This window comes from Paroedura picta, chromosome 15 (assembly GCF_049243985.1).
Source record: "Paroedura picta isolate Pp20150507F chromosome 15, Ppicta_v3.0, whole genome shotgun sequence".
In the NCBI taxonomy this organism is placed as follows: Eukaryota; Metazoa; Chordata; class Lepidosauria; order Squamata; family Gekkonidae; genus Paroedura; species Paroedura picta.
The window spans coordinates 11,876,364-12,086,877 of record NC_135383.1 but is presented as its reverse complement, the minus strand read 5'-3'; the positions used below and the strand labels follow the sequence as shown (position 1 = coordinate 12,086,877).

The window sequence follows — 210,514 nt, the reverse complement described above, 5'->3', positions numbered from 1 at the left end:
AGGCCCAGGGGGAAGGAGGACCAAGGGGGGGGGGAGGAGAGAGAAGAGGGGAGATGCTCTGGTGTGTCTTCATCACATTGTTTATGTTCCCAGCAACGACTGGCCCTAGAGAGCATTGTCACGGCAGGGATCTGAGCACAGGGCCCGTTCTCTCTTTCCTCCCAGAGTGTCGGGGATCCAGCATTGCGCTTGAACTGGGGAGACGGGAGTGTGCATGGACGTGTGAATCAGCCCTATCGGAATCAGACGTTTGATCCATCAAGGTCAGTTTTGTCAGCTCAAGCTGGCAGCTGCTGCCCAGGGTCTCAAGTGGAGGTCTTTCACATTACCTACTGCCGGATATGGCTGTTGAGACTCTCTCTCTCTCTTTCCCCCCCCCCAAGCAACCTTACAGGGTTGTTGTGAGGATATAATGAGGAGTGAAAGAAAGGTCTAGGCGGGAGTTTAATATTTATCCTGCCCATTGCCCAAGGAGCTCAGGATGGTGTACCTTGACCCCTTCCTCCCTTTAACCCTCACAACAACCCTGTGAGGTAGGCTAGGCCAAGAGAGAGTGGCTGCCTCAGAATCGCCCCGCAAGAAGAAGAGTTGGGTTTTATACCCCGCTTTTCACTGCCTGAAGGAATCTCAAAGTGGCTTAAACTTCCCTTCCCTTCCTCTTTCCACAACAGGCGGGTGCCTGCAAGGGAGGTGGGACTGAGAGAGCTCTAGGAGAACTGTCCTGTGAAAACAGCCTCTAACAGGATTGCGACTAACCTAAGGTCACCCAGCTGACTGCATGTGGCAGAGCGGGGAATCAAACCTGGCTTGCCAGATTAGAAGCTGCCGCTCTTAACCACTGCTCCAAGTGCCACAGCAGAGCGGAGATTTGAACCCCGCTCTCTAACATTCTAGGCCAACGCTTCCACCACTGCACCAAGAGATAAGAGGTGCATCCTCTCTCCAGGATTCTCAGTCCACACCTCTCCAACCGGAATGTCTTTCAGCTCCCAGGCCAGCACCCTTAATGGCTATATTGCACTGCTGGAGTTTGCAACCCTGTCGGTTTCTTGCCCAATTTTTTTGGGCTACAAAAAGCAACGCCCACAGCAGCGATATAAATTGCTCAGCAAAGAGCCGGGTGTCCTTTTTGGTGCTCCCTGTAATAAGGAAAGCGCTCTTTCTTTCTCTCTCTCCCCTTTGGCTGCATGTTGTGTCCTCAGGATTCTTACGGGCACAGGAGCGTTTTGGACTCCTCTTGAGTTCCACATGGCAAGTACCAATTGCCTTGTAGCAGGCTTGCTACAAGGTGGTACCTGGAGATCTCCTGGGGTTTTGACTGATCTCCGGGAGAAAGAGATCAGTTCCCCCTGGGGGAAATATAACTGCTTTAAGAAGGTGGGCTTCATGGCCCTCCCCTCCCCCAGCCATGCCTTCCCCACTCCCCAAATCTCCAGGGATTTCCCAACCTGGAGCTGGCAACCCAACAAGCATCCGATGGACTCTTGCAGCCCTGCCAAATTTCACTCAGGACGGGCTTGAATAAAAGTGCGTTCAAAGTTTCAGTTGCAGGAAAAGGAGGCGAGCGTTCTTCAAGACTTAAGGAGCAAGCGTTCTCCGTGCCTTAAATGTTACCTGGTGGTTTGTTTTCAAAAATTCTCACTTCTACAAATGCTACACAGGCAGCCAATGGGAATGACTGCAGCAAGAAACAGCTGCAGCCACGAACTTAGATGACCGGACAAAGTGTTTAGGATGTGCATGTCCAGGTTCCCTCTTTACCGTATGACTTGTGCAGCGTAGCCTGGAGGATAATCCGGCAGCTAGGCAAGGGATGTTCGGAGGTGTTTTTGCCATTGCCTGCCTCTGTGTCATGACCCCTGGTGTTCCCTGGAGGAACTACCACCCAATTGCTCAAAGGTCTCCCATCCAAATACTAGCCAGGGTTGGCCCTGCTTAGTTTCCAAGATCTGAAGAATTGCCATTACCTGTCTCCACATCACAACCACTGGTGTTCCCTGGAGGGATAACACCCTAATCCTTGGAGGTCTCCTGTCCAAATACCAGCCATGGTTGGCTCTGCTTAGCTTATGGATACTTTGGAGGGTGGACTCCGTGGCATTGTACCCCAAAGAGGTCCTGGTCTACTCCAGGCTTCACCTCCAAATCTCCAAAGCTTTCCCAATCTGGACCTGGGACCCTGCCTCCCCCTTTCCTGCTGGTGTCCAGAGGGGGGACCTAGTACGCCCTAGTGTAGACACATTCTGGAGGACAGGGCCATGCCATTGGCCAACGCCAAGGGATAAATGGAAGCTGTTCTACTGGGGTTCTTCAGCAACTGGCAATGGTTGTTATCATCATGGTGTAAGAATGCTCTGGCAATACGTCACCTCTCGACCTGGATGTTTGTGTTCTGGCTGTGCTGTGATGTTTTGAGAAAGCTGTAAGAAATCAGGCTCAGGAAATAGCACAGGGAAGCTGAGGGAAATCTAGAATGCGTGCAAGGGCACCACAGCGGTGTATGGAAACAGGATATACCCCGATTAAGGCTAGCTGGCCTCGTCCCCTCCCCTGACTGTGTTCTAACAACTGAGTGCTTATCTGTGGGACAGCGATACAAGGCCTCCCGCAGTAAAAAAGTAGGTTTCTGCATAATTGAGGACCATCACGAAGGAAAATAGCAGCATACCTTTCTTTAAAGAGCCAGGCAGGGACCTTAGAGGTACCAGAGCATGCTCAGCAATCTTCAAAAGGCAGCCAAATGTCAGCTGGGGAAAAAACAGGAGAGGGGGCCGAGAAATTGCTGAAATCTGCTGCAGAACCCCTGGGGAGCTCTTACATAACCCCAGGGTTCCCCGCAACCCTGGCTGGGAATCCCTGCTCCAAATACTAAATTCGTGGGGTTTTGAAATCCTTTCTGAATAAGAGCTCATCCCCCTCTCCAAGAGCCCTTCAGAATGCCGTGGGCGTGGTGCTTACAGACCTGAACTGGATTCATGGACCTATTTTCTTCTTAGAGAAATATGGTGTGGGGGTGAGAGGGGAAGTTTCCAGCACCCTCCCCTCAACCTGAATCCCCAGAATTCTTTGCAGAGACCCCGTAACTCAGTGGTAGTCAACCTGTGGTCCTCCAGATGTTCATGGACAACAATTCCCAGCGCAAATGCTGTCAGGGGCTTATGGGAATTGTAGTCCATTAACATCTGGAGGACCACAAGTTGATTACCCCTGCCGTAACTGGCCCAGAACGCAGCCTGGCCTGGCGATCTCTAAAAATCCAGGTAACCCTCGAGCAGGACTCTAGAAAGGCAGGATAAAAATTGCTGAAATAATCTGGGGGCTTCCTCTACACTGGACAATCCCAGGGTGCCACTTTAAATGCAGAGAAGACACGGGGAGCAGTATTTGGCCATTTGTGTACTGAAGTGTTTCTGTGTTCCTACAACTATCTGGGAAAATCCTATCTGGGGGCCTCAGCGTCTGTTTGGTCCAGTCAATTGGAGTAAGGAAGGGCAAAGTGATTTCTCCATAGAAGCTGCATTTGTGGATGGGGATGGCATCGTGATTTCCACCTCCTTGCCCTGCTGGGAACGATCTTCCCAAGGGTTGGAAGTTCTCAGGACTCCCTTGTCCTTTTCGGGGGTGAAGGTCACGAGTTTCTTGACAGGAGCGTCTGCAGGAACACAGAGTCCTGTGCGCAGAGTGGTCGGCCGTTGCCCAGAGTCACGAACCCTAAAAAAAGAAGTCCGATTCCTGCTCTCCCCCAGCCCTTCCCAATTCCACCCTGAACAAATGTGACATCAGAGATGGCCAGCTTGTGTAAATGACATTTATTGATGATACAAGGCAAAGCTTAACCCTTTCCGTCCCCCCTCCCTGGTCAAACGACAAAACGGAAGCAGGTGTGAGCACCCCCCCCTCCTCCCCCCTCCACACTTTCCCCACATCACTGGCATGCAGACAACAGATGGCACAGGCTTGGCAAAAAGACAACGGACAGGACGGAAGAGGTTTCTGTAGGCTGAAGGCTTGGTCCGCCATTTTGTTTCTCTCCATTCTTTCAACAGTGGCTTAAGCTACGCTGGGCACCGTTTCAACAAAAACAGTTACAAGACGATCCTCACCTGAAGATTCCACGTTGTAGGAGAAAGATTCTTCCCACGGTCAAATTGTAATGACCAATGTACTAAAAATGCCATGTGGGAATTCCCTCTGGATTTTTATAACTATTTACTACCTGAAAATCAGGGCATAAAGCCAACTGAAGAGGTGTCCCTTTGCCTCAAAAGTTGACGGGAACTGATATGGGGTATTTGATTTAAAATTCAACCTCTGTTCATTCCTTCAGGTGGTCTGAAGGGGGGCAAACACCTCAGCCCTGCGCTTACGGAAACTTGAACGGGATCGACCTTGCCTGCTTCCTCAGGGTCAACTTTGCATCCCTCATCTGTTCCCTTCATATTTTCCAATCTTGTGTGGTGAACTTTACTGTGGGTGGCCCTCTCAAGGTTAATGCAAGACGGTTGGCCAGCACCCTCCAGTCTGTTGTCACAAACTGGTTTCCCAGCGAGCAGCCATCTTGAATTTCTCTCAACGTGTGCACCGCCTGTGAACAGCTAAAATGGCTCAGGTGTGCACTCCGTGCTCCCTCATACGCATCGTTGCCACAAGAAGGCCACCGTAGCAGATCTGTTGAACCTTTGACTTACCCAAAATAAATGTGATCCCGTACAATGTGGAAGAAGAGGGTTCAGCATTCCTGCCGTTTCGTTTTCCTCTGGCTTTTTGACAGTGGTTCAGGCTGGAGGGTGGCTTCCCCGGGTGCTAAGCAACCCTCCACGTAGCTCATGCCTAGACTAAGTTTTCCACTCATGGAAGGGAAGGGCCAAGGCACCCAACGATTAAGACAAGGTCGTGGCATAAGCTGGCAGACTGAGTGACTGTTGGGCTTGGGCAAAGTTCTTGGGGGAACTCAATCCAAGCTTGCTAACCAACTAGAAGAAACTGAACTCTGCCTACTTTAAAGCTGCACTGGGGAGTCTGAGGAGGTTGAACCAGCGACATAAGGAAAGGAAGGAAGGATGGAAGGACAAAGAGGCAGCTAGCCAACATGGGAAGACGGGCACAGCTGTACGCATCCCAAGGAACTGATTATGTTTCAGCGCTTCTGGCTTGAACCAGTCCCCCAGTTATGCTTCAGTGCTTCGGCTCCAACCTTAGTCAAAGAGAAGCTATTCAGCATCAAAAACAGAACCCGAGGTCGGAACTAAACTCCTGATCTAGAACGTCGAGGAAGAATGGTTAGAGCCACGCTCTCCACTGAGACATTCGAGAGGCATCCTGCGCCAGTCTTGGGGATGTGCTGTCGGGCCTCCCCCCAAATGGGCATCGTCTGCCCCACTGTCTGGCAAAGACAGAGGCAGGTCCCCTGAGATCTTGGGAGGAACCTTTCCCCAAAGATCTGAGACCGCAGAAAGAGATCAAGATGTGTCACTGCAGAAAGAGCTCAGCTGCCTGTCCCACAATCAGGACAACACCTGTAATGTTGGGACTGGGCAAGTCAACGGGCAATGACCCGGATGATCATTCAGCCATGGCCACTTCCCTTTCCCCGTGAGCCGCTGCACCGTCCAATGCCGACCCAAGGTAGATACTGCCTGGGCCGCCGCACTCCGTTGGGATACAGCATGCGCCATCCATGCACATGCGCATACTGCGGCAAGGAAGCACCCGGCATCCCGAGGGAGACATGTTGAGGGAGTCGCAGTATGGAGAGGCAAGTCAGAATTGAGGATGGAGGGAGACTTCCCACAGCGGTCCGAACTCTGGGCTCACCCGGAGGGGGACTCTCTTCCCAGCTGCATTGATTAAACCAAACAAGGCCCCGGGTGCTGGAGAGGTTTGAAGAGGTTGGTGACTGGAGGAGGTTTGGTGCCTGGGTTGGAGGCGAGGTGCGTTGAGGGTGGGGTGGGACAGGACGGGAGAACCCCGAGGATCAAAGAATTACAACTCAGCATCCCAGCTATGGAACCCCTAAGACAGAGGTAGTCAACCCGTGGTCCTCCAGATGTCCCTGGACTACAATTCCCATGAGCCCCTGCCAGCAAACGCTGGCAGGGGCTCATGGGAATTGTAGTCCACAGACATCTGGAGGACCACAGGTTGACTACCCCTGCCCTAAGGGACGCTCAGTACCCAGAGCTCTCTCCCACGAGACTGTTAATGGCAGAAACACACCCATCAGAAGCGGAGTCAGGGACACGGAATTTTTCTCCGGTCGGTGCCTTTCGCTTGGAGGGAGACGTCGGACGCGTGTGCGAGTCGAAGCGAGGGTGCGGGTTACCAAAGGGCGACTGGAGGCCTACGAGCGGCTTAGAAAATACGCGGCGTTGGCACGGAATGGAGCAAGCCCACGGGAACGGACAGGCAGACGAGGACGTGGCACTGGGCGCGCGGCGGCAGGTACGGGGGGGCGACGCAAAGTGGTTACAAACTTCTCACGGATGCTAAAAGTATCAAACGGGTCATTCTCTACGGTTACCGGCACGTGGACACTACTCGCTACCTTGGGTTCGCCTTCAGCTCGCCGGGGCTGAGGGCGGAGACACGACACAGAGTGGCTTCCCCCCCCCCCCCACAAACACACACTGAAGGGAGTTCTTGGCTTGCCGGCGGGGGGCAGCAGCAAGGGCCGGCTCCCAGCCCCACCTTGAATCCCCGCCACGGGCGGGGCGGTGGAGGCGGGTCCCGCCGTGTTAGTTTTTCAAAATGCCGTCGTAGACCTGGTAGACGTACTGAGACACTTCTGGAGCCCGGCATTTCAGGGAGAGCTGTGGGGAGAAGGGAGGGTGCGTGAGGAAAGGTCGTGGGGACACACAAAGGCTGCTAGGCACCAGATCGGAGCCCTTGTCTGTTGAGGTCAGGGCGGCCGACTATAAGCGGCAGCAGGGCTACGGGATCTTGGGTGGAAAGCTCAAATATCTTGGATAAAGCTTTGTTGGTCTTAAAGGTGTTTTGTTGTGCTGCTGCAGACCAACATGGCTACCCAACTTGAATCTTTCCCGATCCCCGTGAAACGCAGGAGGCTGCCTTATATCGAGTCTGCCGAGGCCTGGGTGGTTTATTCTCCCTGGCTGTGCCTCTGCAGGGTTTTGGGCAGAGGTCTTCTACTCCCTGATCGCCGCGACTGAAGCTGGCAGGGATTGAACCCGGGGCCTTCTGCGTTCAAAGCGGACGCTCTGCCCCTCAGCCACAGCGCCTTCCCATGGCCCTCCTGCTGGAGCTGGGGAGGCCTTACCGTGTAGTTGGGGTTGCCGGGCTGAATGCGCAGCTCTGCCAGGATCCAGATGCCATTGGTGAGCTTCAGGGACTGGTAGAGCATGTCCTGGCCTTCCACGTTCCTCTTGGCGATGGTGTACACGTTGTTGTTTTGGAGTTTACTGGAAACAGTGTCTGGGAAGAAGGGAGGGAAATGCGTCAGATCCAACTGGCCAGCCAGCGAGGGAAGCCAAGCACGCAGCCCGAGGCCCAGCCAGGAGACCGTGGTAGAGGGGCTTGTGCCCCAGTGGTACAGAGGAAGGCCCCAGGTTCAATCAGGGGTAGTCAAACTGGGGCCCTCCAGATGTCCATGGACTACAATTCCCATGAGCCCCTGCCAGCCTTTGCAAAGGCTGGCAGGGGCTCATGGGAATAGTAGTCCATGAACATCTGGAGGGCAGCAGTTTGACTACCCCTGACCTAGGTGATGCAAAAGACCCTGGGCTAAGACCCTGGAGCAGGGGTAGTCAAACTGCGGCCCTCCAGATGTCCATAGACTACAATTCCCAGGAGCCCCCTGCCAGCATTCGCTGGCAGGGGGCTCCTGGGAATTGTAGTCCATGGGCATCTGGAGGGCCGCAGTTTGACTACCCCTGCCCTGGAGAACCACTGACAGCCTGAGTAGTGCTGACCTTGGTGGGCCGAGGGTCTGATTCAGAGAGCCAGCCTGGTGGCATGGTTAAGAGCAGCGGACTGTAATCTGGACAGCTGGGTTTGATTCCCCACTCCTCCACATGCCGCCAGCCGGGTGACCTTGGGCTACTCAGCATTCTCTTAGAGCTGTTCTGGCAGAGCAGCTCTCTCAGAGCTCTCTCAGCCCCGCCTACCTCAACAGGGTGTCTGCTGACGGGTGAGGAAGGGAAAGTTGTTTGTAAGCCACTTAGGATCTTCTTGGGGCAGTGAAAAGCGGGGGGGGGGGGGTAATAAGAAACAAGCTCTTCTTCTCCTCCTAGTTCAATATAAGGCAGCTTCAGGTGTTCAAGACAAGATGGGCAATCTGGGCCGTCGTGACATCTGGCCCATGGGGCACAATCTGCTCTTACGTCCTCTGTTGTTAAAGTTTCGAAAAGGCCTCCTGTTCACTTCTGGTGGGCTGGATGAAGCAAGCATGGGCAACTGGGATCTTCTATGGTCTCCCCTGCCCATCACTCCTATCCCAGCTCTTGACAGAGTAAGCAAAGGCTTTCCAGGTTGTGGGGCCCAGGGATGGAGAGAGGTGCTTTGGCCCCAACCCATGGCTAGTGGTTGCAGAGTTTCCCTGCGGACTTAGGAGTCCAAACAGCCCCTTGTTCAGTCCGGGACCCCAGCCTGCTCTCCACTGTCCACAGCAGGGATGCCAGCTTCCAGGTAAGACCTGGAGGATCCCCCAGAATCACAGCTCAACTCAGTCCCCCTGGAGAAAACGGATGCGTTGGGTGGGTGAGGGGGTCAACTCTCTGGCACTGTCCCCCCGCTGAGGTCCGTTCCTCCCCTGGCTCTCCTCCCCCAAAATCTCCAGTCGTTTCCCAACCTGGAGCTGGCAACCCTGGCCCTGACCTCTAAAACTACCCACTGAACTGAAAGGCCGTGAGCCCCCCCCCCCCCCGAAATCAGCTGTCAGTCAGACCGGCACCCCGGGAAGGGGAACGTGCGTCAGTCGGTCAGCCCCATGCCCTGTCCGGGGCCTTGCCCTGCTTCTAGCAGCCGAGCACATGCTGGGGGGGGGGGGCTCCCTTCGCTTCCGTTCGCAGGCTCTGCCCCCCCCCCCAAGCGCATGACAAGGCCGGTGTCAGCTCCTCGGTGGAACGGGCCAGGTTGCTAGGCAACGTTGCTAGGCAGTGCCTCACACACAAGGCCTGGCCACGTGATGGAGGGAGGGGGGCTCTCCTCAAAAACAGACCCCCCCCCCCTGCGCCAGAGTTGGGCTGCAGGCTCAGACCGGGGCGTTTTGATGGAGCGGGGAAGCCCAAGGTGCCCGAGACCTGGGCTCCGTTCGGCAGGACCCTCGAGGAGAGGGGGGACGGATCTGCTAACGCACAGTTGGCCCAGATCGGCACTATTGCTATCAGGAAGGCCGGAGATTCCTGGGTGGCCACCACTGCTCCGGCTTTGCATCTTCCGAGACTGGGCCGTCCTAGCATGGGACGGCGGGAGGGACGACCATGAGTGGCACAGGGCGTGCTTTCTGTGTGGAAGGCCCCAGGTTCCTGCCTGGCAGGTAAAGAGCAGCAGGGCTCTTGAAGCAGATAGAACTTGGGTCTCTGCAGCGGATTCCCAGGAGCCGAATCATAGAATCATAGAATTATAGAATCATAGAGTTGGAAGGGGCCACACAGGCCATCTAGTCCGACCCCCTCCTCAACGCAGGATCAGCCCAGAGCATCCTAAAGCATCCAAGAAAAGTGTGCATCCAACCTTTGCTTGAAGACTGCCAGTGAGGGGGAGCTCACCACCTCCTTAGGCAGTCCACTTTGTGCAAAGAAGGACCCAGGTTCAGTCCTTAGAATCTGTACATACAGCGGGCATATCCTATAGGTAGGGTGTCAGCCATAGTGGTACCTCGCCGACAGCTTCAGAGGAGATGAAAGATGCCAACAGAGATTGCAAGAATGTTTGGCTCTGGGCTTCTGAAAGAAAGCTTTGCTTTCAAAGGGGATTTCCTCTGCGTTGCTTAGCCGATAGTTCCATTTCTGGAGCTTCTTCCTAGCCCAGGTTCTGTTTTGAGGTTAGCAGCGCATGTTGGTTCAGGGGGTGGGTGGGAGGTGTGGGGTGGAGGTAACTCTGGCTATTGTCCCTGACTCAGAAGAATTCTGCTGGATCAGACTGGCGGTCCATCAAGTCCAGCATCCTATCTTATACAATAATCAACTCATTCCTCTGGACGCTCAATGGCAGAGCACAGAGGCTGATGTCGCCTCATGGTACTGGGATTCAGAGGTTGACTGCTTCTGTACATGGAGGTTCCTTTTTGTTACCTTGGCTGGTAGCCACTGCTCGATCTCTCCTCCATGATTCTTTCTGCCCCCCTTTTAAACCTGTCTGTGCTTTTGGCCATTGCTACAGACTGAAAGACCACAAGGAAGCAGAGGGTGGAGATTCCTGGCCTCAAAGATCTTGCAAGGAAACATTATCTGTCTCTTGCCAGGGACCCTGGAGAGATGCCAGAGTTCAGACAAGACCCTAGTGGACTAGCCAGCCCAAAGGTAGACCTTGGTGTAAAGCAGCTGGGGGTTGCCACGGAGCAAACCCGTCACTCTGCTAGAGGATCTTGAAGGACAAAGAGATTTCACTGGCAGCAATGATCAGAATTGTCAAAGGGATGTTTTTCCCTGTTGGCAACGTAGGGATGTGGAAGCTGGACCCTACGGGAGGGTGAGAGAAAGAAGACAAGTGCCTTTGAGTTATGGACCTGGAGAGGATCACTGAAAACACCAGGGGCTGCGAGAAGGGCAACCTTGATCTGTTCTGGACCCAATGAAACCCAACGGCTCTCTTGAGGCAATGACCTGTAAGCAAAAGCTCCCATACGTTGGTCACATAATGCGTGGAAATGATGGATCAAGGGGGAAAAAAAACAATCATGCTTGATAAGACTGAAGCAGGCAGAAGAAGATACAGACAAAGGACGAGAGGGATGGATAGATTCAAAGACGCAAGTGGGCTGACTTTACAAAGACTTAAAGGAATGACTGCGGGCAGAGGGGCATGACGAGGGCCTTTGCTCTGAAGCTCCTCATGAGTTGGGAACGGCTTGACGGAACCTAGCAACGGCCACAGAAACAATCCTGAAGGACACCTACTGGGAAGAACCTCTGAAGACTTGAAAAGCCACTGCCAGGCTGGGCCTCCCATTTATGGGAGGGCTTTCCACAGCCCTTACTGGCTCTCCTGCCCAGTATGGACTTATTCGTGGCCTAAAAGAAAAGACTCCCCCCCCCCCAAAAAAAAAAACAACTTTTCTAAAGATCCTCCCCATCCGTGTTGGCCTAGAAATGACTCCTGCTCACCGCAGGCAATGGGGCAAAAGGCCTTTCCCCTAGTTGTGATCCAAACCATCCGCGTTGAGAGAATTATATTGAATCAAACCCTGTGTTAGTGAAAGCACAAATGACAGGTTGGGGTGCCTTGCACCTGCCTGGATTATCTTGCAGAGCCAGAGAAAAGGTTTCTGTATGTGGCAGCTCTGTCCGGATCCAAGCAGGAAACGAGCGGACTACGAAAAGCCCTCGTTTGAGGGAGAGAAATGCTGCTCACACAGAGGATTTCGATCGGAGCCTGCCGTTATATAAGGCCACGGGGGACCCTCTGACTTTTCCGAGTCACCTGACCCCTGCTGAGCTGAAAGCTGCAGTACACCTTCTGACCTGCTCACGCGGGGGAGCTATAGAGACACAAAACCCAACAACTTCCTCTCCCTGCAAGCCGCTGTGGTGGTACGCCACGGAAGGCAACGGAGGCCCTCAGGATCAGAAGTCCTTGTCCTCTGGCTCCTGCCAGCTGGCCTGGGTCTCTGAAAAAGCCCTCCCCCCCTTTCCCTAAGATGCACCCAAGATGAATTTGCCTCGTTTGGCAAACAGCTGCTATCGAGCATTGCGTGGATATTTAAATAGCTTTCTCTGCTGCGATCTGGGTAGACCAGATGGGGAGCAGAGGTAATTTTAGCTTGCCGCTAAATGGGTGGCTCTTACAGAGCTGCAGTCAGAGAAGCTGCTGGTTGTGTCGGAGCCTGATGACTCCAGAGAGGGATTCATCACTGTGAGCGTCTGAGCCAGGGTAACCGTGCCAGGGCTGGTTCCACCGTTCCCTTGAAGGAACCGGGACTAAAAGACCTGGGCCAAGTCCTGGCCACCTTTTCTCTGCAAAAAATGTTCATTGGAAACAGCCGCGCACGGTGTCCTTCGACGGATCAAGGTGGGCTACAAAGGAAAACAACAAAATGTGGAACAAATCTGTAACGCCCAGGGCCTGGAAGTTCAAGGGCTGGACCAAAACAAGAAACCTTGTGACCCCAGAGTCCAAATATTAAAATGGCAATGGACAGCAGCCTCAACTATCTGCACGAACACTGAGAGGATGTTCGGTAGCCAAGGGGCTGTGACTGAAAAGGCCCTGCCCTTTAACAGCCCCCCCCCCCATCTCACTTTCCACGGCCCTGGAATATAAATAGTCATATTATGGTCAGACCACATTTGTGTGTGCGGGGATGGGGAGGTTGAATGCATGGAGCATGTTATGTTTGAGTGTAAATGGTATGAGCACACCTGGGAAACCCCCATGGAGCATTTATGCGCAGCAACCCCCAGGAAAGACAGACGTGTTCATCTCTGCAAATCTTTAGAACGGAGAGATTGCATTCAAGGTTGCTAAGTACGGTAGTCGGATGAAGAAGCGTCAAAAGGAATGGTTAAAGTTTAGATGGATGGAGCCTAGGTAGCTAAGAATATCTGCGTGTATGCATGAGGGTTTTAAAAAAATGTATCTGTGTGCTTTTATCCGATGCTCTGCATTATGTTTTAAGTTTGTTCTGATGGCCTTGGACCCCGGGCACTGGGTTACAGGGGTCTGGTCGGTTCTCCAGGAAGGTGGTGGTTCTGAAGGGCTGCAGGCCTCAAGGGGTCCTCCCTCTAATGGCAAATTCCACTCTTGCTATATGAACCTGTCCCTTGCTCCTGAGCCCTCCAACCGGTCTCACTTGCAGGGATTGCACTGATGGCAAAGCTTGGAGTCACATGGTCCCCCTGCTTCCTTGGGAGAGTATGCTAGGGACTAGTCCAATTCTGTTTTGCCCTCTCCCTCCGAGGACTGCCGCTGGGGACGACTGTCCTGATCTAGTTAGCGTGCAGCAGTGGTTAAAGAGTGGCAGCCTCTAACCTGGAAAACTGGGCTTGATTCCCCACTCCTCCATATGCAGCCAGCCGCGTGACCTTGGGCCAGTCACAGTCCTCTGAGAGCTGTTCTCTTAGAGCTCTACCAGCGATCTCACTGGGCGTCTGTTGCAGGGAAAGGAAGGGAAGCCACTCTGTCAGGTAGTGAAAAGTGGGGGGTATTTAAAAAAACAGGTCTCTTGTCTTGGCGATGCCATTTTCTCCATCTCCCGGCTGGCTTGAGCTCAGATCTGAAGTGTCGGAAGGCAGGAAGGAAAGGGAAGGGAGGGAAAGGCAGCCTGAGCAACCTCCGCAATCGCGGTGGCAGAACAGGGAAGCCAGCCGGAGCTGACAGGGAGTCACCCAAACCCTTGTTTATCAGATGTGACCCACTTTCCGGACTCCACGCCAGGAGAGGGAGAGTGACAGATAGCGATGCAGCCTCCCTGGGGAAAGAGAAGAAACTTCCCCTTCCTCCTCCCCAAAATACCTTGTGCCTGCGTGGGTGAGTGTGTGTGTGTGTGTGTGTGTGTGTGTGTGTGTGTGTGTGTGTGGGGAGAGTGAGGATTCCCCTTCTCGCTGAACTGGAAAGATAGCTGCGGATAACATCTGGAGAACTCAAACATGATGGTCCCCAGAGCATAGAAACAGGGTTAGCCGGGAATCTGTGACTGTGCGGCCCGAGGACAGAATCTGATTGGACGCCAAAAAAGGGGAAGAATCCAATGGTGCTGTAAAGTCTGACAAAACTTGTGGAGGGGGAGGAGCTGTTGGGCATCGCTGCTCCCTTCTTCGGATCATGAAAGCTCCTCTCCTGCTGCAATCTAGTTAGTCTTTACAGTGCGACTGGAGTCTTGCTCTTTTCTACAGCTGCAGTCCTGCTACAGACAGGTTAACACAGCCACGCATATTGATCTATCTCTCCGGGTGCAAAAAAGGGCATCTTTGGTTTATTGAAGGAAGATTCTAGTCCTCATGGCTGCAAAAACAGGCCACCCAATATGCTGGGAGTGACTAGTCAGATTAAATCGACCACGCCTCCAGGCTCCATGACGACGACGTGGCTCTCGTGGGGCCAGTGTGCAAAGAGTTTAGCGGCATGTACGAAAACTGGAGCCCAAGGCAGCTGCCCATGAGCTTATGCTGTAAGGTACGATCCAAAGGAGGCAATGATGAGCCAGTGGCGTTGCCCAGGGCAAGAGTGTCATCCCAGGAACCAAGAATCAGGCTTGGATCCCGTTTCTGCTTTGGAAACTCACTGGGTGACCTGAGCCCAACACAATCCTCAGCCTAACCTAACTCCCAAGGTGGTGGTGGTGAGAATCAAGGGGATGGGGAAGGGAGAATGATGGCGAAAAGCTACTTGGCGTCCAAATAGGGGGAAAAGTGGGATGTGAATTATATATTTTTGGGGAAGTAGTAGGCATTAAGAGCCCCTTGTGGCGCAGAGTGGTAAGGCAGCAGAGATGCTGTCTGAAGCTCTGCCCATGAGGCTGGGAGTTCAATCCCAGCAGCCGGCTCAAGGTTGATTCAGCCTTCCATCCTTCTGAGGTCAGTAAAATAAGCACCCAGCTTTTGGGGGGACAAACAGTAATGACTGGGGAAGGCACTGGCAAACCACCCTGTATTGAGTCTGCCATGAAAACGCTAGAGGGCGTCACCCCAAGGGTCAGACATGACTCTGTGCTTGCACAGGGGATACCTTTACCTTTACCTTTAGTAGGCATACTCAGGAAAAGAAACAACCTGCTTTTACGCCAGTTGCAGGTTCCTTAGGTATAGGAGGGGGAGCTGTTTTTTTTTTTTTGTACCCTGTTTTTTATAACCCAGAGTCCCAAAGCAGTTTACAATCGCCCCCCTCGTTCCTTTCCCTACAACAGACACCCTGTGAGGTTGGTGAGGCTGAGAGAGCTCTGAGCGAACTGTGGCCCAAGGCCGCCCGGCTGGCTGCATGGGGAGGAGGAGTGGCGAATCAAACCCAGTTCTCCAGATTCGAGGCTTCCGCTCTTAATCACGACACCACACTGGCTCTCTAGGGGCAGGCGTTGCAATGGTCGTACCGGGCTTGGTGAGAGGGCTTGAGGAAGCCTGAGGTTCCAGGCGCAAGTGGCAGCACGGGAAAAGGGTGCCGTGGAAAGGCAGAGAGACAGCGAAGGGTGGTGGAGTGATAGGAGCGAAGGCTGTGACAGATTGGGAGAGGAGGGCAGCGATAATGAATGGATAGTCACATGCACTCACGCAGCAAGGTGCTGAAGTCGCAAAGACTTGGGGGAAACCTCTCAAGTCTCAGGCAGGCCTTTGTTCAGTGCATTCGCCCCCGGGGACTAAGGCCCGTTGTTTTGAGGGTGGCAGACTGTGCCCCCCTGTGTCGCCCGAGCCTGCCTACGTGCAGCCTTCCCTCCAAGAACTGCCCAGGGGAGAGCACAGCCTTGCCTAGGGATGCAAGCAGAAGTGACTTAAAGTCACAAGGTTTCCCCCAAGGTTGCGACAGAGCGGGACGGCTCGTTCCTCTTTTGTCTCGGCACTGCCCTGCCCGGCTCCTGCCGGCAGCTCCGTGTCCGCCCACTTCCCTCCGCATTGTTCTCCGTTCCCAAAAGGCCACATTTAATGGCCCCCGCACAAAGAGGGCCTGTGGTTCCCAAGGCGGGAGGGCGGGGTAATAGCAGGCCTTGGGGGCGGCTGGAGGGGTGGGGGGGGGAAGAAAGTTTCCCGACCGACCGACCGACCGACGCACGTTCCTGGCATCGTTTCAGATGTGCTCGGTTCCAACCGCGGGCTCCTCGTCCGACAGCAAATAACGAGGAGGCCCGATCCCCCTCCCGCCGCCGCATCCCGCCCCCCTTCTCCCTTTCAGCAATTGCAAGGTCGCCCTCCGAGGAGGACTTGACGCGTGTCAGGGAGCCACGAAGCTAACAATTAGCCCACAATGCCGAGCCACTGCCTCTGTGTGTGTCGAGCAGCCGGGGCTGCTGCTTGCAGATGTCAAAAGAATTCCTTCGAGGAGTAAACAGGGCGGGAGAGGCGCTATTTAAAGACCAGGCGCTGCGAGGGCTCAGAACGGGAACAACAGGAATGCAGGTGAGGGTGGGATTTTGAAAGCGTTTGCTGGGAAGGGGGAGTGAAAGGGGAGAGAGGCCTTCGGGATGCCTGCCCGCTGGAGTTCAGGGAAGACCGGCAGCGGTCTAGCTGGGGCCGCTATGGAATCGGAGAGAAGCTCGGGACGGTGGTCAGCAGCAACGGCAGGAAGCATGCTGTCGACCGGTCAGCTTGCGGGCCCGGCCAATCCAGAAGCTTCGTACTGGTGGCCAATCACAGGGGGTGGCACTGGATAGCCTCATTTCCTTCTATTTACACGTACAAATGCACATGTGCGGCTGCCTCCTCCTGAGCTGGACTACTGGCTGGCGTTTTTCAACGTTTCAACGTTGCTTGGATATTTTTCAGGTTTTAAGATACTGGGAAGTGATGTCATCTGGCCACGCCTCCCTGCCACACATCCCGGAAGAGGGAGGAGCCTGAACTGCAAAAGGTTGAAATGCCCGGGGCCCCTCCCCTTCCCATCTCCTCCAGGCCTATCACTGGCCACTTGGAGAGGGGGTGGGTCAACCTACCCAAATAAGGGTAGGGATTTAAAAAAAACCCAAACCTTTCCCTGTCCTCTTTGCTCAGAGCAGGAAATGGTGGGCACAGGGTGGGTGGGCTCTCCCCAGTCACCATTCTGAAACCCCCCACAATGGGGGGCCATAAATTTTGGCCAGGGCTGCAGAATAGCCAAGGCCACCCCTGACCTTGTACAGTTAAGACAGGCTGAGAAAGTAACTGAGCCAATCTCAGGGGGGTGGTGGTGCTGCTGAATACCCTTCAATTTATCTAAGCATGTGTGTGAACACATGAAGTTACCCTGGTGCCGAGTTGGACCACAGCTCAGCCACAGTCAGTGATGGCCACTGGAGACCAGAAGCAGCTCTCCAGGGACTCACACATCCGAGCGGAGACATGAACCCGCTCCCTGTCCAGTGCTCTTCCCGTGATGGCACCCTGTGCATCATCTCCAACCCTCAAAAGTTTCCCTAAGAAAGACAGCAAAAGAGACGTGGAACTCCCTCCTCAATTAGATATGTGCAAGTCCCATAAGAATGACACTGGTGCTCCGGGTGCTCATCTAACAGTTAGGAGCGTGGGGGTGGTGGGGGTGGTTAGTTAATCGATGCTAGAAATATTCCAGCTAACACCAGCAAGACTTAAGATGGGAGAAACAGGAGAAGAGCGGGGAAGCCCCCTCCTTAAGCAACACAGTAAGAGGAGAGCCCCAGATAAACCAGCAGCTTATTTCATGCTACGAGATGGACTGGCCAATCAGACCTTGGGCCACGGGTTAATCATAGTGATAAGGACGGCAGACGACCCTGGGGAGGGAGCCCCTTTTTAAAGGGCACCCCTTGACTCACCGGCGTTCAGGTGACAGTCTTTAATTTGGAACTGGAGCTCGTTTTCGTTCGGGATGTCTTTCCACGTGGCGAGGAAGACCTGGCGCTCTACCAGAGAAGGAGGACGAAAACGCAGGCGTGAGCAACAGCAATTTGAGACGGAAGGGCCTGGCAAGGGAGGCACCCCTGTGGCTGCTCCTACTCCCCACCTCCACAGGTCCCGTCCGTGCCAGACTTTTCTGGATCCCGTGGCAGCCACGTGACATGCCACACCCTTTGGACCGTGACCCGTCTCCCCGGAGAGCTTACTCCCAAAGGACCACTGACCCATTTTGCCGTCCTCGACGAAAAGCACGTTGAGCGGGATAAGGCAGCTGAAGTAGAAGACGTCGATGTTGTTCTTCACGGCCACCTGGACGAGGGCGGGGAGGGAGGGAGACAACAGAAAACGTTTTATTTACCCGATTCTGACTTGGCTTTTCTGTCTCTCGAGGATCTCGAAACAGCTTAGAAGTGGGGAAACGGGTGGACATAAGATCACTCCAAGGAGGGCTTAGCGGACGGGGAGAGCACTCGACAAAATCCCTTCCCGTTCCTCGTCCGTTGCTCCATTTGTGGGGAAAGCAGGAGAGGGCCAGCCACCTCTCCAGCGAGGCCTTGCTGAAATGATACTCTGATAACCTGGACTAGCTTTGCGAGCAAAGGTTTGGTGGAAGAGCGGGATTAAAACGTGGCGTGTTTGTGAAGTTGGCTATCGGGGGAAATAAAGCCGGGGAAGGGGGGGGGGGGGAGGTGGCTTTGCTCGAGGCTGGAAATGCTGCCCTGAACAGAGGAATGGCTGGGTTAGAGGAACAAAGGCCTGATCCTGATCAGGGGAGAATATCTAGATCAGGGGTAGCCAAACTGCGGCCCTCCAGATGTCCATGGACTACAGTTCCCATGAGTCCCTGCTAGCATTTGCTGGCAGGGGCTCCTGGGAATTGTAGTCCATGGACATCTGGAGGGCCGCAGTTTGACTACCCCTGATCTAGACGGACCCAGTGGGCAACTCTGTGTGTCTGGATATAAAATCTCCCTCCCACACACAATTCTTGATGGAGCTCTGGGCTGACCCACCAGGGCTCTTCTGATGTTCTTATGAAAGCCTCGGCCTCTCTGCCCTGTGCTTGGCTCTCCAGAGGAAGTGGTTGGCCACTGTGTGAAACAGGACGTTGGAAGAGATGGACCACTAGTGTGATCCAGCAGGACTCTTAATGTTCTTATTCCCCACATTCAGACCTGCTAAGCTTTTGGTTGGGGCCACTGATCCGATAGCATCTAATGGGGCCCCCCCACCCAACAAATGCTCCCACAGAAACTCAAATGCTCCCACCGAAACACTCTAATTTGTCAGGCTTGTTGACAGAGACTAGGACCTGCAACAACATGATACTGCTATGAGCTATAGATGCTTTTAAAAACATTTTATTGTTTTAAGCAAATTTTGCTATTGATTTTATGATGTATACCGCCCTGAACTGGTTTGGGGAGGGCGGTATATAAATTGGATGAATGAATGAATGAATGAATGAATGAATGAATGAATGAATGAATGAATGAATGAATGAATGAATGAATGAATGATGGAATTAGCATAACTTCAAGTGAGACTCAGCATGCCATGGCTCCGCAGGTGGCGATGAATGCACGCATGACGCCTAGAGAGCCAGTGCCACTGGCGGTTCTGGACAGACTTCCCCCAAAAGCCAGCCCTGGCTTGGCAAGAAACGAACGCCGCCAAGTGGAACCGAGAGCCTCCACGTCCCTTTCCCAGCCTGAAGTGCTGCAGTTCTCAAAATGTCTAAATTGGCAATCAGTGTCTTCCTGTTCCCTGGCACCCCCTGCTTATTGATTGCAAGAGCTCGCAGCACAAGTGTGGAAAGCCGTGTTCCCATGCGCCGGGAGTAAAAGCAAAAAGAAACACAACGGCAGACGGCTGCCCTCCAATTCCTCCCTGAACGATGCCAGGGCTAATCTGTAATCGATTGGAATCGATAACTTTCCTCACGGCTGTGGGGATCCTTTGCCCTTGTCCCCAAAAAGCGTGTCGTGTGGGTTTGGCCGCTTTCTGAGATTCTCGGCCAAAACACGGGGTGAAGTTCTGGTGCCTGGCAGATCCAGCTCTGACCCCGTCCTCGTTCTGCTTTTCAATACCTGAAGGAGTCTCAAAGCGGCTTACAAATACCTTTCCCTTCCTCTCCCCACAACAGATGCCCTGTGGGGGAGCTGGGGCTGAGAGAACACTAAGAGAACTGCTCTATGAGAACAGGACCGGAGCAAGGTCACCCAACTGGCAGCACGTGGAAGAGGAGTGGGGAGTCATACCCAGTTCTCCAGACTACAGTCTACTGCTCTTAACCACCACACCATGATGGGCCTCAAAGAAGAACCACAAATACTGCCTTAAACTTCTTTCAGGAAAGAGGACACAAAATGCAATACATAGAAAGGTAGAGGGATCACGCCAAAGGACACTAATTTGCTCCGTGACCACAACAGAGCACAGGAATAGAGGCCGAGGAAAAAATAAAAAGGTTACCCTTTATGCTCATCAGTCCTCTGACGTTCCAAAACCCGAGGGGAATTTATAGGGACCCTACTTAGATAGAAAGGTGGCTTATGCATGTTTAAATGACCGTGACTACCCAGCTTTAAAAAACAAAACAACGGAAGCCCTGAAACTCATTTTTAAAATGTCGACGCTTCTCCCTTTTGGAAATAATATTTTTGTACGCGTCGATTCCCCTGACTCAGCCATGTGGACAAGCTGCTCCTGCATCAGAGTTGGGATGTGCGTGGAAAAAAACAGGAAGGGGGAGGGGGGGGAGGCAGAGATGCCCTGGCACCAGCCGAATGCCTCACCAGCACTGGCAAGAAACGCAAGGTCTGAAACGTCCCTCTTTGATGGCACATCAAAACAACACGTGCGCTTCCAGGGGCTGCGGGCCCCCCAAAGCACAGCTCCCCATAGCACAGCCGCAGAGAGCTGTTAACAACAGCCTGCCTTGGAGCTCCAAGCTTGTTCTGACTTGGTTCTCCCCCAGGGGGTCTCTGATGCCCCTCCCCCAGTAGTTCTGCCAGCTGTGGAAAAACAGGGAGGAGGAGGCCAGGCAGCCACCCAACCGGCGAGGAAGTGCCGCTCCGGCACTAGCGGCCTGGCTGGGCTGCCGTGCTCCGGGGCCTGCGTCCCACCAGGGAGGGGAAGGGAGGGCTGGTCACCCTACAAAGCAGCTTATTCCTGCAGGGGGACTGATGCCTGGAGATCAGTGGTAACTCCTGAAGATCCCCATGCCCCCACGTGAAGGCTGGCAACCCAGCTCTCTGCCCCTGGAGGAGGAATGGGGAATCAAAGCAGGGGTTTCGAGATTAGAGACCACCACTCTTCAACCACCATACCACGCTGGATCTCAAGATGGAGCAGGGGGAGGAGGACAGCGCCCATGATGGCCACAGTGTGCCCGGGCGCACTAGTGTCCGTTGCCTTCCTGGGTGCAACCGGCTTTGCTTCTCGTCGTTCCCATATTTCCGTCCCTACTTTTGCATCCAGAAACAAGCCTTTGGAAAGCTGGCCTTACCCCATGGCAGGTCAATCTGATCTTCGAGTATTTAAAAGGCTGCCATGTAGAGGATGGAGCAGAATTGTTCTCTCTTGCCCCGGAAGGACGGACCAGAACCAAGGGGATGAAATTAATGCAAAAGATATTCCATCTAAACATCTGGAAGAAGTTACTGACAGTCAGAGCGATTTCTCAGTGGAACAGGCTTCCTCGGGAGGTGGTGGGTTCTCCATCTTTGGGAATTCATAAACAGGGGCTGGAGAGCCATCTGATGGAGACGCTGATTCTGTGAAGGCTCAAGGGGGTGGCAGGTGACAGTGGAGGAGCTATAGGGTTGTGAGTGTCCTGCATAGTGCAGGGGGTTGGACTAGATGACCCAGGAGGCCCTTTCCAACTCTATGATTCTATGATCTCTGCAGAGCTCTTGGCTTACTGGCTAAAGGGTTGCAATCTTTGGGTCTGCCAGAATTGCAGCAGCTCCCTACCCTCTTCTCCCCACCCCCTCCCCGGAGCAGTCACAGATGCTTCTCTGCCACCTTAGCGCCGAGTCGCAGCCTCCGGTGTTGTGGCAGCACAGCTATTTCAAGCCATTTGCTTGAAGGTTCATTAATAAACCATCCGGACGCCGAACAGAACAGCCGAGAGAGAAAGCGGGGTTAGCAAAGAAGCCTTCGTGGTCACAAGATGCATGTGGAGGAGGTCACCCGGCTGGCTGCATGTGGCGGAGCAGGACTCAAACCCGGCTCTCCAGATTAGAAGTCCGCACTCCTAACCACTACACCAAACTGGCTCTCACACCGATGCTGAAGTTGCTCACAGAGAAGACTCTCTAGATCAGAGACGGCCAAATTGTGGCTGTCCAGTTGCTCGTGGACTACAAGGCCCATGAGCCCCTGCTAGCACATGCCGGTAGGTGCTCATGGGAAATGTAGTCCACAGACATCTGGAGAGCTTAATTTAGGAAATGCTAACCCTGCACTTCATGAGAAGGCTGGTATTTGTGTGTGTGTGTGTGTTTATCCCAGCACCTTCATCAAATTTTCAGCAGCCAGCTGTCCCCTGCCAGTTTTCATCTCACTCTGCCAGCGCTTGGGATTTTTCTATCCCACTGTTTTGCACAGGAGCACAGATTGGCTGCGTAACATTTTGAATGCAAAGCGGGGCCTTTTCGACAATGGCCCCGAAACACCCTCCTTTGGGAAGGTCGTTGGAGTCTGCTCTCAATGGAAACATTCAGCTGGAAAAACTGGCCCTTTGGCATGCCGTTTAAGGGCAAATGTTTTTTTTTTTTTCCTGCTAAGCTTCAGGCATTAAACGTTTGATTTTATAAAATTATTTAACTGGCTGGTTCGTTTCAATTATTTCAATTATTTTCTAATGCCCTTGATAATTTCTTTTTCCCTTTACTGAAAAGATAGCTTTGAAATCTTTTCAATATCTAAATAGACAGCTTGGTATGGTGGTTAAGAGTGTCTGCTGACACTTTGAGACTCCTTCGGGCAGTAAAAAGCGGGATATAAAACCAACTCTTCTCTTTCTTCAACACAGCTATCCCACGAGATGAAGAAAGCTGGTAGAGAAGGAAACACACACACACCCCTCCCCAAGGTTCAGAGACTTAGTAACAGTTCTTTCTGAATGCCAAATGAACCACTGGCAAAGCCAGGAATTTGGCCTTCCGACCCAGTTCCCCCAAATCTAAGTCTCTTCCCTCCTACCCTTCAGTCACCCAGTTCGTACCTGGAGGTTGTTCAGGGGCTCCATCTTCATGACTGGTCCCAATGTGTTGAGGGGGAGGGAGACGTCGATGCTCTGGTTTGGCATCAGAGGAGTGTGGAAGGCCAGGGGAGTGCTGGGAATGACTCCAAAACTGGGTAAGGAAAGAAAAAGAGATCTGGTGGGTGATCCGGTGGTTTGATTATTGCCAGCCTTTCTCAACCAGGGTTTCCCGAAACCACGGAGTTTCTTGACGGCCCTGGAAGGGTTTCTCCAATTGGGTGGGAGTTAATTTTAAAAATATTTTTTAAATTTCCTAAACATTTATCGGGTGATATGACCATCTGGATGGTTTAAGGACACTGTTTGTTTGAAAATCTATTTATTGACAGGTTACCCCTTTGAGATAGGTCACTTTTTTCTTCTTTGTTGGTTTAAGCCGGCTGCAAGGGATGCGGGGTTTTCAGCCTGCAAGTCGAAAGCCTTCAAGGTGCCATTATTATTATTATTATTATTATTATTATTATTATTATTATTATTATTATTATCATCATCATCATCATCATCATTATTATTATCATTAATTGAATTTACATATCACCCTCCCAAACGGGTCAGGGCGGTGTGCAACACAGTTAAGTAGACAATGCAAAAATATAATTCATACTAGGAATTAACGCTACCAAAACGTTGACATTCTACTAGTCCTTAAAACGTTTAACCGAAATTCGCAGTTGTCCGGTCCTTAACGCTGGCTCGTCCCAGATGCTGCCATCGGGCATTTCTGCTGAAGGTGGCGATTCCCTCCGTACTCCCAGGTACATCGCCCTGTGCTCAGAGATTCCCTGCTAACCAACCCGGGAACACAATTCTGGGTGGTTCCGTAAGACAGGAGAGTCGCTGGACTGCCTAGGGCAGGGGTAGTCAAACTGCGGCCCTCCAGATGTCCATGGACTACAATTCCCAGGAGCCCCTGCCAGCATTCGCTGGCAGGGGCTCCTGGGAATTGTAGTCCATGGACATCTGGAGGGCCGCAGTTTGACTACCCCTGGCCTAGGGGGAGCCACGAATGTGCCTGATTCTTGCCCTCCCTTCTCCCCAGAATGCTGTCTTAACCAACAGCCACATCACTTTGGGGCAGGGATTCCCATAGCCGATTTTGCAGTCCGTATCTCCAACTTATTCCCTTTCGCTGCTCCTGAACTGATGCTGAATGGCTCCCTGGTGACCAAAATCTATGGGATCGGGCAACTGGACAGGGGCTATTATGCCTGCATGATTACAGAAAATTGGGCATTCGTATCCAGGAGGCGGAAATGACAAACAACTGAGGCATTCCTTCGCAGCTCCCTGCCAGACGCACCAACCCGGCAGCCAGAACTGAGGCCTGGCCACCTATGAAAATACCCATCTGTGCCACAAAACCGAGCAGGTTTTATTAGCCTCAGTGAGGGAGTTCCGAAAGCTGCCGTGCGGCAGAGGCTCTGCAGAGAGCTGGCTTAACTGGAGAGCCGAGAGCCGTGTGCTCCTCCAACCGAGGGCTTCATCCGTACGCAGTCTAGCATGCCGGCCTAAACGCTCTGCACGCTCTTCTTGCTTAATTGTTAATGCCAACGGCCCTGCCTGAAAGAGTCTCCAGGCAGAGGCAGCCTTGCGGTACGTCCAAGAGCAAGCCGCGACGCTCCCCTCTGAAAAGGCTGCCAGTCATTTCAGCAGCCGTCTCTTCCCGCCACCCCCACGTTAATTTTCACTTTTCAATTCAGCCAGGCTGATCCGAGTGAGCCTCTGAATCCGAGAGGCAGGAGGGCAATGTCAGGGGAATGTCTCGGCCTCAGCGCCCTGTTTGATGGCCCTCTGGGGAGTTGGTTAGCCGCTGTGAGAGACAGGATGCTGGACAAGATGAACCACTGGCCTGATCCAACTGGGCTCTTCTGATGCTCTTCTCAGGGGAAAGTCTTGGCTTCTATACCCTGTTGGTTGACCCTCTGGGGAACTGGTTGACCGCTATGTGAGACAGGTTGCTGGACAAGATGGACCACTGGCCTGACCCAGCAGGGCTCGTCTTATATTCATACAATCCTCCTGACTTCAGCATGCCTCAGCAGCCTCCCTCCTTCCCTGGAGGTTTACTTGATTGTCTACTGAGAAAAACAAGGAAACCATCCCTTCCCCAAGCTCCCCAAGCCTCTGAAAACTTGCCTCTATCCCCCTGGAGGTTTGCCAAAATCTGAGTAAATTCTAGATGTTAAGAAACCAAGGTTCAGTTCAAATGTCAGGGATCAGGTGAAAACATTAATGCACGGTCGCCTGCCCTGAGTCCCTGGGCACATGAAATGGCCCACTTAATCAGGACTAAAGAGCTTTTTTAGGGAAGTGGGCCTTAGGATTTCCACGCGAGTGGAAAGGACCACACTGCCACGCTTTATCGGCTAACGGTTTGATCTGTCGCCCGCATCTTGCCGATCGCCTGTTTTCCGGCCCCCTCTCCTCTGTCCGGAGGGAAATAGCCGGATCGGTACAGCAGACTTTCTGGAGGGCTGTTCTGCATCCCAACCTCGGCGTCTTCTCCCAGGTGGCTCCCGACAGCTGTCGTTCCCCAGCACAGAGAGAGAACCAGACATGCGCACGTGCGCACACAGAGAGTTCTCGCTCTACCTTCCAGATCACACTCAGATCTGGCTCAGTGCTTCCCTGCCCTGAAGTTAAGCGCTGATGACTTGCAAGGTTGCAGATTCCTTGTGCTTTTCCAATAAACAAACCCAAAATTCTGCAGAACGGACTGGGGAGGGCTCAGGAGCCAGCATTCATTTGCACTCAGAGAAACAGGGAAAACCCCGGAAAAACGTGGAGGAAGGGAAAGCCCCATTTTCTGCGAAGGAAGGGTATCTAATTTTATCTATTTTTACCCCCTTTATCTCCCCTGGGGGGGGGAACATCCTCCACTTGCCCGCTTTATCCAGTGTGAGGGCCAGTGTGGCGTAAAGAGTGATCAACTGGGATTGTGAAGACCCAGGTTCGAATCCCCACTCATGCCGTGGAAGCTCGGGCCAGTCACACTCTCTCAGCCTAACCCACCTCACAGGGTTGTTGTGAGGATAAAATGGAGGAGAGTGGAACAACATCACCTGCCCTGGGTCTCCGCTGGGGAGGAAGATGAGAATCAAGTCAAGAAATAAATAATCTGCAGGACCTTATGAGGGGTAAGGCGGAATGTGTGTTTCAGGTCAGCCAGCCAGCTTCCACGGTGGAGTGGGGATTCGAACCTGGATCTCCCCAATCCTAGCTTGACCCTCCCCACCGTACCTTGCTGTCTCTAATAAGCTCTGCTTATGTCCATGCAACACGCTCTTGTTGCTATTTCTTAGACCTTGCTCTGTGGCTCCATTTGAATATAGAAATAGAAATTCCAGTTCTTGTTTTCAAATGCTTTCATATCTTTTATCAAGAACGTCTAGCTCCTGCACTAATATGTTTTTAGCCTGCATTGGCTGATATTATTTTATAGTACCTGGCAGTGTGCGGCATTAAACAAAACCAGCGAATCGTTACCTGGCTCTGTAGATTCCAGCACATCTCTTAAAAATGCACCTTCTGCCCGCTTCAACGAGGACCTTCCCGAGCGTATATGATGACACCAAACAAGGGAGGGCTTCCCCCGTTATTAGGTGTTGATCCAGGCCTTCTGCTAGAGGAGACTGTGGCCAGGCATGCACAGTGCCTTTCTCGTTCGGCCCTCCCGACGGGTCCGTGAAGTATCGGGCCGGGAGGACTGACCAGACCAAGATCCCCCGTGAGAATCACAGCCGAGATCCCCCCAGGCTGACCCTCTCGACACCATTCCACTAGTCCCTGACTCGCCGGCCAAGGAATTTCCATGGGGCTGCCAAGAAATCTGGAGCGTGTACTGGGAAGTGGCACCAGAGCGCTCAAGCGGCACAGATAACGAGAAAGTGCAAGGATTAGACACACTCCCCTGGGGGAGGAAGATTCATGTCCGTGGTGCGTAGGCCATCGTCCCACTCTGAACATCCCTAGCCTGGCCGCCAGGCAATACGGGCCTGTGTGTGATCTAGCCAGGAGTGGCAATCAGGCAAGAGATGACCCCTGGTGTCTCTTGGAGGAACTCCACCCACCTACCTCATGGGGTGCCTGTTGTGGGCAGTGGAAGGGGAGGCAATTGTAAGCCGCTTTGAGACTCACAAGGCCTGCTGGGTGACCTTGGGCCAGTCACAGCTCTCTCAGAGCTCTCTCAGCCTCACCTACCTCACAGGGTGCATGTAGTGGGGAGAGGAAGTGTAGGTGATTGTGAGCTGCTTTAAGACTCCTACGGGTAGTAAAAAAAATGGGGCATAAAGAATCCGACTCTTCCTCAAACGCTGGCTTTGTGTGTGTGTGTTTTTAAAGGTTTATGAGGTGTGATCAGGGACACAGCACCAGTTCTTTCCCATCGCTTAATAAAACTAAAGTGTAAAAAGCAAAAACGAAATTATTTTTGCCAAGGTGCTTCTGACCAGACCACTGGTCCTTCACAATCAGGGCTTTCTACTCAGACAGGCCGTGCCTCTCTCCAGCATCTCAGGTAAGGGACTTTCATTTCACCTGTTGCTTGGCCCCTTGACCGGGGATCGAACCGGGGACCTTCTGCCTGCCAAGCAGATGCTCTGCAGCCGAGCCACGGCCGCTCCCCCTGCCCTTACCTGTTCTTATTGAACTGAATGGCGAAGTCCGTCATGTGCTGCAGAGCCTTGTTGCTGAAGCTCATGTCCATGTAGATGTGTCCTTGCCGGTGGCTGAACGTCCCCGAGATCTCCAGCCCTTTGGCCTTCACGGCGGGCAGCCAGACCTGGCGAGGCATCGGGGAAAACAGGGGTCAGGCAGGAGCAGAGCTCGGCTTGGGAAACTGCTGTCCACCCTGCGGAGATCTATTCTGACTGGGACAGAAAAGATGCGGGCGGCCCGGGGTAAACTTCTGCCCTGCGGAAAAGCCATCGCAAAGTCGCGGGTGTCTGATTTAGAGGAAGCAGACAGGGAGAGTGAGCAGAAGAGAAGCTGTGATGGAACACAGAGGCAGGGAGAACCAGCTCGGGGACTGCTTTGGACTTGCGTACCGATTTGGGGGACACGTATCCGCCGGGCGCCATGCCGATGCCGGAGGAGAGCTCGAAGAGGTCGTTGAGACCGCTGCTGACCACCGCCGGGGTCGGCGACGGGGCGAAGGTCGCAGGCACAGACGAGGGGATGAAGGTTTGTCCCACCTGGAAGCGGCGAGGGAGGAAAAGACAGGCGCTTAACATTTTGCACGCGGCAGATGCCTGATTAAATAAAGCATGAACCCGCGCAGTAGCCTGCATATTTTAAAGCTCCGTACGGGCGGCTCGCTGAATTATCAGGCACTCTAAATAATGCATGTGCGTTCCAATGCACTCCGGGACTCAATCCCTGCAATCTTCCGCCGTCACCTTTGCCCCGTGATTATCCTTGAAACCGCCATTCACGGCTCCTCCCGTCTTCTGGGGCAAGGGAGATCTCTGGAGGGGAACATGGCGGGAGGGGAGGGGGTCTGGCCCCAAGATGAACCCATCAGCTTCTCCACAAAGAGCTCCTCTCCGCTTGCGAGCTCTGGAGCACGGGCCAAAAGACAGCTGTACGTTAAAGGGAAACGGCAGGTCCCTGGGAACAACAGGCAACGGAGAGGCCAGAGGCCAGGAGCCAAGGGAGTGAAAGGACCTGGAGAGGGGACCGCCGAGGAGGTTGGGGGCCTGCCTTCTCTTCTGGCCTCCTGTCCCCTCTCATTCCCCAAGCCCAGGCTTTGTCTCCTCTCCAGTTCTGTCAAGCGCTCTCAGCCCAACCTCGCAGGATTTGCCAAGGCAATGCTGGGAACCCTAACCTAGGGATACCCCAAAACAACGGTGATTTTACGAACCATAGGATTCTAGCCATCTACTTCACTTTGCTAAACTCGGTTTCAGGTCCTGGGGGAGGGAGGGAAGCAGGAGAGCGAAAGGGAGTGTAAAGCACTTCTTTTTATTGTACACGAACTGAAAAAATGAATGGCGGCCACTTACTGCAGGGCTTCCTCCAATTCCCCCGCCAAGGTCACTGCCAAGCTGCAAGAGAGAAAAAGGAGAGAGAGAGAGAGAAAGAGGGAAGAGAAAGGGAGGGGGGAGAGGGAGAGAAAGAGGGGGAGAAAAGTTCATTCCAGGCCTCGGAAAATAAAGGGTGTGCGGTTCACAAGAGACGCTGCAAACACAGGCACACGAAGAGAACCTCTTCATTCACCAGGAGTGGAGCAGGTGCACAGCGCATGGAGGGAACGCAAAACACCGCAGAGGAGAGAACCAGCAGTAAACCTGAAACCCCAAAAGCCTACAGGGAAGAAAGCTGGATTTGGCGGGTTTGACTAAAGCAGACCCGTCACCGCTGCAGGACCGGGCCGGTTGGCAGGACGTCCGCCTGGAAGAACCCTATTGGATCGGGAATCCTGGCTTTGCTAAGAGCACCATTTTAAACACCCCAGTCGATCTGAGATGACATTCCAAATGCAATTTCGCAACCGGCTGTGGACATTTGGTTCAGCAGCAGGGTGTTCAGTCCCCCCAGGGCTGGATGCTCAAACCGACCCTTGCAGGCTCGGATAGAGCAGCCCTCTTGGTTTCGGCTTCAGCAGTGTGCTTAGACGCAAACCCAAAGCTATCTGGCCTGACCTGGAGAGGGAATCGTCCCGGAAGGCTTCGGCCAGACACTGACCATTCAACCGGTTTCCGTGAAAGTAACCTTTTCCTGTTATTGATTAACGTAAAAACAGAAATTGGACCCATTGCAGTTTCCAGATCAGGGACAAGGGCAGGCCCGCGTAGAGCATGGTGCAGTAATCTAACCAGGAGGTGACCGTTGCATGGATCACTGTGGCCAGGTGTTCCGAGGACAAGTAGGGAATTTGCGGCTTTGCTTGGCATAGGTGGTTAAAACATCAGCTGTGCTACTTTAGTGACCTCCACAGATAAAGGGACATCGAAGATCACACCCAGGGCTTGGGACTTTCCAGGCAGGAGATGAAAAGAGGTGGTTTTCTGCCGCTGCCAAGTTTCTCGTCTTCCTCTATGGTCTCTTCTTAAAGTGAACAAGCCTAGTTAGAGGGTTAACTGCAGAGGAGGCCTACCCTGTAGAATAGCCATCGACTGACTTGAACGATCAACGTTAAAATAACCCAAACCTTCATGTTCCTTCCAATTTGGGGACAAACAGTTGTGCCTGCCCTGATCTAGGGGATGGACAGCTGCGATCCTCTGTTTTTGTGATCTTTTCCTCACCTAATTTTTGCTGAATGCTGCACTAAAGTGTGTGTGTGTGTGTGTGTGTAAGGGGGGAAGATCCCATGCTTATTGTGACTTTTTCTTGCAGAAGTAGCTGCTAGTCATGATTGCTTCTCTTCAATCGATAGCCGCAAATTGTCGAAGAGAGCAAGTCCCGGTTGCCTTGAACAAAAGGAGGCCCCTGGGGGGGGGGGGAGGAAAGGGAGACTGGGTGCAAAACCCAAGCAGGCTAGATTTCAGCCCTGAGAGAGACAAGGAGTCTCACCCACCTACCCAGGAGGGGCGCTCTCTCTCTCTCTCTGGATTATTCCCAGGGAAAATCAGAAGGAGAGGGAAGCATTCCCCCCCCCCACCCCCCATTAGGAAACAAGCTTACATAAAGCAAGGCGGAAATGGTTTGTGAATAATTCTACATAATGAAGCCAGATGTTTTTATCGGCTTTTGCTGGCTCTTTTGTCAAGCTTATCGCAAAAAAAAAGCCACAGGCTGGGAAGCGAAACGGGAAACAAACTATCGAAATATCTCCTCTCTGACACTAGAATTATCTTTCTCCCTCTCTGCGTTGTACTCAACGCAGTCCAAAAACTGCCCCAGAGTTTAAGGTCCTTGGTAAGACAGAGGGGGGTGGGGGGGAAAAAGGAAAGACACCCAAAGATTCTGATTCCTGGACCCCGAGAATCTCATGAGCTGTGGCTGCAGGAGCAAGCTCAAAACCATCAGAAGTGTTCTGGGTTTTTTAAAATCATGTTCTCTTGCCAGTTTATGCAGCCCCGTGCTGGTACGTGGTGCTTTGTAGAGCAACGGGAGTGATAAAGGTGGGCTTCTGCCCCAAGGAGCTTACAATCTAAATGCTCAGAGAGGGAAAAAACAAAGGCTTGGCTCGGACACCCTGCTAAACCCAAACATGCCTCGAGATTTGAAGCCAACAGGCCAGTGGTGCTTGAAGGATGCTTTTGTTCGACAAATAAATAAATGGAACGTTCAAAGAACCCCCCCTCCCCCATTAAGATCCTTTCGCTTTCACGAAATAAACCTGGTAAGACTGGTGTTAAGTTGTCTATCAAAAGAGCAGAGCATAATGCCTCATTGGCAGTCTTCAAGCAAAGGTTGGATACACACTTTTCTTGGATGCTTTAGGATGCTTTGGGCTGATCCTGCATTGAGCAGAGGGTTAGACTAGATGGCCTCTATGGACCCTTCCAACTCTATGATTCTATGAATTGAGCGCCTTTGACTCAATGCTGCAAAAGTCCACGAAACCTCTTCAAAGAATTACTGTAGTGCATGTGGGATCCAGTCGGCTTTCCCTGTGAGTGGAAAAGGGAGCAGGCCTTTGACCATCATGGAACCCACCCCCCCTCCCCAAGCTTTGCACCCAAAGAACACTGCAGCGTATCACAAATTGCGCTGCTAGAATACATGTGCACATGCCTGCATCTTATTCCACCATGTAACTCTCTTGAGTTGGCCCCTCTGCTAGTCAAGGAGAGGAAGGAGCTATCCAAAGTGCTGAAACTCTGCCCTGTTATAACAGGATAGGAAATGCCCACACCCTGCAACTACTTGAAAGAGCAGCAAACGTAGCACAGCATCATCTCCTCTGCTTCACCAGAAAGGGAACGCGCAGAAAAGTGGGACTGGGTCTCTTCTGCTGACGGAAAAAGAGATACAGGGATGCTACTTTCTGTGGCAGGGAGGTGTTTCCCATACTGGCTAATTCTGCCCTTAAGGAATTTCCACTGTACCCCACGCTTCCGGTTATCCAAAACTACATCGGGAGGGTTGACCTCTGATCTACAAGTCAGGCAAGGAGGCTCCTCTGAGTGCCATCCACCAGACTGCCTTTCTGCTAAGGGAGCAGAGATATGTGCTTTAGGGAGGCTACCCCCCCTCCCACCCGAGGAGCCCCCTCAATTGACAGAGATGGCGCGAAAAAGTCATCTCCTCGCCCAGGAGCACAAGCGTTGCTCACCAGACTATCGAGCCCTCCTCCGAGAAGGTCCACGGCCCCCATCTGCATGGACGACACTTGGGGCACGTTCACCGGTGGGCCGAGGTCGAGGTTCAGCAGGTCGCCCAGGAGATCCCCCTGGGATGGAATCACCTGGGGCTGCTCCAGGTTCGTGGTGGTCGTGGTTCCCACCGGACTGTCTCCTGCATCGGTGCTGCAGTGGGAGAGGTGGAGGGAAAGGTCAGCTGGTGCCGTTGTCAAAAGAGAAAAGACACATCTGAAAGGGGAGGGAGGTCCCTCTCTGGCTGCTGCAATGCCCTGGTGTTCGGGAAAGCGAGCTTAACTAGTTGCAAGGCCCGTGAGCTGAAGCGCAGAAGACCCGAGTTCAAGTCCTTCCTTCAGCTGGGAACTCACAAGAAGAAGAGCTGGGTTTTTGTTATACCCCGCTTTTCACTCCCCAAAGGAGTCCCAAAGCGGCATACAATTGCCTTCTCTTCTTCTCCCCACGACAGACACCTTGAGAGGCGAGTGAGGCCGAGAGAGCTCTGCGAGGAATGCTCTGCGGGAACAGCTCAAAGAAGACTGAAACTGGCCCAAGGTCATCCAGCTGGCTCCATGCTGAGGACTGAGGAATCAAACCCAGCGGCTGCTCTTAACTATGACACCAGCCTGGCTCTCCGGACTCCTGCAATGATCTCCTAGCTACCTACTAACCAAGGAGTGGGGCATCAAACCTGGCTCTCCAGGTTTAGCAGCCGCTGCTCTTAAGCACTATACCACACTGGCTGCATTACAAAAAAAATTGTGGACATCACTAACAGGTCCTCATCGTGAAAAAGGTGAGAATCGCTGAGATATTGCCTTCTGTTTTTTAGGTTTGGCAGCCAGAGAAGCATCTGCGGCTGAAGAAAAGGGAGAGGTCTCAACACACATGAAGCTGCCCTCAAATTAAGCAGACCTGTGCTCCATCAAAGTCAGTTCTGTCCGCCCAGATTCACAGTGGCTCTCCACAGTTTCAGCCTGAGGTCTTTCCCATCATCTACTGCCTGGCCCTTTTAACTGGAGATGGGGCCGTCTTTTGAGTGCTCAACGGAGGCCTTACTATTCAGCCACAGCCCCTCCCTCTCTATGTTATCGGAGAATCCAGAGACCTACAAGCGTTGCCCAACATCCCTCTGGTTTTATTCAGTGGCACATCTAAAGGAGGGCTCTGCAGACCAGGAGGTCCGCGAGTTGAGTCTCGCTTCTGCCACGAAGCCCCAGGGTGCACCGTATGATTACGGAGAAGCTAATGACACGTTGCATGAAAACGTAATGAAACGGATGGCTTTTCTTTTTTCTTTTAACATAAAGGAGCCCCAGGAAAGAACGGGGGAGAAAGAAGGATGTCTGACCTTCTATTACCAGTTTATTTTTCTGCCCTGCCAGATGGCTTTTCTTCCTCCATGGTGGCAGACACGCGTTTGCGAGGGCAAAGATGCATTTTGGAAACGAGGGGTTGCATAGCGGGGGGCGGCTTGGAGCGGGAAAACAACGCAGTCATCTGGCCAGCCATAACCAGATACAGGAGGAGAGACAGAATCTGTCCAGTGGCTTAATCAAGTATAAGAGGATAAAAAGTCTCTTATCTCATTACTTTAGACTTTGACTCTGCCAAAACGGTCTCTAGATTCATTTGTTTTTCGTTTTCAGTCTGGCTTTCGTCAGTGGCAATGAGTCCGTCCTTGTTAATGTTTGAATATAATGAGGCAAATGCTCCTGTATAATGGAGAGTCAAGGCTGTGAGCTCTAACCAGATACAGAGCATTTAACCAGGCAACAAGCAGAGACAGGGTCTTTTCCAGGGTGGCACCGCTCCGATAGCTCTTCCCCTGGAGGGTCACCCTGCTCCTAGCCTTGCTCTCCTTTAGGCCCCGGACAAAAAAAATTATTTTTTTATCCAGGATTTTAATTTAGCAGCTGGCCTTTTAAAATTGTTTTCACCCTCTGCTTCAAGTCCCTCTGATGAGAAAAACCTCTGCTTTTAAGCTCCGGCTGCGTGTGTGATAGCTGGTGAATTTTTGAAACAAGTTTATTCTCAAATCACATCACATAGGTCATAAAGCATGACGGCTAGCTGGAGGGATGCAGGCTGGGGCCAGAGCAAATATTCAGTCGCATGCCATGTGCAGATAAAACACAAAAATCAAAAGGTTCACATAATAAAAGGACAGAATGAGTACATTTTATAAAGGTTAGCTGAAGTATCAGCCTGCCTGCTGTAAGCGTTAAACCAAAGTCCTCAGGGACTCAATCAGTCAAAATAGTCTCAAAATTTGCAAGGTATTTTAGTGCCTGTGAGATAAATTTGGACGCTACTCTTAAGCTACATTTTATTTTAGTGTTTTAAAAGAAAACAAAGAAGAGTTGGTTTTTATATCACGTTTTTCACTTCCCCTAGGAGTCTCAAAGTGGCTTACAAATACTTATTCCCTCCTCTCCCCGTAACAGACACCTGGTGAGGTAGGTGGGGCTGAGAGAGCTCTGAGAGAACTACTCTGCGAGAACAGCTGTGACTAGCCCAAGGTCTCCCAGCTGGCTACTTGTAGAGAAATAGGGAAACAAATCTGGCTATCTGTATTAGAGGCTGCCATTCTTAACCCCTACACCACATTGCCTCTTTTATTAGGTAAGACACCTCAAGCACGTTCTCCGGAGAGCGGGATTCAAAAGTTTCTAAGCAAACAAACCTAGATGGATCTCGGTCAGATGTGGCGAGGCGATCCCTGCCCCCTTACCTCCCGTGGTGGATGGGCAAATGCTTGCGGTGGATCCCGTGACTGCCCTCCACAAAGGCGTTGGGGGGTTTGTGGTACACGGACGCCAAGGAGCCGATGTGGCAGATCAGCTCGTCCAGCAGGGTAGGCTCTATCAGGTCGGTTTCCTCAGAGATCAAGGGCTTCTCCGACAAGACCACTTCCTTGGCGGTCACGGGGTCCGTGGACAGGAGGCGCCAGTAGATGTAGCCACGATCCCGCAGGTCTGGATTGTCAGAATCCTAAAACAGCAAAACACAGAAATGTCCAGGTGGTTTGCGACGTTACGATTTATTCCGCATCCCCCGATGTACCTAGTTTTACAAGGAAGGAAGGGAAGGGTCTCTACCCTACTGAGCCCGCAAACAGCCCTAAGAGAACTGGGACTAGCCCCAGGACCCCCAGCTGGCTGCCTGTGGAAGAAGAGTAGGGAACAAAATCCGTTTCTCCAGATTAGAATCCGCTGTTCTTCAACCAGTATTGCATACTGGCTCTTGAGGCTGCCCTGATCCTGCTGCAGCAGAGATCGGACAACGGGAGAGCAAGAAAAACAAGGCAGGGGGTCATGGGAAGGAATAGGGATGGTGCAAGGGCTATCATGTCCCCTCTCAACCTCCTTTTCTCCAGGAATGTTCAGCCTGGAGAAAAGGAGGTTGAGAGGGGACATGATAGCCCTCTTTAAGTATATGAAAGGTTGTCACTTGGAGGAGGGCAAGATGCTGTTTCTGTTGGCTGCAGAGGAGAGGACACGCAGTAATGGGTTTAAACTTCAAGTACAATGATATAGGCTAGATATCAGGGGAAAAAATTTCACAGTCAGAGTAGTTCAGCAGTGGAATCGGCTGCCTAAGGAGGTGGTGAGCTCCCCCTCACTGGCAGTCTTCAAGCAAAGGGTGGATACACACTTTTCTTGGATGCTTTAGGATGCTCTGGGCTGATCCTGCGTTGAGCAGGGGGTTGGACTAGATGGCCTGTGTGGCCCCTTCCAACTCTATGATTCTATGATTTACCCCAGTCTCCTTCCGTTCCCGTGAATTTTCGCCGGCCTGCAGTTCCCTGCTTCCTCAGTACTCCAGAGCACAACAGTCCTTGGATCAGCCTGTCTCAACTTTTGTACCGTTGAGAAACCCCCTGAAACATTCTTCAGGCATCTAGAAACCCCGGAAGTGGCGTGATCATGCAGAACGAGGTTGGGACGCATAGCTGTGCCCCCGCCAACTCAGGAAATTTCCCCTCCCCACCCCCTTCAGGTCCATTATCAGCCATTTTGGGAGGGGGCCATATTGCCCGATAAATATTTAACGCATTTTAAAGATATAGTAAAAACTAATTAACTCCCACCTGTTCAGGAAACCCTTCCAGGGTTTAAGGAAACCCAGCCTTAGAGGCTTGCCAGGCCTCACCACCCATCCTGCACTGGGCCAAGGTCACACGATTCCTGGAGAGCCGTCCGCTCAGTGACTCTTTGTTTTGTCGGCGCTCTTTCAGCACCGGTGAATCAGAACCCGGGAACCACATTGCGTTCGGAAGAGGCTTGTTTTGATCCGACCGTCTTCCCCCCCCCTCTCCCCTTCTTCCCCTTGTTCCATGGCACGCTCGAGAATGAATCAAGGCCCAAGACACATAAATAAGCCGGTGATGATCCCAGGATGCTATTAAATATTTTGTGACTCAGTTGAGTGGGCTTGTCCTTGCCACGCACGGCTGATTGGAACGCTCTTTTGCAAGGAGGTTTGAAGCTTGCTCAAGGGGTTGGCGTCTTGAAGGCACAGCGTACGTGAAGCCAAAACGGATGACGGGGCAACGATTAAACCAACCAGCCCGGAGATGAGAGGTCCTTGTTTTAATGTGGTTTATTAAGAACTCGTTTTTCTTGGATCGCTAATGGATCGGAGCGGTGGCTGCAGTATGGATATTAAGCGTCAAATGGCTCTGGGCCGCTCAGCCATGATAAGCTTGAACTGAGCATTGAAAGGCAAGACAGAAGCCTGGCTACCTAATGTAGATTAGTTCGATGTATCATATTTCCAACAGCCAATGATGGCTGTGAAAGCTGGACGATGAAGAAATCGGACAGGAGGATTGCGGGAAGAGGAAGGGAAGGAGAATGTGAGCCGCTTTGAGACACATGAGGCCTGCAGGATGACTTGGGGCCAGTCACAGTCCTGTTAGAGCTGTTCTAACAACAGTTCTCTCAGAGCTCTCTCAGCCCCACTTACCTCACAGGGTGTCTGTTGTGGGGAGAGGAAGGGGAGGAAATGTAAGCTGCTTTGAGACTCTTTTGGGTAGTGAAAAGCAGGGTATAAAAAAACAAAACCAGCTCTTCTTCATGGGGCTGCTGAGAGGAGAACACAGAAGACGGGAGAACCACGTGGCTTTCCTTTGCTGTTGTCTGTTCCTTTGCCCTGCCGATGACGTGATGCTCACCTGTGTGGCGAGACTCAGCACCTGTTGGACCAGCTCCTGTGTTTCCGACGGCTTCTTCAAGAAGAGCTTCACTATGGCAGTCAGTAAGGTCAGCTGAACCTGAAAGCAGGAAAGGAAGAGGCTGGTCAGAAAGGTTCTTGATGGCGTTCCACCGGCTGGGGGCTGACCATGTCCCTGCGAGAATTGCAGCTCATCATTTGTGAGACTTGCCCACTGTTAAGGAAACCTGTTCGTTATGAGCAATAACTGACCAATAAATCCACCTAACAGCCGTTCTGAAGCAAAAATCGACCTTTAGATCAGGGGTAGTCACCCTGTGGTTCTCCAGATGTTCATGAACTACAATTCCTATGAGCCTCTGCCAGCAAATGCTGGATCCTGAACTCAGTAGCAAAATGGGCTTTCAAAAGGCCACTGTTCTGCTATCAAAAGGGCCCTCTGGACCAGCCTGCAAAATTAACGGGCCTGTTACTGGCATGGGATGGTCGGTGGAGTGTGGGGCATGAATCTTGGAGCAGGGACCGAGTGGGACACCCAACCCCTCTTGGGAGAACCGCGATCACCAATGGTTTATTTTGGCTCCCCCTGTCTGTGCAAACCAGTGGGCTGTCATCCATTCCCCAGCACTGCCCAGGCCTCGAGAGGGCCGGATGCGCCACAAGTACCTGGGTGCTCTCGTCGTGGAAACCCTCCAGAAAGCTTTCCAAGAGCTCGTCCGCGTTGTCGATCCTCTCCGCGTATTCGCCCACGATCCAGATCATGGCAGCTCGGGCATCGGGCTCATCCAGAGAATCCAGGTTCTCACACAGGGTGGCAATGATGCTCTCGTATCTGGTAGACACCAAGGCAGAGGTCAGCAGATTGGATAGGGTTCTCTCTGAGACCCGCTTGCGTTCTGAAGAAGCCATGCCAATCTGTGGTCTCAAAATATCTTGCCTTTTAAACTGAGAGCTCTGTTCTTCTCTCTCCCCCCTGTCAGATTCTCTTTCCACTCCCCAGCCTGTGCTCTGTAAGATCCCTTTGGCCCTCACTGTTCCCACTTTGCATATGGGTGAAACAGGCTTTGGGGCAGCCCGGGCAATGTTCCCAATCTCCTAATCGTAGGTAGGGATGAAATTTTACTGGCTTTCCCATCCCACAAGCACCACTCTCCCTTCCTTTATTGCAGGGATGGCCAGACTGTGGCTCTCCCGACATCTGTGCACTACAATTCCCGTGAGCCCCTGCCAGTGCTGTAGTCCACCGATGTCTGGATGTTGGGAGAGCCACAGTCTGGCCACCCCTGCTTTATCGGAAAGGATCATTGGAATTGTATCTACCATGGTTAATTATAACTGGCTTCAAATGCCACTCAACTCCATTTTCAAACCGAGTGTTCACAACCATGCAGAGGTAATGCAGTATCACGGCGAGTGGCAAAATTAAACCATAGAATCATAGAGTTGGAAGGGGCCAGACAGGCCATCTAGTCCAACCCCTTGCTCAACGCAGGATCAGCCCAAAGCATCCTAAAGCATCCAAGAAAAGTGTGTATCCAACCTTTGCTTGAAGACTGCCAGTGAGGGGGAGCTCACCACCTCCTTAGGCAGCCTATTCCACTGCTGAACTACTCTGACTGTGAACATTTTTTCCTGATATCTAGCCTAGATCGTTGTACTTGAAGTTTAAACCCATTACTGAATGCAAAGGGGGACTCTGGGACACTGGCCACCCTCCTAGTGGCAGTTGTGAGGTCCAGAAGTCATGCCTCTGCCTGGCTTTTGAAGCCGAAAGCTCCGTTGCAGCTGCTTACTTGTTGGGGTATTTGCGGAAGATGTCTCGGATGACCACGATGGCTTCCTGGACAACGTAATTGACCTTCGTCTGGATGAGATCCAGCAGGGTGCTCACGCAGCGCTCGGCCGATTGCTGCGGAGAAGAGAGGGAGAACGGGTTAAATCCGCCCACCGGCGCTGCAGATGCACACATGCGTTGGCATTAATGACACTGGCAGGCAGCCTTGCCTGGGACTGCGTGTCGAATCCTCCTTTCTCTTGTCTCAAGAATTCCTTCAGGGCCGATGTTTGTCCGGCCAGGTGGGACCCGTCCCTTTTCCTTCAGACGGAAGTCAAGGACTCACCTCCACTTTGATGGCACACCGCCCGATGGCGCGCACGGCCTTGCGGACAAAGTCCACATCCACCTCCGTGGCGTATTCTTTCAGTTCCGCCAGGACCTGCCGGGAGAGCACGGGACACACAAACGCACGCGAACAAATTAAGGTATTCATTACGGTTCAAAGATGTTGGTGCTTGAGCTCGTTCCTTGCGCTCCCAGATTTCTACTCGAGCTTTTGTCGTGAGAGTCTTTCTTAAATGAGTTAAGCCTTCTTAATCATAGAATGGGAAAAAGCAACTCCCGCCCCAAATATGTGTCAAAGGAGTGTCCAAGGAGTGGCGTGGATTTTGAGGATCATTATACCAACTGTGGCTCTATATTTTCTCTGACTAGTTTATCTAGAAGAAGAGGACTTGGTTTTTATACCCCGCCTTTCACTGACTGAAGGAGTCTCAAAGTGGCTTCTGATCGCCTTCCCTTCCTCTCAGGTGGGGCTCAGAGAGCCCTGCTAGGACTGCTCTGTGAAAACAGCTCTATCAGAACTGTGACTTAGCCCAAAGTCACCCAGCTGGCTGCATGTGTACAAGTGGAGACTCAAACCCAGCTTGCCAGATTAGAAAGCGCCACTTTTAACCACTACACCAAGCTATCAATATCTTTTTTAGCCCATCCTCCTTCTGGAGGAGCTTCGTGTCCCCGCCACGGTGACTGACCTGTGCAATGTTGGCCTGGGAGGCCAAACGGATCATGATGTCCAGCTTCTCGAGTTTGACATAGATGGGGTCGTTGTACTTCACAAAGAAAACCTTGATCTCCTGCTTCAGGATTTCCGGCCTGGAGAGGGGGAACGAACAGGCAGACCCAAATCACTCCAAGCAACTTCAAACCATTACTCTGGCATATTTGCGTGTCCGTGCTCCTGATATTTAAAGACATTAACTATCTTACAGATATCATCACAACAAGGGGGAGGGGGAGCTGATATGAGTCATTTTATTAGCGATTCTGGACAGTGGTTTTAAATTCTGCTTTCATGTTTTTAATTTTCTTTTATCTACATTGGTGAGCTGCCCTAAGGAAGAACGGCAGCTAATAAAAGTTTTAAATAAATAACTAACTTTAAAACATGAAAAAGGGGATAAAACAGTTGTCACCATTGCCCTGCTAGATGGGTGTCTGGAGCATCTCAGGAAGGAGGGCCGGATAATTGATGGTGTTTCTAGACCTTGGCTAGATGCCTGGCAAGACAGCTCGGCCTTATAGGCCCTGCGGATCTGTCCAAGGTCCTGAAGTCCCCTGATCTGGTTGGCAGACCATTCCACCAGTCTGGGGCCAGAGCCAAAAAGGCCCTGGCTGAGACCTGTTGAGGCCCTATACAAATTTTGCTCACTAGATCTTCAGGGGATGTAGTGGAGGAGGCAGTCTTGGAGGCAGACAGAAAGGTCCCAGACCATTTAAGCTTTTAAAGGTAAGAATCAACACTTTGAATCTGATTTGGTCTCCAATCGGAGGCCAGTGCAGCTGGGAGAGCACTGCTCAAACGTGTGCTCTCCGCTGGGTCTCCATAAGGGCCCTTGTGGCCGCATTCCGGACCAGCTGAAGCTTCTGGGGTAGCCTCAAGGGTGGCCCTACATAGAGTGAGTTGCAGAAGTCTAGTCTAGAGTTGCCTGTTGCGTGGATCACAGTGGCTAGGTCGGATATCGACAGGGTTAAGGTGCCCACATGTCACGTCATCCTGCCTTACGAGCACCGATCCAAAGAGAAGGTTCTGGAAGGGCCTCTCCAGGAAGGCGGTCCCTCTCACCTTTTCTGCACAATCAAGTTGATGTTCCGCAGGGCGACGTACTGGACTTCGGGCTCTCCGGACAGGAGGGTGACCAGCGGGGGGGCCAGCTTCTTCAGCAGCATGTTGTAGTAGTCTGAGTCCTTGGGGAGGAGCTCCAAGAACTTCATGAGGACCTTGACGGCCGACAGCACCACGGCGGAGTTGGCGTGAGAGAGGCGGGGAGTCACCCGCTCGCAGATGCTGTGGAGAGACACGGGAGGGGCCCCCGAGGCCGGTGACTGTCCCGTCTCCACAACGGCCTATGGGGTCTTACAAAAATGGCATTTGGATGGACGGACGGTGCTTCTTCTGCCCCATCCCTGATAACTCTGGCTAAGGTAGAGGGGAAAGGCCGTGGACCCCCTCCGGAGCTCCCAGAAACCCCCAGCTGTCCAAAGACCCCTGGTTGGGAATCCCTGCTCTAGGGAGCTGTATTCAGTACAATTAGCTAAACATGCAAAAAAGTTCTGTACTGGGAATCTTCCAGCACTGCAGCCCTCAGAGGGATGCTAGAGAAGGATCTCAATACACAGGTATCCCGTGCTGATTTCCCTGCAGCGTCACAAACACAGAACCACGCTGCCTCCTGCCGCCTATCCAGACCACACACTACAACCTGTGCTTTGCTGCCATACTGAAGCCATGGTTGCCAATGACGGCTATGGCATCCTGCAGCAAGGAGTTCCACAGGAGTCAAAGGGATGTTAAGAACTAGAGGCCCTTCATGTATCTCCCACGAGGGTAGAGCGGCTGAATTCTGTGAAATGCCGAGGAGAAGCTGAGCAAAGCCGCCGAGAGCCTTAACACCAGGCAGCCTCCGGGCCACCCACCTCTGGGCTTCGCGATCGTCCTTCGGGTTGTAATTGGAGAGGCAATCCAGGATGAAGATCTGGCCCCATTCAGTGCACTCGTTCAAGGCGGTCAGCAGCTTGTTGATGTTCTGCGGGTTGAGGTCCAGCAGGTTGCTGTTGGGGTGGGACTCGCTGATCTCCGATAAGGCCGCCACGGCATTCGCTACCACCTGGCGGGAGGGGAAAGAACGCTTCAGAATTCGGGGGCAGAGCACGGGGGTCCCTCCGCGGTCACTAATGGCTGCTTCTCGGTGTGTCAGGTTCGGCTGCAATTTGGCTACAATTCAGCAAAGCGGCGTTTTAAAGTTACACTGGGGATGTTTGACCGTTTGAAAGGTTTCCCCAGCAATACTAGCCTCCCATTCATTCTGTCCTGTTTGGGCCTGCTCAGGGGGAGAGAAGGGAGAGCTGAGATTTGAACTCAGATCTCGCACGGAGAACTTTGGGCTGTTAGCCCATTGGACGATTGACCTGCAGCAGCGTTGATCGGAGATGGGCTCAAATGGATGAAGCTCTGTGACATATCCCAAAGAAAGGTGTTAAAGAACTTATGAGAGAATCCTTGAGCAGAGGCAGCGCTGCTCCGGCCTGAGTTTTTGAACGGGCAAGCCCAGGGGGCTCCCCCTAATCCCTTCTTCCCCCTTGGAAACGGATGGACGATAGCCATGGGGATGAACATTCCTCTCTCTCATGCCACCGTGAAAACAAAGCTGATTTCCCAAACAGCTGGGAGCAGAGAGCAGAGGCCACCATGCGGAGAAAGAGTGCCTGCTTGGCACGCAGCGGGTCCCGGGTTCGATCCCCGCTGTTGCCAGGCAAAAGGCTCAGGCGGAAGGCAATGCAAAGAGACCCTGGAGACGGAGACGGAGCTGGGCTGTGCGAACCAGGGACACCCTGCCATGCAGCAGCCTCGCCGCGTCCTAAGGCAGATCGACGGACTGAACTGCCTGGCAGATGGGCGCCCTGGGTCCGTAAAACCCTTCAGGCAGCATGGAGGAATTCAGGGATGAATTCTCAGGTCACCCGCCAAGCCTTAGAGGTGTAGCGACAGCGAGCCATCCGGACTGGGGGCACCGTGTTAACGGGAGGGAGCAAAACATGGGTGCAGGAGAGAGCTCCGAGTTGCAGCCAAGATACTGCCTTGTCTCTCTCCATCAATGCACAGAAAGGGAGCGAGAGAGGGAAGGGAAGGGGCTCCTGCTGCCAAGGAAGAAGAGCTATTAGATCACACTCTTATCATCTAAGGCTAATTGGGAATTAAACCGAGTGGGGAACGCGGATAACGAAGAAGAACGCGCTGCCGTTTAACGCCCTGGCTCAGCTACTGGCATCCCATTAAAGCAGCAATCCTCAATGGGGGGGGGGGCATTTGGCCTCCTGGGGGGTCATGGCACGTTTAAAGGGGGGACTACCGACTGGAAAATGTGAAAAGGGGAGCCCAAAGGGTTTAGGAGGGGCCCCTGGAAACTGAACCGGTAAAATACACCTTCTGAATCGCTGCTAGTGTTCCGACAGTTACACAGCAAGGTGGACTACAATGACCATGAGCCTGTGCTGGCAGGGGCTCATGGTCATTGCAGACCCTGAACATCTGGAGAGCCACCATTGGGCCACCCCTGCCATGTAGCAGCACAAGCTACTTCTTAGGGAAGAGCGGATGGAAAAGTTCACAACTGCTAAGATGTAGCAGAAAGGACAATCCTGCCAGAGAAGCCGCCCAGCTGTAAGGGATGTGAACCACTGAAGTTCTACTTCCACACTTCAAATCCTCCTCCTTCGGAGAGCGGAAAGTGGGGTAGAAAAGCCTGGCTGTCTCTTCTTCGCCCGAGGCTTTTCCAGATAACTTTCCCATTTTTTTTTCCAGCAGAAATATATAAGCTTCATGGCCACAGCCTTTGAAGAGAAGACAGGAAATCACAGGAAATGGGAACCCATTTTTCATCCTACAATAGACGTCTGCAGGGATTATTTGGATTTTAATCAGTGCTTTCTTTTTTTTGGGGGGGGGGGGGAATTGACTATTAGAAGACTGGGGTGTTGTATCCTGGAAGCGTTAAGGGTAGGTTAGGTTAGGGGTAAGACCCCTGGCCAAGCAGAGTAAAATCAGGACGCTTGCTTGGGGTAGCATTTAATTCTCTTTTTGCTGGAAATGTATCAAGAGGCAACCTGGAAGGACAAAACCAAACCCCCAAAAGCTTTTCATTCCCCCCCTTTCCCTTTCTGCATCGGCTTTCACTTCTCTTTCACAGCAAAGGGGGAAAGGGGGCTTTCGTTTTATATATAACGGCCGACAAAAGGACCCCAGCGTTGCCGGCGGTTCCGGGAAAGAAAACCGCAGCTGGTCATCGTGGCAGTTGGAAGAACGGAAGGCCCCGAACAATGAAGCTTTTCAAAGGGCCCCCTTCTCTTGACATTAAAAATAAAGTGACAGGCGGCAGCCTGGTGGGAGAGGCAAAAGATGAAGGGGGCGGGCGCGACGGGGAAGGGCCGTTGTGCTCGCTGGCAGATCGGCCGCTGGGCATGACTCAGGGTCCTCCGGAATGACCTCAGGTCTGCTTCTACACAGCCCGCATGGCTATTGTCACCGTGCAGCGAGGAGGTCCGCGGCTGCTGGTCTTGCAGCGAGGACTTGGCTGCCCCCCCTTGGCAATTTGTGGTAGAGACGTGGCCAGAAACGTGGTGCAAGGCAGCCCAAGCGCTCGCTTGGAGCACCCCTTGGTCCAATGACTCAGGCACCGTCGGTTCCGTCCGAAGAAAGCCCTGAGGGGTTTCATGGGCACCAAGATCTCTCTTGGGCCCATTATGCCTACGTTGGACAAAGCACTTTTAGTGCTCTTTTGCGGCTGGATTTTCCTGTGCGGAACAGCAAAATCTACATCTGAAGGGCATTGAAAATGGATTATCCAATGTGTACATAATGGGCCCCGGGAGGGGTTTTGTGAGCCTGAAACCCCTTAGGGCTTTTGTCAGAGAGCCAACAGCACCTGGCCTGCAACTCAAGACTGCCTGGGACTGACTCTGGGACCTTCTGTGTGAGAAACAAGGGGTGCAAGTAGAGCTAACCAAAACGGCAGGTTCTCATTTCATGTGGCCTGGTCCATCATGGAGGTTCTGGACAGCCATCACCCTGGGGTGCACCACCCAAGGAACTGGCTCAGTCCAAGGCAGCTTCAAGGATCCATCCAAAGGACACCAAAGTTGCTCCAACGAGCTGTGGTCTTCTTGAACAGCAGCTGTCCCAGACAGCATGGCTGTTGAGCCATTAACTTTGCTGGGTTCTCAGACCAGAGGAAGTTCTTCACCAATACCTGTGACAGATGGCCAGGTGGGACATACATAGACTGACCCCCTGCCTCCCCCCCCCCCCCGATCAGCTCATTGCAGTGGAAGGGTGCCTGTATTTCAACCAACGCCATGTCTTCATGAGACACAGAGACCTGCCTCAACAATGATAGAGTGAGTGTTGGGGACACCCCACAAGGGTCTTTTGCTCCAAGAAAGAACAGTCAACGGCTCTACTGGGCGTTCCTAAACCATGCCAAGAGTGACACCCATGTGCTCGTCCATTGCCCTCTCCCTGTAAATGACATTTCACTCCTATTTGAACAAACCAGTCCATGCAAAACCAGCCCTCCAACCAACCAAGGCAATCTTCCAACTGCCAGAGAGGTTTGGGCAGGGGGCCTTCCTTCCCTAGGGCCATTTGCTTATGACGCTAACTAGGGAGACATCCGAGTGCAGCCAAAAAACCTCGAAGAGCAAGCTGTTCAAGAGAGGGTGTTCTGCCCAAACTCCCTGTTTGCCTTGTTCACACATACACACAAAACACAGCCCACCACCCTGGCCCTTAGGGATTCCAAACTATGGCTCTCCAGGTGTCCATGGACTATAATTCCCATGCACCCCTGCCCAGCAGCATGCTGGTAGAGGCTCTTGGGAACTTGAGCCCATGAACATCCGGAGAGCCACAGTTTGGACACCCCTGCTTCATAGCATTTATAGTGATGGCATAAGAAGCCAGGTTACAAAGGGATTTTGTTGCTCGGCCTAGTATTTCAAGCTCGGCCTGCCACTTCTCCTGCCCAAACTCCTCCCCTAGGGGTGGTATGCATTAGCTGCGTCCTGCGGGAATGCGACGGGGGGGGGAGGTGCAGGGGGAAAGTCCGGTGCCCGCCTTCGCATTTGCTGCCTCCCCCTGCAAGTTGCCAGCTCTCGAAATTCCACCTGCAGTTGCTCTGCGGCAAGCTGGTAAAGCTCAGCCTCACGAGTGGCCAGGTGCTGCCCCCTCGTGGTTTGTTGCTGGCAGGAACAAGAGATGCGGCCTTGGCACTCTGTGCTTTCCTGACTCCATCCAGGGCTCCTGTGACATCACGGCAATTCAGCCACTGACTAAACAGGGCTCACGGACACGGGGGCCAATCAGTGCTTATTTCACAAAGTCCGCCAACTGGAGGCAGGGGGTGTTGCTGTTACTTTGGGCATGGCTCTTCTCCAGCTAAATCTGTACCATCCCAGCATTCCTGCAAACCTGCTTTCCCTGTGCCTTAAATTAGCACGCATGCAGAACCTTGTTTTCCCCCCCTTCTTTTTACGTGCAACCTTTGTGATATACAAATCATTTTATTATGATGATTATATTATTTTAGAAAAACACAGAAGGGCGTTTTCCCTTCTGCTCCCAGAGTGCAAGAGACGGTCGCTTTGGCGAGGACGTGGTGTCCCTGAGACGGCATCAATATTCAGGCGAGCAAGTCTGCGTGGAACCGTCTTGGAAGGATGCCTATCGACAGCCAGACCGGGTGCCTAATTTGCTAGTGGCAGGCGGATGGGGAGGAGCTGCCAGCAAAACCGAGGCCGGTAGCACCAGACACCTTAAGCCCCGCTGTCTCGGGAAAGCCTTGGGGAGATCTATCAGAACTGCCAATTCCGCTGCTCCTGGGTTGGGAAGGGCCACGTGAGCAGCTGCTATGGAGCCGCCGGGAAAGAGGCGGGTGGCGTTCTGCTCCGTCGGCTCGGCTTCAGCTCCCAAAGAAACAAGGTGACTGAAGGTACCACAGACGGTGGTCTCCACTGCCACCTCATGCCCTCTTGAAAACAAGAGATAGGTTAGGGTGTTAAGATGAGGGTCTCGGAGACCCGGGTTCAAATCTCACTCACAGGGTGACGCTCTCCCTGTGTCCAATTGACCTCCAAAGCATACAAAGGGGAAGAAGGATTTTTGCAGATGATGCCAAGCTTTGTGGAAGAAAGGTACAGAGTGGGGGGGAAACCCACAACAGATTGAAAAGTTGCAATTGTGCTCAAGTGGTTAGCCGGGGGTGGGGGCGGCTTTGTTTTTTCAGTTCTGTCCTTGTGGTTTAAACGATGTCAAGGTATCATGTGGTTGTTTTAAATAGCCCTTCTCCCTTGAGAGCTTTTGCTCAAAAGTGGGATTTAATGCATTTACTATAATAATAAACAAAGGATGGGCAGATGGACAATTGAAACAGAAAGAGGCGATATAGTGAAAGCTAGAAAAGGCAGAAGACAGGGAGAGAAGAGTCTAGAGCAGGGGTAGTCAAACTGTGGCCCTCCAAATGTCCATGGACAACAATTCCCAGGAGCCCCTGCCAGCGAATGCTGGCAGGAGCTCCTGGGAATTGTAGTCCATGGACATCTGGAGGGCCGCAGTTTGACTACCCCTGGTCTAGAGCCTTCAGTCTGTGTCCCACAGACCCGGGGGAGCATCAAGAAAGACGCACACACGCACTAACGAAGCCCCGGGGCTCCCAGGCTCAATGAAACCCAAATTGCCGGCACTGAGCTTCCCGTGGCACGTTCTTTAACAGATGGATTTACTGTGCAGTCATCTCCTGGGAGACGGCGGAGAGATCGATGATTCCTTTCGATTCTCCCTTGGCTTTGACAATTCATTTAACCTCACTGAAACAAGAGCGTGGTGGGTTGGGGGGCTCAGGCAGGCGCAAAACAGCTCGAGCAATTGATCTGCGCGGCTCGAGAGGAATAGAAAAATTACCCGAGGTAACATCTAGTTGACACACACACAAATGTCAGGAGAAGGCTGCTTATATGCAGGCATGGAACAAGCATCAAGAATCCCGACGATCCACTTTTGCACCCCTTCTGAAACCGCCGGAGCAAGGCTGGACCAGGCGGTCAGTCTGCGGCGAAGAAAAATCCCAACAGACCCCATTCCCCCCAAACAAACATCTTTGCCACGGTAGTCCCAAAACCTGCAGCCGGAAGCCTAACGAATCAATCATGTGCCGAGGAACCAAGAATTCTCCTAGATGTGGGACCTGCATCAGTTAAGCCGCCGGCCACTCGTTCTGCACAGATTCTTCTGCTGTCACCCCTGCCGCGGCTTTAAACGCGAGAGTCCTGCGACTTTCAGCGGGGCAACAAAACGGAGCCACCCAGAGAGAAACGTCCTGGCTATCGGCGCATCTGAAGGACTCCCCCGAAAAAGAAGAGGAGGGAGACATTTTAATTTACACAGAAAAAAACACACAAGGTGAAAACTGAGCGTGCTCGCTGCCCTCCAGCAGGCACAGAATTTTCAGGGCTGTACAGCAGCAGCTAAAGCAGTGATGGCCCCTCAATGGCTCAGAAGCCCAGCTCTCCAATGCGAGAACTGCCCCGTGTTTCAGGGAAGTGGGCAAGGCCCTGGCTGGACCGGGCATGCAGTTCCCAACTTGAAATGACCACCACCGAAGAGACAGGTAGACGGCGAGCCTCCCCAGAGATTGGGGTACCCAACCTCCAGGTGACACTTGGCAACTTCCTGTGATTACAACTGATCTGCAGACAACCAAGGCCAATTCCCCAAGGTGGGCTTTTTGCAACCTTTTGATCATAGAGGTACTGCTGAGACATTTTTCAGGCTTTGAGGTCCCAGGAAATTATGTCAGCTGGCCACGCCCCCTGTCACGGTCCCCAGAAGGGAGAGGTGCTTCGGCCAGCAAAGGTTTAAACGGCCATGGCCCCGCCCCTCCCTACCCCTTCCGAGCCATCACTGGCCTGAATAATGGTAAAAAAAAATTAAAACAAAAATTAAAACCTTTTTCTTTCCTCTTCGCTCAGAAACGACAGGCACAGGGTATCAGGGCTCTCCCCAGCTGCCATTTTGAAAAAAAACAACAACAACAACATGCTGCTGTACCATTGAGGGAGATTTGCGGTACCATCTGGTATCTCGCTTCTTTGAAACCCAGCCCTGGACAAAAGGGCTGCTTTGGAGGGTGGACTCTATGGCACTAGACCCAACTGAGGTTCCTCCCCTCCCCAAACGTCATCCTCCCCAGGTTCCCCCCTCCCCATCCCCAGGGATTTCCCAGTCCAGAGCTGCCAACACTACCAGAGGTGTGGGTGTTATGCAATTAAATGTGGCTCTTTGGGTTGACAGTCACTGGCAAAGTGCCACTCGATGGACTCTGGGCTGAGGATCCCCCCGGTGAACGCATACAAGAGAGGTACAAGATTCATACTGTTCAAGCTCCCAAGAGTTTAGCATTTCTGGGAGGAGCACAGTGCCAGGGAGAAATGACCTACCCCAAGGCTACTATTGAGGTTACTAAAATTATTAAAGAATAAAATAAAGTACAGGGAGCAGTTGGTATTACTAGCACCCCCATATTGAAGAGCCAAAGGCCGATATATATGCTTTATTATTCAATAGAGGTTGAATTTCCCTACTTGGATTTTCATGATATTTACATTTAAAGGACAACCGCTGAAGAAAATCTCCATTTGAAATCGGGACGTATCTAGAAACCGTTCTGGTTGGATCCTACACGATATTAAACAAACAAGAGCGAAGAACCCTGTACTTAATTTTATTCTTTAATAATTTTAGTCACATCAGTAGTAGCCTTGAGACAGGTTTATTCTTTCTCTTATTATTGTATTCACGACAAACCGCCCCACTTGTCTATATTTGCCACGGAGAAATGACCAGCATGCCAAGAAGAGGCCCCTTTTAAACCGGAACGACCCACGGCAATTTTGGACATCCTGCACGTGAAAAAGCATGAGCCGGACCGCCGGTCCGGGGCCCCTCTCCCAAATCCCAAAATACTGCCAGTTGTCCCAACAATACCGCAAGGCGCAGAACTGGGTGCCTTACCATGGGGTTGGAGTCTGCGATGAGGTCGCGCAGAGAGTCCAGGAACCCTTGATCTTCCACCATCTGGGCGTTGATGTCGTGCAGCTTGGCCACGCAGACGGCCGCCGTCTTGCGCACGTACGGGTCCTCGTCCTTCAGGCACTTGCGCAGTGGCTCGCACAGGTACTCGGTGATCTTGTCCACGCGGATGCACCCCATGGTGCGAACCGCCAGGGCGCGGATGAGAGGGTTGGGATCCTCACAGTCCTGCGGGCAAGAGGTGGCGAGATGTAATTAGGGGGAAGGGTTACAACCTCCATACCGGGTACTGTCACCGAACAGAGTGGGGCTCAAATCTGTCCGCTGGGAGAACTCGAATCTCAGGCCCCCACAAAACATGGAGGGGACCCTCCCAAACAGTCACCTAACTACTCAAGGTGACAGTGAACGAGAATACTGCCAAAAGCTTTGATTGCTATAGTACCTCCCTCCCCCGAATCCTATTGGCTGAATCGCTGTGATGTCACAGAATGTTCAGAGGAGTCACTGCAGAAAGCAAGGGGGCAGGCATGGGCTGCTCGCCATCCACGTGGCAGCTGCGAGGGCAATGAAAAAGCACCAGGGCTGGAGGAGACAGAGATTCTCCAAAAGAGTTTCGGCACAGGAGGGGCAGGAGCAAACAGCTGGAGTTTACATAAGGCTCAAAAACATGCTATAAGCCTTTAGTAAGACTATTGCATACTGCCTTTATAATGGGGAGAAAGGAACTGGTCTTTGAACACACACACACCATTTCTATTTCCCAGTCCATTGTGAACCCTCAAAAAGTGTCCTAGGTTCAAAGGCATCAGAAAGCAGGATGATTTTCACCTGTGTCATTTTTGCTGTCATTGATGTGACTCGAGCAGCTAGAGGTTGCCAGGAGATGAGTGGCTTGGCAACAAAAGAGTAACGCTGGCCTCCAGCGTCTTCCCAAGAGGAGGAAATCAGCTGGCGAGATGAGGTCAGCCCAGGAAGCAAAGGGGATGGAGGAAGGTGGATCTCGCCAAGCCCAAGCCCACGGAGACCACATTAATGGGCCCCAGCAAAGCCAGGATGCCACTAAAGGGCACCTCTGAATGGGATTCAGATCTCTTTGAGATATGGGGATATGTTCTTCTAATAAAGAGCCAGCAAGTGATATCTCAGCACAGGGGCTTGGTTATTTATTCTCCAGACCTGTATCTTGCTTTCTGGTCAAAAACAGGGTCTGGAAACTGTATGCCCCAATTTAAATCAGGAAGATGCCCATCGAGATTGTTTCTGTCTTCTGGTAAGGAGCTCAGGGGAACACAAATAAGGCTCCCAGCTTCCAATTTATCCTCACCACGGTCCTGCGAGGTTGACTGAGCCGAAACAGAAGGAGAAAGGGGAAGGAGAGAAAGACCCCAGCCAAAGGTCACCCGCTGAGTTTCACGGCTGATCGTGCATTTGAACTCAAGCCACTGCCCAGTTTATTACACCAGCTCTCAGGCAATAATCACACCAGAAAGGTGTCTGAAGAAGAAGAGCTGTTTTTCCCACCCCGCTTTACACTACCGGAAGGAGTCTCAAAGCAGCTTCAATCGCCTCCCCTTCCTCTCCCCACCACAGACACCCTGTGAGATAGGAGGGGCTGAGAGAGCTCCGAGAGAACTGTGATTAGCCCAAGGTCACCCAGCTGGCAGCATGTGGAGGAGGAGTGGGGAATCAAACCTGGTGCTCCAGATTAGAGGCCGCTGCTCTTAACCACGACACCACGCCAGTTCTAGGGGACGGAGGTTCACAGTGAGATCACAGGAGTGATGCCTCTTCCTCCCCCCTCCTCCTTTACTAATTGTGGGTGTTTTTTGCTGAGCCACAGCCACGTTCTGGAGATCCGGTAGGTTATTCAAGGCAAGAGACAAACAAAGGTGCTTTACCCTTGCCTGCTTCTACAACAGGACCTTGGTGGTCTGCCATGCCAAAGCAGGCCAGGGTCGACTCTGTTCAGCCTCTGAGATCTGATAAGGTCAGATTAGCCTGGACCATCCAGGTGAGTTATTTACTCAGTCGGGAGGCGGGGAAATGCTTGGTGGCAGACCCAAAGACGCAGCGGCCATCTCACCTTGACAAAGCTGTTGACGGCCATGATGGCCATGTCCGGCTGGCTTTTGGCGTAGTTCATCAGATAGAGGTACACCAGCTTTTTCAGCTCCAGGTTGTCGGTCTGCATGCAGTTCACCACATCTGGGAAAAGGGAGCTGGAGGGAGCGGAAGAGATGGGTGGGGTTAGAGCCGCCATTTTGCAGGGGGCCAAAGCACTACCACACCTGATTGAGAAACGCCCTTCCAATGTCTTAATCACATTCCCCTGCTCTGCTGTCCAAGCTTCTTCTAACCAGCATGGAGGCTGGATCTGAATGTCCTGCATGCAAAACATGCTCGACAAATAAGCATAGGCCAAGGGTGGCCAAAATGTGGCCTATGCCACAGATGTCTGTGGACTACAGTTCCCATGAGCCACTGCCAGCATGTGGGAATTGTGGTCCATGGACATCTGGAGAGCCACAGTTTGGCTACCCCTGGCGTAGGCTGTCCTCAGACTTTTGAAACTTCTCGTAGTTCAAACTGCTCCCTGGAAAGGGTTTTAGGAAGGAACCTGAGGATTCTACAGCCCCAAACGCTTCACCTTCTCTTGGTATGAAAGGCGCTCAAGCCCCTTGGACCCTCCCAGCTGCCGTAGTCTGCACCCCAAGAGGCCTTACCTGACGTCCTTCCCCACCGTCATGGCAGCAATGACCTTCTTCACCGCCTCTTTCCGCTTCTCCTTCTTTTCGTTGTTCAGTTCGGCTTTCAGCTCGAAGATCTCCCCTGCCGGAGAAACAGGAGGGGCTCATGAGGAGGAGAAGGAGGATCAGCCAGGGAACTCTTAAACTTGCATACCTGGTACTTTGTTTAGCACACCTATTTTCAAATTGCGGGGAGGGGGTCTCAGGGAAAACATAAAAGGCATGTTTGTAAACTTGCCCTTTAGCCCTAGCAAGGAAGCAGCATGCGCTCTGTTCGCCACTTCCTTCAATAAAGAGATTTCCTTCAACGGCCAGCCTGCTTATGGAGAGTTCGGCAGAGGGGGGACAGGGACAAGGAATTCCTCCTCTGCCTGCTGCAAACCCAGCTCTGCTGATGGGGGGGGGGGTGTCCTCTCCTTGCCCCTCTGTGCTCCCCCCACCTCCCCAACTAAGTTATTCTTCCCTGCAGGTCTTGTGACCACTGGAATGACTGACCCTTGCAGAGGTCAGAAGGGCCCAGGGAGGAATGTGGAAGAATTCCGTGTGCCTTCTCCCCATACATGTTTGGAAATCAGTCAACAAAGGAACAAACAATAAGGATTCTGGGGCATAAAGGGAAACTCTCTGTGTCTTCTCACCTGATGAAGTAAAAGAATACAGATCTTCCTGCTAACAATTGCTTGGATTTAATAACAGGCTGTTTGTACACAGGAGAAACTTCAGGATCCTCCAAGAGGACTACAAATCTACCATACATCTCTCCTGCCCTCCTTGAAAGGAGCTGAAGTTGGTGGACAGGATAAAAGCCGTTTGGCAATCTCGAGATGCACAAGACTTAAGAACCCAGCTTTGGATCAGACAGAGGTGAAGGGAGCTGTCAAATGAGCCACTGAAAGGCTGGGGAAGCCGTATCAAACCAGCCTGCCATCTGATAAACCAAGCAGCTGAGGATCGATACCCTCGAGACACTCTCATGCCAAATGACAATTTTCAGGAAGACCTGACTAGCTGGGAGGCTGGGACCCCTCATCGTCCTTAATGGGGCCCTGGCAGCTCAGCAATTCACAACGCCTGGCAGGTGGGTGCTGGGAATCTTAATTACCCAAGATCAGGAAGTCTAAAAGCAGAAGTGTTTTTTTTTTTTTTTTAAAAAGACAAAGACAAGAAAAGACAAGCAGGGATTCTTTGCTCCCCACCGCCTGATGTTGCAAGGAGCTCTTTCAGAAGAAAGACCGTCAGAAATCTGGGTGTGTTAGAACCACAATATGAAAGCAGCAGCATGAAACAGGGAGTCTTCTGCCATGCCAGAAATCCTGGCAGCCCTAATTGCCATTAATATTATTCTGCATGCTTCCAGTTATTCAAATGGGCCCTCTTAAACGGGCTCTCTGTTGTCACCTTGCTGTGAATTTGAATGCAGTTTGGTACTTCGATTATAAAAGGCTGCAAGCCCCTGGGTTAGAGTGTCAGCCAGGTGACACCCAGATTTACACACATTCCTGGGTGTGATAAGACACTGCTGCACTGGCTAGACATCCTTCCAACCAGCCTGGGGCAGGGAGGGAACTGCTGACCCATATACATGGGGGGGGGGGTGATAGTGGAGCTGAGTTGCTTTTCCCACCAGTTTCTAGACCTCATAATCAGGAAAAATGCTCCCCCGCCCACCCCAATTTTCCCATCTGGATGAGAGGGCAGCGAAGTGGCGACCCAAGAGAACAGAGTCCGTGTCCTGGAGAAAATCCTTTCCGAACCCTCCCCTCTCCTCTGTCTGTGAGAACTTCCAACACCAGGTGAAAGCTGACCTTTTTTATTGGTGGTGAAATATTTGGAGTCCGTCATGGTTTTAATTTCTTCTCACACCTGCAAAAAAAAAAATAAAAGAAAAATTTTAAAAACTTCAACTAAGGTATAGCAAGAAAAATGGGCTGTTTCACGCATCACCAAACAGAGATCTTTGGCTGTTCATCACAGTTATGGGGCATCCAGAGAGTGCTATGCTTGAAAGTTATTGGCTGCCTTGATTACAAAATGGTACGTTTGCAGTGGAGAAATGGAGGCCAACAGGGAAAACAGGGAGGAACTAGGCAAGAGCTAGCTACTTGCTGCGACCACACAGAACCTGACTGGCCCCTTGGGTCACATGGTAGTGGTGCGGTGGTTAAGAGCAGCTGCCTCTATGCTGGGGAACTGGGTTTGATTCCCCACTCCTCCACATGCAGCAAGCCACTTTGGAACTCCTTTGAGTAGTGAAAAGCGGGGTGTAGAAAAAAAAAACAGCTCGCCTTCTTCGGTGAACGACCAAAGCATCACAGAGTCTTGTTTGCTGCCATTTCCTTAAATTTGCTAAAGAAAGCCTAACGGATTCCCGTGATAATCCAGCCAGGAATTTATGTATTTAAACAGCTGTACTCTCAATTAAAAATTGCCCAGCCAGTTTCCTACTGCTAACAATGCACAACGTCAATTAATGTTCAGCTTCAAAAGAATCTTGGAAAAAAAAATACAGTGAACTCACAACACCAGGATATGCAAGTGAAAACATATTTACAGTACCTTGGAGGGACTGTTAGATACTCTTTCTGCTCATAGTGCAAGTAGTATAAACAGGGCCCCCAGTCACAAAAACAAACAGAGTAAAGAGAAACTGTTTACGAAACAGAATTGTAAACTAACAGAAAAGGAAGCCAGGTTTTTAACGGGGCACTGAAGCATCCACCAGTTAATTACCCACTGGACAGGTATGTTGAGGGTATTTACTGACCGAAGCACCACCACAGAGAAGGCACTACAACAGGGCATGGAGGTTTGAGGTCTTCTTCTGATATCAACATCAGAAGAGCCCTGCTGGATCAGACCATTGGTCAGTCTAGCATCCTGTCTCACATGATGGCCAACCATGTTCTATTTGGTCTTCTGATGTTCATATCAGGGGAACACCTCAGCCTCTATGCCCTGCTGTGGGCCCTCAAGAAAAACTGGCTGGCCACCGTCTGAGACGGGATGCTGGACTAGATGGACCACTGGTCTGATCCAGCAGGGCTCTTCTGATGTTGATATCAGGGGAAGACCTCAGCCTCCATGCCCTGTTGTGGGCCCTCCAGAGGAACTGGTTGTCCACTGTTTCAGATAGGATACTGGACTTGAGGGACCACTGGTCTGATCCAGCAGGGCTTTTCTCAGGTTCTTATTTCTCTCCCCCTCAAGACCCTTCAACCTACTTCCCACCCTTCTTTGCTCATCACCCCCTACTCAGCTAAATACGAATATCTGATACTTTGAACATGTTTCCCTGCCACTGTGCCATCACATTTGTGCTTTCCGCTCCAAGATGCATGGCTGCCCTCAGATGCCGAAACGTGCAGGCTTGGCTTGATGTCATCTCTCTGCTCTGTACCGTCAACAGCCCCATTGTCCTTAAGTACACTAGTAATGATTAACAAGAGCCCACAAAAATGTGATTAAGAGTCAGGCACAAGGCAGGCAGGTTATAGTCTCTGAACCAGGGGTAGTCAAACTGCGGCCCTCCAGATGTCCATGGACTACAATTCCCATGGGAATTGTAGTCCATGGACATCTGGATGACCACAGGTTGATCCTAGATCCTAGCCCGATAGTGTTCCCTGTGCACCATGCTAGCTGCCCAAACCGACATGGGAATGTAAAAGTTTGGGAATACCTGTTGAGGAACCAGAGACTGACTTGTCAGGAATTACCTCCAGGGTGTGCTGTACTGGTTAAGAGTTAAGACTCTAATTAAGACTCTAATTTGGAGAACAGGATGTGATTCCCCACTCCTTCTCCCCTTATGCAGCCAGCTGGACTCAGGGCCAAAGCTGTTTTGCTTTGCTTCCTGAAACTTGATGCATTTGAGTCTCCTTGAAGTACATTTGGGGATACCAATGCAGGTCAAGGTGGGAAAGACCCTCAGTTAAGAAGGAGCCAAAAAGACTGGTTTTGAGGAGATACAGAAGGAACTGCCAGTTCCAGCGTTCCATGAAGTGACAAGACGGTCCTCTGAGCAAGCACAAAGTGTGCTGCTTTTACAATTAGGATCAGTGGGCTAGAGTTCACAGGGAAATTGTCTTTTCCTGCTCCCTGCAAATCACCAAAGGAAGCCACCTTGCATTCATCACCAAACTAGCAGGGTCATTTCCACCCCCTCCTCCTCCAACACCAACGCTCTCTCAGACCCCCGAGCCTGGAGACTCATCTAGAACATCACAAGATCTGCCAAGCTCCCCTTCCCCATCCTCCCTCCTTGCATAACCCCACCCCCGGGGTGCCAGTCTTCCTTGCCTTCACCCAGAAGGCTGCTGACTTCAAACCAAAGCCTTGAGCATGGTGACCCAGTGGGCAACACTCCCCCGGGGTACGGTAGATTTCAGAGCAACCCAAGATCAGCAATTCATAAGGAGGAAGCACATACAGCAGGCAGGGGCGGCCAAACGGTGGCTCTCCGGATGCCCATGGACTACAATGACCATGAGCCCCTGCTGGCAGGGGCTCATGGTCATTGTAGTCCATGGAAATCCGGAGAGCCACCGTTTGGCAATGAGAACACCCCCTAAACCCCTCCATTCCAGGAGGCGGACCCCACCCCAAGGCCTCCATCAGGCCTGCCCCCCACTGAGGATGCTCCCCGCCCCTCCCCCTTCCTAGGGGGCGGGGCTCCATCGCAGGCCCCTCCCCCGCAGACCCACCTGCTCGCGGGAGGTGAAGCTCTGCAGGGTCCTTCGGGCGGCGGCAGCAGCAACGGGCGCGGAGACAGCGAAGGGAGCCGCCTGGCTGGGGAGGCCACCGGAACTCGGGCGGGCCGGGAGGACCGACCACAGAGCGCCGCCACGCCTCTCCGCCTAGAGCGGCCGGGAGCCGTCGAGGAGGCGGAGGCCAGAGCGGGAGACGGAGAAGGAGCCACCCCTGTAGTCACTTCCGGTTTGGGACGGAAACGGCTCTCCCCCTCCGGATTCAAGAGGGAGGCGTTTTTTTTTTTTTTTTCCACCATACTCGGCCGCCCCTCCTTCCCTGCCCGTCTCTTTCTCTCACCCCGTGTGGCATTTGGGCCGCCTTCAAAGCCTCTTTCTTGTGGGCGTGCCGGGTGCCGTTAGTAGGAACCGGAACCATAGAGATAAGAGCAGGGGTGTTCCTAGAACGACCGGTTGCCTTGACTTCCGGTACCGCATTGGCCGAAGCAAGGCGCCTCTAGGGAGGAAGGAGGCTGAGAGGGAGTGAGTGAGTGGGCGTGGAGGGGGGGGGGGAGGGAGGGTCGAACTCTCTGCCGCAGGACGTAGGCTTAGCCTTGAAAGAGACCATGGGAGGGTATGGCGAGTGGGCTCCTGAGTTTTCTCTGGCAGGGACGGTGTCAGGACTCAGTATTGGTTAGTGTAGCCCCCCCCCCCCCAAGAAAGAATAAAGTTCTGCTGTTATGTTTGGTTGCAGAATGGAACATCCAAGTGCAGAGGCAGTCTACCTGTGACCAGTGCTTATTGGGGTTGAGGAACAGTGGAGAAGAGATTTGGCCTCCTTGTGGGTTTCATGTACACAGCAATGGGCCTGTGGTCTGATCCAGGGGGGTTGTTCTTAGAGGCTGAGTTAACCCTTGATATCATGCTAATAGGACTCCTAACAAAACAGCCTATTGCTGTTTTGAAAATTTCTCTCGGTTCTCTACTGTTAAGGACATGGCAGTAGAATTTCCCCCATTGTTTGTGTGTGTGTATATGCGGGGGGGGGGGGGCAGGGTTGCCCTACCGTTGGCTGGAAAGGAAATATCTCTTCTTGCTTGCAAAGAATAAAACATTAATGCCATAGAAAAGAATGTACTTCAAAACATAAACCATGCTTCACCTCAGGTTAAAGGTGGACGTATCAATATGTAGAATAAATAAATAAATATGCTGGCTGAGAGATCACGTTTGTGGGCCAGGAAGACACTCTGGTTCATTAAAGTGCTGTAATTCAGTGTCACAAAAAACTGCTGTTAAGAGCAGCAATAAACCAGAAGTTCTTCTTTTGGAGTTATGTGTATGAAAGATGGAGGGAGGAAAACCACAAGACCATCAAGTCAAAATTGCACCTTGTATACATGTGGCCATCATGTCTGACAGCCTTTTTGGGGTCAGGTCCAAGTGGCTGCTTTGCTCTGGATATGGGATGCAGCTGGGTTAAAGGAAGTGAATAGTTCCTGATTCTTTAAAGATCAAATGCCAAATCCTTTGTGAAAGAGGAGCTGGCTTTTTGTACAGGAAACAACGCAAGTTCCCCGAATCAAAGGTAAAGGTATCCCCTGTGCAAGCACCGAGTCAAGTCTGACCCATGGGGTGACGCCCTCTAGTGTTTTCATGGCAGACTCAATATGGGGTGGTTTGCCAGTGCCTTCCCCAGTCATTACCGTTTACCCCCCAGCAGCAAGCTGGGTACTCATTTTACCAACCTCGGAAGGATGGAAGGCTGAGTCAACCTTGAGCCGGCTGCTGGGATTGAACTCCCATTTCCATCTTTAAACAGCGTTATCAGCTTTGTTTACAATAACAAACTGGAGCATTTCCCCTCGATGAAAGCCGCTTCCCCAAATGTTATGCCTGCCCACGGTCACCTTTACACACTGAAGACTAGAAACATTGTTTAAAGTAACTGAAGTCTGATGCATTCAGGCGCTTCGCGCTAGGGACAGCTTTGAGAGATTCTGACAGCAAATTCTATTTCATTTGCAAAAAGACATCACAGAGGGGGTCCTAGATTCCTCATCTCGGGGGAAGCCATGGCAGAGCACGGGGCTCATCTCACCACTGCTTCAGCCCTTGAAGACAGGCCATCCATCTTTGAGGTGGTGGCCCAAGACAGCTTGATGTCTGCTGTGAGACCTGCACTTCAACATGCAGCTAAGGTAAAAGAGCAACAACAAAAGTTTCCCACAGGTGGGCTATTGCAGCAGGAGATTCGTGTTTGTCTTTAGAATGATTAACAGCCAAAGGCTTTTTAAAGTACCATTTTATTGACTCCTCCAAAATAATAGCAGAAAGTTTAAACCGAACTGTAGCTCTCCAGATGTCAATGGACTTCAATTATCATGAGTTAATTCGCCCTGCTGACAGGGGCTCATGGTAATTGTAGTCCATCAACATCTGGAGAGCCAGTTTGGCCACCAGTGGTCTAAACGCTGAACTGGATTTTCTCTGGATTATTTCCTCTGAAAGAGCCACACTTAAAGAAGTACGAAGTACGTGGATGGTGTTGTCTTTCTCAGAAAGAGTTTGCTGAGCTTAATTACATTTTGCCATTGTATCTTGGTTGGATAGGGGATAATAATTAAGGTGGGGTTGCACTTAAAGTGTGGTGCAGAAGTTAGAATATTAAAGTTCCTGTGCTGGGTCTCGGACTGTAACCAAAGAAATAATATCAAAACTCCAAGAGACCTGGGTTTGAATTCTGACTCTGCCATGGAAGATGGCTGCATGACCCCGGGCCCGTTTCACCCTCCAAGTCTAACCTGATTCACAGGATTATTGTGAGAATAAAATAAAAGATAGCTAGTTTTCAGTAACACTTTTCCACAAGTAAACTAGTTGAGTAGGAAACAGAAAACTAATTTAATAGGAATCAGAAACAGAAAATTAATCCGGTGCCTGGCACAAAGTGGGGTGGGTCTGAGGCTCCAATACAGTTACCCTGCTGTTCTTGCTATTAACACCAGCCTTGCTTGTCTCCCTTGCTAGGTGCTGGCAGAATCCAACCCTGACCGTTACGGTTTCCTTTGGCACTGGTTCGACGAACTGTACACCCTCCTGGACCTGTTGCTGCAGCAGCACTACCTGTCCAGCTGCAGCGCCTCCTTTTCTGAAAACTTCTACGGCTTAAAGAGAGTCCCCCTGCGTAGCAAGAGGGGGCTGCGCCATGAACTGGCCACCGTTGGGCTGCCACAGAAGCAGCACTGGCAGTCCCTTGCCCTGCTGGTCCTCCTCCCTTACCTGGAAACCAAGCTGGAGAAGCTGGTCTCCCGGCTGCGCGAAGAGGACGATTACTCCATCCACCCGCCATCCTCGTCCTGGAAGCGCTTCTACCAGGCCTTCCTGGCAGCCTACCCTTTCGTTAACCTGGCGTGGGAGGGCTGGTTCCTAGCTCAGCAGCTATGCTACATCCTGGGGAAGGCCCGGCACCACTCGCCCCTGCTGAGGCTTGCTGGGGTGCGCTTGGTCAGGCTCACAGTGGAAGACCTGCAGGCCCTGGAGAAGAAAACGCCAACCGCGTGGACAACTCAGCCCCCAGCCTGCAGGTGAGTATGGATGGAATGCGGGGAGTCCTGGAGTGCCAAGACCACAGCCAACCCCGTTCAATCAGGCCATTAAAGTTCGGTCAATGCAGCAGGTAGAATACTGACCAAGTATTTTTAAAGCTCTGATTTAATTAGAACAGAGAAAGATACTTTAAGAATTGAGAAGGTAGATGCTTCTGCTAGTTCTCATACTAGTTACTGCGAAAAGATTAAATTGCCTCTTAAGATTTGGTTTTTATACCCTGCCTTTCACTCCCAAAGGAGTCTCAAAGTGGCTTACAATCGCCTTCCCTTTCTCTCCCCACAACAGGCACCTTGCAACGCAGGTAGGGCCGAGAGAGCTCTGAGAGAACTGCTCTGTGAGAACAGCTCTAACAGGAATGTGACTGGCCCAAGGTCATCCAGCTGGCTGCATGTGGAGCAGTGGGGAATCAAACCCAGCTCACCAGATTATAAACCGCTGCTTTTAACAACCGCACCACACTTGGTGTAGTGGTCAAGAGCGGCAGCCTCTAATCTGGAGTACTGGGTTTGATTCCCCACACCTCCACATGCAGCCAGCTGGGTGACCTTGGGCCATTTACAGTTCTTTTATGGCTGTTCTCAGAGCAGTTCTCTCAGAGCTCTCTCAGCTCCACCTACCTTACAGGGTGTCCGTTGTGAAGAAAGGAAGGCTAAACAATTATTAGCCGCTTTGAGACTTATTTGGGTAGTAAAACCAGTTCTTCTTCTATGTGATCAAGCACCTGCTGGCATTAAGAATGCCCCAGGTTTAATCCTGGCATCAGCAGTCAAAAGGACTAGGTAGTAGGTGATGTGAAGGATCTCTGGCTGAGGCCAATGGTCTGATTCAGTATATGGCCGTTTCCTCTGTGTGTTCATTAGGCAAGGGTTCTATAAATGCAAATAGAAGAGCTCGAGGCCCAGCCTGAATGCTTGGAAGGGCAAGCTAAAAATGTATTACTGTTGTTGTGGTGGTCAGCATTCAGCAAGGGACATCTGATTGCCATTCAGCTTGACAGAGCAGGAACTTGATCCCTGCCACTTGCTTAGTCCATTGGCTCATGCCTTTGGCTAATGCTTCTGCACCTCCATCTCCCTCCCTTCAGCATGAAAGACCAGGTGAAGTCAGCTGTGAAGAAAGCCCTGGGGGGCCTGGCCTTCTCCCTCTCCACCGGCCTCTCCGTCGGAGTCTTCTTCCTCCAGTTCCTGGAATGGTGGTACTCGTCCGAAAACCAGGAGACCGTCAAGTCGCTGACCGCCCTGCCCATCCCGCCGCCACCCCTGCATCTGGACCACGACACGGCTGCCCCCCTCTTACCGACGCTCAAAACAGTCTGCCCGCTCTGCCGCAGGATCCGAGCCAACGACACGGCCCTCTCCACGTCCGGCTTTGTCTTCTGTTACCGTTGTGCTTACAGCTACGTGAAGAGCCACCAGCGGTGCCCCATCACGGGCTACGCCACGGAACTTCAACACCTGGTCAAATTATACATGCCTGAAAACTGACCGGTTGGTGGTGTCCTTTATCTCCGGCACAGAGTGGGGGTTTCTGTATTTTGGAAAAAAAACCTGATATGGCAGCAAAGAGACATTCCAGAATGTGTGGTCTTTGTATTCCACAAGAGCCAGCGTGGGGTAGTGGATAAGAGCAGCAGACTCTAATCTGGAGAACTGGGTTTGATTCCCCACTCCTCCACATGCAGCCAGTGGGTGATCTTGGGCTAGCTACAATTCTCTCACAGCTGTTCTCACAGAGCAGTTCTCTTAAGCTCTCTCAGCCCCCACCTGCCTTGCAGGGTATTTGTTGTGCGGAGAGGAGGAGTAAGCTGTTTGTAAGTCACTTTGGGACTCCTTCAGGTATTGGAAAGCAGGGTATAAAAGAACAGCTATTCTTATTCTTCGTAATTGCGAGGACCTGCTAGACTCACCCCCTGGAAAACAGCTGCACTTTGTGGAGGGTTGACCTCTGAGTCACTCACATTGCTTCTCCCTCCAGCTGTATTAAGTCTCTGAACTGCAAGAGCTTTGATTTTAAGGAGTATCCATTTGAACACTAACATAATGGATATAAACTAATTTTGTATTTTCACTCACCACTGCCCGGGCCCACCTTCCTTTGCTGTTAGACACACATACCTATGCCATAATACCCTCCCCCCAAAATTTCACTACTGAACCCATCTCATCTCCATATCATAAAACTACAAATAACATATTTGCACAAAGTAATACAGAAAATGAGCAGCCATATAGGAGAGGGTTTGTCATGGGCACCTGTAAATGGTATATAAGGACCAGGAAGAGGACTTTTCTGATGCAATCATGAATAAAGTCAAGTCTTTATTATTACGGTACTAGACCAGTAGTCAAATTGCAAGGTACATAAAAACATCTGGCATTAACAAGATAAAAGAATCATTGATAACTTAAATATTAAAAACATTCCAGCTATAAGAATCATTCTGGTTTTAAAACTCACAAGCATTATCTCAAGCAATTGAGACTATCTCTACCTAAGTTGCTCCAAATCCAACCAGCTCATGAATAGAAGACTTGATGGGCCAACGTTCTGGCTATGGCTAAGGCAGCTAATTGTTTTTTCATCCAGATATAATAGCACAAAATTCAGCATCCAGATGGCATTCAAAGGAGTCTTATGGGATTTTCAGCTATGCTCTCTTTTTCATTAGGACCATTTAATCGAGGGGGAAAACCTGAAGTACAATTATAAGTATTTTATTCAGGCTAAGGGATTATATCCCTAGTATTTTGTACAGTTTCAGTTTGTGTTGTGTGTTTCAACAGTACTTTAAAGTCCCCAACTGGCACCCCTTATCCTCAAGTGATTCCCCCTCCCCAAAAGCAGTGTCGGAGTCTTCAGGCAAATGTTCTTTTTATTGCCCTCTACACAGGATTTGGATCATTTTCCTTCACTGGGACGTTTCACACTATTAGCCGATTGTGCTTTTCAAAAGGAAGGGAGTAAATTTCACCTTTTTATACCTTGCAACCCACAGGGTGGAAACAACCAAGCAATTCATAAATATTCTACTGCCAAGGATTAATTAAGGTTGATTAATAAAGATGGATGAATTGGCATCCCAAAACACAAGCAGATTCTTGGAGATTTCTAAATAGGGACCAAATTTCTCTGTTGGAGGATCTGTCTTGCATCCACTGCAAAACCACCTCACATCTGGAACCAGTAGATCTAAGTCCTGGGTATCAAACTAACAAAATGTCCAAAGTTCCAAGTTTTTCTGTGAATAAGCTGCTGAGTGAGACGCTTTCCAGCCCTGAAAGAGAACAACACATCAGGTCAGAATTCTACTAAGCTATTATTCATAAGTCTAAGAATGCTTTTAAAGGCAGCAAGATGGAATGAAACGATCGTGCCAATGAACATTAGATGTTATTCACACAAAGATCTTTTGCGCAAAAAAAATTGTGGCTTGTAGTAACAACTCCCATATGAGTTTAAAATCAAAATTAAAAAATGCATCTATCATAGAGTCAGGTCTAGAAATGTGGCAGTCTGGAAGAAGAGAATTGGAAATTCTGAAGACAATCTTTTGCCTTTTTTTCCTCTATGACTTCTTTTTTTAAAAGATGAGGGAGTACTGGGGGAGAAGCTACAAAATGTTTTCTCTTTTAGGAGTAAAATGCTTCTTAAGGCAGTTTTTTTTAAATACTCACAACTTATAGTCTGAAACCATCTGAGGACTGTCTATTCAGTTTTTTCAATGAAACACTTGAAAAATGTCAGGAAACACTTTTTAAAAATCTGTCATGCTATAACATTTCAAAAGATTTTCTTTTTGTTTAAATGTAAATAATGTAGACAATCATGAATATGCTGTAAGTGTTTAATAATAATACCTTATTAAAGAGTTCTGTATTTTACAATGTCATAAACTCTACTTTAGTGCAGATATTGCACTAAGTCCTAACTAAATAGTCCTATTTATTTATTTATTATATTGGTATTCCGCCCTCCCCAAAGGATCAGGGCGGTTCACGTGAAACAGAACAGAAACAATACAGATAATGTATGAATGATGAATGAAATGAAACAACAAGCAACATGGAACTATAGAAAAATTAAACATTAAAGTAACATACTGATAGCCCAGTGGGTTGGGCGGAACTGCAGTGGGTGCCATAGGTGAGAGCTCAGGAGGAGGGCCCTTGGGAAGTGATGGTACAGGTCGACCTCAACCAAATGCCTGGTGGAGGAGCTCCCTTTTGCAGGCTCTGCGGAACTGCTCAAGTTCAATCAGGGCCCTGATCTCTGGGAGCTCATTCCGCCAGGGTGGAAAAAGCTCTCGCCCTGGTTGAGGCCAAGCAAGCTTCCCTGTCACTGTTATAGTTTCAAATCACACCAATATGCCAAATAATCCAATTTTATATGTGCAGGTATAAATAATACATTTTATCTTGTTCAACCATCCTCGAAATAAGTTTTAAGTTTGGTAGGAAAACAAATATTGCATATACTTTCCTCTGCCCCCCAAATTTTCTCTCTTACTCCCTCCTCATTTTACAGGAGTCTTCAGTTGTTGGCTTTGTTGTTTATTGAGGTCCCGGCCCCCAAAATAGAAAGAGCTACTTGTCCAGTAGCTAGAAAACTGTTGCAAGCATCCCAATGCAAGAGCAACAATTTATGTCTGTGCCCCCTGAGTGTAGACCAACACCCAACGCAAAGAGGGCTTGAATAGGCAGTGGCTGCAGCATCAGCAAAAGTGCCAGCCTGACCATTCCTAGCCAAGCAGAGCAACTCGGCTGCAGGACAGCCAGGGCCAGCTCAGAGAGAAGATCATGTGATCACCTCCTGGTCAGAGCCAAAGCAGAGGCCTCGGCAATACCAGGTCAGACTATACTTCACTCATCATCGCCTCTGGCATACCTTGAAAGTAACACCCCCTGCCCCACCCCAGCTACAGTTAGTAACCCTGTTTGACCTGATCCTTCCAGAAATGGCATTGTTCCTCAGCTTTGAACAGGGCATAAATAAATACCAGGGGACAGGGATGATCATGGGAGTTGATGCAGCACAAGGGTAACCAAGTTGCCATCAATTCACCCCCTTTCAGCCACATACACACCAAGTGGCCTTAGGCAAGCAACTCATAGCACTTCATCCTGCACGGCCATATTGTATCGTAATCCTGGCCTACCTTTCAGGGGGGTTGTACTGTGGCAGTATATGCAATATATACTCCTGGTAGAATACAGAATCGCACAATGCAGAGCTGGAAAATCATGACAAAACTGGATAGGAAGCAGACCCAATTAGACAGGGATACGCTCCTTTTAGGCATTGAGAAATACAAAACACGTTCTCATATTGCATGTTATGCCTTCACAGGAAAAACGGTTTATCACAAAACCTTGCAAGCATTCACAGCAGATTACGGTATTTTATTATAAACGGCAATAAAACGCAAGTAAATCCAGGAAACCGCTCATTTAGAAGCAACCTAAGGGCATTCTCTGCATACTTTTCAATTTTTGTCGCTTCTTTGCAGCTTTGCAGCTACTTGGTCATTTTAATCAATTTGTTGTTATTCTGACCCATTCTAATTCTAATGGTGATAGAATTTTATATACTAATAAAGGATTTGGATGAAAGTACTGCAGGTAAGCAGAAGAGTAGATATTAAGAGAAAAGGACGCTCCCTTCCTTCTCCCCCCTTCCATTTCCATTCCCTTCCCCGCGCTCCTGCAGCCTTACCTCCCGTCCGCGCCATCTTGACTCGCGCAGAACTGTCTTGCCCGCCTCGCCCAATCACAACCCTCCGTACCGGATCAGGTGACTCGCCCCGCCGCCCATTGGTTCCCCATTCGCCCAATCACGTCCTCGCTTTCGAACCGCGAAAGGGAAAAGAAAACTGCCAGGGCGCCAAGTTGCGTAGAGACACGGTAACGCAAACGTGAGTCGTAATAGACACTTCCGGCTCTGATTCGGCGCTTAGTGTTTGCGTGGCTGCCTTGCGTCCTTACCCCTCGGCAGAGCCCTCTGGACCAATCAGCTTCTGGCGAGAAATCCCCGGGAGTTCGAAGTTCCTCATTCGAGCGGGAGAATTCAGAGTCCTGGCTCCGTGGTGCAAGCGGCAGAGCAACGACATTCTCCGGCGGAGGAAGCGGCTTCGGTGCGCAGAAAGGGGGAAGGCACGTTGGGTTGAGCTTGATTGCCGGGGAAAGGACGCGACCACGGGCTGTTTCTTTGTACTCCGCTTTGTACTACTACAAGGAGTCTCCAAAGCGGCTTATAAACTCCGCGGTAGGAGATTTGGGGATGGAGCCTGGGAAGGGTGGAGTTTAGAGAGAGAGGGGGTTGCAATGCCATAGGTCCCCCGTCAAAATGCGGGGGTGGCCGGACTGGGGCAGCCCACATATTCATGGACTACAATTCCCATGGGTCTCTGCCAGCATGGTCAGTTGGCAGGGGCTTATGGAAATGTAGTTTATGAACATCTGGACAACCGTTGTTTGGCCACACCTGGTCTAAAACTACTATTTACACCAAGGGAATTGCTTTCTGGGGTCTGTGAATCAGTTATGACCCTGGGAAGAATCCAGCCCTTACCTGGAAGTTAACGATCCTATTTTATGGTGATTTTATCAAGCCTTTAATGGGTCATTTTTATGGATGGATTTTTTCTGTGTTTTATGCTTTTGTTGTTGATGGTTGAATTTCTTTTATCTTGTTTGGTTCCTTTCAGAGGTCTCTGGAGAGAAGAACTGCCTTTTAATATCCAAAGGTGTCTCAAAGTGACTTACAAGCCTCTTTCCTTCCTATCCCTGCAGCAGACACCCTGTGAGGTAGGTGAGGCTGAGAGAGCTCTGAGAGAACTGTGACAGGCCCAGTCACCCAGCCAAGTGCATGTGGAAGAGTGGGGAATCAAACCCAGTTCTCCAGAGTAGAAGCTGCTGCTCTTAACTACTACGTCAAGTCTCGGTAATCAACAGCACGTACAGGTATAGGTGTATCTGGGGCACGTGGACTATCCTCTGTTTTTCTCTGAAGTCTTCTACTCAGACATAATTCACATATTATTCAGTGGGGTTTACTCACTGAATAGTGTTTTTCGGATCATAGCCCATGTGTGAGATTTGGACTGTGCAGGCTAGCTCTGACCTATGCAGTATTCAGGATGTTTCCTTTGAAATCGTCGGTCCTAATGAGGCAAAGGTTTGGACTGACCAGAGGGTATGGATTATGGGAGCTTGAGAGCCAGTTTGGTGTAGTGGTTAGGAGTGCGGACGTCTAATCTTGCATGCCGGGATCGATTCTGCACTCCCCCACATGCAACCAGCTGGGTGACCTTGGGCTCGCACCAGCGCTGATAAAACTGTTCTGACCAAGCAGTGATATCAGAGCTCTCTCAGCCTCATCCACCTCACAGGGTGTCTGTTGTGGGGAGAGGAATGGGAAGGCGACTGTAAGCCGCTTTGAGCCTCCTTCGAGTAGGGAAAAGCGGCATATAAGAACCAACTCTTCTTCTTCATAAGTTCAGACAGTATGAGCTATCTCATTAATGGGTAGTAGAAAGTATTGATAAATTTCAGCCTACTTATGACTAGCAACCCTGTTGGGGGTCCAAAGTTATATTCTGTTTGCCTGGCTCTGTGTGGCAACCCTGAAGATGAAGAGTTGGTTTTTATACCCCTCTTTTCACAACCCAAATCAGTCTCAAAGTGGCTGACAATCGCCTTTCCCTTCCTTTCCACAACAGACACCCTGTGAAGTAGATGAGGCTGAGAGAGCTCTCACAGAACTGCCCTGTGAGAACAGCTCTAACAGGACTGCAACTGGCCTAAGGTCACTGGCTGCACGTGGAGGGGTGGGGAATCAAACCAGGCTCATCAGATTAGAAGCCGCTGCTCTTTACCATGACACCAAGCAGTCTCTCTGGACTTCCGTGGTGGTTTCCCACCCATGTACTAATCAAGGCTGGTCCTGCTTAGCTTCTGAGATCTGACCAGCCTGGCCCATCCAGGTCTGGGCTCTGTCATGAATGAGCTTATGATCAGGCCTTGTCTCCTCATTTGGGAAAAATGAGCTATTCTGGCAGTGGTCTCTTTTTCTCATATCAACGCTAGAACATGCCCTCTAGCATTTTCTTGCAAGATCGTCTTGCAGTCCTGTATCTGTTGCTGTTTGCTTGGATATCTTTGGAGAGGTGATCCATAAAAACATCCTCTGAGGCTTGTTCTGTTAGCTTGACAATACCAATTGCCTAACTCAGCTAATGAATTTTAGGCTAGATTAGCCCTCATGTTGGGGCTGGGCCCCTGAGCTGACAACAGATTTTAAAGGTATGCAAGTATCTGTAAATTTCTTCAAACTAAAATCTCTAGAAATGCTACAGTTTCTCCATTGCTGTGCTTGTTCCTACCTTTCCTTTGCCTATGCAGGTAGGAAATGAATGCTGCAGAGGATCAGCTGCTGGTCAGTTTAACAACTGAAGTCGTCGTAAATGTAGGGCCAGTAAGATTTGGTGAGGCCCAAAGAGACACCAAGACGGAAACACTTAAAGCGAAAGTTCGAGAGCAGAGCATGAAGGAGAAGTCCAAAAAATCCAACAAGGATATTGAAAAAGAAGCGAGTTCATCAAAAAAAGAGCTAGAGGAGGAACTGGGAAGTCAAAGAACAAAGCTAGCCCAAGCAGCCTGTGCTCTGCTCAACTCAGGGGGAGGAGTGATACGAGCCGAAATTGAGAACGAGGGCTATTCCTACAAGCAACACAAAATTGGACTGGACATAGAGAATTCCTTTCGGGACTGCATCCAATCTGATCTCTTCTCACAATACTTCGATATAGTCCAGGAAGGTTCTTGCTTGCAGATCTGGGTCAAAACATGGAGCAGCGAGAACGTCTCACAACACGCTGTCGTATCGAAGGCTCGCCTTTGCTGCTTGAAAACTGGACTGTTTCAGCGATCTGCAACCTCCATCGTGAAAACAAAACCCTTGGAGGCTCTGCTTTTTCTGAAAGCGAAGCGAGCTTCTGCAAAGAAAGATCCCGCAGAGATGGCAGGGCTGAGCCGGAAGAGGGCTCGTCTCTGGGACAACGCCCAGCAGTCCAGAGGAGCTGACGTGCAAGTGGAAGAAGATATTCTCCAGGCAGCTGCTCGGTTCTTCAAACGGGACAAGCTGGGATATAGAGAGTTCCTGGATTTTGCCGAGTCCACCGAAGTAGAGTTCAAAGGACTCCAAAAGGCTGAGGACATCTTGGGATTTGTCGGCACCACGCTGCCCAGATATGCCTGTGCTTTTGCAAACGCCCGAGGGGGATACTTAATTTTCGGCGTGGGGAATGACCGGCAGGTTACTGGGTATGAAGGGAGCTTACAAGCGGAACAACTGGAAATCAAAGTGCAGGAAACCATGGACGTGTTGCCCTACTTCCATTTTTGCACTTCTTTAGAGAAATTCAGAGGCCAATGTAAAACCATGCCCATTTATGACGCAGACGGAACAAGGCACGGTTGTGTCCTCGCCGTGCGGATTGAGCCGTTTTGCTGTGTCGTTTTTGAGGCCGCTCCTGATTCGTGGATTCTGAAGGACCACCGCGAGATGCGGAAACTGCGGGTGGATGAGTGGATCGAACTCATGATCGCAGAAGACCCAGGTTCTCTAATGACCGTGATGTACCTTGCAGGATTTAATGGGCAATTTATCTGTATGCCAGAATAGGGATCTATCTCCCTGCCCCGATGTTTATGAATTCTATCTGGAGAGGCATAGGAGGGGAAAAGAGCCTCTTAACATTTCTGCATGTTACCCCGTATCTTCAGGAAGTATTCTCAGTCTGGTCCCAATTCATGCTTGGAGACCAAAAGTAAAAGGATTTTTTTTTAAACCATCTAGTTCCTGTTCTAGAGCCTCTTGTGGCACAGAGTGGTAAGGCAGCCGTCTGAAAGCTTTGCCCATGAGGCTGGGAGTTCGATCCCAGCAGCCGGCTCAAGGTTGACTCAGCCTTCCATCCTTCCGAGGTCGGTAAAATGAGTACCCAGCTTGCTGGGGGGTGAAATGGTAATGACTGGGGAAGGCACTGGCAAACCACCCTGTATTGAGTCTGCCATGAAAACGCTAGAGGGCGTCACCCCAAGGGTCAGACATGACCCGGTGCTTGCACAGGGGATACCTTTACCTTTAGTTCCTGTTCTAGTAGAGATGCAGGTGGGTGGTTTTGACATACCCCTGATGGGGAGGGAGGAGAGTTTGAAACCCCCTCCCCCACTGCTACTTTTAACCATTTAAAGTGGCCTTTTCCGACCTTTTAACCATGGGAGTACCGCTGAAATATTTTGAAGTACTAGGAACTGATGTCAGCTGGCCATGCCCCCTCCCAAGAGTGGGGGAAGACTCAAATGGCAAAATTTAAAATGGCCCAATGGTCTGATTCAGTCAGCTTCATGTGTGAGCCAAAATAGTTTAAACAGTGGTCTTAAAAGTTCCCATGATCAGGGCTGCAGGGCAGTCGGGCTGAGTGTCTCCAATCCTGTCCCTTGCCACAACCCTCATTTTTGTATTGCAAAAGCCCCGTTTCAAAGGCCACATACAAAACCGCCCTGAGCCTCCGGGGAGGGCGATAGATAGATGGATGATAGATAGATAGAAATGGCTAAGGCCTGCAAAACCAATGCTTAGATGGCACCATTTGCCCTCAACTGTCAATGAGATTTCAGAATAAGTCAAAAGCTTGGGTGTACGATTGAGCGAACGTGAGACGTTTTTATTTCCCCTTCATTCCCTAGATCTTTCCCACTTCGCTCCTGGCTTCCAGATTGAATTGAGTCGGTCCTGTAAGCCCCCACTTGCTAAAACTGTATATTCTGCTAAAGACCTTACCTGCTTGAAGGACCTTCGAAGCTCTCTATGTCCCGGTGGGTTTGTGCGTGGATTCTGTAATATCAAACGTGGGTTGTGTCAATTAGACCGTTTATGCACTGGAGGTTTCATGCAGGGCTGCGGGGTGGGGTTTTAGTTGTGGCAGGCTGCCCCACCTCTTCCTGCACCCACATGGGGGAGCATTTGGCCTGGTGCACGTCGTCCGCTCCTGATTTGTGTTCTGACACAGGAGCTGGGGCAGTGAAGTTCCCAGTGCATAAATGGTTTGTGTGAGAATATTGAAGGTTACCTCACACGCTGCTCTTATTTTGTACACAGTTGGAGGGGGGGAAAAACATTAGCTAAAACCAGTATTTTAAAATGGCATTTGACACTTACGGAGGTCAGCTGGGCTGATCTGAGGCAGGATCCTATTTAGATGGGAAAGGTATTGGGGTGCTGTACACGCTGGTGCATAAACTGACCTGTTCCTGAAAGGTGAGCCACTTTAACCTATGCATGGTCAAACTATCTCTATATTTCTACATTCAACCAGAGTGTCTGAATGATAGTAAGGCATATAGGTAAATATTATCTGATTATTCGATTATGATGTCGATTCTACATGTTTATAAGGGTTAATGGACTGAACAAGGCGATTTCCCACTTCTGTGGCTAAAATACTCAATTTCACTTTCCATATTTTATATATATATATGTGTGTGTGTGTGTGTGTGTGTGTATAGGAGCCTCTTGTGGCGCAGAGTGGTAAGGTAGCCGTCTGAAAGCTCTGCCCATGAGGCTGGGAGTTCAATCCCAGCAGCCGGCTCAAGGTTGACTCAGCCTTCCATCCTTCCAAGGTTGGTAAAACGAGTACCCAGCTTGCTGGGGGGTAAACAGTAAAGAACAGCCCTTCTTTTTGGCTCTTGGATTCATAACTGCCTAAGCTCATAACAGCAGAAATTTTTTGCCCCTTGCATCTCTCTCTCTCTCTCCCCACTTTATCTGCAGCGTCTCTCTTCGCTTTACATGTTATTTGATACTGAATCCTCCTTGCTACAAGCACTAATGTGTAAAGGTTTTTTTCGCAGTTTGCTAAATTTTGTCTCCCTTGTGCCATGGATCCTATGCTGCTTTTCTCCCCAGCCCACTAAACGTGCAGTAACTTCAGCCGTGTCTCGGTGGTTTCTCTCATTTTAAAATAAACTGTTCTCAAACCTTTAGGAGATTCAAGCGGGATCACTCATAAACCAGAAGAACTTTGCGCAGAACTCTTCTACGAGTATCCGGGATTGGAGAACATTCTGAACAAGAAGATGGAGGAACTACAAATCTCAAAGGGAGTCCTGATCTTTTCAAGAAGCTGGGCTGTTGACGTTGGGCTTCCACAGCACCTGTGTGTTGCCTGTGATGTCCTCTTAGTTGCCACAGATACAGTTCCAAGGCTGTACACAATGACTGTGGATAAGAATTATCTTGTTTCCCCAGCAAGCCTTTTGCTGGACTATTCAAGCAGCGTTGCCCGTACATTAAAGCAGAAACTGGTGAATGAAGGCGGATACACTCAGAAAGTGTGTGTGATCCCGCATGTCATTGAAATTGGATCCAACGGAAAAATAAAGACAGATCTGAGACTGCCGGTCTCGTACCCTCCCGCCTACGAGGTCTCCAGGGGTGATTTAGAAGAACTGATGCAAGCCCTGACCATTGTCTTGCTCAGGTTTAGATCTTTCTTAAGCGACCAGCTTGGCTGTGAATTTTTCAACCTCCTCACCATCAAACAGCACGAGATCCTAACAAAGAACCTCCACAAGAGCAAGAAGCTGTTCGTCTACGGCCTCCCGGGATCAGGGAAGACCATTGTGGCCTTGCAGATCATAGAGAAGATAAAGAACGTCTTTCACTGCAGCGCCGATGAGATCCTTTACATCTGCGAAAACAGGCCTCTCTGTGAGTTTGTGCGGTAAGTGTTTTGCCAGGCAGCATTTCTGTCCATTTCTTTCTTGCCTCCCACTCTCAAAGCAGTTTGAAATGCCCCCACCACCACCACCACCACACTTTGGTTCTTGGGGTCTCCTGCCCTCCTGAAACTGGATCTCAGGGGCCATTTGGGGCTGCCACAGGAGGGAGAACATAAGAAAGCCACATTCTGTGAGTTGAAATCTTCGTATCCCCAGAAATATCAGTGTGGAAATACTAGGCCAGGAAATAAACACGTAAGTAAAGAGCTCAGGGCTGCTAGCTGGACAGGGGTGGGGGGGAACAGACAGGGGGGTTAACTCCAACTAATAGTCATCTTTACTGTGATTTATGTAAAGGGGGATTTTAAGGCTTCTAGGTTTCTATCATTTTATTGTAAACCGCTGCGAGTCTCTGGGAGTGGCGGTTTGTAAATCAAAGAATAAATAAATAAGTTTTTCTTTTCTAGAGCGAAAGATGCTTGCCAGGCTGTGACGCGGTTCAGTTTTCTGAGAGGGAAATACACTCAGTCGGTGAAGCACATCATAATCGACGAGGCCCAGAATTTCCGGTCGGAAGAGGACGATTGGTATGAGAAAGCGGTGAAAATCACACAAGCAGCTGCCCACAAGCCTGGCGTTCTATGGATCTTTTTGGATTATTTACAGAAAACCCATCCTATGGATTGTGGCCTTCCTCCCCCGAACCTCCAGCAACCTCAGGAATGGCTCACCGTCGGGGTGCGGAATGCCACCAAAATCTACGATGCCATGAAAGAGCAGATGCAGCGCATACTAGGCACCCCCAACGAACCGGACATTCCTTACGAACAGTTATACAATTTGGTGAGCGAGGCTCGGTGTGGTCACAGCCTAGGAGGTGTTTTAGTCCAGGCCGAAGCGCGCGATGAAAACGCGATCGCAGATTATATAGTCGGCAAATGCCTGCAGTACTTCCGAGATGGTTATTCCGGAGCAAACATCGCCGTCCTCTGCGATACAGTGCCCGAAAGTAAAAAATACCAACCCTTGCTGAAGTCTAGGATGTCGGGACCGATGAGAAAACTAAAGCTGTCGATAGATTTTACGGAAGCAGGTAACGAAAAGAGGGGCAGCATCGTTCTCGACAGTGTCCGCCGTTTCTCAGGCCTCGAAAGGGGCATCGTGTTCGGCATTTCCCTGCATCCTGGCCCAACGGTCGTTACTGAAAACCTGCTACTCTGCATGATGTCCAGGGCCAACTTGCACTATCATTTGCTGTTTGAGGATCAAAGAGGGGAGCGCTCGTAAATTTGTCGGCTTCAGCCAAGGTTTGATAGGTTTATACCAGTGGTTCTTAACCTTGAGAACGACCCTTTCGTGGCAGGGCAAGCAGCTTGGCCGGGGGGGGGGGGGCGCCATCCACACAACAGCCTTGTGGGGTAGATCGAGATAGAGCGTTTGTTTGTCTGGAGCAGCAGAAAAGAGCAAGATCGGCATGGTGGGGCAAGAGGCAGAACTGAACTGAGAAGTCCTGGGGGAAAAAACAATGTATATACAACCGTGAACCATGGATCTTCTCGCCATTGGTCAGTGTCAGTTTAATTTCTGTGAAAGAACCCTTGCATAATTTTATGGTTGGGGGTCACCACAACAGGAGGAACTGTATTAAAGGGTCGGGGCATTAGGAAGGTTGAGAACCACTAGTTTATACAAACTCTGACCAAACTTTTCAATGTGACCGTTCTAAGCCGGGGGGGGGGGGTGTGTGTGTAGCATCTGCACGCACCACAGTGCCTGCTGACTGTTGTTAGAAAGGGGCTTTTCGTGCTTTGGCTGTTTGTCGTATAATGCAGCCAGTGCAAAGTATTTATGCAGCCAGGCTTTTTATGCAAAGTATCCTCCCTGTGCAAATAATGGAGTCATTTACTAAAAACACAATGAGATTTGATTTTGCCAAAACACGCTTGGGATGCACAGCTGCCATTCTTCCTGCACAACTGGAAATTCTCTTAAAAGCATCAGATCTGTCCTGTTTTAACGTGATTAACATCTATTTGAATTATATAAATACTATATCACTATGCCAAATGTTGTTCACTTTTCAAAAATCATGTTCCTATCAAAATCTGGCCAGGAGGAAGAGCTGTGGCTCTGTGGCAGAGCATCTGCTTAGTATGCAGAAGGTCCCAGGTTCAATCCCCAGCATCTCCAGCTAAAAAAAACAAGTAGTAAGGGACAGGAAAGACCTCTGCTTGAGAACCCTGGAGAGCGGCTGGCCAACCTGAGCAGACAATGCCACCTGTGATTTTGTCTCTCCTTCCTCCTCCCTTTTGTAGTAGGGTGGGGGAGGTTCTGCCATAGCTGTTGCTGATATCCTTATTACGCTGTTGATTGCCCAGTTTAATGGGTTTTTAGTTGGATTCCTGTAACCCGCCATGAGCCTCTTGGGAGTGGTGGGCGTCAGAATCACATGATTGCTGCCATGTTTCAATCTGTTCTTTAGCCTCTGTGTAGCCATTTTGGAGTCTTGTCTGTTCCCTAACCTTGAACTGTCTGCTCATAAATTAATTTATGTAATAAGTAGTGTTATTATTGCAAGTAGTAGCCACTGGATGCTCCAAGATCAATGCTGTGTGTGTTATCGTAGTTGGCTGCTTTCCCAGACTGCACCTGGACATGGGGGGCTAATTGTGTCTGTGCTTATGTGAACATCTTTGGCGGAAAAGGTTGGTGGATAAGAACTGCGTTTTGAACTTGGAAGCCAGATTCGGCTTTGAACGCCCTGGATAGAACTGCTGTGAATAAACGCTTGCTTTTGAAAGAAGTCGTTGTTTCGAGTCTGTCATCCTGATTAATTAACCAACATTAATCAACATTAATTAACAAATTAATGATAATAATAAAATAATAATAATACTGACGGCTGAACGAGGGTCTGAATCAGTAAGGTAGCTTCGAATTGTATGTTTTTTTTTAATGTGTTGATTATAAACCATTCCTTAGGGATCCCAGGCTATGTTAGGCCAGCAACATAGGATCTGGCTGCGCACTTCCTACCGAGACAAATGTGACAGATGGTCTTTGGAACAGAGAGAGAAATTTCTTTCGGGGCATCTTCAGCTCTGCACAACCAAACCCGAACGCTCCATAGTTGGGGTCAGGCAGACTTGCTTCACATTGGATCCAGCTCTGCAGGCCCGGCTCCCAGTAATGGATCGCACAGGAGCAGCTGTCATTGTAGTTGCCCCCAAAGACGTAAATCCTGTTGTGCCAGCGAGCGACCCCCGGGAACGAGATGGAAATGGGCAGCTTTGGGATACAGACGTCTTGATTCAGTGTGCCGTCCTCCAGCAGGCAGACGCAGCGTCCGGTGAACCGGCGGTGCCCGTCAGTGACGTCCACGGACAGCCCGCCCACGACAAAAATGCAATTGTCCGACGCGACGGCACTCGCCTCGTAGAATTCAAAGGCCGCGAAGACCTGGTTCCAGGCTTCCGATGCCGGGTCGTAAACGAGAAATCCGTGGAACGGGTTTGGCACGTCAGCGTCGTCCGTGGTGGTCTCTCCGCCGATAAGGTACAGCTTGCGCCTGAACGCTGTCGAGGCAAAGTAGGCCAGGGAGAACGGAAGGTCGGAGACGGGGACCCATTCTTCTCGCTCCAAGTCGAAGCGTTCGGCAGACACGAGGGGCCCCATGTTATCCCACCCTGCCGCAGCATAGAGCTGATTGCGGCAGAGATGGAACGCGTGCCACGTTCGAGCCGTGGACATGGAGGGCAGCTGAGACCAGCAGTCCCACAAGGCGTCGTACACAAAGAGATTGTCCGAACAGGTGTTGTCTAAGTACCGTCCGCCGGCGACGTAGAGCTTGTGGCCCCAGGAGGCACAACCGGGGTAAGTCAGGGATTCCAGGTCGGGCAGCTGTTCCCACTGTTCTGTGGAAAGGTCGAAAAAATGCACGTGAGAATCCAGTTCTTCGTTCCCCAAGCTCATCTCGCTCCACTTGGGCAGGCCGATGCACGCCACGCCTTGGTGGTACATGCCCTGCCGGAGCCCTCCGCTGGCCTTCAGTCGTTCTTCTTCGCTGAGGTCCTCGTGCCGCCAAAGCACCGGCAGACCGAATTCTGACAGATCAACCTGGATCTCGGCAAGCTCTTCCGGCGTTATGAGAGGAAGGCGGACGTGAGACATCAGCTCTGCTAGTTTCAGGAGGCGTTCTCCGGGAAGATGCTGGACCCAGCGGGCCACGGCCCTGTAGACGACCAGTTCCGACTCTACTGCCAGGTGGTCTGAGGAGATGAGGCTGACCAGGGTGCTGAAGTCGAGGAGGAGGAAAGCGGGACTCTCCGAAAGGCCTTCAAAATGACAGGCGACGTAGGCCAAGGTCGGGCGGAGGAGAGGCCGGTGGTTATGGGAGTATGCCAGGGTGTAGAACTCCAGGCAGTTCTCCATGGAAAGGCTCTCCTTGAGGAATCTGCCGGGAGTAACAAAGGAGTCACATTTGGTTTGTTTATTCGTTGAAAACATTCCTATCCTGCCCTGCCCTGGTTAGCCCAGGCAAGCCTGATGCCAGATCTCAGAAGCTAAGTAAGGCTGAACCTGGGTAGTCTTTGGGTGAGAGCCCTCCAGGGATTTGGGGGATTGTTCCTCCAAGGAACACGAGGAGTCATGATGAAGAGCCAGCCAATGGCCAACCGCCTGTGAATGTCCCTAACCTGGCTTCCAGACGACCCTCAGATCTCGCAGACGCCATGCGATAAATAAGAATAAAATCTGATCCTTCCCTGTGTCCTTAGAGCAGCCTCTCTCAACTTTTTTGGCCATTGAGAAACCACTGAAACAGTCTCCAGGATTTGAGAAACCCCAGAAGTGGTGCAATTGTGCAGAATATGGTTGGGAAGCAGAGCTGTGGACATGCCTACCAGGGCCATTCATTGGTCATTTTGGGAAGGGGGGTGCGAGTCGACTTGGCCATAGCATCCCATAATTTTAAAAATATATTACAAAATAATTAACTCCCACCCTTCTGGGAAACCTTTCCAGGGCCGTTGAGAAAGCCTGCCTTAGATGCAAGGTGACAAAAACCATAGCAACCAATTGCCTAGACAACCGTTAAATGTAAACCATATGACACAACACAAGCCATTTGAAAGCATTTGCAGGTCACACCCATTCAATAATTTAAATATGCAGATTTGGCCAACGCAGAGGTGGCTCTGCCGGAAAAATTCACCCTCCTCCAAAAGCTTTTCGGAAGAGGACTGTCTTGCATGCTTTCCTGAACGGGGCAAGGCAAGGCACCCTCCCCACCTGCTCCAGCACTTGAGGTCTGTGGTGTGACCTTGGCCAGTCACAGTTCTCCCAGAGCTCTCTCGGTCCCACCCACCTCCCAGGCCGCCTGTTGTGGGGAGAGGAAGGGAAGGCGATTGTCAAGCCGCTTTGAGACTCCTTCGGGGAGTGAAAAGCGGGGTATAGCAATCCGACTCTTCTCCTCCTCGTGTGCCCAACCCTGGTTTCTCTTTCACCTGCTGATAATCTGCAGGGCGGGCAGGACCTGAAGCCTGCTGGCAGCTGTGAAGAGCTCTTCAGCCTGTCCGGCTGTGACAACCAGTTCTCCGGTGTAGATGTAATCCAGAAGGGTCTGGAGGGAAGAGTGGGAGAGTTCCTTGAGCTCGATTTCTGGTTCTTGGGATTCTTTGAAGGAGCTCGCGAACATGCGCCGGAAGTAGAAGCTGACGGAAGCCAAGATTGACCTGGAAGGGAAGGCAGGAGCAGAATGACCCACAGTCCATTATCATGCATTCCTCAGGCTGTGCACTCAGGTGCAAAAACCATGCCTGGGTCTGTTGCAAGAATGCACAACTTGCATTCTTGATGTATGCTGTTTTTGTCAGGCACAAAGAGTGGGAATCAGAGGTAGGTTGAATGGCATTGCCCTGTATCTTGCTGTGCATCTCATCTGTGTCTCTGATTTCAGAAGGAATTTCCAGTGCATTGATATTGACACCTCTCTATGCACAGCTAACGGCTAGTAATATATAACAACTTCAATATATATAACACCCCAGGCTTCTATATACCCTGTTAGGTTCTCATGTTCTATGTATGGCCTTGCTGTTTCTGCTGGAGCTCTTCCCATGGAGTGGAGCATCTTACCTGTGACAAGGGAACAGTCTTCCTTCGGCCACTAGAGTGACGTCACACAGCTGTTGAGTCTGGTACAGTTGTTTAATCCCTGCAGTGGGTGGGGAAAGGCACAGCTCAGGCGAAACCAAGGGACAAAGCACCAACCAGTCTGCATTCTGCTTCCAGCAGGGGCCAATTAGATTCTTCCAGGGAGCTCACAAACGGGGAAGCTTCCTTCCGTGGTTTGGGACCAGCATTTGATGCTCTGAGCTAGACTGGAGCAGCATATGGAGGTTCTGTTCCTCAGTCTCATGGCGAATAAGAGTGCAAGAGCCCTGTGGCATTGCACCCAAGGCCCATCCAGTCCGGTGTCAAAAACCAGCCACATTCCTCTGGGAAATCCAACAGCAGGACAAAAAGGCCAAAATCTCCCTTTGCCATTAGTTTATATTTTATTTATTTTGAGAGTTTTTTATACCCTACCTCTTGGGCTTTGCCATCTTGGGGCAGTGCACAACCATTTCCTAAAACAATAAAGTGAAACTACAGCTCATCCCCAAATTACGGAGACCAGTTCCGCTGGAGAAAACGGGAGCTAAGAGACATCACCGGAACCTCCCCTCAGGATGCTACAAACCTGACCCTGTTTAATGTGGTGCTTCAGGGACAACTTGTCTGTCTGGATATCATCGGCCATGCCTCTGGCTTTTGGAGAGCTGAGATTCTTGATTCTTAGGGACATCTGAAAACTAGAACGACAAACATTTCAGCCTTTTGGTTTGGGATTCACTCTGTACCTATGTACACTCTACTGACACAGTCCCACTGGCAAAACCTCCTCCATTACATGCGTCCATCCTTCCTGTCTTGGGGTGGTTTCCCGCTGGGACCATTGTCCATAAGTGCTCTGCGTTCAAGCACAAGCAACAGGCGTAGTAACCAGAGAGAATCTACCCATTGAGGATATTGCTGTTTTGGAAGCATTTGCCTCCTCCCCAGATTTCTCACCCTCAAAGGATCTGTGTTCAATTTTGATTATGAACTTCTTTAGAATCATAGAGTTGGAATAGAATCACAGAATCCTAGTGCTGGAATAGAATCATAGAATTGGAATAGAATCAGAATCATGGAATAGAATAATTTTTGTTGTTGTTAGTTGCGAAGTCAGGTTCGACCCATCGCGACCCCATGGACAATGATCCTCCAGGACCTCCTGTCCTCTACCATTCCCCGGAGTCCATTTAAGCTCGCACCGACTAATTCAGTGACTCCATCCAGCCACCTCATTCTCTGTCATCCCCTTCTTCTTTTGCCCTCAATCGCTCCCAGCATTAGGCTCTTCTCCAGGGAGTCCTTCCTTCTCATGAGGTGGCCAAAGTATTTGAGTTTCATCTTCAGGACCTGACCTTCTAAAGAGCAGTCAGGGCTGATCTCCTCTAGGACTGACCGTTGTGTTCGCCTTGCAGTGTTGGAATAGAATGAGAATCATGGAATAGAATCACAGAATCACAGTGCTGGAATAGAATCATAGAGTTGGAATAGAATCAGATTCATGGAATATAATCATTGAGTTGGAATAGAATCATAGAACTTCTTCCACTTTTCACTGATACTGGCAGAAATATACCATGTTGTCCCCCCCCTTTTTGAGAAAATTAGCACTCTTGGATAAGTATGAAAATACTTTAATTGCAGAAATCAAGGGAAGCCTGGGGAACCAAAAAGAACCCTGCCTGGAGCCACCCCTATCAGGGGCACAGCTGAGTATATTCCATGGGGGAGAAACGTTGGCCTTGCTCTGCCCGTGGAGGCAAAAGGAGAAAGAGCAGGATCGATACAGCCCTGGCCCATGGGCAGCACAGACCGCTGGCTTCCTTGCCGTGGTGACAACAAATGACATGAAGGACCACAAAAGCCCAACTTGGAAAACAGACGAGAACCATGAAGGTTAGGGATAAAACCACATCTAGAAAACTATAAGCAGTTTATTAGCAGAGCTCAAAGTGTTTACAAACCATCAAAGGCTATCTTCTTACCTTGTTGGGCACCCACAAAGCATCTCAGCAGGGCCACCACTAAGGCCAACAAGTTCAGCCCTAACCCGTTTTGATCATACTGATCTTCATCAGAAGCTGATATACAGGTAAACACAGTAATGCAGAGAAAAAGTGGTCAACTGGTTTCCCTTGGGACCTTTCCACAAAACAGGGTTTCCAATCCCCAGGAGAGGAACAGAAATATATGCTGGCTGGGAATTCTGCTTGGCTCATAACAACCAATATGCATACATTGCAGGACTAGAACCAGCTAGAAGAGATAAAAGAAGTATATATATATCCCCCTGTTGAAAACTGACATTTTTTTTCTGGCGGGAAGCTGCAGGTTTGGTTGGCACAATGGGTGCTACCGCAGCTCCCCCGCCCAGCAAAGGCTGCCTAGCTAGACCTGCCAGCTTGTCTCATTTTCTCTCCCCCCCCTCCCTCTCTACCTTTTGCCATTCCACCTTCTGGGTGCCTGGGACTGCCATCTCCTCCTCTGGGCAGAGCCATGTGAATTCCATGTATTAGAAACAGAAATATTCTCTCTCCAGGCATTTTGGATTCTGTTCTGCGTCGAGAACAGGAATGGCCCAGGAAACAGGCTCATCTCTTCCCATGCCAGCCAAGCCTACCTTACCTTTAGAAAAGAAATGTCTCTTTGAAAGGGGCGCCAAGCAACGTTAGCCAGCCCAAACCCCTAGAGTAACAATGCCTGACACCTTTGCTTGAGTCATAGAGGACCCTGTGCACAAAACCCGGCATTATTAGGTAGCCACAGTCCCTCCAACAAATCTATGAGCCAGCTTGGTGTTGTGGTTAACAGTGGTGGCTTTGATTCCCTACTCCTCCTCCATATCCAGCCAGCTGGGTGACCTTAGGCCAGTCACAGCCCTGATAGTGCTGTTCTCACAGAGCAGTAATATCAGGGCTCTCCTAGCCCCATTTGCCTCACAGGGTGCCTGTTGTCGGGAGAGGACGGAAAGGTGATTGTAAGCCGCTTTGAACTGAGATGCCTTCTGGTAGAGAAAAGCGGGGCATAAAACCCCAATTTGTCTTCTTGTTCCTCTCCCAGATATTCTGCCATGCTGCTTCAAGCTCTTCACAAAATGATTCCTCGCAAGCTGCAGAGCGGTTGCCTGACGTTTATAGACAGTGCTGTTCTGAAATAAAGCCCAGAGCTCAAACTGGATAATCTCCACATAATGTTGTGAGTTTCCTGCATTCTGCAGGGGATTGGACTAGAGGACCCTGGAGCTCGCTTCCAACTCTATGGTTCTGTGATTCCTTCTGATGGCCTCATAGTTTCTCTGAAGGCCTGGTGGCTCTTGGCCATAGCTCTCAACCCACAAAGTCCTGCAGACTGACGTTCCCTGGGGATAGGCCAATGCTAAACTGAACATTCCAAAGGAGAGGGTCTACTTCTCTGCCTCCCGTTTCGTTCCCTCTTCACCTTGCCGCCATGTTTTTGGGGGGTTTTTTGTTTGCGCTAGGACACGCGACCATTGTTAGGAATTAATGCTACCATTAGGGAAAGACAAACCCTTATCTATATTTAGCAGCGAAACTCAAAAAAAAAAAAAAAGAGTGACCATCTGATCTGTGTTCAGAGCTCAGGGGGACCCCTCCAACCTCCCCAAGGAATTTCACCCCAAGTGTTTATTTATTTTGCTAGTGGGTTTCTCAATGTGTGTTTTTTTTTTTTTTGCATTAAGACGCATGATTGCATTTATGATCTCATGCAAGGGAACTGGCCTGCTATCCCCAGAACTAATAGTTAAGCCATGACAACGGGTTGTGCCCCAGTCGTCACCATTATGTTCTCCCCACTGTCCCCCTTACGATGGGCAAGAAACCAATACGGAGGAGACCTGGAGAATACAGACAGCTGTGGAAATGACTGCAGTTCCCTAACCGTAGAGAACAAATAGAGATAAGAGAGAGTTTTGTTGGGCCACAGATCCAGAGTTCAAACATCTGCAATTGATTTTTGGGGTGTGTGCAGCAAAGATATACTTCCATCAACCCTTTGCCCGGTTCCCTAACTGAAGAGAACTGTTATCCTAGTCCTCGTCCTGTTCCAGATTGGTCATGCTTAATCTATTGTTTACCAACCTCGGTGGGTGTCTTCAGTTTTCATTTCTGCTTTTTCTCTCCCTCCACCCCCCCACCCCCCGAAAAATCTCTAGCTAATGGTCTCAATGATGGTCTTGAGATTGCAATCTTTGTTATGGTTTCTGTTGTCCTGCCTCGGCTGTCTCCCCTTTGAACGGGCATTTTTTAAAAAAGCGATGGTAAGGAATGAGATGAGACCACCGACTGCAGAAAGAGACATGACTTCTGGCTGGGCAGGGAAAGGAAAGTTTGACACTTCAGTATGTTAGTAAAGGTAAAGGTATCCCCTGTGCAAGCACCGGGTCATGTCCGACCCTTGGGGTGATGCCCTCCAGTGTTTTCATGGCAGACTCAATACGGGGTGGTTTGCCAGTGCCTTCCCCAGTCATTACCGTTTACCCCCCAGCAAGCTGGGTCCTCATTTTACCGACCTCGGGAGGATGGAAGGCTGAGTCAACCTTGAGCCGGCTGCTGGGATCGAACTCCCAGCCTCATGGGCAGAGCTTTCAGACTGCATGACTGCTGTGTTACCACTCTGCGCCACAAGAGGCTCTATCAGTATGTTAGAAGGTGTTTGATAAAGTGGAAGAGCCCAAATGTCAAAGACAGCTGAGTGGAAGACACCATGAAGATGGCATTCCCTGGAGTTTAAGGTTAGGCTTTTGGAACGTTCCTGCCTGCTACAGACTATACATGTGGAAAGGGAATGATCTGGATCCAACCTGATTCTCCACTGCTGGAAAAGGGAGGAGGAAGGGCCCCTTTGACTGCCCCTATGCTGGCACCGACTGCCATGTCAAACCACCTCTGAGAGCACCATGGGTGTCACTGGAATTCAACTGTGTATAAGCAAGTCAGACGAGTGCAGCCTTCGGCCAAGGTCTCCTTTTTATTAAGAAACTACCGTCCGAGAATGACAACAACCCCATCAAACCACTTAGTTATCATTCTGCAGGGGGTTGGACTAGATGACCCTGGAGGTCCTTTCCAACACTATGATTCTATACGAAAAGTCAGAGTCCCCCCTGACAAACTAACAGCAAGGATCTAATACTTACAAAAACTACCCTCACTTCTACAAGACCAAAGGGCCAATTTTGTGCTCCATATAAAGGCACTGCATACAGAATACAAACTTCCCTACGTGGTCTAATCTCATCAGATCTCAGAGGCTAAGCAGGTCGGCCCCGGTTAGCGATCGAATAGGAGTCCACCAAGGAAGGCCAGGGTTGTTGTGCAGAGGGAGGCAACGGCAAACCACATGTCAGTCTCATATCCTGAAAACCCTGTGAGGTTGTCATAAGTCGTCGGCAGCTTACGTAGCTTTGGAAACACACTGATTTTTTAAAATGGTGGTTTGGGCCCATATTCAGCCTTCCTGCTCCCCTAGTCCTCATCGTTCCAGATTTCCACTTGCGGCACTCTTATGGCTGAGACACGGGTTTGATCAGGCCGTAGTCCATGAATTGAACGAGGCAATCACGGGCGGCCTTGATGACGTGCTGGACTCCGGGCTTGTCTTCTTGCTTGCCGATCACGGTCAGAATCTCCAGCATCTCGCTCTCCACCAGCTTCTTGGCCAGCTCTTGGTCGGCGTGGATGAGGTTATAAACAATCACCAGACCGCGGTGCTGGATGTCCAGTATGTCGTGGAGGCAAAGTCTCTGGAGAATCTCCAGCCACTGGGTGGTCTGCAAGAGGAAGGAAAGGCATGAGGGTTTTGCTCGCCCTCTGATGCAATCCATGGACCCTTCAGGAAAACCAGTTAGAGCAGGCGTAGTCAACCTGTGGTCCTCCAGATATTCATGGACTACAATTCCCACGAGCCCCTGCCAGCGTTTGCTGGGAATTGTAGTCCATGAACATCTGGAGGACCACAGGTTGACTACCCCTGAGTCAGAGAACACGCACATGTCTGTCTAGGAGAAGCCTTTCAGCATCCCAGATTGTTTGTCATCTTTTCAGACTTTTATTTTATTTTTTAGACCATCCTCTGGGCCAAGCTGGCTCAAGGCAGTGTACCACAGACGTAACGATGCAATCACAGAATCATACGGTTGGAAGGGACCTCCTGGGTCATCTAATCCAACCCCCTGCACTGTGCAGGACACTCCCCACCTTATCGCTCATCCACTGTCACCTGCCTCAATCTTCAGTACAACTTGAATCAATTGTACAATTGTACAATCAATTGAACTGAATCGATCAGTACAATTAATACATAGATTAAAATGAATTTAGAACATTAATTGATGACAGGGCAGCTAAGTTGGCGGATACCATCCGTCTTAGGTGTTTCTTATGTACTCCTTTGAGCCGGGATATAATTTGGGGATTCTTAGACTGATGGTTGATACACTTTGGTAAATAACAGATGGGAAGTGGTGAAGGGATTGGGGCCTCCTTTCAATCTGCTTTAGAGCAGGGGTAGTCAACCTGTGGTCCTCCAGATGTCCATGGACTACAATTCTCATGAGCCCCTGCCAGCGTTTGCTGGCAGGGGCTCATGGGAATTGTAGTCCATGGACATCTGGAGGACCACAGGTTGACTACCCCTGCTCTAAATCACTTTGCGACTGGATCGTACAGTGTGAAACGTCAAAATCTACTTGCAATGGACCGAAAGTGGAGGAAAAGTACATGACTCCAGTCTCCATGACGACATTAACCAAAGAGAGAGAGAGAAATTCTGAAAATGATCCTCCCTGCCAAGGTAATGGGCCATTAGCTCTTGTACAGAATGGCCCTCTTCTGTAGCTAAGAGTGGATCAATTATTTTCGTAACTGCCGACTAATCACACATCTAGAAGGTCTGCCACCCCCTACATTGCAATGCTACAACTGAGCATTTCCATTGGAAGATGCTTGGTTCCGAATATCGTACTATGCACTTCACGAAAGAGATGCTCTTTTGGACAGTGAGGCTCTTCTTACCACTTGGGTCAACTTGTGGCACAGCTTCTTGTGGGCCGCGGTCAGCATGGCCAGGGCTCCCGCTGCTGCGTTCTGGACTTTGTCGTCGTCCTCCCCGCACAACAACACAACCAGCTTGAGCCGGTCGTTTCCGTCAGCGAGAAATCTCTCTTGAACCTGCAGAAGGAAAGAACGACACACAGGCGGCTTACAATACAGCCAAGGGGGATTCCTCCAGGGGTCCCAGGATTTGGGGGCCTCCTTCTCTTGAAAAAGAGCCTCTTGTGGCGCAGAGTGGTAAGGCAGCCGTCTGAAAGCTCTGCCCACGAGGCTGGGAGTTCGATCCCAGCAGCCGGCTCAAGGTTGACTCAGCCTTCCATCCTTCCGAGGTCGGTAAAATGAGTACCCAGCTTGCTGGGGGGTAAACGGTAACGACTGGGGAAGGCACTGGCAAACCACCCCGTATTGAGTCTGCCATGAAAACGCTGGAGGGCGTCACCCCAAGGGTCAGACATGACTTGGTGCTTGCACAGGGGATACCTTTTCTCTTGAAAACAGAAAAGCGGGACACTTCGTACCTCTTTGTTGACCACCAGGTTGCACATACATTCCGTCGCCGCCTGCCGGAGTTGATCGTGGTTTTCAAACATGTAGTTTTCTATCTCGGGCATGGCTTTCTCCTTGATGATCTTTTGCCTGGGGCGGGAGAGAAACATTCGTTCTCAGCTGAAAGCTGGTTGGGCACCGCAGAAACAGAGATGCTGCTCCAAGCTTGGAGCTTTGGGAAAGTGAAGCCTTCTGTGGCTTTGTGCTTGTGTTGTACTGTCGCTTGGTAGCCAACTTAGGTTGACCGCAGAAAGGAGCTTTCTTCAAGGCCGGTGAGAAGCAGAGGAAGGTTGGCCATGGCCTTCCTCTGCAGAGCCTTCCTTGGTGGTCTTCCTTCCAAACACCGACACTGCTTCGCTTCCAAGATCGGGCTATGCCATGCTGCCTTCCCTCTCTAGAAACCTTCTGTTGTAAGTGACGGCAGCAGAACATATCAAGAGAAGGCCATCAGAACCGGCCTATCTAGCCTTATCAGCTCTAATAAGGTCATAGCACAGTCCTTCATTTCCAACAAACCCAATGAGCTAATTGTGCCAGATTAGAAGCTAATTGTGCTACCAAGCTGGCCATGTTTCCTGGCCTCCATCACATGTTTTTTTAGGAATAGAATGGAGCCAAGTGGGGCATCTGACCATTTGAGATCTGATTGGCTATGCAGATGTTCTAAAATGTGGCTTCACCAGCAGCCACGACCACAGCATCAGGATCTGCAGTGTGTTCCTGCAGTCAAGCCGTGACAATCATTTCTGTGGCTGCCTCCGCCTCCTGCGGCAGCCATTTTGTGTCAGCCATTTTGTCGCCACGGCTACCAGGCCATATCAGAATTCCAAACGTGCCTGCAGGCTCGAAAAGGACGGGGAATCCCCGCTGCAGAGCTTACCTGAGTTTGTCGCTTCTCCCAGAGAAGTTAGTGAGGCCACGCAGAGCCTCAAAATTCTGCAAGCCGTCCCTCTCAGTGTTCAGAAGGCTGACCAGCGGCCGCACGACCTCGTAGACCTAGGAGAGAGGCAGACATCTTGGCATCCCTGTCCAGTTGTTGGATCCCGGCCCTTCCCACTGTTGCTGCGACCCCAAATCTACAGAAAACAAGGGCTTTACTCACTCTTTCTCCAGGGAATGCTATGTCTGGATTGGAGACGGCGGCAATCTTTGCAAGGGCATGTGACGCTCTGATTTTGCCCGTTTCTGTGCCTTCTAAAGCTAATGGGATCAAGGCCTGTGGATGAACGTGGAAGAAAGAGTTGGTTCTTATATGCCGCTTTTCTCTCCCCGAAGGAGTCTCAAAGCGGCTTACAATCACCTTCCCTTTCCTCTCCCCACAACAGACACCCTGTGAGGGAGGGGAGGCTGAGAGAGCCCTGATATTACCGAAGAAGAAGAGTTGGTTGTTATCTGCTGCTTTTCTCTACCTGAAGGAGTCTCAAAGTGGCTTATAATCACCTTCCCTTTCCTCTCCCCACAACAGACACCCTGTGAGGTGGGTGAGGCGGAGAGAGCCCTGATATTACTGCTTGGGCAGAACAGCTTTCTCAGTGCCGTGACAAGCCCAAGGTCACCCAGCTGGCTGCATGTGGGGGAGCAGGGAATCGAACCCAGCTCTCCAGATTAGAAAACCATGCTCCTAACTACAACACCAAGCTGGCTTGGAGTAGAATTGCACTTACCTTTCCACCTCCTTGAGCCACAACGGCGCCACGGTCCTTGGGATCTTCACACAAGGCAAGGAAAACGCTGCCCAAAACATACGTACAATTGTTATTTTATAGGCTGCCCTAAATGGGCCGATGAACTTTACAGGATCCTCTATTGAGCAGCTTGCATGAATTTGCCTCACACCGAATCAGACCCCTGGCCCATCAGTGTCAGTATTGTCTACTCAACCGGCAGCGGCTCTGCAGGGTTTCAGGCAGAGGTTTTTCACACCAGAGAGGTCCAGAGACTGAGGACCGAACCGGGGAACTTCTGCATGCCAGCAGATGCTCTGCCATTGAGCTCCAGTCCCTCCCTGGCTTACAGTCTATGGATGCAGGCATACATTTATTTTGCAGAGCAGGGCCATGGCTGTCACGACCCAAGGCTACCCTCTTCACCACTACACCAAGCTAGCCCTCTACCCTCCCACCCGATTTTTGTACACGCACAAATGTAGGCAAGTTTACCGCGCTAAGAGTTCTTTGGTCTGATCCGTCAAAATGGCGCTGTCCGCCTTCACCATGCAAACCAGAGCGGAGGTGACTCCTGCCTTGATCAAACGCTTCACTCGCTTCTCGACAAAGTCCTTCTTGTCCTGGGTGGGACAGAAAAGGGGGCCCTTTGAGACCCTGTAGGTGGGCTGGCTGTCACTCAGAGGCCTTGTAGTCCACTCCAATTCCACGGCTAGCATGTCCATGCCCTCTGCCTCTTGTCTTTTCCTTCACCCTGCTAGCAACCCAAGGCCAGGGGTAGTCAAACTGCGGCCCTCCAGATGTCCATGGGCTACAATTCCCATGAGCCCCTGCCAGCAGTGCTGGCAGGGGCTCATGGGAATTGTAGCCCATGGACATCTGGAGGGCCGCAGTTTGACTGCCCCTGGCCTAGGCTATTGACCTTCCGAAGCTTTCATAGCCGTCCTCTGTGGTTCCAGCCTGCCTACCTTTGGGTGCTGCTCAGGGACGTGCTGCTTGGAAAATTTGGCCAGCTGCACAAGTTCCGGGAGGATTTCCTTGACGTCGTAGCTGTTGGTGCAGTTGACCAAGACGGAAGCCACGGAGTATAAGATGGTCTTGTCGCTTGTCTGCAGAGGGAAAATTGAGAGGTTGTGAGACGTGGAGAGCCGTGAATGGCGTCTTCTACAAGGGTGGGCTGTGTTCGGTGGGCATGTGAGAGTCTGCAAATGTATTGCACGTGTGCAAGTGAATGCAGAGGCATTACCTTGGCCAGTTCAAACATGGCTTGCATGGCTGGCTCGTCCTCCACAAAATCGTCCTTGACGTCAGCATCCAGGGTCAGGTAGGCTAGCCCTTCGATGGCCCATTTCCGGGTGCGGGTGTCTATGGCGGGGTTGCATAGCCATCTGCAGGAACAGAAGCCGGGTGTTCACCTTGCCCACCGCAGAGACTGCTGCAGCATGCCCTAGGTCTGCATTCATTGGGGGGGGGGTCTTGTCGGCTTCCAGCCTTCTTGTTCCCCCAATATTCTCCAGACCTCTAGAAAGTCGGCTTTCCATCTGGAACCTACTCTGTGTTGGCAGAGTTTCAATTTGCAAAGGGGATCGCAGAACAAAGAATGGAATAGATTTATTGTGAAGGGAAACAATGTTGTACTGAAAGAGAGAGAGAGGAGAGACCTAACTAACTGTTCTGCTGTTCATGTAGCCAGCTCTGTTTTGGAGGCAAGCAGGGAGGAAGTGGGCTCAAGGGAGCAGGAAGTTTCCTGCTGAGCCAATCAGGACACTGGAGGCGATTCTTTGAAAATCATCAGCAAGTTCCTATTCTAACTATACTAAATACACATTTCCTCCGATGCCCCCTGCAGGACACTCTTCATGTTCTGTTTAATCATGCATACTAAAGATTTTCCCTATTCTAACACTCCTGTGGGAAAGGGAGTGGGTACTCTCAACCTGGGAATCCCAGTCAAGGGAATGCTTTAACCTGCAAGCCCATTCCTAGGATAAAGGACATTTAGAAATATTTTTCTGTCTCCTCTAACTCATGAGATTCTATGTGTGTGTGATGGAATGGGGAGGGGGGGTCATATTTCAGATTGATTCAAGGCCTCCCAGATGGCTCACTGGATCCTGCCTCTACCTTTTTGTGTCATTGGTATTTCCTTATATCTCTGCTGCTTCTTGTTAACCTACATGACAGATGTGTTGATGGAGATGGTCAAAGCTACCTCATCTTAGTCAGTATCTGAAGCTAAGCAGGGTCGGCCCTGGTTATTACTTGGATGGGAGACCACCTCTGTTGGTTTCTTGCCATAATTCGGTAGTGACCCGATGGCACTTTCCAGACCTGGGCAGCAGACAGAGGGCAAACATGTCTGCCGCTTCACTTTGCAGTGACGAAGATTGTCCTGCTAAGAATCCTGACGGAAGGCTAAGACTGGCCTGCTAAATAATCTCTCCCACCCGTAACACTATAGGGCCCTCCAGACCAATCACTCACTTCCGACACTGTTTGGCTAGCTTCTCAGTAGATCCCTCGGCAAACTGGCGAAGGCCGTAGTCAGTCCCCCCAGCAGAGCCCAACTTGCAAAGGCCCTAAAGTGAGAATTAAAAAAAAAAGTATCACTATCACTGCCCATGTGACAAATGGGTAGACAATTTCTGATTTGAACGCATTTCTGAGCAGTATGTAATAAAAAGAAAGAGCTAACCAAATGTATGAAAAGCTAACCAAATGCAATCCGTTCAAAATGATGGGAAAGACTATGAGAGAAACACACAAAAATAGTTTTCAAAGCCAAGATGGTTGGGTCTTTTCCACATTCTTGCTTTTTTCACTGTTTTGTTCCTGTTTCTCCTCCCTCCCCATTCTGTATGTATTTTGCTCCACCTAGTGGTGGATTTGATATCACACCAGTTTATGTTCCATATATAGAAACCTGAGGTTTAAATCTGCGGGGAAGTATGCTGGAAATAAACATGTGAGATATTGAATCCACCACTAGAGGGAGCAAAACATGCGTGAAACGGCACCTCCCCCCGCCCAAAGAAACAGGAACTCACCAACAAGTAAAATAAGAATATGGAGAAGTCCATAACCAGGATGGGGACACATGGTTCTCCTGTTTGGCATGCCCAATTATTATTTTGTACCCATGGCAGCTCCCTTTCCTTGGCATGCATTTTACACAGCAAATGAAATTGTCATCTGATGGATTGCTCTGGCTCATGGGCTATGCACCCCTAATGATCAGTGGAACAATCTTGCCACTGCTTAACTCCAGGACTGCTTAATTCCAGGACATTCTCTCCACCAAGCGTGATAGGCTTGGGAGAACCTACCACCAGAGCTCGGATCTTGATCTTCTCGTTCTTGGTCTTCTTGTAAATTTCTTTCAGCAAGCTGATTCCATTGGTGATGATGAAGGTCGCCCGGCTGAGCTTGGTCGAGGCGTGGATGAGGGCTTCCACGGCCACCAGCTGGTCAATCTCTCTGTCGGAGCCACATAGGGCCACCATCATCTCCATGACGCCCTTCATTCCCAGCAGCATGTTGCCCAGATCGAAAGGCCCTTGCAAGACTCCAGACACTACCTGGATGGCATGCAGAGTCTTGTCCATGTCTTTGGGGTCAATTTTGCTCCTACAGGCAGGTGGGGGCACAGAAAATATCGAGAGCGTTGGGTGAAGCCAAATGAAACATGAGTTAGTACAGTGCAGAGACCCCATATGAGACCCAAAAGCCGGACTCACTGAATGTACTCTTCACAGATCTGCCGGAAGGTGTCTCTCTCAGCATCGCATCGTAAGTCATCGTACAATTTGTTCAGGAGGACGGAAGCTGTCAGCTGAGTGTTCTCTGTCAGCGGCAGGCAATTGGGCATGTCTGGGATCTGGCCGGCAAGTTTCAGAATTTTTTTCAGACCTGGGAAGGGCCAAGGGCAAAGGACACAAGAATGACCTCAAGTTAGAATGAGGGGTCCTAACCTAAGAAGTTGCCTTACACTAAGCCAGACAACTGGTTCCTCTAGCTCGGTATCACTTGCTCTGACTGGCAGCAACTCTCCAGGCAAGGACCTGTCACATCACATCTCTTGCAGGCTGAAAATCCTTGGTCAGGAGATGTCAAGAACTGAACCTGGAGCCTTAGCATATGGAGCTATGGCTGATGGTCTGAAAATACTGGGCAGCCAGAAAGTGTTCTCAGCAATTTGGACCAACATATTTGTGAACGGCACTGTTACCATGCTTCTACACCTCTCACTGTTATATAAATAAGAGCTTGGGGTGTAAATATTTCAGCTGCATGCTGATTTTGTGTGTTCTCGGGTTGCAAAGCCTCGACTGGAAGAGAGAACTTTTGTTGGAATTTTCAAGATCTGTAGTGTGCATGATCAAAACTGTATGAAGAATATCCTGTAGGGGGCAATGGAGGAGATGTATATTTAGCATAGTTAGAAAAGGAACTTTCTGATATTTTCAAAGAATCTCCCCGTGTACTGATTGGCACAATTGGAGACTTCCTGCTCCTTCGAGCTCACTTCCTTCCTGCTTGCTTCCAGGACAGAAACAACAAATGCAGATCAACAGTTAGACAGGACTCTCTTTCCTCTCTTCCTCACAAAGTTGTTTCTCTTCTCAATAACACTTTTTATTCTTTTTAAGCAGCTTTTGCAGGTCGCCGTGTTGCACATTAAACTCTGCCGGCTCTTTGAAAGGGCACTTACCATTGTCCACTACAAAGAGGGTCCGGCTGTTGTCATGGTTCCTTTGGTCCTTCCTTGGCACGTTTTTGTTGAGCAGGTTGAGCGCCCGATCCCGGCCTTGCCCCGACACCTGCTTATTCGGAAGCATGTCCAGAAGGTGCAGGGTGACCTTCCTCAGATCCTTCTTGGGGTCTGCATGGAAGACAACAGCGGTTCAATGCAAAATTATTTCAGTGAGATGGATGTTGGGTTAAATATCCCAGCTTTTTATCTGCCAGGGGGGTCCGGTCTTTGCAGTACAGCATGGACCGGGGTGCAGAAGGTTCCATGTTCAGTCCCCAGCATCTCCAATTAAAGGAGCACAGGAAGGAAATGTTGACAATTTTCTCTGCCTGAAATCCTTTGCCAATCGGGGTAGGCAATACTGGCATTAAGCAACCTCGTTTTTAGCAAAACATAATTACATGAATGGGGCCATTTGCCCATTAATGGCAATTTGCCTGCTCGCCTAGGGGGGAGCTCCAAATGGCCTCCAGGCAACAAGACCCCAAGGTGATACACAAGTTGGTTCTTTATTTCTTTCAGGATAAAAATGATCATAAACTTATACAAGCACAGATTAGACAGGCAGGCAGGCAGGCAGGCAGGCCGGTTGGTTGGTTGGTTGGTTGGAAGGAAGGAAGGAAGGAAGGAAGGAAGGAAGGAAGGAAGGAAGGAAGGAAGGAAGGAAGGAAGGAAGGAAGGAAGGAAGGAAGGAGAGATTAGATAGATGGACAGATGGATGGACAGGCAGGCAGGCAGATGGGCTGGTAAAAATATTTTATTATCAGGCAACATCTGTACTGATGTGCATTGGTTGTCTTAAACCCACACATCTGGGAGCAGATAAGGCAAGCATCTTGGACTTGTGGTGGGCCTTCTGCAAGGCCCCAAATCTCAGTGGGTTAGTTCTTGATCATCTGCTCCAGAATTAAACCTTTCCAAGCCATTTCAGGGTTAATAGTCAATCGCTCAGGCTGTTGCCAAGGATAATTACCCAAAACCAGAGCATCTTCTTTCCCGTGTTCTTCTTGCTTGCCCTCCCCAGTTAGAGAGTCAATGATGCTTTGAAGAAGGTGGCAGACGGCCAGCGAGATCTCTTCATGGTCTATGGACATCCACTTGCAAATGCTTTCGATTCCCAGCATGTGAAGGATGGCGGTCGCCTGTTCAAAAGAAGAATGCAAAAGAAGAATTTGGGTCTGAGCTTGGTTGCCAACCCTGGGCTGGGAAATTCCTGGAGGTTTGGGAGGTGGAACCTGGAAAGGATGAGGTGTGGGGAAGGATAACACAAAATACCGGCAGAGAACTTCTACGGCATGGTCCTCTTACCCGCGCCTTGTGTCCCGTGCACATCCCTGAAAGGGTTCTCACAGCCGCGAGGATCAGCTCTGGGTTCTTGGTTTCTATCAGCCTCAACAGCAGGGGCAGACCATTGTTCTGGAATATCCTCTCTGCTCCTGCCTCTTCCCGTCCAAGAACAATGAGGTTATTTGCTGCCTGATTGGGGGGAGAGGGGAGAAAATAAAAGTTTGCGTGCTTCTTGGACTTGGAAGCAGCAGAGCGACACAGTCCAAACAAAGTTCATGAGAACATGAGAATATAAGAGAAGCCGTGTTGGCCCACCCAGGCCAATATACTGTGTCACACAGTGGCCCAAACCCAAGTGCCACCAGGAGGTCCACCAGAGGGACCAGAACTCCAGAAGTCCTCCCTCTGTTGCTCCACAAGCACCAAGAACACAGAGCATTGCTGCCCCAAATCAAGGATTTCACGGTGCTCCATGAAATGAAAAGCCACAAAGAAGCTTCATCAGTACAGTTCAGCCAAGAACCTTGGGGCTTGTTTCCACCAAGCACCAGCTCAGGAGAGACCCCAGAACAAAGCTGCTTAGTGGGCATTCCGTCCTGGACGCTGTCCGTGGTCCTGCTTCCTGGGTCTGTTGCAGGGAAGCTAGAACTTCACCAAAAATGCACCAACCTCTCCGATTTGTTGTTTTGCTTTCTTTTGCTACGAGCATTTCAAGGAAGGGAGTCTTTGGAGTAATCAGAAGGTTATGTGCTTATATGTACACCTTTCTTCCCTCACAGGCTAGAACAAGACTCCATCCTCGGGCAAGTTTCCCCCCTTCCTTTCAGTGTTTTGGCCCTGTCCTGTTCCAGCAGGAAAGAAGCCCCTACTGTTATCTTGAACACAGAGAGGTTTAGAATTGTATTTATATCTGAACGGTTGTTTCTGCATAAAAAGCTCTGCGAATTCCCTGGGCATTACATTGTCCTGGGACCCCACAGAGGAGCTCCAGCCTGGATCAGATAGGGTGGGGTATACATGGACACCTCTGCACACAAGGGTGATGAAACCTATCATAAGTTCTATGACCCCTGGGCTTATGCATTTTTGAGCAGGAAGTGTGCTTCGTGAGACTTTCAAAAATATTTTGAAAGATCATTTTGATGATCTGGGGCCAAGGGACCAGGCCCTATGAAGATAGGTTGAGGGATTTGGGAATGTTCAGCCTGGAGAAAAGGAGGTTGAGAGGGGACATGATAGCCCTCTTTAAGTATTCGAAAAGTTGTCACTTGGAGGAGGGCAGGATGCTGTTTCCGTTGGCTGCAGAGGAGAGGACACGCAGTAGTGGGTTTAAACTTCAAGTACAACGATCTAGGCTAGATATCAGGAAAAAAAATTTCACAGCCAGAGTAGTTCACCAGTGGAATAGGCTGCCTAAGGAGGTGGTGAGCTCCCCCTCACTGGCAGTCTTCAAGCAAGGGTTGGATACACACTTTTCTTGGATGCTTTAGGATGCTTAGGGCGGATCCTGCGTTGAGCAGGGGGTTGGACTAGATGGCCTGTATGGCCCCTTCCAACTCTATGATTCTATGATTTCAGGGGGAACCACCCAAAGCAACCAGACTCCCCCTGCCAGGCTCTCCCTCGGAAGGGCTCACCTTCTCCCGTTTCTCTTTCTCGCTGTTCTCGTCCAGCAGGATTTCAAACATCTTCTGCACTCGGGCATCGGTCGAGAACTGGATCCGCAACTGCAGCAGGGGTGAGGAAGCGCATAGGCCGTGCATTAGACTCAAGAGGCGGAAACAATAGAGGCTTGTTGCCAAAGAAGAGGAGGTTTTTATAGCCTGCGGTTCTCTATCCTAGGGAGTCTCAACGCAGCTTACAGTCGCCTTCCCTTCCTCTCCCCACAACAGACACCCTGTGAGGGAGGTGAGGCTGAGAGAGCTCTGATATTACTGAAGAAGAAGAGTTGGTTCTTATATGCTGCTTTTCTCTACCTAAAGGAGGCTCAAAGCGGCTTACAGTCATCTTCCCTTCCTCTCCCCACAACAGACACCCTGTGAGGGAGGTGAGGCTGAGAGAGCTCTGATATTACTGAAGAAGAAGAGTTGGTTCTTATATGCTGCTTTTCTCTACCTAAAGGAGGCTCAAAGCGGCTTACAGTCATCTTCCCTTCCTCTCCCCACAACAGACACCCTGTGAGGGAGGTGAGGCTGAGAGAGCTCTGATATCACTGAAGAAGAAGAAGAGTTGGTTCTTATATGCTGCTTTTCTCTACCTAAAGGAGGCTCAAAGCGGCTTACAGTCATCTTCCCTTCCTCTCCCCACAACAGAGGGAGGTAAGAGCTGAGAGAACTGCGACTGACCTTCTCCTGGATGTTGGCTCCCAAACGGTGAAGGATCTCCTGGAAGTTTTGGTTCCGGGGCTCGATGGTGGCACACCTTTGGATGTCTTTGAAGGCCTGGTCCAGCTTGCCCAGTTTCTCGAGCGCCTGGCTGCGCCGATACAAGGCCTTAATGTCGGCAGGATTGATATCGATAGCTGGTGGGAAAGAGCAGGGGGTGGGGGGCGTCATGTGGTCAGTTTGTAATGCAGACACTGGGTCGTGATCCAGACATCCCAGAAGCAGGCCTTCTGCCTTTCCATCAATAAAAGGGGGGGAGAATGTCCTCTTTTGCCAAGGACAGTCCTCTGGAATTGTCTGAGTACGGCTTCAGCTTCCTGGAGAATTGGCTGAAGGGGGTCTGGTTTGAGGGCTGCCGGCTCCAAGTTGGGAAATACCAGGAGAATTGGTGGGTGGAGGCTGGAGATCTCAGTGGGTTCCCATTCCACAGAGTTCCCCCTCCCAAGCAGCCATTTTTTCCAGGGCAGCTGATCTCTGTAGTCTGGAGATGAGCTGTCATGCCAGGGGATCTGGAGGCTGGCACCCCCGTCACATACACGCTTTATGCCAACACTATACCTTTTGCTTTTTTCAATTTTGGGGTGGGCTCTTGTGCCACGTAGTTGGTCACCTTATCAGTAAGCCAACAGCAAGCCGCTAGCAAAAACGCCTCTAGGTCAGATCTCCCCAATCCCAGAGTGTTTTCAGACCTACCTCTAGATGCGTCTGACGCCACCTGGGCGTAGCTCTCCTGTGATTTGGGGAAGAAGAGAGATCATAATCAGCGATTCTGAAGCGCCACGCCATCATCACAGAGCTGTGGGACTCAAAATCTCATATCCCAACAGCCTTTCTCACCTTTTTCCCATTGAGAACCCCCTGAAATGTTCTTCAAACTTCCAGAAACCTCAGAAGTGGTGCAATCATGCAGAATACAGCTAGGAAGTATAGCTGTGGACATGACCACTCAGGGCCCTCCCCCTTATAAACTAAGCTTCTTATTTCTCCTTGAATCCGTAAAAACATTCCATTATGCTGTGTGCCAACAGATTGCTTTTCGCGGGTCTTACCAAATGCGGAATCCCGATCTTAGCTGTCTTTATCGCTTCGGCACTTATGCATTTTTGATGCTCATCCCTTCTCACATTGTTATTTGTATACTAATTCATTGCCATTCACAGATTTGACTGCCTCCATTGATCTCAGCTAGCACTGCCCAGTTTCTTATGCATCTTGACTCTAACCAGCCCTCCCTGGAAACTCACTCCCTCTTCCTATATGTGACGGTCGAGGAAATTCTCTTTCACTGTATCTGAAGAAGAGTCCATGAGCACTAAGACTTATACTTCTACTAAAAGTTCATTGGTCTTAAAGGTGTCCCTGGACTCAAACTTTATTTTGCATACATCTTTGTGTTATATTTCCTTGCTTGGCAAAGGTCACCTTAGATTGTCACTGTAATTGTCTCAACAAAATAAGAGAGAACCTATCCCAGGCTATCAAAGTCAGTTAAAAATATATTTATACAATCTCTATTTTAATGATAAATGAAACAACCAGAACGGACTCTAGATTTTGTTCCGTTTTCAAAGTAGACCTTTCATCGGTGGTTGTTTCCCCCTGTGATTCTGAAACTTTTCCTAGAAGTTTTCAATATTTCAACCTACTCCAAGTTGTATTCAAAATTCTAGGCATATAATACCAGTCTTCAGCTCACAGATATGGGAGAGCTTTGTCCAGATACCACTGTAATTGTCTCTGTAATCCTCATTTTATTTCACTGGCTTCTGAGTTGGAAGCATACCCATCAATAAATGATGGGTAATAGATCTAATAAGATCACCAGGAGAGACTCTGCAGGGGAAGGCCATGGCCTGCCATCTCTGCTTCTCCCTGGCCTTGAAAGCCCCGTGCTGGGGTCGCTGTATGCCAGCTGTGACTTGATGGCACCTTGCAGACATTGGTTTCTGCACCTGTTTGTGAGCCTTCCTCCCCCCCCCCTCTTGTAGCCTCACCTTTTTCAGGAAACACGCTGCTCGGTTTCGGTACAAGACAGCCTGGAGCGCCTTGTCATTGGTGAGCTTCAGTGCTTTGGAGTAGCTTTGAATGGCGTCCTCGTAATTGTTGCCTTGGAAATATTTGTTCCCTTCGTCCTTCAGCTGCACAGGGTCTTCCATCTAGAGAAAGGTGGCGACATATCAATCTTGGAATGGGAGTAACTTCAGAGAAGATTTAGGGGCAGCTGAGCATGAATGCTTTCCAGGTGGGGGACGCTTCCTCTATTTGTGGTTTTGCTCAGTTGTCTTTTCTGCTGGCCCCTTCCCTCTCCAGTTGAGGCCCCTTCCCTCTCCCTCTCCTCTGCCTGAGACCCTGGACAGTAGCTGCCAGTCAGAGGAAATCTGGAATGGACCAGTGAGATTGATGGACTGATCCTGCCCTGGACTCCACTGATCCTGTTAATGCTCATTGGAGCAGAAGGAGCACACGGGGGTTGTGCTAATCTCGTGATGTCAATTCTGGCACGAGCCTGCAAGCAATGTCATTGTGTTGATGCAGCCCTCCAGGATGTATGGGGTGAAACCTAGAACAATGTGTCGGGGAGGTGATGTCATTTCTGAGTTCGGGTTGAAAAGAGGGCTGTCAGAAACTCAGCTGTCATTCAAAAGGACGTTGACAATTATTTACTACACCAAAGACTGAACAAGGAAGGTACAAGGGAGAACAGAGAATTCTAATAATGAATCCTTTGGGGTAGATTCAAATGAGTAGCCGTGTTGGTCTGAAGTAGCACAATAAAACCAGAGTCCAGTAGCACCTTTAAGACCAACAAAGATTTATTCAAGGCGTGAGCTTTCGAGTGCAAGCACCCTTCGTCAGATGAAGGGTGCTTGCACTTGAAAGCTCACGCCTTGAATAAATCTTTGTTGGTCTTAAAGGTCCTACTGGACTCTGATTTTATTGAATACTTTTGGGGTATAACAATATTGGACTCATCCCATTGGGGAAACCCCTGGAGATTTGCAGATGGAGCCTGGGGAGGACTGAGAATCCACCCTCCAAAGCATCCGTTTTCTCCAGAAAAGGCTGATTCCTGTAATATGGTGAAGAGCTATAACCTTGGGAGATCCCCAGGCCCCAACTGGAGGCTGGCATCCCGACCATGTCCTCAGGATTTGAGTGGCACTTCATTCTCCATTCCCACTGTTTTTGGATATGCACTACAGCAGGGGTAGTCAACCTGTGGTCCTCCAGATGTCCATGGACTACAATACCCATGGGCCCCTGCCGGCAGGGACTCATGGGAATTGTAGTTCATGGGCATCTGGAGGACCACAGGTTGACTACCCCTGCACTACAGTGCTTAGCGCGCCGGGGCTAGCATCAGTGAGACCCAGGTTCAAATGCTCGCTCTGCCTTGGGTTACCTTGGACTAGCCTCCCACCTCTGCCTAATCCACCTCACAGAGGAAAGGAGAACAATGTGAGCCATTTCGGGTCCCCCCCCCCCCCCGAGGATAAAGGCAGGGCACTTCTGAAGTAAATAAAAGAAATCAGAGAAACCTGAGTACTGTGGCTGCCAGCCCAATTGGCATGTCTCATTGTTTTGTTTTATGGGCCTTTTTCTTCACCCGTTTCTAATTTGGAGGGATCAGCCAGCCTGAAGGTTTTGCATTGAGAGGCAGGGCAGAGCTGTTCCTAAACATTAAGGAAAGTGGTCGCCCCCCTGCCAGTCGCAGATGTGGCTAAACAAGGCCACCCTCAGAACTGGGGGTGGTCTCTACCCCCCCCCCCCAGGGGACTCCTCAGCTAAGAAAAAAAGACGTCATATTGAACAAAAAGAAGAGGCTATTCCCAAGCCTCTAAAGGGCCTGAAGAAGTCTGGAAAACATTTCAGGATCAGAGAGAGAAGCAGGAGTGTCCTCAGTCTGCTCTTGAGAGGTTAGTGAACCCAGGAGGGAGCCTTTGAGAGATTGGGGTGGGGGGGGTTAGGCCTGTTCTGGCCTGGGAAACCGCTTACAATAAGCAGGAATTGTGAGACAGGATAAGGAGTCATTCATTCATTTATTTGTTACAATCCTTGATGAGAATATCAAATAGCATATACAGTATTAATAATGTGTAAGAGAATCATTGAATCATAGAATTGGAAGGGACCTCCTGGGTCATCTAGTCCAACCCCCTGCACTATGCAGAACACTCACATCCCTGTCGCTCATCCACTGTAACCTGCCACCCCATTGAGCATTCACAGAATCAGCCTCTCTGTCAGATGGCTACCCAGGCTCTGTTTAAAAATCTCCAAAGATGGAGTACACACCACCTCCCGAGGAAGCCTTTTCCACTGAGAAACTGCTCTGTCAGGAACTTCTTCCTGATGTTTAGACGGAATTTCTTTGGAATTAATTTCATCCCATTGGTTCTGGTCTGTCCCTCCGGGGCAAGAGAGAACACCGCTGCTCCATCCTCTATATAGCAGCCTTTTAAATACTTGAAGATGGTTATCAGATCCCCTCTCAGTCGTCTCCTCTCCAGGCTAAACAGACCAAGCTCCCCTAACCTTTCCTCATAGGTCTTGGTCTCCAAACCCCTCACCATCTTTGTTGCCCTCCTCTGGACACGCTCCACTTTGTCTACATCCCTTTTCAACTGGGGTGCCCAAAACTGAACCCAGTCCTCCAGGATATAATAAAATGGAAACAAAGCCAGTCTTCCCATAAAACTGTAGCAATTACAATACAATCACAAAACAATACATTAGAATAATACAATAAACATAATTATATGATTTGCTTTTGGGGAATCTTCTAACAGCCAGCCAGGGATACTCGGCAAGAATGAGCTCACAGTTTCTGTCTGAGAGTATTTGCAGAAGTTTTGTGGTTCTCCGGGTAGCAGGGAAGGTTGACGGTACAGGGGCTATAAGCTCTTGCTAAATGTCACTGTAAATTTAAGTCACATATCACATGTTCTGCGCAGTCATTGTAACATCCCTACAACGTGCAGCGAGCTTGATTTATTTCCACCTCGACGGCTGGAGGGATAAACGTGACAATGAAGAATGGCTCGCTGAATGAGCTTTTGAGACAGCCAAAATTCGAACCAGGCACTTCCCAGTGCCTGCTCTTAGTCACTGTGCTATGCAAGCTCTCATGCACCCCCACCCCCGGGAAAATTCTTCAGTCCCTTCCCATATTTGGCCAGCTTCAACGGGCCTCTGGGATTTATCATAGCCACCTGCCATGGGCAATATGTGTGTGTGTGTGTGTGGGGGGGGGGGAATGCTAAGCACATGCCTGGTAATATTACTTAATGCACAAGCAAATAATACAATGGGTTTTTATGCCATGCTTTTCTTATAAGATCCCAGTTTATGCGCCCCTCGTCCCCACACCTCCCTCACCTTGGCAGCAGTGTTCGCTCGCTGGATGGGTTTTCCTCCGCTGAGCGCACGGCCCGCACTGTCTCCTCCCTGAAAGTGTACTGATAAAGCTTGCGCTCCTGGATTTGTAGGGTTATATATAGCTCAATGAAGTGGTCCTGAGCCAAGGGCTGAGGCACAGCGGGGGAGACCATAGGGGTGAGGGTCTAACTCCGGGAGGAGCCTTGCCTTTGAATCAGTCATAAACCCCACATCTCAAGAATTCCCTGAAAAGGAGCGGGTCAACAGCTGTGCCGTGGCCCGGCAAAGAGACAGGACTCATTTCTTAATGGCCCAAGGGGGAAGGTTCCAAGGGCAGCCCACCCTGCCGAAATGTGCAGACCCTCTCTCCGTTCTATTTAAGGAGGTGTCGGATATTTGAGACCACGGAACAAATGGCTTGGCTCCAGGGGGTGATGAGCTCCAGCAGCCGGAAGGGCTCCAGTAACTTCGAGAACTTGCTCCAGGCCCATTGCGACATTGTGGCTTTGCTTGGGAAGAAGGACAACTTTTTTCTTTGGCTGTCATGTCACAGCCGACTTATGGTGACCCTGTGGCAGGGGGTGCCAGCCTCCAGGTGGCACCTGAGGATCCCCCAGAATTATAGCTCATCTCCAGACTACAGAGGTCAGGTCCCCTGGAGGAAGCTTTGGAGGGTGGCCTTCTATCCCTCCCCAAATCGCCAGGAGGTTTCCAACCTGGACCTAGCAACCCCACCCCATATTTCCCCTGTCAAGGGCCAGGAAAGAGTTGTCAACATGATTACTTAGGGTTTTCAAAGCGAGAGATGTTCAGAGGGGGTTTGCCATGGTTTGCCTCTGAGTGGCAATCCTGGATCTTTCCTTGTGGTCTCCCCTCCAAGTTCTAACCCAGGTTGACCCTGCTTAGCTTCTGAGATCTGGCAAGATCTGGCTCTCCTGGGCTATGCAAGTCAGGACTATATCAATACGTATAATCCACCTTAAGGACAGTTTAACAAGGCATTTCCCCAACCCCACCCTCACAAAAACAGGAACAAAAGGGAAAGAGGAGTTTCTCAGGGACAGGAGCTGATGCCGGTGGAAAACTTGAGCATAAGTAGGGTTGCCAACTCCTGGCTGGGGAATTCCTGGAGATCAAAGGGGCAGACCTCGAGAAGGGCAGGATTTGGGGAAGGGAGGGGCCACAGAATCCAGCCACGGGAACTGGTCTCATTAATCTGGAGATCAGTGGAAATCAGCGGTAATTTTGGGAGGCCCTCTCTGGAGTTTGCCAACCCAGTTTGCAGTAATGTACAGAATTACCAACCTCCAGGAAGATCTCCTGGGATTACATGAGATCTCCTGATGACAGAGATCTGTTAACCTGGATGGACACTTTGGAAGTTGGACTCTAGGGCATTATAAGATGCTGAAGTCCCTCCCCTCCCCAAACCAACCCCTTCTCATAGGAATGACAGTTCCCAGGTGGGACCTGGAATTATAGCCCCTCATCTCCCGGGGACAGAGATCAGTTCCTCTGGAGAAAAGGGCTGCTTTCAAGGGTGGACTCCATAGCAATATACTCCACTGAGGTCCTTCCCTGCCCCAAATCTCACCCACTCCTGGCTCCATCCCCAAAGTCTCCAGGTCTCTCCCAACCTGGATCTGGCAACCTAATAATGTAGGAGAACCCTATCTCCATCTGAAAGGAAGGCCATTCTTCTCGATTCTTTTAAACGGTAGACAGACAGGGGCAGAGATCAAACCATTCCCCCTGTAGCCTCCGGCTGTCACTGCCGGCAACCGGCATTCCGAGATATACTGCCCTTGAACACGGAGGTTCTACGTTCTGGTGCAATCGGGTTGCGATCTCATTATCATTCATTTGTTTGCATGCATGGATATGCATGTGTGTCCAGAAGCCCCTAGTGGGGGATAAAACCGAGCGCTGTCCCTTCTCTGCTCAAAATAAAAGAGAAGTCCAGCGCCAGCTTGCGTGGGTCGGATCTCAAGGCTCCAGTTGGGAGGAATGCTGCCGCCACGTCCAGCAGGTGGCGCAAATGAGCCAAAGCATAAGTGGGTGGATGGGGGCGACCTGGCCGGTCTAGGAACAAGACAGGCTATAGAGCGTTGCAAGTTTTAGAAACGGTTCAGGGATGCGTGGAGATTTTAGCGCTGCGGAAGGAAAGCAGGAAAGCGGATCTTGTGGATGCATTTGTGCTTTCGCCAACACGCCAGGTAGTTGCATGCTTTTCTTTCCCCACTCTTGCAAAAACCAGCCTCTGTTCAGAAAGTAGAACACAGTTGGAGCCCAGGGACGCCCTTAAGCCCCAACAGAGTTTTATTCAAGGTGTGAGCTTTAGTGTGCATGCACACTTCCCCGAGAAGGCTTATGTTCATTGTCTGAGGAAGTGTGCATGCACACGAATAACACTGTTGGGCTTAAAGCTGCCCTTGGACTCATATTTTGCCTTGCTGCTTTAGACAAACACCTGAATCTTCTCCTGATTTGCTCCTGACATCTAGACACAGTGATTCAGGGTATAATGAATAGAATTGAACAGCAACGTGTTTCGTTTTTTGTCTTGGTGTCACAGTGTGCATTTCACCTGGTCTCACTTCTTGTGTGTCCAAAAGCCGTTCAGCCCCCTGTGTCTTCCTGCCTAGGTTGAAACATCGGCAGAGTCATGCTCCTCCGTGTGGGGCTCTGCCTTGGCCTCACGGCTGAGATGGTGCAGCAGCTGAAAGACAACGGTGTCAAAACAGGTAAAGGCTGGACTTTTTTGGGAGGGGAGCAAAAATAGGAAGGATCCTTGTGCTCTATTTGGGGAAAGAGTCTTTAAAGCAACCCTGCACATGCCATGCAACCCTCTTTAAATCACCATGAGATGCAGCAAGGGGTAGTGGTTGAGAGCAATGGATTCTAATCTGGAGAACTGGGTTTGATTCTCCAGCCTTCCATATGCAGCCAGCTGAGTGACCTTGTGTCATTTACAGTTCTCTGAGAGCTCTCTCAGCTTTATTATATTTTAAAGCACAGTTTTAATCTTAATGTATTCTGGTTTGCAGAGAGGTCAGACCTACCTTGAGGAGGTAGGGGAGTATGCTATCGTCAGAATGATTTTAGACACGCTGTAAGGCAGTTTTATTTTTGAGAGCCTTTAATGGGCTTTAAGCTGCTGTGATCTAGGGTGAGAAGTAGGTTGTTTTTTTTTTTATGTCTTTTGTATGCTTCTAATCTTGGTTATATACATGGCTTTGAGCCACAACGAAAAAGTGGGTAGAAATATTTTAATCAATTAAAAATGCACACATAAATACCTAGCAAAGGCGGTCAGCAGGGGAAATAGCTAACACTTACAGTCATTACCATCTGTTTCTTTTCCCCCTCCAAAATGCCCTTTGTAGTGATGGACCTTGTCTCGTCAGATCTGGAGATGATTGCTCGGAAATGTTCTTTATCGTACAAGGTAAGAGTTGGCCTTACAACACTTGTGTCTTTCAGCACACGGAGGGGTTACAGTTCTCATTTCATTGACTCATTTCCAGAGCAGTAAGAACTCTTCTAAGGCCCTGCAGTCTGCTCAACATTGGGGATCTGGCTGATTCCATTAGGATGTAGGAGTTAGTTTATTATTAATTTATTATTAGTTGTGGCGAAGACGCGCACAGTCTTTTCGATAATAGAGCAACGCAACTACAGGTTCTAGGGGCAAAGTAGACCGGGTAAGATCATAAATAATATTCAGAATTTGTTCCTGAGAAGGCTGGCTTATGGAACAGGCCCAAGATCCATATTTAGGTGGAGATGCCAGAGCTAAACTTTAGTAATGCCAAGCAAGAGGTTTATTAGTGAGCTGTGGGGCCCTCCTCATTAAGAAATGGTCTCTTGGGCAATATATTGACTAAGATATTTATTACTCATCATATGGCTTGTGTGTAATGTAGCCAGGATATTTTCTGACAGCCAATTGCCTTTGCTTGCCTCCACATCATGACCTTAGTGTTCCTTGAAGGTCTCCCATCCAAATATTTGTCCGGGTTGATCCTGCTTAGCTTCCAAGCTCTGACGAGATCTGGCTTGCCTGGGCTATCCAGGTCAGGTGACTAAGATAATCTTTGTTCTTTGCATTCCGAGTAGCATGTTGCTCCCCGTAACTTTGGGCTTTGGCTGGGGACCTTCCAGGCTAAGCCCGGGGCTCAGCTTGGATCCGTCTCCTTTCTTTGAAGGCCTTGGTTGCTGTTCGGCGTGTGTTGCTGGCTCAGTTTTCTTCCTTCCCTGTCAACGGTGCCGATCTCTACGAAGAGCTCAAGAGCTCCACCGCCATCTTATCTACGGGGAGCAAAAGGCAAGAAGGTTCAGTCCTGTCCAGGTCCTTGTTGACAATTATGAACTAAAATTGGACCGTGTAGGGCAGGGGTAGTCAAACTGCGGCCCTCCAGATGTCCATGGACTACAATTCCAAATGGGAATTGTAGTCCATGGACATCTGGAGGGCCGCAGTTTGACTACCCCTGGTGTAGGGCTATGGTTGCAGAGATGCCAAAGGGTGGAGAGTTCCCACAATGTGTTCCCACTGGCTTCTTCTTTTACTGGAAATTCATAGCAATGAATAGAGGCCATGCAAGTGTGCCATACACCCTGAAGCTTATACCTAGAATAAAACTTTGTGGGGCTTAAAGGTGCCCCTGGACTCAAACTTTGTTCTGCAGCTTCAAACCAAGACAACAACTCACCTGTATCGATGATCCCCTTTGATTCCTCACCTGTCCCTCCTTTAGTTTAGACAAACTTCTGGATGGGGGCTTGTACACCGGGGAGGTGATGGAGCTTACGGGATCACCCGGGAGTGGCAAAACGCAGGTAGGTGGACTTTGGAGCAAAACATCGGACAAGAGGCAGCCTTTCTCTTTATCCATCTTAAAGGAAATGTTTTGACCTTGCTTTTTGGGCATCCTGTTTTGCTCTCACCATCTGTGTCTAGGTGTGCCTCCACATTGCAGCGTCCGTCTCCGAAAACCTCAAGCGGGGGGTCCTGTACGTCGATTCCACCGGGGGCTTCACAGCCACTCGCTTGCTGCAGTTGCTGGAGGGCAGGACAGAGGCCGAGGAAGGACAGGTCAGTGGTTGCTTGGAAGGGCCAGAACGTGTCCCCACATGCCCAGGCCCAGAGGATGGGTTTTTAAGTCTGTGACGTGCTCAAAGCAGATTGGCTCAGGGAGGCCTTTGCATCTCACCTGTCTGATCCTCTCCTCCGTCCAGGTGGAGGCGCTCCAGAGGATCCAAGTGGCTCGTGTGTTCGATGCCTACAAGCTGCTGGATGTCTTGCATGAATTCCATCGCACAATGGCTCAGGAGGTGGGAGCCCCTCGGATCAGAGCCCCTGATAACCTCGGGGTTGAATTGTGCAAACAAAGAAAGAAGGAGAGTCAGGCTGTCCTCCATCAATGTTCGGGCTGGGCTTGTTCTGAAGCCAGAGGTCGACTGAGGAAGCCTGGTCCATCTGCTCCCAGGGAACTCTGGGACATTTTCTCATTTGGGACTTGGGGTGTGGCGTAGTCCTGGGTGGGTTCTTGTTTCCGGCCATAGCTGCTCTCTGCCCATTTCCTTTCCTTCTCTTCATTGGCCCTTTGGTTCCCTGTGTCTTTCCGCAGGTTATAAGTGTGTCTGCGCCGGTGAATATTCTAGTGGTGGATTCTGCCTCTGCTGTGATTTACCCTCTCTTGGGAATCCGGCAGCCTGATGGTGAGCATTAGAAGTGCCCGTCTGTGTCTTTCTTCCCATGAACACTGATGTTGTTAGCACCGTTAATGGGCAGCGTGCTTTAAACTGAGTAACTGGTGGGAAAAAAAACACGGGCTCTTGCTTTTCCTGTTCTAAAAGGCACAATCTCCCCTTCCCCCAAATCCTTTCCTGCCTTTGCATTGTTCCTCAACAAGCTGACCTCGACCCCTCACCTCTGGCCCTGAGAATGTTTGTGAAAGTTCTGTGTCACCCCAGTGACTCAGCTACAAGCTAGAGAAAATACACAGAGGTGGGGGACGTGGTGTGTGTCTGAAGTATGCATTACGTTACAGGAGTCGTACCCCTCCAGAGTATCACAAGGCACTGTATCCAGATTATTGTAAGCTCTGTCTGCACGCTGTGTGTAGGAAGATGTGAAAAGCATTGTGGTGAAAGGCATTGCTCTTTGGGCCAAAGGATTTGGGATGTCATGGGTATTTATTTCTGTAGGCATGGCCCTCATGATGCACGTGGCTCGGGAGCTGAAGACGCTGGCCAAGGAGCTTGGGCTGGCCGTTGTGGTGAGTGCTTCTCCCCCTGCGCCCCAAACAGCTCATTATGCATGTACAGAGCTGTGTAGAGTCCCTCTTGCTCAGTATTGCCCGTCTGACTGGCAGCAGCTTTCCAGAGCTTCAGAGGTCCTTCTGAACGCCTGAGATTATCAGCAGCAGCTGGTCCAACCAATCGTAACGTGCCAGTTCTTCTGGAACTTCCCTCCCCCAAAGAGCAAAGATAAGAGGATTTTGTATATGTATTAAGAAAGGGATTGGTGAATTGGTCCCATATTCCTGTGAAACACGTCCTTTCAAGGCATAAATCTTATGACTCACTGCCTTTATGTTGACATGAGAATTGTCATTCCAAGTGCTAAGCTTTTTCTGTTTGTTCGGTGGTGTTTTCTGTTTGTTTGTTTTTTGGCAAAAGCCTCCTCTCCTTCACCCCAAATTATTTCAGTTTTCTTCTGAAGCGTCATTTGTTGGTGCAGAGGGTGGCAGGAGCAATTGCTTTGTCCATCGCCTTGATGTGGCAGAGCAGTCGCAAAGATGGAGCCAGCCATTTTCTTTCAGGTGACCAATCACGTGACTCGAGACGCTAGCAGTGGGCAAATCAAACCGGCGCTGGGTCATTCCTGGAGCTTCGTGCCTAGTACTCGAGTGCTGTTAGAGAACGACAAGGAGTCTTGTGGGAAACCCAGCGGCCGTCGAGTTGTGTCCTTGACAAAATCCCCTCGGCAGGTGAGAACAACTGAAGGACAATTGAAGATGGCCTCTTGGGGCCACAGTCTTCCTATGTGTGCTGGAGCCCCAACAGGAAAATGGGTAACCACTTGTGTTTCTCGAGTGCAGGGCATCACTTAAAGTGGAAGGGGGTACTAGAATCCAATCGCACCTTTTTCCCACATGGGGGTGTCAGGAAGGGAAGCCTGACTGCAGGTAGGCAGACCAAGGGTCCAGGCTATGCAGATAGTACCAGGCTGAGGTATGCAGTATTCCTACTGAAATCTCCAAGACAAAAATAAATGAATGCCAATTGATGGATGCTCTCTCTTCGGGTGATGGGGTGTAAAAATGCCTTGTTTGTGCACCACCAGTCACAATATTGGGCATTTGGATAATTATATGATAGCACTATTGACAGTACTTTTGAGTGTCTACAGAGGGCGTGTTTCCCCTGGCATCTCTCCCTCCGAATTCTACTTCTTTCCTGGGTAGCCAGCAAAAGTTCTCAGGCAGGCCAGGACCTCTTCTACTGTTCAGCCTTTAGAAATGAACTGTTGTCTTTTCTCAGCACTTTTCTTACCTTTACAGCCAGTTGGGATTCAGGTGGATCTGGACCTTGAGAACTGGGAACCGGTGGAAGGCGCTTGTTAACACCTGGAGAAGGACTGCCATGGAAGATGCTCACAGGTGTGGTTTGTAAGCCAGCTGGTGGCTTGCTTGGAGGCTGGTTGTCTTGCATCTCAGGAAGTGCAAGTGGCAGATATCGGAGGGGAGAGGTATAGTCCGGGTGTTCATAAAAAGGGGAAAGGAAGAGAGTTTCTCTCTTGTGTTGCTGCACATTGGCTCCCCCATGGGAAATGGCTGTAGTTAAACCAGCCGAAGCTGCCGTTGTTGGGTTCAAGTAGGTGGAGGCCGGTATCCAGATGGGACGTTGGGTCTCTCACTTTGAGGAAGCAAAAAAGTCTCTAAACAAGAGAAGAAAAAGAAAACAGTGAGCCTAATGGAAGTCATCCATACTGGAAAATTGCCTGGAGCTGTCAGCCAAATGAGCTGGGTGCAGGATGCTTTTCAGATCACGCGTAGGCAAGTTTTTTTCTCGAACAACAGTTGGATTGGTCAATGGGCAACTAATGTGGGGAGAGATCTCTCCACTGAATGTTTTTCTATTAAAAATCAGTGCAGAATAGCTTTTAATCAAAGGAGTGCTAGATTAAAGACCACTAGAGTAGGAGGGGAATGGATTTGGACAGAGCAGATTGCCCCATTCATTTTTTTAACTTTAAAAACTTTAACTGTGTTTTTTCCCAGTTGGGGCCCAAAGTAGCATTCAGAGTTCCCTGTGTCCACCTTGTCCTCACCACAATCAGATAGGTGTGCCTGTGACTGGCCCAGAGTCATCCAACAATCATCCATGGACAGGGAGGGAGATTTGCATCCATAGTATAGCCACCACTCCACACTGGCTCTCAATGGCTGCCTGCAATGTGAAGTGGTTCAGTCCAGGCATAGAATCACAGCTTGTCTGGCAGTATTGATAGTGTAGTGTGGATAAGGTATCAGACCCACCTCCCTTGGCTTTTTACAAAGTTTGTGCAGAATAGGGAAATCACCAGCAAGAATTTCCTAGGAGGCTTGGGGTTACTGGAGTTTATGGGAGGCCCCCAAGCCAAGACAGGGTTGCTACTATTTCTGGAATATTAATAGTATGATTTATGATATAAAAATGTTCTCAATTAGCAAATGTTTCTTCTGCAAATACTCATGCTTGGAAGAACGAGCAGTTCTGTCAATACATTAGGCGATCTTAATCTTAGTGGACCATAGCCAGGTTTAAAAGGTTGCTGAAATGTGGCAGTTATTCTTTTCGGGTGGTACAGCTCTGATCTGCGGGTATTGGCACAAAACCAAATAAAAATAGAAGTGCTTTTGTGTTCTGCTATATCGTGCACTGCCCGAACAGCATATGAGCTTTATGGAACTCTCTTCTTTAGGCTGAATATTGCTTGATATCCAAGGGAATTAATACTATGAAAGACATTTGTGAGCATGGACATGACTAGACCTTATCCGTTGCTCAAAATGGCTGCTGTGAGAAGGTGGTGGTCTAGATTTAGAAAAGTCCACCCATCCCTTTGGCATCCCTACAGCTTGTCTGCATTAACTGGGAGAGAATGAATATTATGGAGGAAGGACAGAAGTATCCCCCTCGGTCCTTTTGGGTTGTAGGGGATGGATGTACTGTTTTTCCCTATGAATTTTCTTTCTGCCCTAATGGTAGCACTTCCTTGTCCTTGCAGTGTGCTGTATCTTTGTTTGTACTGGAGATATCTTCGCTTCTTAATATCTGTAAATCTTACATTACTGGAATTTAAGGTGGTTTTTTTTTTTTTGCATTTCTTGTATTTTTCTGTTTAGGAACATTCTAGGGCCAGGTGTCTGAGCTGGCTTTCAATAAACACATAATGTTGATTGCAATAATGGCTCCATGCTGTTTGTTGTCAGTTGCCTCAAAATAGGAGAAAGTGAAAGCAAAATAGAAGAAAGTGAAAGAATTGGACAGCACTTATAGTGGGCCTTTTTTAGTCCGGCAATATTTTAAACCCAGGAAACTGGCCGGGCTGATGAGGCTAGAAGGCTTAATTTCTACTTTTGTCTTCAGAAATATTTGTGCAGAAATAAGATGTGCTTGGAAACAGGATTTGGCTGCTTCAGCAAGTGGGCTCTGACCCTGAATTTCTCCGCACCTACCATTCTGAAAACAAAGGCAACTTCTTGCCTTCCAATTAAATCCTTAAAGTTGACCTCCCTTCCATTAAAAGTATTTTTTTAATATTTTATTTTTCATATACCCCCTCCCCAGTTCGGTCAACGCCATCGGATTCGAACCCGCGAACTTTATACTCCGCCGCCGCTGACAGGAATTGTCACGACCGGCTTTTCTAGGTTTAACCTCTATGGCTCCGGCCGCTCTGGCTCGGCTCTTGTCTCTTCCCCCAACCCTACCCCGCCTTTGCACCCGCGTGACCGACGCTCGGCCCCGCCTCTCCCCGTTGCCATAGCAGTGGTCTTGCCGCTGAGCATTGTATGGCTGGCGGGCCGGGCGAGGGGCGGAGCATGGAGGCCGGGCTCCGCCTCTGTCCGGTCCGGGCCTCGCCCACTCCTCTCCCTCCGGCTCAGTCAGTCTGAGCTCGGCCTGCCGGGGAGGAGGACGCCAAGCGGAGGCGAGGAGGGGCGGAGGACGGACCCTTGCCGGCTGTACCATGTAAGGAGAAAAAGGGGGGAGCCAGTGAGGTTCAACGAGCGGCCAGTGGGAGTGGCCAGAGGACGGAGTTTAAGGCTGGGGGTCTCAGCCAGGGGGAGGGGCTTAGCGGGGCGAGGCAAGAAGTGGGGGGCTCCAAGGGGAAATGAGACTGGGGGCACAAGGGGGGCTAACAATTGCCTTGGGAGGGGGGGTAGCAAAATGGATGTGGGGCTAGTGGGAGGGGCTGCATGGGGAGAAGGGGCAAAAGTTGGGTGCTTTCTGAAGAGCATGGGGGGGGAGAAGAATATATGGAGTTTTGGGTGTGTGAATAGGATGGGCTTCAGTAGGTTATAGGAGGAGGAGACAAAAAGTTGGGGAGGCACGTGATGCTTTCAGGGGTGGGCAAACTGGCTCTCCAGATATCCATGGACTACAATTCCCATGAGCCCCTGCAAGTAGGGGCTCATGGGAATTGTAGTCCATGGATATCTGGAGATATGCATGGACAACACACCACCCTTGCATGCCTTTAGGACAACATGTAGAAGTAGGATCTCACTTGCGAAAAAGCAGGGGACGCACTCACATAAAAATATTTCTGAATGTGGGGGAGTCTTCTTTGGGTGATGGGGAACTTCTCTGCAAATGTGGGGGCCAGAGTGGGTGGGGCAGGTAGTTATTTGCTTTGTGGTAGACAGGTTGGGGGGCTTTCTCCCAGAGGATTCTTTGAAAGGGTTGCAGGGTGGGGGAGAGGAAAGGGAGCTGTGGGGGGGCTGGGAGTGTGTCTTTTGGGGGGGGAGGATAGACTTTTTAAAAGATCACATTTTTAAAATTGCTTCTGCCGAACTAGTAGGGAGGGAAGTTAAGATAAGAGGCCAGAGACTCTTATAAGGGGGTAGAATTCACGTGACCTCACTGAGTGCTGGTGGCAAGAAAAACACTTGGGAGGACTGTAGGGCCAGGTCTGGCGTGGAGAGACCTGGGTTCAGATCCTCAGGCTCATGTTCCTTAGCCAGCCTGGGCAGGATAAATAGATACCTGGAGTCAAATGTTAGGGAAAGGAGAAGCTGAGGGGTGGAGGGGCTTGCGGTGATGGCCTGCTGCCCTAGATCTTGGCAGACATCTGAGAATAGAACTTGTGGGGCTGACCAAGGGAGGGAAATGGGGGTTCTGAGACTGAAGGAGCTGGGTGCAATGGGGCGAAGCTAGGGTGGGAGGGAGACACGGGGGACTCAGCATTATTGCTTTGAGTGGTCAACAAAGAGGGGCATTCCGGGCAAAGAACAGAGGGGGGCCTAGGTTTGCTTGGAGTGGGCGATCCAGGGCAGGAGGTAGTGACAGATTTGGCACCTTGGACTAGGTGAAACGGGTAGTCTGGAATGCCTTAGCTGAGCGGGACGGAGAAGAGTAGCTAGACCCAGATGTATACATTGTGGGAAGAATGCCCGTTCTTTCCCTGTGTTGGGAGCAGTCAGATGTTTTGCTGCGGTGTTGGCTTGCTGAATCTTTCCTGTTTACTCCTTGCATAAAAGTGGGCCTTGGAAGAACAGGGACCGATTCCTCTTTAACTCCTAGGGGGCAGTTTCCATCTGCTGGCCCGTCAGCCCCAAATGATTTCACCTCCACGTGGTCTTCCCGGCCAGCCCTGTTTCCTCCTCCCCTGTGTACAGACAGGATAGTGAAGTGTGCGAGAACAGTGTCCTAATGCAACTTGTACTGCAGGACCGCCCTGTGTTGTTTGGCAAGTATGGTAATTTTGGGATATCAGATGTCTACAGGATCGCCCTGCATTCATGCGATTCTTCAGTGAGAAATGTCTCGGGGGCAACTTGGTGACATGTGGGACCCAATCCGTTGAACCTTCCTTTCTTCCAAGCTGCCGGCCAACATGTTAGGGGCAGTGGTCACGCACTTTAAAAGAAACTCCTTCCTTTCCGGAGAACAGAAATTAGCATTTTTAAAAGCCAGTCACGGAAGCATGCAAGGGAGACAGGAAACTGGAGGCCTGGAGGATGCGTGGGCTCTGAGTCAAAGGTGGCTTTCTCCTGTGGACGCTCAGATATTGGAAAAGTAGATTTTTCACAAGGCACGTGAAAGGCACAAGGATTTTTCACAGCCACAAAGACACGTGTTCGAGGGCACAAAGGCTCTTGTATCTCAGTCCCCGAAGCTGTCGAATCGCAAAATAAATTGTTTCTGCCGTACTAGCTGTTGTATATTTTACTGAAATGGTATGTATGAGACTCTGTGGGATTGTGCTACAGTGGCTTTTGACAAGCATAGCCTTTGCTTGAAGATCTGTCCAAAGGACACAAGCGGCGGCTTTGCCCCGAAGGGTGTTTTGTTTGCCATCAAGTCACAGCTTGTGGGGTTTTGAAGGCAAGAGGTGAACGGAGGTGGGCTTCCCCGCTGTCTGCACATTGCCATGCTGGACTTCCTTGGGAGTCTCCCATCCAAGCCGACCCTGCTAAGTTTCTGAGGTCTGATGAGACCGGGGTAGGCCGGAGTATCGCCAAGTGAGCAGAGATTTCCCTTCCTGCTTTGAAATGGAACCAGGTGACACACTAAAGCAGTAATTCCCCATTTTCCTAATGCTGCAACCCTTTAGTACAGTTCCTCATGTTGTCGTGACCTCCAACCATAACATTAGGCAAGGGTTCCTTTTACAGAAATGAAACCAAAACTGACCAATGGCGTGAAGATCCATGGTTCATGATTGTCTATAAATTGTTTCCCCCCCCCCCCCCAGGGTTTCTCAGTTCAGTTCTGCCTCTTGTCCCACCATGCCGATCTCGCTCTTTTTCCGCTGCTCCAAACAGACGAACGCTCCCTCTCGATCTACCCCGCAAGGCTGTTGTGTAGATGGCGCGCCCACCCTGACAAGCTGCTTCCCCTGCAGCGACCACTGCGCTAAAGCATGTGGTGTGAGGGCTTGTGGGATTTTTGTTGTTGTTGTGACGTGGCTTTCTGCCTTCGGAATAGTTGTGCAACGTCTTCCACCTTTCCTTGTGTCTCAAGGCGCCAAGAAGGAATAGTTTTGGGTTTCAGCGCTCTTGTCTTCTTGGGCTGTGGAAACTGCGGTGTGGGTTTACCTCGGGCTTATCTGCAGCCGTTGAGAAGATGGGCAGAGCATTAATGGAGCCCTGAGGATCAGCATGAAAGCTCGAGGTCATCTGGTGTTATCAGTTTGACTGTTGGAGGGCATAGTGGGTAAGAAGCAATCCCCACGATCCGGGTGCCAACTGAATCTTAATTCCAGAGAACAGCTGCTGGTTGGGAAGGCAGATGCTCTTAGCCCGTGTATCGGAGAGCCAGTGTGGCTGAGAGCAGCAGTCTCCGATCTGGAGAACTGGGTTGGATTCCCCACTCCTCCACATGCAGCCACCTCGAGGTGGTCAGTTCTCGGAGTGTTGGACCTGGGAGACCTCGATTCAGACCCCGCTCATGCCATTCAAGGTCACTGGGCGACCTTGGGCAACTCACTGTCTTACAGCCCAACCTACTTTACAAGGTTGTTGCGAGGATGGAGAGCGGAGGAGACCTGTATTCTGCTCTCTGCTTCTTGTTTGGAAGCTGTTGTAGGGTAGAGAGCAAAATTGACAGCACATGAGATGTAGTTCCTTCCCAGGGGGGTTGTACTGTTGTGGATCCATGCTTACCTCTTGAACCTGGATCTTGTTTCTAAAGGGTTTTCTTCTTCTGGCCTCCTTCCCCAGCTACGGTGCAGAAACGGTTGCTGGAGATTAGATGGAGGAGCTGGTAAAGCTGGCAATGTTCTCAGATGCCAGCCTCCTTTTCAAAACAACCAAGCGTCGCCACTTAAGACTCTGGGCATGCCGTGATATTTCATTTGAAGCCTTATTGCCTTGCCTGCGGGCGTGATGCACCCGAAGCCACTTCCTTACAAAACAGAGCAATAAAATGCAAAGCCAGCTAATATCCGTTCCATAGAAAAAAGAACGACCACTTAATAAAAAAAAAAGGAAGGAAGAAAGAAGAGGCCTCCTTTTGAATAGTATCTATTAGCAGCAGCTCAGACCAGGAAATGGGGAAATCCACGGCAGAGGAGGAAGAGGGCAAACAAATAAAAAGATCTCTGCCTGGAACTCCACAAGGCTCTTTTCTGACAATCCATTCCCTCTCCTTCCTTTCCTCCATTTCACCCCACTGGATTCTGAAGTTAGGATCTCGGGTGTGCAGGAAAAGAAGGAGAGAGGGAGAGGCAGCGACCACAAGTGTGATGACAGAGGAATCAGAGCAGAGGAAGTACACCTAGGGGTGGGTTTTGTAAGAATTGGCAGAAGGGGAAGGGGCAGCCCTTGAAGGAAGATATGCAGCTCAGGACTCAGTGTATGTTTACTCAGAAGTGAAGTCTCCATTGATTTAGCTGGGCTTCTTTCCGAGGAGCAACCTTCCCCCCGCCCTCCTGCCATGGGCTGAGTTATAAGTAAACAGGCACAGGCGGGCACTGTTTCTCCTCTCCCAAGCATCTGTCGTACCTGACCTGGATAGGGCCAAGCTTGCCCTGTCTTGGCAGATCTTGGAAGCAAAGCGGGCTCGTGTTTGGATGGGAGACCTTCAAGGAATACCATGGTCACGGTGAGAGTGCCTCTTTCCTTGGAAATTTCCTGGCATCGCTACTAGTCAGTTGCAATGTGACAGCAAAAATGTGTTTGTGTGTGTGTGTGTGTGGGGGGGGGAGCATCTAACACAGGAGTGGTCAAACTGTGGCCCTCCAGATGTCCATGGACTACAATTCCCTGCTGGCGGGGGCTCATGGGAATTGTAGTCCCTGGGCATCTGGAGAGCTACAGTTTGGCCATCGTCTCTTATAACTTCTGTGGTTGTGTGTGTGTAATCCAGGACCTCAGTGGAAGTAGTTCTTGGCTGGGGGGGGGGGGACGCTTCTTGTGTTCCTAAAGGAACACTGTGTCTACTTGGAAAGACAGGACCAGAAAGTGAAACCAGCAGATCAAAGAGGAGGGGGCGGGGGGAGAGAGCTGGGCAAAGTCACAGAGTTTCGAATCTGTTTGCTTATGATGACTTTGTTTGCTTTTAATAGCTGTAATCGCTTTCCACCCTGCCTGTGGCAATGCACGGTTGGGCGTGACTCACCTGTGCCCTGGGCAGAGGGTAGCCCATAAAGACCTTAGCAGATGCCAGGATGATTTGGGGTGTGCGCGCGTCTTGTGCTCTTTATGAGCTTCGGCACGGCCAGGAGATGGTTTGATTGAGGCCGTCTTGCCAGGGTCAGCCGCCAGATCTGAAGCACCTCGACTTGAAAACAAGCCAGTGGGACATAAGCACTGCTAAGAAGAGTGGAATTTCCCTTTGATTGACAGAAGGGTTTTTTGCCACACTAAAGATGTTCACCGCAAATCCCTCTTTTGGGAATTCCAAACCCGCTGAGCCAGAGAGCCTGAGGCAATGGCAAAGGAGGATTGTGGACGGCCATGATGTGATGTTTGCCCTTGGAGGCGATCCCCAAACATTGTGGGTTAGCATAAGATAGCCCTCTTTAAGTATTTGAAAGGTTGTCATTTGGAGGAGGGCAGAATGCTGTTCCTGTTGGCTGCAGAGGAGAGGACACGCGGTAATGGGTTTAAACTACAACGATATAGGCTAGATATCAGGAAAAAATTTTCACAGTCAGATTAGTTCAGCAGTGGAATCGGCTGCCCAAGGAGGTGGTGAGCTCCCCCTCACTGGCAGTCTTCAAGCAAACGTTGGATACACACTTTTCTTGGATGCTTTAGGATGCTTTGGGCTGATCCTGCGTAGAGCAGGGGGTTGGACTAGATGGCCTGTGTGGACCCTTCCAACTCTATGGTTCTATGATTCATAAGAACATAGGGAGAGCTCTCCTGGATCAGACCAGGGGTCCGTTCAGCCCAGCATCCTGTCTAATACAGCAGCCAGCCAGTTTCTCTGGAGATTTTCACAACTGGCCCCAGAGGCCTTGACCTTCCCCTCAGGTTGCTTTCTGGCATTGGGATGCAGAAGCTGACTCCCTCTGAAGGTGGAGGTTCCCTCTCGCCCCCAAGGCTAGTAGCCGCTGATAGACCTCTCCATGAATCTACTTCTCGCTATGAATCTATTTTAATACCCTTGTAAAGTTGCCTGCGCCGCAGTAGATCCTCTGGCAGTGAATTCCGCATTTGAATCACTCGCTTTGCGAAGAATTTTCATTTGGCCCTCCTGAATCTGCTGCCTGGTTGGATGCCCTCGAGTTGTAGCCTTCTGGGAAAGGAAGGAAAAGTTCCCTTTGCCAACACTCTCTGTCCCGTGCAGAATTCTGGCTTCAAGCCCAGCGTTCGACAATGATGAAGAGGCTACAGACGTGCCGGAGGTGTCTCCTGAGGCCTTTTGCCGCTCCTCCAACTCAAATTATTATTATTTTATTTATTAAATTTCTATGCCGCCCTCCCAGTATGGCTCAGGGCAGTGTGAATTGGAAGAAGGCCTAGATGAACTGAAAGCAGGCCCAGATTGGGCCTTTAGGGAAGAGATGCTTTGACAAAGGAGTGTGTGGCCACCAGGGAACAAGTTGGCAGGTACAAGCTGCAGATCAGTGCTCCATTTTTGGGGAGATGGCAAGACGAACAAACTGGTCAGTCCTAGAGGAGATCAGCCCTGACTGCTCCTTAGAAGGCCAGATCCTGAAGATAAATACTTTGGCCACCTCATGAGAAGGAAGGACTCCCTGGAGAAGAGCCTAATGCTGGGAGCGATTGAGGGCAAAAGAAGAAGGGGACGACAGAGAATGAGGTGGATGGATGGAGTCACTGAAGCAGTTGGTGCAAACTCAAATGTACTCCGGGGAATGGTAGAGGACAGGAAGGCCTGGAGGATCATTGTCCATGGGGTCGCGATGGGTCAGACATGACTTCGTACTTAACAACAGCAACAACTTTGTTTACTGAGGTCTTTGGGACAAAATTTTGTGGTTTCCCCCTTTTTCTGAACATTGCTTTTAGCTTTATGCATACTTGAATTTCGCTATAGAATCACGTCCTGTTTGTACATATTCATTAGACTCAATGATCTTCTGAAGACTATGGTTGATCTTTATACACAGTGGCTCTGGCCTCATTTTTTCTGTTCCACATACTGCGCATCCCCTACTTTGGATTCTCGGTTGCTAGGATGTCAGAGCTCAGTAGATTAAAAGAATTCTCATTGAGGAAGGTCCATGACAATGGTGGGGGGGGGGTATGATCGAATGTGCTCTGTACTCCTTTGCTATGTTGGCTCGTTGTTACTCACAAATTACGAGCCTCAAGCTGTTGACTGTAAGAACCACGGGTAGAACCATTCGCTGTGGATGCTCTCGCAACTTTGCCGCCCCCACTCAGCACCGAACCTTGGCCAACGTCCTCTCATTTGGGTCCGGGAGGAGAGGCAGTGCGCTGCTGGGAGCCGGCCCCTTTTAATCCTGTGCATGCCAGCGCACAGAAAGAAGCTGTGTCATGCTGTCTTTGCTAAGAGAGTTCTCCCTGCCGCCTTGATCTGATCAGCGTGAGCTATTTCCGAGAAGGAGGAACTTTTAAAATGGGTGCTTATCGGTGGTCCTTAGTCTACCTTTCCCTTTTGGACCCGAGGCGGACGACAGAGAGCGGCCCGACTCCGTCCACAAGATGGGACGTTCAGTAAATGACGAAATAGGGTTTGGGCTGCAGGACCAACCAGAAGCAAAACACAGGCATTGACACGACATCTGAAATGGTGCAAAATTACTCAACGGGGTCCAGCTCACAGCAAACTGGGCCCATAGTAGAGACCACGGTTCCAGATGCTTTTATACAAGTCCCTTTGCAAAGCATTTCATGCAGCGCCGTTCTATTGCCGACGTGGGAACGGCCTCTTGGCGAATTAAGAAGAGGAGGAAGAAGAATTGGTTAAGTTTTGTAACATGGGGCCCAGCAGACAGAGCAGGCTGCACCGAGCTAGCTGGGCTGGCAATGGGGCTCTCTACCAGGCGGCTCCAGGTTTGTACATCCCCCGTGAAACCAGCCTCTCGCGTACGTATCCCAGTGCCGTATCTTCTAACTGGTTCTTCCAGCCCATGGGCATAAAAAATGGTCTTTCCTTGACCAGCGCTAACAGGGACCAAACCCATGACGTTCTCTGTGCCAAGTCACAGCCTCTTCTATCGAACCTCTGCCCACATTCACAGCGCATTTGCTCCTCAACGGTCCTCTCTGCAGCGCCGCCTCCTCTTAAAGCTCAGTGTCATGGGACGCGGCTTGCGACGCTCTCCCTCGCTCGTGATGACACCCTCCGCCGTCTTGCATCAGGTGCTGCTTGTGCTCTGCTGCCCTCTCCCTTGAGCCCTTAGGATCCTCAAATAGCTGTGGCTTAGGCAACCTGCTTGGGGATTCCGGGGTTGGGAGGGGAGGCCATGCTAGGGGTCACCTGGAACGTGGAGTGCACCTGTGCAGAGACTGCATCACCGCCGTAACCCTCTGCTCTAGAGTTCTTAGCTCATCCCATAGTTCTTAACGGCTCTGTTTTTTTTTAGAAGAAGAAGAAGAAGAGTTGGTTCTTATATGCCGCTTTTCCCTACCCGAAGGAAGCTCAAAGCGGCTTACAGTTGCCTTCCCTTTCCTCTCCCCACAACAGACACCCTGTGAGGTGGGTGAGGCTGAGAGAGCCCTGATATCACTGAAGAAGAAGAGTTGGTTCTTATATGTCACTTTTCTCTCCCCAGAGGAGGCTCAAAGTGGCTTACAATCGCCTTCCCTTTCCTCTCCCCACAACAGACACCCTGTGAGGTGGGTGAGGCTGAGAGAGCCCTGATATCACTGAAGAAGAAGAGTTGGTTCTTATATGTCGCTTTTCTCTCCCCAGAGGAGGCTCAAAGCGGCTTACAGTTGCCTTCCCTTTCCTCTCCCCACAACAGACACCCTGTGAGGGAGGAGAGGCTGAGAGAGCCCTGATATTACTGAAGAAGAAGAGTTGGTTCTTATATGTCGCTTTTCTCTCCCCAGAGGAGGCTCAAAGCGGCTTACAATCGCCTTCCCTTTCCTCTCCCCACAACAGACACCCTGTGGGGTGGGTGAGGCTGAGAGAGCCCTGATATCACTGCCCGGTCAGAACAGTTTTATCAGTGCCATGGCGAGCCCAAGGTCACCCAGCTGGCTGCATGTGGGGGAGCGCAGAATCGGACCTGGCATGCCAGATTAGAAGTCCGCACTCCTAACCACTACACCAAACTGGCTCTTTAATTAATTAAGGAACCTTGGAAATAGCACCGGCTGCACCAGAATGCCGTTTTGTAACCGCAGCAAGCAGTTCTGCAGGGAGGACCTTTCGACGTCCGATTTGAACGGAAAGATCTTGCCACAGCACCGTCTTCCAGCCCCAGCTTGTTTTGGCAGCAGCAGAAGAATGGGCCGAGCGGGTGCATGCTAAGCAAAGCGGCCGTGCCTGCGTGGAGGCCGTGCGCTGAAATAAATGTTCCAATTGTTCCCCGGCCGGGGCCCGCTCTGAAAGGGAGCTTGTGTGGCCAGCTGGCACCCCTGCCCCTGTGACATCGCGGTCCCGTGCTGAGCGCTATCTCTGAGCTAGACTCCCTCAAAGGCTCGTGTCGGAGCCCGGCGTTGACTCCAGAGTAGGGTTGCTCTCTAACTTTTATAAAAAAATATATTGACAGGACAACCAATCGGTTAAGACTGTTTTGGATAAAAGTCCACGATAAATTGCAAACTGTGTTCAAAGGTAGATTTGGATCGGAACCCGAAAATACGCTGCTGAGGATTTTTGCCTGCATGTCTTCCTAGGCAAGGAAGGGCAGAATTCCTTTTTCATGCCGCAAGACTTGTGATTGCTTCTGTCTGGAAGCGACAATAGGAGCCGCACATGGGTGACAAACTCAGAGAACTAGTAAAAGTAAAGGTATCCCCTGTGCAAGCACCGAGTCATGTCTGACCCTTGGGGTGACGCCCTCCAGCGTTTTCATGGCAGACTCAATACGGGGTGGTTTGCCAGTGCCTTCCCCAGTCATTACCGTTTACCCCCCCAAAAAAGCTGGGTACTCATTTTACCGACCTCGGAGGATGGAAGGCTGAGTCAACATTGAGCTGGCTGCTGGGATCAAACTCCCAGCCTCCTGGGCAGAAAGCTTCAGACAGCATTTCTGCTGCCTTACCTCTCTGCGCCACGAGAGGCTCTTCAGAGAACTAGTAGCGATGGCCAAATTGACAGACTCAATTAATCGCAGGCCAATAGGAGGATTTCAGAAACATTGGGGCGAGTATTTGAAACGTCTGCGAAATTTGTATCCTAAAACTTTCTGTAAGATCTGTTAACACTGTTAAAATATAATTTACAGAATACTCGAGTTAGTTCTGGATTGATCGCAGGCAGATGTTTAATGAACAGGATAAACACTGCCGAGGCATGTGCCCTTTTGCTCAAGAGCCCTGCGGGACCAGAGGAAAGTTCCTTCCACTCCAGCATTCACTTTCCTTCCATAGTCAGGCAGAAGCTGCCTCCAAGCAGCTCCCCTCTCCCCATTCCCCCCCCCACCCCCTATAGCCCTCGTTGCAGGGGGGAACCAAGATGAGCCTCTGCACTTACAAGGTATCTCCCCGCAGTTGTCACCATTAACTCTAGGGGCCAAGGCTACACCCACAGGCGGGGAATTCCATCACTGAATCACCAACTGAGTGAAGAGTTCCTCCCTCTGGCTTGCCCTTGAATCTCTGGCCTGTCATCGTCTCAGGACCACACATGAGCTCCCTTTTATGGCTGGCGCATCCCCTCCTCCGTGGGGCTGTTTCATATCTCTTTGTGCAAGCGGGGCCCTTATTAGCGCCAGCCTGTTTGACTGGCAGGGAGTTCTCATTAGCCGTCCCAGGGGGGAGCATCTGACAAACAGATGCATGCCTTTCGTGCTGTCTTGCTTTAATTTGCCGAGGTGCCACCAGCGGCCCGCTGAGCACACAATGGCCTTGTCTCCTGTCCGAGCGTCCACCTGAGCCAGGCCCAGACCGTCCAGCAGTGGCTTGCCAAAGCCGGGGGCTTTAGTCAGCCCTGCTGCCCAAGATGGAGTCGCCCCATCTCTCCGCATGGCCCTCCTCCTACTCCTCTGGTGTCTTGAAATTTTGTCGTCTTTGCACCAGCTGGAAGTACGCTTGATTCTGGGCTGACTCAAGAGACAACAAACGGACGGATCAACTGTTAGCTGCTCCCGCCAAGGGCAGAAAGCGAGGGGAGAGGCCTGGGCCTCCTAAGACTCGACAACTGCTCCGGTTATCTTCGCCACTCAACATTTGGTAGACAGATGCTCGCAGGGCGCTCTCTGCATCTGCGCGAGAGGCCCGCAGAACCTTGGATCGTGGCCCAAGAGCTCAGCTGTTTGTTGGTCTCCGACCCTACTCAGCGTAACGGTTTCTGTTATAACTCCTCCGATGAGGGATGCATTCCTGAAACGCATCTGGAGAGCGAGGTTGTTGTGCTGCAATCGCATCTTGCCAATTTTTTTCACTTCGCCCGAGAAACCCATTCGGAGGGGAAGGCCGTTCCGAGGAAAACCAGGGCGACCTTTGTTGAGTCCCGGAAGTCTGTGACCACCTGTTTTGGGCCGGGGCACGGCTGGCCTGTTGCCTGATGTCTTTTTTTGATTAAACACTTAGGGGTTTTATCACTCCCCCCCCTGACAGTTCTGACAGCACTCTAAACTTGGTGTTCCTCTTACATTGAGAGGCGCTTTGTGTCCACTTCTAATTTCCGAATGCATTTGTCTCGCTAGGTAGCTGGATTCCCAGTGCCAGCAAGACTCTGCGTTCTTTTGCAGTTTCTAGGAATGCCCTTGGGCCTTTTCTAGCTATGTGCCAGCCACGTAGCAGGAAGTTTTTCTTGGGATTTTGCCCTCCCGCTGTGAGAGATTCCATGAGCCTCCTTGGAAGGCAAGGCTGAGTCTCATAGCAGCTGGGTGAGTGATGAACCCTTATGGCAGAGGGGGCCAAACTGTGGCTCTCCAAATTTCCATGGACTACAATTCCCATGAGCCCCCGCCATCATGTTGGCAGGGGCTCATGGGGACTGTAGTCTGCGGACATCTGGGGAGCCACATTTGGCCTTCCACCTTATGGCGATGTGGTTGGATTCAGATGGGCCAGCTTGGTGGCTGTGGGGACCTTTTACTGTCTCTCGGTTTGCATGCTGCTGGTCTTGAAGGCAGCCTCAGCCAAGATGGCAGCACCGTGGAAAATCTTGGGGAGCAAGGCCAGCGGGGAGGGTATATCGTTAAAATTAACACTTAGATACTTATATACTCTGCTTTTCCTTTCAAAATGGCTCTTAACGTCCTTCATTTTCTATATAATTTAAAAACGGGTTGAACATTTATTGGGTGATATGACCACATGTCAATCAGCTCCAATGGCCAATGATGGGCTTGGGGTGGGTGGCCCAGTGGGCGTGTCCACAGCTCTGCTTCCCAACCATATTCTGGACAATCGCCCCACATCTGGGGTTTCTTGAAGCCTGAAGAATGTTTTAAGGGTTTCTCAATGATTTTTTAAAAAGCTGAGAAAGGCTGGCCTAGGTGAAGATTAGGATCCAGCGTCCTGTTTTGGAGACACCTGGCCTCTCTGCAGCCTCATCTGCAGTGTTTTCAAGAACCGGAACCAGCCCAGGTCCGGACCAATCCCTTTCCTTCAATTTGAAGGTTCCAGTGAAGGGAACTTATTGACACAGGGAGGGGGTGGAAAGCCAACCAACGGTTGGTTTCGCCCTCTCCTGAGCTAGCCGGAGTGGATTCAAGTGGCTGGACCTGTGCCCAATGATTAAAGAACAGGTTTTCCCAGTAAATTCCTAGCTGGTTTGGTACCTGCCGTTCTGAAGGCCCTCTGATAAGACTGGGACGATTGCTGTGGTCAGATCCCAGCCAGAGGCAGACGAAAGGGAAACAAGTCTTGGGGTTTGCTAGTAGATAAAACCGGCAGCTGTTTAAATAACCATTTAGCGTTCTTCTGATAACTACTTTATGATGCCAGATGCCACATGGCAGTGATGTGGGTTCTGGGGACTGTCTCCGCGACCTTGGCCCGATATTGCTTACAATAAGGCTGATACCCCCAAAAAAGTTCTACATCCAAGAACTTTTGTCCGAATTTAACCATCGGGATGCTTGGAAGTAACCCAAAGCTTTGTCCGTGGGCTCGCGATGGGTCGGACACGACTTCGGTAGGGCTTGTCCACAGCTCTGCTTCCCAACCACATTCTGGGCAAAATCATTCCTAGAGCTGCCGCCTTTCTCAGTCATGGCTAAGATTTCTAGGGTCGTGGTTTTGCCACTGCATTTTGTCTCTTAAGAGCCTCTTGTGGTGCAGAGTGGTAAGGCAGCGGACAAGCAGTCTGAAGCTATGCCCATGAGGCTGGGAGTTCAGTCCCAGCAGCCGGCTCAAGGTTGACTCAGCCTTCCATCCTCCCGAGGTCGGTAAAATGAGTACCCAGCTTGCTGGGGGGTAAACGGTAATGGCTGGGGAAGGAAATGGCAAACCACCCCGTATTGAGTCTGCCATGAAAACGCTAGAGGGCGTCACCCCGAGGGTCAGACATGACTCGGTGCCTGCACAGGGGATACCTTTACCTTTACCTTTTGTCTCTTAAGTTGTGTACATTTTACACAGTCCGAACCCCTTGTGGGTCAGACAGTTAAAGGCGTGAAAGTTACAGGGATCGGTTGGACAAGGAGGGATTTTCTTTCCTTTTTTGTTTGTCCAGCTTCTTGCCAAAGAGGGATTATTATTTGCCTCGGGCAAGCGGCCGGCTGCTAATTGGGGTTGCTCTGCAAACAACAGAGCCCTGATCCTCCAGAAACGGGTTTTTCCGAGCTCCTTCAGCCTCTGCTCAGGGCTCCGGATCGCATCGGGTTGCCATTGGGGGCTCGGAAGCCGACTCCGTTCTCTGGCATCGGGTGTGTCCTTTGAGCTTTGCCCTTTTGCTTTTCGTTACATTCAGATCGAAATGCGCTTCCAAAGTGGCAGCATGAAACTTCCTGCGTCCGGGGAGCGTTTGCCCCGTGGATGTTCGAAGATGCATGTTTTTTTTTAATCCTGGGCGGCTTCTTTCAAAGGTCAGCTGGGCGGCTTCCGGGAATCCGTGAGCTCCGCTGGAAGTTCGATAAAGGGAGGTGCCGCAGGCAGGCACAAACTGGCAGGACGTCATGGACCTCCCGTGACAGCTGGTTCCTTTCAGCTGTTCTTTTCCTGTGGCTCGGGTTCAAGATTTCCGTTGCGTTTCTGTTTGCTCTGGGAGGGGGGTAATTCGAGATTTAGGGACCGGCCCACTAACTTTGCACATTAGCCATTATATATATATTTAAAAAAAGAGCAGAAGGGCGTCTGAGGATCTTTGTGCATTTTGCTACTGGAGCTTTTTTGTGAGTTGGAGGTGCCGGGGGTAGCACCTGGGATCTTCTGCCTGCAAGCAAATGCTTTTATCCCTCCACTGTACTCCCCACGTGCTTTAATGTGGTTAGCACGCTGGCATGCTTCTCGACATCTTTTTGGACTCACAGCACAAATCCCAAGGCTTTTTGCACAAATCACAAGCCCCACCAGCAATCGTGAGAAAGGTCAGTTTTGCTGATCCTTTCAACTGGAGATGCCAGGGATCGAACTTGGGACCTTCTGTGGGCCAATCAGATGCTGGACCACCAAGCCACAGCCGCCTGCCTCTCCGGGCCAACCCGGTGGCCACTCTGTGATACAAGATGCTGGATTTAGACGGGCCACTTGTCTGACCCAGCAGTGTTCTTCTTATTAATAACTGTTGGGAGCACACAAGATCTGCAGTATAAGAATATCCTGTAGGGGGCATCAGAGGAGATATGTATTTGGCATAGATTAGGGATGAGCCCGAGGTCACCCAGCTGGCTGCATGGGGAGGAGTGGGGAATCCAGCCCGGCTTGCCAGCTTAGAGGCGACCGCTCTTAACCACTACACCTGGGGTAGTCAACCTGTGGTCCTCCAGAAGTCCAAGGACTACATGAGCCCCTGCCAGTGTTTGCTGGCAGGGGCTCATGGGAATTGTAGTCCATGAGCATCTGGAGGACCGCAAGTTGACTACCCCTGCACTACACCACACTGGCTGTCAGGGCTAGGGGGCTGGCAAGGAGAGGGCATTCTGTAACCGAGATTCCACAGTGGGAGAAGCCCGTTTCCTTAGGGGTCATGATCCGAAGCAGGGCCTCTGCAGTGGGTGTTGGCTGATGGGCAGGTTGCTCTAGGCAAAGACTTCCTGCCCGTAGGGCTTTCTCGATCAAGCCCATAGTCCACCTGCAGCCTGAAAGGGCTTCGTCCCTCTGCCCGTTTTCCTGTCTTGTGCCTGACCTTTAAGCTACATTTCAGGAAATCTATTCCAGAAATCTGAAGGCGCGTGCGTCTGGACATGCCTAGTTTCCTAGTTCCTGCTGATGAGTTGCATGTTGTTGGTATCGGACTCCCACTGCTTCTCGCGTCTGTTTGTCAACTCTTGTTATTGGTATGCTTATTGACAGCCATTCGCGGATCCTGATTACTGCCTCCATCCGATCTCAGCTGTTATCTTTATGCATCTTCATCCTAGCCCTTCCTGGCAATTAAGCACCGCCCCCACCCTCTCTCTTCCTGTATGTGAGGGCTGAGGATGTTCTGTTTCACTGTATCTGCAAACACTGGCAGGGGCTCATGGGAACTGTAGTCCACGGACATCTGGAGGACCACAGGTTGACTACCCGTACTCCAGAGGAACTGGTTGACTGTTTTGTGAGACAGGATGCTGGACTAGATGAACCTCAACTCTGATCCAGCAGAGCTCTTCTGATGAAGGTCTTGGCCTCAGTGCCCTGTTGTTGGCCCTCCAGAAGAGCTGGTTGGCTGCTGTGTGAGTCAGGATGCTGGGCGAGATGGACCACTGGTTTGATCCAGCAGGGCTCTTATTACATTAGAGTGCTGACTCTCCAAACTCTGTCTTCCATATGAGGGAAGGTTTCCCCTTTCCTCATGCCGCTGATCTTCCCCATCCAGTTCTCCCTCCTCCTGCAACTGGGCTGTCCGTCCAAGCCGACGTTCAATCTCTCTCTCCCTTCCCTCCTCAGCCGACTATGTGGGCAGCTTGCTGCAGCTGGTCATGCCTCAATGGACTCCCAGAAGAGATGCAGGCCCACCCGCAGCAGGGGACTCGCACGCAGGCCTACTCCAACGCCGGCTACAGTTCCTTCCCTTCCCCCACGGGTTCCGAGCAGAGCTGTAAGGCTTGCGGGGCACACTTCAGCAGCTCCTCCCTGAAGGTGAGCCGGAGGCCTTTGCGGCCAGGGGTTCCTCACTGGGAGAGACTGAGGGTGGAGCCGTGTGGCGGGAAAACCAGGGGATTATGGGCTGGAGTGCTTCGAGTGACGGGCGTGACGTTCTGTGTGCTTTGGTGCTTTTTAAAATGGCCTTCCGTGTAGGAAGCTAGCTCAGCAAGAACGGTCCGCTCAAAATTTGCTCCTAATGTCCTCGTTGACTGTATGTGGCAGGCCTTTTATTTTTAAGGTATGAAGAAGAAGAGTTGGCTCTTATATGCCGCTTTTCTCTAGCCGAAGGAGGCTCAAAGCGGCTTACACTTGCCTTCCCTTTCCTCTCCCTACAACAGACACCCTGTGAGGGAGGTGAGGCTGAGAGAGCCCTGATATTCCTGCTCAGTCAGAACAGGTTTATCAGTGCTGTGGCGAGCCCAAGGTCACCCAAGCTGGTTGCGTTTAGGGGAACACGGAATCCACCCCAGCTTGCCAGATTATAAGTCCGTGTTCCTAACCACTACACCAAGCTGGCTCTCTGGGTTTATTAAAAATCCCTTTTTTACTATCATGTGGCAGCTGACTCATGGTTTTCAAGGCGAGTGCCATTCTGAGCTGGTTTGCATTGCCTGCCTCTGCATTGAAACTCTGGAATCCTTTGGTGGTCTCCTAATATTATCTAGCGCTGACCCTAGATGGTCTCTGGGACGTGGTGAGATTGGCCTAGCCTGGGCTTATCCAGGTTGTTCAGAAATGTTGCCGACATTTCTGACGTAAAACCACCCCTAGCAGAAGATAATGTGTGTCTGGAACAGGCGCACACAACGTAATTACGTGGATGCTTGTCATTTCAGTGCTTGTGACTAATTTAGTCAGTCAGAGAGCCAGCTTGGTGTAGTGGTTAGGAGTGCGGACTTCTAATCTGGCATGCCGGGTTCGATTCTCCGCTCCCCCACATGCAGCCAGCTGGGTGACCTTGGGCTCCCCACGGCACTGACAAAGCTGTTCTGATGGAGCAGGAATATCAGGGCTCTCTCAGCCTCACCCACCTCACAGGGTGTCTGTTGTGGGGAGAGGAAAGGGAAGGCGACTGTAAGCCACTTTGAGACTCCTTCGTATAGAGAAATGCAGCATATAAGAACCAACTCTTCTTCTTCTTGTCCGCAATTACCACTACTGAATAATTGGCTGCCCTTCAGTATTGGGGAGTTTCAGCTTCCTATCCAAATGTCTAATGTTGGAGACATTGAAAATCCGGCTGGTGGAAAGCGAAGGAATTTATACTTCCACGTTCCGTAACCCTGTTCTTCAGCGAATGCCTCCCAAGGAGGTTCCCTTCTACACTGGGCTTTATTGATTGGTGTACTGGGCCTCGAAAACCCATGGGAGAGGATAGTTATGAGTGGTGGAAAGTTCTGTCTAGTCACAGCCAACTTACGGTGTTACTTTGGGGTTTTCAAGGCAAGGGGGGAACAGAGGGGGGGGTTTGCCTTTTAATGCCTCTTCGCAGCAGCCCTCCCATCCAAGTACTATGCAGTATTAAGTTCTAAGACTCTGCTTAGCTTCTGAAATTGGAGTCGCCTGGCCTACCCAGGTCAGGGAAGGGCGTTCATTGAATGCGCCTAATATAACGCTGTCAAAGTGCGGGGTGTTTTCATAGAAAAGCTGCGCTGCAGAGTCGGCACAAAGCTTTGCACGCTCCTGGAACGGGTTTTTCTCGTTCCTCCCGATCTGTGCGCTGCATCCGTGCACGCCTGAGCTCGTCCAAAACCATCAGTGTCACAGGCTGGCAAGACACGTTGGCATCCTTCACCCGGAGCAGCCTGTCAGAATGGGAAGGATTCCCCGAGAGGTGGCTGCCGTCCAAATTTAGGTCCTCAGCACAGCCCTGAGCTGGTGGTGCTCCCAAACAAAAGAGGGCAAAAAACAGGGAGGGTGGGGGGGAGAGAAACAACTTGTTGTCAAGGCAATGTTTGCATTGCCATCTTAATCCCCGCATCCGAACGTATAAAATAACTTTGAAATTGACGATTGGGGTGGGCGAATTGTGGGTCTCCAGATACCCATGGACTACAATTCCCATGAGCCTCTTCCAGCAGCAGGGGTACAGGGGCTGTGGTTGCCGCCTGGCTCTGGGATTCAGGGATTAACAGCCACACTGGAGAGCTAGCGTGGTATACTGGTTTGAGCGTGGCAGGCTCTTATCAGGAGAACTGGGCTTGATTCCCCACTCCTGCACCTGAAGCCTGCTGCGTGACCTTGGGACAGTCACAGTTCTCTCAGAGTTCTCTCAGCCGTACCTACCTCTCTAGGCATTTGTTATGGGGAAAGGAAGGGAAGGCAATCGTGAGCCACTTGGAAGCTCCTAGAGAAAAATGGGATATAAAACCCGACTCTTCTCTGAACATGAAAGATCTCTCTTTCCCTCCCCTCCCGAAACAGCACATCTGCCTGGATTGCAAGAAGAATTTCTGCCCGGCCTGCTCGAATCAGCCCGACAGCGGCCCCTGCCTCTGCCTCCTCTGCCAACGCTTCCGCGCCACGAACTTCCAGAGGGAGGAGCTGATCAAGATGAAGGTGAAAGACCTGCGGGACTACCTGGAGCTCCGGGAGATCTCCACGGAGATGTGTCGCGAGAAGGACGAGCTGGTCTTCCTGATCATCGGGCAGCAGCCCCCCGACCCCCAAGGAGAGGGGACCCTTTGGGCCGTGCCATTCACGACGGACTCCGCCGCGCCGCAGCCGGACTTTGAGGTTGTGGTGCAAACCGAATTGCCGCCCCCTACCTCAGTGGTCATCTCTCCGGTGAGGGACTCCCCAGAATTGGCGACGCAGACGGAGGACGCCCCGCAGGTACTGCCTGCCTCCATCGGTCCTCTCTCCAACCCCGCAGACTCTCCCTCGCCTGCTCTCTTGGCCCCGTATCGTATTTATTCTACTTCATTTATCTCCCACTTTACACTCCAGTGGAGAGCCGACGCCGCCCGCATCCTTCTCCTCTCCTCTGTTTTGTCCTCACAGCCACCCACCAAGCTTTCTCCAAGGGATAAACTTCCTTGTGCAGGTAGCTCTACTGAGCAGGCAGCTCAGTATGTGAAGAAGCGTGCATGCCCACCTTGAATGAAACTTTAACACCGACATAGGTGTCACCGGACCCAAACTACAATCTGCGGGGGCTTTGTTTTGGAAGGAGTGTGCCTTGAATTTCACTATGGGGGCTCTTGTCTTTCCTTCCCTGCCCAGTCATTATCCAGACCTTCCCCCTGACACCCACCTTGAGTGACCTCTCGGCGGATTTCCCTCTCTTGTGCGTCTTGTCATTGCCACGCTTGGTCTCTTCTGGGCTAGGGATGAGATTCTCTTCTGGGAGAGCGACACGGCGGGAGGACAGGCATCAAGAATCTCTCCCCCGAGGGGTCTGGCAGGAAGCCCCCGGCCTCCCCTGCCTTGCTGAGTTGCAGGGTGCTCTTGGGCCGGCAGAGGTGTGTCACACGTGGCTGGGCTGCCTGCATTCCCTGTGATGTCATGGCACGTCACAATGGAAACTGGGTAGAGCAGAGCCAGGCCTTTACAGCATGGTCCCCCCGGGGGGGTTCGTGCAGCCCAATCGCGATTGCTTCGTGCCTGCTTTCCGCGGAGGCAGCACCCTGGGACGGCCCCGCGAAAACCCTGGCGCTTTTAACACCAACATGGTGAGCGTCTCCAGGCAGGCTTCTGACATGGGCCCAAACTGATTTGTACGTCCAAAGGGTGCATGGGGCGTCCCTTGGCTTCTCTTCACGGCTCCTGGTGTCTTCTGAATTATTTCCCCATAGAAGAGCTCAAGCAGACCTCAAGAAGAGCTCAAGTCAGACCCTCTCCCTCTGGATTTTCAGAGGGGGTTTGGTCTTTTTAACAGCACTTTTCCCTCTCTTAGGCGAATGGGCACGTGCCACCGAGCCAAGACGATCTGGCGGAAGTCGAGAACGCAGACGAAGCACTGACAGAGGAGGAGACGCAGGTAGGGGCAGGTGTAGGATGCCGTCCAGTCACTGGATTCTGGAATGCTGCATGCTAGCTCCCCAGTTTCTGTTAGAGTGATAGTTATCTGCATGTTGCTGATGTGGAGGGGGGGGGGTAGGGGCTGCAATTGCTCTGGAATTTTTAAGCATGCTGCACCCCGAAAAATGCTCTGGGGAACAGCGCTAATCTTTCTGACAACAACGAAAAGTTGGGAGAATACAATTTGGGGATGCGAGCCATCCTTTTTGCCTCTGGAGGACGCCATCTCTTAATCTTGCTTCTGTGGGGGTTGAACAGCAGGCGCTGCACATGATGCGTCAACAAGGGTTGGGCAACCCCTGCCCTCCCGTCATCCGCCTGCAGAATGGACGCAGCACGGAACCTGGTTCCACATTGCTGGGGATTTTTTTGCTTTTTGTAAAATGTGCAAATATCGCCCCTGGAATCACTTTGATTGAAAATCTACAACTGTTGGGATTCTCAGAAGGCTTAAGCTGTGTGATGCTAGAGAACCGTGGTTAGGGGGCCACTTGGGCTTTGATTTATTTTTACAAACGCTAATTAGGCTGCTTTGAGGACTGGGGGAAGCGATGATTGACGCTTTCCTCTTGAGCCTCATCCGTTTGAGAAACGCCCTCCGCCAGGGCTTCCGTGTGCTCCGCTGGGGAAGGTAAATCACAAGAGGCATGAGAGGAAAGGCTTAAACCAGGGGTAGTCAAACTGCGGCCCTCCAGATGTCCATGGACTACAATTCCCAGGAGCCCCTGCCAGCATTCGCTGGCAGGGGCTTCTGGGAATTGTAGTCCATGGACATCTGGAGGGCCGCAGTTTGACTACCCCTGGCTTAAACCCTTCCTCTCTCCCCAACATAGCACCTCAAATTCGATGACTAGAAACGGCTGGAGATCACTGGTCTCTTGAGTCACATCTGGACGGGATTTTTAAATCCAGGGAGTTAAACCAGCCGCTTGTTGCACCAGAATGCACTTACTCCAAAGTAGTCCTGGCATGCTTAATTTTAAAGGGGTTGCTTTCTCCTATATGGACTTCAACACACCCCATTACAAACGCAAATCCGAGACCTTGCTCCACGTAACCCTCTCCAGACATGAGGCTAGTAAGCCCTCAGGGACAAAGTGGCCGTGTTCGTATCACAAAACTCCCTCTCCGGCTGCCTTCCTTTCGACACCTCCCTAAACCTTTTCCGGCAAGCCCCAGGGCAGGGGTAGTCAAACTGCGGCCCTCCAAATGTCCATGAACTACAATTCCCATGAGCCCCTGGGAGTTGTAGTCCATGGACATCTGGAGGGCCGCGGTTTTATTACCCCTACCCTAGAGGCTCATCGATGGACGCTTGGATTTTGAATCACCGTTTGCATTCCACGTGTAAATTTGCAGGGTGGGGAATGGATTGCTAGCTGCCGATCCCAGCCCAACGATTGGGCTGTTCGGTTTGTTGAAAACAAGCAAGCATCCCTGTCAGTGAGAGTGTTTTAATAAGCCCGCGTGGGGCCGATCGAGACCTGCCTCCTCCGCTTTTAGCCACTCAGGCTACAGTGGTCCAGCTTTGCCATCTTCATTGTGATCTCTTTCAGTCCACCGACTCGGAGGATACCTTGGTCTTGGGGCGCAGGGCCTCGCTGTCGGACCTGACGAGCGTTCAGGACATCGACAGTCTCTCGGTGCGGCAGCTGAAGGAGATCCTCGCTCGCAACTTCGTGAATTATAAGGGCTGTTGTGAGAAGTGGGAACTGATGGAGAGGGTGACCCGCCTGTACAAAGAGAAGGTCCTTCAGCAGCTGGGTAAGACTGAGATAGTCTCAATTGCTTGAGATAATGCTTGTTTTACAACCAGAATGATTCTTATAGCTGGAATGTTTTTATCTTTTATAATGTTTTAGTTATCGATGATTCTTTTATCTTGTTTAATGCCAGATGTTTTTATGTACCTGGTAATTAGACTACTGGTCTAGTACCGTAATAATAAAGACTTGACTTGACTTGAACAAGTCAAATGTATACAGATTTGTGGGTTTACTACGAAGTATCTTCTCACTGCGTCTCCTGAGCTGAATGAGAAATCCGGTATTTGTTGCACCAAAAAGTCTTGTCCAATGTCTGCAAGTGTCCAGGGTGCCCATGGTGAGTTTATGAAGGTGTAATGGGCCCCGTACACACTCCCCCACTCCGAGATAAAGCTTGGTAGTAAAAATCAGTTGTTGCACAGTTTGCAGTTCTTAGTTATGGCCTGTAACCCCTTTCTGCACCAGGAATTCAGCCTGGCCCAGTACTCATCCGGTCATTGGGCTAATTCACACTTTCAGATGACATTGGTGCTGACCTGGAGTGGTCCCTGGCCTAGCATGACTTAGGCCCTCAGTTGGCCCATGGCAAGGTAACTGCGGGCTGACCGAGGGCCTGAGTCACGCCAGCCCTAGGACCACTCCAGGCCGATAATGACGTCATCTAGAAGTGGGAATTTGCACCATAACTGGATGAGTACTGGGCCGGGCTGAATTCCTGATACGGAAAAGGTTTTAAGAGTGGTATGTAAGCTTTTCCTTTGACTTCTTAGCTTTCTTTACACTGAGAGGTTTTTATTCCTGTGTTTACCCAAACAGTTCTGACTTTTCTTTTGTATAAGAGTTCCGTTGACCCCTCCTGGTTTTCTTTGAAAGCTGATAACCCTCTTAAGTACCCCAAACTCTTTTCCATAGTTTCCCTGTAACTCTTGAGGAGTGTAAAGAAAATTCCTGTCAACAGCAACCTAGGGTAATCCTCACACCTAATTCCCCCCTTCCAACTAGAAATGGATTCTTCTCTCCCTAGAAGATTTCTCCCCTTTCCTTTGGCTTGAATTAGGGGTCTCACAACCACTACCCAAATCCCTTTGCCAAATAAGTCTAGTCTCTGTCCTCCCATCTGTGTAGAACTGCTTTCAGCCTATGAGGAATCCAGACTATTAAGAATGTTTTGTATTGGCTGTTCAGTTTTCCCCAGCTTCTCTATTCCTCACATCCTTTCCCAAATCTTTGGAGGGGGTATGCCCTTAAATAGACTTAATGCAATTTAATTAAGAATTTTTTTTTTTAATCTCATCCCAGTATTTCAAATGGTTAAAATCCCCAACACAAAACCTCTCGGATGGAGACCTGTTGGGTGGGGAGATATGTACGCCAGGACTTCCTGCTTCACAATCTTTCCCTTTCTGGCCTTAGCTTCGTCCAATAACGGCACGCTCCCCAGCTCGGAAGACAACCTCTGCAAGATCTGCATGGACTCGATCATCGACTGCGTCTTCCTGGACTGCGGCCACATGGTCACCTGCACGAAATGCGGGAAGCGGATGAACGAGTGTCCCATCTGCCGGCAGCTAGTGATCAGAGTTGTCCACGTCTTCAGGTCGTAAGGGGTGCCCGGCAGTGGGACTGGCGATAGTCTCGGAACGCTTCTTCCTTGTGACGGAGGGAACATCGGCCTGCGAGCAACCCTGCCCGATAAAGAAAGTTGGCGCACGAGAGCGGAGACAGGGTTTGCTGCTACCAATTCCTCCTCCTTCCTCTCTCTCTAGAATATCCTGCTTCAGGTCACGCCTTTTCTTTGTCAGGCTTAAAAAAAAAAAATGTATTTCAGGGGCTCATTCTTTTCCCGATGATTTTTTCTTTGAAACAAACCAGAACATGGAAACCCTTTTTTGTTCCGTAGCTTGCCTTACAGGTCAGGTTGCCCCTTTTGCGGCTCTGGGGTTCCTCCCTCGATCAGGCTGAACGGCATCAGGAAGATGCCCACAAAGAGAACGTCAGGCGTGGCTCCCTGCAGTGGGGGATCGGCAACTGTGAAGGACTTGGGAGAAAACGTTTCGTGTCCGTGTGCTGGGCACGGGCGCCTTGGGTCTACCTCCCGGTTCGTTTTTTAATTTTTTAAAAAAATTTTTTGGTTGACTGTTAATCTTGCGAGCGAGTGCCGTGGGTTTTTGGGAGACTCGATTAAACGTGCAACGTTCCACGTGCAAGGAGAACCCTGTGGTCTGAGCCGGATTCCACGCGTCTAGTTTGTGTTGGCGCAGGTGGCGGGGAACGGACTCACTCTCCGCTTCTCCACGAGCCATTGTCGCGAACGTGAAAAGCCGCGTCGTGACCCCAGCCCTCTGCCGCCGTGGCCCTTGGCCGTTCGTTCGCTCGTGGCTTTGGTCCGTGGCGGTTCGGCGCCGTTCGTTTCTCAGCCCGGGATGAAGAGACTCCTCGACTCCGCTGCGAGCCAAAGACTGTTCAAGCTTCCTCGAACGCCGAAGCTTCGTTTTTTTGCCTTAATAAAATGCCACGTCCGGCTTCTGAAGATGCCTTTTGTGAAAGGAAGCCTGTCGAGCCAGTTTATGGAGTTCTGGCAGGAGTTGCATGCAGGTGGTTAGAAATGACTTTGCCAAAGGCTGTGGGAGTGCGGGGGGAGAATATGACTTCTGGAAGGGAGAATGTCCGACCGGCTCCTGCTGCCTTTTCTAATTTTGTGTGCCTTTTTGCAGTCGCTGGGGTTTCCTCGCCCCCCCGCTCTTTCAGGAATTGAGAAAGCGCTGCTTAAAGACGGTGGCGTTCCTCTCTGTGCCCAGAGAACAAAAGACTGTTTCCTTGCCAGCTGCTGTGGACCCGCTGTGCGGAAACCCGTCAGAGATCAAGGGTCGCTTGGAGGTAGCTCGGGTGGGTAACTTGGCTCTGTTTTTGCCATCTTGCTTTTACACCTGCCTGTTTGTTTTCAAAGACCACTGGCCTTTACTCCCCTCTCCTGCACCCCAAAGCCTTACCAAAAAAAAATGACTTGTTTTTTTTTGACAGCAGCCCACTAGAGACAAAATGTACACATTCTAATGTTATTTCCAAAGAACTAGAGCTGTAGCACTCCCCTGGGGTGTATGTCTGCCTTAGCCTACACAGCAAGGGGTATGTGTGAACTATAGAACTCTTCCTTCATTCACGGTAGCCTTGACATGTCAACCGTTACTAGACTTGAGTGTTTCGAGTAACCTTTGCAAGCGTTTTTTTGTTTTAAACGACACGAGATGTGTCTGGTGCAGGAGGGTTCCAAACCAAAGATGCTCATGGAATTGGACGTGTCCCCGAATTGCTTAAGCAGAGGAAAGTTTGGTGGTGTGTTTTTTTTAAACGAGAGAGATGCTCGTTGCCTCTTTTTAAAAAGGTCGTGTCACGAAGAGAAGATGCAGCAAAACAAGACACACCCGCTACAAGAAATACCACTGTGATTCATTTCAGAATTCCAGTTTCCCCGCTAGACTCGGAAGCCTTGTGGGAACCACTGTTGCCTTGATTCTCAACTCTCCCCCTGCCCTGGAGAACAGCTTTTTGCCAAGTGGCGCAATCCTACCCCCTTCTGGAAAACTAGGCACCTAACAGTAAACTGCACGGGAAAGGGGTGACGGCAAGAGGGGTGTTTGTATGGTACACAGCACAAGACCTTTGGTGCCTCTAGAGCACATCCCCACTTGGCCAGGTTAATCTCTCAAGGTGCAGGGGGCCAGTGGCTTTCCACCACAACTGGAGAAAACCTTGTTGGTGCAAATGAATGGGGGGGAATAAGTCGTTAGAATTCAGGTCGAATATTATGTGGGTTTAATTAATGGCCAAGTGGGGCTTGTTAGATTCCTCAAGTGACGATGCTCTGGAAAGGAATGCTGGGAAAAGATTCTCCCAACAGCAGCTGGTTTCTCATAATCAGTTTATGTTTTGCAGGTTACAAAAAATCCCCCCCCCCCCCCCCCCCCCCGTCCAGTACTCTGGCAAAAGGAGATGTTTAGATCCAAAGAATTTTGTGGGAAGCTGCTGGAGGATACATTCCTGGGAAATGTTTTGTATTGACACCACCTGTGGCCTGCTTAAATGGGAGTGTCTCCTGGGATAAATGGTGCGGGTCGAAAAGGGTGACTCTGATAGAGCGCTATTGCTTTATAATTTTGTAATAAAATGGAAATGCAAAACAGCCTTTCTGGTCCTTCCTGCCTCCTTGAGCTGGACAACACAGCATCGGGCAGTGCCTCATCCTTGCCTGTATGTTTTTGGGGTGCCGTTCAGTGGAAGGGTATGTCATGCTGCTCTTGTATGTTGTCAGTATTGGTACAAAAACATCCACGTGCATTAGCTTTTTTAAGCTAGTGAACAGAAGGAAAGTAACTGGTCGCTTGCACTTTCAGGGACTGCTGCTTCCTGGTCTGGCCATCTGCTTCTAATGGAGCTAGTTTGGTGTAGTGGTTAGGGGTGCGGACTTCTAATCTGGCGAGCCGGGTTCGATTCCCCACTCCCCCACATGCAGGCAGCTGGGTGACCTTGGGTTCGCCACGGGTTCGCCACGGCACCGATAAAGCTGTTCTGAGCAGTGATATCAGGGCTCTGATATCAGCCTCACCTACCTCACAGGGTGTCTGTTGTAAGGAAAGGGAAGGCGATAGGAAGCCACTTTGAGACTCCTTTGGGGAGAGAAAAGTGGTGTATAAGAACCAACACTTCTTCTCTTCTTCTAAGATGAAAGAGGAGTGTTGATATTCTGTATGTTCCCCTAGCTCAGCCTTTCTCAACTTTCTAACTGTTGAGAACCCCCAGAAATGTTCTTCGGGCTTCAAGAAACCCGAGAAGTTGCACAATTGTGCAGAATATGGTTGGGTGGCATAACTGTGTTCACACCCACTGGGAGCCGCCTTCTTCCCATCCCCTCCAGGCCCATCATTGGCCATAGGGGGCGTCATCACGACCATATTACCTCGTTTGGGAAACCCTTCCAGGCCTGAAGGAACCCAGGGTTTCATGAAACCTTGGTTGAGAAAGCCTGCCCCGGCTTGAGCTCTGACTCGCAGTAATGGGCTAAAGTTACAGGTTGAAAGGCACAGGCCGTTGCCACAATATACAGTGCAGATGCTCTTTTTGGTCATACAGTATGCAGTAATGCTTGCATGTCACTCCAAACTAATCCACAGAACCAGATCTTGCCTGAGTGCTGAGCAAGGAGTGAATTGCCGTAATGGTGCAATTGCGACATCTACTGCTAGAACACAGTATTACACTTATTACAACTGAGATTGTCAAGTCTCTTTGAAGCCTGTTCTCCAAAGATGGCACAGCCAGAAGAAAAGGGTAGATGCAGTCCAACCCAACTGGCATTTTGTGGAACCGGGGGAAGGGTAAGACACAGGACTAGGAACACTTAGGCCCATTCCTCAAGGCCATCAGTTTAAACCTCCTGCTCAAGATGTCTGACTCACCCTTAAGAACACACAAATGCTTGCTGGATGCAGGAGTAGTATCTTTAAAGGATTATACATACTTGATGATAAAGAATGTCAGCCTTCAAGGTTAAGTCAACAACTGCACCACAGTTCATTCATGCAGATGTATGTAATCACTGATCTGACCTTAAATAATGATGGGAGAGCTTTTTAGAATAGAAAAGGTGGTAGGCAAACTAAAGCTCCCCCTGTAAGCTTTTCAGTCAGTCTTTGTGACATTTTCCTAAGCAATCCGAGTCAAGTAACACTGACAGCAGGACAGAACCATTTGTGATTCTCCAACAAAATATTGGAAGCAGGAAAGGCTGGCCTCTAACTCTGAGCCCTCCGACACAGATGGGAGTCCGCTGCGGTCCTTGGACTGGAGAATTTTACCCCCTTCCCCGCTTTAAAAATAGGCAGAGTTTCAGTTCATTCCCATGTTTCCCCCAGAAGCACCAAATTCCATTCCAGTAGGCTTTGATTTAAAAATCACAGTCAAGAAGCCTTGGAGTCCAAAAGCTATGCCTTGTCCATTGTCAGAGAAGAGCAGGCAAGAGCCTCCTTTTCCCACCCCTGTTCTCCAGGGCTCCCAGCAGCGTCTTCAGCACGGGGCTACGAGCCTCCTTTTCCGAATGCATGCCCAGATCCAGTCCGGGGAGACGTGCTTGGCCTCCAGGTTCTCGTCCACGTCCCCCATCACGTGCGTGGCCGAGGCCGTGTCGAACTCCTGGACCAGGTCCCCATCGTAGGCTATGAAGTAGCGCCTGATTTTCCCGAAGTCCTCCACGGAAGGAGGGAGGTACAGCTTCACTCCAGTGAATATGTCCAGCAGCGTCTGCTGTGTTACGGGCAGGAGACAAAGAGGTGGGCGAGAGACGTTTTTTAATGCATCTTGGGAAGGTCAGGGAAGTGATCAACCCCGCTGGTCCCCGGTTCTGAGGTTCTGCTGCCTCATAAAAGCAAGCCACTATTTTCCTAGCTTGGGAAAGGGGTGCGATTTCGTTTATTAGGTCGTAGAGATTAAAACAGAACTCTGCTTAAGGATGGATAAGTGAAAACTAGTTTGGGCAGCTGCATTTGTCACTGAGGATTAGGAATCTGCCTCCCAACTATAGCATTTTTTTCTCTGCCGAGCTGCAGCTGACTTACAAGGACCCTGTGGGGTTTCTATGCAAGAGGTCTACAATGGTCTGCCATAGCCTGCCTCTCCATCACAAACTTGGTCTTCCTTGGTGCTCTCCCTACCAAAGACTGACCAGGGCCAGCCCTCCTTTCCTTCTGAGATCTGTGAAATCAGGCTAGCCAGGTCAGGGCTGCTATAAAATACAGCATCCATAAAAAGAGCCGACAGTTCCCCCAAAAGAGAATGGGCTATTTTTAGTTTTTTTTTAAAAGACAAGTCTCCCACATTCCCAACTCTTCAGTTTTGTAGAGAGAACCTAAACCAGAGGTAGTCAACCTGTGGTCCTCCAGATGTTCATGGACTATAATTCTCATGAGCCCCTGCCAGCAAACGCTGGCAGGGGCTCATGGGAATTATAGTCCATGAACATCTGGAGGACCACAGGTTGACTACCCCTGACCTAAACCATTCTGGGCAGCTTTTGAGAGCTGAACTAATTCTTCTGGCACCTTGGGTTAGAAGGGAAAGCTTGGAATCTGTTGGGGAAGGGGACCCTCTCCTGTCTCCAAACATAGCTTCAGCCTCCATCTGCTAAAGGGGAGAGGGGAATGAAAAGAGAGTGGCCACATCTCTGGTTAACACGCGCAGCATCTTTGTTCCTGGCATGGTGACTTCTCACGGCCGGGACTGTGCTGAGCTTCGCAATGTATTAAGACCGTGGCAACCAGCTTCCCTTCCATCTTTTAACAATTAGCCAACTGTGCTGCCTGCCCCTGCCAAAGGTCTCTTGCTCCGAAGCAAGAGCTGGTGCTCTGAGCGTCTTCCTCTCCGTCACTTCAGTGACCCTGCAGCCTGCTCTCCAATTTGCTGCCTCTGTAAGGAAACAGCAGCTGGGTTGAGAAACTGGATGGCCACAGTCCCTGCACCCTTGGGAGCAGCTGTGCTTGGAGGGAGCTTATCGGACGATGGCCATAAGGTTTGGCTTTTCAGGACACTGCCCTGCTGGATCAGGAGATCAGCTGGCCCAGCAGTCTGTTTCCAGCAAAGGTCATCCAGATGCCTTTGGAAGCACACAGGCAAGTCATTTCTTGCCTGCTCTCCCTTGGTGTTTTGCCCCCAGGATCTGGGCATCTGGTGGATGTCTTCTGGCTGAAGGCTCTGTCGACAGCCCAGCTCCACGAACACCTGCTTTTAAAGCCTAGGCTTCTGGTAAAGAACTGCATACACTGTCTCATGAACTTCGAGAGAGCTCTCCCACCCCATGAACCAACGTGATTGCAATTTCAAAATGTATGCAATTTTACACACACCAGATCTCCCAAAAGCAAGATTCTCCCCCTTAGGGCAAAAACAAGCTCAGAAAATGGAAATAAAGATTTTTTGTTTTTTGTTTTGTTTTTGCCTAAATGGCAAAGAGGCAGATGGTGGAAGCTTAAAAGACTTCATTTGCATCCTTTCCCCCCCCCCCCCCTCTATTCCAGGATTTCTGCTCCGTTCATTAAGAACCAGGCACTAACTCTTAAATCTCAGAAATATGACAAACAAGGACATTAGGGCTGGGCACGGGCCATTAATTCAAACACAAATCAGAACGGGTGGCTTCTGCTTTCAGAATCGGCCGCTTTATTCACGGAACAGGTTCATCAATTTACGGATCTGTGCAGCCCTTACCTTCCCTTTGTCTTCACTTGGCTCAGGAGCTTTCCTCTTCTCTCCTCGTTTTTCCTCCGCTTTCTTTAGAGGGGACTTGCCAGGTGGTTTGCTAGCTGCGAAGAGAAACCCTTCCCGTCATTTACCTGTGGTCTGAGCTGCTCCAATACATACAACCCGTCCCTCCCAGGGCAACTGGAAACTGGGATAGCATCTTACTGAAATAGCAAGATGGACCTCTAAGTATTGTGCACAACTCAGGGCAGAGTACTCTTCAGCTTTAGGCCCCAACCTAGGTCGACCCTCCTGAAAGTAGATTCTAGAGCTCCTCCTACCCACATGGCCCCTCCCTCCCAGACCTTCAGGCTTCTTGGGTTTCGCTGGAGACTTGCTGGAGGGCTGCTTGGCTGCCTTTTGAGGAGTGGAAGATTTGCCCAGCCCTTCATTCTCTCCGCTGCTGCCGGGGGTGGAGTTGTCTTCCTCTGTGGCGACCACGGTGAAGTCGGACTTCTCTTTGGACAGCTGATATAACTCCTGGCATCAAAGAACAGGGACACCCATTACAAAAGGTCCACTAGAGAGGGGAACTGCAGAGCTCAGCTTTTGGCAACCTCACCTCTACTTTTCAATGATGCCCCCGCCTCCCATAGCTAGTCAAATTTATTACAGTCATAGACCAGCATAACCTTCCATAGCTGTTCCTCACCGGCCCTTCCATGTGCAAGAGCTGCTTGTGGCTGGACTATTCTATCTGTCCTAAAAGGGTTGCTGCCCAAGCAAGAAGGGAGATGCCCTGTCTCTCCTGTAGGCCTGGAAATAGAAAAATCCACCACCACCCCCTTAGGAGGTCCACCAGAGTCAGAGTCCCAATAGCATTCCTGGAAGTTCTTCTAAAGTTTTCCAGCTTGGGTTGCCTGCAGAGAGGACTCCTGGAACTTTAGGTACCTTAGTTGGAGAAAGACTGGTGGGCAACAGGGGGATCATGAGTTAAAAGGTGTGGTCCCTTAACTGCCCCCACACGCAGAGGAAACAACGCCTCAAAACTGATTTTGTCTGACACCCATAGAGATCTTACAACCAAGACTGCCAAATTTGCCAAGCTAACTAGCTGGATACGAAAGAACTGGGCTAATGCTACATGGCACCCTTTGTCTACTTTTTCTGCTTATCTTTAGAGGATTTTGTAATTGGGAAACTCTAATTTGCTCTTTGGAAAGCTTTCCAAATTTTAATGTAGCGGATTGACCTGGTTTAGATTTATATAGACCTGAAATCTGTTCCACTATATATTTCTGGTAAGGTCTTGGAGTAGGAGCGTGTTTCATGGCTTAAGTGCCACTCAGCGCTTAACACCCACTCAGGGTGGCTGTCCCACCCGAGTGCCTCCTCCTCCAACTGGCTTGCCTGTCGGTCCAGTGGCCAGCCAATTGCATTCCAACCTGCACTCCTGACCACTCCCTCCTCCTTCCACTTCCCTCTGAGGCGCGGAGGCTGCAGATCACTGAGAGCTTCCCCTGCCGGTGAGTTCCTAACAGCTGCCTGCAGCCATTCCAGGTCCTGGGGGGAGGCCGTCCACTGAGTTCTTCCACCCCCCCTCCCCTAATCTAGCACCCGTTGTATCCCTGAATGCAACGGGCTTGGCCCCTAGTATAATAAATACATTAAAATCTTTTTGCATAATGTTTTTTTTTGCTTTTTGAATCTATTGGTGAATAAATGACTGTGAATAAATGATAATACAGGAGTTAAAAGGTGAAAGGTAATACCAAGTGCTGATTTAGTTTCCAAAGGGGGCTCAGTTGGCAACTGCCTCCTCCAGTTGGGGTTTATTAGCCCGCATGTCTAAAGGGAACCTTCGTGTTTAGAGGCAAAGTGTCAGATTTTTGGGAGGGAAGACAGTGGGCTAGGGCGGCTGCCTTCATGTCCCGCTTCCAGGATTCACCTGTTGCCTAAAGTTCAAACCTGGAGCCTATTTGGAAAGCAAGCAGACCCAGTCAGCCAGAATTAAGAGCGGCCTTCAGGAATTCTTTTTAAAGGAGACTTGCCTTGAGTTGCGGGAGGTTGGTGGCCGTTGCCCAATCTTTGTCGTCACGGATACGCGTGCAGCGGGGGAAGCGGATGGAGATCCCGTCAGCGGTGTGAGCCTCAGCTTTGGAGAACTCGGCCCCGGTAATCTCCCACACGGCTGCTTTCTAAGGTATGAAGGCCAAGCATCAGTGCTGCTCGCTCTTGGTTTAGCCTACCTCATAGGCCAATGTTGTGAGGATCAAACAGGGGAAGGGGAGAAGCGTGCGCACTGCATTTAAGCTCCCCGGAGAATGGGGAGGAGAAGGAAACTACGACGGGTGATTTACCTTTGGATCGGGAACAATGAAGTCTGGATAATAATTCTTATTAATCTTCAGCCAACTTGGGATTTTGCTGGGATCCTAGGAAGCAGAACGCACACCGAGGTTGGGAATCATCATAGAATCATCATAGAGTTGGAGAGGGCCAGACTGGCTATCTAGTCCAACTCCCCGCTCAAAGCAAGATCAGTCTAAAAGATGCATAGAATCGTAAGGGTTGGAAGGGACCAGTCCAATTTAGCTAGTGCAGCCACACCCCCCCCCCCTTGCTTAATACATGATCAGCCTAAAGCTTTCATGGTTAAGTCTGTCTAGCCGCTGCTTGACGATCACCAGTGAGGGACAGTTCACCACCTCTTAAGGCTGCCTAGACCACTGTTGAACTACTCTGACTGTGAACATTTTTCTCTGATATCTAGTCGGTACCATTCTGCACGTAGAAAAGAAGAATTGGTTTTTATCTGCCGCTTTTCTCTACCCAGAGGAGTCTCAAAGCGGCTTACAATCGCCGTCCCTTCCTCTCCCCTCAACAAACACCCTGTGAGGGAGGTGAGGCTGAAAGAGCCCTGATAATACTGAAGAAGAAGAAGAGTTGGTTCTTATATGCTGCTTTTCTCTACCCAAAAGAGTCACAAAGCGGCTTACAATTGCCGTCCCTTCCTCAACAAGACACCCTGTGAGGGAGGTGAGGCTGAGAGAGCCCTGGTATTACTGTTCCATCAGAGCAGTTATCTCAGTGCTGTGGCGAGCCCAAAGTCACCCAGCTGGCTGCATGTGGAGGAGCACAGATTCAAACCCGGCTCGCCAGATTACAAGTCCGCACTCCTAACCACACCAAGCTGGTGTAAACCCATCACTGCAGGTCCTGTCCAATGCTGCCAACAAGAACTGCTCCCTGCCCTCCTCTAAGTGACAACCTTTCAAATACTTAAAGAGCCATCCTGTCCCCTCTCAACCTCCTCTTCTCCAGGCTGAACATTCCAGGTCCCTCAGCCTTTCCTCCTAGGGCTTGATCCCCAGGCCCTGGATCAATCTCCTTGCTGTCCTCTGCACCCTCTCAATTCTGTCCACATCCAGATCTGACCATTACCTTGGCCAAGTGCACCTTCCCCCTGCAAGGGAGTGCCAGAATCGTGTGATCCCTCTCGAGGTGGAATGTGTCCACTCACCTTGCTGATCTTCACCATGTCTAGCTCCTTCTGCAGCCGGGCGAGAGTGGCATCATCGTGCCCGCCGGAACATTTTGTCACAGTGCACCACTTCTGGCTGTCAGGATCGTAACAGCCCATGAGGAAAACGGACATCATGCCGCCTAGAAGGGGAAAGGAGGAAATGGTACATGCCATTCCAAGCAACCCCTGAACGCACCTCTCACATGCTGAGGACAGGAAATCCTTGTGGAATTCTCACAGTTCCAGACAGAATATTTTGGTGATGTGGTACAGCCTTTGCAGTGCCTGTTTTCCACCAGCCAAAAGAGGTGGCCCCGGAACAGAACACCGGAGGAAAAGGTTCTTCTGCGATGCCCTCCCAGCAGATGCCATAATACTCACCTTTGCTGCCTTGCCCATAGAAGGCCCCCAGGACCACCAAATCTGCTGTGTCAGCCATTGCTCCCTCGTTCAGGTAATCCTTCTTCACTTTTAGCCAGTGGCGTTTCCCAGGCTCATAGGTACTCTACACCGAACATGCAAAAGGTGGGTGGAAAGGAAGAGAAATTGGGAAGGGAGAAACGTTCTGAAATCTCATCTGTCTTATTCAGAGTCACTCAGTGGTATTCAACAAGAACAGTAAGAAAAAGCAGGAGCGGTTTTTTTTCTTCCTCGTTGCAAAAGAATATACTTGCAAGTGCATTTGGTAATGCCTGCCAATGTCTCTGAATCCAGAGGGCTAAAGAGGGCAAGCTATTTTCCTTGTAATTAGCCAAGATAAAAGTGTTTTTTTTTAAAGCACTCCTCAGCCAAATGACTTTTGAGGCAGCTCAGAAAAATAAAAATCCACCAAAGTGATAAATTATTATTATTATTATTATTATTATTTCGATTTGTTTCCCGCCATTAAAACCCATTAAAACTCCCATTAAAAGACTTTAAAGTGTCACAACATGGCAGCACAATAATAAGATCCCCTTCCTACCCCCCATTCCTAAAAAAAGGGGGGGTGGAGGAGAAGGAGGTCAACGATAATATAAAAGTCAGTCTTTAAGTATTTGAAAGGTTGTCACTTGGAGGAGGGCAGGATGCTGTTTCTGTTGGCTGCAGAGGAGAGGACACACAGTAATGGGTTTAAACTTCAAGTACAACGATATAGGCTAGATATCAGGAAAAAAAATTTCACAGTTCAGCAGTGGAATCGGCTGCCTAAGGAGGTGGTGAGCTCCCCCTCACTGGCAGTCTTCAAGCAAAGGTTGGAGACACACTTTTCTTGGATGCTTCAGGATGCTTTGGGCTGATCCTGCGTTGAGCAGGGGGTTGGACTAGATGGCCTGTATGGTCCCTTCCAACTCTATGATTCTGGGATTAATAACTGAACAGCTGGCAGCAGAAAAATAAAATGCAACTGGATTCACAAGGAGCCAGCTAACAACACCCAGTTCCACCCACACAACACACCTTAGAGACAACAAAAACAGAATCAGTGAAGCTTTTTGCCTGGTACTGATAATGCACAGGCTGCAGAGGGAGGGGGGAGTTCTGCAGTGGAAGGGGAGGAGCCACGCGGCCTCACACTGAGCAGACACAACAGCGACAGGATGTGTGCAGGCTTTTCATGTGGCTGGCCCCAAAAGAGGAAATCCGCTCACTTGCCTTCACATCCTTCAGCACCAATCCCTCCAGCCCCTCGCGGATGACGCGGTTGATCATATCAGCCAGGTCTGAAGCTTTCTGAAAGAAACCGAAATTGACTTTTTTGTTTTGTCAAGAGACACGAGGTTGGAGGGAAGGCGCTCTTTGACCAGAAAGAGAGAGCGAGAGGAAATGGGGCAAAGACAAAGCAGATCTGCCCGTTGGTTCACCGCCACTCCCTGTCAAAAAAGGTCACTGGAGTCAGCTTCCCACCTCCCCCTACTTTGGCAAAGGAGAATGGCAAAACACAAGGGAATGTTCTCTTCCCACCGACTCGCAGTGAGACTTTTGAGAATCCCTTGCCTGCCTGTTGTCCAATCTAAGGTATCTCCAACTTTAATACTGAAATGGGAAGGGGGCGGTGGGGAGCGTGTGTCACTGGCATACTCTCCAGCTTCTCTGTGCTTCCGTCTCCAAGCTGCCATCTGAAGGGTGACCTTACCGTGACGTGCTTCATCTCTGAGAAGAGGATCCGGTTGGGGATTTCCACCATATTGTCATGGAGGAACTTGCGGCGCTCCCGGAGGGGCCTGTGGAAGGCCAGAAAGCGTGGGCAGGTTACACCAATGGGACACGGCTGCAGCATTTTTAGAAACGCCCCTCTCCCAGACTTCCTCAACCAGGGTATTGTGAAACCCTGGGGTTTTTTGATGGCCCAGGAAGGATTTGCTGAGTGGGTGGGAGTTATTTATTTATATATATTTCGATTTATTGACCGCCACTCCCGGACTCTCCCCAATTTCCCAACCAGTCCCCCGGACTCTCCCCAATTTCCCAACCAGTCCCAGTGTGCACTGCCCGCCACCTTCAGGAGGTTGCCCAAGATGGATGGGCATTTAGGGCCATAAGGCTATTAGGAGCCATTGGAGGCGGGACTAGATCTTCCATAGCCTGGCCCCACTCAAATGCCTGATGGAAGAGCTCTGTTTTGCAGGCCCTGCAGAACCGTGATAGCGCCGTCAGGGCCCTCAGCTCTTCTGAGAGCTCATTCCACCAAATGTTTTAAAAATTGTTAAACATTTATCGGGTGACATAACCAGACATGTCCAACGTGTCATAGGCCCTCCCGTGGCCAAGGATGGGTTGGGGTGTGTGTGTGTCCACAGCTCTGCTTCCCAACCATATTGCCTGATTATGGCACTTGTGGGATTTCTTAAAGCCTGAAGCCAGGAGTTTCTTGATGGAAACACAGTGGAGAAAGGCTGCCCTAAAGCATCACCCACCCACCTGTCCATCAGGCTGACGTCGTTGAAGTAGATGCAGTCAAAGACGAACAGACAGACGTTGGCATCCTGGAAAGCGGCTTTCTGCATAAAGGAGACAGGACGGGATTCAGATGGTGCAGGTGCTGGGCTGAAGCCACAGAGCTTGCTGGCATCGGGCTGGAACCCATCAATCTTTGGAAAGCAATAGGCTTCCTATGGCAGCATAGGTGGCCCCGGGCCTCACTTTGCCCCTTCACAACACAACTGGTTCCAGTCTTCCTCTCTCCCTGGGGGAGGCCTTGCCTACATCATAGAGAGATGTTCTTCTCTGCTCCCTGATCCTGCAGGACTTTCTGGAGTTCCTCAGACCCACATCTGCCCTCAAGAACACAGATCTCGGCTTGCATCTCCAACAAAGAGTTTGCTTTGCCCTTCGGCTAGAGGTCATTAGCTCTCTCGCTTGCTGGGAATAGCCCCAGCTCTGCAGCATTCCAGATATTCACTCTTCTGACTCCCCTGAATGATGGTTTGGTTTCATTTTTGTTATAATGCACGCATGGGAAGGAAGGCTTTTGCTTCTTACACTTGAAGGGGCTTCTGCACATTTTGTGACACTTACTGCAGGTCCCACCCAGTTTTATAAAAGGAGTTCTAGGTTGCTAAAGCTGTAAAGGTCAGGTCTGATAAGAATTCATAGATCGTTTTAGAAAGCCGAATCCTCCCTCGCTTGTGCCTTCCAGCCATTTGGAGGATGGCCATGCCGAGCAAGGCAGCTAACGAACATGGTTTGAAGAGGGTAATATGTTTGAGGACAGACAGAATCAGAACTACATTAGCAGGGCTTCCTTCCTGCCTTTCCCCTGCTCCCCCCTTCGTGACTCTTCTAGCCTGCTTCCGTGTTATTCAAGTGAGTAATTCAGACCAGACAGGCTGCAGGTGAAAATTCTAACTTTTAAAATGAATTATGAATTGGCTTTATGGTGTTTTATGTGGATGGACTTTATTTATTGTTCAAGTGTTATAAATTGCAGCAGCCCCGGCAGAGAAAACAGCAGAGAAAAACCCTTGGGTCCAGTTACCCCCCCCCCCTTCGGGAAGATGGGGAACCCAAAACAGGGCCCTGACACTTTAAGGCATGCTTTTACGGAAGCAGGTGCAGCTCTGGTTTCATGGTCTTTTTAAGAAGCACAGACTAGCACTCTATATTATACGTAAAAAAACAAAACTGAAACTCAGGAAAGACAAAAAACAAACGGAAATACAGCAGCGGTGAGAAGTGATCAGATCCAACAGGCCCCGATTAAAACTCGGACGGGGGTATTTCGTTAAGACTCACTCTGCTACGTATATTGACCAACCAAATCAACTGAGTGGGCGGGAGAAATTCCCCTGATGCACCTATACCTTGTGCACCCCGAGGGTGCCAAAAGGGAGAGGCTTCCCGATTTTGTTGTCGATCAGAAGGACCTCCGCATCCAGGATCATGCTGTGTCCCCCTGGGAATGCCTTGGGAATGAAGTCCTTGAAGTGGGCCACCTGGTTGAAGGAAAAAAAGTGTTCAGCTGATGAATCCGTGCTCGTGTGAGTTGCCACTGTGCTTATATGGCAGAATATTTGAAGTGCCTCGTACAGATTTTCTGTAATTCATACAAGAAAACACAGTTCAGTATTGTATTGCTGAGAGGAAGGAAAGGAATTTTGCGCCTGGGGGACAGAGGCAAATATCTCACCTTAAATCCACCGAGCGACTTTATAGGCGGGGTATTCTGACTTGGATAACTCAAGCTAGCGAAATTTCATCAGATCACAGAAGCTAAGCAGAGTCCGCTCTGGCCAGTACTTGGGTGGGAGACCACCAAGAAAGCCCAGGGTCACTACATAGAGGCAGGCAGGAGCAAGCCACCTCTGTATGCCTTGAAAACCCTACGGGATTGCCATAACACGGCTTCAACACGGCGGGGAGGAAGTAGCTGCTAGCCCTGACTCCGATCAATACCTTGTGAGGGAGGACTGGTTTCAGGCTGCGGCTGAAATAGCTGAAGTGCTCTCCCTTCTTGTGCACCTGGACACGCTCCCCGTCATACTTGATCTCCGAGTACATCCCGTTGGGACACTTCTTCATGGCGTACTCAATGGATTTGCAAGCTTCAGCCTTACAGAGGAATGGGGGAGAGAAAAAAACAGGCCCCATTTTATGACGCAGTACGTTACAAATTAGATCTAAGAAGAGTTATGCGGAGATGGACCAACCAGCCATCCAAGAGGAGATGTGCCTTGGTAGCGACCATCAAGGGGGGGGGGGGGGCTTGAAAGGCAAACTGCTAAAATTGAGCTGGAAATGACTATCAGCTTCAATGGGGTGTATTCAGCTCAGCCATTCGATCAGCTCAAATCTGCCCAGGGAGGACAGTGTCGGGAGGCCCAGGAGCTCCTTACCAACATGGGCTGGACGGGGGTCATCAGCGTGGCCTGCACACTGAGGGTTTTCTTCAAGCCTGGCACCTTCTGGGCCTCCTGCTGGTTCCTCAGCACCCTCTCCACCACGTCTTGGAGGTTGCGCGATGCTTTGAACGCCTCGTAGGCATTTGGGTCCAAGGCATCTAGACTTCATACAGAGAGGAAAGAAATGAGAATGCTTTGTCCCTCTGCTGGTGGCAAAGAGCAGCATGATCTACTTGGCAGTGGCTCCCCATTAGAGGAGAAGACCTGTTTTTTAATATCCTGCTTTTCATTGCCTGCAGGAATCCCAAAGCAGCTTACAAATGCTTTCCCCCACAACAGAAACGATATGGGGTAGGTAGGGCTGAGAGACCTCTGAGAAAATTGCTCAGTGAGAAGAGCTCCAAGAACTGTGACTAGCCGAAGGTCACCCAGCTGGCTGCACATGGAGGAGTGGGGAATCAAACTCCTCCGGATTAGAGTTTGCTGCTCACCATCATGGTGCAGTGGTTAAGAGCAGCGGCTTGAAATCTTGGGAGCCAGGTTTGATTCCCTGCTCCTCCAGAAGCTGGGTGACCTTGGGCCAGTCACAGTCCTCTCAGAGCTCTCCCAGCCTCACCTACCACACAGGGAGTCTATAGCAGGGAATGGAAGGCGATTGTAAGCCGCTTTGAGACTTCTTCGGGCAGTGAAACGCGGGGTATAAAAACTACACCATGCTGATTCTCAATTACAATTCTCTACCCAAGGAAGGCAACAACAGTAAATACTAACTTCTGTCTGCTATTTGAAAAAGCATGCAAGAGAGCCCTTTTCAAGGTTTTAAAATGTATTTACATCCTCTCAATACTTTCACTGCGCTATGGAATCCCCCTCCCCCCATCTTTGCAGCCAGTTAAGGGACAGGTTTTCTTCCCTAAGCATCAAGCCTTTTAACCCACTTTCTATTCCCTGCCCACCACCCCAGCATTCATTTTTGGGAAGGCTGCACTCACACATGCTTTGCACCAGCATTCATTTTCAAGTCATGTTTGATTAACCTGATGATGCACTTCAGGTCATTGGCTGTACACCTGAAAGACAAGGAGAGTTGCTTGGTCAGCGGATCTTTGAATGGTCCCTTCCCATGCAGAAGGGAAAGAAATCCAGCAATTAATCAAGATGGTTGCAACCAACAAGACGTAGGCTGGTTTATTAGAGGGCTTGTGGCATATAAGCTAATGCATCTAGATAAATGTTCAGAGTAGCTCCGTTGAAATTCATCTACAGTGAAGCTACGACACCGCACTCCCCCAGTAACACAGCAGTTAATCACTAGCAGATTGATAAAAGAAAATGCATTTATCATCTCCTAGCTTCATCTTTTAGGCAAAAATTCTAAGATGCCGTTTCTGATTGACACATAACCTTCCGACAAACCAACGACCAGTAATTCCCATTCAAGATCTTACAGGACATTTAGCTAATCGCTTTCAAAAAGATAGCAAGGACATTTATTAGATTGCTGAGAAATGCAGGCAGCTGAGAGAAAGGTTTCTGTTGGGGCTGGCGCTATTTGATTAATTCCGAAGTGATCTGGAGCTGGGGGTGAGCCGTGGTGTGGCCAAGCTTGCGGATGACGCAAAACTATTCAGGATGGGGGAAACCACAAGCTCTGAAGCTGCAACCATGCAAGAGGGCCTCTCCTTACTTGCTTGCAATCTCTTGCAGTAAGCTCTGCTGCTCGTCCTCCTTGGAAAGCTTGGACAGCTGGGTTAAAAACTCGTCCACCTCTTGGATCGTCAGGAGGCTTTTGGAAGCAGGAGGGCAGGATTTGCTCAGCTCGAAAAAGATCCGCACGGTTTCAGAAACATCGCCCTGTTTAGGGAGGGGAGATTAAGAACGGCAGAGAGACACCAGGAAGAGACGTCTGTTCCTCTGGCTTTGAAGCAAACGGGGAAAGACAAGGGTGTTAAACGTTTGTCCTCGGCTATGCAGGCCTATCCAGACACAAAGGAGATGTTACCTTAAAAATGTTCTAGGAAATATTTTTTTAAAACAGAAACTGGGTAAAATTATAAACGAGAAATGAGTGCCTTCAATTCCATTAGTTCTACTAATTGTGCATGGGAAGGCTCATTGGAAAAATAAAACTCTGGTAAATTTCAGAGCTCTATCCTGATGCATATTATTATTATTATTATTATTATTATTATTATTATTATTATTATTATTATTATTTATATTCGATTTGTTTCCTGCTGCTCCCAGCAAGCAGTCTCACGGAAAGCTAGAGAATAACCCCCCCCTATAAAAATACACATAAAATCCCGCATCAGAACATTCCCTGGTGGCAAAATCTCCATCCCCCCCCCCCCCAGCCACTAGGCTGACTCCTGGTGCGCCATAGGGGACTCCAGGATCCGACAGTTCACCAGTGGCGATGATCAGCCTGGGGGTGATCTCTTCTAGGGGAGGCCCATCTGATTTTCTGTGACCCTGCCCCAACCAGAGAGCCAGTGTGGTGTAGTGGTTAGGAATGCGGACTTCATTACACCAGGTTGGGGCAAGGACCGAAAAAGCCCTGGCCCTGGTTGAGGCCAGGTGAACTTCCCTATTGTGGCAGCTAGGATGGTCGCCACAACAAATTGGAAAACTGTGGAAAGTGTTTCTGTGAACAATTGGTGGAGTAAGTTAAAGCAGTTTATGATTCTGGAAAAAAAGACTGACTAATAATGTTCAAGTAATTAAGGGGGAAAAGAAAACGGAAGAGGACAATATAGTTTGGCTTGATTTCATGAATAACTTTCACGAAGAGTTTCTCAGATGGTAATTTCTGTAGACTGTTGATCTACTAGAGGCCTGGGACTAAAGATAATGAACTCGAGCTATTATAGTAATGTAATGTAATGGTAATAAGAGCTGAAATATTTAACTGAGGTTTCAGAGTGGCTGTGTTGTGTTTTATTATTTAGGGTTTTTTAATGGCTCTTTGTCGTCCTATTTCTGTCTGGAACTTTTTCGTTCTCGTCTTTTACCCGTGTGATGTTATCCCTTCTAAATAAATAATTAAAAAATAAATAAAATGGAGCTTGCGGCAGGCATGAGAATGTCTTAAACCAGGGGTAGTCAAACTGCGGCCCTCCAGATGTCCATGGACTACAATTCCCATAAGCCCCTGCCAGCATTTGCAATTTGACTACCCGTCTTAAACGAACCATACCTTTAAAGCAAATGGGGCAGGTGGCCACAGAAAAGAACTACATCACACACAGTACGAGTAACTTGAAAGTTATCAGCCCAAAATCTAATTTCCCCTTTAATAACCTGTTCCAGGTCACGGGTCATGACTTCCTGGTTGCAGCTGAAGATCCTGCTGAAGAGTTTCACAATCTGCTTGTCGTTCAAGTTGTACACACTCTTTATGACCCCGGGCAACAGCAGCTTCACTGTCAGATAGAGATCCCCATGGAAGCCATCTGGAAGAGATGCAGATGTGTGGTACCAGGTGAACAGCTGGAGGCCAGTCTTACCTCTGTAGGCAGACTCAAATCAACGTGGGACACTTCCTGTCCCACCTGAAACCACCACTTGCGGACAGGTCTGCTCTTAGAATAAAAATGCAGGAAAGCCTTTTATAAAATGTCAAATTGCTGTCTAGATCTTGGGGACTCTGTACTACCTGGCATATGCATCAGGATAGAGCGCTGAATTTCAGAATCCAGAATAGCCCAGCCCAGCCTGATCGCATCATATCTTGGAAGCTAAGCAGGCTGGTATTTAGAAGGGAGACCTCCAAAGATTTGGATGGAAACCATTTCTGAATGTCCCTTGCCTGGCTGCCAAATAATCTTCAGATATCCTGGCTATACTGTACACACCATGATACATAAATATAAATATCCCTTAAGCTACTGGTGTGTATGCCAATTGTGGGGGACAATATAAAACACTAGTTTTGAAGGCTACTTTCTGCTGCATTTATTCTATCCATTGTGCTCTTATGCAACACGGTTAAAAAAAAAAAACAGAAACTCTTTCAAAACCAGCTCTCCAAACTATAAATCCAGTTTTTCAGAACATACAGGTCTTGTTTGGAAGGTGCTTCTCTGTTTTTATGGCCCACAAGGGTGTTGTTCTCTTATTCCATTTATGTGGAAAGGCAATGTAGAACACTTTTCTTTTGTGGGAGCAGTTGTAATTTTAAAAAAATCAATGTATACCTCTCACTGCCTGTAGTTGGATCATACCCATTTCCCAGTCCTCTCTGGGTACTTATTTTAAAGCACAATGACTCATGGCTGTCGCTTACACAACTCCCATTGTTCGTATCACAATCGCACAGAAGGAAGTCTGTGCCAATGCAATTAACAACACGAAGCGCTCCAAAGGACGAAGACACAAGTTAAAGCAGAAGGAAGAGGCGTTCCTCCCGCCGCCTAAAGTAAGAGACGTTAAAACTTGCAGGGTCACCTCATATAATAAGATTAATAAAGGCATTTTTAAAAGTTAGTTACAGTCGCACCTCCGCCGGTTCCCTTTTGCAGGAAATCCTGGATGATCTGAGTTTTCACATTGTAGCTTGGCTTCTCAGCAACCATCGCACAAAGCTTCCTGAACTCTCGCAGCAAACAGTCCTTGTGCTTTGGGTCACACTTCTCTGCAGACAAGCTGAACTTGTGGGATGCGCTGGGTGCAGCTTCCTCAGAACCGCCTGGCTTAGCTGTGCAGAGACCAGAGAATCAGCTGAAGTTATCTGGTACAGTAGCGATCCCCAACCTGTGGGCTGCGGACCACCTGTGGTCCGTCGACTAATTGGAGGTAGGCCCCGAAGGAAGCCTTCTCTCCCCCCCCCCCCGCCCTTTACAACACACTTCGGGTGTCACTGTCTCCCATCACTCCCAGATGGGACTATCTCGTTGCAGAGAAACAAGCTCAGGGTTCCCATTGATTTGTCATTGTCATGAGTTAAAATTTCCATGAAAATAAAATGTTCCTTATGTTCATTGTTGTGGCGTGTCTGTATCTTATTTTGACGGGATGTTTAAACATTACCATAGCGATCAGAGAGCGTTAGGGCAGTGGTTGAGAGTAGAGGAGTAAACTACCCCCCCCCCCCACCGGGCCTCAGTAAAAGGCGTTGAGTGGTCCCCGGCGTTGAGTGGTCCCCGGTGATAAAAAGGTTGGGGACCACTGTGGTACAGCATGTGCATCACTACCTCCCCCCTCCAAGGTCTATGTTTCTCTACAACAAATATAAGCGTCTAATAGCCAAGGTATCCTTTTTCCGTATTAAAAATGGACTATCTCACACACAAATTGAGGCAGTAAGGATTAGCCACCCTCCATGGAAACCCCTCCCTACAAACGTCTCTCTCCTGACTGGAATGAGGGTAGCCCAGAACAGTAACTCATGCAGAGACATAGCAGGTAGACTCCTTTAGACAGGCAACCTGCACTCTCAAGAGTTTGATTAAATAGGTGCATAGGACGTGTTTCTCACGCCACATCAGTATGTCCTGCCATATTGTTAACAGTTACTAGACATATAGGACTGACTGGCAGTTGCTTTTCCAGCTCGTCTGTGAAGGGATAATGGCAGGAACCAAATCTAGAGATTTCTGTGTGCAAAGAACATGATCCACTATCAGCCACAGCACCTGCTTGTTAGCTACATGGCTCCTCATTAATGAGGGCAGGTATATGGATGCAGGAGTTGAAGGAAGTTTTAGAAGTCTTCCACTTTGTTTTTTTAAAGTGCCCATTGAGGAAGAAAGGGAAAGAAATCAGCTACCAGAGTTACAGCAAGAGGCCTAAGAGGATCATTCGCCATCTATTTGATTTGCACCATTCAAATCACTACCTTACCCACAGCTTGCTGAAGCTGCTGCAGTCACATGCATACTGGCACAGATACAGCCACTACTTTGAGCCACAAATCTCATTGCAGGAAGAGCAAATGAAGAACACCCCATCATAATCCTCACCTGTAAAGCCCGAGAACTTCTTTGGTGAGGGATCAGAGGAAACACCTGCCACTTTCTTGGGGGAAGTGATTTGTCCAGAGGGGGAAAGCTTTGCCTGGACTGTTGCCTTTTTCTTCGGGGTATTCGCAGCTTTGGAAGTAAGCTCTGCAAAGGGACAGGCATTAAATGACTCAAAGGCATCCACAGGGCTGCTGTGCAAAGTTCAAAATCTGGTAAGCAGTTTGGTGTTTAGAGCTGAGGTTTTCCCTGCATGGACCTAGGTTTTGGAGCCGCTGGAAAAAAAATCTGAAAACATCTCAGATGCCATCCCTCTCCTTTTCTCTTTCTGTCTCCCCCACTAATTCAAGGTAATTATTGACAAAGCTCAGGATTTGCAGATATATGCAAAGATACCCAATTTGAATAATATCCGCCATTTATACAAACTCCTGGTAACTGAATGCAGGAAATGAACATTCCCATCCAAGCCCCGGTATAGGGTAACAGCTACAAGTTCAGTGGCCCATTTTTCATCGAAAATACGAGAATGATAATATAGAGAGTCTGCTGGCCAGGGTTTGAGATCCTGTTTCAAGCCCCTGCTCAGTCATGAAGCCCAATGGGTGCCCTTGGGTTGACTGCTATATTCCCAAGCAAACCTCTCTCTTCTGGTTGATGCGAGGATAAATTTGAGAACAGGGTCCTTCAGCTCCCTGGAGGAAGTGCCAGATTCAAATTAGAGATTTATAGTCTAATTTAGAGAGCTGATGTAAGCTCCCAAAGGACTTGGAATGCTGTAGTCATCACGGGTTAGCTGAGACAGGGCAGAATGGGTCTAAATAAATATCTCGCAAGAATTTCAGACTACTCTTCTATGCTGTTTAGACTTCAGTTCCTGTTCTGGATTACATCCTCCTCTTTGTTACTCAAACCTGTGAATTTCTATCTGTGCTACTTCCCATTTCCTTCCACTGGAGAGTCAGCTTGGTGTAGTGGTTAGGAGCGCTGATTTCTAGTCTGGCGAGCTGGGTTTGATTCCCCGCTCCTCCACATGCAGCCAACTGGGTGACCTTGGCCTTGCCACAGCACTCATAAAGCTGCTCTGACCGAGCAGTAACATCAAGGCTCTCTGAGCCTCACCTCCCTCACAGGGTGTCTGTTGTGGGGAGAGGAAAGGGAAGGCAATTGTAAGCCACTTTGAAATTGCTTCTGGTAACCAACTCTTCTTCTTCTTTGGGCAGGAAACACATACAAATGGCGTCAAACGTATGCACTGGAAACCACCAGCAACAACGAAGATGACATGAAACAGCCAACACTGACACCATATGAGAAGTACAAAAAAAGCTCACCAGAGATGTGCTGGTTTATCAGCTCCTTCTCTGCATCTTGCAGCTCCTCCCAGCCTTCCAAGTCTGTGATGTCTTCGATCTTCTTGGTTGTCGCTCGAGCCCTCTCCAGCTTCTCAAAGATGCACTTGATGTGGTACCACTCCTTCATGTCCCCCCCGGACTCTGTGAATGGGTTAGGCACCACCTTCCCGATACGCACCATCCCCTTCAGGATCTTCTCTTTACACTTTTTGCAGCCTGCCGTGCCTCGCTTGGCATAGTCCACACAGTATCTCTGCTCTGCCATCTCAGAGTCTGCACACAGGTCCTTGAAAGTGCAGAAGTACAAAGGTGCTGGAAAAACACAACCTCGTGCAACCGGCTGGTATTTTCGGCCGGTCAAATGTGAACAGTGAGTTCTCTGCGATGGCAAGCAGTTGTAAAATGTCTCTTGGAGACCGAAGCAGGTTTGAGAGGCCTGTATGGGCAGGAAAGCCCACTTCTCCCTTCTATTTAAGGTCCTGGCTGTGTATAAGAGCAAGGCTTTGAAAACGAAAGGCATCCAGATTTCTTAGCTCAATTCTGTGGAAAAGAGAGAAGGAAATAAAAAAGGGTGGTGGTGGTGGAATGCCTCATTATTAACCCTGAAAAAATATGAGAGATCTTTTAGCTTCTTAATTTTTACCCAAATATGTCTATCGTCACATGATTCCCAACCACCCATATCTTGCTGTACAGGACACTTTTAATACTTCCTTTGAGATCAAGAATTTAAACCATAATATTGTACCCTGTAAAGGAAAGCTGGTTGTCTACTGTGGTTCTACATTTGCCACCCCCATGCCCCAAACAAAAACTCCCTTAGACGGTACTTTGAGCAGTGTCACCAACACATCTAACCAGTACAACTGTTAAACAATGACATTTTTGTAGTTTTACTGGGTTCTCTTGGTGGGGAAAAGGTGGTGTTGTGCTTGAATTAAAACAACCTTAGGATCTTTGAGCTTAGTCTTTTTCAACCTTTTGACCATGGAGGAACCTCTGAGGCTTCAAGGGACCCTAGAAGCAGTCACATGCTCCTTAAGGAAGTAAGATGCAGGAGCCGGTCAATCAATCTATTGATTATTTACTGTTTCCATTGTGGAAAAAAAAAAGACTAGGCCTGTAGAGCAATGAGGAAGCAGGCTCTAGCGACATCTAGTGATGTCAGTGGCCATCCGAACTTCTGGGAAAGGCCACGTAACCCCTGGGGAGCTCTAGCATAGTCCCAGGGTTCTGGGGAATCCCCAAGAGACCGAGACGGAATTAGCACTGCTACTAAGCAGCTTCCAACTAGGGTGGCCAGGTCCCCACAGGCTTCTGGCAGGAAATGGTGGGGTAGGATTACCAGATCCTGGTTGGGAAACTCCTGGAGATTTGTGGATGGAGCCTGGGGAGGGCAGGGACCTCAGTGGGGCGTGTGGCCACAGAATTCCCCCTCCAAACCATCCATTTCCTCCAGGGGAACAGACCTCTGGAGTTTGGAGACAAGCTGTCCTTCCGGGCGATCCCGAGGTCCTACCTGGAAGCTGGCCTCCCTATTCCCTTATTAAAAAAAAAAAATTGTACTCATTTTGTTAAGAGAAACAAAATCCAGAAGGAAAAGAAAAGCTTGGTTGCATGTAATATACATATAGATTATGACACTTTCCATCGTAAACAATAAACAATATATATCAGAGCCATATGTGGCCTCCCTATAGCCTTTTAAAAATTTTAAATTTTTTTATAAATACAGAAGACAAAGAAAACATTGGTTACATATCATATAGATACGATATAGATTATTACACCCTCCATCGTCAGCAATAAACAATATATATCTGAGCTATATAGATGGCATGGCCTCCCTTCTTTCTTTCTTTCTTTCTTTCTTTCTTTCTTTCTTTCTTTCTTTCTTTCTTTCTTTCTTTCTATCTATCTATCTATCTATCTATCTATCTATCTATCTATCTATCTATCTATCTATCTATCTATCTATCTATCGCAGGGTCCCCCCCCCCACAACCAAGAACTATCAGCATCCCTGGGGACTGGGGCCCTGATGGAGGAAGGGATATGGGAGGTGGGGGGGATTTGGTTTTATGGTTTTTATATATATGTATATATCAGGGTTTTATTCCTGTTGTAACCCGCCAGGAGTCGCTTTTGATAGCAGCTGGTAAGAAATAGAACAACCACCACCACCACCTTGCTTCCATGTACCGTCCTAAACAAATGCTGCCCATTCCAACCCAACCCAAATCCCCAGCCTTGCAGCAGGCTGTTGCCCCCCTCCCCTCCCCGAAGCAGACAAAGCCAGGCCGTTTGGGGAGGTCAAGTTTAAAGGGCCCTCCCTTCCAGCCGCCCCTCCCCGCAGGCTGAGGCCGAGGAGGAGGTCGTGGGAGAGGCTCCCGCCCCCGCCTGCCTGCCTTCCCCCGCGCCCCTCACCGTGGCCTCGAGCGCCCCGAGGAGAACAGGGCTGGCGGGGAGACGCTGTCTTGTCTTGGGCTCTCCTCACGAGGAGGCGCCAGAGCCACACGTGCGCTTTGGCCTGCGGTCGCCCCTCGCCGCCCCCTCTGGCTTCTCCTGGGCCGACGCGACCCCTTTAAATCCGGGCCCCGCGCGGTCCTCCAAGCGACGGCGCGTGCGCAATAATATGCGCCGAGCGTTCGACCGGCCCTGACGCCACAGCGCGCGGCTCTTCCCACTCGTAGCCACGCCCCGTCTCTCCTCTCCCTTTTGTCTCGGCGGCCGGCGATTGGTTGCCCGGATTGTGAGGCCTCGCTGGAACCCAACGGGCTCGCTCCAGGGAAGGGGTGTGGCCAAACCGTGGCTCTCCAGATGTCCACGGACTACAATGCCCATGAGCCCCTGCCAGCATGCTCATGGGCATTGTAGTCCATGCACATCTGGAGAGCCACGGTTTGGCCACACCCCTTCCCTGCTCTAGAGTAAACCCGCCCAGGGCAGAGCCCTAACAGTTCTACATCTTTTTCTCAAACCCCTTTAGCCCCAGTAGTGATAGGAGAGAAGATATCCTGTTTCCAGGGTCAAACAAGGAGGGATCCCATGGACAAAATGGAAATACATGGACTGAGGCAGGAGTAGGGCAGGGATCTGGTAGGGCAGGGGTAGTCAACCTGTGGTCCTCCAGATGTTCATGGACTACAATTCCCATGAGCCCCTGCCAGCAAACGCTGGCAGGGGCTCATGGGAATTATAGTCCATGAACATCTGGAGGACCGCAGGTTGACTACCCCTGTGGTAGGGCATCTGCTGGGCATGCAGAAGGTCCCAGGTTCAATCTCTGGCCTCTCCAGTTAAAAGGGAACAGGTAGCAGGCGATGTGGAAGAAATTTGCCTGCCGCCCTGCAGAGCTGCTGCCTGCCTGAGTAGACAATACAAAGCCTGACTCTATAAGGCAGCTTCATAGGATCAAAATAGTTCTATGCTGCACCTCCACTCTGGGCTCTTAAGGCAATGGTTAAAAATGGATAAAATAAATCCAATTTAATAAATACAGTAAATCGCCTGTGTGAGCTTAAAAACCCAGAGCAACTTCCCACGGGGTCCTCCTCTGTATTACAGTTTGGGTTGTCAACTTTGTCAAATATTCTGTAAAGTGCCGTTCACACCAAGGGATGTACATTAATAACTGACGTTAACACGATCCGCACGAAATAACGGAGAGCGAAAATAAGGACTGAAATAAAAGCTACATGACAAAGGCCTGGTAAAAAGAAAACCTGCTCAAATTTAGCATCAGACGAGCACTTACAGGGCGGGCTTTCTGGAAGCTAGGAAGATCTTTATGCTTAAAGCAGATAAGTTCCCCTTCCAAACCTTTCCGTGCTTAATTTCTATAAGTGGTGAATTTTCACAATGCTTCTAATCCCTTCTCTCTTATACCCAGAAGTCGAGGCAGCTGGTAGTTACTGCAATTTCAGTAAGGACGAAAATAATATTTTGGAGACTCTTAGATATTCTTTTGTATTCCAGCCGTGATGGAAATGAATAACTTTTCGAAAAGAACAATGGAACTATCCATTCCGGTCTTCTGAGATCGCTGCAAAGGGAAGAACTCCTTTTAGCCGATTGCTTGCAAACGGGGTGATCAGCACGGAATAATCTGAATGTTAGAATAGCTCATTTAGGCAAGAAAAGTTAACTGTGAGGCGCTTGGTTTTGGCAATCTGCACTTGAGAATGGCATTTGTAAAGGGTCATTAGTGCAGGGATGTTAGTATAGTATATCTGACATTTGCCTGATGAAAGCTAAACACGTTTCCTCTTTGCTTGTCCTGTGTCCTTTTAGATCTACCCACCCATACTTTTCAACTGTCCTGGCATCACAGGAAACTGACTTGGCTGACCTAGGTCAGAAACTAGGCTTGTCTTGTCTGATGTATTCTCCCTCAGCTTGGTGTAGTGGTTTGGAGTGTGGGCTTCTAATCTTGTGAGCCGGGTTTGATTCCCCGTTCCCTATCATGCAGCCAGCTGGGTGACCTGGGGCATGTCCCAGTCTTGATAGAGTGTTTCTTTGCAGAGCATTTTTCTCAGAGCTCTCTCAGCCTCACCCACCATACAGGGTGTCTGTTGTGGGGAGAGGAAAGGGAAGGTGAATGTAAACCGCTTTGAAACTCCTTAGGGTAGAGACAAGCGGCATATAAGAACCAACCCTTCTTCTTCTTCAGTAATATCAGGCCTCTCTCAGCCTCACCCCCCTCACAGGGTTTCTGTTGTGGGGAGAGGAAAGGGAAGGCAATTGTAAGCCACTTTGAGATTGCTTCTGGTAGAGAAAAGCGGCATATAAAAACCAACTCTTCTTCTTCTGAATCTGGCTCATTATACGAACACAGTACTTCGATGATTTGGACAGCAAACACATGCAAATGGTGTCAGACAGTTGCATTGCAAACCACCAACAATGACAAAGATGAGGAAAACAACATAAGCTGCTTTGAGTCCCATTGAGGAAAACAGCATGGTATAAATTAATTCAAAATAACAACAACAACAACAACAACAACAACAACAACAATACTTTGAAAGTGAACCTCAAAATGTATGTATCAAGTTAAATTAGCCCCAGCAGGGATACTGTATGTAAAACCATTGATCCCCACAGTATGTTTCTGCTAGTGGAAGTAACATCAGTCATCTCCGTGGGCAAACACATGGTGCAAATCATGCCGCCTGTAATAACTTAAGTGGCATTTAATGTGTTAGAGTTCAAACACAAGTCGCAAAAGGGGAAATCAGGACGGCTTGGGTGGCCACAAAATGCTATTGTGAGAATCAACCTCCCCTAAAAATTCCTTCTTAATGTGTTAAACCAAACCACCCAGGGGGAGTCAGATGGCTAATATCTCCCATGCAAAGATTTCTGCTAAACTTCATTTCAAGATGTGTATTTCGTTGTTGAAAAAGGTTGCCCCTTTCGATCATGAGGCTTATTGTGTGACCTTGGGTCAGTCTGCCTAACCTACCTCTCTGCCTAACCTCCCTCACAGGGTTGTTGTAAATGGAGAAGGAGGAACCATGTCAACCAATCTGGCTCATCGTAAAATGGGAAGGATACAAATCCAGGCCAGATAAATCTGTTTTAATCCATTGATTGTACATGATATCAGCAGATTGACTGGGAAACAAGAACTGTTGTTTGGATATTGTTCTTTAAAAGCTATAAAGTCTAGATGTGGGTACTCAGATATAGCAGAGAATGAGCTGATATGAAGGGTTATTTTAATATAAAAATGCTTTCCGTATTATACTTCAGCCAGTGACTGGCTCTCTCTCTCTCTCTCTCTCTCTCTCTCTCTCTCTCTCTCTCTCTCGTTGAAATTGTTAGTTATTTTTGAAGCTTAACAATGGGAAATATTGGGGATATTTTTCACACTTACCCAAATTGTGCATCTCTTTCTGAAGCCAATCTGGCATTAGTATTTAATGTGACTGAAGCCCTATCATATTGTTGATTTGAAATGTGTCTAAAGAACTGCCTGAAAGCGAAATCTTAAAACATGTGCAATTTGACATTCGTGATTTATGTACTGAGAGAGCTTTGAAGCTCTTTGAAGTCCTACCCGAGTGTTCCCGTCTAAACTGATCATTGGTAATCTCTATGGAAATTTCACCTAAAAGCTTGTTCAGATGTTCTTTTTTTTAAAAAAAATAATAAAATTAATTTATACTCTATCCTTTTGCAAACATTCGAGCTTCAATGAGCACCAATTTCTCCCGTAATTGCATCTGTTCGGTTACACACTTTGAAGGATTACAAGTTGCTTTGATAAGGTATTTGGGATATGGGGAGAGATTCTAAACCTGGCCATTATTTGCCATTTTTATACAGGGTGAATGGGAGAGCCAGCATGGAATGGAGGGTTTGACTGGCTAGGACGGGCAGAGGCCATGGGCTTAGCAATAGGGCATTTGTTTGGCATACAGAAGACCCAGATTCAGGCCTCCATATCCCCCTGTTAATGTGATGTGAAAAGTCTCATCCAGAGACCCTAGAGAGCCTCTGCCAGTCAGAGTAAAACCATAGAATCATAAAGTTGGAAGGGGCCATACAGGCCATCTAGTCCAACCTCCTGCTCAATGCAAGATCATAGAATCCTACAGTTGGAAGGGGCAAGACAGGCCATCTAGTCTATCCCCCTGCTCAATGCAGGGACATAGAATCATAGAGTTGGAAGGGGCCATACAGGCCATCTAGTCCAACCCCCTCCTCAATGCAGGGTCATAGAATTATAGAGTTGGAAGGGGCCATACAGGCCATTTAGTCCAACCCACTCCTCAATGCAGGGTCATAGAATCATAGAGTTGGAAGGGGCAAGACAGGCCATCTAGTCCAACCTCCTGCTCAATGCAAGATCATAGAATCCTACAGTTGGAAGGGGCAAGACAAGCCATCTAGTCTAACCCCCTGCTCAATGCAGGGACATAGAATCATAGAGTTGGAAGGGGCCATACAGGCTATCTAGTCCAACCCCCTCCTCAATGCAGGGTCATAGAATCATAGAGTTGGAAGGGGCCATACAGGCCATCTAGTCCAACCCGCTCCTCAATGCAGGGTCATAGAATCATAGAGTTGGAAGGGGCAAGACAGGCCATCTAGTCCAACCCCCTGCTCAATGCAAGATCATATTATCCTACAGTTGGAAGGGGCAAGACAAGCCATCTAGTCCAACCTCCTGCTCAATGCAGGATCAGCATCCTTGATAAGTCTCTGTCCAGCTGTTGCTGCCAGTGAGGCAGAGCTCACCACCTCCTTAGACAACCAGTTCTAATGCTGAACTACTTTGACTGTGATCCCCCCCCAAAGATACCTAGCCAATACAGTTCTACACGTAATTTAAACCCATTACTGCCACCAGGAACCTTTCCCTGCCCTCCTCCAAGTGCCAATCATTCATATGCTTAAAGAGAGCAATGACATCCCCTCTCAGCCTCCTCTTCTCCAGGCTGGACATTCCCTAGTCCCTCAGCTTTTCCTCACAGGACTTGGTCCCAAAATAATATCAGCCTGGGTGGACTCAGTCTTTTTGAGCTTGCCGGCAAAAGCCACTTAGGAGACTGTAACTCAGAGGAGGCCTACAGAGCGCCCCTCCCCTCCTTTGTGAACGGCTCCTTTGATTGTGCAGCACAGTACGGATCCATCGTCTTCCTCTGGCATCCCCAGAATAATTTAAAGAATTCTCTCTCTTTTTTGGGTTGTGTTTTTTTTTAATGGCACATTGCTAAAAGGAAGCGGCCGTTTGTCATCGGTCGCTGCAGTTCTTTCCAAATTTAAAATCAATTAACTATCAAGCACCTTCCTAATCTCACCATCAATTTGCAAACTCTTCCATTAAAGCTATCTGGGAGATCTGCGAAGCAGCTTAAAATCTTCTCTTTTCCCCCCACCTCAGTGTTTTTTTTTTCTCCTCCTTCCCTAGATGGGCCATTTAATACCCAGGATAATGGATACCTTGGGGAAGCCAGATACGATTTTAATGATTCTGCGAAACCCCGAGGCTATTCAACACATTTACTTTCACAAAGTGACTTCTGGATTTGTATTATTCTAATGCCAGCAGCTCTCAAGCAGGCGACTGGGACTGTGATAAATACCCGGGCAAAGAAACAGCCTGGACCAGGATCTGAACTCAGCAGAACATGTCATCTGCCAGCCCAATCCTGGCACAGAATTCTCTCTCCCATATGGGCGTAAAGCCCATATGGGAGAAAAGTGGAGTTCACACTGCGGTACAGTGATTGTTTATGTGCAGATGCGACAGCTTTTGCAGGATGGATGGATGGATGGCCACATTTTGTTCCTTTTTACACGTCTTCATAGTGTTGTCATCTGTTTCGGTTCTGTGCCATTGCTTTTGTTGATTTGTTTGCATTGTCTACGCACGCTGGGCCCACTATTGCAGGAAAGGCAGTCGATAAATACTGGGGCAAATGTGAAGAAATTGTAGGATTGGGTTAGGAAGCAACGCATGATATTTTTACATGCCAAAAGCCCACACACACATGAATTGCTGATGTATTCATATTATTGTGTTGTTTTGTGTTGTGTTGTTTTGTGTTGTGTTGTTTTGTGTTGTTTTGTGTTGTTTTATTTTATTTTATTTCATTTCATTTCATTTCATTTCATTTTAAATTCTGCCACTCCCATAACTGGCTCGCGGCGGTTAACAAAATAGGAACATCCCTACAATTTAAAATCCCCATAAAACAATGAAAACAGTTTACAACATATGGCAGAGGGCGGCAACCTAATATAACCATCCCCCCTATTGCGGGCATCGGCCAGTGTAGATGAAATAGTAACTGAAAGCACAACATAAGATGGAATAAAACCGGCTAGAGCAGGGGTAGTCAACCTGTGGTCCTCCAGATGTTCATGGACTACAATTCCCATGAGCCCCTGCCAGCAAGCTCATGGGAATTGTAGTCCATGGACATCTGGAGGACCACAGGTTGACTACCCCTGAGCTAGAGGATGAAATTAGGCCCCCCCACAGTCTAGCACTGCAGAGCAATAGGGCTTTAGGAGAGGGGGGAGGACACGATCGAAAACCCCAGGACTCCCATTTGGACTCAACCGAACGCCTGGTGGAAGAGCTCCATTTTGCAGGCCCTGTGGAACTCAGAGAGTCCCAACAGGGCTTGCAGCTTGTCCGTGAGCTCGTTCCCCTAGGTAGGGGCCAGGACCAAAAGGGCCCTGGTGCTGGTTGAGGCCAGGCGGGACTCCCGAGGCCCTGGGACCTTCAGCAGATTCATGCCCACAACAAACAATGTGGTGGAAAAGGTGTCAATTTTACGGGAGGGGGAGAAAACATGAAGTTGTGCAAAAAAATGAAACGTCGGGGGCTGGGCACAAAAGGGGGGAGTGAAATGGAAACCAGACCTGACAGATGGAAACAGCAGGATGGTGACATTTGAAGATCAGCCCCCCCCCCAATGTTTCACACATGCTACTTAAAGCTGTGGTTCAGAGCCTTTCTCCCGTTGTTGATTTGCATACATGAAAGGAAGAAAAATGCTTTGAAACGCATTTCGCATCTGATTATTAAAGCGGTTGGTGGCTGATGTAGTCAACTGCATTCAAAATTGACTTTTCTTCCTGTACACCCATTCCTTCCCTATCAGAACTGGCTTATATTTTATCCCCCCAGTGACCACCCTGTGATGTAGCTTAGACATACACAGAGAGGGAAGGACACCCAGCAAACTTCCATGGAAGAGTGGAGACTCGAACCTGGGCCTCCCATATCCTAATCCAGCCTTTCTTAACCTTTTTACCATTGAGAAACCCCTGAAACATCCTCCAGACACTGAGAAACCCCAGAAGTGGTGCAATGGTGCAGAATATGGTTGGGAAGCAGAGCTGTGGACAATGTTGGGTAAGTTTTGTCGTTTCCATATTCCCTAGCAAAAAGAGGGAGATTCTCTGGAAACATACATGTTGGATCCAATGGGAACTTAGCTTCCAGTATTCTTTCAAGTTTCTCATATATTTTCATTCAGAAACCTTTGACCCTTCCACATAACCACGGTTCTTCTTCAGTAATATCAGGGCTCTCTCAGCCTCACCTCCCTCACAGGGTGTCTGTTGCGGGGAGAGGAAAGGGAAGGAGATTGTAAGCTGCTTTGAGACTCCTTCAGGTAGAGAAAAGCGGCATATAAGAACCAACTCTTCTTCTTCTTCTTCAGTGATATCAGGGCTCTCTCAACCTCACCTCCCTCACAGAGGGTCTGTTGTGAAAGGAAAGAGAAGGCGATTGTAAACCACTTTGAGACTCCTTCTGGTAGAGAAAAGCAGCATATAAGAAACAACTCTTCTTCTTCTTCAGTTATATCAGGGCTCTCTCAGCCTCCCCTCCCTCACAGGGTGTCTGTTGTGGAGAGAGGAAAAGGAAGGCAATTGTAAGCCGCTTTGAGACTCCTTCGGGTAGACAACCTGGCATATAAGAACCAACTCTTCTTTATTAGTTTCACACTTTTAGAGCTTATGTGGCCGTTTTTGAAAATGTATTGATTGATGCGAATATTTTAAATGAATCACCTTCGCGTAGGGTTCTGCTGGGATTTGGAACATTTACGGAAGAGGTGAGATCCTCGTTCATAAAAATTCAGTGGCACCCCCCCCTCCCTCCTGTCGATGTGGGGCATTTTACCAAGTAGCGGAAGCAGGTAACACCGGCCCCTGTTTGCTAATATTCAGCGGAGGTGCTCTGCCAAGCAAAATTGTGGCTCCATCCAATGATGCAGAAGTGCAGGAAGGGAGGGGAGAGCCATTCCAGAAATGACATTAGTGACAAATAAATCAGAACAGGAGTACCAAATGCTCTCCGAAGCACGATAATCAAATATTATTGCTAGGCAAGAGTGAGTGGATTTTGTAATTCAGTGGTTTCCGAGTCCCCCCTGGCCACTGGTAGGGTGTGTGTGTGTGTGTGGGGGGGGTTGAGTTGCCTGATCTAGATTGGGGAACACCTAAAGATTCGGGGATGGTGTTACCCTAAATGGATCCCACAGGGGAAATTACGAAGAATTTGAATCAATCAATCAATCTATCTGTCTGTCTGCCTGCCTGCCTGCCTGGCTTTCTGTCTGCCTGTCTACCTACCTACCTACCTACCTACCTACCTACCTACCTACCTACCTACCTACCTACCTACCTACCCATCCATCCATCCATCCATCCATCCATCCATCCATCCATCCATCCATCCATCCATCCATCCATCCATCCATCCATCCATCCATCCATCCATCTATCTATCTATCTATCTATCTATCTATCGCCTTCCCTGGAGAGTCAGGGCGGTTTACATGAAATGTATAAACAAAACATGAAACAATCCATAACAATCCATAACATATAAGTAACCGTTAACAATATTACCAATCACTAGGAATTGTAACAGTGCAAACAATGCAGCAGTGCACAGTGCAAACAGGTACAGGGTGCGTTGATGGAGTTCTGGGAGGGAGGGAGCAGGGGCCCTTCAGACATGTGTTGGTTATGCCTGGTCTCAACCAAATGCCTGGTTGAGGAAGAGCTCCTTTTTGCAGGCCCTGCGGAACTGTTTAAGCTCCGTCCGGGCCCTGATCTCCTCCAGGAGCTCATTCCACCAGGTGGCGGTCAGGACAGAGAAGGCTCTGACCCTGGTCGAGGCCAGGCAGGCATCTTTCGGGCCAGGGACCATTAGCCGGTTGGTGATGGCAGAGCATAGAGCTCTTTTTTAGCAAGAGGCTGGCTAACTGCAGGAGCATTTCACCAATATTTACGGGATCCTCTCCCCAGGGAGAAAACCTTTTTAAATGAAGATGATGGCTTACACTCAAGGAGACTGATTTGGGGCAAATAGTGGGGGTACGTTCAGAACTCACACTAGAGCAAAACGTGCAAGGTCCTAAGAAATCAAAAAAGGAGGAAACTGGCAGAGTTCAGAGTATATTCACCTGCCTGGACGAGTTGAGGATGGGAGAACTAACAGCATGACCATGGAGGTTGGCATCTGGAGCCCATAAATAGCCCAAAATGAGCTGATGGCTGAGCACAACCAAATGGGGGCCGAAAGCTGATTTTTGTAGCTAAAACGTAGCCTCTAGCCATGTGCTACAGCTAAAAGAAAGGATTGTCTCAGGCTGGTATCAAGGGAGCCTGGGCAGCACAGTGAGGTCTTAGAGTGAGGCTTTAGTGAGGCTTCCAAAAACTCAATTTTCTCCAGGGGATCTCTTTAGTCTGGAGGTAAGCTATAACACCGAGGGATCCTGGCTGGAGGCTGGCATCCCTAAATTCTGTAGCCAGCCCTTCCTCCTCCCGCAAGGGCCAGTGGAAGGACCTAAAAATACTTGGCTGATGCCAATTTAGGGTAAAAGGCAGCAGCGCGGCTAGCCTTGCCCGTTAGCATTTCATGACTCCCGGGGAGGGATTTTGGGTTGCCACTGTTAACGATCCTGCTAAGCAAGCCAGAAATGCTGAAAAAGCTTTTTGAGTGCTCGTTTAAGGGGTGGAAGGGGGATATACAAGGCTTGTAACGGAATGGGCCGAGGGGACGTGGGCTCTTTCCAAATTAAGCGAGGCCAGGAGTAAAGCTGATGTGTTTATGGAAACGGAGGAGCCATCTGGAGAGAGCGCAGCAAGCTGCAAAAGCATTAATCTTAATGGGATCCTCTCCTTCCCTCTCTGCTTTATCGTTGCTTGTAAAGGGGGTTTATTCTTTGAGGTCTCTTCTTGGATCTAAAAGGGACAGCTTCGGTTCTTATGGTCCTTAGGGTGATGGCAGAAGACTTGGTTAAAAAAAAAAATAATTTATGGGGTGAAGACAGATCAAACCGTAGTCAGTGGGTATTTGGCTTCCCAGGATCCTCAGGCTGCAAACTTAAGCAGAGTTATGCCCTTCCTGGCCCAATTCAGTTAACGGATTTTTATTTTTATTGCCTTGGGACTGGGTGAGGGGACTGGATTACAGCAGAGGAGGAGAAATAGATGCGGGGAATGCGTTTCCCAAAGGGAGATTCTTGTGCACTTCCTCATCACTGCCTGTCCGGGAAAGAAGAAGAAAAAGAGTCGGTTTTTATACCCCGCTTTCCCCCAACAATCGCTTTCTCTTTCCTCTCCCCACAAGGGGCACCCTGTAAGGTAGGTGGGGCTGAGACAGCCCTGACATTGCTTTGTGAGAACAGTACTATCAGGGCTGTGATGAGCCCAGGATCATCCCGTGCTGTCTGAGAGCCAGCTTGGTGTCGTGGTTAAGAGCGGCAGCTTCTAATCTGGCGAGTAGGGTTTGATTTCCCGCTCCTTCGCATGCAGCCATCTGGCTGACCTTGGACCAGTCACAGTTCTCTCAGAGCTGTTCTGACAGTGCAGTTCTCCAAGAGGGGAAAACGGTGTTAACGGTTGACCAGGGGCGGTGTGCCAGAAATCTGAGACCGAGCAAATGCTTCCTTTTGTCTCTTGCTTGGACTGTCTGCCATTTCGACTCTAGTCTTTCAGCCATCCCTCTTTGTGGATTTGTTTCTATTGCAGATGAGTTTATCCATGTCTGTCTGCACATGCCATCTCAAGCCACAAGTGGCGTATACATATTTTAATAAAAGAAATAAACGTGTTTGATTTATATGGTTAATACAGCTTTAAGACGTGGTGCTGGTTTATTGATGCTCAAATCACATTGAAAAAGATGTATATTTTATGAGGGGAACGGTGGTGCGAAGGCACAGAATGGAATGGGGGTGAGGAAGAATCATCGGTTCAATTTGTTCATGGAGGAAAATCAAAACAGCAACTGGGATTTGGAGGGGGGGGGGTCGAAAGGGAAGGAATGAGAAATAAGAAATCATCCCTAAAGGAAACAGGGATTGTTGCCGGTAAACAGGGACAGTTTATTCACTAAATAAAATATTTATGCCCTTCCTTTCTTTTGTGGCTGAGCATAAGTTACAATTCACAAAATTAAAGACATACAATATCTGGTAAAACCCCATTTTGAGCCCCCCCCCCACCCGGTGTGCAGTTTAAACCCCATTAAAAGCCCTCTCAATGTATAGTTTCTCAAGAGGGTGTCCCCATATCTATTCAGAGAGTCTACACACCATAAAGTGAGAGCTGCTATACGGAAAGACCGCTTTGTAATTGAAGTCCATCTTGAGTGAGAGTACTAATGAAAATCTGGCGCGTGTGTGAGTTTAGGTAGCGCTAGGAAAACTCAAGAGAGGAGGGGAATTTGGGATTATGCGTGGCTCACATGCAATGATCTAGAACTGCCATTCTCACCCCCCCTTTTTTTTGGGGTCTTGGCCCTTTTAGGAGCTCTTAGGAGCCCTTAGAATCATAGAAGCGTAGAGTTGGAAGAGACCTCAAGGGTCATCTAGTCCAACCCCCTGCAGAATGCAGGACATTCACAAATCCCTTGAAATCAGGTTCCAGGACTCCCCGCGGTAGGCCGGCTGCCTGCTCAATGAGCTAGGCTAAAAAAGGCCTAAGCTAAGAGTGAAAGAACTACACTCAATGCTCCTTGCCTTATGTATACACAAGACAGATTTTTAGAGCATTTGACCAAGAGAAACACGTGCGATAATTTCCCCCCCTTTTTTTCCTTGAACGCATTAATTCAAACACACACATGAATTGTCTTCCCCTTGATGAAGGTTGAACTTTCTAGCAATCGATGGCAACATCCACAAGAAAAAGGGCATTTCATCAGTTCAGTGGGATCCCTTGCTCCCCTTTTCCAGTCTATCCCCCCCCCCAAATGTGTCTGTCCACCGTATTGGGGGTGGCCAACCTAGAAGAAGAAAACTGCAAAGAAGATTCCATTTGGGAGGCATTTCTGCCACCAGGGGGCGCCCCTGTTGCATCCAAAAAAAAAAACGACAGAGATGCAGCCTAGAGGAACCAGCTTGCCCTGGAGTTGGCAAGGTATTCTCTAGCTCGCCTTGAGTCACATGTGCAGGGCAGTCGGTCAGTCAGTCAAGTTTATTCGGTCATTTGACCCATATAAATAACACTTATGTAAGGAACCAATAGCAATAAAATTGAATAACAAACAGTAAAAATAGGTAAAATTAGAATATCTCGGATTAGTACAGAATTGTTCCACATGAACAGTAAGAACAAATATCAGAAATAATAATGTTATGTACCACGAAAGATCTGAGTGCAATATGGAGAAGACAATAAAATGTTAACTGCAAAAACAGGAGACCGAAAATTCACACATGGGCAGTAGAAAAGTGAGCCCTGGCAGTTTTTGACAGTATGTCTTCTTCTTCTTCTTCTTCTTCTTCTTCTTCTTCTTCTTCTTCTTCTTCTTCTTCTTCTTCTTCTTCTTCTTCTTCTTCTTCTTCTTCTTCTTCTTTACATCCTGGCTTCATAGATACAGGATCCTCACTTGTACAAAGTGACCACTACTCAATTCTAAGCCTGCAGAAGGAAAAAAAAAAGCCCTGTATTGCCTGAATCGGTCTATTTCTAGCATGTAATTTAAATAGCATTTGTTTGTTTTAGCATTTATTTAAATAATTATTTCAATAGCATTTATCTAGCAACATCCACAGCATTTTACAGAGTACAAGATGGAGGTTCCAACGCCAAGGAACTTATTGTTTAAATTTTACTCCGAGGAAGCCAAGAAGGGAAGGAGGGTGTCAGAGGCAGAGATAAATAAGGGAACAATCTGCAATCATGCCAGTTACGTGTGCTTACGTTCTGTAGAGAGGGCAGATTGCTGTAATGAGCTGTGCGTGGGGATGCCCTTGAAGACTGTAACTGGTTCAGTGCACAGACACCCACTGATCGTTGGGTGCTTGCCACCAGGTTTACATTTTGCCTGTCTGGCATAAGCTACTCCAGAGCTATGGGACCTGTTTGGATAAGGCAGTAATCCCTCTATAGTTTCAAAAGGTGACAGGGCTGAGAATTTGCAGGGTGGGGGCAGCCGTTCAAGTGATCCATCATTTGTAGAATGCTATTTACTACTCAAATACCTGCAAACAACAACAAGTGAAAAGATTTTCAGTTTTCAGAGTCTCATGAAACTGCCTTATACTGAATCAGACCACTAATTCACTGAGTTCAGTATTGTCCACTGAGAATGGCAGGGACTCTCAGGACAGGGTTTCCCAACCTTAAGTGCTCCCAAGGGGCTCCCCGGGCTTCCCCTATATCCTGCCTTAATGGACTCAACCACAAGCCATTCCCTGCACTGATGTGAAAGCAGGGAACTGGCCGCTTCCATTGACGCAGGGGTGGTGTTCTCACGTGGTTACGGCACCAACACCTGGACTCCCACTCCTGCCTCAAATTGCCTCCGTTCTCTTCCCCCCTTGGTCCTCCTCGAGCACGGCAAGGAGGTGTGGCTGATATCACTTCCGGCCGGATGCCGAGACTCCTTGAAGCCTGAAAAATATTTCAGGGGCTCCTTCGTGGTCAGTTGCACCAGGCTGCTCTAGCGTCTGTCTTGCGCATCACCTGCCGCTTGGCCATTTGAAGGGGAGACGCAGGGGATCGTACCTGGGACCTTCTGCATGCCAAGCAGAGACTGTGCCACTGAGCCACAGTAATCCAGTCTCCTGAACACTTAGGGGGCCTTCTCTGCGGGGCACCTCCCCCAAAACCTTCGTCTCCGCACTGTTAAAATGGACGTCATAGTCGCCCATCTATTCCTCAGGAAAATATATCCGATCCACTCGATGCGAATGAATTCAAATGCTCCCAAGCGGGTACTTCCGCCGTCCATTCCAGGATTCTATCAAAACGGGACCCATTTCCCTCAAACTATCTTCAGAGGATAATCACTGCTGCAGACGTGTAATGCGCCAGGCTTCCCATTATTCTTATTCCCCAGATATTCTAAAGGCTCAAACGCACCTCGGCGCCTTTCCAGTTCTCTGCGGTTCGCACGGCGGGCTGCCGCGACCGCATTCCATGCCGGCGCCGCCAGATGCAAGCCCATCCCCTGTGAATCCTAAAACGAAAGGGCTCGTCTCCCGAGCGAGAGAGTCGCCGATCATCCTCTCAAAGATCTCGTTCTAAATATCTTAAGAGCAGCTTTAAACAGCTTTCTGTGCTCGATTCTCAAGTGACAAGCTGCCACATGAAAGGAGAGGTCTCCATTTTTTTAAAAAGAAGAAGGTATTAAGTCTGCGGGTTCGCTAGACACAGACGCAGCTCTTCGAAAACAGGCAGATCTTTATTAACTCCAACTCCACCCAGAGACACTGAACAAGGGACATAGGCATGGCACAAACTTATATACGGTTTGGCCAGCCTGCCAAATAACCTGATTGGTCCTGATCCCAGGCCACCCATTGGTCCATGAGTCCTGGGAACAAGAGTCAATGATTGGTTCAGTGGCGATCCTTCATTTGCATAGTGCTCAAGGTTAGCACTGTTTAGTCCGCATACATGACAAAAGGTTGAGGGGGGTGTGGACGGTGGGCCAAGGTCATGGGAACGGTGTAGCTCTTTTCTCTCCTGCCATTTTCTTGTTTTGACCCCCCCCCCCCAATTCAAGCATTATTTCCCCACTGAATATCATTGCAGCAGGGTTGCTTCCTTCCAATAGCCTGCCAGTGGAGTAACTGTATTGCATTTCAGTATCTGTATAGATTTATGGTTGGATATTCATTACCTGCTTGCGTCAGAGGTTGCATGTCCTGTCTCTGCATAAGTCGCCATCCTGGGCTCACCACTTTCCCATCAAGCCATGCTGGGAGGCAGGGAGAACATTTTGCTGCTTCTCTGGGTTGTGTTTGAATGGATCATCGTATTGCTCCTTCCGCATCATTATCCGGCGTCGAAGGAAGGGGTCCATTGCCCCTCTGTGTGAGTCCCTGCACTGCACTGGATCATCGTATTGCTCCTTCCGCATCATTATCCGGCTTCGAAGGAAGGGGTCCATTGCCCCTCTGTGTGAGTCCCTGCACTGCACTGGATCATCGTATTGCTCCTTCCGCATCATTATCCGGCTTCGAAGGAAGGGGTCCATTGCCCCTCTGTGTGAGTCCCTGCACTGCTTCTTCCTGATCAAGAAGGATGCCCGGACTTCTCAGTCCAGCACATGGAAGCCCCGCTGACTCCTTTAAAGGCAGGCAATTCATCGCTCTCGTGCGCTCTAAGAGCAAACCTTTTCAGGGTGCCAAGCACGGAACGGCGCTTCCAGTTTTAATTTGAGGGGGAAAATTGTCTCTCTGTTATCAGCGGTTTGGGAAACGTTCCTCTCTGTGATGTTGATGCCCCGAGCCATTGTGTGCTTTGTAGGTCAAAACCGACGCCTTGAAAGGGAAGCCGGTGCAGGCACCGCTACGGTGATGTGTCCCTCCCCACCACCCCTGGAGAAGCAAGCTGCCCGTTCTGTTGCCAACCGTTGCTTTGCAAGCCATTCGATATCCCCCTCCGAGCAGTGGCTCCCGTTTTACCTGCCTTGGACGCGCATGGCTTGAAGTGCGTGCTCTCCGGCTGTTTGTACAAATTAAGCAGTTAATGTTTGCACAGCATTTAGCAATTACCTTGCACTTAGCATTTTCAGGCTGGTTTGTTGATACTGAGGTGGGGGGGGGGAGAGAGAGAGAGAGGGGGGGGGTTCAGGTGATCAAACATTCCTGAAGACGGGAGTCTCTTGCGCCCACGAACACAGGACCGACCGTGCTTTTGAAAAATCAGCAACATAGATGGTCGCTGATTGGCTCCAAGGGGGCAAAAGGTAAGGTCGCCAACCTCCAGGTGGGGCCTGGAGATGTCCCAGAATTACAAGCGATCTCTAGACTACAGAGATCAATTTCTTCGGTAGCAAGTAGCCGCTTTGGGAAGGTGGGCATCCCTCCCCTCCCCAAATTGCGTCCTTACCAAGGCTTCACCTCCAAATCTCCAGGAACTCCCCAACCTGGAGTTGGTTACCCCACCACAATGAACCACAATGAACCGATTGAATAGGGCTGCCGCCTTCCAGGTGTGGTTCGGGCACCTGGAATTTCAATGGCTCTGCAGAGAAGGTGTTGGGGGGTGGGCTTCATGATATTGGACCCCTTGTACCTTTGGCCTGAATCAGCAGGTCTCTCTGCACTGGGAGAAGTGCACCGTCAATACTTATTGGCCACATTCTAATGAGTCCAGATTCGGGCATAGCTCTCTCCCAAACAAATCCACACACAAACAAACAAGCAAACAAGCATCCAGCCTGGCGCTATGTTAAGGCAAGAGACGGGGACCAGTGAGTTTCCCCTTTTGACCTCAAGGTGGCAGGCTTGCCACAGGAAGTACCATGGGGGGGGGGAGAGACGAGGCTACATCAGCTTTTCCCTTAGCATGGTGGTGGTGGGAGGGGGACAGAATGGCAGTGGAAAGAGAGAACAAGACAAGAAACAAATAAAAATTTCATTTTCTGGTGCTCATTTCTTTTCCCACCTACTCAGCGAATTGCATGCCTGAGTCAGGGGACAGAAACCTGGCTGACCGAAGATAAATGCTTTAGCAAAAAGGGTGCAAGTGTGTGTCTGTGTGTGTGTGTATACGTGGGCTGGGGGGAGGGCAGTGTGTCCAGCAGTGTGTGTTTGTGTGTGTGGGGGGGAGGGGTAAGAGGAAGATTAGGAGAATGGTTTCGATGCCCCGGCGAGTTGAAAAATGTACAGTTTTGCAAACGTGATAGTTAATGCTTAATCTGACAAATTGCCTCTCATCGCCGAGCCGCGTGTGACACCCTATTAGGTGATAATAGAATTCTACGCGGGAACCACGGGAGACTGGTTCCGTGCGATTAATTTGCAACGCTGCCACAAGCCACAAATCTCTAAAGAGTTTTTCTGCGCTTTTCCCCTTTCTGGTTTCTTTCTGGCCCTCCTTTTCCTCCTCCTCTCTCCTTTTCTTCTTCTTTTTTTCGGGGGTTTCCCAGTGGAAACAAAAACCCCTACACGGAGAGATTGGTTATTTCTGTTTGTTTTCCTGCAAGAGGCTGTTATGCCAGCTAATAGGATTAATACCCCAAGTTGCGGGTGGCAAATTCAACATTGTGAAGTGGGGCCTGATGAGAGAATTTATATTTAGGAAGGAAGCAAATGGGAAGGGCTGCCAGGAATTATGGATTTGGGGGAGGGGGTTAGGGTTGCCAGCTCTGGGATGAGAAATTCCTGGAGATATGGGGCTTGGAGCCTGGGGAAGGTAGAATTTAGGGAGGGCAGGGTTCTCAGCTGGGATGCGGTGTCACTCTAGGATTCTCCTTTATCCTAGACTATAGTATACCATAGAGACTGCCCTCCAAAGCTGCCGTTTCCTTCAGGGAACCTGACCTCTGTAACCTGGCGGGTTACAAAGGTCTGAATGAAATCCCCAACAAAATTCCCATTAAAACCTCAGACAAAGAACAAATCCATAAATACAGTCAAGAAAAGATATGGTGGGGGAAAAAAACAATGCAACCACAATCCATTTTCCCCACTCAGAATCCCATAGAGGGAGGAGGGGAAGAGCGGGGCAGATGAAACCCATAGCCGTCATACACATTGCATTATCCTAGAAGGGGGGCCATACAGATCTTCCTTGCTACACTAGCCTCAACCATAGACTTGGTAGAAGAGCTCTGTCTTGCAGGCCCTGTGGAATGCTGGAAACTCCCGCAGGGCCCGTAGCTCCTCCGGGAGCTCATTCCACCAAGTAGGGCCCAGGACTGAAAAGGCCCTTGCCCTAATTGAGGCCAGGCACACTTCCCTGGGGCTGGGAATGACCAAAAAATTAGCACCTGTGGAGTGTAAGGCCCTGCAGGCGGCAAAGGGTAACAGGCAGTGTAATCAGCACTATGATGGAGATTTGGGGTGATGGGGGTGGGGGAGTTTGGGATTTGAGGAAGGAATGCCATAGAACCCAATTCCTGAAACTGCCCTTTTCTCCGTGGAAATTGATTCCTGGAGTTGGTTGTCATCCCAGGAAATCTCCAGGTCCCCAAGGTCCACCGCTACTCAAATCCTTCAGTCACACATGAGGGACAAATCACAGGAGACAGTTTGTGCCATCCTCGTGGTATCTGGCTGGTCACACTAGGAAACTGGATACTGTCCTACCTGGATCTCAAGGCTGATCTAGCCTGGATGTTTTAATGGGTAGAAACTGAAGTCAAACCCTGCCTCTCAGAAGGTACATAGAGGTCTAGTGTTCTCTTGGAATTAGGACTGCTCTCCAGAGATCAGGTCTCATGGAGAAAATGGCAGTTTCAGAGGGCCAACTTGATAGCATCACAATTGGGGTTACCAGGTCCTATCCAGTGGAGGCAGGGGTTCTAATCAGCTGGCAGGGGTTCTAATCAGCCTCTAATCAGCTGGACACCAGGCCCTGCCCCCAGCCTCCAATCAGCTGGACACCAGGCCCTGCCCCCAGCCTTCAATCAGCTGGACACCAGGCCCTGCCCCCAGCCTCCAATCAGCCAGCAAACATGGTGACTTATCAGTAGAAAGAAGCCGTGTTGCTGGCATAGCCCAGGAAGTGATGTCATCATGCCAGAGCATTACCCAGAAATCACTGCTATGATGATGTCACTTCCTGGGCAATGCTAGTGATGGGCCTGGCTCTTTTGCTTTCTCCTCGTAAATTCCCCCATCCCTCACTGGTTGCCAGGATCACAACCCTGCAGAGCTCCCTCCTCAGACTCTGCCCTCCCCAGGCCCCACCCCAAAATTTCCAGGGTTCTTCCAACCTGGAGTTGGCAACCCTAGCTTTGAGAGGCAGCCCGAGCCAAGAATCCGGGGAGGAAGAAGTCCCAGGGAAGAAAGAGCCATTCTAAAGGCCTGCTGATATTCCCTACTTCTTTTCCTCCTTTTTCTTTGAGATGTTCCCCTTGACAAATGGTGTACCTTGCCAACATTGTTCCTTTTTCTCTGCTATGATGAATAGAATGTCTCAGCGCGGTTGGCACTTACATTTATTCCGGGATATCTGATTTAACCCCACAGCCATGTTGCTTATTTGCAGGCCATCTGATAAGGCCTTGGAGAGAACGTATCCTCACTGTGGCTCACGGGTTCTCGGTCACCTTAAAGACCCTCTGAAATCCGTCATGGAAATAATTTTTCGTACAACACTGAGCTTTTCTGCCTCGGAACAGGGGCTACTCACTGCAAAGACCTCCCTGCTTCTCAGCGTCCCCTGAACGAGAGAGGACAGCTGGCTGGCGTAATCCGGACTGGTAGTTATCAGGACTGAGAAAACACAACACGGAGATGTTCCGAGCTTCCCCAATCGAGTGCAGAACATTTCCTGTTTCAATTGGGGGAGGGGGATAGAGGAAGACCCGAGTTCAAATCGGTCTGAATTCAGCAGCATCCACAACAGAAAAAACAAAGCAAGTGCAGAATCAGCCCTGGTTTTGACTGGCACCTTTAAGACCAACAAAGGTTTATTCACAGCGTGAGCTTTCGAGTGCAAGCACCCTTCCTCAGACCTTTGCAAGGTTGACGGAGTTCCATCCCAAGCAGCTAAATGTGGTGCCTTCCATAAGGATAGATTCAAATGAGCAGCCGTGTTGAAGTAGCACAATAAAATCAGAGTCCAATGGCAAAGATTTATTCAAGGTGTGAGCTTTCGAGGAAGAGTGCTTGCACTCAAAAGCTCATGCCTTGAATAAATCTTTGTTGGTCTTATAGGTGCTGCTGGACTCTGATTTTATTGTGCTACTTCAGACCAACACGGCTGCTCATTTGAATCGGTCCACCCCGTGCCTTAGCTTTTCTCCATCCCTTCCTTTTTGGCGATGACAAAGATTGCACCTGGGACTTCTCACATGCAAGGAGATGTTCTACCACCAAGCCACAGAACCGACTCTCTGAAGGATCATTGAGACCTCCCTGGGAAGGATGAGGCAACGAGGCCCCTTCAGCGTTAACTGCTCCTTTTCGATGACGATCCTGGGGTTTTGTTTTCCGTTGGCTCCCTTCTCATCTTTTTGCACGGAAAAGGCTGCTGTGTTTTCTTTCAGGGTCGTCTTCGGTGCTATTTTTAAAGATGCTGCGTGGAGCCTCTGTGATGTGGAGAGGGGGAAAAAAAAATACCCCAAGCTGGTGGGGTTTTCTTTATTTTAAAGAACCCCGAGAAAAAGTATGTTTGGCCTAAAAGATCATTACTTTGTGCCGTGCGGTGGTGGCTTTCCCACCCCTCCTCCCCGGGTTCCTGTTGTAATTATCGACTGCAGCCGACTTCCACAGAGCAATTTTCTGTGCCTCCAGCGGAGCCCTGTGGCAGCTCTTTCATCTCGCTCTGGCTTATTGGGGGAATAAGCTGTATTAAACATCTTTTAATCCCGCTACCTTTGATCACCTGCACATTTTATATACCTAGACTGCCTTCGCTACCTTTCTTTCTCTCTCTCTCTCTTGCTTTTCCTGTGCAACTTCATTAAACCCCATCTGTTGACCGAGATGTAGCTTGTTCCCCGCTTTTAATGCCCGCCCCTGTTCTCTAGAACTCTATGAAGGCACCATAAAGTATTTAACTTACACATTACTGTTTGCTAAACACCTTTGACTACTATGTTGTTACCCCCACCTTCTGCACTCAGGTTGCACTTGACTTTAATTTTAAGGGATGAGGACATCTTCGTAGCCTCCATTTCTCCATGGCTGTCAATTTGGTAGTTTTGTTTATATATGTTTATATATGTTTTTATCCCACCCTTCCTCCAAAGAGATTCAGGGTAAGGTAAAGGTGAAGGTATCCCCTGTGCAAGCACTGAGTCATGTCTGGCTCTTGGGGTGATGCCCTCTAGCGTTTTCTTGGCAGACTCAATACGGGGTGGTTTGCCAGTGCCTTCCCCAGTCATTACCGTTTACCCCCCAGCAAGCTGGGTGCTCATTTTACTAACCTCGGAAGGATGGAAGGCTGAGTCATCCTTGAGCCGGCTGCTGGGATTGAACTCCCAGCCTCATGGACAAAGCTTTCAGACTGCATGTCTGCTGCCTTACCACTCTGTGCCACAAGAGGCTCTTAGAGATTCAGGGTAGCACATACCATTCTTCTGTCTTCTGTTTTATCCTCACATGAGATCTCTGACATTGGTGAGGATGAGAGAGAGTAAATGGCCCAGTGACACCCAGAGGGTTTTGATTGCAGTGTGGGGATTCGAACGTGGGGCCCTCATAGGGATGCCAGCCCCCAGGTGGGGCTTGGGGATCCCCTGGAATTACAGCTCATCTCCAGACTAGAGAGATCCGTTTCCTTGGAGAAAATGACTGCTTGGGAGGGTGGACTCTGAAGCATTATACCTCACCGAGGTCTCTCCCCGCCCCAAACCCCGCCCACTCCTAACTCCACCCCCAAAGTCTCCAGATATTTCCGAACCCAGAGCTGGCAACCCTCCCCTCAGATTGTAGACCAGGCCCCTAACTGATGCATCATGCCAGTGTACCAGTTTCGCAACTGTGTGTGAGCTGGGTTTTTAAACCCCTGATTTTTAGATTTTTAACAAACAACGTTGATGGTATTTTACGTCCTTATTAGGCATATTAGGTATGATTTTCTTAATCCCAGGAAACGGGTTTTCTCTCAAGGTGACGCAGAAATTTTCTAAATAAACAAATGTTTGTTTATTGAGGCACAAATCTGCCATTTATAATGGAGAAAATTTGGTAAGAGGGAGATGGGAAAAAGACAGGAAGATGGTTTTCTACCCTACTGTGCCTTTCTGGTCCTCCCAACAAGAGCTTTTGATTGGCTGTTGAATCGTATCAAGCTGCCTGGTTTTCTAAGGGTGCTTTTCTGTTGACGATGCCCCAATGCTGATAAAAGATGAAATTGGAGAAGGGTTGTTTTTTACTGGCTTGTATTTCTTTCCCTCTTGGAATGCCGCCTTGTAACGTCTGTCGTGTGCTGGTTATTAATTTGCTGACGCCCGCCCTTAGGGTGCCTTTTTTCGATAAAAGGGTGGGATGTAGCTGTTTTAATAAATAAACACAAAGAAATACATTCTAACCTCTGGGAGAGATGGCTTGACGGCAGTTGATTCCATTGGTTTATGGATGTTTGGGCTGCATTCCTGAGCTGAAATTCTTTGGGGTTCTGATGCAATTGAGCCATTAGAGATCCTCCACCTCTTCTTTTTCTTTTTTTTTAACCTTGTATTTTCTACAGAAATCTTGGCATTCAGAGCCATCTTTCCTAAAGTCATTTATTGAAGAGTTGTTACTCTGCCATTAGGATGTGAATATAATCCAGAGGTATTTCCCAAGCAGAAGCTGGCAACCTGAGACTTCACTCTTCCTGCCCACCTGAGGACCGTCAGGGAAAATCCTTCCATCTAGGTGGCTTGGAGGACAATCCTAATCAGGTCTACTGGGAAGTAAGAAACATTTGATTCACAAAGAATCCTAGAGTTGGAAAGGGCCAGACAGGCCATCTAGTCCAACCCCCCTGCTTAATAGAGGATCAGCCTTAAGTATAGAATCCTAGAGTTGGAATGGGACATAAGGGCCACGTAGTCCAACTCCCTGCTCAATGCAGGATCAGCCTCAAGCATCCAGGTTGAGTATCTGCCCAGCTGCTGCTTGAGGACTTCCAGTGAATCTCACCACCTCCTTAGGCAGCCAATTCCACTGCTGAACTCCTCTGATTGCGGAAATGTTTTTCCTGCTAACTAGCTGGTAAGTTCTCGTAGTTTAAACCCATTACTGCAGGTCCTCTCCTCTGCTGCCAACAGGAACCTTTCCCTGCCCTCCTCCAACTTTTCAAAGACTTCAAGAAAGCCATCCTGTCCCCTCTCAACCTCCTCTTCTCCAGGCTGAACATTCCCAGGTCCCTCAGCCTTTCCTCACAGGGCTTGGCTCTGGGGCTGCTCCCCAGTTCTTAGGATTGTAGCCCCGGAGACCCTTGGCTTTCGGATAAAATTTGCCTCCCCCCCCCCACTCCCTGCTGACTTGCAGGGAATGATTAAACGGGGATTCTTCCCAGAGTTTACCATTTGCGGGGATTGATGTTTTCTATTATAAAACGCACGGCTCAGAGTTTGTGAAATATAGCCGCAGCTTTGGGTCACATGCAGATGGGCCTGAGCTAGCTGAGGAATGATAGATGATTTCCATAAAATGAGAAACTTGGGGCCCATGAACGAAAAGCTGGGTTTCCTCCTTCTCCCTCTCTCTCCCAGAACTGGAAAGGGCCCATTTATCAAGCTCAGTGCTTGGGTGAAAAAAGCCCACCCCCACCCCTAGTACGTAAAGCTGCCTTGGATGGAGTCAGCCTGCTGGTCCGTTTAAGTTGGAGCGGCTGTCTGAGATCTCAGGCAGAGAAAGGCCTTTCTTGGTACCTGCTGGTTGAGATCTTGAAGCCAGAGATGCTGTAGATTTCCAGGGGTAGTCAAACTGCGTCCCTCCAGATGTCCATGGACTACAATTCCCATGAGCCCCTGCCAGCATTTGCTGGCAGGGGCTCATGGGAATTGTAGTCCATGGACATCTGGAGGGACGCAGTTTGACTACCCCTGATAACCCATCATCTTCTGGGAGCCAATCACATGCTTCACCACTGAGCCGTGGGCCATCCCGATGACAAGCTGCCTTCCCATTGGTCCACTGAATTCCCTGCTGTCTTTTCTGATTGGGAGCAATTCTCCAGGACGTCAGGAGGAGAAAAGGCCTTTTCTAGCCCTCCCGCTGCTTAGGATCTTTGGTACGCCGAGCATTTGCTGGCACACAGAGATGTCTGTGAAGTTCTCCTTGCTGTTGCAAAGGCAGAAGCATTTGTAGAAGAAGAGCTGTTTTTTTTTTTTTTGCATGCTGCTTTTTACTACCCGAAGGAGTCTCAAAGCAGCTGGCAATCACCTTTCCTTCCTCTGCCCACAACAGACACCCTGTAAGGGAGGTGGGGCTGAGCAAGCTCTAAGAGAGCTGTGACTGGCTTCAGGTATCCCAGCTGGCTACATGTGGAGGAGAAATGGGGAATCAAACCTGGTTCTCTAGATTAGAGGCTGCTGTTCCTCACCAGGGTATCTGCTGGGAGCGGGGGAGGAATGCTTCTTCTTCTTCTTCTTCTTCTTCTTCTTCTTCTTCTTCTTCTTCTTCTTCTTCTTCTTCTTCTTCTTCTTCTTCTTCTTCTTTCTTCTTCTTCTTCTTCTTCTTCTTCTTCTTCTTCTTCTTCTTCTTCTTCTTCTTCTTCTTCTTCTTCTTCTTCTTCTTCTTCTTCTTCTTCTTCTTCTTCCTTCTCCTCCTCCTCCTCCTGGCCACCAATGGCCTTCTACTTCAGTGACCCACAGCAAAATTTCCCCATAAGCTAAAAGGGCGGGACTGTTCCCTGTTATCAATCTGCAGAAACTTTCTTTCTGGAACCACATTTCTTTTGGGTTTGCTTACAAAGCAGGGAAAATGCCTCCAATAGTCTTGGCAGAACATTTGTGCACACCCAGGGGCCACCCGAGATGAAAGGATTATTTCATCCGAGATTTTTCTTCCTCTTTTAAGTCTGCTAAGCGAGCAGAGCAATAACTAGAGAAGGTCAGTGGTCCAAGCAGCAGGGGAATCCAAATGCTGTCCATGCGAAGAAACCCACTGGTTGCAATATAAATTCATCCCTTGCCTTCCCCTGAATGCAATTAAATGCGCCATGCCTCTTGCATCTCACGTGGAGTTCAGCCAGAAGTGACACAATGGAGAAATGTATAGATTTAACTGTCAGGATCCTCTGGTGGTGATGACTCAGCTTGGTAATGTAAAGAACTGGCTGTGTCTTCAGATGGGGAACGGCAGCTCTGGTTGCCTGTCTTGGTTGTATTTTGCAAGCCTTTATCCTACAGTTTTCCCCTTTACATTTGGCCAGAGTCAGCTGGTTTCCGGCAACCAATCAATACCTTCTTTTGCTGGCTGATGATGCTAGGAGTTTCTACAAACAATCTCCAAATGCATCTTTGGACACCTCCGCTTCGGTTGCCCACTAGAGAGCCAGCTTGGTGCGGTGGTTAAGAGCAGCGGCCTCTAAGCCAGAGAGCCTGGTTGGATTCCCAGCTCCTCCACATGCAGCTAGCTGGGTGACCTTGGGCCGGTCACCGTTCTCTTAGAGTGGTTCTCACAGAACAGTTCTCTTAGAGTTCTATAAGCCCCACCTCCCTCGCAGGGTGTCTGTTGCGGGGAATGGAAGGGAAAGAGATTTGTAAGCCGCTTTGAGACTCCTTCAGGTAGTGAAAAGTGGGGAATAAGAACACAGCTCTCTCTAAGTTCTGGGATGGGAAATGCCTGGAAATTTTGGGGGTGGAGTGTGGGGTTTGGGAAGAGGAGGGACCTCAGCATGGTATAACGCCAATGAATCCACCCTCCAAAGCAGCCATGTTCTTCAGAGGAACTGAACTTGGTTATCTGGAGATGGATCAGAATAGCAGGTTATCTTCAAGTGTCATTTGTGGGGTTGGCAGCCCTGGCAGCCCCCGGCTCTATTACTAAAGATGCTGAGTGGGTGGGGGGGGGCAGATAATATCAGACCCAAAGGATAGTGCAAAACGATCCATCAGCCCTTTGGCTCTCGTCTTTATCTTTCTTTGACAAAGGTTATGATAATTAAGGACAGGCCGTTTCAGATTATCGTTGCGGTGGGAGAGCAATCTCGTGTGCCACTTGGTGTGTTTTATGTCTATTACCCTGCGTGATTCTCCGCTGCTTGCTGAGCTAATGCCCACGGTCAGCCCCTACTGAGCTGAGTGGCCCTGCCATGCAGGCTTCTAGCACATAGAGGCCACTCAGCATGACTTTCTCAGGGCCGTTTATGCTTCCTAGTCAGCTCCCTAGCCCTTGACAGGCAGTTCCCTTCTCCTGGACAGGCACATCCCTTTTGAATGTCTCCAAACTCACCTTTTACAACCCACCTACATTTTTACACATCTCTACACCCAGTGGCAGTGAGTTCCACAAGTTAATGATGCACTGGGCAAGAAAGCCACCTGGCTGTCAGAATCAGCTGTAATGCATGTGTGTGTGTGTGTGGGGGGGGGTGCTCAGTTAATTAAATACTCCCTCCCAGCCTGCCATTTCAGCCAGGGAGTGTTGAAATGGAGCCGGGCCAGAGCCAAGGCAGGGAAGAAGGGAGCTTTGGAAGACGGTGGGGCAGCTCACCTTAGAACTGTCGGTGATTGCCCAGGTGAGCTGTTACCATCAGCTGCCAAGCCAGCAGCTGGATAGTGCTCCCCTTCTCCCTCCCTCCCAGGGCACTGCATGTTCTAAAACCTTCTGGTGGGCAGGGATCGTTCTGGAGGATTTAGAACATTCAAAACATTGTCGGAAGTGTGATCACAATTTTATATGGGGTGTGATGATAATCTTTCACTGTCTTGAATATTTTGCCTAATTCTGCCTAATGGGGCAATGGCACATGGGGGAGGGGGAAGCAAGGGCTACAGCAGTTTCCTGGAGATGCGTTCCCAAAGATGGTAAGGTCACTTAATGTCTTCAGGAAAGGGGATTGTAACTTTCAATGATGACATCTCCCCACGGTCGGTCAGAAGCCGGGTAGAGAAAAGTGACCTATAAGAACCAACTCCTTCTTCTTCTTCTTCTTCTACTTCTTCTTCTTCTTCTTCTTCTTCTTCTTCTTCTTCTTCTTCTTCTTCTTCTTCTTCTTCTTCTCCTTCTCCTTCTCCTTCTCCTTCTCCTTCTTCTCCTTCTCCTTCTCCTTCTCCTTCTCCTTCTCCTTCTCCTTCTCCTTCTCCTTCTTCGCAAAAGCCCTTCCTGGCTCACCCGCTTCCTAAAACCATTTGACGGGCACCAGAAAAGGTGCTGGCAGATGTCATGGTGCCCAGGGGTGCCACGTTGAAGTCCCTGATTCCCAGTGAGCTTCCAAAGAGTGGTGGTGTACATAGTGCTCCCCCACAGCCACGGATCTGAACGCTTTTTTTGCCAAGCGGGGAGGCAAAGTAATGATCTTACTCGATATTAAAAGCAGACTTTGCTTCCAGCACAGTTGTATGATGGCCACCTGTCGCTGTTCTGGCAAAGACCGGAGGTGTCTGAACACGATCGCACCAAGCTTTCGTACTGTCTCAGCTCCACTGTTTGTCTCTTTCCAAAAACTCCAAAGAACGGCAGCTGCCAGTACGAAAGACTCCAGAGATGGCAAACACCCTTTTTTCTTATTCTAAACAAAGACTCTCATAGCTGTGTTAGGCCTTCTGTGATGTTTTTTTTTTCTTTTTTGGGGGGGGGGTATGCATTGAAACGCAACGGCAGTGTTTGAAACAAGAAGAGGGAGAGGGACGCTTTGAGTTAAGCTCCCCGGTTCCTTTCGAAAAAGAAAAGAGGAAGACACTCATCCGCTGTGTTTGAACCGTTCCTCTGTTGTTGTTGTTGTTTTTTTCTTTGGCAAAACAAGACAACTCAACAGAAGTCAACATCTGGGGGTTAATCTCAGCTGCCAAGACGCTGCTGTAGCCAAATCAAAAATGGCAGGCGACCAGGCAGAAAAGCAAGATGGAACTTCTCTCCCACACGCACCCCGAAACCCATATGGGTACAATTTAAATTTAATTTCCAACACAATCCCTGTCCCTTCGTCGGAACAGATGCTGTTTACTGTCTCTGATGTTGACGATGTTGGCTCAGGATAACTAGCGTCTGTCCGCCCCTAGAGGAAAGGCAGTTTCAAAAATCTTTTAAAAGAAGGATGCGATGCTAACCTGCTGGGTGGGAGAGCTGAGGGTTGAGGGGATGCATGCTCCTCAGTTGGCTTGTGGGCCTGCAAGAGAGGAGTAGAAAAGGTAAAGGTAAAGGTAAAGGTAAAGGTAAAGGTAAAGGTAAAGGTAAAGGTAAAGGTAAAGGTAAAGGTATCCCCTGTGCAAGCACCGAGTCATGTTTGACCCTTGGGGTGACGCCCTCCAGCGTTTTCATGGCAGACTCAATACGGGGTGGTTTGCCAGTGCCTTCCCCAGTCATTACCGTTTACCCCCCAGCAAGCTGGGTACTCATTTTACCGACCTCGGAAGGATGGAAGGCTGAATCAACCTTGAGCCGGCTGCTGGGATCAAATACCCAGCCTCATGGGCAGACAACTTCAGACAACATGTTGGCTGCCTTACCACCCTGCGCCACAAGAGGCTCACCAGCCCTTTTAGTCCCACCCAATTTACCCAGAACAAAGTGCTCACTTTTCACAATGCAGATTCCTTCAGTCAGGGTTTGCCATTTCAGACAACATGTCTGCTGCCTTGCAGAATAGGGTTGGGAAGCAGAGCTGTGAACACGCCCACCCGGGGCTCCTCCCCTTCCCACCCCCTCCAGGCCTATCATTGGCCATTTTGGGAGGAGAGGTGGGGCAGGTCGATAAGACCATATACGGTCATATCACCCGATAAATATTTAACTCCCACCCATTCCGGAAACCCTTTTAGGGCCATCAAGAAACCTCAGGGTTTCACAAAACCCTGGTTGAGAGAACCGGACTTAAGACGGACCACAGGTCTGATCCAGCAGAGCTTGACTTATGGTACTGATTTCTAAATGTGACGTTTCGCATTGGAGTTTGAGCGCTCGGTGCTTTCTCCCGTTCACTAGTATATATCCCACATGCTTAATCACCCAATTCCCTGAGGTGATCCCGTAAAGGGCAATCAAAGCTCCATAAAACAAAAACTCTCTAAAAGCATCAGAACATCAGACTCCCAGCAGCCACAGAGGAAACGATGAACATGGCATTTAAAAAAAAATGGATGCCACTTCCTCGCTTGATGGTTTTGTGTTTAAACAGGCATCAAATATGAATTCCATCAAGCTGCCAACTGTCAGATACTATCAAATACGACAGAGACCAGATTGAGAAGGGAAGGCATGTTTTGTCTGTAGCAGCAGAAAAATGCAAGAGTCCAAGAGCACCTTAAAGACTAACAAAAATTTGTGGCAGGAGTGGAGCATCCATGCTGGGCGGGGGGGGGGGGGGGGGGGAGGGAAAGCAGCTGGTACCCTAGCTTGTAGCCAAGTCCAGGCAGGCAGGAGGGGAAAGACCGTGGACCCCCTCTGGAGATCTTGCAGACACCCAGGGGTTCACAGACCCCAAGTTGGGAATCTCTGCCTTAGGTAGCCAATTCCACTGGTGAATAACTTGGACTCTGAACATGTTTTCCTGATATCGAGCCAGGACCATTCTACATGTGGTTTCAAGCCATTACTGGGGGTCCTATCCTCTGTTGCCAATAGAAACTGCTCCCTCCCCTCCTCCAAGTGACCACCTTTCAAATACAGTGCCCCTGGATGATAGACATGCTGGAGTACGATCTCGGTGCTAGAATTCCTTATATGAGACTTCTAGCCCCTTGCAGTGGGGTAAGGAAATATTTCCTGTCCTAAGGGGACCAAGTCTGCTGATATAGCAGGAAGACCCCCCAACTCCCTAGGTCTTCTTAGGCCCACTAAAACTGGTGCATAAGCTTATGTGGGGAGTAAAATCATAACAATTCACCAGAGTATGGATCAAAAAACCACTATCATTGGGCCAGGGAACAGACTGGGGGGAGGTTTCTACACACCCAAGGAAAGACTCAGGTTTTCAGAAAAAAATTAAAGCTTAAACAAAAAAAAAAAAGAAGATGTAAAAACGTTAATGTGTGGAACAAGAAATATTTGCTGGCTGAGGATTCTGCTGTTATGAACACCTTGCAGGACCAGAATTAGCCAGACTAAATAAGGTTTAGGGCAGTGGTTCTCAACCTGGGGGTTGGGATTCCTTTGGGGGTTGAACGACCTTTTCACAGGCTGGGGAGGGGGTGCCATCCGCACAACAGCCTTGCAAGGTAGATCGAGATACAGCGTTTGTCTTTTCTGGAGCAGCGGAAAAGAGCGAGATCGGCATGGTGGGACAAGAGGCAGAGCTGAACTGAGAAACCCCGGGGGAAAAAACAATTTATATACAATCATGAACAATGGATCTTCACGCCATTGGTCAGTTTTGGTTTAATTTCTGTGAAAGAACCCTTGCCTAATTTTTTTGGGGGGGGGGGCTCACCACAACATGAGGAACTGTATTAAAGAGTCGCGGCATTAGGAAGGTTGAGAACCACTGGTTTAGGTAGACAGCCATGAGTTCAGCCAAAGCGAGGGGACGAAAAACGTCATTGCCGACCTCCATTGTTTTAATTCTAGCACGAGGAAAGCAATCTTAGCCTAGAAGCCAAACCCTTTTGCTTTGGATGCCTGGAATGAGCATCTTTCTCCTTCATTATAGCTGGAAACCAGCTTGATCTGTTTTCCCTTTATAAATAGCTCAGCGCCCTCCCCCCCCCCCCTCTGGAGGGTTTTTTTAATTGAGTCTATGTTGAAAGTACAGTTTTGATGATAAATAAATCATGTCAAATCCACATAGGAGTGGCTGGTGTGTTTGCCAAAAAGGGAGGCGGGGGTGGTGGGAGAATTTTAGCATTCTGGGCTGGAGGAGTTTCTCTTGAATCTGTTCTACTCCAGCGACTCCCAGGTGTCTGTAATATGTACATATTCTTTGGAAAGGGATTAGTAATCCCAGAGGGAAAATGGCATCACCTTCCCTTGAGAGCCAGCAGCATGCAGCTGTTAAGAGGGAGCACCCTCTAATCTGGAGATCCAGGTTTTGGTTCCCTGCTCTTCCTCCACATGCAGCTAGCTGGGTGGCCTGGGGTCAATCACAGTTCTCTCAGAACTCTCTCAGCTTCACCTACCTCACAGGTTGTGGGGAGAAGAAGGGAATGGTGGTTGGAAGCCCCTTTAGGTCTCCTTTAGGTTGTGAAAAATGGGATATGTATATAAAAGCTTTTCTTCTTCTTCCTTGTCCCCTACTTGGTTCTCTCCTTGCTGCCTCTGCAAGGAAGCCAATGCCCCCATCACAGAGAGGTGCAGAAAACAGCCTCCCATGGATTCTGTTTTGGGTTTAAGAAGCAAGGGTGTAGCTAGGGATGTTCCATAGCATTATACTCCACTGAGACTGCTCCCCTCCCCAAATACCGCCCACTGCAGGATCCATCCCCAAAGTCTCCAGGTTATTCCCAACCTTGAGCTGGCAACCCAAGTTGGAGATCTCTTGGGATTAGACCTGATCGCCAGGCAACAGAGATCAGTTCCCCTGGAGAAAAGGGCTACTTTGGACAGTGGACTTTATAGCATTATGACCCCATTGACGTCCCTCCCTCGCCCAAATACCACCCTCTTCAGACTCCACCCTGCCAAATCTCCAGAGATTTCCCAACCCGGAGCTAGCAACCTTATTCCAACCCCTGCTCTGTTGGCTGGCGGTGTGAAAACTCCAAAACCCCGAGTGACCCCAAATGTCATGAGAAAGGGAATCACAACAGAAGGCCGGCCCCTTTGTTCTTAGTCTCTTGTAGCGCCATCTGTCTGCACTGTGCATGTATTGCAGCTGAATTTGTTCTTCTGAGCTTGAATCACTGGAGGGATCAAGAGGAAGATCCCAAAGATCCGTCCTGTGGATCAGCCTCAAGGCATGTTCTTTCCCATTCAGAACAGCCACATGGTCACGCTGGGTGACAGAACGCCTCTAACAAAGCGCCAGCCGCCAGGACTGCAGCACCAGCCTCTGAAAGAGCTCTTCATGCTCCAGAGCCCCTCTGATCCTTAGCGGCGAGCGACGGAGCCAACTGCATGGAAGAGCGCAAACGAGTTTTAATGATCGATTACATCCCCACCTCTTCTTTTTTTTAATTAAGAAACCCACTCGATTTTCTGCAGGTACGGCCGGTCCTCCGTTGCGCCCCATTAGCAAAACCTGTTAATTAGAAAGTACCGTTGTAGATCTTTCCTTGCTAACGCTAATATTAAATTCTCATCAGGTCACCGGAGCCGAAATAGAGGCCTGACGGAAAGCAAACGCACGCCCCCTTGGAAATCTGGGGGTTGTGATGGGCAAGGGGCCCATCGCGTAGCGTGGCTCCCGGTGGGGAAGGGTCAGGGGATGCCAGGAAGGCAAGAAGGTTCTGCCTGGTCTTGCATAGTCCCTGACTGTGTCCCTTCGACTGAGCTCGTTGCTGCTCGACGCGTAGGTTGAACTTTCAGAGTTGACGTGTAGGCTGTCATCGAATGAAGGAGGACGAATGAAGGCCTGGAGCCATAGACAGCCTACTGTTCAAAGTCTCCAACAAATAATTTTCTTCTTGGGGAGGCAGAGCCAATGGGCAGCCTAGTGGAAGGGAGTATTTATTTATTTATTTATTTAATTAATTTCCTATATTGCCCTTTCCACTCAGGGCAGTCGTTGGATCAGCTTAGGGCTGATCCTGCGTTGAGCAGGGGGTTGGCCTAGATGGCCTGTATGGCCCCTTCCAACTCTATGATTCTATGATATGAATTAGCCATAAGACATGACAGTGGTCCCTGGCGTAGATACCTCTAACAGCGGATTGGACAAATCCATGGTCCATTATGGGTTGTTGGCCCCAATGACAAAACACCATTTCCCTCTTCGGAGGTGCTCCTTTCTCCTCCTATCTGGAGTCCCAGCCAGTGGCTAAGAAGGAAGACCCTCCTGTTAGGAAGTTCCAAACATCCCCTGCAAAAAACCAGGAACGGAACAGAATTGATTAGAGGAGCAGACCGAGGCAATTTAAGCTTCAGAAAGGAAAAGCAATTACAGGCTCAAAAGGAATAATAAGCATCAATTAGCTGCGAGTATCTTGACTGACAATGAAAGAATTTTCAAGTGCTCACACTGAGAAATGAAGGGAGAGAGAAGCCGGCTCCTCCAATGAATTGCAGCAGGGATTCCAAGATAAAAGGAAGAAGGAGTTGGAGATATTAAACAATTACCAGGCACCAGCCGCCTAGAAGTTTGAAAAGGTTGAAGCTGTCGAGTTGAGATTTCCAAAGAGGCACAATGGTAATAAGGAAGTGGGTGTTTCACATGGAGCTGTGCTTGGTCATGCTGTTGTCTTTCTTTCTTTCTTTCTTTCTTTCTTTCTTTCTTTCTTTCTTTCTTTCTTTCTTTCTTTCTTTCTTTCTTTCTTTCTTTCTTTCTTTCTTTCTTTCTTTCTTTCTTCCTTCCGTCCTTCCTTCCTTCCTTCCTTCCTTCCTTCCTTCCTTCCTTCCTTCCTTCCTTCCTTCCTTCCTTCCTTCCTTCCCCTCCACTCCACTCCACTCCACTCCACTCCACTCCACTCCCCTCCCCTCCCCTCCCCTCCCCTCCCCTCCCCTCCCCTCCCCTCCCCTCCTTCCTTCCTTCCTTCCTTCCTTCCTTCCTTCCTTCCTTCCTTTCATTCTCCTCCTTGACCTCCTTCCTTCCTTCCTTCCTTCCTTCCTTCCTTCCTTCCTTCCTTCCTTCCTTCCTTCCTTCCTTCCTTCCTTCCTTCCTTCCTTCCTTCCTTCCTTTCATTCTCCTCCTTGACCTCCTTTCCTTCCTTCCTTCCTTCCTTCCTTCCTTCCTTCCTTCCTTCCTTCCTTCCTTCCTTCCTTCCTTCCTTCCTTCCTCCCTCCCTCCCTCCCTCCCTCCCCCCCTCCCTCCCTCCCTCCCTCCCTTCCTTTTACCCCCTTCCCTCCATCCCTTCGGAAAAGAAATCCAATGCTCATCTTGGGTCTATGCCCTGAGAGCATTATGCATGCACATGAAGCCCAGGAGAATAGCCTTATGCTGAATCAGAATGTTTGTCTATCAAGGTCAGTATCACTTACTCTGACTGTCAGTGGCTCTCTGGGATTTCGGTTCGAAGTCTTTCACATCATCTACTACCTGATCTTTTTCACTGGAGACGCAAGGGGCCGAAGCTGGGACTTTCTGCATGCGCCAAAAAGCGTAGATCAAGATGCACTTTTTGCTTCCTTTTCTTGTCATATGCAAAGCAGTCATCAGTTCACCGACAGCCGACTTCCCCCTCCGTCTCTTACCTAGACGTGCTTAAGGATGAAATCACGATACTGTGCAAACATTGTCAACATAAGACTTACAAATGCACACAGCAGGAAAGTAAAGCAAGCCTAGGGGGATTTAAAAAAGAAGGAAATGAAAGAAATGTTTCTCTGAGACAGGCCTTAGAAACCCCACAGAGTTGCTCCTGTTCTAAAATTAGGCTCTTGTGCTGCCCTGTCCCACAAAACTGGGGAGTTCTGACATTCCTGAGCTGGTGAGATGTAACTAAACCCGTATCCTTAGGACAGATATGAGCTAAGTAATCCAGCCATAAAGAAATTGGTGTCTGTGGAAGATTCATGTAAACACAATTGATTGAAAATTAACTTGAAGCCGGTGACAATTTGCCATTTCTGTCGCAAGACATCACTGTAAAGCGGTGGTCCTCAATCTGAGGGTCGGGACCCCTTTGGGGGTCGAATGACCCTTTCACAGGGGTTGCAGCAGGGCAAGCAGCTTGGCCGGGGGGGGGGCACCATCCACACAACAGCCTTGCGGGGTAGATCGAGATAGAGCGTTCTTCTGTCTGGAGCAGCAGAAAAGAGTGAGATCAGCACGGTGGGACAAGAGGCAGAACTGAACTGAGAAACCCCAGAAAAAAACCAATTTATATACAATCATGAACCGTGGTTATTCATGCCATTGGTCAGTTTTGGTCTAATTTCTGTGAAAGAAACTTGCATAATTTTAGGGTTGGGGGTCACCACAACAGGAGGAACTGTATTAAAGGGTCGTGGCATTAGGAAGGTTGAGAACCGCTGCTCTAGAGATATGGATTGAAGAATAAAAGATTCTGGCAACGATCCTTTTGTTACTAGAATTTATTATGCTTTGGAAGGTGGCCTTATACCCTACCAATGTCCCATCCCTCTCCAAACTCAACCCTCCTCAGGGTCTACCCCCTAGATCTTCCCAACCCATCGCTAGAATGAAGGAACCAACGGTCAGCCTTCATGGCATGGCAGTGGAGAACTCCAGTAAGCCGCATTGATACCAAGTCAGACCTACTACAACCTATGACACCTTGGCCCCTTGCCGTGGCCACCCGAAAGTCCACCTTGCCACCATTTGGTAGCATCTGGTGATTCCTCGCTTCTGTCTCCTGCTCTTTCAAGAGAGGAATGGAGGCTTTTTTCTTTTCTTCTGGCGACCTAATTTCGAACTGGGTTTTAATTATTAAAGCTGGAAGGGGGGGGGGGGGAGGAAGATGAAATTCAAAGACAAGGGAAATGCGCTTGCGGCTGGACAAGAGTGAAGGCGTAAGGAAAAGATTTAAGTGGAGAATGTATTGGGAAAAAAATAGCAATGCTGAACTGAAAGAGTCGCTGAAGCGATACTCAAATGGCTGATCCGGCAAAAGAAAGAAATCCAGAAGGGAAACCTGCCTTTATTCCCACTTTCCAAAGTTATTTTTTGGTACTTAAAATAGCTGGGTTAATGAGAGAAAAAGTAACCTTCAAAGGAGTCACCGAGTGTTGGGGATGGATCAGATCTCACATCTCAGCCATGACGGGGCTGGAAAAGCCGCCATCTTAGAAAGCAGAAATGCATTCTCCTCAGAGAGATGGAAAAGCTGAGCGGAAGTAGCTGTTATTGTCGGAGCCCAGCAAGATAATGCAGAGGAAAGGAACTAGGGCCTAGTCTGCACACAATAGATAATGCACTTTCAATGCACTTTTGAAGTAGATTTTCCTGTTCTGCACAGGAAAATCCAGCTGCCAAAGCACATTGAAAGTGCATTATCCTGTGTGTGCAGACTAGGCCTAGGATGACCTGGAGCCTGGGGACCAAGTCCTGTGAGAAAAGGCTGAGGGACTTGGGAATGTTCAGCCTGGAGAAGAGGAGGTTGAGAAGGGAGAGGATTGTGATCTTAAAGTATTTGAAAGGTTTGCACTTGGAGGAAGGCAGGGAGCAGTTCCTGTTGGGGACAGAGGATAGGACCTACAGTAATGGGTTTAAACTATGGTTAGATATCAATAATTTTTTTTTCCAGAATAGTTCAGCAGTAGAATCAGATGCCCAAGGAGGTGGTGAGCTCCCTCTCACTGGTGTTCTTCAAGCAGCCTCGAGACAGATACTTCTTGTAGATGCTTTCAGCCAGGGGGCGGCCAAATTGTGGCTCTCCAGATGTCCGTGGTCTACAATTTCCATAAGACCATGGAAGTGACATCATGAGTTGAAGTGATGCACATTTAATTCCACCGCCCCCAGAAACCTGCAGGTTGTCAGTGCTAGGCTAGCAACCCTAGTGTATTTTTCTAGTGTGTTGTTACTGTGGCAAGAACCTCACTGGAATATTCTGTATGTGTATACCTTTAAGTGAGCCATCAAGAAGCAGTTACTGTTTTCCCCTCAAGGCCTGTGCAGTCTCCCCGTGTGTGAATTAGTGTTCTTTCCAAGTTGTAAGCAATAAAAGGCTATTGTGTAAACTATCAGAGTTTCTTTTGTGTGGGCTATGGATTAGTTTTAGCTGTCCCAGATTGCTTCCCATGGTGGGCAATCTCCCATTTCTCCACTGGCCCCCCAACAGTGTTCTTCATCGGGAACAAAAATAAGGAGTGGAAAGCAACATAGCTTCTGATCGTACCTGGAAGTGCTGTCACGACTCTCTAGGAATTCCCCAGATCTCTGTGGTTATTATCATAGAGATCAGGGAATTCCTAGAGCATCGCGACAGCCTTCCCCCTCTTACTCCCACTGGAGTGAAGAGTACACCTTAGCAGTGCTGAACCTTAGCAGTGCTGAAAATTTTTTTTTATATTATTATTATTATTGTATAAAGCATTTACAGAAGGATGAAAAAAGTGAAGTAATTATTAATACATATTATAGTATAGTCTGATATTATCTTAAGAAGTATGTAGTCAGTTCCTATCGCATGTTAACCCTAACCTAACACTGCTGTCTTTCTTAAGAAAGTCCAGGTAGTTGCTCCACTGTTCGTCATATTCTTCCGGTGGTTTCTTATTAACCATGTTAGTGAGTCTTGCCATTTTTGCTAAGTCCGCTAATTTGTCTAGCCATGTAGAAATAGTTGGGGTTTCAGTCACCTTCCAGTGCTTCACCCACACCAACCGCGCTGCCGTAGTTGCATGGAAGAAGAGGATTCTGGAGGAACTTGGTAAAGCACTTGGATGAAAACTTAGCAACATAGAATCAGGCTCCATTGGATACCGCATTTTAAATATTTCCTGTAACACCATATGAATTTTGGCCCAATACTTTTTTGCTTTCTCACAATTCCACCACATATGATAAAAGGAACCTATTGCTTTATTACATTTCCAACATTTATTATCAAACCTAGCTGAGATTTTTGCAATGAGCAGTGCTGAAAATTGATCTGAAGAAGGACAGGTGAGCTCAGTCCTACTCACCACGCCCCTGAAGGATGCTGCACCCACTAAAGGGAGTTAGCCTAGAAATGTCCATTAAGCACAGCTAACTTTTTACGCTCACACAATTGAATGTCACTTGCTCCACTCTCTCTAGCCTGATGTATTTTCTCATTTCACTTTGGAAGCCGGCAGATGGGGCCTGCCTCTGGCTTTCAGTCACATTTGCCACCAGCTCTGTGGATTGAATATTTTGATGGATGAGAGCTGATTTGGGAGGCAATACGTCACCTGGGAAGTGTGATGAAAAAAAAATATAATTCATAAATGAACAGTCTTTAACCCCAAACCCTCTTTAACTTGAAGTTGGCACTGGCTGCGTTATACCAAGGTAAATGCACAGAGCACAACACAGATGGAAGAGAGCCTTCAACCACAGTAATGGCCAAAGGGCCTGAATTAATCCTTGGCATGAGAATGGATCGATAGTGTCCCTGTTTTCATTTACAAAAACGTGCCCATCATGACACATCCAACTCAGTTCTCTTTCAGCCAGAGTTTAGTTTCTGAACAATCTCCCAGGGCAGTCCCAAGCAAAGCATGTTGCGGTAATCTAATCTGGCTGATACCAAAGCACCTGCGACTCTGGCCAAGCGAGCGTAGAAGGAGATTGCCCCCAAGCATGTGCAGAATGAATTTCCTTTGCCCTCCAGTAACCCCAACCTTTCCATATATTTTGGATTAGAGATTGAGGTAAAGGTAAAGGTAAAGGTATCCCCTGTGCAAGCACCGAGTCATGTCTGACCCTTGGGGTGACGCCCTCTAGCGTTTTCATGGCAGACTCAATACGGGGTGGTTTGCCAGTGCCTTCCCCAGTCATTACCGTTTTACCCCCCAGCAGCAAGCTGGGTACTCATTTTACCGACCTCGGAAGGATGGAAGGCTGAGTCAACCTTGAGCCGGCTGCTGGGATTGAACTCCCAGCCTCATGGGCAGACAGCTTCAGACAGCATATCGCTGCCTTACCACTCTGCGCCACAAGAGGCTCTTGAGATTGAGGTACCCGGCCACAACTGAGATGGCCTTTTTTCAGGTTTTCCCGGCTCAAATCTCATGACAGCCGACTGTCAACACAAACTGCAGTCCTGTCCCCGTACCCACAGGGCTGTTGAGACTGTGGAGTGTGACTGGGCCGTGCTCTTGGGTGAGGGTCAGTCTGAGACCGAGGCGCAGCGGTTCCATGACAGCCTTAGTGGACAGCCTGTGAGTGGTAATTAATGCCGTCGTCAAACCGAGCACTCCGTGGACACAGATCCTTTATGTATTTATCTTTTGCAATAGACTCTTGTTGTGAAGGCTTTACAAGGGAAGGCGGCGAGGACTGCTCCCCAGGGATCCCGACAGCAAATTTTCAGCAGGGCTACAGGATGGCACCAGAGCTAATGAACGTCCTGTCTGGTATTGACCGCAGCTGCTTCTTGTGTGGTTTGGGCCAAATGCTTGGGGTTACCTGGAGCTTGACTGTGAACAGGCTGGTGTTGTGTTCGTGAGCCAGTGTGCAGAATTCAGCTTCTTTTTTTTGTGAGCGGAGTTTAAATTTGCAAAGAGGTTTGCAGCACCAAGATGCTTAAAATAATAAACTTGACAGCACGTAACACACACAATCCCAGTTCAGAGGGAAAAAAAGTTTTGGGTCCAGGGCTCCTTTAAGACCACCAAAGTTTTATTCAAGGCGTGAGCTTTTGCGGGCATGCACATTTCCTCAAGGAAAGTTACTTTAGACCAGCAAAGGTGTGCAGGGAGGGAAAGTTAAACCTCAGTCTCACTTCATTCCGTACTGCATACCTGAATTACTTGAGCTGCAGTGGATGTTTAAAAAGAGCCAGCTTGGTGTGGTGGTGAAGTGTGGCAGCTTTGAATCTGGTGAGCCAGGCTTGATTCTCCACTCCTCTGCATACAGCAGCTGGGTGACCTTGGGCTCGCCACAGTCCTGTCAGAGCTGTTCTCAACAGAGCAGTCCTTTCAGAGCTCTCTCAGAACTACCTACCACACAGGTTGGCTGTTGTGGAGAAAGGAAGGAAAGAGGATTGTAAGCTGCTTTGGGACTCTTTCAGGCAGTGAAAAGCAGGCTATAAAACCAATTCTTCTTCTTCTTCTTCTTCTTCTTCTTCTTCTTCTTCTTCTTCTTCTTCTTCTTCTTCTTCTTCTTCTTCTTCTTCTTCTTCTAAAAAATACTGAGATGATCTATCCATTCTTCTTCCAGGTTAATTATCAGCAGGACTTGAACTCCCCAGAGGTTTATCTCGGTCAGATTTCCTGTCATCTCTTTTAAAAAGAGTAGACTTTGAACCATTGACCTGTAGAATTTGGTGGGATGGGGGCAGTTTCCAATTCCTCTGCTAAGTACCGAGTTATTAAAAAATGGGGCTTGTTGATTAAGTAACTAAAAGTCAATGGAGACAGGTAGGGCGGCCTGATTTGCAATCAGTAGAAATCCTTTCCCCCTTTTGCTTGTTATGAAAGGCTTTGCTCTGCATCTTTAAAGAGGCTACAAAGCTATATTGAAAACATAAATTAGAAGCGAACAGAACAGAATTAAAAAGGGTTTATCAAATGGCTTTTTTATTCATTTGCTCGCACCTCATTATTTCGGCATTAAGCCATTTGCATATGCGTGCACATCAAAGTTGACTTTTGCACCGAAGACTGACGCTATTCTCTCTGTGTGTTGCCTCCTGATTGTTAGCCATGCCTCACTTGTGTGTGTGTGTGGGTAGATAAGTGGGTGGGCGTCGCTATTTCAACAGGTCCAACTTTCTATCACATTTTTAATAACTGAAAACATTTTTCATGCTGCTTTTCCACCTGGTCATAAACAAACAACACCCAAACCTGAAGCAACAGAATGGTCAACAATTGAGGTAACTTACCAGGCCCATGGAGGGAACGCAATGTCCTTGCATTATCTGGAAGCAACATAGGGAGGTCAATAACATCGGGAGGCAACACTCTGGCCTTTGGGCAAGAAGCTAATTCTACCATAGAAGTTTTGCCCACAAACCAGAGCGTCACCTCCAACATCCATGACGAGCGACGTCACTTCCAGGTGAGGCAGGGATGTCGTGTTTACTTCCTGGCTCTTCCCTTCTAGCTCCCAGTCAGTTCCCTTCCACTCACCCCTGCTAGCTGGTTCAACTGACCTGGCAACCCTCCCTGTGAGGCAGGTTACTTCTACCAGAAAACTGGTCCATCCAATTCAGCTTCACCTCTAGCAAGCCCTTCCAGAATCGTGAGATAGCGATAAAACTCGGGGGCTTGATGGGCAGTGGGTGTCTTTAGACCACGGTGCATCTGCAAATCCCTTCTGGAACGCTGAGGGTGGATTGTGGGCATCATGACAAAATGGCTGCCATTAAGGTATGGTCGCCAGCTCTGGGTTGAGAAATTTCTGGAGATTTCGGGGGTGGAGCCTGAGGAGGGTGGGGGTTGGGAAAGCTAGAGAGGTCAATGTTATGTCTGTGGGCATTTGGCCACTGATGCAAATGAGGGCTTCTGCCAGCCAATGAACTAACCAATCAAAGGAACCTGATCGCTCTGCTTAGAGCCAATCGGATTGCTCTGCTTAGGGCCAATCGGATTGCTCTGCTTAGGGCCAATCGGATTGCTCTGCTTAGGGCCAATCAGATTGCTCTGCTTAGAGCCAATCGGATTGCTCTGTTTAGGCTGAACCAGCAGACTTAATAATCAATGCACTATTAAGCCATAGAGCAGGGGTGGCCAAGCAGGCTGACTGCCACAGGAGGGCACCTGGCATAGTGACGTTTCCTGGACATCACAACCCACCTCCATACTACAGTGATCAGTTCCCCTGGAAGAGATGGCAGCTTTGGAGGGTGGCCCCCTTGGCACCAGCTCCATGCTTTGCTTCCTCCCATCCCCAGACTCCACCCTCCTAAGGAACAACCCCCAAATCTCCAGGAATTTTTCAACCTTTCCCCCTCTGGGGATTCTGAGAAGGTGGCCTCCCCCCCTCCACGCACCTTTGGATGAAAACCATTGAATTGGCAAACTGAGCAGCGGCTGTCGAGGAGGGGAGATTTTAAATAAGTCTGAAATCACCAGTGGGAACAAAGCAAAAGTTTCAAGCGTCGCCTGATGAAATGCAAATCTCCTGCCGTAATCGGCCACAATTTTAGCTGGCTTGCCCTACCTCAAAGGAGAGAGGAAAGCTGCCGAAATTTGCATATAGATAAGGTCAGATCAGGTTCCTCTGGAGTTATTAGGAAGGGTTTATTAGCCGTGTTTGTTCTTCAAGTAGTCCTGGCCCCCTCTTTACATGCAAGCCACAGAGGCTCCGTGCGCCCCATGCTCCCGGTGACCTTGATTACTGGTTAAAGTTGCTTTGAAGCTTGTCAAGGCAGAAAACCCACCTTGGTGTGATCTCCAAAGCCTGGAATAGAAAAGAAATAGAAAGAAAGTAAGAAGCTTCTTTTGCAGAGAAGAGCAAAAGATCCTTGTTTTGCTTCTTTCAACAAGTACTGGGATTTTTGTCAAAATTTGTGTCCCTCTGCTTTTGGCTGTTTGTGTGTATCCCTTTGTATTTTCTCCTTCTCCTTCTCCTTCTCCTTCTCCGTCTCCGTCTCCGTCTCCGTCTCCGTCTCCGTCTCCGTCTCCGTCTCCGTCTCCGTCTCCGTCTCCGTCTCCGTCTCCTCCTTCTCCTTCTCCTTCTCCTTCTCCTTCTCCTTCTCCTTCTCCTTCTTCTTCTTCTTCTTCTTCTTCTTCTTCTTCTTCTTCTTCTTCTTCTTCTTCTTCTTCTTCTCCTCCTTCTTCTCCTCCTCCTCCTCCTCCTCCTCCTTCCTCCTCCTGATTCCCTTTTGAGGACAAAGGTCCCCAAATAAAGTTTTAGCTTTCGACATGGTGGAAACATAACCCCACCATATCAGGGTGGGCTTTGGCCTTTCCTCTACGCGAAAGGAAGACCTAAGCATGCCAAAGTCGGTTCTCACCTGCAAGCCGATGCAATAACGTCTCTGGCAAGTTTCTTAATAAACAGCAAGCTCCGGCAGACCATGTGGCATTGAACCTCATAATAATATAGCAATGACAAATGGCCCATCTTCCAAATGCCGGGATTAATAGTTAAAAGGGAGGAAAGGGGTAAGCGTAGCCCGCGAGGCTGCATTAAAAATCATTTACGTTTTACGGGTCCCATCAAAGGCTTCCTTTTGCCAAGTAATTAATCATGCATTATAAATGCAGCTTTTATTAAAAAAAAGAGGCCACGGCACTGAAACGTCCAATTCCCAGCCCTTGAGCGCCGAGCGGCGTTCTTCTTCTTTGCAGATGTCGAAAGAATTGACTGCAGAGTTCTGGAGTCAATTCGGCTCTGGGACTGCAAGTTGAGGACCAGAGCAGGAAAAGAAAAGGGGGCTTGCCTCCTGACAGGTGTTGGCAAAGGCGACAGTCCTGAGAAAGCACAGGATTTCACTTCCCCTGAGTCATGATGACTGACTGGGGGTAATTTGGCTCCCTGATGGTCATGAGTGATATTCCTTGGGCATCTGAATGTTATGACAGCGGAAATTTCAGCTCCATATCTGATTCATTCATTCATTCATTCATTCATTCATTCATTCATTCATTCATTCATTGCTTCCATTTATACCCCGCCATTCTCCATGGACTCATGGGGGGTTACACAAAAAGATTAAAACCCCAGTAAAACCAATCACAAAACCCTTAATGCCATGAAAACACACAAAAAGGCAGCATAATCCCCATTCCTTGGCTGGAGACACAGCAAATCATGTCCTATTCTACAGGAATTTAATTTAATTTTTATTTTATTTTATTATATTTATATACTGCCCTCCCCGGAGGCTCAGGGCGGTTTACATAAAACGTAGAAAACAATACAAGGAACAATCCGTAACATATAGATGACCATAACATTAATAGTATTAACTGATAATTGAAACAATGGGAACAGGACAACAGGTCCAGGAGCAGAATGCATTGATGGGTTTCTGGGAGGGAGGGAGGGAGCAGGGGCCCTGCAGATGTTGTCGGTTACGCCTGGTCTCGCCCAAATGCCTGGCGGAAGAGCTCCCTTTTACAGCCCCTGCAGAACTGTTTTAAGGATTTGTGGGGCCCATAGCACCAGAGCCAGTTAAAAGATTTTCACGGGCCCTAGTTTGCAACAATTATGGTGGGAGCAGCCAGACTGAGGGCATGCCCCCCCCCCCACACACACACATGGTGGAAAAGAGTATCCCCACTGCAGCTTTGCTCCTTGGACCCCGGAGAGGCTTGAGTGAGGTCCAAAACTGTGGTTACCAGTCTGGACTGGCAAATTCCTGGAGATCAGCTGGGAGTGGAGCACGGGAGGGCTGGGAAGGGAATGGTGTATAACCATGCCTTGCCCTGGATGTTCCAGGCTAGTCCAGTCAGATCCCAGAAGCTAACTGGGGTTGCTCCGGAGAGGCGCACAAGAGCAAACCACCTCTGTTTCTGGATTGGCAATTCGCATAGGAGGATTGCCCCTTTGCACCACCCTGATTTCCTGCAGCCCACCCTCCAAAGCAGCCCTTTTCTCCTGGGGGTGGGTGGAAACCGGCCTTTATAATCTGGGGATCCGTCGTAACTCTCCAGGCCCCAGCTGGAAGTTGGCGCCCCCACCGAAAGTGCTATGATGATTTGCACACAGGCGGATCCTGGATTCAGTCCCCGGCATCTCTAGTCAGAGCACAGACAGAGGGCTGCACAGAAGACCTTTCCCCTCTTGAGACCCTGGAGAGTGGCCGCCAGTCAGAGGAAAGGCAAGACAGAGCTAGTCTGGATGGATCCAAGGCAGCTCCCGTCTATTCATTATCCCGTTCGGTTTGTAAGCTGTTTGGACAACCGGTCGGCCACTGTCGAAGAGCATGTTCGCTGGACCAGAGACTTAGCATAACATGTCAGTCCTCTTCCTGCATTCTTGGGGAAACAAATCGGCCAAGCGCCGGCCGTGAATGATTCATGCCAAGCCCTGCCTGAAGACGAACCCAAGGCAGGCCTCGTTCCCACCTTAAATCAATGTTTATCTTAACCGGAGCCACATTATCCTGAGCCCCAGAGCTGCTTTCCGGCTAAATGCTTCTCTCTCTCTCTTTTTTTTTTTGCTCAGCGGGTCTGGCACGCCGCTAATTAAAGTTTTTGTCAGCTGTTCCATTACACACCTCTGTCTTGCCAGGACTCGGTATTTATCACCCGTTTCAAATCTGTGCAGCTGGGAGCCGGAGAATCACTCTTGGCGGGAGAGGGAGGGCATGGCGGGGCTGATAGTTTGAAAGCTCCTGAGGAGTCAGGGAAAGGTCACACCAAGAAACTCCCCCCGTTTCCATAAACCGGAGGAGCAGGGAGGTTTGCTTCAGAGGCCAGCTGCTGACCTGGAGGGGAGAGGGCTCGATCCTGGGAACTGTTATGCATGCTGGTAAAGTGCCTTCGAGTTCCAGCTGACTCCGGGGGACCCTGTTGGATTTTCAAAGCAAGAGATGAGCTTAAGCGGTGAGGCATTTCCTGCCTGACCCACAGTGGTCTCCCGCTTCAATATCGACTAGGGCAGATCCCACTTAGGTTTGGAGATCTCCCAAGATCAGGATAGTCTGCACCAGCCGGGTCAGATCAAGCTAGAGTTAGGGAGATGAATTAGGAGCCAGCATGTTGTACAGGTCAGAGGAGTCCTACAAGGACCTCGGAGACCCGGCTTTGGATCCCCGCTCGGTTATGGAAGAGTCCTGGGGACAGTCACTCCCTCTCCCAACCCACCCGACCTCATAGGGGGAGGGCAGAATGGGTGTTGCAAGCCACTAGGGTCCCCATTGGGCATTCACATAAATCAATCAAAGGAAAGACAAGCAGAGGGGCCTGCCTTGTACTGGGTCAGACCATTGGTCCATTTGGATAGGTTTGTAATACCAGTTGGCATGACTCTCTTTGGTTTCCCACAGGAGGGTTGCTAGAAGGCCAATTTACCATAGAGTTCCCCCCCTAAATGCCAGAGTGTTGTCCCTGGCATCCCAGAAGCGAATTGTCACTTCCAGATCACATGGACAACGAGGACACTAAACAGCATTGGCTTCTTGGCAGGCTGGGGACAACAAGGAGGGGAGCCCAATAAACAGAGCTGAGCTAATTTGAGTGAGTTTCTGAGCAATTCCTGGAACTTATCGACAAGTGCACGGCAGTGAAAAGTGCCTTCAAGTCATGACTAACTTATGGTGGCCCTCTTCTGGTTTTCAAGGCAAGGGACGTTCAGAGGTGGTTGGCCATGGGATGCCTCTGCATAGCCACCTCGGTGTTTCCCGGAAAAGTACTAACTAGGAATGACCTTGAGATCAGGCTAGGCTGAGCCATCCAGGTCGGGGCCGCGAGAGCCCCCAAGAGGCAAATTTCCAGCGATTTGGAGTCCTTGCAGGAGTTGGATCATGAGAATGCCTCGAGGACAGGATTGGACTGTGATCGGGTGCTAGGCAGCTACGTGGGAAATATGCCTAGCCTGCCCTGGGAGATGTTGGAAGCAGGCCCATCCCTCTTGCTCCCTCCCCTTCCTGCGTCTATATTAGGAGACTTTTAACAATAGCACGTAAGCCTGGAATCTTTTTTATAGTGGCTGTCGGGCATTAAGGATGTGGGGAGTTATCGGTGATGCAGTTTGCCTCCACTGGTGCTTAGCTGATGATGATACCCAGAGGGGATGTGCCGTTTCATTTATCTGCAGCAGCAGCCGGGGGAGGAGACTTAGAGGGGATCAAGGTGCCTTCAATGCCCGTCTCCTGAGCACCGCAAGAGAGTCTGGGCCATTGAAGATTGTGCTGCCTTTTCCGCTGAGCTGTAGGAAAGGAGAGTTTGGAGAAGAAAAGCCAGAGGAGGTCTCTGGACTGCAGGCTAAGTAACAGGTTCTGGTCTGGTATTGACTAAACAGGAAAGAGATCTTGGGGTCCTGGTGGACAACTTGGAGAAAGAAAAGCCAGCTCAGCAAATAGATTTGTTAGGAAAGAGACTGAAGCTAAAATGGCCAATACTGCAAGGCTATATTGAGGTTTGGAACGCCCTGTAGAGTTCTGGGCTCTGCGTCTGAAAAACGACTTGGGAAACGTGGAGATCAGGGCAGCCAAATCAAGTTGGAGATCTTGCCCGACGAAGTAGGGTTAAGGCCACTGGGATTGTTCGTACCCATATAGATTGCTAAAAACACATCCCTGAAAGAGTCCTCCAGGCTGGTAGGAAGCCATAAAAACAAGCCCAACGATGGAAGCCCTCAGTGAAAGACTGCTAGCTAGTAGGGCACAAGTTTGATGTGTTAGAAGGAGCTGTGGCTCAGTGGTAGAGCACCTGCTTGGCATGCAGAAGGTCCCAGGTTCAATCCCCAGTGTCTCCACTCAAATAGACCAGATTGTGGGTGATTCAAAAGATCTTTCTTTGCCTGAGACCTTGGAGAGCAGCTGCTGGTTTAAGTTGACTATACTGACTTAGGTGGTAGAGAAACTGGTTGGCATGCAGAAGGTCCCAGGTTCAATCCCCAGTAAGGTAAAGGTATCCCCTGTGCAAGCACCGTATCATGTCTGACCCTTGGGGTGATGCCCTCTGGCGTTTTCATGGCAGACTCAATACGGGGTGGTTTGCCGACCTTGGAAGGATGGAAGGCTCTTTCAAACAGTCTCACTGTTTATTGATTTTATTTAGCTTTGGGAGACAAGATATCCCTGGAACATGCCTTTTGTTTCAGTTTGTCCCTTTTTATTAGGCGTTCTATTAGATCTTTAAGCATACATGCAAGACCAAGAGGCAGCTTGGTGTAGTGGTTAGGAGTGCGGACTTCTAATCTGGAAAGCTGGGTTTGATTCCCCGCTCCCCCACATGCAGCCAGCTGGGTGACCTTGGGCTCGCCACAGCACTGAGAAAGCTGTTCTGACCAAGCAGTAATATCAGGGCTCTCTCAGCCTCACCCACCTCACAGGGTGTCTGTTGTGGGGAGAGGAAAGGGAAGGAGACTGTAAGCCACTTTGAGACTCCTTTGGGTAGAGAAAAGTGGCGTATATGAACCAATTCTTCTTCTTCATCATCAAACAATACTGGAATTAGAGTATTCTCTGATCTATAGATCCTTTTAAAAAACATAACCATGTTTCGTATTTAAGTAATGTAGAGGCTACTCACAAAGTGATCCTAAATAGAGTTATACCCTTTGAAGCCCATTCTCATCCATGGATTTAGAAGACAGCAACTCTGCCTGGGCTTGCACTGCAGTATGATCGTTTAAAAGATTTGGAATGACTGAATGCTCTTCAAAATAACTAGC

At 49.7% G+C, this 210,514-nt stretch overlaps 8 protein-coding genes, 1 long non-coding RNA gene and 1 other non-coding gene across 27 annotated transcripts; 4 read left to right on the top strand and 6 right to left on the bottom strand.

The window, feature by feature from the left end:
• Positions 1 to 3,888: 3,888 nt before the first annotated feature.
• AP2B1 (adaptor related protein complex 2 subunit beta 1) lies at positions 3,889 to 57,906 on the bottom strand. 2 transcript variants are annotated; one of them, XM_077312301.1, is made up of 22 exons: positions 57,735 to 57,906; positions 54,837 to 54,894; positions 53,008 to 53,113; positions 52,368 to 52,503; positions 50,264 to 50,509; positions 42,118 to 42,308; positions 41,267 to 41,488; positions 40,176 to 40,296; positions 39,485 to 39,580; positions 39,158 to 39,273; positions 38,031 to 38,196; positions 37,366 to 37,464; positions 34,921 to 35,180; positions 32,165 to 32,357; positions 28,944 to 28,985; positions 27,987 to 28,133; positions 27,576 to 27,721; positions 22,903 to 23,032; positions 17,894 to 17,978; positions 17,588 to 17,674; positions 7,277 to 7,431; positions 3,889 to 6,809 (listed from the first exon to the last, which is right to left on the bottom strand). In XM_077312301.1, exons 2-22 carry the CDS (start codon positions 54,871 to 54,873, stop codon positions 6,735 to 6,737), a joined length of 2,856 nt encoding a protein of 951 aa, XP_077168416.1. In that variant the 5' UTR covers positions 54,874 to 54,894; positions 57,735 to 57,906; the 3' UTR covers positions 3,889 to 6,734. The 2 variants fall into 2 exon arrangements, with proteins under 2 accessions (XP_077168416.1, XP_077168417.1); XM_077312302.1 differs by lacking the exon at positions 28,944 to 28,985.
• A 48-nt stretch (positions 57,907 to 57,954) lies between these two features.
• On the top strand, positions 57,955 to 65,212 carry PEX12 (peroxisomal biogenesis factor 12). Of its 3 annotated transcripts, none has more exons than XM_077312311.1 (4): positions 57,955 to 58,259; positions 59,749 to 59,917; positions 60,747 to 61,303; positions 62,413 to 65,212. In XM_077312311.1, the coding sequence occupies exons 2-4, from the start codon at positions 59,792 to 59,794 to the stop codon at positions 62,810 to 62,812; spliced, it is 1,083 nt and encodes a 360-aa protein (XP_077168426.1). In that variant the 5' UTR covers positions 57,955 to 58,259; positions 59,749 to 59,791; the 3' UTR covers positions 62,813 to 65,212. The 3 variants fall into 3 exon arrangements, with proteins under 3 accessions (XP_077168426.1, XP_077168427.1, XP_077168428.1); XM_077312312.1 differs by having other exon boundaries at positions 58,176 to 58,263; XM_077312313.1 differs by lacking the exon at positions 57,955 to 58,259 and adding an exon at positions 58,277 to 59,304.
• Positions 65,213 to 66,106: 894 nt separating this feature from the next.
• LOC143824960 (Z30 small nucleolar RNA) lies at positions 66,107 to 66,203 on the bottom strand. Its single transcript, XR_013226923.1, has one exon. It is a non-coding gene; the product is annotated as a Z30 small nucleolar RNA (small nucleolar RNA).
• Positions 66,204 to 67,341: 1,138 nt separating this feature from the next.
• Positions 67,342 to 76,945, top strand: LOC143824737 (schlafen family member 9-like). 7 transcript variants are annotated; one of them, XM_077312296.1, is made up of 6 exons: positions 67,342 to 67,458; positions 68,120 to 68,287; positions 69,728 to 70,944; positions 72,074 to 72,202; positions 73,371 to 74,109; positions 74,575 to 76,945. In XM_077312296.1, the coding sequence occupies exons 3-6, from the start codon at positions 69,735 to 69,737 to the stop codon at positions 75,392 to 75,394; spliced, it is 2,898 nt and encodes a 965-aa protein (XP_077168411.1). In that variant the 5' UTR covers positions 67,342 to 67,458; positions 68,120 to 68,287; positions 69,728 to 69,734; the 3' UTR covers positions 75,395 to 76,945. The 7 variants fall into 7 exon arrangements, with proteins under 7 accessions (XP_077168411.1, XP_077168412.1, XP_077168409.1 ...); XM_077312297.1 differs by having other exon boundaries at positions 67,352 to 67,458; positions 68,032 to 68,135; positions 69,732 to 70,944; XM_077312294.1 differs by having other exon boundaries at positions 67,352 to 67,458; positions 68,032 to 68,287.
• A 71-nt stretch (positions 76,946 to 77,016) lies between these two features.
• On the bottom strand, positions 77,017 to 82,909 carry LOC143824739 (kelch-like protein 6). 7 transcript variants are annotated; one of them, XM_077312309.1, is made up of 6 exons: positions 82,889 to 82,902; positions 81,660 to 81,726; positions 80,850 to 80,961; positions 80,243 to 80,321; positions 79,612 to 79,839; positions 77,017 to 78,560 (listed from the first exon to the last, which is right to left on the bottom strand). In XM_077312309.1, exons 5-6 carry the CDS (start codon positions 79,800 to 79,802, stop codon positions 77,105 to 77,107), a joined length of 1,647 nt encoding a protein of 548 aa, XP_077168424.1. In that variant the 5' UTR covers positions 79,803 to 79,839; positions 80,243 to 80,321; positions 80,850 to 80,961; positions 81,660 to 81,726; positions 82,889 to 82,902; the 3' UTR covers positions 77,017 to 77,104. The 7 variants fall into 7 exon arrangements, with proteins under 7 accessions (XP_077168424.1, XP_077168419.1, XP_077168420.1 ...); XM_077312304.1 differs by having other exon boundaries at positions 80,855 to 80,961; XM_077312305.1 differs by lacking the exon at positions 81,660 to 81,726 and having other exon boundaries at positions 80,855 to 80,961; positions 82,889 to 82,909.
• Positions 82,910 to 85,239: 2,330 nt separating this feature from the next.
• UNC45B (unc-45 myosin chaperone B) lies at positions 85,240 to 103,494 on the bottom strand. Its single transcript, XM_077312016.1, has 20 exons — positions 103,350 to 103,494; positions 99,965 to 100,126; positions 98,664 to 98,700; positions 97,932 to 98,107; positions 97,224 to 97,313; positions 95,608 to 95,775; positions 95,273 to 95,441; positions 94,258 to 94,428; positions 93,284 to 93,455; positions 92,873 to 93,173; positions 92,031 to 92,125; positions 90,793 to 90,934; positions 90,515 to 90,655; positions 90,042 to 90,169; positions 89,547 to 89,613; positions 88,985 to 89,098; positions 88,763 to 88,878; positions 87,855 to 87,972; positions 87,298 to 87,453; positions 85,240 to 86,054 (listed from the first exon to the last, which is right to left on the bottom strand). The coding sequence occupies exons 2-20, from the start codon at positions 100,124 to 100,126 to the stop codon at positions 85,788 to 85,790; spliced, it is 2,790 nt and encodes a 929-aa protein (XP_077168131.1). The 5' UTR covers positions 103,350 to 103,494; the 3' UTR covers positions 85,240 to 85,787.
• A 1,940-nt stretch (positions 103,495 to 105,434) lies between these two features.
• On the top strand, positions 105,435 to 111,144 carry RAD51D (RAD51 paralog D). The gene is made up of 11 exons (XM_077312187.1): positions 105,435 to 105,565; positions 105,995 to 106,093; positions 106,736 to 106,797; positions 107,558 to 107,676; positions 108,110 to 108,191; positions 108,313 to 108,447; positions 108,591 to 108,686; positions 108,983 to 109,073; positions 109,563 to 109,633; positions 110,180 to 110,347; positions 110,921 to 111,144. Exons 2-11 carry the CDS (start codon positions 106,015 to 106,017, stop codon positions 110,981 to 110,983), a joined length of 966 nt encoding a protein of 321 aa, XP_077168302.1. The 5' UTR covers positions 105,435 to 105,565; positions 105,995 to 106,014; the 3' UTR covers positions 110,984 to 111,144.
• On the bottom strand, positions 107,527 to 133,336 carry LOC143824691 (uncharacterized). The gene is made up of 3 exons (XR_013226835.1): positions 133,119 to 133,336; positions 110,913 to 111,297; positions 107,527 to 107,660 (listed from the first exon to the last, which is right to left on the bottom strand). It is a non-coding gene; the product is annotated as an uncharacterized LOC143824691 (long non-coding RNA).
• RFFL (ring finger and FYVE like domain containing E3 ubiquitin protein ligase) lies at positions 113,412 to 137,535 on the top strand. 2 transcript variants are annotated; one of them, XM_077312186.1, is made up of 6 exons: positions 113,412 to 113,594; positions 129,665 to 129,856; positions 132,287 to 132,697; positions 133,761 to 133,844; positions 135,442 to 135,649; positions 137,065 to 137,535. In XM_077312186.1, the coding sequence occupies exons 2-6, from the start codon at positions 129,671 to 129,673 to the stop codon at positions 137,253 to 137,255; spliced, it is 1,080 nt and encodes a 359-aa protein (XP_077168301.1). In that variant the 5' UTR covers positions 113,412 to 113,594; positions 129,665 to 129,670; the 3' UTR covers positions 137,256 to 137,535. The 2 variants fall into 2 exon arrangements, with proteins under 2 accessions (XP_077168301.1, XP_077168300.1); XM_077312185.1 differs by lacking the exon at positions 113,412 to 113,594 and adding an exon at positions 118,072 to 118,172.
• A 3,597-nt stretch (positions 137,536 to 141,132) lies between these two features.
• On the bottom strand, positions 141,133 to 162,703 carry LIG3 (DNA ligase 3). 2 transcript variants are annotated; one of them, XM_077312183.1, is made up of 20 exons: positions 162,467 to 162,703; positions 160,019 to 160,579; positions 158,688 to 158,831; positions 157,226 to 157,423; positions 156,028 to 156,179; positions 154,412 to 154,578; positions 153,717 to 153,794; positions 152,719 to 152,887; positions 152,279 to 152,434; positions 151,687 to 151,818; positions 150,305 to 150,384; positions 149,520 to 149,607; positions 149,039 to 149,116; positions 147,785 to 147,908; positions 147,401 to 147,543; positions 146,238 to 146,312; positions 145,929 to 146,075; positions 144,243 to 144,417; positions 143,905 to 143,999; positions 141,133 to 141,948 (listed from the first exon to the last, which is right to left on the bottom strand). In XM_077312183.1, the coding sequence occupies exons 2-20, from the start codon at positions 160,557 to 160,559 to the stop codon at positions 141,712 to 141,714; spliced, it is 2,979 nt and encodes a 992-aa protein (XP_077168298.1). In that variant the 5' UTR covers positions 160,560 to 160,579; positions 162,467 to 162,703; the 3' UTR covers positions 141,133 to 141,711. The 2 variants fall into 2 exon arrangements, with proteins under 2 accessions (XP_077168298.1, XP_077168299.1); XM_077312184.1 differs by having other exon boundaries at positions 141,133 to 141,945.
• Between the last annotated feature and the right edge of the window lie 47,811 nt (positions 162,704 to 210,514).

Excerpts from the sequence above, each read along its gene's own strand:
- AP2B1 (XM_077312301.1), bottom strand. The coding sequence starts at position 54,873 with ATGACGGACTCCAAATATTTCACCACCAATAAAAAAG. Across the intron at positions 52,504-53,007 it reads ACGGTGGGGAAGGACGTCAG|CTCCCTTTTCCCAGATGTGG; the intron begins GTAAGGCCTCTT and ends CGCTCCCTCCAG. Across the intron at positions 42,309-50,263 it reads TCGCAGACTCCAACCCCATG|GTGGTAGCGAATGCCGTGGC; the intron begins GTAAGGCACCCA and ends CCCTCCCGCCAG.
- PEX12 (XM_077312311.1), top strand. The coding sequence starts at position 59,792 with ATGGCAGAGCACGGGGCTCATCTCACCACTGCTTCAGCCCTTGAAGAC. Across the intron at positions 59,918-60,746 it reads CACTTCAACATGCAGCTAAG|GTGCTGGCAGAATCCAACCC; the intron begins GTAAAAGAGCAA and ends CTCCCTTGCTAG. Across the intron at positions 61,304-62,412 it reads ACTCAGCCCCCAGCCTGCAG|CATGAAAGACCAGGTGAAGT; the intron begins GTGAGTATGGAT and ends CCCTCCCTTCAG.
- LOC143824737 (XM_077312296.1), top strand. The coding sequence starts at position 69,735 with ATGAATGCTGCAGAGGATCAGCTGCTGGTCAGTTTAACAACTGAAGTC. Across the intron at positions 70,945-72,073 it reads CATGATCGCAGAAGACCCAG|ATCTTTCCCACTTCGCTCCT; the intron begins GTTCTCTAATGA and ends TTCATTCCCTAG. Across the intron at positions 72,203-73,370 it reads TCGAAGCTCTCTATGTCCCG|GAGATTCAAGCGGGATCACT; the intron begins GTGGGTTTGTGC and ends TCAAACCTTTAG.
- LOC143824739 (XM_077312303.1), bottom strand. The coding sequence starts at position 82,858 with ATGAGCCTGTTTCCTGGGCCATTCCTGTTCTCGACGCAGAACAGAATC. Across the intron at positions 80,962-82,700 it reads AGAAGGTGGAATGGCAAAAG|TTTTCAGATGTCCCTAAGAA; the intron begins GTAGAGAGGGAG and ends TTGTCGTTCTAG. Across the intron at positions 79,840-80,242 it reads AGACTGTTCCCTTGTCACAG|GTCAATCTTGGCTTCCGTCA; the intron begins GTAAGATGCTCC and ends CTTCCCTTCCAG.
- UNC45B (XM_077312016.1), bottom strand. The coding sequence starts at position 100,126 with ATGGAAGACCCTGTGCAGCTGAAGGACGAAGGGAACAAATATTTCCAA. Across the intron at positions 89,614-90,041 it reads ACCAAAGAACTCTTAGCGCG|CGTTTTCCTTGCCTTGTGTG; the intron begins GTAAACTTGCCT and ends TGTTTTGGGCAG. Across the intron at positions 87,973-88,762 it reads GGGAGAAGCGACAAACTCAG|GCAAAAGATCATCAAGGAGA; the intron begins GTAAGCTCTGCA and ends CTCCCGCCCCAG.
- RAD51D (XM_077312187.1), top strand. The coding sequence starts at position 106,015 with ATGCTCCTCCGTGTGGGGCTCTGCCTTGGCCTCACGGCTGAGATGGTG. Across the intron at positions 108,192-108,312 it reads CCGGGAGTGGCAAAACGCAG|GTGTGCCTCCACATTGCAGC; the intron begins GTAGGTGGACTT and ends ATCTGTGTCTAG. Across the intron at positions 110,348-110,920 it reads TGACAAAATCCCCTCGGCAG|CCAGTTGGGATTCAGGTGGA; the intron begins GTGAGAACAACT and ends TTACCTTTACAG.
- RFFL (XM_077312185.1), top strand. Across the intron at positions 132,698-133,760 it reads AGACGGAGGACGCCCCGCAG|GCGAATGGGCACGTGCCACC; the intron begins GTACTGCCTGCC and ends TCCCTCTCTTAG. Across the intron at positions 135,650-137,064 it reads GAAGGTCCTTCAGCAGCTGG|CTTCGTCCAATAACGGCACG; the intron begins GTAAGACTGAGA and ends TTCTGGCCTTAG.
- LIG3 (XM_077312183.1), bottom strand. The coding sequence starts at position 160,559 with ATGCCTTTCGTTTTCAAAGCCTTGCTCTTATACACAGCCAGGACCTTA. Across the intron at positions 157,424-158,687 it reads GAAGTTCTCGGGCTTTACAG|CTAAGCCAGGCGGTTCTGAG; the intron begins GTGAGGATTATG and ends GTCTCTGCACAG. Across the intron at positions 152,435-152,718 it reads CCCCCGTCCAGCCCATGTTG|GCTGAAGCTTGCAAATCCAT; the intron begins GTAAGGAGCTCC and ends TTCCTCTGTAAG.